Here is a 251,528-nt window from a genome sequence, read left to right as displayed (position 1 = left end):
ACTAAGGCTTGTGCGGGCATAAATGGCACTTATGTGGACATAGCTCCTCCTCTGCCAGCGCCTGCCCGAGGCACAGTATTGCAGATGGGTCGCCGCTGGTGGGCATGCTTGGCAGTTAAGCGGAGGTGAAAGTGCAGCTCAAGGTCCCAGAGCTTGAGGGGGCGGGGTGGGGGGCGGGCTGTGAGTTAGTCCGCTTCCAAAGCCGCTCCAGGCCCGGGAACACCCCCTGCATAGCCCATAGGCGCCCATTGAATGGGAAAACTTGGGCCCCTCTCCCTGTGCCCCGTCCCGCCCCACAGCCCGAAGGAGCATAGGATGGGAACTACCATGAGGGCCAATCCGTGTGCGCTTCTGGGGTGGGCAAGCCCAATCACCTGCCCACGCACCCTACAAAACCTCCGGCTGTGCTGCTCATGACCTCAGGTAGGTGAGCATGCGGCTGGAGGCTCTGCCTGTCAGCCTCCTGCCATGGGGACTTTGTGTGCAAAGCGGGAGAGTGAGTACTCATGGTGGCAGGCCCTGAGTGCACTGGGGGGACTTAACGGGAAAACTGGGAGAACTTTGCACTCACTCAAGGGAAAGAAGGGCAAAGTCCAGAATTTCTGACTAACAATAACCACCCAAGTCTCCTTGCAAGTTCTCTGACTCTGGAGTTCCAACTCGGTAAGGAGCGAGGGAGCACAGACAGGTAAGAAAGAGCTGGGGTGGCAGCTAACCCAGCTTGCTGATTTGTGCCAGCTGCCCCCCTCACCTGAACTCGCCTGACCGCCAGCCTCTTCAGGTGAGGCCTGGCAGGAGAGGGGGTGGTGGCAGCTGCCCCTGCCTGCCCTAGAGGCAGTTGCCCACTAAACTACTCTTGACACAGGCAATTGCGGGGATGGGGGGAGGCTACCCATGTGGGAGCTCTTTTCAGACTCCCTCAGCTGGGGCCCCTCTTGGCAGAGGAGGAAGTGCGGATAGTGGTTGGGTTGACTGGGTGTTGGTAACACCCTGTTGCTGGAGGGTGCTCAGCCACTTGACTTTCTCCCTCACGCCAAGGCAGAGCACTGTCTCGCCAGAGAGTCATGGATCATGTGGTTGCGAGCTGCACCTGTGGAGCTGCCGCCACAGCTCTTAACCAACACCCAGACACTGCAGATTGGGTTTGGCCTCGGCCACGCATTTGCCTGGGTCACTTGCAAAAAGTGTCTGTTTCCTTTGCAGGGAGATCGCCACTTGTCTGAGCCCCCTGTAAGCCCCTGCAAGTGCCATTCAGAGAGCAGTTTACCAAGGCAGCCCATGGCTCAGCCCCATTGGCAGGAAATTCTTGCAGAGAACCTCTGCACCTTTTCCAGTTTAATAAAATATGTGTTGAAAAACAAGAAACTGCTGTCTGTTCACTCGCTCCCCTGACATTGACAGTAGCTGCCGCAGCCCCCAGCTCCCCGTCGGGAAGTCTTCTCACACATCCCTGCAAATTTTTCCTGGCTCGGGGCTGGGATTGATGGGGTGGGCTCTGCTGCCAGGAGGAGCAGGTGTCAAGTGGCCCCCTGTCCAGCTTCCCTGCCCCCTCCCCTCCCCTCCATGTAACTTCAGGCAGTGGGGTGGGAATTGAAGTGTGGCCCATGAATGTCTGACAGGGCAGGGAGGAGGCTCCACTGAGGATGTTCATTCTCTGACAGACTGAGCTGCTGGCATCTGATAAGCCAGGTAGAGGGGAAGGCGGAAGTTACTTCTGGGAGGTGGGGTGTGTGGAGCGACGTGTTCGGATCTCCTCCTCCTCCAGGAGAATGGACCACCCTCCATTTCGCTGTTTGCAGAAGCAGGGATGGACTTGGGAAATCTGGCATGGGGAGGGGGGTGAATGGCGGCCCCTGGAGCAGTTTCTCTGCTCCTGCGGGCTGTCAGTCAACAGGAGGGCGTCACCCCTGGACTGGGACGTGGCTCTCAAGGACCAACCCACGTCTTGCATTGTTGTGATGCAGTGATGTGTTCAAATGGCACCACCACAAGTCTATGGGTGCTTTGCACTTCTTCTGGCCTCTCACGTGATTTCCAATGGGCATTCCTGTCACTCATAGAACTGGCCCCCCTCCCCCACCTGCCTCTCCGGATCCTGGGGGCTGCTCCCAAGTGCTGCAGGCTTTCTGGTCTTACTTTTCAGGGATGGGGAACCTGTTTCTCGTGGTAGTGGTGGTGGCGGCGGGAATTTGCAGGTGCACCGAGCTGCAGCCACCGGCCTGGCCCTTATCGGAAATGGGGGTTGCATGGGCGAGAGGGTGGGTGTTCGATCCGGACCTTCACTGTCACATCTGCCTCCCTCCCTGGCAGGGATGCCTGCTCTCTGGGGGGGGGGGGGGGCTGTTGGCAGCAGTGGGGATCATGGCCTCCCCATTTGCTGTGCCGCTGCTTGCCCCTTGCCTGCCTGTCAGGGGAGCAGTGTGGCCATCGGCTGGTGTGAGCAGGATTGTCAGGGGAATGGCAGGCAGGAGCTCCTGGCAGCGGCTGCGCCTCGCCTTGGTGCACTTGGGTGCTGGCAGGACTCTCCCGCAAAAGTCCATAGGGAGCCGCAGAGCGGTGCCTCATTTACATCGACGCATGAGCGAAGACGCTGCCTCGGGGCTTAGGACTGAGCTGCCCTTGTTGCTTCCTTTGCCACGAAGTTGCTCGTGGCCAGCCGCTCTGTGGATATTCCTGCTGTGACTTGTGAGTGTACTTTCCCAGTCAGTTCTGTGATTGCAGAAGTAGCTATTGGGTTGCTGTGGGTGGATCCGTGAATAAGCTAGTCCACTTGTCACTTCCATTTGAACGGTGTTCCTGGATGGTTGGGAATCCTCACCTCAAACCAGGTTTTACCGTGTGATGACGAGGCTGGAAGTATTACTACTTGATCCTGCTTTACGACTTGGTTTGTTCCAGCGGCCACAGCCAGGAATACGTTTGCCTGGCTCTGCCTGGTGAGCCGGCTGCACCCTCTTGCTGCCATCATTCATGCAACAGTAGCATTTTATTTTGGGTTACTGTAATGTGCTCTTTGTTGGGCTGCCCTTGAAGGTTATGATGCAGAAAGCAGTAGCTCATCCACTGGCAGGAGCAGGAGAATACTTGAGGCGTAACTGCACCCGCTTCCAACTCGTTTTCAGGTGCTGCGTCTTGGAACCTCTGAAAAAAACTGGGTCTTGCACGCCTCTAAGGGTTTGAGGGGAGTGGCCCCTTGTCCTGGGCTGTGTGAGTGGTGACAGCAATTTATTTATTTTACTTCATTTATACCCCACCTTTCTCCCCAATGGGGACCCAAAGCAGCTTACATCGTTCTCCTCTCTTCCAGCTCTATGTTGCAGGAGGCCTTAGCTTGGGAGCAGAGGAGGTTCAGACTCTCCCAACTCTCCTCACTCCTGCCTCTCTAGGCTGCAGCCTCTGGGAAAGGAACCCAGCCAACTGCATCCTCCAGGGACTCTGACTGGATCCCTGCAAAACAGCGTTAACATACCTGTAACTTATGTTCATCGAGTTCTTCTGTGCTGACACACATGGGACTGCGCAGGCGCAGGCCAGCTGCCAGAAGATTTTTCATCGCTTTCCTCAGCTCCGAAGGGGCCGTTGGGCGCGCGCCTCAGCGACCGTTTCCCACCCAAACGGTCACGTGTCCAACGGCGACCAACAGCCCCTTCCCTCAGTTCATCCTTGCCGCTGCTATCCCACACACAAATTTAATTCTCCTTGTAATAATTCTTAATTAACACTTTTTTTTTTGTAGTAGGAGTTCACAGCGGGGCAGGAGGGAGGGATGTGTGTCAGCACAGAAGAACTCGATGAACATAAGTTACAGGTATGTTAACCCTGTTTTCATCTTCATTCTTCTGTGCCTCCACACATGGGAGAGTACCAAGCTTCACACAATAAGGAAGGTGGGGTGAAATCCAACTCAATTTTATTATGTACCAAAAATATTAGCACAAGATAAATAACTTGTTCAAGAAACATTAGAGTTGTTCAATAAACCATATATGTATATACATATACAAGGTTTCATTCTCCATCATTGGAGCAAGGCATTCAAGTGTACTGTTATGCAAACAAGGAGTGAAGGACAGCCTTGGCCACAGCAACATCTTGCTCTGCATTAACATCCATAGCATAATGTTTTACAAACGTGTCAGCAGACGACCACGTAGCCGCTTTGCAGATGTTGACAAGCGGCACACCCTTGACAAGCGCTGACGAGGCTGCCTGAGAGCGTGTGGAGTGGGCACTGATGGTCTCGGAACTGCCGTAGCCTTCGGATCCGGCGTCGGAGTCAACAGGCAGGTAGGGTCCGACCCCATCGGATCCGATCCCGAAACCGACTTCTTCGGATCCGACTTCGACGACGCCTTTTCTCTCGGCGATTTTGGAGACATCGCCACTTGTGAACCCTCTTTTGACACTGCTATACTCACCGGTCGAGATGTCGACACCGACTTAGCAGAGGCCACAGAGCCCGCTCGTGAATGCCGTTCGGCCGAGGAGCTAAGGGCAGCCTTTGGGGAGGACAACGGAGTTTTTCCCGCCACCGAAGGGGGTCTGGGAGTCTCCTCTCCATCCAACACTTTCTGCCACAGTGATGCCTTCAAACGCGCAGACCTCTCCTGTCTGGCCTTATGGGTGAACTTCCGGCAGATCTTACATGTTGGGACAATATGACCCTCCCCAAGGCAAAAAAGGCACAGATCATGCCCATCTGTTTGGGCCATCTTCATCTGGCACTGAGCACAGTGCTTGAATAAGGCTTTAGAGGCCATGTTTAAGGGGTTCAGCAATACGCGTCGTCGAATAACAGTCCAAGTCAATACACACCGAGTCCAAAATCCGTCCAAATCAGTAAGAAGAAGAGTAAGTCAAGTCCGAAATCCAAGTCAATACCGAAATAATCAATCACGAAGTAAGCAATCACTACGGAGCTGCGAAGCAGACGTTCCCTTCTAGCGGCGGCAAGAAGAGAACTGAGGGAAGGGGCCGTTGGTCGCCGTTGGACACGTGACCGTTTGGGCGGGAAACGGTCGCTGAGGCGCGCGCCCAACGGCCCCTTCGGAGCTGAGGAAAGCGATGAAAAATCTTCCGGCAGCTGGCCTGCGCCTGCACAGTCCCATGTGTGGAGGCACAGAAGAACGAAGATGAACAAAAAGTTCCTCGCAGCAGCCCCCGCAGGCTCCTCCTGGCCAGTTGCCCTTCCTGTGGAGCTTCGTTATTTCTCCGGACTTCCCTCAGGATGGCTGTTAGTCTCCCTTTCCTTGGGCCTTCTATTGCCAACCTAAGAGAGGACTGCTCCCCTTGCTGGAGCAGAGGTGGGAACTGCTCGGGATGTTGTCCTTGTCAGAACGCCCATGCCCAGAGTGGGCATGGTCCTGCCAGCTGAGAGGCAGTGGTCCAAGTGGGCTCAAAGCAGGAACCCAGCCTCACTCCAAACTACCCCACAGGGAGCACCTTCCCTTCTCTGCTGAGTGAGGTCTTCTGAAGAGGCTGTGATGTGCAGCCATGCTTCCTACTCTGAGGCATCCACTTTGTGGAACTCTTTCCCTTGAGAGATGCATGCTATTGGATTTTCACTACCAATTGAAAAAAGTTTGTTTTTTCCTGGGGTATTTGATTAGGTTTGTTTGAAATATGCTTGATTTGCTTTTTTATGCTTCTGGTGATATGTCATTTATTTCAATTGTTTTGAGTTGAGGCTTTTTAGCCTATTATTGTATGTTACCTTGACCATTCAAGTGCTGAGCTGGAAATGGGTCTCAGAAGATTATAAATAAATAAAGATAATTGTGTGGAGTAGGAAGCTCATACCCTGGATATCTTGTTGATCTTTAAGGTGTTACTAGGCTCAAATCTTGTTTTTCTACTGCAGACCAACATTGCTACCTACCTGAAACTAAAAGGATTCCCTCAGCTGAAGAAGGCAGAAAGGTGAGGGACTGAAAACTCCATTTTTATCCCATATTGGCCAGCAACATGGGCAGCCTTGCTAGGACAGGTGATTGTGGCTTTCTAGCAGCTGAGTAATGTCACAAATCAAAACAATGATCCCGAGGTTCTGATAACTTAACGAGATGGAATATAGGGGATGAAACTCTCTCCAGCTGCTTGGCCTTGGTGCTTGCATGCAGGGCCGGCACCACCATTGAGGTGGTGAGGTGAGTGCCACAGGGCTGGAGGGGGCACCGGAGGGGATGCCAGGGGTGGAGGCATGCACCACGGAGCTGGCGTGCCTGGTCTGCAGCACCTGCTGCAGCTGGCCAGCCACGCACTGCCGCCGCCACACGCCCCTGGCCAGGTGCAGCAGCCACGGGCCAGGCACGGCAGGCGGCCAGGGTGGCATGCAGAGCGCGGGCTGCATCCTTGCGCCGCCCCAGCCACCCATTGGCCAATGGCCCTGGCTTTGCTGCATGATGATGTCATCACGCGATGACATCATCACACAGTCTGGCGGCACCAGAAATCCTGGCACCGGCGGTGCTTGCATGATCTCACTTGGACTTGTGTTCTGCAAAACATGTCCAGGTTTATCTCTCTGGTAACTGCTCCTCACTGAGTTTCACCAAGATACTCAGAATTCTCCTTTGGGCCTAGCTAGGCAGGCTCACCTTAGCACATGTAAGGCCCAAAGCAGGCCCAGTTCCTGACAGGGGTTCTTGCAGCCTTCCCCATGTTTCACTCTGCTGGCACACAAGCACACTCTCCCCTAAACACATCTGTTGCAACTAGGGTTACCAGCCTCCAGGTAGTAGCTGGAGATCCCTTGGAATTACAACTGGTCTCCAGGCCACAGAGATCAGTTCACCTGGAGAAAATGGCTACTTTGGGGGATGGACTCTATGGAATTATGTCATGCCAAGGTCCTTTCCCTCCCCAAACCCCACTTTCGCCAGGTTTCTCCAGGTTTCATCCCCTAGATCTCCAGGAATTTCCCAACTTGGACCTGACAACCCTAGTTGCAACAGAACATAGAAAAAAAAATGAAAATCTATCTCATACACATACTCATAGAGAGTAGACCAAACTGAAAAAAATCGACTATGTCCATCTATATCCATCTAAATCTAACAAGCCTTATCCTTATGCCTAAGAAAGCCCCAAAGGGGCCTGAACTGAATATAAAACCCCCGTTACTCTACAGTGTAATTAATCCATGAATTTACTAATCTTAAATCTTATTCTTAGGGAAACATACACACCATGGGACAGAATGGAAAACAGTGCAGGATAAGTGCTTGGAGAGGGACCCGGGGAGGACAGCAAATAGAGACAGCAGGCGGATTCTGAAGTAGCTATGCCTGCCTTTCTGTCCGAAAGGACCACTGTGAAAGCAGGTTCTGTTATTTGTGTCTGCTTTGGGATTCCCCAAGTGCCGACAGGCATCAATCACAGGCTCTGCTGTGTCACCCTCTTGGCAAAACCGAGACAACACCAATCAGGTCATTAAGTTCCCTGACCTTACTGCCCTTGATGCCTGGCTCTCTGGAGAGTATGTTTCACTTTCATCTCCCATGCAGCCTAACTTGTTTTCCATATGTGTTAATGTGATTCTGAATATTCCAAAATTATTTTGACCGTTCAGGATTATAGAAGTTGCATTTGAAAATATTCCAAGTACAGCATTATTTGGTGAATTCGTGGTAGGGGAGAGGGGGGTCCAAGACCATGATGGGATTTGTATGTGATTGCCAATATCTTGAACTGAATCCAATAACTGGTGGAGCGACTGCAGAATGGGGCTGATACGCATGCTCTGTCTAGCTCCTGATAACTGCTGAACTGCGTCGTTCTGCATTACAGACTGAGGAAGGGAGTATCTGTACAAGAGGCCAGTGCAGTGGCAGACCTGCACCTGCCCATTCTAAATTGAATGGATGCGCCGTCTGGCACAGCTTGGAACGTGCATCTCCATCCTGGGCCAGCAGTTGTGATGTGCTAATAAATACGGGACATCTGGGATTTGGGCTCACAAGTTATGACCTGGCAATCTGAGACTCCATCACCTATAATTTATAAAATAATTGCTGGGTTCTTGCGTCAGCTTGGCTTCAGGGTTCCAGTCAGATTAAAACAAGAAGGAATCTTCTTCAGTTCTAACCATTTTTATTGAAAATTATAATCGTTAGGCATATAGGTAACAAAAGGGTAGTTTTGTAAGGCATCAACATATAGGGCATAATGCTTCCACACATTAGAGTGCTGTGCTTGCACACCGGGGTACCCACAGAGTTCAACGGAGGAGCCCTGTTTCGCCTCTCCTTCAGCACTCCAGGGCGATCCAAGGACTAGGATGTCTCCGTGCACCTCCCCTCCCCTTCGCTCGCCCACTCGCCTCCCGTGGTGCACCTCACCTAAGTGAGACTATGGGAGGACCACCATCCCCTCCACTACCCTAGAATTCTACCTGCATACGGTGCAGACAGTGGAGAAACACGGGGATTCCTTCCTATGTGCTCACTTGCACCTCATGTGCAGAAGGATCATGCCCAAAGGATATAAAAAACAAGAGTCCAAACATGGAAGTTACACGAACAGGGAAAAGACCTAAAGGTAGTACATATACTAATAAAACCATTAAAAATAATGCTATCTAAAGTTGGAGATTAACATCTTCTTAAGAACTCTTTCAAATGCTTAATCAGAGACAAAGTTAACTTTTAAAGAAAGTGGCCTAAGGGATACTAGAGGAATTCAGTGGTCATTCGTTTGTTACCTGGGAGCGATTAAATGTCACACTGACGTATCCCGTCCAGCGTTTTCCACAGAAGACGTTTGAGATGGAGGCTGTTTGAGGGAATTGGGGGTTTCAAAGAAGTCTTCCTCTACAGCAGCTGATGGACAATGGTGCACGTTTCAAAGACTTCTGGATGGCTTTTCACTTCTTCTTGCCTTTCTTTGCCCCCTTCTTTTTCTCTTTATCCTTCGCCTTATCTTTCCCTTTCCCCTTTCCCTTCCCAGTTTCTTCAGTCTCCATCAGTGACTTGATGCGTGCTTTTCCCAGAGGAGTCTTGGCGTACCAAGCCTACGGAATCACACAGAATAATATTTTTTTAAAGGAGCTTGAAAGTAAGCAAGTAACATTTTCTTTCCCCCTTCTGCATCAGACCTTTCCTTAATAAGGATGTGTGTGTGCATTTTGGGGGGGGGGGGGACACTCGTAGAGAAGCACATCACACACTTTGCCTCCTGCGAATGCTGTTATCACAAGAACAGTAGCAATCATCTGCTTGAAGTGGCTCGTTAACATGAATACAGAGCTGTGGAACCTCAATGGCTATAGTTACGATAGCATTACAATTTCTGTGATCAACCCTATTTGCCGAGGTATATTACTCTAGGCGAACATTTGATATTTTGAAATGTGGCAACGTAGCAAGATGTGCAATCGAGCCGGGTCATCTTGATTTCAGTGGGGGGAAATGGTGAACTGTTTTCTTGCAGAAATTTCTAAAGTGGGCTGCCTGACATTGTTCGAGAAATACAGATGTGAAACGCGACAGAGATTTGGAAAACTTGGTTTCAGGCCCCTGCTCAGTCACAAGACCTCTTTTGGCTTAGTGTACCGCACAGGATGGTTGTGTGGATGAAACGAGAAGCCATTCAAGAGGTCCTTGGAGGAAGTGTGAGATAGAAAGAAAATGAACGAGGAATCGTGATCTTACTGCTAAGAGAGGCCCAGAATGGAAGGAAAGGGGAAACAGTAGCTGCTTCCAGCCTCATAAGCCTGAGTAGATGATACAGGGGCAGCAGACAGGAACAATGGGGAGATGGGAAGTGGGCCTGGGCAGGGACTGCATTTGCTGTGTTTCTATGCCTTGAGTTAAAGTGGGGAACTATTCATGGGTAGCCTGAACTTCTTCAAAGAAGAGTTCATCAACTGTAGGTACTGGCCCAGATTTACTTTCATTTACATGAGACTTACATAGGACAAAGCACTTCACAAACATAATCTTGTTTATCCTGTAAAATGTCTCATTAGTCTGGATCCCAAGGACTCCCTTTTCACAGACTGGGCCCTAAGGGATGATTTGTAGGTTGCCCATGGAAAAGCTCCTCTCCACTCACAATTTGTGCAGTAATCTGCAATGTTTCAGTGTCCCCTCTCTCCTTGGTGCAGAAGTTGGCTGCCCCAGCAGGAGATGAATGTGGCTCCCTCCATTGTGTCCCCGTAAACTTTAATTTAACGGTGGGTAGCTGTGTAGAACAGCAAGATTTGGGTCCAGTAGCACCTTAAAGACCAAATAGATTTCCAGGATAGGAGCTTTCAAGAGTTTGACTCTCGAAAGCTCACAGCCTGGAAATCTAGTTGGTCTTTAAGGTGCTACCGGACCCAAATCTTACCATAAACTTTACCCATTTCCATGAGGAGTAATACTGAAACTGGCCCTGATCAGGTGGAAAGAGGTGATTTGCTGATGGCCCTTGTGGGAAAAGAATTTCATTGTTGGAAGCCACTGTAAGTGACAGAAGGGACTGCTGGTATGTCTCGACTGTGCTCTGTTCCAGGAGTTGGCCTGACTGCATGTGTTTTTCAGTGACTGCCCAGCTACCGCACACCAGCCTAGACTAGACAAGAGGGACCAGAGTGTTCCATGCTACTATTGTCTGAAGCAAGATGTATGCCTAGTACGTGATCAACAAGTGCTCTTAAGCTGTCATCTATTATAAACTGCGTGGCATGAGATTTGAGTCAATGATAGCAAAATATTCGTCTACATAGTCAAAATGATTCCTGCAACCAGTTAGAACTTAACAGCCATGCATGCATGCTTGTAAATTTTCCTAACAATTGTAGTTTAATAAACCCATCTTTTCAGCCTGCTAAATAGAGAGTGGACTCATTTTTTTTTGCTGCAACACCATCTAGGCTGCTAGTCTGAGTCTGGGATGATGCTAGGAGATACAGAAGTGCGGTCCCTTGACAGAGAAGTTCTAAAGAAGCTGCTTCTCCCACGCTGCCAATCATATTCATACTGACGAAGTCAGCATTGGCACAAGGAAACTCTTAACTAAACAAAGGTCGTAAGAGTAGCACATTCTCTGGCTCAGGGGACCTCTTAAATCAGGAGACTGATAGGGGGAAAATGAGCACAGCAGCTCTTTTGCGAGCCCCAATGTCCAGATCTCTCTGATGACGGGAAAATGCTTATGGACAATACAATCTCTAGGGCTAAGCCAGCGGAGAGGCTCTTCCCACTCGTGCCTTGTCGTCGTATGTGGTCTGCTCCCGTATTTTTGCCCAATCTAATATAATAACCTGGTGTGGACTCTGAAGGGCTTCCTGCTGGCTGTTATCCAAACATTTTAGAAGTGATGATGACAAGAGAGGGGCAAGCCTGCTAAGCTTGGAGTAACTTTTTCTTTTCCCCATTAAAACATGTTTTTGGCGCTGCTGAGAACGTGTTTCCTTGAAGGAAGAACACAGATTTTTGAAGCACGATGGACATTCCACTGAACTTTATAGCCAATTTGTCAACAAACCATTTTTAAACCTACTGTCTTCACCAGTTTGTATTTCCCCATCTGAGATATTGCACTGGGGAGTGTCAGCTTGCCTGGTGCATTTCTTCTCAGAGTCTAGTCACTGACTGTGGAGTAAATGCACAGCAGGGGCAGCAGGCTTGATCCAATTTGTCAACTACCCTTTTTTTCTTGCACCAAGATGCAATGTCTGTACATTAACTTCAAAGGTAAAGATGCTGGAAATCAAGTGATTTTAGTCTTGGCAAACTAAAGCCTTTAAAAATATATGGCTGCAAGCAAATATGATCCGCATAATTGATATAACAACAAAAAAGGGAATCATAAACAAAATAGAATTAGAACAAAAAATAAAACACAAGATTCACTGGTTTGCCTATTTTCAACTCTCAAACATGCTACAACAAATAAAAATACAAGAATTACTTAAAAAGAACGCAACCGATTTTGAACTCCTACTTGATACCAAATCACTCAAACAAAAGGGATTAATTTCTAAACTATACAACATCCTTTTATCTCTCAACCAAATTAAAACTCTAAAATGCCAAACAAATTGGCACTTAGATTGCAACATAGAGCTAACACCTGAACAATGGAGAGAAATATGGACTGCAAACATTCTAAAACCTAAGACAGTTACCTCCCAAATCCAAAATTACAAAATCATTCACAGATGGCACATAACACCAAGAAAACTCTCACTAATAACTAAAACAAATCCTCCGCTCTGCTGGAAAGAGTGTGGAAATATAGGAACGTTTAAACATTGCTGGTGGGAATGCCCCCGAATAGAACCTTTTTGGAATGATATATTATGTTATATAAAAGAAATAACGGGCTACAAAATCCCCCTTGATCCAAAGATCATATTCTTGAATGTATGGGATACTTTCGAAATTCCACAAATAAGAAAAGATCTAATTAGCAACCTTTTGGTTGTAGCTAAGAACTTGCTAGCTTTACATTGGAAATCAAAGACGGTTCCCACAGCAGAAAAATGGTTAGAAAAAATATGGGACCACTATATACAAGAAAAAATATATGACGAATTATACCAGAGTGAACACTATTTGAAAGAAACTGATTTTATTGCAAAATGGTTACCATTCATTGAATTCATTTCTAATACAAATCACTCTCCACCTAAGCATTTACTTTTTGCTACTCAGATTTGAAGCAACGACTATCAAATAATTGAAAAAAAAATGCTAGTTGTCTTTGTTTTAACTATATTGGCATGACGTTTATTGTATATAGTTCACTAAGACTTTGTTGTTGTTCTATTTTACTTCTGTACATTGTTTTTGTTTGTTTGTTTGGTTTAAAAAAATAAAAATAAAAGTATAAAAAAAAAAAAAAGTGGAGAGACAAGGTTCATGAATATGCCTCAATGGCCAAACTGACTACCTACTTAAAAAATAGGCCAATAACCGACTTCTGGAAAAAATGGAAGGATTGATTATTTAGGTTAAACTAACTGATATAGCTGCTTAGAGGGAGAGAGGGAAGAAGAGAGAAGGAGAAATATTATCTATCCAGGTTTAGGGAAGCCAAATATGTAATAATTAATTTATTAGCATAAAGAAACTTAAATGTACTGCTTGTTTTATTCCCAAGACTTTCATATCTGTGCTGTTTTTATACTTATTGGTTGTATAAAATTGTATAATTTTCACTTTATTCTCTAATTTAGAATTTGCATAACTTTTATACTATACGCTTACTTGACTCTATTTTCTTTTTTTACTTTACTCTTATTTTCTTTTTCTTAAATAAAAATTTTAATTAAAAAAAAAAAAGTGATTTTAGTCTTTCTAGACCAGGTTGGGGTTGCAATCAGTGGACCTACACTGCAGATGCTGATATAGAATGGGGGTGAAAGACTGCAGATACCAAACCACTCTCTATTGCTCATATACTGACATTCAGCTGACACACAGGGGTGAATCAAAAGTAGAGGTGGGGAAAAGGTGAGCGTGAAGACACAAATCTGTGGTGTGTTCCGTTATCCAAATGTGAGAGTAGACTCCAGGGCAAGCCTGTTTCTGAGCATACTGTGCAAAAGAAGCAGACATATAAACTCAATTGAACTATTTAACAAAGAAAAGAAAAATGGAAGCCACATTTTCTTAGCAGGACAACTTTACCTTAAATGTTTCTTCCTCCTCTTTGTACACTGGGTCCTGCCTGGCTAGAAAACTGAGGAATTCGGCAGCTATCAACGGTTTCTTGATCTGCTGCATCAGGCGCCGTTCGGTGAGGACTGCTTGAACCGCACTGACTACGTGCCCCTGAGTGTAACCATCAGACACCTGAGCCAGGCAGCTGATGTTCAGTTGTTTTGTGACAGACCCTCCATTATACTGAATGAAGTGTTTCCATAAAACTATTCAATAAAAACAAAAACACAGCCGCACAAATATTAATAGACTAGATATTAAGAAGCCAGCCATTCTAAACCGTACAATATTATTGGGTCCCCCCCCCCATTTTTATTAGTGGGACAGTTAGGATGTTGGACTAGGTTGAAATCAAACGCAACTTTGACACTAGGTTGAGTTTGATTTCAAGGAGACCTAGGTTGAAACCCAACTCAACCTTGACGTTCACTCAAGCCAGTTACTCCCTCATACCCCTACCTAAGAATAAAATTGATAAAGGGAGAACACATAAGTCATCTTGAACTTTTTAGAGGAAAGGAAGGATAAAAATGCAGTACACTGATATTAGACAAACATAAGAGCCAACTGTATGAAATTATTTATTTATTCAGTTTCTATACCGCTTCTCTTCACTTAAGATTTCGAAGCTCTGATGAAATCTCAGTATCACCAAACAGGTATTTTCAGGACACGGGTGGGATGAATGTTAATGATTCATGCAAAATCAAAAAGAGTCCAGTAGCACCTTTAAGACTAACCAATTTTATTATAGCATAAGCTTTCGAGAATCAAGTTCTCTTCGTCAGATGCCTGATCAAAACTGGGCAGATACAGAAGAGGAGGGGGAAAGAGAGAGAAAAAAAGGGAGGGGGCATAAATCACAAGAAGGCAGAATGCAATTAGCATGGAGGCTATCAAAACATTCCTTTGCTTGGAAATGTAAACATTTCCTTTTGGTGTGCAGTCAGTTTGTAGCAGTGAAGGTATCCAATTCCTATGTAGTATAAGCCTTCGATGACCACAGCTCTCCCTGCCAGCTGCATCTGACAAAGAGAACTGTGGTCCCCGAAAGCCCACACCAGGCGTCACTGGGCTCCCCCAGATCACGCCTCTGTAAAGAGAATCTGTTACCTGTGGTAATGTGATAACCATTCATAGTCTCTATTCAGTCCCCGCTTGACAGAGTCAAATTTGCATATGAATTCCAATTCAGCAGCCTCCCGTTGGATTTTGTTTTTGAAAGGTTTCTGTTGAACCACAGCGACCTTTAAGTCTTTGGTGGAATGTCCTGGTAGATTGAAGTGTTCTCCCACTGGTTTCTGGACGTTTCCATTTCTAATGTCAGATTTGTGTCCATTTATTCTTTTGCGTAGAGGTTGGCTGGTTTGTCCAATGTACAGAGCAGAGGGACATTGTTGGCACATGAGGGCATATATCAGGTTGGAGGATGAGCAGCTGTAAGAGCCAGAGACAGTGTAGTTGATGCCATTGGGTCCTGTAATTGTATTCCCTGGGTAGATATAGGGGCAGAGCTGGCATCTGGGTCTGTTGCAGGGCTTGGTACCTGTGCTGGTGACTCTGCTGGCCGATTCATGATTGTAAGTGAGAAGTCGTTTAAGATTGGGGGGCTGTCTGTAGGCAAGGAAAGGTCTTCCACCCAGGGCTTCTGAGAGAGAGGTATCATTTTCCAGGATGGGTTGTAGCTCACTGATGATACGTTGGATGGGTTTGAGCTGGGAGCTATAGGTGACAACCAGTGGTGTTCTGTTGTTAGTTCCTTTAGGTTTGTCCTGGAGCAGACTGTTTCTGGGTACTAGTCTGGCCCTGTTAATTTGTTTCTTCACTTCATTTGGTGGGTACTGTAGTCCCAAAAATGCTTGTTGTAAATCTCTTAAGTGTGAGTCTCGGTCGAGAGCATTGGAGCAGATACGGTTGTAACGTAAGGCTTGGCTGTAGACAATAGACCGAGTGGTATGTTTAGGGTGGAAGCTGGAGGCATGTAGATATGAGTATCGGTCTGTTGGTTTCCGGTATAAGGTGGTATTTATTCGTCCATTATGTAGTTGTACAGTGGTGTCCAGGAAGTGTACCTGTTGTGTAGAGTGGTCCAGGCTTAAGTTGATAGTAGGGTGAAAGTTATTGAAGTCCTGATGAAATCTCTCAAGGGCTTCCTTCCCATGGGTCCAAATGATGAAGATGTCATCCAGGAATCTTAAGTATAGTAGTGGTTCCAGTGGATGGGAGCTGAGGAAGCGTTGCTCTAAGTCCGCCATGAATATGTTAGCATATTGTGGTGCCATGCATGTGCCCATGGCTGTGCCATTAACCTGTAGATATAAGTTGTCACCAAATTCGAAGTAATTGTGAGTGAGCACGAAGTGACAAAGTTCAGTGGCGAGGTTTGCTGTGGTTTTGTCCGGGATAATATTCCGTATGGCTTGCAATCCATCTGCATGTGGGATATTGGTGTACAAGGCCTCCACATCCATGGTTGCTAGGATGGTGTCATCTGGTAGGTTGTCAATGGATTGTATTTTCCTGAGGAAGTCAGTGGTGTCCCGTAAATAGCTGGGTGTGCTGGTGGCATAGGGCCTGAGGATAGAGTCCATGTATCCCGAGACTCCTACTGTGATGGTGCATTTTCCTGCAACAATTGGGCGTCCTGGGTTACCCGCTTTGTGGATTTTGGGTAGTAGGTAGAATCTTCCTGGTCGTGGTTCCTGGGGTGTGTCTGTATGGATGCATTCTTGTATGTCCATGGGGAGTGTTTTTAATATTTTATTGAGTTCCCTTTTGTATTGTTCAGTGGGGTCAGAAGGTAGTATTTTATAGAATGTTGTGTTGGAGAGTTGTCTTTCTGCTTCTTGTATATAATTTTGTTTATCCATGATGACAACTGCTCCGCCTTTGTCAGCTTCCTTGATTACGATGCCAGAATTATTTTGTACCTTATGTACATTATGTACATTATGTACATTATGTAGTTGTACCACTGTACAACTACATAATGGACGAATAAATACCACCTTATACCGGAAACCAACAGACCGATACTCATATCTACATGCCTCCAGCTTCCACCCTAAACATACCACTCGGTCTATTGTCTACAGCCAAGCCTTACGTTACAACCGTATCTGCTCCAATGCTCTCGACCGAGACTCACACTTAAGAGATTTACAACAAGCATTTTTGGGACTACAGTACCCACCAAATGAAGTGAAGAAACAAATTAACAGGGCCAGACTAGTACCCAGAAACAGTCTGCTCCAGGACAAACCTAAAGGAACTAACAACAGAACACCACTGGTTGTCACCTATAGCTCCCAGCTCAAACCCATCCAACGTATCATCAGTGAGCTACAACCCATCCTGGAAAATGATACCTCTCTCTCAGAAGCCCTGGGTGGAAGACCTTTCCTTGCCTACAGACAGCCCCCCAATCTTAAACGACTTCTCACTTACAATCATGAATCGGCCAGCAGAGTCACCAGCACAGGTACCAAGCCCTGCAACAGACCCAGATGCCAGCTCTGCCCCTATATCTACCCAGGGAATACAATTACAGGACCCAATGGCATCAACTACACTGTCTCTGGCTCTTACAGCTGCTCATCCTCCAACCTGATATATGCCCTCATGTGCCAACAATGTCCCTCTGCTCTGTACATTGGACAAACCAGCCAACCTCTACGCAAAAGAATAAATGGACACAAATCTGACATTAGAAATGGAAACGTCCAGAAACCAGTGGGAGAACACTTCAATCTACCAGGACATTCCACCAAAGACTTAAAGGTCGCTGTGGTTCAACAGAAACCTTTCAAAAACAAAATCCAACGGGAGGCTGCTGAATTGGAATTCATATGCAAATTTGACTCTGTCAAGCGGGGACTGAATAGAGACTATGAATGGTTATCACATTACCACAGGTAACAGATTCTCTTTACAGAGGCGTGATCTGGGGGAGCCCAGTGACGCCTGGTGTGGGCTTTCGGGGACCACAGTTCTCTTTGTCAGATGCAGCTGGCAGGGAGAGCTGTGGTCATCGAAGGCTTATACTACATAGGAATTGGATACCTTCACTGCTACAAACTGACTGCACACCAAAAGGAAATGTTTACATTTCCAAGCAAAGGAATGTTTTGATAGCCTCCATGCTAATTGCATTCTGCCTTCTTGTGATTTATGCCCCCTCCCTTTTTTTCTCTCTCTTTCCCCCTCCTCTTCTGTATCTGCCCAGTTTTGATCAGGCATCTGACGAAGAGAACTTGATTCTCGAAAGCTTATGCTATAATAAAATTGGTTAGTCTTAAAGGTGCTACTGGACTCTTTTTGATTTTGCTACTACAGACTAACACGGCTAACTCCTCTGGATCAATGATTCATGCAGTCAACTAAGTTTGCAAATTCTAGCCATATCGCAATTGTTTCAATGCTTATGTGGTCTAGTTCAATCATCTTTTTAATTCTGTAACATGTACTAATGTTGAAGGAAATGTAATAAAATAAGGCCATTCTGTAAGATGCACACACATCATTTATCATTATATCTAATTTTCAACAGGGCCAAATCTGAGCAAGCTTAGCTCTGGAGATTGGAGCCCTGAACAGACAAGACCTGTCTGTTTGCCAGAGTTTTTGAGTGGGTTTGGATGGATCTTTCTGTAAACCTGAAATGCCCAAGAATTGCAGAAAAAGGGTATTTTTTTAAGGATAAAAAGAGTGCCTGTAGCTTTAAGAAACTGATGCCCTCAGTGGCTGTTGCTAGGCAACCAGAACAGTTTTGGCAGCATTCCAGTCTTAGTTTCTGTCAGTAAAAGCCAGGGGAAGAGGGCAGGGCCCTTTCTAGGGCTGTTTTGGCTTGAGGGAGCACTTCTTGGAGCCAGGGACTGCAGCAACCACTGGGAAACTTGCTACCATCTGACTTGCATAACTCTCCCACACTGGCTGCTTGCTACTGTTCAACAACAGCCACCCCATGGAAGCCAGTGTGATATAGTGTTTAGAGTTTCAGGCTGGGATCTGGAAATCCCAGGTTCAAATCCCTACTCTGCTGTAGAAGCTCACCAGATGACCTTGGACCAGTAACACTCTCTCAGCCTAACATATCTCACAGGGTTGTTATGAGGATAAAATAGTGAACAGGAGAATGATGTCATGTGCTCTGGGTTCCTATTCTGGAGAAAGGCAGGATATAAATGAAATAAATAAATAATAAATATAGATGATATGGAGGGGCAGATAAAAGATAGATTTGCTTGGTGAGTGGGAAGGAAAAGGAAGCAGGGAAAGGTGAGGCTACGGAGGAGGGAAAGAGGAAATAGTATGCGGAGGAGATACACAGGTAGAAGTAACATACCCCTAACCAGGGCTTTTTTTCTGGGAAAAGAGGTGGTGGAACTTAGCGGGTTGCCAGCACAGGAGGCAACTCTTGGCAGGAGGTGGTGCCCCTGGTACCACAAGTGCACGTGAAAAGTGCACACATGCTCCCAGGGACAATGATATCACTTTGGGTCAGCTGGAACAAGGGGGGAGTTTTTAAAAGTTTAAATTCCCTCGGCGAAAATGATCACATGGCTGGTGGCCGCGCCCCCTGATCTCCAGACAGAGGGGAGTTTAGATAGCCCTCCGCGCCGGTCCACTGGCATGGAGGGCAATCTAAACTCCCCTCTGTCTGGAGATCAGGGGGCGGGGCCACCAGCCATGTGACCATTTTCAAGCGGTTCTGGAACTCCGTTCCACCACGTTCCAGCTCATAAAAAGCCCTGCCCCTAACAAGTCGTTGCAGGATCCCTGCTGCACAACTGGGCCCAACTCAACCAGCACCAGGCAATGCAGCCAGAGTTTTCCCAGGGAAAGGCTGCCAGGAGGAGGTAAATAAAGGTAGGTTGGCTGGTGGGTGGGAGGGGAAGAAGGAAGCATAAAAAGGGGAGAGGCTGTCTGGGCTTTCAGGGAAGGGAAAAAGGAAACAGTGGGAAGGGGAAATTGAGATGCTTCCTGCCCGTCCTTGTGAGTCCCCTTCTTGTTTCCATATACTTGCCGAATCTTGACGCATAGTCTGGCCTTGGAACCAGAATGATTTTCTTGTAAACTTTGCAGAAGGCTTTGAGGTCTGCATCAAAAGGTCGTCTAGTAGTCCCTACTACCAAGATTCTGTCCACAGTCTTCATGGTTTTCAGAATTTTAGGAAGTTGCTTTTTCAGACGTTTAGGTTCCATCTTCAAGATCAAATAAAAAAGAGAGAAATGTTACTCATTTATTTAAATTATTTATAGTCTGCCTTTCTTACTGAGACTCAAGGCGAACTGCACAGTGTAGGTCGATATAATCAACAGCTGGAACATTCAATAAAACAATACAATAAGGTAAGGACTGCAGAAATTTGAAAACAAGCAGAAATCTGATACAGAGCTGGAAACAAAACATGAGCAAATTGACACGATGTGTTACACAACATGGATCTATCCTGCGGGAGCATACTTACAGCAACAGACAGCACACAGTGTGATATAGAGCCAAGCTACAAGTGATGCCTGACACAGGTTGGACACTTGTCAGCTTCCCTCAAGTTTTTTTTTTAATTTTTATTGGTGAGTACATACAATGTTATTCAATACACAAATTCCCCGTCTTATCTAAATTATATCAGCCCCCCCTTTCCCCCCCCTTACTGACTTCCAACAGCTTTCCAACCCCAAACCCCTCTTATTACTCAAATTACTCTTAACCATAATTTTTCTAAATCCTATATATGTTATATCACTTATTCTAAGCATGTTCAAATTCTTCTATATCTCCAATTTTCTAATATATCAATCTACATTTCACTGTTTAAACTATCTATTTTTAATACAATCTCCTTGTTACTAATATTAGCTTAGATTAATTAATAGCTAAGTTTCCCCATTAATGGTAAAGTTACTTCTCTCTCCCCTTTATAAAGTCACATATTAATAATTCTCAAACTGCCACAATCCTCCTTTCACATCCCATTTTTTTTCTAAATATTGTTTCAATTTCTCCCAGTCTGCAATATATTCTCCTGGATCAAGATCTTTAAGTTTTCCTGTCATTTTGTCCATCTCAGCCACGTACAGCAATTTATAAATCCAATCTTCTATAGTTGGTATTTCTTGCACTTTCCATTTCTGCGCATACAAAAGTCTTGCTGCTGTAGTCATGTAAAATAGCAATGTTCTGTACTGCCTTGGAACTTCTTCCATTCCCAAGTTCAGTAGCAACAACTCTGGGTTCTTATTTATTTGGGTTTGCAAAACCTCATTAATTATTTCTATTATATCTCCCCAATATTGCTTAGCTACCTCACAAGTCCACCACATACGATAAAATGATCCTTCATGCTTTTTACATTTCCAGCATTTATCTGACATATTTGCATTTCCATGCGCAATCTTCTTAGGCGTTAAATACCACCTATACATCATTTTGTATACATTCTCTTTAATGTTGGTACAAGTTGAAATCTTCAAAGTATTTTTCCACAAGTATTCCCATGATTCCATTGTTATTTCTTTATGAAGGTTTATTGCCCATTTCACCATCTGGACTTTAACTGTCTCGTCTTCCGTATACCATTTTAAAAGTATTTTGTATATTTTCGAAATATCTTTTTTGCCTTCTTGTAAAATCACTTCTTCTAACTCCGAGTTTTTTAGTCTTATTCCTCCCTTTAGACAGTCCGAGTTGTAAAGATCCCTAATTTGCCTATATTGAAACCATCCATAGTGAGGAGATAACTCTTCTTGTGTCTTTATTTTTGGTATTCTATGTTCTATCGACATTATCTTTTTATAAGTTAAACATTGTTGTTCATTTTAAACAGTTCTCGGATCTATTACTTCATATGGTACCACCCATGAAGGGATACCACTTTCCATGTAATTCTTATATTTCTTCCAGATTGTGAAAAGGCTTCTTCTGATATAGTGATGCAAAAACATAGAGTCCGCTTTAACTTTATCATACCACAAATAGGCATGCCATCCAAACAACTTTTTGTGTCCCTCCAAAGTCAGCAGTTTACGGTCTTTTAACGTTATCCAATCTTTTAACCATGTCAGACAAATTGCTTCGTAATATAATCTTATGTTTGGCAGTTGCAGCCCCCCTCTTTCTTTCGAGTCTTGTAATACCTTCATTTTCACTCGGGGTTTCCTGCCTGCCCACACAAAGTCTGAAATTTTTCTTTGCCATTTGTCAAATTGTTTGAAGTCTCGGATAATTGGAATAGTTTGCAGCAAAAACATCACACGTGGTAGCACATTCATCTTCACTGCTGCTATTCTTCCCAACCATGACAAATTTAATTTATTCCATTTTATCAAATCTCTCTCTATTTGTTGCCACAGTTTCTCTTAATTATTTTTAAATAAATCTATATTTTTTGCAGTCAACTCAATTCCTAAATATTTCACTTTATTAGCTACCTCACAGTCCGTTATATCCATTAATTCTTGCTGTTTTTGCTTCGTCATGTTCTTACACAATATCTTCGACTTCTTTTTGTTCACATGAAATCCCGCCAAATCACCAAATTCCTTTATTTTATCCATTATTTTTGGCATATTGTCTATTGGATCTTCCACTATCAACATTACATCATCCGCAAATGCCCTGACTTTGTAGGAAAATTCCTTTATTTTTATGCCACGGATTGTATCGTTCTCTCGAATTTGAATCAGCAAAATTTCCAAAATCAAAATGAACAACAATGGAGATAATGGGCAACCTTGTCTTGTACCTTTACCTATTTTCAATTTTTTAGTCAAATCATCATTAACTACAATCGCTGCACACTGGTCTTTGTAAATTCCTTTAACTGCTTGTGTGAACTTTTCTCCCATTTGCAGCTTTTCCATAGTGGCAAACATAAAATCCCAGTTCAAATTGTCAAATGCTTTTTCCGCGTCTACAAAAAAGAAACCAACTTCCCTATCACAGTGCTTATCGTAATATTCAATAGCATTTATTACTGTCCTTAAATTGTCCTTAATTTGTCTATTGGGTAGGAATCCAGCTTGTTCTTCTGCAATAGATTCCGACATCCATCCCTTTAATCTTTCCGCCATAATTTTCGCAAATATTTTATAGTCATTATTCAGCAACGAAATTGGCCGATAATTCTTAACGTTGGTCAAATCCTGTCCATCTTTCGGGATCAATGATATATTAGCTTCATTCCATGAATCAGGAATCTTTTGGCCTTGTAATATTCCGTTAATTACCTCACTTAGAAACGGTGTCAGCTCATTGGCCATCATTCTATAGAACTTTGCTGTTATTCCATCTGTTCCCGGTGCTTTCCCCAATTTTGTTGATTGTATAGCTTCTTTTATTTCTTCCTCTGTCACTTCCCTATTTAACTTCTCTTTCCATTCCTCTGAAATTACTGGAAGCTTCACTTTCTCCAAATATTCCGCTATTGAATCTCTGTTCACCTCTTTCTTTTGGTACAGCTTTGCATAAAATTTAAAAAAGGCTCTACTAATGGCTGATTGATCTGTCAATGTTTTATCTTCCTCTCGAATCTTAGTTATGATTTTCTTCTCCCTTTTTTTTTTTAATTGCCATGCTAAATATTTCCCAGGCTTATTTGCACCTTCAAACGACTTCTGTTTCATTTTTTTAAAATTCCACTCCAATTCTCTATTGTTCATTGCCATCAATTGTTCCTGCAGGATTTTCATATCCTGAAATATTTTCTTTTTTCCTGGTCTTTTTTTACGTTGTATCTCTTTGGCTTTAATTTTTTCCATAATTTCAAGTCTCTTTTCTTCCCTACTCCTCCTAGCTCTTGCATTCAGATCCATTAGCGTTCCTCTAATAACAGCTTTATATGTGTCCCATACCTTGTTAGTTGGTACATCCTTATTCAAATTGCACTGTATAAAAAATTTGGTCTCTCTTCGTAACAACACCATATTTTCTTCCGTTTGCAGCAAGTCTTCATTTATCCTCCATCCTCTTTTCTTTTTATTTTTCCCAAATCTCCACATAACTGGATTGTGATCTGAGCCTACCTTGGGCATTATCTCCACATCTCTAGTCCATACCACCAGTTCTTTGGAGGCCCAGATCATGCCAATTCTTGATAGTGTAAAATGTCTTGCAGAGTAAAATGTATATTGTCTATTTTTCGGATTTTGTCTCCTCCACACATCTTCCAGACTTTCTTGTTCCTTAATCGCAAAACACGATTTTGGCAAAAGTCCTCTCTTTTTCTGTGCACTTTTAGATTTCTTGTCTTCTTCCAAATTTGTAACTCCATTGAAGTCACCTGCCAAAATTATTTGATCATAAGTCAATTCATCTAATTGTTCCTGTAAGTCCTTGAAAAATTTTTCTTTTGCCCCATTGGGCGCATAAATTCCAATCACCAAAAACTTCTTAGAGTTCCAAATTATTTCCACTGCGATATATCTAGCTTCTGTATCACTTAGAACCAGTTTTGGCTGTAGCTCCTCCTTTATATATAATACAACTCCTCTCTTTTTCTTTTTGGAAGCTGCTACAAATTCATTTCCAAGTTTTGCAAGTTTCAAATATTTCACATCCTGTTTTTTAATGTGTCTCTTGCAAACACACTATATTACATTTTTGTTTTAAAAGCCAGTGGAAAATAGTCTTACGTTTAAAAGGTGAATTTAGTCCATTTACATTCCAAGATATGATTTTACACTCCATGATCAAATTTTAGCTCCTTTTGGTAAGTCTTTTTCATTGTCCCTGATAAACCTTTCCATCTCCTGGCCAGATCTGATGATTTTCCTTACACCACCAAATTCGAAAGCCAGTCCTTCAGGTATTTCCCATCTGTATCTGATTTTCATGTCTTTTAACATCTGGACCAGCTCTCTATACTTCTTCCTCTCCAACAACACCGATCTGGGCAGTTCTTTCATGATTCTCACCACTTTCCCATCAACCTCTAATGGGTCCTGAAATTGTTTACTCACAATTGACTCTCTTGTCTTTCTAGTTGTAAATTGCACAATCATATCTCTTGGTAACTTCCTTTGAGCTGCAAATTTTGAGTTAATTCTGTATGCCACGTCCAGAAGCGCTGCAATCTCCTCTTCTTCTTTTCCCAGGTATGCCGCCAAAATTTCTGTAATCTGCTCTTGGGCTGTTTTTTCCAAAACTTCCGGGATTCCACGAAATCTCACTTGTCTTTCCATTTGTTTACATTCAGCTACGGCCACTCTTCCCTTCACGCCTCTCAGCTCCATTCTCTGTGCATCTGCCAAGGTATCAGCCGCCTTTTCTACTGCGTTAACTCTCTGCTGTGTAACTTGCATTTCTTTTTGAACCTGATCCATATTCTTCGCTAATTCTGCCATCTCCGATTTAAGTGTCTCTTTAAAGTCTTTCAAATTTTTCGCCATCTCTTGCATCATGTCTTTAAGCTCTTTATTCCCTTCCGAAACTTTTTTGTCTAGGTTTTCCAGAGCCATTTGCCATTCCTTCTTTGACATCGTGGGGCTAGCTCTACTTCGCTCCCATGAGTCTGCTCTTTTCCTTAACTCCGTGGCGCGATTTTATTATTTTCCTTTATTTTTAAAAGTCAAAGTTTAAGTTATTTTTGTAAAAACTGATGTTTACGCGGTCCAAAATGTCGGGCGTCTTTTCTCTATGGTTTTATTCTGAGGCAACCGTCCTTACCCTTGTCTAAGATGGCCTACTTCCGTTTTTCTTGAAGCCGCAGCTTTGCCCTCTTCAAAAATGGTGATATTCCACTTCCGCAGCTTACAAGCCGCTTCTCGCCAAGCTCTTTATGGTTCTGATGCACTTCCTGTTCCTCTCCGTTTCACAGCAGTTCTCGTGATGTTGAAAGTTTCTCATAGTCCACTATCTCTCTCTAGCCGCAGGTATGTAAACAATAATCATTTTTCCGCTCTAACTTTTCTTTACAATGTCACTTTTTAATAATTTATTTGCCGGAGTTTTCTCAGTTATATATCAAGTCTTTTGCAGTTTTCTAGATCTCTTTGTCACTTTATTTCTTATTGTAATCAGTCCCGTAATGAGAGATAGCAATCTTTACCTTCTTAGATGTTTCTCTTGGGTTATAATCGCTGCTTCGATTATCCAATCGATTCAGGTTCCCTTCTTAGTTTGCTGAAGCTTGGGCATGTAGGTCTTATGCCAAAATTTGATTCCAAAGTCGCTGAAGAGATCTCAGCAACCTCTCTTCGGGTGGGACCTCAAGGGTGGATGGGGGCTCGTTACATAGAACCCCCCTCACACCCGAGATCAACGTGCCCTCAAGGTCTTGAGCGTACTTGCCTGTTCTCCGCCTGAGAACAGGGGGCTGCAGGCAGTTTGCACCCCTCCAGCCCTACAAACAGTGACTCGGACAGCCCAGCTCCCTGAGCTGCGTTAGACCTCCATGGACCCCAAGCTGGAAGTCCCCCGCTTCCCTCAAGTTTTGATGGGAAATGTAGGCATCCTGGTCTTGCAGCTGTAATGGAGAGCCAAGCTGTAAAACCAGGACGCCTACATTTCCCATCAACACTTGAGGGAAGCTGACAAGTGTCCAACCTGTGTAAGGCATCACTTGTAGCTTGGCTCTATAGTCTACAGACCCTATTCCTTTCTAATGCATCTTTCTGAACCATGTTTTTACAACACTGTCCTGTTATCTGGGTAAAAAAGCCCTCCTGAATAATCGTTTTTGCATAGTTTGTGGAAAGCCAGGAGAGTAAACAGGATCAGGCAAGCTATATGAAACCTTGCTTCTGAGTTCTGCAGACATCTAGTTCTATTTTCTGAAAGTTCATTTATTAAATTTTATGCTTACGAAAGGCCTAATGAGACACTAGATTGAACATATGTCTTGTAGAATATAGTCTGAAGACCTGTTCTGCAGAAATCAGTTCCTTCCTTCCTTTCCGACTGCAGAACAAATAGGTGCTAACTTTTCCCTTTGAGGAACTGGGGCCAAATGCAAATGTGCTTTTGGGACAATGACACCACCTTTTATTCCCATGAAGAGCATCCCTTACAATCCAAATTATATTCTGAATCAACAGGATAACTTCATCTCCTGCTCAGTTAGCATGGAATAACTCAAGTACCATGAAAACCTGATTCTTGAGATTAAGGGATAGAGAGAGAAAGGTCCATACATTGCCTGATCTGAAGCATGAGCCTAGTCTCGAGTTCTAGGTCAAGCTGAAGGCTTCTGCTATGTCAAGAGCATGGGGCACAGGGAACCAAAGGACCACAGAATCAGGCACCCTCCACCCCCGTTGGAGTAGCCTACAGCCTTGGAGTGGTTTCCATTCAACCTCTACACTGTCAACTGAAGGGACTGCAGCTGTGAGTGAAGGCCCTGCTTTTGGTAAAAAAAAAGATCCTTGTAAGTAGGGAGACACAATGACATCTGAAATGATTGGAGGGGGGGAGACACACATAGGAAAACCCTGACTTCTGTGGCCAAAGTGGGTTTATAAGAACGAGTTCTGCTTTCATGTCCAGAATCTGTTGCTGTATGAGACTGATGGTGTGTGTGTGTGTGGGGGGGGGCATACCTGAGCCCTTCCCGCTACTGGCAGGTTAATGCATCCATGCCAATCACCAGAACACGCTGTCATCAAGGAAAGAACTTGTTAGCCTGCTGATTTGCCATCATAGCAAACAGGTGGACTTGGCTCATCCCGCCTATTTGCATATTAGACTGAAGGTTGCAGCTTGAAATCTCCACTCCGTCTGGTTTATCAATGTCCTGTCATGATGGTTGACTGTTTTTACTATTCATGCAACACCTACTGCTTTTGGGAAAAGCAAACGTAGCTTTGCTCAAATCAGGGTACCCACCGTCTCCATGTGGAGGAGACATCATCTTGTGACCGCCCCCCCCCCCCAGCAATTTACATAGGCCCCTGCAGATATGTTGTTTGTAGACACCATCATGTTTCAACTGTTCCTAGAAGATACAAGTCTGATTGCTCTGAGGCCAATATACATTTTTTCTGGATTCATGCTTTGTCCATGCTACTAGGTCCTACTAGGACCGTCCTAGAGATGCCCCTGCCCATCCAAGCAGATTGGCACCTGTTCTTCTAATGCAATACTGTGAGTTTCAGTAAAGGAAACTGGTGCCTAACCGGTTCCGTATCTCTTAGTGGGTCTTTCGCCAAACAACTTGCTACTGTGGAAGGGAATGCTGACAAGCCTGGAATGAGATCCTGGGTCCAAATCTCATTAATGCAGCCGCATATTTTGATGAGCTGCCATGTTAGAAGCCCTGGGAAAAATCTGATCAGAGTCCAAGGATGAGTTGGCTGAGAGCCAAGCTACAAGTGACGAACGACACTTGAACGGCAAGTGAACAGACTCACGTGTATTCCTCCTCCCTGTTCACTTGCCATTCACTTGCGCTCCACTTGATCAAGTGAACAGGGAGGAATACACGCGAGTCTGTTCACTTGCCAGGCCGGTGTCATTCGTCACTTGTAGCTTGGCTCTAAGAAAGTAGCAGGTAAGGAGATTGTCTTTCTTTTAATTTTTTAAAAAACATATAAACATATATAACTCTACAAATACGCAAACTGTCTAAATATATACAATCATCCTATGCCAATCAGGAGGAGAAAAAAACCCAAATGTAAAAACTGTAATCTATAGAAAGCACAAAGTAAAATCTCTTGCTAAGCATCACTTAATCTATACATGTTTGATTTCAGTAACTAATAAATGGGTACATCGTTCTGTAAACATTACTTGCCTATAATATTTCTTCTTCCTTAGATACTTTACAGCTATTATTTTATTCATAAGCCTCATGTACCGTGCATGTATGAGAGAGGTTTTTTTTAAAGAAGCTGAGCAATTAAAAGTTGTTCCTGTAACATATTGAGTGTCAATGTTATAAATTAACTTAGTACTGATGTAGATAATATTCCCGCAAGACACAAATTTGGATTTTTATTTATCTACTAACCCAGAACCTCGCTTATATGTTCAGATATTTTATCCCAGTACATGTGGACCTCTGAGCAATTCCACCAGGTAGGTAAGAAGGTGCCAATTATCTCACCTCTCCAGCATTTACTAGATACTGAGTTGAACAGTCACATCAATCTATTTGAGGTATAATAACACCTCTTCAACTGCTTAATCCTGTCCTCTTTAATCCCCACATCCATAGTAAATGTATACATTTCCTTATAAAGCTTGCACCATTCCTGTGTTGACATAGTCACAGACAAATCTCTTTCCCATTTTTCATTGAACAATATTGACACTGTCTGATCCATAAATAGCACACTGAATTTTTTCAGTAACCCCCTTTGCGTTAAAGATTTTAAAAAATTGTTCTAACTTTGTAAATTCACTGTACTTATTAAGCTTCCTACCCATGATGTGTATAAGATTCCTTAGTCATATATATTGATACCTAGAGACCTTCTGTGGGTTACATTTTTCTTCCACTGCATCAAAGGATATTATTGATTGGGAACCTCTGAAATATATTAACTCGGCCGTTTCATGTCTTTCTCACACACTAAAATAGCCAGTTTGCTTGGGCATTTTAAAGACAGGGTGATCAACGATTGACTCCAATGGAGACATTAAGAGTAAAATTTGTGGTTTACATTTATTCCGAATTTTAATCAGTTCAACACGTATTAGATTAGTTGTGTGGACTCCCTTCTGTCCCTTTCTTCCCACCACATCCAAAGCGGACAGAACAGTTTCAACGCCCATCTGTTCAATGTTCCAAGCTACACACGAATTACCTTCCCTGGCTTAGTGACAACAATAAGGCCAAAAGGAGGATTTTCTTGCACTTGTCTTTTGCCCCCTTAGGGAAGTAAGGACTAGTTGTCAGGTTGCTAGCCCTCAAGAAAAAAGCCTGTTTACTACAGGAGACCTAAGTGCTCTTGAAGAAACAAAAACGACAACCAAGTAGTACTCCCTCAGTGTGCTTTTTGTGTGGGTTATTAGGGAGACCATCTTAGAGCCAAGCTACAAGTGATGGATGACACTTGAACAGCAAGTGAACAGACTCACATGTATTCCTTCCTGTTCACTTGCACTCTACTTGATCACGTGATCAAGTGGAGTGCAAGTGGCGCGCAAGTGAACAGGTAGGAGGAATACACGTGAGTCTGTTCACTTGCCGTTCAAGTGTCATTCATCACTTGTAGCTTGGCCCTAAGACTACAGAATAACAGAAGAAAAACTGCAGAGTTATTGCTGGGGTGTCTTGGAGTTTGTCCATCTTTTTCAGTGGCATGATATAAAACTTTGGTGCTAATCTGTGCATGCAGAAGTGGATCATTCTGTGTCCATTAGCTGTTCCAAGGACTCAGGAGAAGGCTCGAGGGAGGTCTTACCCAAATTATGAGGGTCAATCCTCCTCCTACGGCTTGAGTCCATCTTTTGGCTAGCCACTTCAGTTGCTTGTGTCACTCCTCTCCCTGCACTTCAAACACAATCCAGCTTCTTCTTTTTTATAATTAAAGCACAAGATGCACATTTATTTAATAAATATGCACATTTTAATGTTAATTTTTAAAATTGAAAAGCATCTTCTAGAAGCAGGAAAGGGGAAATGGACAAGTCCCAGTTGACCGGAGTTGCAAACAGCAACTCCTGCTCTAGACTGGAGGAGATGGTTTCTCGGAGTTCAATTCCATGGGTAGCAGGCACACTCTGGAAATTCTGTGTCTGGACACAAGCTCAGTTTCCTAGAACCAGGGACATGTCTCATTTTTTAACCCCTAAGAAAAGACTCCTTCCCCCTGAAGGCATATTTGGAATCACTGATTTCAGTGGTAGAGATCTGACCTATTCTTAATTCTCCCACTGAATCAATGGGATATAAAAATGAATAATTTGGGTTGAACTGTGCTTTAGGAATCTTCGGGGGGGCGGGGTGCAATCTTTACTTAAATTAAGAAGTTTTTAGTATTTTGAGTTTAAACTTTTGTTTTCAGTTTAAAATAAGAGATAACAACATATTTAAGGGCATGTCTGCTCTTGCACCAGTTCCTATGGCTGGAAGTCCATGCAAACAAATGCAACATGAAGCATTCACTTGACCTATTTATTGGTTATCAAGTGTGCCAACATCAGCCAGCAGAGGGCGTCAGTCACTTCATAGCTGGGTTCAACATTTATGAGCAGTTTTTTAAAAGGTGGATGCTGTGCATTTCTGCAGATATTATATCTGGGGACAGTTCCAACGTGGATCCAGCCCATTTTTAAAAACAAAAACAAAAATCCTCTGATAACACCTACAGGATTATAATAATTTTATCCTGGAAATGGATGAGGAATGAAAAGTAGACAAGATCGAAAATTTGACACATTCAAAAATTGTTCTGATTGATAGTCAAGTCTTATCATCAGACCTGGATCATTTTATATGCAACTTGATCTAAAAAGCAACTAAAATTTAGGCTTTTACGCTCAGATACAAAATTTAGAGGCTAGTTTTAGGGTTTCCCCACAAAATCCCGTTGGACTTTGAAAAGAAAATAGTGAACCAGGCCTCCATCGCCCTAGTTGACTTTTAAACTGATCTGGCTTTACATATCACTGGAAATAATGTTCATCGCCACTGGATTCAGTTCACATGTTCCCATGGGTCAGATAACATACATCACTTGGTTTGGCTTCCTTATTTTTAGCAACCAGCATCACAACTGTATAGTGAGGTTACGGCACACAAATGGCGATGAGTTCCAATAAAACAAAGAAGGAAAAAACAAGACTTGCAGGTATCTTGTGACGCTGTGAAACAGACCCAGTAGTTTGCCCACCAGCTGCCCGTTCTTGTGCTACTACAGATGAAAAACCTGGCATACCTCTTTTTCAGCCTTCGGCACCTTCTTGTAAAATGTCTTCTCCGTGTCTCCAATCCAGATGACTGAAGGCTGTAGTTGTCTGGCCACCTAAGAGGTGAAAATGGAAATCAGTTTCTAGGGGGCTGAACTATTAGATGCCTGTTAAGGCTGTTAAAGGCAGAGGAAAGATGGAAGGCCTTCGCCCTGAGGCAGACAGGGAAGCCTCCCCATTCATTTTAGCGGAGGGAGATGACTTCCTTAAACATTGGTTTGCAAGGGTGAATCAGTCCTTTCCATTGAAAAGAATGGGAAACTCCTCGCGGGTAGGGGGTCTACAGCTGCTTTGTTCTTCAGAAACAAAATGTTCTACTGTTCAGAATATTATCAAGCAAAACCAACCAAGACTTACGTTGCTTTAAAGGCTGACATGTTTTTTGCGACATACACACTTGTGGGGAGACACAGCCCATTTGGTCAGATGCACAACACACTCTTTTCAGTGAGTAAATGTTCTGTATGCAGTACAGACAAAAGGAAAATAACGCCATGTTCTGTATTGGGGGGACAGGTCTCCTGTGTATGCAGAGTATAACACTGAGATGTGACCAATACCACTTCATGCATCTGCCGATGTGGCTCTAGTCCATGAAAGGTCCTGCCACAATACATTTGCTATTCTACAGCAGGCCGCAGATCTCTGTTGGTTTTGCTCCAATAGAGAAACCTCTCTGGAAACAGGCTCAACTTCTCTGGAATAGTATAGAGTCATTTGTTTAATGATAACAACAACAACAACAACAACAACAACAACAACATTCGATTTATATACCGCCCTTCAGGACAACTTAATGCCCACTCAGAGCGGTTTACAAAGTGTTATTATTACCCTACAACAATCACCCTGTGAGGTGGGTGGGGCTGAGAGAGCTCCAGAGAGCTGTGACTCGCCCACGGGCACCCAGCTGGCTTCAAGTGGAGGAGTGGGGAATCAAACCTGGCTCTCCAGATTAGAGTCCCACACTCTTAACCACTACACCAAACTGGCTGCTAGTATTTTTATCCTCTGAAAATCACCCCTGTGATTTCTGGTTATCTAAACAGAGGCCATATCTAGACACCTTGACAAAACATGAGCTGAATGAACACGGATTGTTCTCCATCTTGTACAACCCCCACCCCCACCGTATGCAGAGAACAACTGCAAGTTTCCTGGTTGGCGGAGCCCTCCATCCAACTCCAATGCGTCCAGGAGCTGCATTCAGATACGACCGCAAACTCATGTTTGTTGGAAGCCTTTGCAGACCAGAAAGCACTCAGTTGCCCTCTGTGTATGACAGGAGGGGAGGGAACGGGGAGCCCATGGGAACAAGCTGCTCCCCCCTGCCTGTCATGGACACCTCTGATGTGACGTCTGAACGCAGCCTGAGCCACAGTCCCATCCAGCATTTGGAAGGTAAGCCTTTGTTAAATAGGGACGTTAAAAGATGATTATAATTTATTCAGACTTTAAACTTAGAAATGTTTACAAATCCATTAGAAGACTACGGGTAGAGTCCAAATAACATTCACCTGCAGCGTCTAGCAGTACATTTGGGTCAGCCTTGGGGCCTTGTACTGCACTAAGGAGTAACATGCTAAGATTAGAAAGAAAATGGAAAATGTTTGCCCAGAAGCCTCGGACGTTGCTCCAACTTGCTGCAATTTAGAACTGCAGTGTGTTTGAAGCAGAAGCTAGAAAGGAGGAGATCAGTAAGGACGAAAAGACTTGTGTTATCAGGCAGCCTCCAAGCTGAATCTGCCCGCTGCTCTGAATTTGCTGGCTGGCCTAAGGGCTATATTTACCCTCAGCACCTGCAATATGGGGGGGGGGGATAATACTCGCTGCAAGGCTGCATGGTATAGCCTGATCTCATCAGATCTCAGAAGCTAAGCAGAATTGGCCTCGGACAGTAGTTGGATGAGAAACCAGCAAGGGTTGCTTGGCAGTGGAAGGCAATGGCAAACCACCTCTGCCTCTCATTTGCCTCAAAAAACCCTCAACGGGATCACCATTAGTTGCTTGCGACTTGACGGCACTCACGTACATAACATGGTCCTTGCATGAGTGCTGTAGGGATGTGAAGTGCACGCTGAAGAACTGCACAAATGCAAAGCACCAGTGTTAACAAATGCTTGGTATGTTGCTGGCATACACCATGCTATTAAATTTTTTTTGATAGAATAATTTTGATTATTGAAGAATATAAAATATAACAAAAAAGCATATATTGCCAATTACAAAAATACAGATAAAAGAAAAAAGAGATATGCAGCTTAAAAAAAAGAAAAGAAACTAAAAAGACTATTAAAAAAATTAACAGATTTGTCGCTAGCCGCACTGGGGATGCCTGCTGCACCCTGAGAACTTGTTCACACATGGTATCTGTGCTGAAGGTGGAGAGATAATCATAATAATTAACCTTCAGTATAAATATCATGTGTGAACAAGTCCTCAGGGTGCAGCAGGCATCCCCAGTGCAGCTGATGACAAATGCGTTAATTTTCATGGGCTTGGAATATACCCACCACGTGAATGGATGCCTTTGCGAGTTGCTGCTTTAAATGTAGTGTGATTCTCGTGCAATGTGATAAAGACAACTCTTCGGGGTTCTTTACAAATCAAACAACCAACTTTCCCACCATGTGGCAACTGATCTCTTACAAGTATCACAGGGTAGAAAGGTAGGTAGAAAAGGATCTTCAGATGAAATATTTCCCCATCTCTTTCACCATGCAATATATGAGACCCAAGTCTACACATGATGGGAAAAAATGGGCAGCCTGAAGCAATAGAAATTCTGTAAAAATATCTATGAAGAGTCCTAATTGCCGCTTCACAGCTGTATTTGTTTGCTCAATAAAAGAACAATGGTAAATTGCAAAGCTAAAAACATCCGTTATCACATGTCTAGCTGCTCTGTTTTTGAACAATTTTTTAACGGCAGAAACAGCTGCCGCAAGAAAGAGCACAGTGCATTGGCTCCATGCAAAATAAGGATCGATCCTGTGTGATTGGCCAGGCATATCTGACCTCACTCGGGAAAACAAATCCTGTTTTGAAAAATTTGCTGTCGTGAGCTGAAATGTGTCACCAGCCCTAAGATGGTAGGCAGTAAACACATGATATGACACCCCATTTGAAAGCCTTTCCTGGGGTGTCTTTGCATATGGTTGCTACCAGGGCTTTTTTTCAGCTGGGACGTGGGGGAACAGAGTTCCAGAACCTCTTGAAAATGGTCACATGGCTGGTGGCCCCGCCCCCTGATCTCCAGACAGAGGGGAGTTTAGATTGCCCTCCGAGCCGCAGCGGCGCGGAGGGCAATCTCAACTCCCCTCTGTCTGGAGATCAGGGGGCGGGGCCACCAGCCATGTGACCATTTTCTCCGAGGGCAACCCACTGAGTTCCACCACCCCTTTTCCCAGAAAAAAAGCCCTGGTTGCTACTAGGAATTTTGGAGGAATCCTGGAAAGGTGACATGAAAACACCTCTTTGGAGGGGCTGCAAGAGCCGCTTTCTTTTTTCTGCTTAATATCATAAAACCAGTAATTGATGGAAAAAAATGGTGAAACACATTGCCTTCGTCAAGATTTCATTCCAAGAATGGCACTGTCACTGAACAGAGATGAAGTTTAGTTTGTGCAAAATTAACTCACCAGTTACTCTACCAATTTTATTGACTGAAAAAATATGCATTTTAGAAACTGAAGATCTTTTGAGTTTTCTGGGGGGTTTTCCCCACAATATTGGTGCTGAGAGGTACTGAAGGGTCTCTAATAAGAGAACATCCGCAGTGCTGTTAAACAGACAGGTGCAGATTCTAGAACATGAGAGTTCTGTCCTGGGCTTTACTTTTTACTTTTTCTTTAGACTGATCATCTCCTGTCCCTTTAAATTAGCTATTGAAGAAGTTCATGCAGCCAAAAACAAAATAGGGTTTCCGTTGGTGTTAATAGTCAAATAATTCACTGACATGAACAACCTCTACTTGCCAGTTCACAAGTATGAGGTGTAAATGAACAAATTTGCCTGCATATAGAATGCTGATACTCCGAGAAGCGAGCTGTGCTGATCAATATTCTACAGTCTTGCTATTTTTTTTTTAAGTGAAACACCCATAATCCATTGGAATCTAATTGAAATTGTTGGCAGATATGTAGCAGACTGTACGTTCCAATGAAAGTACTTCATTTGAATTATCCATGGGTAGTTTGAGTCGAAGGATAATTAAATGGACTATGCAATTAATTTATAATTGAAATTTTATTAGCAGTGCCATGCTCTTCATTTTGTCGCAGTCACCAGCAGAGGGCTCCTTAACCTTTCTAATACTGCCAAGCGAAGCTAATGTTGGGCGCTGTGTGAAGAGTTGCGGCCTCGTCTCCTGGCCCGGCAGTTTTCAGCAAGTGTTCTCTAATACTAGCCCCTTTTTTGTCCTTTTTTGTTCGGTATCGAAGGTACAGCCTCTCTGCTCGAGTATACTTCTGAATCAAAGCAGCATGACAATCTACAAAATACTCTGAGGTTTCTACAAGTGAGCAACATCTAGCTGAAAATCCTGGCATTATTATTAATTGTCATTAGCTCAAGGTGGCCCAGAACAGAGTCCAGGTCATGGAGTCCCAGGACATTTGAATTTTTTTTGTGTTTTGTAGTCTGTTTTTAGCCTGAGAAATATTTAAGACCCTTTCTTAAGATGCTCTGAGTTTTGTGTTTTTTTTAAGCTCTGGCTGTGTTTTTGAATGCTGGGTTTTAATAGCTATGTTTTTTTAAACCATATTTTATATTATAAGCCACCTCAGGCAGGTTCCCTGGAGAGGTGGCATTCAGATTTTTCAAATAAACAAGTAAGTAGTCCATAGAAATTTGCGCCACAGTGAATCTCTGAGGTGTTTTAATACAGGCGTTTATTCAAACTTAACTAGCTTGTTTAGATAAAAAGCAGCTTGCTATGGTATCTTAATACAAGTGAATGGGGTTTGTTTCCAGATTTTGGGGGGCTCTGGGCAGAGAGTACTCAGGGACCCCCTTACGCCCACTACTAGGCATAGTAGTGCCCTCATGTGCAGAACTCAGTTGAAAGCTTCCTAGTTTAGGAACTGAGTTCTGCACAGGAGGGCACTACTATGCCTAGTAGTGCCCTCCTACCCATGTGTCTACCTGCCTGTGTGGCCTTCCTTTGCCCACTCCCAAGCTCTCCTACCACCTGCAGTCACAGCTGCCCCCACTGCCTGCACGCCCTTTCCCCGATGGTGCTGAGTGGTGGGTGCAGCTTGGCATGCCACTGCCAGGGCCACCAGGAATGTTGATGCTTTGGGCACCACCCACATGCTCTTCACTGGCAGTGCTAGACAGTGTATGCAGCTGGGAGCAGAGGTGACAAAGCACTCACAAGCAGGCAGTGGAAGGATGTGAGTGCAGCCATCAGAAGAGATGTGTGAGTAGGGAAGGAATGAGGGCATGAGGAGGAGCCGAGGATGGGAGGGGCCCTTGGAACTCTGCCCACGGCCCCCAAACCCTGGAAACAGCCCTGATTTGCAGTATGTGACTACGATACTCCAGAGCTGTCATAAGCCATCATCTCAGCAGGACCGGCAGCAGTACGTGGCAAGGGGGGGGCAACTGCCAGGGCCCGTGGCTTCTGGGGGGCCCCACAGTTGCTGACTCCTAGGCGCCTGCGTTTGGGTATCATAGCAAACTGGAGCTCGACTGAAGGCGTCCTAAACTAGGAAGCTTTCAACTGAGTTCTGCGCATGAAAGACAGAGAGAAGGGGAAAGTGGAAGGAAGTCTGCGAGCAACAATCTGTCCTTGTGCCCATCAGAGAGAAACAAGATGTGCCCACCCTGATTCAGCTTTAGCTTTAGCCACCTCTTCCTCTACACCAACAGGAGAATAACAACAATGGGCTATTTTTCTGGAGACACTGGACAAACTATGACAATAATAAAAAAAGGGATAATATTTTTTAAAAATCATAAATATGGACTACTCAGAGAGCGGTGTTAAAGACTGCTCAGCTAATACATACAAAGCACTTTCGAAACCTAAAAATGTAATACAAATGCTAGCTATTATACAATCACACTGAAGCTTAAAGGCTGTCACCCCCACATCTCTTGAGGGCTCATATAAATCAGTGAATTTCCTCCTCAACATACCAGGACATTCTAAAATCCCCAAACCCTTTGATTTAAGAGAAGAGCTGGCATTTGCAAATTCCCTCATGCTGTCCCAAAACATGGAAATTGTCGCTGAAGGTGCACACTCTTTCCATGCTTTGCAAGCAGTTGACACTTTTGTCAGTGTCACACATTGTACTCACTTGTGATATTATCCGTTTTTATTATTGTCATTACAGTTTAATCCCTTGCATCCACGGGGTCTTTCTGCACTACGCATTTTCCTTTGCAAGCTGGGGTGGGGCACTCAAATTGGTCTATCTTTAATAAGGTACGTGCTTTTAAATTTTAAAAAAGTTCTTAAAATATTATTATCATCGCAACTTCGAAGTTAATGCATTATTGTAACCATTGCACAATATATTGTACAACAATTGATCATAAATGAAACACACCACAGGGTTGGCGCCAGCCAGCTTTTTCATTCAATCTCACTGATCTCCTCTCCTTGCTACAGCCCCTGTCCCACGTGCCTCTTGTCCAGGCAGGGCTCATGATACGCATCAAAGCCTTGTCGAAGGTCAAAAGATACCCCCTTCTCTCTTTTCCTCAGTGGAAAAGTTGGCTTGCTCCAACCTATCATCCTTAATAGATAGTTTAAAAAAAAACCTTGAAAAGTAGAGAATCTTCTTAGCCTTGCCTTGAACACCAAGTGGAGCATCATTTGCAGACCGGCCTTGCCAGGGTATTTACCGGCAATGTTAGCGGCAGATAAATTGAAGAGGTTGGCTCCCGTTTCTGTGCAGAGGGCATGGACAAGCATCTTCTTTCCCACTCCTGCCGGTCCAGCAAGCAGCAAGGATTTCACCAGAGGAGCCTTTTCATGAACAGATTGGGAACCTGGGGAGGTAAAGAATGGACAGTTTCACTGGGAGCCCCGTGGAGATGAATGAACCTGAAGGAGGCGTCTGCTCCGCAATCCACAGCAGTGACTCTAGGTCCAAATGTCCTGTTTCAGACTTCGGCAGCAGCCAGCCAGCCATCCCACAGGTGGAGAAGGAGGTAGAATGAAGCCCCTTCCTTTGGTCTGCCTGGCTCAGCTATCCCCTGGCCCCTCTCTGTGCAGCAGGCCACCTTCGGAGCAAACTGCTGAAGGGCAGGATATGAATGTGAAAATGAATACATGTGATGGGGTTGGGTGGGGTCTATGAGTGAGGTTCTAGAAGCTTTGATAATGGCTTGCCATTATCTGCGTGTGCAGACAACGGATCCAGAGAGAGCTGTTTCCAGGCCAACATGAGTCTCTCTTCTAAACAGTTTGGGAACCACACTCACAAGTACACGACCTGATACACTCAATGGAAGAGAATTAAGCATGTGTTCAAAATCAGCTTGCCCTTGAGTGGATTGCTCTCTTACTATCAGGCAGCTTCCGACCCTGGCGGTGCATTTTTTGGGAATGTTTTCTATGCAACCACCACGGCTAACCTAGCTTTAATCTTTAATAAAGCCAGTAAATAAATAGATTTGGAGATCCAATGTTTTGTTCCAGATGTCAGGAAGGCTGGGATGCTTAATATGTAAAGCTTAATATGTTTTGAAATACGGGTTTCACACAACACGTGAATAATTTCTCCATATGAAAATTACTGATTTCTTGTCTGAATTTGTTTGATTTGGGTCACAAGGCAGTTTGTAACTACATAAGCTGAAGGTAAGTTAAAGGATCAGTTTCATAAACAAGAAGAAATTCTGATTCTACATGCTGTGCACAATTGTTCACAAAGCACAGGAAAGGTAGCTAAGAAATAAGTGCATTCTAGTTCTTTCAGATAAAGTAACTCGGCGATTTCTAGTTTTATATAGTTGCACAGGAGTAGAAACCCCAGATCACATGTAAGAGCAGAAATAAAATGAAACATGTTTAAGTGGCCTGATTCTGTGCATGTTTATTCAGAAGTAAACCCAGTGCACTAAATCAACCGGTTCTTATGACTCCCTTATCCTAAGCGAGGAGGCTTGAAGGAGGAACATAATAAGGTTTTCCACTTGGTGGAAGGGAGTCACAGGACCCAACCCATGAAGATTTAATACTTAGGAAAGATGACTGGTCTGCTTGTGTCACAGCTTTCAAAAATATTAATTTTTGTAGCAGCGTTAAGTACTACACTGACATTGGCTCCAATTCTCTTGTTCTCGAAGACCAACACGGATGCAAACCTATGTAGTCAGCTTATTGGTAACTTTTATGGATGACGACGCTTCAGTCAATGAAGGGTTAACATCTACACACCAAGCAACTGCTTCAAGATCCTTCAATGACAAATCAACTTGGTCCAGGAGAATGTTTTGTTATAATTCCATTAGAAAGACCCCTCTGGTTAAACAGTCTTTTAAAGTGTGAATCAACATGCCTAGCTTTGAATTCTTGACTTGACTTATTTGGTCTGGATCCTGCTTCAGAAAGCTATTTCACATGTGAGTTATGTCTGAGAACATGTTCTGCCTCTGACTGAATGGTTAGGTGGATAAGCATCCAGTGTTTTAGTATTTACTTCACTTCTGATCTAGCTCTCACCAGGGATTGGACGGAATCCAGACTATTCCCGACTATAAACTGATTCTAGCAATGTTTTGTTTGAAAGCCTCTCAAACTAAAAGTAGTAATAAAATAAGAGCACCAAGTTATACAGGTTTTTCTGAGGCCAAGAATCTACACCTAAGAAGGTCAGTCTGTGAGAAACGTAACATGTAAATGGTACTTTTAAGTAAACTGCTGTGGTCAATGCTTATTAATAATTTCTGGAATTCAAAATGGTAAGGACAATTAATAGCCCTCTCTTTGATTCAAGAAATGAGCTCTAATTCCATAAATGCTTCCATTGTTTAATAGCCAGACACATTAGCTGGCTTGTAAAAGGTAAATTGCAACCTTCCCCTAACTTGATTAAATTTAATCACTGGAGCTTGTGTTAGCTATTACCTTTCCCAAGTGAATTCCTTTATGGGTTGCAATTCCCAAACCGTTAGCATGCAAACAAAAATGGCAAAGCGCCGGTATGTCAAACACAGCAGCAGGCACACTCCTCTTTTAAGGATGCTATTAAAAGTGTGCTGTCTCCACTCAGGAATGCCTAATTGAAAAAGAATTCTGCGGAATGCTTTCAACTAAATTCAATCAAGCACTGTCATGCCTAGTAAAAATATATGATGCTGCTAGGAAGCAAAGAATGGTATTCTGCCCCTTGGTTATTTCTGCTGTGATTTTACCTAAGGGCAATATTCCATAGAGTGCGATGAGCTGCCTGACATCTGTGAGAGAAGGCATTGGTTCTATGTCCACCTGTCGAAGTGTCGTACCCAGATAGCTGTATTCGCCTGCAAGGAAGAGATGAAGGCTTAGTACATGATATGGGGTTGAGCTCCAGAAGTTAGACTCTACCAGGGACTATAAATATAACATCCTTTTAAGTAGGCTTTTTTTCTGGGAAAAGAGGTGGTGGAATTCAGTGGGTTGCCCTCAGAGAAAATGGTCACATGATTGGTGGCCCCACCCCCTGATCTCCAGACAGAGGGGAGTTTAGAATGCCCTCCACGCCATAGCGCGGAAGGCAATCTAAACTCCCCTCTGTCTGGAGATCAGGGGGTGGGGCCACCAGCCATGTGACCATTTTCAAGCGGTTCAGGAACTCCGTTCCACCGCATTCCAGCTGAAAAAAAGCCCTGCTTTTATGTCATAATAGCTTTTCTCAGTCAGTAATACTATTTTAGAATTTCCCCCAAGGAAAATGTAATGTAAAATAAACAGCCAAACAGAATTAAGCTTCCCATGCTGGATGTTCCAAGGTTAACAATGCGAATCACTCTGATCTCTGGAAGCCTGTCCTGGATCTTGGTTCAAGTCTTGCTAAGCCAAGGCCAATCACAATCTGCCCATGTTTCTCATCTGTAAACGCGAGTAACATTAGCTCATCTGATCGAGACATTGCAAAGATGAATAAGAACTATAAAGCACATTGCACATCTAGGATTTTATATAAACAATGTTACAAAGAGCCCAAGCCAGCCAGTATATCTGCATTAATTGGTTGTTTGGATGGAGAAAGTAACTGTGCCTGATTCCTTACCGAAATACTGTTCCCTCCCCTATGCTGGTCAGAGCAGACAATATTGACCGCAACAGACCAATGGTCTAACTCGTAGAAGGCAGCTTAGTGAAGGCATGTGTGATGGAGGATGCTTGAGCATGCGGAAGTTCAGAATCACTGCCTGTGAACTCTGCCTACTATGCGCATATCATTCTGAGGCACTTACCAACCTCTTGTGCTGTTAGAAAACTTGGGAATTTTCATTCGTGTATATGGGGCCACATTTATTAAATATCTACCTCCATGTTCCTCCTACCAACTTATAATTCCCCAAAGAGTGTGCAACCAATCGGTATAACCACAGGAAGGAACAGCAAGGGGGTACTGAAGGAGGAAAATGCCTTCCGTTGCCTTCTAACAAATAATCCTGATCGTATCTTTGCTACTATTTCATTAATCATCCTACACATGAAACTGAACTTTAAAACTAAAACTTTTAATATTTGGAATTCTTTAAATGCAACCTCAGGATCTCGCTCTTTCACTCCTCCTGTCTGCTGGGCAAGTGGTTCTCTTGTAAGTACTGGGTATTGGTCTCTTGGTATTGGTCTTATCAATTTGCTAATTCACTTGCCCTGGAATTGCATTATCCCCTTATGCAGACCTCATGTCCAATTTCATCTTGGCTGGCTCTCAGTTTTCCTTTCAAACCTGCAACGGTGTTTCCCCACTGAGTCACAGATCCAAAGCGCTGGCGTGTGTCTCGTTGCCTAGAACTGAGAGTGTCTTGAACTAAGGTAAAAAATAAAGCTCACAACTGCCTAAGCAAGAAGCGAAGAGTGGTGGAAGAAAGGTAGTCTAGTGTGGGTATGGGCTACAACAGGAAAATGGATCATATGCACAAAGGCACATGATGATGGTAATACATCTTTGGACCACACATGGAAACAGCATACATCAGGCAGAAATTCATTGAGAATATATGTAGCAAGTTACTGGAGAAAGCTGCAACTGTACAGCTTCTTCCTGGAACCTTGAGCTGAAAGATCAAGACAAGCTGTGGGTGCCTAGAATCTCATTCAGAAGCAAGCATCACCTGTGAAACATTACAGCCTATTTATCGCTGAAGCCTTAAGTGGTGCAGAAGCTAAGACTGGAGTCCTGATTTACAATTCCCATGCTTTTTGGTCCACGTGTGAATTTGAAAAGGTCCTTACCAACTGTCTTAAAGTGACTTTTTTAATCTAAGCATTTCTTGTTTGTCTAAAAGGAAAAAATATTCAATATCGTTAACAGCTAAGTAGGATTTCCAGATTCAGATTACCTCAGAATACCAGATTTTTTGAGGCATGTGGAGAAATGCCCTCCACCAGAGACTTCAACTCAATATTTCAGCCACTGGGACTATTGAGTTTATGAGCTGGAACTAGGGCTGCCAGTCCCCTGGTGGGGGCGGGGGGATGCCCTGCTCCCAGCCTCTGACCCATGCTACCACTCACCTAGCCAGCGGGGGGAAGTCACAGGGTATGAGCCTGGGAGGCAAAATAGCTAGGCAAGCCCACAGCAGGTGAGCTCCTGGTGGGGCACAACGATGTCACTTCCAGGAGTGACATCATTACGCTGGCTGCAGGAATGCCCCTGAACTTTGCTTGGGATTGATTTGGGCCCCAAATGAGCTGATTCTTAAAGCGCGAAGCCCAGAAGTGACATCACTGCGTGGGCGCAAGGAAGGCGCACGCTACACGTGCTACTTGTGAAGATTTTCAGACCAGTAAGCACCGGGTCCACCTCTCCCACTGGGAGGATAAGGGGACCTGGTAACCCTAGTTAGAACCTAGCTGCAAACTTGTGCCTGGCAGAAAGGAGGGCTGGGAGTTGCACCCCAAACCCAAGTACATAGTACTTTGTGCTTACATACTGCTAACGGCTCTGACTGAAGTAGGACAATGAGTTTACTGTCTCACACTTTGTTTACACCTAAAGAAACAGAGAGGGAGACAGTCAAACAGCTAGAAAGTTTTTTCTTCCTCTTTGTGGCAAGAAGATCAGAACGACTGGCAAGAGCGGGGCAGGGGGGGAGACTCTCCCAACAGTAAATTATAAATTCCCAGGACATGGGAAAGACGCTCTTTACGGTTATGGGTTCTGACTAGGGATACATCCCCTCCCTTAGGGTGTGGGTACACCTTGCAGTTTTAAAATACTGGAAAAGGATCAAATTTTTCAGTTCTGACTCCTTAAATTGCCAATCAGTAAATTACTTACTATCCAGAGACCCCACATGGCCTGGCTTTCTATCCACCATTTGCCAAAGGTATACCATCCCGGATGACCTGTTAGGGGTCTCAGCCAACAACCTCCCACTTAAGGAGTGGATCTATAAGTCAGATGCAGTGATGGATCGGCTATCGATATCAAAATCTAAGGCAGCTCCTTGGTATAAACTAATCAAATTTGACCATTTAAGATCTCCCTACCTAGACAGTATTTCTCATTACAACCTCAGAGTGTCTTTCACTGCTCTGCACTTTCAGATGATGCAAACAGCTTTTTCGGCAGGGCGTTATTCTCACACCCCCATGGAACATCGCACCTGCGTTTGTGGATTACCTACAGTGGAGAACCTTTCCCACTACCTACTTTATTGTCCATTATATGGTGTACCCAGAGCTAAATTTTTGGCCAGAATCCTATCAGTGACAAACACATACTCTGAAATCAAGAAGATTGTGTTTTTGTTATCTGACACTGATAATCATGTGTCCTATAGAGTCTCTCAGTTTGCACTCACAACCAAAACGATAAGATCTAAGGTGGTACTGAACGAGGCTGCTTCGTGATCCCTGGGATAGTTTGGCATACTGTTCTGTTTTAATTAATTTTAAGTAACTTATACAAACTGTGATAAGGGACTTAATTGTTTATTAGTCAATGTTTGGTGAATTGTGACGGCCTATGGCTATAGACAATAAACTCTTTTGACTCTGACTAGGGATACACAAACCAAGTAGTACTAAGGCTTTACCTAGGGACTCCATCTTGTCCACAAGGTAAGGGACAATGGAGAGACGTCCCATCCATGAGAACTAAGGTAATGGTGAATTTAAACTACTACAATTTCAAGTAATCCTACCCTTCCCTAGTTTAGGATAAGTACCAACTTCAGAGCCAGTGTGGTATATGACAGTCAGTGTTGCATAGTGGTTAGAGCATCAGGTGGGGATCTGGGACACCTAGGGTTCAAATCCCTGCTCTGCCACAGAAGCTCACTGTGTGACTCTGGGCCAGTCACACTCTCTCAAGCCCATCCTACTTCACAGGGTTGTTGTGAGGATAACATGGAGGAGAACAGAACAATGTAAGATGCTTTCAGACCTCTCTGGGAAGAAAGGCACGATATGAACGAAGTAAATTAAGTTTATGGGAAGGAGAGTGCATGCTTTTTTCACCTTTCCTTTGTACCCAGTTTGGTGTAGTGGTTAAGAGCGTGGGACTCTAATCTGGAGAGCCGGGTTTGATTCCTCATCCTCCACTTGAAGCCAGCTGGGTGACCTTGGGTCAGTCACGGCTCTCTCAGAGCTCTCTCAGCTCCACCCACCTCACAGGGTGCTTTGTTGTGGGGATAATAATGGCATACTTTGTAAACCGCTCTGATTGGGCATTAAGTTGTCCTGAAGGGCAGTATATAAATTGCATGTTATTAATGTTATTATTACCCTTGCTTAGCCCAAATGCTTGAACAGACCATAAATATTCTTTTTATTCATTTATCAAACTTTATTTTATTTCGAATGTTCTTAACCTGATTTCTGTAAACACACCTATTCGGACGCTATCTGAAGTGCCCTAATGGAGAGGGGCAGCAGGTAAGCTTGCCATCCTGGGAGCATTACAGCTCCAACTTGCAATCGTTTGTCCCTGTGAAATGGGAGGTATGGCAACTAGACAGGGCCTTTAAATGGCATTACAGATCCAGAGTGCTAGATGTGCAACTCCCATCAAGCAGGAGATACTCTCAGAGTTACTGATGGCAGTGAATACTACGAAGTTTATTTCAGCTGACTCCCAGAGATAAGGGAAAGAGGTCAAGCAGAGACTTCGAATGGCCACGGGGTTTTCTAACATCCCAGGGGCCAGCCTGAAGGAAAGGGGGGGGGGGGCTTGCAAGTCCATTGATTCACAAGGGGTAAGGAAAACAAATCTCTCTTTCCTGCTCCCTCACTCACATCCCATTTCCCCTCTGTCTGATCCATCGACATCCAGACACCCTGTTTTCTGTCATGGTGTCACTCTCTGTTTCTCTCTCCCTGACAGGCAGCTGTCATTGCACCATTATGTCATCACCAGCTGACACCTGACACCCTCCCCGTCCAGTTCCCTACACATTTCTCCACACAGAATTTTTTGCCAACAGTGCTAAATGCCTCCCTGATCCTCTGCATAAGCGTCTCTGGATGCTTCCTTCACTGGGCAGGCAGCAGCCCCTTTTATTTAAAACTGACATGGAAGAGAGAAGTATAACGTTGACTGTGTACGTATGTTCACATCACTGGCCAGTACTTTGATACAAAGTTATTATTTATTATTATTACCGAAACAGTCTAACTTTACTAACGCAACATGGTTTTTAATGAAACCAGCATGAGGACAAACTGCTGGAATATTTCTGAACTCCTGACAGAATTTAAACTGGAAAAAGGAGGTACGTTAGGCGCGTGCCAAAATGTCAGTTGCAAAGCTGTGGCTAGAAGCTTGAGGCTGATGGTTTTGAACTTCTGTAACTCTTTTTTAACTGGACTTTTCTGAAATTTGGCCACTTTACACAAGATTCAGACTGATGAGACTAATTGCCCGGATTTTAGAAGGCACATAATTTTCAAGCATTGTAATGGTGAAATACTAATTAACTCCCCATGGTGCAGACTTCAGGAGCTGTTCCCTCGATCCCACCATTCCAAAGTCTAAATGTATGGTATTGGCAGAGAAAGTTCATACTTTACCCACATAATCGCTGAGTTTCACTTTCTTGGCTCTTATTAATATCCCTTCTTCTACCAGTTCCTTGAAGATAGAATCAATGGTCCTACACACAGAGGTATAATTTAAGTACATAACCTGATTTGTAGCCAAAGGCACAAATCCTCTCTAAAAGCCAAGTTTCTATTATTATTCATATTATACGCTATTTATAATCTACTTTCGGCTGGGCAGACCACAGAATGACTTAAAACAGAAATATAAAACCATGTCACAAATAATAAAGCCATAATAAACAAGTTAAAACTATAAAAGAGAGCGATAAGCGCTAACAGCAGACCATCCCATCAATGGGGTGTGGGGGGGGGGGGAGACAGCAGCGGTTAAAACTCAGCCAGTGTGGGATGGAGGGCCAGTGGGGGCAGCGCGCAGCTCAGAGACATGGGTTCAAAATACTTGCCCTCACATGGAAGCACGCTGGGTGACCTTGGGCCAGTCACTCTGGGCAGTGCCCTTATCACTAGGTGATGGGAGGCAGCAACAGAGCTACTAGGACCATGGCTGTAGCCCTGGGCAGACGTGCAGCTTCTGAATGGCCAGTGGGATCTGGTGCCAGCAAGTGACATCATCGCCCTGCACTCACACTGGATTCTACTAGCCGTTTAGAAGTGGCACCTGCATGGTGGCCCTGACCTGGACAGCCCAGGTGAGCCTGATCTCGTCAGATTTGCAGAAGCTAAGCTAGGTCGGCCTTGGTTAGTAATTGGATGGAAGATCTCCAACGAAGACCAGGGCTGCAGAGGAAGGCAATGACAAACCACCCCTGCTGGTCTCTTGCCACGAAAACCCCACCAGGGGTCGCCATATGTCAGCTATGACTTCAGGACACTCTCCACCACCACTGTAGCCCCAGCAGCTCCATGGCCACCTCTGAGAAGGGCACTACCTTCCTCTCCCCCTTCAGTGGAACACAATAGCAGAAGCATATTCCTTATGTTGTGCCATTCACCCACCCACCCTTGAGCCCTCAGGCAGCTGAGAACCAAGCTACAAGTGATGAATTACACTAGCCTGGCAAGTGAACAGACTCACGTGTATTCCTCCCTGTTCACTTGCCATTCACTTGCGCTCCACTGGAGCGCAAGTGAATGGCAAGTGAACAGGGAGGAATACACGCGAGTCTGTTCACTTGCCAGGCAAGTGTAATTCATCACTTGTAGCTTGGCTCTGAGACCTCCCTCACAACTCTCAGGAGAACTAAGCAGCCAGGAAAGGCAAGGATCAAACGTGAAGGAGGTAGGCTCACATCTCCTTGTCCACTTCCTCAGGCTGCACAGACTGAAAAGTATCTAACGGAAGAAGGCCAGTGGATACCCCAGGAACATTGAGCTCTTTGTATTTAAAGGAGCATCCAAGTTGGTGCAGATCTGAGTGATTTTAATCGCAACTTGTTTAGGAAATTGGTCGCGGCTGGCTGCCAAGATGTCATCTAACCCCGGCTAACTGTAAAAGGTGCACGAGGGCAGCTGGAAGTAATTCATGTTCTTGAAAATATCTTCTTAGAACACGATGAACAACTAGCTTTTGTGAAACTCTGGAAGCAACTTGGCAGTACATGGGTTGAATCCACTGGAGATTTCCATGGATGGAAGGGTTTTCATCAGCAGAACAGGACTTCCTCGCCTTCCCTCTCTGACTGCCGTCCCAAATGTCCCTAAAATGCCACTCCTGGGGAAAAGGAATCAGTTTGTGACAGTGGCGGCGGTGGGAGGATGGTTCATAAGTGCAGCAGAAGGAAGGAATTGGCGAAAATCAATTCTCCTTTCCTTGTGCAGAAACCCCTCTGCTGCACCCAAGCTCATGTGTCTTGTCTTGGAAGTAGTTACTGATATGAAAGACAGTAACAATATTGTTTCATGGGAGCGCTCCTGTGCATTTAACTTGTAATAATGTGGAACAAAGGGGCTACTGGTATTTGGGGCATGGCTAGGAAGGCAAGCAGGCTCTCTAGAAGGAAGTTGAGCTTAATTATGCATAATGGCTCAGTCCTGCTGGTTGCTTTACCATGTCACAATTTGGAAACTCTTTAAGGAGAAACAATTTGCGAAGGACAAACCTCCTCTGGCTCAAGTTGTAACTGGACTCCAGCTACGAGTGCCATTTCTCAACACCAGAGGGGCGAGGGGGGGGCTGCTTTTTATCAAGAGTTCTAACTTGGCTGCATTTTTTCTTTGCATGTCTTCATTTCACTGTTTGGGAATTTTAGGTGAAGGCAAGGAGACAGCAGCCTGTTGCCTAGGCAACTATTCTCTTTCCTGGGTAAGTTGTGCACCATCCACAATGCCTTCTCTGTGGTCTGTGGCTCTGCTTGTAGAGGAGGCAACAGCAGCTCCAACAACATTTACAAACAGCAATCAAGACAGTCTTTGTAAAAGGCAGGCAGGAGGTTAAAGGACCCAAGCTCTGAGAATGGGGTAACAGCCACTACTGCCCTTGCCTGGTCTGATGAAGACGTAGCAGCAGGGGCTCCTCTCATTCATAGTTTGGGGGGAATGCTCATTAATTTTGAACTTCTGGCTCAAAACAAGTGGGGAAGGATACTCTTCACACTTGAAGATGGAATAGGGAGATGCAAGTCACTGGCACTTTTTCCATCCATCCATCCATCCATCCATCCATCCATCCATCCATCCATCCATCCATCCATCCATCCATCCATCCATCCATCCATCCATCCATCCATCCATCCATCCATCCATCTGTCCTAGTTCTCAACCTACATGGCTTCATGGAGCCCCCTGGACAGCTTTTAATGCTGCTAATCCTCTAAGCCTCCCACGATCAACCCACTTATACAGCAATCTATAAAATAACATTAAGAGTTTACCCTGATCTTGATTCTTGTTTCATGAGAGGAAGAAAGGCGGCTTTGTTCATTTATCAAAGAAGAGCTGACTAGTGTCCTATTTCAGGGATGTTAAAAACAGATGGGAAAATCTGAGAGATATCTGAAACGACCAGGTGTTACTACACCTGCCGCAAGGAATAAAATTTAATGACAATTCTTCAAAGAACCATTAGACATATGTTGAAAATACACAGAACGAAGGTCCATAGCACATATGACCTAAAATAAACTTTCTGCAAATTGGGGGCTCACTTTTCCTTATCTAAATTTCTCTAGATGTTATCGCCATTAAAAAGAATTTAACATTATATGTTTCCATAATTGCCGAGGAATTGGAGCTACCAGGTTCAGGCTTATGCGTGCCAACTTTGACTCTTCTTTGTGTCTGAACAAAGCCAAGAGAGAGAGAGAGTGAAAGAATTTTCAATGTGAATCACAGAGGTTCAGGTGAATTTTTACCTGTCAGGAGTCAGATCTTTATCCTTCTTAGTTTTTTTCTTCCTTCCACCCTTTTTTCCTTTTCTTCTCCCCTTTTTCTAAGGGCCATAAATGGAGATAGTTAGCAAAGGGAAAACTTTTACACTTGGAAGTAATTTATAGATCATTATGAATACTTTTGGTGGATGGCAATTTAATACTCCCCCCCCCCCGCAATAAATCATAACCTGTTTGCACAAAGCTGTTCATGTTAGAAGAATGTTCTCCAAATTTCCCATACCAGGAGCAAGATTATTTTCTGGATTATGGTTGGAGGTGAACTTAATTCTATGCTCAAAGCAGTATGTTTGTATTTTCTCAGTTAGCTCCGGAAAAAAAGAGGAGCCATCCTCTCACCAGTCACAAGTGAATCCAGTTAATCTTTCCTCCCAGCTTGTCCTTTGTCCACTCAGTCAGGACACGGGCATGGAACCTGCTTTCTTAGCAATAGTGATCCTTCTCAAATACCCCTATATCTATCTGCAGAAACCTGAGCTGTGTCATGGAATGCCCGAGCGTCATTACTCACTTGGGATGATGCTATTGCTAGTGTATTGTCAGAGATAGCAAAGGTCAGTGATGCGCGGTGTCCTCAGTCTACGGGACACCACACAATGACAATTTTTTGAGGCATGTTTTATACCCTCTCGCAACACACTAGGTATAACAATCACAGTGTTACTCATAAACAGAGACATATGATAATGCAGAACGCCCTACGTCTGCCTCATCTATTTTTTCAGGAGGCATGTTCTCTCTTCCTCTGGTCCATTAGTGGGTACTTGTCAGACCATTTTGAGGAGGAAGTTGTGGCAGCATGTGCTACTTTATCATTGTCTATCCAATGTTACTGTGATTGACTTGAGAAACTCTTTTGAGCAGATGAGGGAAATGTGTTCCATTTTTGTTCTTGCTGTCATTGATATACAGACAGGGAAGAGGTCAAGGTTAACTAAGCAGCCACAAATGGTTGCCACATTCTGGTGATATTACCTCATGAGATCTTGGCCACCATTTTCTGTTGCTAGGCAACCCAATACAGCATTGCTGAGGCCCTGAGAGAGCAAGATTCGGGTCCAGCAGTACCTTAGAGACCAACTAGATTTCCAGGGAGTGAGCTTTTGAGAGTCAAAGCTTCCTTCGTCTGGTGTCTGACAAAGGAAGCTTTGACTCTTGAAAATTCTCACCCTGGAAATCTGGTTGGCCTCTAAGGTGCTACTGGACCAGAATCTTGCTCTTCTACCACAGACCAATATGGCTGCCTACCTGAGGCCCCCTGAGGGTTCTATAAAATTTACTGAAGGGCTTGGGGACTTCAGCAAACATCAGGTGAATGTTGTTTTGCCTGATGCTTGGAAAGGGCCGGAAGCTCTTTGACAAACTGCACAGAATATTTTATGCAAATCCGGAAGCCTTGGCAACTTGGTATATGGTAGCTTAGCAATCCAAAATGGCTGACAAGATCTTGTGAAATTTCAGTTGTCTGCAAATGTTTTTTATTTGGAATGTCTAAGCCTGCACAAATATAATTTGCAGGGTTTTTAAAAAAAATTATCTTTTTTAGATTTTTCTGCAAACCTAGGAGTTTTCCCCGGTTTGCTAAAAACTCTATCCTAGTCTTGGATAGCCCTTCCTTGTGGCTTTTTTTGATATGCACTGGGGGAGGGGTTTTCATTCATCTTTATTAGACATATGATTAGCTCTAGCAGCACTTAAAGAATATCTGAACATACATTGTCATAGGGGACTTCTTTCTATCATGTTCAGCAGCATATAACTCAGTTCATATTTTTGTGTATAAAGTAGAGAGTATTGTATGTAATATTGCTTAAATCGAGGCTTGATAAATCCCAGGCACCAGATCACAATAGCATCGAGAAAATTCATTGTGGCTGCTAATATTTTTAGCAACAATTTTATTGTAGTGTCTCTTGGCATTCCTCAAATGTACAAAACTTATAATTTCACATCAGAATGCTTTTGTTGTATGGTATGCGTGTGCATAATGTTCTTGTTATTGTTAATGGGTTAACTTGAATTGAGGGAGGTCATTTCTTAACCAGTTACTTTCTATACTGGCTCCAGTATTCAATTAAATGGACCCTTTAAAAACAATAATGAAATTATGAGAAATTGGGGAGAAGTTAGATTAGGATCTATTTTTATTTAAAACATATTCATGCTACCTCTTGACCCAAGTTCAGGGTTAAGAGGTTAGTTTTCTGTTTTGGTGATGACAATTGGGGTTACCCCATATTTATTTATATACTATGGCACTTTTGACATAGCTAGTAGAATTGTGAGAAACTGAAGAGTTCAGGATTAGGTTTTCTTATATAACTAGAAAATGTGATCATTAAAGTACAAAACCCTAAAGGCTTGAAAAATTAGTCTGGCTCCTAACTTTTTGAGGTGGCTTCTGAAGAAAAAAAAATCAACCTGCCTCCTTGTGACACACCATCAGCAGGGCTATTTGAGCCAATCCCAGGGCAACTAGAAGTTGACTGGGTGACACAGGGAGTGACATCATTGGCAGTTGCCCGATTCTCTGCTGCTAACCTCTATATAAAGGCAGCTTGGAAAGCTGCTGGAAGAGTGGCTGAGGATGGTATTGTGGAGGGGGAAGAGCCTTAGAACACTACTCCTTACTGCAATGGCTCAGTGGAACAGAAGGAAGACCTGTGAGGTGCTGGAAAAGCCCAGAAAACGTGAAAACCTCATCCCTTGCCGAAGGAAATCCAGTGAAATAAAGTAATACATTCTGTTGGTCTAAAGTGGGATTTCACAGTTACGGAGCTTTCAAGTCTGCAGACAGAATCAGAATATGTCATTCTAAAATGAAAGCTAAAGCTAAGAATTATTGTTTTTGAGAGATACATCCAGTAAAAGAAATCAAAGGATATTATTTATAGTGGACACAGCATGTGTGAAGCTCTTCTCTCACAGACATCCCTGTCCAGTTGTCCACCATAATGCTGGCTGCCAAAGGCACACATCCTCAAGTCTCAGATAGGCAGGGAAGGGGGATGCACCACCTTGTTCCTTCTCCTGTCCCAGAAGTGCCAGCGCACTCCACCCACCTTTTCCTACCCTTCCTCCTTGGCCCTCACAGGAACCTGCTTTTAAAGGGCCCCCCTTTCCCACCTCCTTGGGGTTCCTGCCAATCCCAACCCAGCCTCCCTGAGTGGCCCTTCTCCCAGCCTATCCAGTGGGAGGGCTGGGTAGACTCTGAAACTTCCTGAATTTCCTCCCAATCCCAACCCATCTCAGCCCAGCATGGGGCATTTGCTCTGCCCTCTGGGTTCACCCGAGCTGCTTCTGGAGCCTCTCTAATGGCTCTTTTGGTGGCCTGGGGCCTAAGCTTGCCCCACCCAGGCTGCTGAAGGTCTCCTGTTAGCCTGCCTAAGGTTGACCCACTGGACATGAGGGTGATCTGGTTGTGACATTTGCTAGGGTTGATTTGGCTGATCTGGCTGGCTAGGTGGGTGCCCCCTTCCTCTCTCACCGCTCCATGTGCACCCCTCCCAAGGCAGGGCACTTGTTGGAAGAGGATAACTATCCCAGATAGAAGGAGTGTGCTGTTCTTCGGTCAAGGGTTAAGCCCCCTGCATTGCTGCAGGGAGGAGGTAAGTCAGCAGTGTAGAAAGGTTCTGTTGCTCAGGGTTTGGTGCGGGCATTGGCAACCACCAGTCCGGTGGGGAAGGTGGCTTGGGCTCTGCAGAAACACTTGCAGCTGAAGTGCTGACAGGAGGTAGCATATGCCCTGGGGGAAGTGTCCACTGCTGTAGTGCTGGTTGAGGGGTACTTGCAAAAAAGGAATGGACGTATTTTATTTATTAGAACAAATGCTTTTGAAGATGGAGATCGTCAGTGTACATTTTTTATTTCCCCCCTCTTCCACTTTAATGGTTCTTGTTGGTCTCTATTTTATTTATTTATTCACTTTATTTATAGTCTTGCTTTCTCACCAGGGCTCAAGATGGATTACAATATTAAAAAACCATGTAGTGAAAACACAATAAACAATGCAAGAATAAAAGCACGCTGCCTAGAACTTTCAATCCCCGTTCACTTTATGAAAATGCCCTCCTGACCAATTCCATTTTACCACAACCCTATTCCCCTTATCTTTTATCGTATTAAAATGGAGATGAGATCATTTCTGCTTATAGGAACAATGTGCGTAAGTCAAGCATACTGGCTAACAGATCTTCCTTAAGGCAATTTCTCCAGTAAAGTAAGTCCAAAATGTTACATACAAAATCATGTGTGGAACAGCCTTTCTAATGAACAAGATTTACAGGAAAACTAGTAAGCGCTAAACGGAGACTAAGAAAATATTTGGGTTTGTAGCTTTCCTACATGTTCTACTTCACATCATAGGAAAACATGTTTCTTGCCAGAAACTTTTTAAAAAATTTCTCATGAACACAGGTGACACATTTAATGAAAGTTCTGAAAACCATTTAACTATGGGATTTCTGTTAAAAAATAGTTAATTAGCTACAGTCCTCTTTGCACATGTAACTGTATCTTTCTTTATATCTTAAGGCAAAACTACAAGCTATGTGTGACATGGGTCAGATTATGAGCGCCCCAACCTGACTCTTGGTTGCATAGGCGCACAGGGGATGACCTTGAAAAACCTCTCTGTTGTTCCATGTGGCTCCGAACGCTGCCCTCCCAGGGCCTGTGGAGCCTAAGGAAGGGGGAAATGGGGCTCCACGTGGCTATTTCCACTGGCAAAAGTGGTGCGGGAGGAAAGCCTGAAAAACAGGGTTGTATGTATCTGTAACTATTGTTCATCAAATTCTCATACTAGTCTGAGTCTTGGGTAGAGGACTCAAGTATTTGCAGGGCTTTATTTCTGGGAAAGGAGGTGGTGGAACTCAATGGTTGCCAGCACAGGGGGCAACTCTTGGCAGGAGGTAGTGCCCCTGGGTACCACATGTGCATGCGCAAAGTACCCACACGCTCCCAGGACCGCACAATGACATCACTTTGGGTCAGCTGGAACAAAGGGAGAGTTTTTTAAATTTTAAATTGCACTTGACTAAAATGGTCACATGGCTGGTGGCCCCGCCCCGATTTCCAGACAGAGGGGAGTTTAGATTGCCCTCCATGCTGCTGCAGCGGCACAGAGGGTAATCTAAACTCCCCTCTGTCTGGAGATCAGGGGGCGGGGCCACCAGCCATGTGACCATTTTCAAGAGGTTCCGGAACTCCATTCCACTGCGTTCCAGCTGAAAAAAAGCCCTGAGTATTTGGGCAACAAGTAAATCCAAAGAAAGGGAGTAAGATCCATGTAACATAAAAGCAGGCATGAGTGGTTTGGAGCAGATCAGAAGTGTGTGCTGCCAGAACCCAAGGTTCCCATGCAGTAATCCTAGCAGAGATCAAGAGGGGAAGAGAAGCAAGGAGGTGCATTACATGTGCTAGGAAATGGACTTTTCCTCTTGCAAGACAGTGGTAGCCGTGAGGTAGGTAAAGGCCATGGATAGAATGGAACAGGGCAAGGCACTGTATTCAGACTACACAGTGAAGCACCCTACAAGCAGAGTGAGTCAATTGTGGCTCCGATTATAGAGCCAAAAGCTTGGATGAAAGTGAAAGATTCCTTTTTCTTGGGCTTTGAGAAAGGGGTGGGCGGGGATCCAGGCATGCTAATAGGTATGCTCTTTGATTGGCCAGATGTGACAAAAAGGGAGTTTTTAGGTCCTGGGAATGTTTCCGAATAAAGAATATAGGGAAGACCTATATTAGAGGCAGTCTTGATGACCTCATTGATTGGAGTTTGTGGAGGGAAATTCCATAATCCAATTTAGATTCCTTGAATGAAGACTCTTTAAACAGAAAATGTTAATGAAGGATTTTGTTCTTTCTAAGGCTTGAGTAGTAAGGTGACTAGATCCTTTCTACTAGAGTACTCTTGATTCATTACTGAGAGGGCTGATGAATGGTCAGAGGTGTAGGTAAAGAGAGAATTGTTTCTCTCTGAGGCTGCCTTTGTTCTCATTGAGTAGGAGATTACATCTGCCCTCTTGGGACTCAGGGCCAAGCTAGAAGTGACGAATTACACTTGAATGGCAAGTGAACAGACTCACATGTATTCTCCCTGTTCACTTGTGCACCACTTATCACGTAGTGGCGCACAAGTGGCGCACAAGTGAACAGGGAGGAATACACGTGAGTCTGTTCACTTGCCATTCAAGTGTAATTCGTCACTTCTAGTTTGGCCCTATGCCTCTGTATTGTAGATGATCAAACCCCATTTTCTGCATCTCAAGTGTATGGTAGAGAAGAGCTGGTCTTGCACAAAGATGGTGAGGGAGAAAGGTCAACACAATGGAGGGCTGATGGCAATACAGTTCAACAAGGAAAGCTACATAAAATATTGCAATACAGAAATCATTTATGTTTCAGATGATTCAGAAACGGGCATGAAGAATCAAAGAGTTTAAAAAATATTAGAAGCCACGAAGCCTTTTTCTCTGAGTATTTTTTAAAAAGATGAACATGTTTAAAATTTGGTCAGTTGTGACATTGCTGGGCAGATCGCATGACTTTATGTGAGCCTGTGAAACTGAAGCAAGTGTAAACGTGTCCTAGAACCAGATGTGAAGTTCTGAAGCTTGAAAAATATCTGACCCAAACTGTTAAAGATAAAAGTTAGCGACTGAACTTCAGGGGCTATGGTTTGAACCTTTCAGCTCCAAGGTCACATTTGAAGCTCTAGTTGTAACTAGAGTATTAAGATACAGAAAAGTTCACAGAAGTCAGAAGTTAGAACGAGACTTCACTTTTTCAGAGACTAATTTCATAGTCATGAAGCATCAAAAATAGAGAAAGGCATATTAAGCTACGGAACACGTTTTATTGAGATGGAAGATTCCATCTTGATCTCCTTGGACTCAAAAATGATCCAGTGCTGGTGTGATATGGAAAATACAGTTATTTTCTCTTACATGAGAAAAACTTATCTCTGGCAGTGAAAAGATGAACGCATGGGGCTGAGACATGCTAGTCCCATTTCTTTCTCAGAGGGGACCAAATTCTTTGAGCTTTCATCTGGCGGCAGACGAAGCTTCCTGGAGAATATTTTTTCACTGAAATGGAGTTCAAATCGTCTAAACTAGGGTAACGCTCAAGTGCTCCTATTGTTCCCTGACCTCCTGTACTGGCATGAGCCCCTTGCTGCAACTGTTGAAAGTGCAATCGCTTTCAGTTCCTCAAATAGCTACTAGAACTGTAGATGCAGCAACCGCCTTGTAGGAAGTCTGGTTCTGTTCCTAATGGATTTTTGACTTCGAATGGTAGAAGAGTTTCTGAAATGGTCACAACTTTCAGCCACAAGTAACTGTGGCAAAACGGGCATGGTTTCCAGTTCTGAAAAACACCAGGCTAACAAAACATTCTATCCCCGACAATAGCCCTGCAGAGAAGATTAGCATATCAAGTACCAATCCATATGCAAAAAGAACCTCCTCAGGATACAGTGAAGCCTCCCGCCATTAACATTCCACACCCTGGGAAACTCTTACAGGATGACTCAGCTCAACCCCACCCCTCCTGAGTAGATACAAATGACCTACATCTTTTCCATACTGTGACACTGAGAGATCTCTGTCTTTTGGTGCTACACCTCTGAAGATGCCAGCCACAGCTGCTGGCGAAACGTCAGGAACTACAATGCCAAGACCACGGCAATACAGCCCGGAAAACCCACAACAGCCATCGTTCTCCGGCCGTGAAAGCCTTTTGGATCTTTATTCCCTTTGTTGCTTATTTCATAAATAATGTCATAAATGATGATTCTCCGCCTATTCTCTACACAAACAACACAAAGCAGCCACTGGGGGGTGGGGGGTCATAACTAGAGGGCATTGCCTCCTTCCCCTCCCATGGGGAGCTGTGCATCTGGACAGAGGACTCCTCTACGGTCATAGGGAATTTATTTTAACAAAGGTCCCTACAGTCTTCCCTCCTCCTCGCTCTCGTTTCCCTTTGTTCTATGGTGACTAAAACTGATGCAAAAAGCTGTATACTTTCCCCCAGTGCTATAGAAACTCTTCTAATTCAAAGCCTTTAAGTTTATGCTAACCCAGCTCTTCCCATCCCTTACATGTTCATGTAAATTATGGAAATGTGCATAAAATGCACTTTTAAATGAATGTGCGGACTCTCCCCCCTGCGCCCCAACACTTCTTCCAAAAGCATCAATCTTATATGCAAATTAGATGTGTTTGCTATAGGATTCTTCTGTCTCCAATCCATTCAGGCTGGGGGAGGGAGACAGGGGCCCCAAGAAAAGCTTCTGGGGGTAGGAAATGGGGGAGAGGAAGGATTTGGGGGAGGAAAGGCCTTTTTCAAACTTCTACACACATGAGGGGGTAATGGAAGGCAAAAGGCTGTTTCATTAGTTTAAATCAAATCCTGCGTAAGCTCTGTACAATGTTAGGCACTCCACAGAAACAAGCTGTCACCGATTAGCCATCAGAGGCAAAACCCTTCGGTTTCTTAAAAAAAATGATTTTCCATCTCTGCTGGAGAAATTGCAGTAACTTTCATGATTAGAAAAACCATGTCTTGGGGGACGCATTATTTGCATGCAAGCAAGAAGGCCACAGGAAGCTTTCTCTGGCTCCTAGTCAAGCGGTAACTGTGCTCCTAATATAGATCAGCAAGTTTTTACTTACCTTCCCCTTTTTGCCTTTTTTTGCCTTTTTCTCGGTCTCTCTGTCCACAGCTAACTTGAGATTCTTTAGCTCCTGACGCATCAGCTCATCCACCTGTTTGGCCGGCCACACACAGATGCTCAGTTCAGAGGTACCACCAAACCATGGTGCACTTTTACTACAGTTTGTCTGTGAACTAGGAGTCGGTTCACAGACCATCACTGAATCGCGGCTTGTTTCTTTCCTGGTTTCAGCACCATGAATTGTTGACAAGGTGACCGATGTTATTATATTAAGTGCTTTGACCACTTCAGAAAAGTGCTAAATAAGTGCTAAGCATTATTATACCCAAGAAGCCTTCACGTCTACGAAAGATGGCCTCTTGGTTAACTTTCTGCTTTCAGTAAGTAATATGAAACCAGGGCGGGGGACTGTTTGCTGCATGAAGTCTGCAGCAGGGTCTGCTGGCACCTAGGAGCCTTTTTTTAACAGACATTTTATTTAAAAAGAAAAGATACGAGAATACAAAGTGCATAAAAAAAGATTATACAAACAGTACATTTGGAATTGAATCGAGACTTATACAAACTTATATAAACAATACATTTGGAATTCGTTTGAGACTTATACGAGCACTGCATTTAAAATTACATCGAACTAATAGAAAAGTACATTCAGAATTTGCCGTAGCTAAATGTAATTGTGTAATGGCCCTCCTTCCCCCTCCTTGGTTACTTATACAAACTATAATATCAACTTCTTTGATTAGTCATTTCCCTATGTTTTATCTTCTTATCTTTATACTAAGTTACCTTAATTAATGTTAATTTCTGCCTAAGTAATCAAAGAAATCCTTCCATTTCCCCCAAAATTCAGCTATCGGTCTATTATGTACATAAGGCACCTAGGAGCCTTCAAAGGCTTCTTTGTCCTGTAGCCCCTCCCCCTACACAGTGACACTTTCCCGTGGAAGTCCCGCCGGGCGTTGGTGCGGCTTCTGATGCAGTGCAGTGGCAATGGGGGTCCAGATGGCAGGTTTCCCCACATGGTTCCTGCTCCAGTCCCTGTGGTAGCTGCCTCTCCACATTCGTGGGGTTGGGAATTTTCAGAATTTTTTAAAATCAGCAATTGACATGACCATATACCACTATAGCAATATGTCAATTACTGATTTTTCATTTTAAAAACTTAAAAAACCTGATGGGGGAAAGCTGCCACGGGGCCTGGGGAAGGGAAAAGGGCTACCACATGGGTGAGGAAGTCTGGCTTTGGCTTTGCTGCCACCATTCTGAGAACATCGCAGCAAAGCAGATTTGGGAAAGATCACACAGGAAAAAATGAGCAAAATCTGGGAGGTGCATGGAAGCTCTGTTATGCTGTGGTGCATCCAAGCTATGGGGCCAGGCACAAAATCGGGCACTCTGCAGAGAATGTGAGCGTTCGCTTGGCCACTTCTCATTTTATCCAACTTCCTGGCAAATGGAAATACAGCTGTAACCATTTTGTTTCATGTCTCCCTACAGAGACATTCTCAGATAAGCTGCTCTGTATTTCACTTACGTTAATGGGTAAAGGCAGGCAGATGCTAATCTGTAAGTATGTCTGACCAGCTCTTGCATCTGCGGAGGAATCCTCTCTGGTAACAGCCATTATTTGTTATAAATGACCTGCTAGAGGAAGTTCACCTGCACTCTGATCTCTTCTTCTACTTCTTTCCGCTTTTCCTCTTTGATCAGCTCCGGGTCATATTCCTGTGAGAAGTTCCATCCCTCATCTCTGTTCTGCCAAACATCTATTACCAAGGAATCGGATAAAGAGGAAACGGTTAGTGAAGAGAATGCACAATCATATAGTTATTCAGTGCCATATGCAGAATACATCGAGGCTTCCTTTAAGTAAAGTCTAGAATAAAACAGCTGAAATTGACATCTCCAGTAGAAAAAAACTAGAATGATAACTACATATCTATTTTATTTCCTTCATTTATACCTTGCCTTTCTCCCCAACGGGAACCCAAAGTGTCTTACATCTTCTCTCCTCTATCTTATTCTCACAACAGCCATGTGAGGTAGGTAGGCTGAGAGTGTGACTGGCCCAAGGTCACTCAGCGAGCTTCCGTGGCAGAGTGGGATTTGAACCTGGGTCTCCCAGATCCTTGCCTGACACTCCAACCACACTGGTATATAATAAATTATGCACTTTCTTGATGGATGCAGAGGTGGAATGCTACTGAGCGGTGCCTGATTGGATGTTCCTAGAAACTCAAGGTGTTTGGGCACTGTGATTTTGCTGAGGCTCGACTTCCGTAGTGCCTCTATTTTCCCCACAAGCTTCCACACCATACTGTTTGCTAGTCTTCAGGGTTTCCCCCCAAGGTTTCTCCATTTTTTTCAGATCACCTTTGCACCAATATTTCTGGCTTCTACTTTACACATTTCCTATATACGATAGGCGTTACTTGGCAGGAACTAATATGAACCCTCTTTGCATGTTAGTTTTCTGCTTTATTTACACAGAGTGGGAAGACATGATTAGATGCAACTCCATCTGCATGGAGAGTGCATTAAGATAACCAGGGGTGGTAATTCATACTTAGATCTCACACATTCTTAGATAGAAATGCCTTTGGTGCACGGATGGGAGCATCTGGACCAGTTCTTAGAAGAAAGCTAGAGAATTTGGAGAAGGGAAGAATGGAGCAGCCGTAAATCAGGCCAGAGACAGCAAACTGGCTATGAACTTGTTTTTATTGAAAAATCACTGAGACCCTGTAAAATTTATCAAGCAGCACGGGATCAGGATGTGGAATAAGATGACTTCACACTCCCAGATCAACCAAGTATTTTGTCGTGGGGGCGGAAGGGGGTGGAAGCCTACGCACCAAGTTACTTCACTTTTAGCTCATTTCCAGACCTCCATCTGCAATCTATTCTTTCTTCACACTCACAACTTTTCAAACTCTAATGAGTAAATTATTCAAAAAACCCTCCCCCCTCTCAGGAAGCAGTTTCCTAACCATTAATTCCCATTGATAAAACATCAGCAGACCAATCTAGGAGAGGCGAAAGGAATATCAGTTCTTCTTATGTGAGAGGCTCTCTCTCCTCCTCTGAAAAAAACAGCCCCAATAAAGTATGAATCTGCCATTCGTGTGCAAGGTGGAGTATGCGCAGGTAAATCCCATTCCCCCACCTACCTGAGCTGACAACATGGAGCATTTGGCTGATTCATTCCTCCCTCCCCCTTCCAGCTTGCTTGGCAAGTTAGAACTTTAATTGTCCCAAGAAAAGGACTGTTCTCTCTTAACTGCCTGCAATTTGGTCCCAGAGCAATATATCCAATAGTGCCAAATCAAGCCTGCTTGTGCACTAAATGGTAGCATTCAAAGGACATTGTGCTCATTCTGACCACGATTCATGCAGTTTCCGTGGCTTTCCTGTCTAAGCCTGACGGGGGATGGGGGGGCACATATGGACTGTTTTATCCATCTCAAAGGCCAGTGGCTATAAAGGAGTGTCTTTGTAGACACTCCCTTCATTGTTATGGGGGGGGGGGAAGCTAAACTCTGCTTTCAAAATACTGTGGACTCAACCCCCCCCCCGCCCCCCCGGACCACCGTAGCCCTGGTTTGTTTGTTTGGAGGAAACAGAGTTTTAAGGCAAGAGATGAACAGAGCCAGTTTGCCATTGCCTGCCTCTGCGTAGCAACCCTGGACTTCCTTGGTGGTCTTGGAGATCCATCCAAATACTAACTTGTATTTGATAAGATCAGGCTAGCCTGGGCTATCCAGGTCGGGACCTGATGCTCTGTCGTGGCAGGGGGAAAATGGAGATTCCAGAGGCTGGGAGGGGACCTGGCAAGCCTGTGCTTTGGTTCTGGTGTAATGGGGAAAAGTAGGGGAAGAGTAGGGGAGAGCAGCAGCAGCAGTAGTGAATGGCACAGAAACAAGGGCATCTGCATGCTGTTCCCACCTCTCTGGCTGCTGTTGAGTGGGAGCGTTTCCTTGCCCTCACCTGAAAGCAGTCATCTGGAAGTTTCCCGCAGTTTCCCCTGGAAAAAGTCCAGCATTTTATCCAGAACTTAGAGAGGAAAGGTAGTCCAGCATAGAGCTTGGCTCCTGAAGGCATAATGGGGCTGCACCACTGTGTGTGCATGTTATGCATGAGTCATTCCATCTTGCCCTTGTGTGCATATGTGCCATCAAGTTGTGACTGACTTATGGGGACCCCGGCAAGAGGCTTTCAAGGCAAGTGAGAAGCAGAGGTGGTTTGCCATTGCCTTTCTCTGCAGAGTCTTCCTTGATGGTCACTCATCCAGGTACTGAACCTGCTTAGCTTCTGAGATCTGATGAGACTGGACTAGGGCTGTGTTATTCGGGTTTTGCTTTGGGTAAAGATACCCGAAGCGGACCCGATTCGGAAAGCTTCAGTATTCCCGAAGCTTCGGGAAGCTTCGGAAAACTGAAGCAAAGCTTTCCGAAGCATTCGGAAATGCTTCGGAAAGCTTCGGGGCTTGTTTAAAGGGCCCCGCCACTGCTTGCAAGCAGTGGCAGGGCCCTTTAAACATCAACCCCCCACCTCCCTTGCGGTGGCTCCGGGCCGGCTCCTCTGCCACTGCTCCGCCACCGCCCGAGCCTGTGGGGTGGTGGGGAAGGCTGGAGCCACCTCCTCTGGCTCTTCCTGTCCCTCAAATGGCCGTGGCGTGCTGGTGGCTGGCGGCCATTTGAGGGGCAGGAAGGGCTGGAGGAGGTGGAGAAAGCCCTTCTTGCCCCTCAAATGGCTGCCAGCCACCAGCACGCCATGGCCATTTGAGGGGCAGAAAGAGCCGTAGGAGGCGGCCCCGGCCTTCCCCACCACCACGCAGGCTCGTGCAGCGGCACGGCAGTGGCAGAGGAGCCGGCTGGCTCCAGGCCGTGCGGCCTTGTGCCGCTGCTGCCGCCACCACAGCGGCGGCAGCGGCCTGCTGCCCAGCTGATGACCCTCCCGCCACCAGGTAAGTTGGTGGGGGTTGGAGGGGTCTCCCCAGGGTTGGGTAGGGGGTGGAGGGGACTCCCCAGGGGGGTGGGGGTAGAGGGGTTGCCCCAGGGAGGGTGGGTGGTGGTGGTGGGGAGTTCCCCCCTCACTTCAGTATGCTCCGAATCTTTATGGAGCATACAGAAGCGATTCCTGAACCCCAAATCTGAAGCGGCTTGCCGCTTCGGATTTGGGGGTATTCCGAATCGGTTTACCGAATATCCCCACCCATGCACAGCCCTAGATTGGACTATACCATGCCACCTTCACCTTCCTTTCCCTTATATATAAACAAAATGTTTACTGGTGGTCCCCGGCCCTAAGGAAGCCCGCCTCGCTTCAACCAGGGCTGGGGCCTTTTCAGTCCTGGCTCCAGCCTGGTGGAATGCTCTGTCAATGGAGACCCAGGCCCAGCGGGACATATTATTTTTCCGCCGGGCCTGTAAGACAGAGCTGTTCCGCCAGGCGTTTGGTGGTTGAAGGGGGCGGTGCCATGTCGGCTTCCCACTTTTGGGGTGGGGGGGTTCTCTCCATCATTGCACTTTAATGTACTTGGTTAATTTATTTTATTATTGCTTATTGTATGTTGATTTTAGAATTACTGTTTTCTTGTTATTGATTTTAACTGTTGTTCCGTGCCCAGAGTCCCTGAGGATGGGCGGTTTATAAATTGAAATAATAAATAAAATAAATAAATAAAATGTTTTTGGGATTCTGCAGTATTCCCCAAGAGGGGAAAATTGTTGATCTGGAGGAATATAACCATAGAAGCAGAACTCTTGTAGGCAGCATAGTAACATACACCAGTGCAGCAATGAGAAGTCAGTGTTAAGTAGTTTTGTGTTAAGTAGTTTTGTAAACTGCATGGGTTAATCTTGCTGGGAAGGAAAAAATCCCTGCTATTGGTTTATTTATTTATTTTTAAAATATTCATGCCTGTCTCATCTCTGCAAATTCAAGGTGGCAAGCGGCAGGCGGCAGGACAGACATCACAAGTGTCCAACAAGTTAAAACTTATATAATTAGGCTATTAAAATAGATGCTTCAGGATTTTAAAATGAAATAGGATAATTCTGCAAAGTACTCCTGGTTGCATGATTGCATGCTACCACTCTGCTCAGCTAACAGCTCCCCATTCTTAAGGGCCAAGGAGCTGTCCACGGCCACAAGAAGTTCTTCCACTGGCAGAGAATCTTCTTGCATTGCCAAAAGGCTCCGAGTGGTAGGACACAGTCTTCTGTGACAGAATGTCATTGGAGGCAGTTTCCCACTGTTGCCTTAAAACACTTTCATTGCAATAGTACAACAGGAGGTGGCTGGTGCTTTCCTTGCTTGAGGAAGGGCATGGTAAGTAGTCCCTTCTCGTACCCAACATAAGTGGAAGACAGCTCCCCAAGAAAGGTAAAACATCTCAAGCGACAATGTGCACTGCAGGAAGCCCTGATCACACAGGGACAATCAACCTAGCCGTACGGGGGCACTTGGCAGTGCATAATGGCAACATTCAGGTTTTAGCTTAGTTTGTGGGAATTCTCTGGGAACCTCTCCTGAGCTTCACAGCAAATATTCTCTGAGCTGTTCTCATTTGCAGCTGAAATGGGAAATGTTGAAAGGCATTAATTTCTTTAAATTACTCTTCGCCTTTCAAATAACATGATGAATACCTTGAAATATATCCACAGAGAAGACTGATTTTTATGAGTTAGAAACGCACCTCCACCAGAGTTTGGAATTTCAGCCTCAAGGGAATAAAGTCATTACATATTGTGAATTTTAAAGCACATTCTTAGATAGGTCAGCAAGTTTCAAGTGTTACTTTTTCTCATGGGCCTGAGGATCTAGGTAATTATTATCCATAGATAAACTACACAGTTTATCTTTTAACAATACATCATTTATTGTTATCGTGCATTTAGATCGATGGTAACATTCCACAAAGGACAAATCAGTTATAGACAGAGCTAGGTTGTGCCTGGAAGTTATCTGCTGAGAAATTTTAAAGGTTCAGTTGCTTGGAAGCTTCTAATTTTAAAAGAAAGGTAACTTACATGTGTTAAAACATTTAATCAAAGTATGAAAACAGCTGAAAGGCTTTTAATTGTATATCAGAATGATGTCTATGGTGTTACAAGTGAATACTAGATTGCTCTGCTCTTGCAAATCCCCTTGAATACAATCCCATTAATAGCTGGTAACAGGACAAAATTGAAAACATTATTTAATTTTATTATTTGAATTACAGAGAGCTGTTTTTCCCCTTCTCTCCATTTATATTTGCCGTAAGAACATAACTGGAGCCTCCTGCTGGGTAAAACCAGTGAGCAATCCATTTACTACAGCATAGTATCTCACACAGTGGCCATAGAGTTGCCCCGGAGGGCCAAACTAACAGGAAGTAGAGGCTGAGGTCCGCCCCTGCTGCCACCTCCCACCACTGGTATTCAGAGATATACTGCTGCTGAATGTGGAGGCTCCCTTCAGTCACCATGGCCAGTAGCCATTGATGGAGCATCCCTCTATGAATCTGTCTAACCCCCCTTTAAAACTATATATATGCTTACAGCCATCACGACACTAACTGGCAGTGAATTCCACAATCTAATTACTTGTTGAAAGAAGAAGGACTTCCTTTGGTCTGTCCTTGAATCTATTTTCCAATTATTTCATTGGGTATCCCCAAGTTCTAGCATTATGGAAGAGAAAGAAAAAGCTCCCTCTATCTACTTTCTCCACGCAATGTAGATTTTATAAGCCTCTATCACATCTCCCCTTAGCTGTCTTTTTTCTAGACTCAGAAGTCCCACATTTTTAGCCTTTCCTCATAGGAAATTTATTTATTTAGCTTATTCATAGCCTGCCTTTCTCACCAAGACTCAAGGTGGATTACAAAGTACAGAAATAGGGAAAAAACTGAAATAGTTCAGTATAAGACATGCAATGAATACAAAATTCAATTACGAGAAGCGCAAACCACCCAGGCCGACACAGTGTGAGCAAGGCCGAATGAGGGATTACAAAGATACAAAGCGATGCCATACCTTCTTCCCACTCCCATATAAAGGCTCCCGTTTGGGCTGTTCTGTCCCTCTACAGATCTAAATCCATTACAAGAATGCCCATCTGAATATTTCTCTTTCCTACATTTTGTGGAATGATAGTACTGTGGGAGCCTTACTGATCTCCTCAGGCCATGCTGCTTCAACCCCTTAACGTCTTGGTTGCCCTTCTTAGTACTTCCTTCAGCTTTACTGTATCCTTTTTGAAATATGGAGACTGTTTTATTTTCAGTCCCTTTCCTAATAACTCCTAGCACGGAGTTTGCCTTTTTCACTGCTGCTACACGCTGAGTCAACATTTTCATCAAACTTTCTATTATAACCCCAAGATCTCTTTCAATCTCAGTCCCAGCCATATCAGCCCCATCAGCATATATTTAAAACTTCATCGGCCCACTCACTCAATTTGAGAGATCCTCCTGTTGCTCTTTTCTACCTGCCTTGGTTTTCACCATCTTGAATAACCTGATATCATCTAATATCTTGGCTACTAAACTGCTCACCTCCAATTCCAAATAATTTATGAACAAATTAAATAGCATTGGCTCCAATACCAATCCCTGTGGGACCTATCTGCTTACTTTCCTCTACTGAGAGAATTGTCCATTTATTCCTACCCTTCTGCTTCAAGTCATTTAACAGATTTCTAATCCATAACAGGACCCGTCCTCTTAACCCATGACCGCTAAACTTACTCAGGAGTCTTTGGTGAGGTATCTTGTCAAAAGGAAAGTCCAAGTATTTGATATCTACTCAATCACCTTTATTTACATGCTTGTGAGCCTGGTGGGGCAGGACTTCCCTTTTGCAGAAGCCATGCTGATTTTCCCTCAGCAGGCTTTCTTCCTCAATTTGCTTAATGATTCTCTCTTTAGTAACATACTACTAATCTACCTGGAACAGATGTTCACAGTGGTCCCAATCTAAACTGCAGTCCCCCAAACTTGCTGTTATGGATAAATCACACAGAATGTCCTACAGCTCATAGGATTTGGCCACTAGTGGGCTGGATCACTTCTCCAAGTTATGAGTTACTAAATCCTTAAGGGTGCACTCACTGGAATCATATGGTCAAGATCTGGCTATGAAAGATTAATTTCATACATAGAAAGTTGGCAGATTCATCATTAGCCAAAATTTTACTATAGACTCTGAAAGGTAAGGGTCATATTCAGGGCTCATTTCAAGGGGGAACGCGCAGGAATGCAGTTCCAGCAGTTCCCCAAAGAGGTCACGTCAGGTGGCCCCACCCACCTGACTCTCGGCCATTTTGGGCCTGTTTCAGCTTGGATTGGGGCCGAAACGGCCCGGATGGGGCTCTGACGGGTGGTAGATCACTCTACCACTCAGCAGTGGCCTGATCCTGACCATTTTGGTCCCCTTTTCGGCCATTTTCAGCCCCTTTTTGCCATTTTGGGCCCAATTTTGGGCCTGAATGGTCAGGATTGGGCCCAAAACAGCCAGGATAGGTGATGTCAGGGGGTGTGGCATATGCAAATCAGTTATGAAACGACACACTTCTGGTGATGGCAAGAGGCGTGGCATATGCTAATAGGTTATGCTAAAGAGTTCCTCCCTCTCTTTTTCTATGAAATGACCCCTGGTCATATCAAATAGCAGCAAAGAGAGAAAATGCATCAGACGGGAAAGGCACCAAACTACACCCCTCTGGCCCCCTTATACACTTTCCATCCCCTTCTGGTTTAGACAACTTGTGACCCACCCTCAACTCCAATGAAGTTCAACATCCATGTATTGTGGCATGACAACCCCTGATATCTGTAGCCTTGGGCAGATAACAGGACGTGGAAGTTTATCAGTTTCCAAGTGGGTTTGCATACATGGCGGGATTAACTTGGTGTGTCACACACTGTACAGACCTGGTTCTAGCGTGTGGATTCTGGATGAGAAATACCTTCAGTTTGTCATCAAAGGATTTAGGGGAGGGGGGAATTAGCTGCGCTGGCAACTACTGGAAACACACACATCTGCTTTTAGTTTCAAGAAATTAACTCCCCTTCCCTTCCCATCAAAGTCTATATGATAAATGAAGCCTTTTGATTAAGACAACCCCACCCGCCAATACCATACACAGATCTAAAATCCCCAGCCACACATTTGAAGCAGAAATCTTCAAAATACTACTTAAAGGATGTTATAAAACACGCACTCTGCCCCAGGAAGAGTGTTTATCTGCCAGTTTTACTTTCTGTATTTCCAAGTGCTTGTTTACGTGTTACAGCAAACCAGTCCTAGAGTAAGACCCCAGAGGGATTTTTACTACTTGGTATTTGAATGCTCATTATATATTTTCTCTTCAGAAGTCTTTTCTAACCATGAAGCATATGAGAAGGTAACAGAATGTCAGCATACAGACAAAGTTCTGTTTCAGCCAGGCTCTTGTCACTTGCCTTTATACTTGTTGTTTCCTGCTTCCATTATTGGAAGAAAGTTACTGGGGCCCATTTTCCAACCGTCTTCTTCATCCTAAATGTACAAAATAAAACTTTGGTATTACTAAGTTAGGAGTACAGGTGATCAAAATAAACATTGATGACACAAAAAGGATGTTACGAACAGAAGCTCTTGCTTACAGTGGCCCCCAAACCGGCACAATCAGGGCTTTTGTTCAGCAGGAACGCGGTGGAATGGAGTTCCGGCACCTCTTAAAAATGGTCACATGGTTGGTGGCCCCGCCCCCTGATCTCCAGACAGAGGCGAGTTTAGATTACCCTCTGCGCCAGCAGCGTGGAGGGTAATCTAAATTCCCCTCTGTCTGGAGATCAGGGGGCGGGGCCACTGGCCATGTAACCATTTTCGCTGAGGACAATTTAAACTTTAAAAAACTCCCCCCTTGTTCCTGCTGACCCAAAGTGACATCTTGAGTTCCACCACTGAGTTCCACCACCTCTTTTCCCAGAAAAAAAACCCTGGGCACCATCAATTTATTTTCCCAAAGGACAAAGGCTGCAGGGGTTGCCAGGGGGAGAGGAAGAGAATATAGTGTGGGGAAGGGAAAATGAGATCCCTCTGTGAATCTTTGTGATTCTTCCTCTTGTCCTCTTATCTGATGCTAGATAAATGCTCTTATGCTTACATAAAAATCTTCCTACTATATATTCCAGATGAGAAAAAAACCCCATTGTCTTAAGTGGTATTTCAGTCATCTCAAAAGAGAAAACATCCCATGCGATTTTTTCCCCAGTGCCCCTCAAATCTTGTTAGAAAAACTGAATAAAGTTTCTTGGGGGAAAATTGGAGGCAAGGGAAGGTCCTAATTTTTTCTTCCCCTCTCTAGACCTTCACATTTGTAATCCGAACAGGCATGGCCTTCTTTGGCAGGATGAGCAAGAATCTAATAACCCATGCACCCAGTCCAGCTCTGCTTTCACAGACAAGGAGATTGTGAGTGGGGTGGACTGTACACCAACATAAATTCTGGCTTGTTCTGGAGGCCCAGTAATAGGTATAAATAAACATCCCTAGTTTGGAGGTTGCTGAATGAAGTATCTAGTTCTTCTGACCACAGGGCTTCCACTCCCCCTGGAATGTCAATTTTGGCTTTACCAAAATGGAATGCCCTCCATAATTTATTCACATCTCAATTTTGGCTTTACCAAATGGAATGCCCTCCATAATTTATTCACATCTCAATTTTGGCTTTACCAAGTGGAATGCCCTCCAGATTTATTCACGTCTCAATTTTGGCTTTACCAAATGGAATGCCCTCCAAATTTATTCACAACTCAATTTTGGCTTTACCAAATGGAATGCCCTCCGTAATTTATTCACATCTCAATTTTGGCTTTACCAAATGGAATGCCCTCCATAATTTATTCGCATCTCAATTTTGGCTTTACCAAGTGGAATGCCCTCCAGATTTATTCACATCTCAATTTTGGCTTTACCAAATGGAATGCCCTCCAAATTTATTCACAACTCAATTTTGGCTTTACCAAGTGGAATGCCCTCCAGATTTATTCACATCTCAATTTTGGCTTTACCAAATGGAATGCCCTCCAGATTTATTCACATCTCAATTTTGACTTTACCAAATGGAATGCCCTCCAGATTTATTCACTCTGGTTTTGGTACCACACACACACATACTCTTCCACTATCAGATCTGACGTGACAGTTATTTGATTATTCACTGGCCTGGCATTTGTCTGCACCACCTTAAGACCCAGCTGAGTGCTGATAAGGTATCCAGGTATTCTTTGGATGAGAAATGCACACCACAATTTATTTTTCTCTATTCCGACATGTACTTTCCAGTTTGAGAACTACGAAGAGGGAGAAGAACTAGGGCAAGAAAAGATTAACGAGAGAACGGTGTGTTCTTGACTTTCTTGATAACTATACTTTATACACTTTCATGGATTTCAAAGACCAAAAAAATAAAAACATAAAGCTATGTATACACATATATGGACTTCTCATTCAGATGTGCCAAGACAGAAGCGGGAAAGTACAAAGGGGTATAACATGTGAGTGGGAAAACATCCAGTGTAACCACCTTGAACCCACTGATTAAAAATAATAAATTTAACCCAACAATATAAGATAACATTATGGCTTGCTAGCAAATTATCTTCAGATAATTATGTTATTTTATTACAAAATGCCGCCATTAAAGTATAGAGCTCAAACAGTGAAATCCTAAGCAGAGTTACTGCAGGCTAAGCTCATTGATTTCAATGACTCTTGACACTGCTTAGGATTTCACTGTAATTTGCAAGTCTTCTCTCACGTCCAGGCATAATTCAAAGATGCAACTCAAGGTGTGTCTCATCCAGATCTATCAAACCTTGTCTAATAGCCACGCAAAGCTCAAGTGTGTGGATCAAAAAATCTGCACAAGCAATCCCCGGTCAGGGCATAGATTTCTGCAAACTTGAGGGAAACTCCAGGCTTGCAGAAAAATAAAAGAGCTTTTTTTTAAAAAAATGAGTTTTTAAAAATTATTTGTATTCGGCTGTAGTTTTATTGTGATTTTACTGAATATCATATTTTGTATTCGTTTTAGCCGTTGTGATTGTTGTGAACCACTTTGAGATCTTGACTGAAGAGAAGCAGGACAAAAATTGAATGAATGAATAAATAAATAAATAAATAAAAAAACAGCAAAACAAACAAATTTTCTGCAGTGTTCTGAGTTGCTGGGGAAACCCGAAACAGTACCTGACAACCAGGGCCATCGCCAGGAGTTGAGTGTGGGAGAGTAGCAAGACTGAGAAGATGACAAAAGAGGAAAGGAGGCACTGAGACGGCAGGAAAGGGAGGAAAAGGGGAGCAGGCAAGGAGGTGGGAGAAACAGCAGCCGTGGGAGATAGCACAGGAGAAGGCAGGTGGGGAGAGACGGAAGCAGAGCTGGAACAAGCAAGGCAGGAAGGCAGGCACAGACGAGGGCAGCAGGGAGGGAAGCGGAGGCTAGCAATGGTGGGGTGGGGGAAAGCAAGTGACGCTGGTAAGTAGGAGGGAGGAGGTGACACTGGGTGGGTTAGCAAGAAAACTGGCAGGTAGGTGGGGTTGCTAACTCTGGGTTGGAAAATTCCTGGAGGCTCAGGGACAGAGCCTGGTGAGAGAAAAGTTTGGGGAGGGAGCTCTGCAGAGATATAATGTCATATAGTCCATCCTCTGAAGTTGCCATTTTCTCCAGAAGAACTGGACTTGGCATTCCGGAGATCATCTGTAATTCTGGGAGAGCTTCAGGCACCACCAGGAGAAAGGCAACCCTACAGACGTGTGGAAGCAAAAAACAGGTGGGTGGGGAGAATCTGAGGGCAGTGGGGGTGGGTGGGATTTCCCCTCTTCCTAGTGTCCTCAGAAGCCCCTGTGATTTTTTTTAAAAAAGTCATATTTCACAATGTCTTACCTCTCCCTTTTTCTTTGTTTTCTTTTCAACTTCCTTTCCTTTTGTTTTCTTTTTTCCTTTTTCTTTCTCCCCCTTTTTCTTCCCTTTCTTCTTTTGTTGTTCTGCTTCTTTCGCAGCTAGCTCAGCTGCAACCTGGTATGGGAAAAAAAGTTGTCTGGATCTTTGAAATATTTTAGAAGTGACATATACTTTTGTTTGCTCCATTTATACTTGCTTATATAATTCTCCTCTTCTCATCGTATCCTCACAACAACCCTGTGAGGGAGGTTAGGCTGCACATGTGTGGCTAGCCCAAAGTTCCCCAGCAAGCCTCCAGTGCAGGGATCTGAATCTGAGTTTACCAGATCCTAGTCTGACACTTTAGCCACTATAGCACACTGGATCTTTACTTAACATGTACAGCAAGAAGTTGTTTACTATAAATTGTCACAACAGCCTTACACATTAGACCAATATTTTATATAAACTATTCAGGATAAATGACAAAAAAGATGAAAAATAAAAAAGTATCACTGTGATAGCAGATTATGTTGTTAAGTACGCATTTCTGCCATAACTTAGCAGACACTGCTGCAAATAAGGGAATTGGGAATGAAACTTGAACTGAATAGGTACCCGAACACATGCCAATTCAGCATTATCCAGGTATACCGAATAACATTAAAGAATCCTGAATATATTCGGGTTTATCCAGCAAACACAGCTACTGCCTATTTAAAGCTGGCTGGCTGCTCCTGCAAGCTCTTTTCTTTTTTCCTACCAACTTTCCAAGGCTTTCCTGGGCTTTTTCCCCCAGAGGTTGAGGGAGTGAGGCAGGAGGGAGGGGGAGTGAGTGTGTGGTTTCCCCTCTTTGCGGACTTCCCAGACTTGTCTGGTAACAGTGTGATATTGTTTGTTGGTTCTGTTGGGCTTGCAACAGTGTCCTTCCTTGCTTCAGCTTGGTTCTGCTGAGATTCTTTTGGTTGACATTGGTTCTGGTGAGATTCTCTGGTTTGACATTGGGTCCCTTCACTTTTGTTCTGGTAGTTTTTTTTGGTCTGACATTCATTCTACTGAGATTCTCCGGTGTGCTTATGCTTATATTTAGCCTTCTTTGAAGGCAGCTCCAAAGTGATGTGGTTTAAGGTAGCAGGAGTTTGTCTAGAAGGCATACTCATGGTCAGAACTGACGCTGGGTTCAAAGCTGGCAGGTCTGACCACACCACCAGAACTGAGGATGCATGGGGCTGCCTAGCAGAGATTTTCAAAGAGCTAGGACTAATGAGGCCTTCGGAAACAAAGCTGGAGAGGGCGCTTTCCCACAAGGCAGCCTTAAGACAGGAAGCCCTGCCATGCCTTGCCTTAGGAGTAAATTGTTTGCAGACAGAGCATCTGGAATCATCATGTTCTTCTCCGAGGCAAAAAAGGCACACAGCATATGGTTGATGGAGTGGGGATTTTAGCCCCACAGTGAGTGCATTTTAAAAAGAGGGCTTTATGGGCCATTTTTGAAGGCCGGAAGCTCTGGTTTCTCACACCCCTTTATCTTTTTTTCTTTTTTAATATACAGCAGTTGAAGCATGTGAGGAACTAGCCTCGTTTGCCTTTGAAGAAGAAGACAGACAAGAAAATTGTGAAGAACACCCAAGTACACACAAAATTTTTTAAAACTTTTCACATGAAAAGAAGACTGAGTCAAAGACAACCTCTCTCAGTGGCAGCAGACGGGGAACTCAGGGAAGGGCATTCCTCCCCCTCCCTTTCATGCTGAAAAGGTTGAGAAACTGGAGTGTGGTGGAGAAAGGAGCCCCTCTGCTCTCTAGGATCTTTCTAAAACTCTCTGTGGCCAGCCTGTGCAGAACCCATGCATAATTCACACTGATGAATTATGTCTTCTCTTCTGTCCTTGGCTGGACCGTTCTTGGACATGCCTTATACCTGGACCTAAAATGTAATTATATACTTCTTATATGTACTGGCTGAACCAGACCAGCCCTGAACCAAGCTCTGAGGGTTTGGGGGCCCCTTTATTCTTCGTTCAGCAGTGAACTGATTGACCTGATGTAGAGCAGATGTAGCATAGTTGGTTAAATGGTTGGGTTGCAAGTCAGTGCTGTGCTAGTTTGAATCCCTCTACGGCCGTGACCTCAGCAGGTGGCCTTGGGCAAGCCACTCCTCCCAACCTCAGCTTCCCAGCTGTATTGTGGAGATAGTAATAACACTGACTATGGACTGTCGGAAAACCTGAATTTTGTCCTGAAGCAAACCGGCAGCCAGTACAGACCTTTTTAAAGCCACTGACTCATCCTCGCTGCATAGGGTTACCAAGCTCAAGGTGGAATTACAACTGATCTCCAGACACCAAAGATCGGTTTCCCTGGAGGAAATGGCAGCTTCGGAGGGTGGACAATATAGTATCACATCCTTGCTCCAGGAATTCGCCGTGCTGCAGTTTGCAACCCTGGACCTTTTCACACTGCTCCGAGCGACTCGCAACGAAGCAGCACATCGAGCTACAAACGCGAAAAATCGTGTTTTCTCGCACGAGATTTGCGTGATGTCGCACAAATCTCGTGCAAGAAAATGCGATTTTTCGCATTTGTAGCGTGATGTGCCGCTTCGTTACGTGTCACCCGGAGCAGTGTGAAAAGGGCCCCTATTGCTGCACGGAATCTTGTTGATGGAAGCTTTCGTTATTTTAATACAGTGCATCTGTTTTTGGTATGGTTGGCGGCTAGATCGCAGAGCGATACCTCTGTGAGATGGTGCAATCTTTTTTCAGGTGCTGATCACTGTCTCATTGTAACTCTTACTACTGCATCATGTTCCTCCTCCCCGCTTCACCAGTATATAGATGGGATGGGTAGGTATGATGCTAGTTCATTTCTGGTTATCACTCAGCACTCCATCTTGGATTTGTATGCCTCTGACCTGGCTTAAGGAGGGAAATATTTTAGATTTCGGGTTTTTTTGCAATGGGATATATTCCTCCCAAATAGATTTGTGGTTTGGATTGATTTGGCACTATTTTCCATATGCCGTTTAGATCTATGGGCAAAGGAACAACTTTAATGTGGGTGCACTGCCCATATTGCATCTTAAGCCATTCTGTGGGAGGATTTGAATGAATTTACTCCACGCTGTTTTATATAACATCTTTTTGTGAGTATTTTTTTATCAAAATCTTATGAATTTTACATTTTTAATTAGTTTTGTTTCCCACAAAATATCCAGACAATAATTGTTACATTTTTTTTCTTTTTTCCCATTTTAAGTCTATTTTGTGCTGGGTCATGTATTTCTGATTTATTAACTATATTGATGGAGCGCTGTGTATGGCCTTTGGGCCGGAACCTGTCTGGTTCTGGTTTTGTACATATGGAGATAAAATGTACTAATATACCTGTGTGTGTGTGATTTTACTGTATATATACACAAGGATATGGTACTTATACGTTGAACCACTGTTGATGCTTTTAATTGAATTTATGCACTTTTATTTGTTTAATTAAATTATATACCAGTGTTTTAATTATTTGTATTGCATTTTTAGTCATATTTAATCCTCCCCCCCCCCTACTTCTTTGGTTACCCTTCTTTGGCAGGGTTGTTGTTTTTTCTCCCTGTTCTTGTCCTTACTCATCTTCCCTGGCCGTCTCTTCCCATCACTCATGCTGGATGTGATCAGAGCAAAAGCGTGAACAACTGTGGCCTCTTAAGGAAGGGCCAATGTTGGGGCTCCTCCCCACCTGCTTCTGTGTCCTTCCTTTGTCCACTTACAAGCTTTGCCACCACCTGCAGCCACAGCTGCCCTCACTCCTGCACACCTTTTCCCTGATGGTGGTAGGTGGTAGGTGCAGCTAGGCGAGCCACTGCCCTAGCCACCAAGATAGCTGACGCTTTGTGCACCAGAAGCTTTGTTCCCCAGAAGGAAGCATGTGCCGCCGGGGCAGAGGTGACAAAGCACTCCCACGTAGGTAGTGGACGGGTGTCAATGCAGGCATCAGAGGAGAGGCGAGAGCAAACATCAGTAGCCGTGGGCCCCACTAGAAGCCATGGGCCCTGGCAGCTGCCCCACCTCACTGTGTGCCGATGCTGGCACTGCCAGTTGTCTATGAGCCCTGTTCATCCGCCACCCCTAAACTCCTCAGTTAAAGCAATGGGTTGAACTGAGTGGACCCTGTAAAGGGGAGGCTGCCTAGTTGTTTTAGCTTTACCTTTGGCTATGATGATAACTAAAATCTGCAACTGACCAATTGTTTTCACCAAGACAAAGGAACGAGCGCAAAAGGTATTGTTTTACATGCATGTTTTACTTTTCCTCCTCATACCCAACGTACTGATGTTAAGTGCAAGTTAGATGTTTTTGCTCTTGGCAGGCATCCAGAACCGCCATGAGTGGGAGGCCGAGGGCAAGAGCCAAGGCAAGGGGATTTTGCTTGTCTCTGTTTTATTCCTGCACGGGCACACACACACACGGTCCATGGGAAATGCATTACGATGAGATTTAAAAACCATGCCGATAATTTTTTTAAAAGATAGTTTTCATGCTTTCAGGAGAAGAAAGGGGGGAAATCATTTGCGGGGGGTGGGGCAGAAAATTGATTGTGGGCTCAATCTCGATATTTACAAATCCTGCCTAAGCCAGTGTCATTTAGAAACAATCTGCTCTGTCCCATATTAAAAAGAGACTCCTGATGAAGGCTTGGAGGAAGATATGAGGGGTCGGGTGGGGTATGTGCTGATAAAAAGAAAGGGGGTGCTGTGGAAAACGAACCAGGCTTTGTGGAATGGATGTTTGTTAGAGTGCAACAGAATGCTGTGGTTAGCTGAGGGGAGGAGTTATTGATTAATTTCTACAGAGAGAGGTGCTCGGCTTTAATTTATACGACAGGCATGTCATTACTCTGTAGGTTCTGCCTCTGAATCACGTCTTGTGGGGAAAAGGGAGGAGGCTCTTTTTCAATGGTAAAAGGAAATGGACAACATTTTAAAAAAATTCCTAAATCTCTTTTGTCTACTCTATGGGGCCCAACTCCACTGATACACAGCATACACAGGCACTACAACTGAAACACTATTCTGCTTATGCTCAGAGGTGCTTTGGTACGACGTGTGTGATGTCTACTTAATGCCCTGTTGTATTTGTTTATTTATTTGCTTCATTTATACACCTCCTTTCTCCCCACTGAGGACCCAAAGTGGCTTACATCATTCTCTCCTCCACACTTTTCTCACAACGACCCTGCAAGGTCGGTTAGGCAGAGAGAGTGTGACTGGCTCAAGGTCACGCAGCGAAGTTCCACAGCAGAGTGGGCTATTCTGACACACTAACCACTACACCACACTGATCTTGGGCTAGTCGCACTGCTGTGCCTCAGTGTCCCTCAGCTGCAAAACGGGACCTCTCAATGGCCTTTATGTGCACATGCTGCACCTCTGACTGGCCTCACTGCATTTGTCATCTGTTTGCACATGGTATAAATTTCTGCTTGGGGCATTGTTACCAGAACTGGTCTCCTTGCAATAAAATGATTTGTGGGGGAATTTGCAAGCAAGGAGAATGGCTATGCAAGAGGCCAGTAACCGCAGGAATTTATCACCGATTTCTACCAGGTCCCTTCCCAAAATAGCAAACGAGGCTGGTTCTCAAGGGAACCGCGGTTGTGGATCCGGAAGCGTGTACAAAGACAGAGGCTTAGGGAAGTGACCCCAAGGGGCAGCGCTTGGACTCAGGAAGCATGCATGATTTGAATGAGGCCAGAGCCCTACCTTTATAGGTAAAATGTGCACTGATGTGGAAGAGCCCACCTAGCTGTTAGAACAACGGCTCCAATGGTCAGTTCCTGGGTTTTATAAAAGGTTTGATTGCCTTGATCGGTAGCTGCTGGTGTGTATGAAAGCAAATGCAAAACACGTTCTAGCACTGTACAAAAGGGATAGTTTGTTAGTGAATTCCACCAGAGCTAAGTTGATGGTTTTTAGATGGGGACTGTACTTTCCCAGGAACAACTGTATATACTTATGAATGTCATTTGATTAGCTCCTCAATCAAAGACAGGAGATCTCATCACGGAAGAAGGGAATGGAATGTGTTAAGTGGGGACGACTCTGCGAGACCTTTGTTGCACTGGACTCCTATGGGGCTGGTGGGGCTGCAAATCCAATCGCCTCTTAATCACTCCGCATTCCTGTACAGCATTCCATGCATGCCGTGTTCTCCTGGGTGGGATTCAGCAACTGTTGGAGGCTCTCTGGTGGCCATACAGCAGCCATTTTAAATCCAGAGGCCTGGTGATATTTTTAATATCACAAGCAAGCATGTTAAAATGGCTATTAAAATGGCGGAAGTGGCGCCAACCACTTACAGCATGTTTGTGCCTGGATTGTGTGGGTTGGACTACTCTTTGCCAAGTGATGCTGCCAGACTGCCTACAGCCTCAAACATTCATATACAGCAGTAACTGTGTCTTCCTCTGCAAAATGTTGGGAAATATGATTGTCTAGCTGTTTTATGTTTATGAAATAACCACCCAAACCTTTCCTGGTATCCACCAAGTGCTTTGAAAAAGTGGGCAGGGCTAGGTTGGGCTTTTGCCCAGCAGGGGTTCTGTTCGGCTGTGCAGATTAAATGGAATCCTGAAGTGTTAAAGAATTACTATTAGGGTTATATATAATCTCGCTCCCTGACGTTTTGTGGTTGGCTCTGCCTCTTGCAGCAGCCATTTTGTGATTGAGCCTATTACCCTGTATCAGAAATCCTGCAAGCTCAAAAAGGATGGGGAGCCCTACTCTTAGCAACGTTTTCCAGATGCACCCACTCTGCAGGTGCTGCAACCATTCCTTTGATAACGCCTATTGCTTAGCAAACACTCTTTTTCTAGGTGGTGGACAGGGAAGTGTGACTCATGGAAAGGAGAAAAGGCAGAACTGGGGAGTGGTATGGTCCAAGGTGTCTCTATCCATGCACCAAAGACCACAAACAGCAGCCCGAAACCTGCTTGGCAGAGGAAGGGGACACAAGAAGCAAGGGCGCAGAGTCGTGAGCCACGGAGCATGAGGAATGGAAAGCTGGAGGAGCTGAAGGAGTCTCTGAGCTGAAGGAGATGTTCCCAGGACCACCCAGCTAATTATATGGCCAATGGAAGGGCCAAGAGATAAAGATATTAAAGAGGAAATTGAGAGCTGGTGGAATATAGTAGCAAAGAGCCTAAAAACTGTGCATCTGAATTGTGAAGCTGGACACTTATTATAAAGGGAAGGGCGACATAGTTTTGACTGTCTGTGGAAAACCTTAAGTAATCTTTTTTTTAATTTACAATTTTTATTTTAGTTTATATAAAGAATATAAGACTTACAATACTATAATGATAATATACAACAACGTATTCAAATATTTGTAACTAACTACAGTTTCTTGAAATTTTGTAGGCATCTTCCTAAATTTTAAGTAAATTTTCCCTTCACCTACACACCCCATACTTCATTGTTAACTACATGTATTATAATATCTTTATTTCATTGTTCTCTAATTGCGTATTCCACATTTATCATATTGTTTATTGTATTATTGCTTATTATACTGGTATTTATGATGCTGTTTTCTAATTTTGTAATCTGCTTTGAGTCTCAATGAGAACTGTAGATGATACATGAAGTAAATATGTAAAAATAATGCCATTCTGGAGCTTTTCATAATTTGCAATGGGTAGAAAATTGGTTTTTGCAACTTTTACTTATAGATCAAATTTAACAGTCAAGGCAACTATGGGCTGTGGGGTCGAGAGGAGGCACAAAAAGAAGGGCAAAAGAATATGCAACTGATAGAAAAATAAGCCAGCTGAGTGCTTACAAAGATCTATGGAAGACCAAAGAGCAGGTACACCTGGTAGCAATGGTGGAGGTGGAACAACAATAGGAAGCAGTGGCCAGAGGGAGGGAAGGCATCTGTGACATGCTGTGTGTGTATTCTGTAAAGTTTTATTAACATCCAGTGATGTGTGTACTTTCAAAGATTTTCCTATCAAATGGTAACAAAAAAAAATCTATGAAATCAACAGCACTGTAATAGGTTCTTTCAACAACTGAAGAACAGTGCATAAGGCATTTCATTATCTACTTAAAAAAATAACATACCCTAGTATAATACAGTTTACGTTTTCACATTTCTCCAATGTAAGAATTATTGTTATAATATTAATATTACTTTGAACTTAGCCATAAAGTAGCCCTGAATTTATTTCGAAAGCCCAACCAATGGTGAAAACGATTTCTTCGCCTAAATGACATACAACATTCACAACTTAAACAAACAAACAAACAAACCTTCCACCTTCTGTATTAATGATTCGAAGAGACTGTACCTCCTCTGGAGTTTTTGCAGAGAAAATAGCAGTTGATCCTCCTTGTTCTTCGTCAGGGTAGTCAGGAAACTTTCCTGTCAGATGTCTGGACGGAACCAAAAGGTCAATTTTAGAAACGGTCAATTACAAGGTCTGATTTTCATTTAGCAATTCCAAGTATTTAAAAAAAAAATCAGTGGCAAATCAGCACAATTGTTTCCACTTATACTTGACATCTCCAGTTTTAAAGGTAAAGGACAAAACGACGGCTGCAATTTTGCAACCCAAGCATGGAGAACTGAGGGCACAAACTGGAATTTCATAAGCAAAATAATGTGTTCATGAAATCTGGTATCCGATGCAAGGAGCTTTGATTCTCTAAAATGTATACTCGGGAAATCGGGTTGGTCTTTAAGCTGCTACTGGACTCAAATCTTGCTCTTCTACTACATTCCAGCAGAGCTACCCATCTGAAACTGATGAAATGTTGTGTTGTCCCTAGAAAAATCCACTGCAGTTGGGTAGAAACAGTTTGCAATACCTCTACATGCATAGAAAAGTCACCCGCAGATTTATGATTGCTGAAGAGAAGCCCCTTTTTTCCAACTCTTCCCCAAATCTCAATAATGAAGGTAGCAGCAGCTAGCCTTATATGGCTGTTGCGAAAAAAGCACTAATAAAGGTCGCAAAAGAACCAAGCATGTTACAAGTGACAAATAAACGATCTACATTAAATGTTACTGCACTAAGCCCCAATGATTGCATTCCTCATGCTACGCTTTAAGGAAAACTGTAAAAGTACTAACCAGGGCCGACCCTGCTTAGCTTCCGAGATCAGACGAGATCGGGCGTGTTCAGGGTGGTATGGCCATAGGCAAGGAAAACTGTAATAATGAGAAGCTAAATAATATTTATCATATAACTCTGCAGGACTTTTTTTCTGGGAAAAGAGGTGGTAGAACTCAGTGGTGGAACTCAGGACTGCACAATGATGTCACTTTGAGTCAGCTAGAACAAGGGGGGAGTTTTTTAAAGTTTAAATCACCCTCGGTGAAAATAGTCACATGGGCAGTGGCCCCTCCCCCTGATCTCCAGACAACTCTCCTCTGTCTGGAGATCAGGGGGCGGGGCCACCAGCCAAGTGACCATTTTCAAGAGGTGCCGGAACTCCATTCCACCACGTTCCTGCTGAAAAAAAGCCCTGTAATTCTGAAATCATGTTCAAACCTTTCAGTCTAATTCATCTATTTACTGATTTACAAGTTTGACTCTCTTGCTCCTTACTAATTTTTTTTAAGGGTTTTTCTGTGTTTCCTTGTTTCTTTGAACACATCTTTTTGTTTTCAGTTTTTAAACTTGACAATGGGATAAAAAGCAACCATCTTTCATTAACCTGCCCCCCATTGATTTCATATTTTTCCTGATCATTTTTCTTAATTCATCTGGGGTGGTGTCCCGTATACAGCAACATTATTAGTTAGCAAGAGGGAGTAATAGAATCCAGATCCAATTTTTTATTTAATGTAAACATTAAAATGTTGGGCCTGGCTACTCTGTAATACTTTGTTGTACGTGCGGGTGTCTTTTATGCATCCATTTGAAAAATTGTTATTGGAACTAAAACGGAAGTGCAGATGACTTGGCTTGCTTCATATTTAGGCCACATTAGAGAGAAATGTGATGTTAAAAACAAGCATAACGAATGACTCACTACAGCCTTGGATTGCCCTCAAGTCAGTTGCTCAGCAATTTCAGCTGTGACCATGATTAATCTGCCATATCCTCTGTGGGGAAAGATGGTCCAACATCAGGCAGTGGTTTGAGGCTCCACACATTGGCGTCATGCTCTATTGCACTGTGCCTCAGCATTAATGTAATTAGTCAATTTTTAAACATATGTATGCCAGCTGAGCTTGTGTAGAGGAAAGCCTGCCTTGCTGTTCTTTGCTGCATTTGAGTCTGGCAAAAAATGCTCAAATCTACTTCATAGTAGAGCAAATGTATTCTTGAACCCTGTTTTGCATGATCCCCAACTCTTGCTTCATGGAGAAAGGATTCCCATAGGGGAGTCCTCTTTCTTCCTGGAAAAGGGCATGAAGGATCCCTCTTTCCTCCAGCAAAAAGAAAGCTGCTCTCACGGTTAGAGCCCCATATTGTAAAGAGTGGTACAAGCATTGTGGTTTGGTCATGCTGAGTACCAGGCAGGGACAGAGATCTGCCGTTAGTGATATCTGATGAGGACAGATCATGCCTCAACTGTGGGCACTAACTATATTCTCACATTTTTCAAAACACAATAAAAGTTCTTAGTCTCATATACATATACAATACGGGCTCAAACTTTTGCTAGCTTGGCTTACTCGTGTGTTCAACTTCTTGTTATTCATAAAGAAGGCTCCACATAAAATGTCTACAGAAACACTTCATATTATTATGCTCACATCAGTCTTCCTTAGGTGGCTGGTCTGGTGCTCTAATGTTCAACTGAAAAAGTACGGCAAATAAAATGATACAAATAAGGAGGTACCCATATATGAGGGGTTTGTAATAGGATGAGTACTCCATTATTATTTTATTTCTTTACTAGCTTGATACCCGTGCTTTGCTACGGTATTTAACTACTTTAAATCCAGTTATAATACTTACGGGTATGTAACATTTTTTTTTTTGAGTTGGCAACTCTACTGAACTTTTCAGGGAAGACTGGGAGGTGCATTTTACCTCAGGACACATTTAATGACTCTCAATAGCAACTGCAGACTGTTTAGAATGTGGGGGTGAGGACCAATCAAGGCCACATATGCAAATGATGTTGAAAGGCTAGCTCAATCAGGGAAGAGTGGCCAAGCTAGCAGTGGGTGGGGGTGCAAGCAGGCAGCAGCCTGCCAGCCACACAAGGAAGCTATATCCCTTTGGGGAAACACATTTGACCCCTTTTTACCCCCTTAGGGGGCGACTTCCTTAAAATCCCTTCTTAGTGGGTGTTTACATCATGAAAGGAATGTTCTCCCCAAATTTCATGTTTCTAGGTCCAGGAGTTTGGGCTTGGCGTTAATGAGTCAGTCAGGAGGACACTTGTCTCTCTCTATATACAGATGAGTCTACAATCAGGACCAAATTGTAGAGGCAGGCCTGGAGTTCCAAAGGAACACCAAATGCCTTCTGGAAGAAACACCTTCCTGAGAGCAGCAAGAGTAGGCATCCATCCATCACACCAACTCTAGTAAGCTATTCTAGAGGAATGGACCTACCAGAGAGAAAGCTCGTGGCCTAAACTGTTGCCAAATGAATCATCTTAGGGGAGGTTACCTCCATGAGAAGGCTGTCAGAGAAGCATAACTAGGAGGTATGGTTTGAATGGGCTCCAGGCAATGGAAGATAGAAAGAGGCACAAAGTACCGTAATAATCAGGTAAGTAGATCCCAGGAACAGGGGACGACAGTGCCTAGACTTCTGCTTTTTGCACACATGCACTTCCCATACACGCTTACAAGCATTCTCGCTTAGGATATTTTAGGCTAAAGTTGCTGAATACACAGAAAGTTTCAGGGATAGCTGCAATGATAAAATAGCTTTTTCTTGGTCCTGCACACTTGGAAGCAAACATATTAAGCATTTAATGAAGCATTTTATAGAACAACCAGTATTAGATATGGAATCTATATTCCATATTGGACAAGTACGGGTTGGTGGTAACCTGATGCTATGGCAGTCGCTGGTAACCAGTGCAGGGGCCAGTATTTGCCCAGGCAAGCGCTGGGCATTTTCTTAAAAAAAGGGTGCGGTGCGGATTTGAGGGTGCTGCCAGGGAAAATACCAACACCAAAAAACTTGTGAGCGGTGTGGGTGGAACCTGAGGAAGCGACACAGAAAATGGGCAGGGGAGTGAGGAACCTTACAAAGCATGTCAAATCTTACAAACAAGAGAGAAAACACTTTGGTTGCATTCCTAATAAAGAACTTTGGCACAAAAGTGGCCTCAGAAAAAACAAAGATTGGTCAAAATGCTGAAGTGCTGGGAAAACCCGGACCACTTAGGAACCTGATATGCAGCAAAAGATTGATGTGGAGAACGTCTAGTCATATGCTTGGTGAACCTGCCAGAGAGAACGAGTTTGGCAAATCTGGTGTACGTAGGCTTGTTGAGGCTATGCTGACCCCTATAGCCTACGACCTCATAAACACATGGATGTGTTTGCAAACAGATATTTTGTGGTGGGAGAGAAAGTGCTATAGATTTACCATAACCTCAGGACTGCAGACCAGCTAAGGATGAAGGAAGAGTTGCCATTGGTCCGAGTAGCAGAAATTAGTACTCTGTCCTCTTACAGTAGAGTAAGGGTTGTGTTTGGCCATAAGGTCCCATGCAACACCACGGCCTCTTCTCCCTGTTTCTGTCCAGTGTGACAAAAGAAAAAGTGTTGCCTAAGTCCCCATGCCAATTCCCAATATCAGAGGAAGGATTCCATCAACATTCAGGACTAGGCATCTTGTTGAACTTCATGTTGAAAAAAACTCTATGTACAGTAACAAAAGGAGTTGTTTGTGAAACCAGTTCTCAACTACTACTGTTTGCGAAGAAACGGAATTCTGAATGTGAAACAACATGGTGATTGCACAATACAAAACCATTGAAAAACTGGAAATTCTGCAAATTGATACAAAATGCTCTAAAGGCCAGTAGCTATATTGGGTTGGGTCAAATAACGGTCTTACACTAAAGTAGGACTTTAGCTACAGCTTAACTGCACTTGAAAGATTTATGATGCGATTCATATCGAATCTCCCTCTGCCTCCCCCACCCTCCCCCGCTTATCCCATTCTTTTCTAATTTCCCTTGTAAGTATTTCCAAAATGATTTCCTTTCCACATATCTGAAGTGAGCTCTGGCTCACAAAAGCTCGTATTGCAATAAACATTGTTAGTCTTTAAGGTGTGACTAGACTTCTGTTTTATTTTGCTGCCACGGACTACTAATAGGGCTACCCCTCTGCAATTCCTCAGTGAACCACCAGATTCAACCCATCATGTATTATAGACATTTCACATAAAGCAAAGTTAGCGTGAATACAGCAAGCGCAGGTCTGCAAATACATGTCTTAAATAAATTTAGCCATGGTACTGGGGTTGGCTGTGGCTTTCTGTTCAGCATACACTGACTGGCAAACTTGGGTTTGCTGCTACACTATGAAACGGGTCCTAACAAGCCCTTTTTGCACAAATTCTATGGAAACTGAATATATGAGAAGGAAAAAGTGGAAGCAAGCTATGCCACTGCTATGCAAGGTGTGCAAAGGTCCTATGTGCATACTAATGCACACATACAGGGCTATTTTTGTGTGATCAGGAACCCAGATGCTCCCCTTCAATTGAATGTGCATCTGTTGGGGAATAGAGCTTCCAGCCTGACGCTGCATCTTCTTTGCAGTTGCATTCCATCTTCATGGAATGTTGTGTGAAAAGAGCTATAGAAAAAGGTATTATTGCCACCACTGCTGCCCCTATTGATGCCAGGAAAGTACTAGATTCTTTATAGGAACAAGCTCTGTCCAAAGGCCTTGTGCTCTACCTTAGGACGTGAGGGTAGAGAAAGGGGAAGGGGCTGACAGCTGGAGTGAGGACAAGGAGGCCAAACCTGTGGAGAGGCATGTAAGAGGCAGCGGTTGAGCAAGTGTCAATAATTGTGATTTTAATGAGAGGGAACATCAGTTCTCCATTAGTTTACACGGCTCTGCCATGTCTGTATATATTGATTTTAAAAAATTGCCTTCTACAAATTTAATAGCACAGTGGGATGGCAAAATAAGAACATTTTGGTGGGGAGGCAAGTTCCTTACGAGAAAGAAGCACTCAGTACTTTGTCATTTTCCACCTTTGTTAATGATGATTCTCACTTGCAAATTACACTGATATGCTGTCCTTGCACTCCAGTGGTTTATCCCATGCACTTATATGCATTTAGGGTTTTCTTATATTTGTAAGTAAACTGAAGATTTAACTGGAACTGTTAATGTGTGTATATTGATATTACGATATTGCTACTTTACTTGCAACTTCAAGTAAAGCAGTGCTGAAGATGGCCAAATATTCTGGAGTACTTCAATATCGATCTGAAATGAACGAGTCCCAAGATGGACGAAGCAGCTGCTGCATGGCGTATGTGGCCTGCACCCACTTTGTTCCGTTTTCGGCTCTTTGTACTGAACTCAAAATACCCTCTCTGTGTGCTACGCCATTTGCAGTGCTGCACTGGTGCGGATTTATGTTAGCACATCGTTAATCTAAACATTTTCCTAGTATTAGACTCAATCTAATCTCTTTATTCCTGCAAGGCTTTAAATGTGGCGCTCCCTTCTTTCTTGCCATAACTTTTCTCTCTAATTGCATAAAAGGCCCGGTTAGAAAAGTAATTTTTTTTCTGAGCATAAAGACAGTTGAACTTTTGGGGGTCTGGGGGAGGATTATAAAGAATGTGAAGTTTGTATGAATAATTGCTGCAAGGTGCAGGCAGGCCAGCCACATGTTCAGCAAATAAAGGAAGAAAACAACCTTTTCCAGAAGTAAAAACCTCTTTTGTTTTATAAGCCCACCTGTTTGATAAGGCAAAGTTGATTCATTTCATTTTTGTTCCTTATTTTTCCTTGCATTTTTTAAAAAGGTAGATCAATCATAGCAGCAAAGATCTCAGCAAACTGTTTTAACAACAAAAGGCTTCTGAAGTGATGTTTCAGAGACTGGGCGGGAGGGGAGGAGGCATACTGCATGCTTCAGATAAACAAGCTCCAGGTTCCCTTTGCACGAGCATAAGGTCATAAATGGGCCCTGCTGGTGGGATGCCAGGGGAGGTGCAAGGCTTAGTCAGCAACGTAAACTTCCTCAGTCTATTCCCCATCACTCGCATAATACTATGCCAGCAACACTAAAATGGAGCAATTATAAACATTAACACTTAACAAAGTGGAAGTGAAAAGTAAAATCTCTCACTTGCCTCCCACCACTTGTCTACATGTCGGGATACTAGCCTGCAGCCAATTGGTAGCTTTCCTAAACCACTGTATCAATCAGGGCGCCCATAGCACAGACGACAGGGCATGCAGCGCAGTGCTGGGGGGAGGGGGCTTTGAAATGGGAAGGCACGTGGCATAATCTGCCAAAGATGAAAACATACATTATTACAGAATATTGCTCACACAGCTCTGCTCAGAACCCTCCTGGGCTCCTCACTAGGGGAGTGCATGGGGGCGGGGGGGAGGTCAATTTGGGTTCGGTAATCCAAACAGTTCGTTTCGGTAATCAAAAGCAAATTCGGTAAAATTCAGCCATTGTTTCCTATGGGAAATGCAATTTGGGTGTATCCTGTCTGCAGGTGGGGGGGGGCGGGATTTTTTTAAACAAAATTTCACCAAATTTGCAGGGGACCTATTCCTGGCTGTCCTCTAACAACCCCCCAAATTTCATAAAGATTGGACCCCAGGGGGCACTTTATGCCCCCCAAATTTGCCCCCAGCCACCTGCAATCTCCATTATTCCCTATGGAAGAAAAACTAGCAGTTTTAAAAAGCAGTTTTTAAAATGCAAGCTAAAAAAACCCCTTTTCTGACCCCCCCAACCTTATCCCTCCCCGATAACAGGCCAGACACCAGGCCAACCCCCTCTTTCCAAAGAGAGAAAAAAACCCAATGAGTCTACGATTCTCAAATCAGGCAGCAGCAGAAGCCCTCCAGATGCAGCAGGCCTCAGCACAGGCAGCAGCAGCAGCAGCAGCCAGGAATCCACTCACTGGGCAGCAGGATCCAGTCACAGTCCAAAGCAGCCAGACCAGAGAGAGAGAGAGCCAACAGCCAGCAGCAAGGCAGGCAGTATCTCTCAATATCTAGGCCAGAGCAAAACGGAAGCTGCTCTGAGGTAAACCTGCCTTATTTAACTGCTTGCAGGGCAATTACCAAATAAATATGGTAAACTTAAATTTGATGTTACCGAATCTGATTTAGTAACCCCTGTTAAGCTTGGTAATACTGAATTTTACTGAATCAGGTAAAATTCGGTATTTTTTTAAATTGAATTCCAAACCCAATTTGCACACCCCTACTCCTCACGATGCAAACAGTGAACTACATAGAGCCTCTGTTCTCCCAATAAGTCACAAAGATCAGCAACCCAGTGTATTTCTAGTGGGTTTTGTTTTTTTGCTATTTTTTCCCACAAGACCCAAGGTGCAACACAACACAGGTAGTATTCTGCCTCTGCCTATGGGCTCAGCATTCCACACCGGGTGCTTACAAAGAAGCCTTTTTGTTGTTTTTTTTAACATTCATCTTGTGAAATAATAACAACATTTGATTTATATATTGCCCTTCAGGACAACTTAACACCCACTCAGAGCGATTTACAAAGTATGCTATTATTATCCCCACAACAATAATAACCTGTGAGGTGGGTGGGGCTGAGAGAGTTTCGAGAAGCTGTGACTGACCCAAGGTCACCCAGCTGGCTTCAAGCGAAAGAGTGGGGAATCAAATCCAGCTCTCCAGATTAGAGTCCCACGCTCTTAACCACTACACCAAACTGGCTCTGGAGTTCTGGAGAAGTTGAAAGTTTATATACTATTTTGTAAGATTTGAGTTCAATAGCACCTTAAAGACCAACAAGATTTTCAAAGTACAAATTTTCGAGAATCACAGGAGCTAGAATCTTGCTGTTCTACAGCAGAGCAACACGGCTACCCTTCGATACTATTTAGTGTTATTTTGTTTGGTCCTAATAAGAGGTATAAATGGCTTCTGGTTCCTTTCAAGCATTTCTGAAGCATTGTTTGTACTTTAAGAAATTCTTACTTTATATCTGGATTAAATCTTTGATTGTTAACGATTTGAATCGCAGATACAATTTTTTCTAGCTCTACTGTATGCCCCTGGGGACCCTATTTGGGTAGAAAAGCAGAGCACAAACGTTTTAACGAAGTAAAAATGTTAATAGTTAATAACACTGTTGATATGTTTGCAAAGGCACTTTCATTAGAAAATGTTATAAGTACATTTATATTTTTTAAAAATCTGACAAAAATTACCATTTAAAAACAGATAAAGAGTTTGGTTGCTTTCTTTAAATTTTAGCACATACTACATTTTAAAAATCTTGTTTGTTAAAAAACCTAAGTAAATTTTATGCACAGTTATTATTCAAAAGTAAGTGTAGTGTAGTGGCTAGAGTAGCAGATTAGGATCTATGCAACTCAGGTTTGATTCTCTGCTCTGCCATGGAAGCTTATTGGCTGACTTTGGACCAATCACAAACTCTCAACCTCACCTACCTCACATGGTCTGCTGTGATGAATAAATGAAAGAGAGGAGAATGATGTAAGCCACTTTGGGTCTCCACTGGGGAGAAAGGTGCAATATAAATGAAGTAAAATAAAATAAAATGTATTTATTTACTGTATGGGCCACCTCTCTCACTGAGACTCGAAGCAGATTACACAGTGTAAATTGGTAACAATCCATATACAGAGACATCTAAGAAGCACAGTGTAGGTTGATACAATCTGTAGAAGGAAAATACCGAATGAGCAACATTCTCAGACTGGGATTACCAAAGTCCTAATGAGTATAGCATATTGTTTGGCTTCTGAGGTGTGCTTTGGATAAATTACCAAGCAATATATTTAAGCCATGCAGAAGAGAACCTAGAGGTGAGCTGCTCACATTTATGTGTTTATTTTTCCAGAAATATGTCTCTCTCTTTTTTTTTAAGGATGCCGGTCAGTGATAGTCATAAACCTTCCCGCTTCTTAATACATTATTCATTAGCTGATATAAATTGACCAGAATCTTGGCATGATTTTCTGTGGCTTCCGATGTGTGAAAAAAGAGGAAAAGAAATAAAGCACATGCCTTCAATTAGAAGCCAGATTCAATCTAATGCAGAGAGCCCATTTATCATCATTGCTAATTGAAAAACTCTGTTAGCTCTGCCATCCAAAAAACACATTACGGTGCCTTGGGATGCCAGTCTCATTAGCCTTCACTTCCCCGATTTAGAAAAGAAAAACCAATAGCTCTGTATTTTTATCTGCTTAGTTAGCATCTCTGTACAATACGGTACATAGTTTATATTCTCAACCAGGGCTAATCCTTCGGAGACTAATTCTAGTTTTTCACCAGCAATATGGTTAACAAATGAAATACACTGGAATTGTCACTATCTATTACGTTTATTTTGAGTGAATACCCTTTGACTTTAATCTATGGATGATGATAATAAAAATTGTAAAGATAATTTGGATCCTGACCACAAAGAACTTCCCAGAGGAAGGACCTTTCAGCATGCTCCCAGAAGATTATCTGTGGATTCGGCCCAGGAGGATTGGATCTGCTTTGGGCTTCTATAATTCTGCACTTGAAGGAGTCAAACTGAAGTAGTGTCTAGTTTTTATTTCCGCTGTTAGAAAAATGCCCCATTTCTGCTGTGGGCTTCCTGGAGAAAGATGACGTCAGGTTTTGCAGGTTTTGTCAGTCAGTGATTCCGCACACGTTGGATAATGCACTTCCAATCCCCTTTATTGATCATTTGGAACGGATTTTTTTGTGTGCGGAACAAAAAATCCACCTCAAACGATTGATAATGTGCATTGAAAGTGCATTATCCAACGTGTGCGGAATCATTAAGTGTGGGTTTTTTGTTAGTTGGTTTTGTGCATAGAACGTTGTCATGTATGTCCATTAGAGGGGATTGTGGTTAACTTCTACCATACCCAGTTTGTGCTCCACACTTTTAAAAAAAATTCTGTATGTTGACTGGCTGAGGTATTCTGGAGGGAAAGTTTAAAATATTAAGCGTTGGATAATGCACTTCCAATCCCTTTTATAGATCATTTGGAACGGATTTTTTTGTGTGTGGAACAAAAAATCCACCTCAATCCACCTTTAAAAAAAGCGTTGCAATGTTGCAACACTATTTAATTAAAAAAAATAAAAAGAGAGGAGGAAAAACCTGGATGTGATCAGAATTATCACATTCCTTCATCCATCTCCTGGTACAGGTCATTCACCAGCGCAACCAAGGCCATTTCATGCCATTCATTTATTACCCTTATTTACTCCACAGTGTTATTTTGTTTAAGTTAAGAAAGAAACAAAATTGTCAGTGGATATTAGGCCATTTTTTTAGTGTTAAAATCTAAAGGCAAAATCAACTAGCTTCTTACCAATTGTGAGGTGATGTCTTTAGCTTTTGAAAGTTCGAAAAGGTTTCTTTCAACGGGTTACACTGCCTTGGCACCATGGTGGTGTTCAATTGGCTGTATCGTTCCAGGTTCATGGCCCAGAGATTTATCTTTGTTTCATCAAGTATGGGAAATATATGAATCTGGGGGCTTCCGCTTGACCCCCCCCCCAAGCCATCAAGCTGCCTCCATTAATGTCAGCAGACCCATAAATTTCCAGTGTACACCGAAGTAGGCAACTTTCGCCACTGCACAGAAGCTAGTTCAGCGTCCCTGTCCTCCTATAAATCTAGCAACACCCCATAAAACAGAGTAACTACACATGGGCTTAATTACACTTCACCTTTTTTTGGGAGGTGGGGGGAATAGAACATTTCACACCTTCAAAATCCTCTACATGGAGAGTTATGCAAAAAATCAAGAAAGACCAAAAATGGAAACTAATTCGAGGTTTCAAAAGGTAGACAAAAGCCTGCAAAAGGTCTTCTCGATGTTTTTATCCTCAAAACATACATATGTCCCCTATCTGACTGATGTTCAGCATGATGTCCATCATACTTCTGCTCAATGAGCCAGCATGTTTAGTTGATTCCTTCTGCCAACTTAGCTACTGGCCAAGAAAAATGCAACCGTGCTTTTATTCTTTGGTTTTCAAATTTCCTGCCTTCAGAGAACGCTTCTGACACTTATTTACAGAGGAAAGGAAAAACTCAATCTACCGTAAATTTCAATTCCTGGTGGTTCTACGGCGGGCAGTCTGACTCCTGGGAAAGCCCCTCCTCTTGGCCACAGGCAGAGTTTTGCAGTTGACACCAAGGGGAGGGGATCCCACGGAGCTCGGCGTTCTGAAAGGCACTGACCGAGATGCCCTCCGCAGCTTAAAGGTAGACCAGTTATGGGGCTGTCCCTCCCTCCCTTGAAGTAAGGCAGAAAGAAAGGAGGGTACAGCGGTTCAGTAAGGCGAAAAAAGCGGGCCAGTTGGAACGTAAGCTGGCTCGTGCCCAGTAAAGTCTGACTGCTTTGTTAATGAGCTTCTGCCTCGTCCTTTTTTCCACAGACCCCTCAGCGTATGACATCCAGAAGGTTGAATGGAATCAACACCTGCATGTGTCATTGCTGAGCTGTCCGGTGGCAGCAGCAGCTTCGGCTGCTGCAATGATGTAGCATGAAACCTTGCTGAAGGGACTGCATGCCGGCAGGACACAAGCCATCCCGAGAAGGTTACAGAGCAACAAACCTGAAAGAGGCCTGTGCAGCCGAACTAGTGTCATAGGCCCTCCTGCCTTCAATCTCCCATCTCCAGAATAAGCTAAGAGAACACGCTGCCCAATGTCCTTCCACCTTCTAGGAACCCCCAACACACCCTGGAACACAGTTGGTGAACCACTCATTTAAAAGATGCTCACTCAGCACTCAAAAGACTTACTAGGATTATAAAAAAGGCTAATTACACACCCTACGATCATACTAAGAAACAGAAAAATTCTATTTTACCCTGTATCAAGCTATACTTGCTTATTATAGCAATAAGAAAAGCTCGTTCCAAAAATAAATTCATACCATGTAAGAGAAAACTCTCTGAACTGATACTGAGGGCATCTCCTGATAATAGTTGCTTCTTCTAAAGATAACAGAATTCACATCACTACTACACAAACATAATTCTGTTGTTTTCTATTATGGGATACAATTCTTTATTTCCATATATTACTTCCTTCTATTCAACTGAATTCTTCTTTCCACAGAAACCTCTAAAAGGCATGACGACATTACACTTAGCACACCATACAATTAACAGGGCAATACGGGAGATGAGTGCTCAGGGAGCCAAATGAGTGTTATGTTGGCATATCTCAGCTTTATCCATGCATATCCTGGATTTATGCTGGTTTATCCCAAAGGTGTGGAAATGCCATGGCTGGCTGCCAGCAGGCCCCAGCTGCAGCCAACTGCTGTACTGACTGTACTGACACTGTGTAATCAGCCTTGAGTCTCAGCGAGAAAGACAGACTATAAAAAACGTAAATAGACGGATAGATGGACAGATGGATAGATAGATAAAATACCTCCCCATGGTCTCTTCGAGCAGCTTGGAAAGGCACTGTGGCCATACTGGGCAGAGGAAGCTGGCAATAGCATGCATCCGATCTGATGACATTTCCCTGCTGCTGTTCAATAAAGTCTGGTGTGGTCTACCGCTGTATCCCTGAGTGTTTGTTGCTGGGCAGGACCCATGCCCCCCATCCCTTTCCACTCATCCACTCTGTTGTTGCATGGATGACAGAGCTGTGAGCGGTCCAAGGGGGGACATGCAAGGGGGGAGAGTTGCAACTTGGTGCAGGCAGGAGACAACAAGGCAGGACTCGTAACACAAGATCTTCCTTTGTCCTTCTTGCATCTCCTACTCTACTTTCCATCTTTCTATCTTCCTCCTACTCTGCTTTTCCCTTTCAGGATAGCAAGGTTTAGTCTGCCCAGCAACAGACTACAGCCTCCCTAATGGGATGGGCTTCCACACATCAGCAATGAAACACATTTCAGCTCTTACAACACAACAAGGAAGTTCATGTTTCTAGGTCTCTCACCCCCCCCCCCCAATGGCACTGCTAGCATCTGATAAACCAAGCAACTTAGCGGGCTGAGGAGCTCGGGGTGGCAGGGGTGCTGGGGCACCAGGAGGCTACTGGCAGTGACTGGGAATTTGAGGGTGGAATGGAGGTGTGGTGAAGGGGCATGCCAGCAAAAATAGCCACAGGGAGCAGCCCATCAGCAGGGCATCCCATCCTGTTTTACTGTTTGCTGGGAGCAAAACACCCTCCGTGTATGGCTAGACTGACACCAGGCACATCAGAGACCAAGCGTGGGACCTTGGCCAGTCGCTCCTGCTGCTCTTCCACTGGGCCACTGGCTGGCTCTATATGACTGGTGATGACATCAGGGCTGCAGGGAAATGCTTTTCCCCCTATACCATTTCTCCTTTGTGTTTGCCTGCTTGGCCTAGTGATTAGGGTGCTGGCCTTAGGTGTGGGAGACATGGGTTCAAGCCTGGCTTCTGCCCTGCTGGGAAAAAGTGAACTTTGCCCTTTGTCTGCCTTCCCCACCCCAGGCTTGAAGCTATGACTTTTATGGGGCACATGTACATCCCTCCTCGGTGAACTATTGAGGGGGGGTGATATTCTGTTGGAGGTACCATTGTGTGTTCTCCTCTTGCTGTCCTGTGTCTGCAGTCCATCTGCACTTGGCAAGAGACTGGAACTTGAACACACATCTCTGTGGCACCCTGGAGTGTGTTGTCTCTAGGGCTCCTGCCACATGCACCACATGTTGTTGGCAAGTCCTTCCTTCGCCTTCTGTGTCTGCGTACAGGGATGATATCTGAGGGCCACAGCCTCTTCGGGAAGTGGGGACCGGCTGCATCTGTGTAGGCCACTCACAGGGATGTCACTGGGCACTGTTCCTTGATTGGTGGATGTTGCCAGGGACTCCAGCGCACTTGCTATGTGGTCTAGGCCTCACAAAGAGGGCAATGTTGTTCCCTCCATCCACGGAATGTCTGTAGAGAACCAAGCAACAGTGCCTCTGTCGTGATGCAGTCATGTCAGTGCAGCCATGCTGCAGCCAGTGGGCTCTCTGGATTGGGTTATCTACTGTGAAAGGACATTTATCTTTTCTCCCTTTAGACAATGAACGTACTTTGCTGTCAGAATAATGCACAATGTATATGAAATTGACTGTTCACAAAATCCAGACTTGTATGTTCTTGGTCAGAGGCCACAAGAAGCGTTGCGGTGTTTACGGCATACTGTACTACACCAGTCTCATTCCAAAAGCCACATTCATAGAACACCTATACTTCTTTTAAAAAACATCAGCATTCTAAAATTTGACAGAACTTGAAGATGTCTTAAGCATAATGGAGGCATTTTAATAATACCAAGCTGAGTATAATAAAACTAAAAATACTATTCAGGACTGATGAAGGTTGACCTACTTTGATGAATGAATTGTAATCAACACTGCTATTCACATTCAGAATACTGTCTATGTTTAAACTTGGCATGCACGTAGCATGGGCAGAAATGTCTTTAATGCTATTTTGACCCTCCGCATTTTGCGTTGTTGGATTTTAACATGGGAAGGGGGTATTGGCCCTCTATGTATAGACAGTTAAAATATCAGCAGAATTAAATTTGGAGAAACACATCTCATGCTCTCATACATAACCAACTGCTAGGATCACACCCAGCCATCAACAATGTTACCATCTCTACTGGAGGACTAGGGTGGGACCAGCCAGCTCTCCACTTAAGATCCCCCTTACACATCCTGCTCCCAGCTGCAAAGTACAGTCAGGGCTTTCTGCAGTGGTGGCATGACACCCATTTAATGCCTGCCTACTCTACTCTCTTTCGGTGCCAGTCAAAGCATTTATTTCTACCCAGGCTTTTAAAATCATTTTACAGTCTGCTTCTAGCCTGAGAATTGTTTTATGGGAATCACTTTAGGCTGCTAAATGTTTGCATGCTCTTGCTGTGTTTTTAATAGCTTGTTAAATTCCTGTTTTATGATTTTAGCTTATTTTTCTTTGCAAGCAGCCGCAAGCACAGGCTCTGGAGATGCAGACAATTTTTTTAAAACATAAATAACACAGCCGAGATTTAAAAAACTCCCCCCTCCCCTTTTTTAATATGCACCACTTAGGACCAAACTACAAGATATATTTCACCATGAGTCAGGGATTCAATGCTCCTGCGAATAATACCTCTACCGGTTGCTTCAGCGCAGGAAAACAGAGCGAGATGGAGGCTGCAGCACCCCCTCTTCCCACAGTGCCACAATCCAAATCTGAACAGGACACCCTGAGGTGCCTGGGGAAATAAGTTCCCCCGTAGCTGCCATGTGACAACAGGGAAAAGTGAGTTTGAGACATTTGTTTCTCGCCTATTTTGAAAAACAGCATCTTTTAATTGCATTTGTTCAGGGCTTTTTTTCTGGGAAAAGAGGTGGTGGAACTCAGTGGGTTGCCCTCGGAGAAAATGGTCACATGGCTGGTGGCCCCGCCCCCTGATCTCCAGACAGAGGGGAGTTTAGATTGCCCTTCGCGCCGCTTGGCGGCGTGGAAGGCAATCTCAACTCCCCTCTGTCTGGAGATCAGGGAGCGGGGCCACCAGCCATGTGACCATTTTTAAGAAGTTCAGGAACTCCGTTCCCCCTGAGAAAAAAGCCCTGCATTTGTTTTCAAAACTATGGAGGGAAACAATATCAGATTTCATTTCTTTTCTTTGGCATTATGTTGCTAATTGGAAATTTCCCTATACAACCAAGTAGATAACATATTAACAAGCTGACAAAAAATGTAAAAAGATATAAACAATGCGGATAATCAAACCTGACCCTTTATGGCACATTCTCACCCTCCCCCTGTAACAAATGCTTGGGAAAATTTCCAGAGGAAAGGGAAGTGCACACGGCAGGACACTTAATCAGATCCTTCCAGTTTCAATACTTGTGTACAAATAGCATTGTGTTTTTTCTGAATTTCTATTGGGCTTTCTGAAGCCGTTTTCAAAATGATTCACGAAGAAACAGGCCCAACGCTGAAGAGCTGCTTCAATAAATGTAAGTGAACAGCTTTGAATCCACACACATCCTATTTGGTAAAAGTCAGCTGCTAAAAGACTCCGACTCAAGGTACAGGTTATTTGAATGACAGCCTTAAATTGTGTGAGACATTTCAAAATGATATTGTCGTAAGCCTGCTGTTCTCTGGAATTGCCAGTGGAATTTTGTTTAAGCAACAAATGTGAGGTTTCAGCACCAGCACATCGCAGAATGTACTGACAATTCCAGGAGGCTCCAGTTAAATTCATCTTACACACACAGGGAAACAATACCCAGGTGAAGGAGAGCCTAACTGCTAAAGTGTGGAGTCTCTTTGCACAGACCTTTAATGTGGCCTTGCCAGCATGTCCCAGTGATGCCTCTGCATGGGTCACTTCTCTTTACACAGTATAACTATTCATTTTTTTTCTGGGTTCTGTCACCATACAATCTCTCTCTCTTGGATCGCATAAATGAGACACGGCAGATCTGACCACGTGGATCTATGTCATGGCTAGAGTATTATAATGCACTGTACATCAGTTTGCCCGTGAGAACCTATCAGAAGCTCCAGCGGGTGCAGAGAGACAGAGCTCAATTACTACCGGGAGCTAGGCAAAGTACAGTAGGCCTACACTGGAGTCACTCCGTTGGTTATTGACTAGTTTCCGGGTTCAATTCAAATGACTGGTTATCACCTACAAAGCCCATCTTGGCCTGGGAGGAGCATATCTTTAGGATCACCCCTCTTTATATACTCTGCCGCAGCAGCTCTGCTTATTTGATCCATGCCTTCTGAAAAAGCCACCCAGCAAATGGTTAAGAGCAACAGTTTCCCAAGCATCTTCTGTTGCGGCCGCCATCTGTGGAACGGCCTTTCTGACAAGGTCCAGAAGGTTCCCATACTCGTTCCACTGAAAGTGCAAAATGGAACGGTTCTGGAGGGAATTTTTATGCAGCAAATAAGGTTGTAGTTAACATCTGGGGAATTTAAGGCAGTCTTCACTGCGCATATTATGCTGTTTTTATTGCATTCTTCTCTAATTTTGCAATCTAGCTTTATTACGCTGTTTACTGAATGCAGCGTGTTTCACTGCATCGTTTTCCTATCTTGTAATCCTGCTTTATGGTCTGTACTAACTGTGTTTTAGCATGTTGTTCTCTAATTTGTTGGCTGTATGTATCGTAATGTTCTTACTGCGTTGTTTTTAGCTGTAATCTGGTCTGAGCCTCTGTGAGAAAGGCAGACAAGAAATGATGTAAATAAATAGCTGCAGTATTTGTGGTTCTCTAGTCACAGAATGTATGAATGGAATAAGGAGACAGAATTTTGCTTCCCCACAGAACATGAAAGTGTGCCTCTGCTCCAATCCTTTTCTTTTGATCTTCTTGTCCTCATGCTGGGGAGAAAAGAAACCACACCCAGGTGTTCCATCTAATGTTGGTGTCACGCTACTCACTGACTTGCAGTTTACTTAGGAAAGTTCTATATTATAATGTTTGAGCATCTCTGCATTAGAGCACCTTTTCTGTGAAAACATGCAAAACCTTTAAAGGGAAGAACTAAACACTGAAAGACCAACCAAAAAAGCAACACCAGCCAGAGACCCACCCCCACATGTTAACTCCAACTAATCTTGTGTCCTAACATCATAATACCTGCAGATGTTGGGGAGAAGGGCTGGGGGAACACAAGAGTCTAATAACATCAAGATATATAAATTGTGCTAGACATTACAGTGGGAAATGAGGAACTCAAACAGGCCAGATTTGTTGGCCGAGTTCTTGCTGTAAAATTAAATCTATGTCTAGGACGTACACTTCACCAACCAGTGAAAGCTCACATAATTGAATGCTCCTTCATCCCAATAATTCCATACACAAAGAAAACTGGAGGTTAGGAACCAAGGATTCTAGCTCAGCCTTTTCACTGACATGCTTGTTTTCTATGTGCAGGGATTTTTGTAAAAGCATTTGTGAGCCCCTTTCTGCAGTCTAAAATGGTAAAACTGGGAGAGTGGGAAGATAGAAAGATACTTCTCTTAAGTCGGACCACGGGTCTACTGAATACAATCTACTCTGATTGGCAGTAGCTCTCCAGGGTGTCAGGTCAAGGTTTTTCCCATCACCTACAACCAGTTCCTTTTAACTGAAGATGCTAGGGATTCACAGAAACATAGAGTTGGAAGGGGCCATACAGACCATCTAGTCCAACCCCCTGCCCAGTGCAGGATCAGCCTAAAGCATCTCTGACAAGTATTCATCCAAGTATTAAACCTGGGGCATTCTGCATGCTAAGAAGATGCTTGACCACTGAGCAACGGCTTTCCCTACTCAGTAAGAAGCAGGCCAAAGCAAACTGCAGACCGGTTTGGGGAGTTTGCTGTGAAATTGCATTCATTTTTCCTACATGCGATCAAAGTCACAAGGAGGAAAAGATAGGCAGCTCCGAGAAAGCAAAATCATTATGCAACCAGTTACTGCAACATCTGTAACATGAACAAGCCAAGACACTCTATTCCATATGCGGGGTGGGGGGAGATGATGTAAAGATACATCACGGTCTAATCTGTGATCTGTTTTCATCCAAAACGCTTACCCTACTTAGGCAGCATATTTGGACCAAAGCGATAACTTAAACCAGCCGAGCTTTACAGCTAAACAGTACGACTGTTGTGAATCCTGCAGTTAAGTTTCTGTTCTTTTGCTATCTCCTCACCGGCACTCAATGAACCACTGGCGGATCTGATCCTGCAGACTCTCTTTGATGTCAGGGCCTTCAATTTCTTTCACACGGTCTTTGATGGATACTAGAGCTTTCTGGTAATCGGACTCATGCTTCTCTTGAATTTCACACCTCAGAATATCCACCTTCTGGGCACGAATCAAAGAAGCACTAGGTCTTTGGAAGTGAGGGGGTGGGATCTGAAAAAGAAGCAAGAACGGACATCAAAAACATTTTTTACCTAGACCACATTTACTCCTTGTTCTATGTCCGTATTTTTCTGCTGATAACTTTAGAGGTAATTTCTTTGGTTTTTTATGACCGAATGCACCCAATATGATTAATTACGACAACAACAACATTCGATTTATATACCACCCTTCAGGGCAACTTAATGCCACCCTCAGAGCGATTTACAAAGTGCGTTATTTTTATCCTCACAACAATCACCCTGTGAGGTGGGTGGGGCTGAGAGAGCTCTGAGAGAGCTGTGACTGACCCAAGGTCACCCAGCTGGCTTCAGGCAGAAGAGTGGGGAATCAAATCCAGCTGTCCAGATTAGAGTCCTTCCGGCTCACTACACCAAACTGGTTCTTTTAGACTTGTCTGGACTTGTAATGATGCTCCTGCATATAATTCCCTCCACCCCCTCCATTTATCTCCTTTTATCTTCAGTATCTCTATGGGAGATAAATGTGTATGATTCATTATTCATGCAGCAATTGTAACTGTCACATAGTAAAATGAATATGTGAACCACTGAAAATAGCAACGGAGGACTCATAGCTCTGTGGCAGACTGTACGCAGGAGGTCTGATTCCTGGCACTTCCATTTGTAGGAATGGGGCGGAAAATGCCTCTGACTGCGAATCTGAAGAACACCCACCCATCGGGTTAGACAAAGCCAGGCTTCATGGACCAATGATCTTAGTATAAAGCAGCTCTGTACGCTCAGAGAGAGAAGGTGATACATGCCCTTGCTCTACGGCATGCTGAATGTGCAACACCACAGAGAACCGGCTGTTGTGATTTTGGACCAATATCCTCAGTTAAGTGCCAAGATAGTAAAAGCTAAGGGCAAGCATTTCTGTGAATGCTGAGCATCAGAAGTCTCTTGAATTTATTCTCAAATTGTATACAGGTATTCTTAGGGTGCAGATTGTGTGTATGCAAAATGAATATACTTTCATTAAATAAATGGATGTGGTTTTCATGAGGAAAGAAGGGTTTGACCCATGGGTTGGGTTTTTTGGGGGGGGGGGGGCTATCTCAGAATAATTTACATTATACTTTACTGCTCGTTCCACTGGGATGTTTGGAACTACAAAACGGATCTTCTAGAACTGGCCCATCTGGTCTAAATGTGCATCCTGTGGTAGATATCACGTTATGTAGAAAACAGGTTGTGCTAATGCACCTTAAGCATTCAAAATAAACAATGCCTGGTGGATTTCGACTTCATCTTAATTTCATTTCTTAATCGAGAAAGAAAAAGGCTTCTTCCAGCCAACACACACACACACACACACACACATTACAAACAACGGATGACTGTTTTAATGCTTTCGTGTCAATTACAAGTATTAAAAACAATGTTTCAAGTGTGGGATGCTTTATGAAGGCAGGTGAGAAGACTGCTGTTTGGCAAATGCTCTGTTTATCCAGATCAGAAGGGTGCCAAAGATTTTTAAATTGAATTTCCCAATGTTCACACTTCCTATTGGTTCTTTTTAATTAGAGTATTGTTTCTAATTTCTTTGCTTAATTTTATGTGCACTGTTTAGCCAGTTGTTTCCTGGCCTTTTTTTGCAGCTGGTAGGAGCTTGTGAGGAAATCTACTTCCCTTGAGAAGGAAAAAAAAACCCTATAAAAAGTGCAAAGTACTTTAATAATAAAAAAACCACTGAAGTTTCCCATTATTTTAATAGCCTCAGCAAAGAATAAGTTTAGCTACTTGTAAAGCAGCAAAGGGAGTAAAAATGAAAAAGTTCAGCTTTCTTGCTGGATTTATTACTCCATTTAAAGAAACGATATTTGTTTTTATTTATCAGTGCTATGGTGGATGTTTGGGAATTCAGAACACGAGGGGACACACGAAGCTGTCTTAGACTGAGTCACAGGCTAGCCCTGACTCGTCGAGGCCAGGACTATCTGTTCAGAGGGCCGACACAGAAATGACACAGAGCACAGATCTCCATTTGCCTGCTAAAAGCAAACAGTGTATGTTGCAGCCCCAATCTAGACTGGAAACCCTCTAACCCCCATTTGATTTTGCTGTTCACAGCTGGATTTTCTGTGCCACTATTTGCATTTTTTTTCCTTTGAGCATCTTTTTTTCCCTTTTCAAATGCTAATAAAGGTGGCAAGGACCCTGGCTTCAGTTAGTGAAACCAAGGGAGGTCTGAAAGGTTAAATCCCCTCTCCCCTTCCAGGCACAATCTGAATTACAGCTGCATGCCAAACTTACTTTTTAGTCAGACACACATCCACTGTCATCATCATGCTTATTTATTTACTTCATTTATACCCTACCTTTATCCTTAAGCGGGGGCCCAAAGTAGCTTACATCATTCGCCTCTCCCCCATTTCAGCCTTGAGACTGGTTAGGCTGCGCCTGAGGGAGTGACTGCCCAAAGTTCTCCCAGGAAGCTGGGTGACAATTTGGACCTCATTTTCTCAGATCCTATTCTAACGCCCTAGCCCAGTGTTTCCTAGACTTTTTCCATGGAGGAACCCCTAAATTAATGTTTCAAATGCCAAGGAACTTATGGAAAAATTGATGCTGGTTGCAAAATTCATTTACTGCTGAATTTTTTTCAAGAAAATTTATCTGCAAAGAACGACTGTTTACCAGCTTACATCATAAGAAAAAAAGTGAAGCATTTTCCAGGTCTTTTTTTGTATTATCTAATCTTCCTTTTCAAATATCAAAATAAAGTTTACTTACACATCAAAATAAAAGTTTACATCCAAAGTCAGTATAAGATTTACATTCAGTAAATACAACTAACTATAACCTTAACTGTGATATTTAAGGAATATCTGGAATTTTTCATGGTATTTTGCATTTTATTTATATATTCCATGATAACTTGTGGAACCCTAGACAGTGTCCTGTGGAACCTCAAGGTTCTATGGAATCCTAGTTGGAAAACAATGCTCTAGCCCCCCCCCCCCCCACACACTAATTTGGCTACAATTGGCAGCAGCTCTCAGGGTCTGTTCCAGCCCAGCTACCCAAGATCCCTTTTAACTAGAGATTCTGGAACTGAACCTGAGGCTTCTACATGCAAAAAATATAATACTAAGTCTTCATTTATTGTATAATATTTGGTGATACATGGGCAAAAAACTGCTATCCCAACTAAAAGGATATAAAAGCACTTCCTTGCAAAGTGTTTTAAAAATCAACCTAGTTTGACAGTGCGATCCTAAACAGAGTTATACCCTTTTAACCCCACTGACTTTAATGGCCTTAGAAGGATGCAACCCAGTTCGGATTGCACTGAAAATACTCTTGAGAGACATGGCGACAGTCTTTTCACTGATACTGAAAGCTTCTGATCAGTACCGTTATTGTCTTTTCACATACCGTGAATAATAATACTGAATAAATTACACAATAACTTTTAGGAGAGGCGTTCAGTTTTTCCAACTCTGAAACTAAATACATGTGGCAAAATTAATTTTAAAAAGTTATCAGTATTTCTATCTAACAGGACCACAGAAAACACAAACTTTGTACCGACTAGCCAAAAGATCCAGCCAGACCAGTGGTCCATCTAACTCTTGTCTTGAGTATCTCTCATAACTGGAAGAAGATCTTCTTGGTCTCCAGCAAAGGTCTTTTCTCAGCTCTATCATCATCCTGTACCTGGATATGGCAGAGACTGAACTTGGGACTTTCAGTAAACAAAGCAAGGGCACTGCCCCTGAAGTAGTGTTAAAGCTTTCGGTTTAACACAGCAGCAGGTGTCATCAAACCCACAGGACTAGCTTGGAGCAATTCGGGGAGGTCTGTGTACAAATCAGGTGAATTCACATTCCATATTTTGAATACTTAATTTGTGGTTTTATTCCTTAGAAGAATGTGCTAGGTAACGGTAAGACAGCCGTGTCTGCACCAGTGAAAGATCAAGCAACACCAGTTGATCACTGGTAACTTTAAAAAAAACAAACCCTACCCAGGTTGGTAAAAATTGACAAGTTGGTAGGAAATCATACGACTCTAATCTAGCTGACTAACTTTGTTCAGCTTGCTATTGTTAGGTTACTTTGGTCTATCGATACTCAGAATAGTTAAATTGACATTTCTTGTTGTATTTAATCAGACCTCCTTTTCCTTATGACAATCACATTTAGAATCATTCATAGGCTTTTTGGACACTGTTTTGTAATCTAAATCATTTTATGTTTGGCCTACTGTAATCTGCTTATTTTAAAAACAGTAAAATTACTAATTTTCTACTTGTTTGGTTTATGACTCGGGGGGGGGGGCGCTATTTCTAGAAGGAACTGAAAGTTTGGGGACTTGAATGAGCTCCGAACCTAGAAGACAAGAACTTATTGGCAGCTCAGCTACAGCTCATTCCAACAAGCGCAGAGGGTTTTTTTTTAAAAAAACATGCAGCTTCATTAAGAATTCTGGTGTCCACAAAAGCTTGCATACCACTTTCTGATTTTACTAGGTTCTAGTAAGAGTATCTCTATATGGAATTCTTCTAAAAGATAAATATGATTAGTTGTGCTATTTATCTAGTACATGTGCTTATTAATAGGAGCACCGTTTTGTCAATTATGGCTGTAGAATAAATGAGGATAAAATTAGATACATTAACAGAGGAGAATTGCTCACTTGAAAAGCAGAGATGTTTCATCTGGCATTTGGAGGTTGATTCTGGTATTGTTATTGGCTTGATTCCATATGATTGGACATGAGAAGGATATCGTGATGGCCCTGTTCTTTGAGATGTACGGGTTTTACAGTGCAATCCTATGGTGAGTTACTCCAGTCTAAGGCCATTGACTTCAATGGGCTTAGACTGGAGTAACTCTGCATAGGATTGCACTGTTAATGTTTGTATTCTTATTATACTGTACTATTGATGTTAATGTCTATATTTATATTATTTTAATATTGTATTTTATATCTATGTTGTAAACCACCTCAAGAGATATAGAAGTGAAATAAACAAAGACATAAAATGTATTTATTTATTTATTCCCCACCTTTCTCCTAATGGGTACCCCATTCTTCTCTCTCCGTTTTATCCTCACAACAACCCAGTGAGGTAGGTGAGGTCACCCAACAAGCTTCCGCAGCAGAGTGGGAATTCAAACCTTGGTCCATCACTCTAACCACTACCCCACGCTGATGAAACCATGAAAATCATGCCTCTTCAGCATCTCATCTAGTAATAATCTCAGACATTCGAAACCAAATAAAACGCTTTAGACTGTCTACATGGGTATCATTTCGAAACATCTAATGCAGAGCTTCCCCTTCAGAGTTGCTTCATATTCCCATGTTAAAGTAACGTCTCTGGACATGCGAAATACAGATTTGTTAACTCATCCTATGAACAGCTAACCACTCTGCACATTTTAAAAATAAATCTGTACATATTTGGTGTACACTGCATACTTAGTAGTAGACGATCGTCACATCAGCAGTAGAATAATACATCTTAATGAAGCCTTCCTATGTGGATAGATACCATTATGTTTACAAGCTTTCTGTAGTTAATGACCCAAAACTGAATAACGAAATTCACATATTTAGCTAGGCCTTCTGTCAGCAATAATATGCCTATTAATAATGGATGTTGCTGTAAAAACAGGATGCAAGACGCATGCTGAAAAATAGGACTAGATGGCCCATTAACTTAAAATGCTTATCTAATGTTTGATAGGCTTTGTCTTAAACTGTTGTTTAAATTAATAAGGCAAAAGTGGACATTCAGCGACAAGAGAGTCCTTTCCAGTCCATCACTCTCACGAATGGCTGGAGGGCTGCTCTGCGCTTTGTTTTCTCGTTTTCGCAAAAGCTACAAATTTGTTTAAAGAAAACAGACATTAGTTAAGTTTCATGCACGACGGGGTGTCTGACGTCGCTGTTTCAAATGACAAGATCACCTGACAAATACTGGAACATGACATTCCGGCACTGGCCCGATGGCCTGCCTTTTAAAAAAAAGTTATAGTTCCGCCAATGGGATGTACAATACAATAAACACATTTTAATGCTTGAATACTGAGAGAAAGAGAGAGAGAGAGAGTGAGTACACCTTGTCTCCAATCAAATGTGTTTTTTATTTGTAAGTTACCTTCTGTGGAAGTCAAGCTGCTTTCACTAAATACAGTTTCCTTCTTAGGAATGCACAAGCTTTTGTGCACGCTGCTGACACCTGTGGCAAACTGAGGAAAGGCAGATTTGTAGGCAACCCCATGGGGTAAAGCAGGGTCCGCAACCTTTTTAAGCCTGCCAGCTCATTTGGAATTCTGGCACAATGTAGTGGGCACAGCAACAATATGGCTGCCACAAAATGGCTACTGCAGGAGACAAAATGGCTGCTACGGCTTTCCTTCAGTCACACACTGAAGATCTGTGTGCTGTGGAAGCAGTTTCTGCCAAAGCAATGTTTTTAAAATCTGTACAGCCGATTCAATACTCCAGTGGCCAATCAAAAGCCCTGCTTTGCAAAAGCCCCAATTGGCCCCACCCACTTCCTAAAAACACTTGGCAGGCACCAGAAAAGCTGTTGGTGGGCAGAACTGTGCCCACAGGCACTACGTTGGGGACCACTGGGGTAAAGCATAGTGTTCCAAAAGGGTTATTAGGTCAAGGCTGGACAGGGCCTTATTTTCCTTAGCAAAGGCTTGTTCCACACTTACAATGCAACCCTAAGAACAATATCCTAGGAGTAAGCCCCCGCTGGGTAGACCTAAGTAGGATTCTGAGCAGACATCGCCACGAACTAGAAGTTCATCAGAAACTTGTTTTGCCACACAAACTGACACCGAATGAAGGGTTTGTAGAGCTGCACTGTGTTTGGATGGATGGGAGATGTCTTAACTGATAAAGCACAAGCCTACACAGAGTTACAGGGTTCTAAGCCCATTAATTCAACAGAACGTTGAAGCAATAAAAAGAAGAAAAGATAAGGGAATGTTTAGAATCTTTTAAATCTCTTCATTGTATCATTGGAATAACCATTCAAACTGTCTATGGAGACTTCTGCTAACGGGGTATAGTATTATGTGCTAGCAAAGAGTTACAAGTCAAAAAGATCTTCGTTTGCATCTGACCTCTTGCCTCACTACAGCAGCCCCAGTCTCAACACACACACACCTCCCTGCCTTATGACAGTAATACTGATCTACCATGCAGGGCTTCTGCAAAGAACGTAACTAGACAAGTTATGCAAACCTGTGTGAATCTATTAGCGCTCCTTGCTATTATTATCAAGCTTAACTGAAACTGAGTAGTCATACTGGTCAGCAGTTGCAAGAAGTCAAAAGGTGTCTCTCTGGAAGAAGAACCATTTTGCTATTTGGCATGAGGTTTGGGCGGGGGGGGCAGCCTACTTTCTCAAGGGAAGTAACAAAGCAGCACATATATTTGGAGTATAAAAAGCATGTAAAGCAGAGGAAATCTGGGTCAACAAAATCATGAACGTAACAAGGCACCCTGGAGCCAAAACTGCGATTTTAATGCTTAATGAAACAGAATTTGGCCCATTTAGCTATCTTATTTTCCTGTTTGGATGAACTGAAGAATATTCATGCTCTATTTATTTATATAGCTTGAAATTCTTGTAAGCAACCTAATTATTTCTTTAGCTACTGCTTATATTATTATTAATAATTCTCCATTCTGTATGGAGACAAATTTTCCTAACTAGATGAAATACAATAGTGTATGTGTGCAACAAACAGATATCAGATGAAATATTCACCAAAAGAAATGAGGAAATTAGTTATCTATGGTCAAATGTTTCCCTTCCCTGTTTCCCTATTAATCTCTAAATAGTGATACAAAAATTATGTAGCAGCTTATTTTGTTTCCGTGTATAATATCAAGGCAATGCTGCAGAGAACACGAGCTTGGGACAGGCTGGTCATTTCACCAGGGCCGTTTCCACACGGCTTACCTTTGCTCGTAATGACCCGGAACATCACGCAAAAAAGTAGAAGATCACGTTTTCTCGTGCGAGATTTGCGCGATCTTCTGCGTTTTTTGCGCGATGTTCCGGGTCGCTACGAGCAAAGGTAAGCCGTGTGGAAACGGCCCAGGAGTTGAAAATTGCAGCTGTCCAGCAAGGCACTCCAAGGAGATGACGTTTATTTAATTCCCTTTAGACATTTTAAGACCCCAAACAAAACAGTGCCTGATTGGGCTGTATATACAGACATGAACAAACAAATACTGTCATGTTTTCAGGCTTTGAACAATCCGATCTACCAGGAGGAGGGTACAGGGGCATCTAGAAGAAACTAATGTTGAGCACTGATCTGCTGAAGGAGGCATCTACTCTGACTTTGATTTCTCACAAAGGTGGAAGTGCCAAGCCAGGGTAGCTGTTCTTCAGAGATCAGAAAGAAGAATCCCTCTGCTGAAATTGGAGGACTTGGCCATCGCTCTAGTACGATGACCTCTAAATGTTCCAGGAAGAGCTTGTGGGCCAGTTTGTAGCTGAGCTAGTATCTATAAGCCAGAGGCTGAACCAGATTGTCCTTGCTACAGCACTGAAGAGTATAGGAACAGGCCAGGGTCTTTCCAAAGGAGAGAGTTCCATCCAGGTAAAATGACAGTGTGTTTCTGATAATCCAAAGAATATAGGACCTTTTCAGTTTTCTAGGCTGGTTCTGGCAAGTAGATAGGAAGGACCGGGTACAGATGAAATCCAAAAACAACTTTCAGGAGAAAGGCAGCATCTGGACTACTTTGACCCTGCATACATGGATAAGGAAGGTTTAAGCGCAGGGCACAGAGTTCACTGGCCCTCCTTGGCAAGCAGACTGCCACCACGAAGACTACTTGGTAGGTAACGAGCTCAAACAGCTTGCCTATGAGCTGGCTCAGGACAAGCTGAAGATCCCATGCAAGTACTGGCGGTGGAGCCTGGTGAGATCCTTGAATCATTATCAGTTGGTTGAAGAGCGAAAAGTCCAGCATGAATGGCCATGAAGCAGAGACAGCCGTTCGATGAACTTCAGAAAATGAGCACGAGAATCTTAGAACAGGGACTCTAAAACAAGGCACAGGATACATGGATGAGGCCAACCTCTGTACGGTCACAAAAGTGGCAAAAAGCTTCCACTTACACTCGTAGGATCTGAAAGGGGTCTGAAGGTATCCTCTTCTGTCATCAGCCTTGTTACCAAATAAGGCTTCTCCCTCAAAAGGCAAGTCTTCTATTCTGACTTTGACCTTAGTGCTCAAGAACATTAATTGGAGCCAGGCAGGACCCCTCAAAGTGACAGCCATATCCAAGAATTTGGAGACACAGTCAGTGATGTATCGTGCGCTTCCAGCAGGGATGGCCCCTGGGAGAGGGTGGTGGGAGGAGCCTGTGGGGGGACCGACCCCTAGAGCAACCTTTAAAAAGCAGGGCAGGGAGAGGCCAGGGATGAAGGGTGGGGCACTGCCCAAGTTGCAGAAGGAAGAGACAAGAGCAGCGGGGAGAGAGAGATAGGGAGACAGCAGAAACCACCTCCCCCCACCCATTTCTGAGGTCCTCCCCCTTGGGGCCTGCCAGTCATACCTTGCTGGGCCTCTGAATGGAGTATGGAGGGGCTTGTTTTTACCATATTCCTCCTCCTCTCCATGGGCACCTCCTGAGTTGCCTAAAAGTGCCCTGTCCATTTTCTAGGTAGTGCTGCTTTACATGTAGATAGTAAAAACTTCTCTCTGTTTACTAACAATGCTGATGCTTCTATTTTTCAGATTTTCAAAAAAAAAATTCTATTTGTCCAAAACCTAATACATGGTTAGCTATTTTCAGCTGCAACAGCGTGATCTTTTAAGGGGGGGGGGGGGGAATTGCAATAACTGTTCTCCTCTCCCTCCCCAAAAACGAAGGCATTTATAAGTCTGAATTTCATGAACATGCCAAAAAGCATGACTTTATGTAAAGTTATACATGATGCGCTTTGTTTTCTTGAAGCAGTACAATATGTACTGCATATCATTGAATCCCCCCCCTTCTCAGTCACATAATATTTGTTTTAGGAAACTGGGGGCAGGGGGGCACTACTTCTCCCATGGCTTCAGTATTTCTAGAATGTTATGTGCTTCTGTGTGTATCTTTAACTGGACGATGAAATCTGCACACAAATGGCTGCTGTGCATGCAATTTCCCTGCCCGATCTGCCACCCAGAGGTAATACCCAAGTCTCTCTCCCCTGCAGCCAGCCAGAGTCTCTAGACGGGGCTCCTGGCAGAGCCTTGGCTGCTACATATGCATTCAGGCCCCTTGAGATGACTGTGAACAACCAGCTGCTTGGTTTAAGAGGCTTTAAGGCCTCCAAGTCCTGGCGATTTCACAAATTTAACTGGGCTTTTCAATGTACAGTTCATCTGGTTTGCAAATATACAAACGGAAGAGAGCATACCGTTGCTACAACTACATTTTTCAAAATATTAAGGAATCAACCCTTGTTTTAAAGCAAAGAAATTTTTTAAAAAATCCATTACATGCTGATAATCAAGAGGATATTATGGGTGGTTTGGGAATAATTTGCCATACAGCTAACTAAACGTGACAGAAGTAAAATGACTCCTACTTCTGTAGTAAAGGGATTTCTAATTATCAGAAATTATTACTGTTTACAAATTCCTTCCCAAATGAAATCAACAATGTCTGTCTCACATGTCAGTATTCCTTTGAGAGAGCTTTATTTTAAAAAAGGTGATTCATCTGCTCCCCCCCCCCCAAAAGATCAGTCCTACATTTTTTAAAAAGCAGACTTGCACGATCATATCTCAAAGCAGCTTGACCTCTAGAACTTTTTCCTCAATACATACATTTATGCAGGACACTCCTTGCTTCACTGTTGTTTACAAAAGGAGAAGGAGTACTAAGGAAGAAACCAGGGTGTACAAAAAAAGAGGAAAAGCCATCTCTATTCTGGATCCGTGTTCTATTTATTGAATATTTGTTAATTTTATTCTGAAATGGAAGAGCTATTTAAAATGTGGGAAATATCAAATATCACATTTTTATATCATATTTAAATATTATGTGTGCGCGCGCATGCGTAAATTTTAAACAGTTTTAGTGTTTGAAATGTTTAATGTTTTAATTTTAAAATGTTTTAACGTTTGCCACCTTGAGGACTCTGAGCTGGGTAGAAAGGCGGCGTAGAATTGTTTTAAAGAAAGCTATAATAATAAAAGCATTCGTTCATCCATTTGTGGCAGGCATAATGCCTCTGAGAATAAAGCTAGGCGCCTCAAGGCAAGGAATCAGAACAGGCTGGCCTGTGCGATTCCCATCCCACCCCTGCCAACATTTTTGTGTTGGCAGCTGTGATTATCTGTGGCAGGGCTAACTTATCAAAAAATAAAACTAGGGGCTTCCAAATTCGCCATTGGCTTCTGGATAATCATGGGCACTGCGGTGCCAAACATAAAAGAAACGGGAACACCCTTGCCCACACCATCTCCACTGGCCCCCCTTTTTGCATTGGGAGCTACTATCTGTGGCAGGCATAGCTCATCAGAAAATAAAGCTGAGGGTTTCAAAATTGCCCCTCCTGGATCTACCTGCAGCCTTTCATACAGTAGCCCGTGCCATCTTTTTAAGGCATGTGGAGGCAGAAGTGGGTTTCAAAGGTTGTGCCTTGATTGGTTTAAATTGTGTCTCATGGAACGGACTCAAAGGGTCACTGTTAGAGATCAGCTACCTCCCATGTTATTCAGCACAGGATGCAGCAGAAAAACAGAGTTGCGCTTACCGTAACTACTGTTCATTGACGTCTTCTATGCAGACACACATGGGACTGCGCCTGCGCAGGCCTGCCGACCGGATTTTTCTTTTCTAGCTAACGTCCACTAGGGGGCGCACGTCCGATCCATTGTGCATGCGCGGCCGTTTCCCGCCCAAGCGACATTGGGCAACGTCGCCCCCCTTCCCCTCAGTTTCTCCTTTGCCGCCGAATGCCTTCACATTATCTGGAAGAACGCAGCGGGGTAGGAGGGAGGGTTGTGTGTCTGCACAGAAGACGTCAATGAACAGTAGTTACGGTAAGCGCAACTCTGTTTTCACTGTCCGTCTTCTGTGCAGCCCCACATGGGAGACTCACAAGCCACTTACCCAGGAGGCGGGCATGTGTTCTCACTGAAAAAGAGACTGAAGCACTGCTTGTCCAACAGCAGCCTCTTTCCTTTCCCACACATCTAGTGCATAATGCTTAGCAAACGTGTCAGAAGACGACCACGTTGCAGCCCTGCAGATGTCTTGCAAGGGCACGCCCCTAAGGAAGGCCGCAGAGGCAGCCTGCGCTCTGGTGGAATGAGCCTTTACTTCCAGAGGGCAAGGTAACTTAGCATGCGAGTAGCAGGCTCTAACAGTCAGAGTAACCCAGTGAGAAATTGATTGAGCTGTAGCAGCTTTCCCCTTCCTGGGCCCATAATAGCACACAAACAGTTGTTTGGCACTCCTAAACTGTGACGTGCGTTGAAGGTAAAATAAAATAGCCCTTCTCACATCCAGGGAATGTAAGGCCCTTTCAGAATTATCGGAAGGGTTAGGAAAAAATATAGGTAGGACAATGTCCTGTGAAGTGTGAAACTGAGTGGAGACTTTAGGTCTAAAACGAAGGTCAGGTCTCAGAACCACCTTATTTTGATGGACCTTCAAAAAGGGAGGATCCCACCGTAGGGCCGCCAACTCGCTAACTCTGCAGGCAGACGTAATGGCGATCAAGAAAGCCACTTTCCAGAACAACCATTTTAATTCACAAGTAGCCAGTGGTTCGAAGGGTGATTTCATAAGCCCCGCCAATACTACTTGCAGCGACCATTGGGGAACAATTTCCTTGACTTGTGGAAACATGTTATACAACCCCTTCAAAAAATATTTCGACAAATTGTGGGAGAACACCGTCTTCCCATCTATTTTAGGATGGAAGGCTGAAATGGCAGCCAAATAAACTTTAATAGAGGAATTAGAGAGTCCCCCGTCCTTTAGAAACAGGAGGAACTCAAACACAGAAGATAACTGGCAATCCCAAACATTCACCCCGTTGTCAGTAGCCCAGGATTCAAAACGCTTCCATTTAGCTGAGTATGACCTGCGAGTGGTGTCCCTACGTGCATTCAGCAAAATTTCAGCTACTCTGTCAGACATCCCCTCCATCCCCGAATGCGCCAAGCAGTGAGGTTGAGTTTGGGTAGGTCGTGATACCAAACCCCTCTGTCGGACAGAAGGTCCAGGTTCAGTGTGAACCGATAATATGACCCCTGTGAAAGCTGCATGACATGTTGGAACCAAGCTTGTCTGGGCCAGAAGGGCACTACTAGAATCAAGTGGGGCCCATCCCTCTGGATCTTGCTGACGACCCGAGACAATAGTGGGAACGGGGGGAAGGCATAAAACAGGTGCCCTGTCCAGCGTATCTGGAACGCGTCCCCTAGGGAATGGTGACCTAGACCTCCCCTGGAACAGAATTGTGGGGCCTTCTTGTTGGTCTCTGATGCAAAGAGGTCTACGTCTGGGAACCCCCAGTCCAAAAAGATGGCGTTCAGGTAATTGTCTGCTACGGTCCATTCGTAGCTGTCGAATCGCATCCGACTCAGTTTGTCTGCAATGACATTGGTGGTGCCAGGAATATGGACCGCATGAATGAACACACCTCTGTCCATGGCCCAGTCCCAGATCCGAACGGCCTCGTCGCAGAGGGCCTTGGATGTAGTGCCCCCTTGTTTGTCCAGGTAGAACATCGTGGTGCAATTGTCCGTGAGCACCTGAACTGATTTCTGCTGCAGCGTGTCTGCGAACACGATAACGGCATAACGGACCGCTCTCAATTCTAGCAGGTTAATATGATCTTCCCTTTCCTGCTCTGACCAAACCCCATGTGCCCTAAGGGCACCACACTGGGCTTCCCATCCTACCGTGGAGGCATCAGTCGAGATTGTGATCTCAGTTTGGATGGACCCAAAAGCAACACCCCCAAGGAGGTTAGCCTCATCAAGCCACCATCGTAAGGCCCAGATAATCCCTCTGGGGATGGAATACCGCTTATTCTGGGACTCGTGTTCAAAATCATGAACCGATAGGAACCACAGCTGGAGAGGTTGCATGTGCAACTGGGCCATAGGGGTGACCGCTGTAGAAGAGGCCATGAGGCCCAGCAGCCTCTGGATAGCTGTTACGGACTGGAACCTACATCTAGAGAAAAGAGTCACCATCCTGCCAATTTTTAGTGCACACTCCCTGGGCAGAAAACCTCTGTTTACAACACCATCCAGTTCCATACCGATAAACAGTATCCTCCTGGATGGGGTAAGGTTAGACTTTGTGAGATTAACCAAGAGCCCTAACGGGGAGCAGGTGCGCATCACCTTATCTATTTGGACAAGGAGCGCATCAGCAGAAGGTGCTGCCAGAAGCCAATCATCAAGACAGGGGTAGATGGTACAACCTTGTTCCCTCAGGTATGCTATCACAACAGCCATACATTTAGAAAAAACTCGGGGGGCTGTTGAGAGTCCAAAGGGAAGCACCTGATAATGGTAGGCCTTATTGTTACAAAGGAATCTAAGGTATTTCCTATGATCAGGATGGATGGCAATATGGAAATATGCGTCCCTGAGATCCAGGACGGCGAACCACATGTCCTCGGGCATTAACTGGAGGACTGTATTCAAGGTAAGCATCCTGAACCGCTTAACGAGAACGAATTTATTCAATTCTGCTTTCTACAACTTCAGTCTAGTCTGGAAGATAGCCCCCTACCTTGACACAGCTGATTTGGCCACCTGAATCCATGTCATGGTAACACTGAGACTTGACTACTGTAATGCACTGTACATAGGTCTCCCATCTAATTTAACTCAGAGACCCCAGATGGTGCAGAATGCTGCAGCTTGATTATTACCAGGAGCTAGGAGGAGTATGAATATTACTCCCATTCTGCAGTCACTCCACTGACTGCCTATCAGTTACTAGGCTCAATTCAAAGTACTGGCTATCACATACAAAGCTCTTCATGGCCTTGGTTCGGCATCTCTCCTTATGTTCTACCACAGCTTCACTCATCTTCTCAATCTTCTCCAGGTGCCACCTTGCACATGGGCAAAATCAACAGCTGCCCATACAGCTGCTGCATTCTTCGCAGTGGCCCCCACTCTATGGCATGGCCTACCTGAAAAGGTCAGAAAAGCTCCCACTCTCCCCGCTTTCCTCAAATGAAGCAAAACTGAATTCAAGAGGGCTTTTTACTCAGATAGGAGGGCTGTATTGTAAGGTAGTGGTCTCAAAGAGATGTATCAGTCAAAGAGGCAGAGACCATAGACTTTACTACTATGTGCTACCATATACTAACTGTTGCTTTAAGTATTCTGTGTAGTAGGAGTGGGTGCTGGCCCCGATTCAGAAATCCTGAATCAAAGCTTCCCCGAAACATTCGGGTTGCTTCGGGAAGCTTCAGGGCCCAAGTTTAAAGGGCCCTTTCCCTGCCTCCTGCAAGCGGCAGGTCCCTGTAAACTTCAGCTGGCAGGGGGGGGGATTCCCCCACCTGCCAGCTGAAGTTTAAAGGGCCCCTTTCCTGCCGCTTGCAAGTGGCAGGACCCTTTAAACATCCCACCACAACCCCCAGCCCCAGCCCCCCCACCGCACCCCCACTTACCATGGCCCTGCCACTTGCAAGCAGCAGAGCCCTTTAAACATCCCATCCCAATGCCCTTCTTCCCCGGCCTCTCCCTGCCCTGCTTTTTAAAGGTTGCTCTAGGGGTGGGTTCTCCCCGGGCTCCTCCCACCACCCTCTCCCAGGGGCCATCCCTGCCGGAAGGTCAGGCCAGGTGACTGATCAGACATTTACCCTGTCTCCCAGGGATCTGGCTGTGCCCTTTGGGTCAAGAATACAGCACAAACATTCTCAGTGGCCACATGCTTGATAATCCACTTTTTAAAAATTAATTTGACCATTTTCATTACCAATGTGAAGGAAAAATTGCAACCATGCAAACCAAAAAGCATTTCACATATTATCATATACATGACAATATTTCTAATTTTCCTGGGGGGTTAACCCAATATAAAATAATTCCCAATGGTAAACAAATACATTCTGAGAATGAGTTTCCCACAAATGTTTATATGCTATAAATTTATCTATCATCATTGTAATCCAACTTTTGTTTAACCATGTATCTGCATTTTGGTTTAAGGATTTGCTCTTGTTCTCAAGGGACTTTTTGTAGAATTTTGGAATATTTTTTATTTTATATTGGACAAAGAGCTGAAATTACTTAATATGATTTAAAACAAATAATTAAAAGATGACTCACCATCCCTAGAAATATCATTTCATCGTCTCTGATTTTCAAAGTTCTCTTCAACTGGGCGTGTGCACGCCAAAACTAAAATTTAAAAGGAAGCCTAACGTGATTGATTGACCTTGGTACAATTTCCTTTACAACAGCAAGAAGAAAAACAACAAACACAGGAAGGAAAAAACAGCTGATAGAAATCTAGCAATAGATTGTTACCAGGTTGCCATCCGGGGTTTTTTGGCACTGGTCTGAATCTTTCCTGCTCGGTGGGTGGTACAGAGTTATTTGGGGAGTAATCACTCTACAAATTCATATGAACTTTGTCTTCAGCAATCTTTTATCTCACTCATGCTTAAACTTTTAATCCTTTTCTCATTTCATATAATCTTCACTAGCACAATGTATATGGATGCTCTACAGTGCACTGAAACTTCATTTTCTCTCAAATGAACATACCAGCCTTAGGTTCTACAATGAATTTATAAGAACTAGATTATCAGAAGGAAATCCTTCAGCCTGTCAACCCACAGTGATCTTTTCACATACAAACAAATTTGCATTTGATCATGTATTTGATCATTCAGTCCAATTCTGTATGAGAAGAGTTCATGATTGACCTTGCCAGCCCTGCTAGCTATTTTTCCCATCACACATTCTCTGTAACTTGATAAGTTAGAATTTTTTAAAGAGAAATGTATTAACATTTCCTAAATCATGTATTAACATTTCCTAAAGATATCTTACACAGGGATGCTCAAGTGACTTGGTGTGGTCTTATATTCAAGTGTCCTGCCTCCCTAGCAGTGCAAGTGTATCTACAATGGGAGAACAAGTGTAAGATCTTTCACTTGAGTATCCCTGTGTTAGAGCCTCTCTAAATGAGATGAATTACACGAGAACGCTCAAGTGAAGGGAAGCAAAATGTTGGCCAGGAAGCTGACTTCTTAAGACAGATCGGAAGGCTTTGTCAAATTTCCCAGAAGGGGAGGTGAAACTGACAGAGCCTTCAGGGAGCCAAAGAGGAAATAAACAAACCCCATGAGGAGTGTTATTGGCAGGCTCTTTGAGAGGCTCTGCAGAGAGGGAAATTGACAAAGCCTTCTGATCTGTCTTTAGAACTCAACTTCCCGGCAAACATTGCACTTGAGTGTCGTTGTGTAATTTTTCTTGTTTAGAGAGACTCTAAGATGTCTTGTGTAGAAAGACTCTAACAGGACTCTTCTGACAAGAGCCTGGCCAGCAGCTACTTGTCTCTGGAACAGGAAGACTTTAAGTTTCTCTTCCTGCAAGATCATTGCTCAGGCCATTCCTTGGAACTGTTTGTGAACCACTGTTCATCTTCATCCTAACAATAATCCTTGCAAATATTTGAAAAGGGTCAACAGGTCTATCCTCAGCGTACCTCCTCACACTTTGATCCTTTATTTGATCATTTAATCCTTAGAATCTTTCTCTGAGCCTATTCCACATATGTTTATCTTTGGGGTCTTTTAAACATTATAATCTCTCTCGGAATCCTGTATCAGCAACTGTTGGAGCATAGATAGAACAATGCTGGTGTCCGTCTATTCAACCATCTGTGGACTTTGGGGAATGAGACTTTCCTGCTTCCCCTCCTGCTGCAGGCCACTGAGTCCCCTGAAATATTACTCCTAGGGCGGGGGGGGGGGGGGAGTCAGTGGACAGGAACAGCACAGAGAGCAAAGTAGGCATCTGCAGTGGGAGAAATCAGTGGAAATCACCACCAGCACTTCTACAAATGGACACACTATTCCGTTGGAGGAACAGCATGGTAAGATACATGCCAATATTTTAAATAAGTTCTTATAACTATTGGGATTTCCGGATACAACCGTAGCACTTCTTGAACATAGTGGCTTGGGTCCAGCAACACACAAGAGGAAACATAAATAGAATTCACACAGTTCCACTTGAACAAGATCTTGCACGACATCTAGAGCTTTACTTCCTAAATATAATAGTGCCCAGAGATTGGCTGTACAAAATCTTGCACAAGTGGAAATGCTAATGGGATAAAATGTTTTGACTTGGCCTAAGCAGCTACCATGGTCTTCTGCTTGTGTTTCGGTCTCTGTGCTGAATCCAAACCATCGTTTTTGCTACCACTCCCTACACTGCCACTTGTGCTTTCTGCTACATGATTATCCTATGTACTTCAGCACCTACTATCTCCTGGCAAGCTTTCTGCATGAATATCTCCTTCATCAAAGCACCAGAGCTTTCATTAAAAATATCCCGTGCCAGATTATTGTTGAAGTTGTATTTGAAGACACAAACGTGGATAGCCTTGCCTTGCCCTTTCTATACACTCTTTCAGCGTGGCATTCACACGCTTTCCAGACACCGGGTACATTTGACAATTGGCTGGAACCCGCTTGTCAATTCAGAGTTATTCCCCAAAGTACAGCAGAAATATTTCTAGCCTCAACTTGGCATAAACCAAGGTTCCAAAATTTTATTTTATCAAAGAACCATGCAAGTGAGTGATGGCAACAAGCCTCAAAATTAGGAGTTTGAATGGCAAACTTCAGAGTACCCCTCCCCCGTCTCATCACGGATTGGGCCTAAGCCTCCATCCATACTTCAGGTTTAATGGGGCTGTCTTGGCACTAAACCTCCCTAGAGATTCTCTGGCAACACACTGCCCTCCCAAAGTTCCCTTTACAATGCGATGCAAAGGTTCCAACCCACTGACACTGAAGAAATCTGACAACTGCAATTTTCAGTTTCTCCACAATTAATAGGTTGAACCACAAGGAATTCCAAGTGGCAAAGGATGCTTCTAAGCATATCTGGGTGCCTTCGCTGCTGGCGGGAGCTTAAGGACAAGACTGCCTCCGTCAGCAGCCCTCCTCACTGCCACTCTTCCTTTTCTCATTGGAAGTTCTGCTGGGGAAGTGTGGAGTGACAGCACAGGGCTAGTAGCAGAATGCTGTAAGGGCGCTCCCCCAGGTCCGCCTTTTGTGCTTTCTTGGCTTTCTTCTTTTTCTTGGCCTGGAAAACTCCCAAGTTTTTGCCAAAGTTCTTTAGCGTGTTCAGAAGGCAAAGGGGGAGGGGGGAAGAACAGGAGTCCCCCTATCATAGATTTCGATAACTGATCATTCCCCATAGTCAACAAGTTCTATTACTGAGAAAAACTGGATGAATACTTTGATAAAAGTGATTTACCTTTTGAATGCAAACAGCACTGGCATCTGGGTTTGGGCCTTTCACACCATGAAGTCTTGCTAGCCTCTCTCTCTTTTCTTCAAGGTAGATTTGTTTCATGAATGTAGCCCTGAGCCGGCCCTGTCGGGCCCGCTCAGCTATTTGGATTAGTCTAACAGCTTCTTCCATGACCATGGCCTTCACGCTTTTCTTCTATTACATAAAGTTGAAGCAAAGGATAAAAATAGACATGTTTAGAGCACAGGCAAGAGTGGTTTCTTCTTGAGACCAAGCCTGCACTGTATAAAGCCCACGTGCCAATTATGACCTCCCTCCTGACTACTTCACTGAAAGAATGCCAAATACGCATACTCCAGGTCTGTCCCTCTCCTTTTTGTGGCAGCATCTAAGACGCAGTAAAAGCCCATCAAAGGTAAATGTGGGAATTGGAAAAACACCTGTGTCACTGGAACCACACTGTTCTTCCTCTCTACGGATTCAGATGTGTGTGGTTGCATTTGCATCAGCTTTTCCAGCCGGTTGTAGCCAGCTGTGGCCCACTGGTGAATGCCTCTTGTGTGTAACTTGTTAGGAGAATGAAAACCTTGTGTTGCTGTTGCCACTGAAGTCAGAGGAGCAGAGATTAGAGGAAGGAAAGAATTGAGAGACAGAGTCAGAAGAATTTGTGAGAAAGAGGAAGGCAGTAAGAGAAGGGACATGCAGTGAGCAAAATGTTACTAACATAGAACTGGGGGGAAAAGGAAGAAGGCCGGAATACTGAATCTGGGATTTTAAAAGTCTGGGAGATAGTAAACCTATCTAAACTAACCAAATGAGTCAGCTTGAGAGACGGCTATATTACTCAAGCTTATTTCTCAGGCAGCTGTAAACTTTTTTTATGAATTTTGAGGGGGAGAAATTACATTTAAATTTTGACATTAAAACGTATGTAGAGCCCTCCTGGATCACACGCCTGGTCCATCTAGTCCAGCCATCGGTTTCAAAGAGCAGCCAAACCAGTTGCCCTGGAGACCCCAACAACCAGGGCAGAGAGGCCAGGGTCTTTTCCTGATGCTACTTTTAGAGGTTTGCTGCCTCTGATTATGGAAGTTCCCTTTAATCACTATAGCAAGAAGCCACTGATAGGACAACCTTCCATAAGTATGTCCATATTTAACACTGCAATTTTTTCCCTTAAAACATTAACTGAATTTAAATACGTGGCATGAACTGACAGTGTATGAAATAGGTGTTACAATAATCAAGTACTGTGCAGAGGTTTAGAGGTTTCGTAATTTGTTATTGCTGTTATTCATAATGCACAAACTGTAAAAGATAATATATGGATGTATACTCATAACATTTTGGAATATAAAAATTAAATGAAAAAGAGATGGATATTCTGAGAGGTCTGTGCTGCAGAGGTAAGAGAGCATGCTATATAATTTAGGGACAAAAAGGCTGCAGAGAGACCTGCTTTCTGGGAGCAAACAGTCAGGTATGACTCGGTCCTACTAGGTGGGTAATAGAGATGGAAGCACCAAGGGGTCTGTGGTAGCAATGCAAGGGAAGGTAGAGTGCTGAGGTGCAGGGGGGGGGGAGAGGAGAAACAGAGCGGGAGCTGCAGAGAGTCCTGTAGTTCAGGAACATGAACAGCCGACTTGTCACAGTAATTCTGCACTGCTCCTATCAACTCAAGAAACAGCAAGAAATATCACTTCACTGTCCATTGGGAATATTTGCAGCAACGCACAACGATGCAAGGAATGTTGTGCAAAGCTGAGATGCAGACAGAGCGCCACAGGTGGGAAAGGTAAACCCGATACTGGCCTTACTGGGCAGCTCAGTATCTGGGTTGCCCCCTGGATTTATGCAGATTGTGATTGTGTTATATATGGAGATAGAAACAGATGATACTCACAGGTTCATCATCGTACAAGCCAGCATCAAGCAACATCTGAGCAAGGATTCTCTCTCTCTCTTTCAGCGCCTTCAGTTTCTCCTTAATAAAATACCTTGGGATGGGGATGTCAATGCTATCCTTTTGAAGAAAACGGAGACTTCTGTAAGCCACGCTGGCCATTAATTTAACACCTTAGCTCTACAGAGCAGTGAAAAGTGCTGAAGATACAATTCTGGGAGTGTGAATGTATGATGTCCCTAACAGTAGCCGAGCTACCATTCTGCAATTGCATGGTCTAGACCATCACTTATTGCATCCAAATAAAACCCCTGGATAACTACAGTCCCAGTGAAGAGATAACTTAAGTTACTTTTGTTACTAGCACAGGGCTGCTACTGATACAAAACTTTTCCTGGGAAACAAAATAAAAATCAACAAGATACATTTCACATAGTTTAATTATTACAAAGTAATAAATAAAAATATGCAAATAACCAATCCATTCTCTTAGGGGCATTAGCACTGGTGTTCTCCACCCGTCTGTCTGTACATGCTGCAGAATCTTCAGGGATCAGCCACTCACTGAACACATGTATGTGCATAGATTGGGACCTTACGCATTCTGTGTATGAGGAGACTGGATACCATGGAGAACTTTCCAAAGGGGAAATGCATGCCGTTTTCTTTTATACCTGATCATTCAATTTAGTTTTGGGATCTGAGGCATTCAAAACAGAAGTCTGGAAGTTCAGGGGGTGAGCTCTGTGTGCTAAGTGTGAACACGCTACCTTTTGGATTTTGAATTTATAGCAAACAGTTTTCTTAAAGGAAAACTTGCTTACATTTCCTGATGTAGAGGTGTCTGAAAAAATGTAGCATGTAGAGCTGTCTGAAAAAATGAAGGTGAGAACATGAAGCTAGAAGTTTGAGGCTTACTGGAGAAGGGTCAGCTTCAAACTCAGTTTTTGTGTGTTTACTAAGTAAACACACGGGGTAACATGCTCAGCCTCCCCAACCTTCTCCCTACACACAGCCGTAATGGTTTTGAGAGCTAAGCTACAAGTGACGCCTGACACAGGTTGGACACTTGTCAGCTTCCCTCAAGTTTTGATGGGAAATGTAGGCATCCTGGTCTTGCAGCTGTAATGGAGACCCAAGCTGTAAAGCCAGGACGCCTACATTTCCCATCAAAACTTGAGGGAAGCTGACAAGTGTCCAACCTGTGTCAGGCGTCACTTGTAGCTTGGCTCTGAGTCTATCTGTGATGTACTCCTGCTGTAGAATGGATCAGCTTTTTGCATGCCATTGGCTGCAAGGGTCTGAAAAATACACTTATATAAATACGTGGATACTAAAACGCACCGGTGAGGTTTCCAAATAAAGGGCTGAGAAAATCGGCCCTCAGTGAAGGGAAAAGGCACTGCTCAAAGTACCAGAGGGAAGTAGACTGAAGGGTCAAAAGCCCCCTATCTTTTGGAATACTACATCTAGTAAATGTGCTTGGAATGTGTGGGGCTAGGGGTGCGGACTTACAGCTTTCATTAAGGACCCCCTAACTTTTCCTTGGAAAAAGGAGCAGCTGTGTTTCTCCCACTACCTATACCATAACTTTTGGTTAAAAATGCTATCTTCTATTTGTCCAGCTCCCTGATTTTGTGGGTATTTTCTTAGAAGCCTAAATGTAAAAGTACATTGCAGTTCTAACTGGTTCCTAACCTCCCTCTTTTCTACGGATCAACCTTCCTTGGGGCAGATAAGCAAGCTATATCATCTTGATTACAATGAGGAAGAACCAAAGCTTTCCCTCTTTAATGCTGCAGTCACCACTATGGCAAAGTCCAAAATCCCCAAAGGGAAAAAGCATTCACTTTAGTTGCCCATCAGATCCCTAAAAGGACGTCATCCAAAGCTCCACTTTAAATGGGAAAAAAATCCAAACCACTTCCTGTTTTTATATACTTATTTACTTCATTTATACTCTACTTTCCCCCCCAATGGGCTTACAACATTCTCTGTCTCCACTTTATCCTCGCAACAACCCTGAAAGGTAGGTTAAGCTGAGAGTGTGTGTCCCTCCGAGCTTCCATGGCAGAGTGGGGATTGAAAACTGGGATATCCAGATCCTAGTCCAACGTTTTAACCACGTCACCTCATTGGTAAGCTGCCTTGGGCTATATAGAAAAGGTGAAGGGATACAGGTGGAAAGGTGATAGTACATGGGAAGGATTGTATAATTTATAAATGAAATGTAAGACTGGATGCAGAATCCACGTGAACCACTGCAATGAGGAGAGGGAGTGGAATGAAATCATCTCCTTCTTCCCCTTCCACCAACTGCCAGACAAGTCATTCAGCCATACCAGTAGTGGACACCTCCGAGCATGCATGGTATGTTATTCCACCGCTGCTGATGGCTCTGCTGCCAGTGGCTGTGGTTCCATATGGGATCAGAGGGGCATTGCTAGGCCTTGGCATTTACAGACTTGGCGCTAGGAGCTGGAGCAGAAAACAAGGATTGTCTCTGCAGAATGAAAAAATAAATGTTGAAAATATACTTACAGGGGACAGCTTGAGATCCTGTAAGATGTCATCAAAATAATGAAATTCCGAATACTCCAGCTCTACCATTTCATTCTTCAGCTCCAGAATACGGCCCATTACTCCGTCCAGCATTTGCCGAATAATTAAGCGCTTCTGAGGGTGAACAATTTGGTCGTAAGCAGCTTCCAAATTGCGGAATATTTGCACATACTTGATGTAGAAGGTGCCCAGCATCTGAAACACGAGAAGGCGGTCTTTCGTGGGCCTTTGGGACTTCTCTTCCATCTCCCTCTGCAGCAGGCCATTGAGGGACAGCTGGGCTTCTGCCCATATTTTATTGTAAGTGCTAATTGGGAGAAAAATAGTAACACCTTAAAACACACAGAGAAAGGGAACGCTAAATAACATGTAACTATGACCTGGTTTGTATGCCTACAGTTCTTAAATAATGTATTTCTCACAACTATTTTTTTAAAATATTCTTTTTAAAACTCAGTTCTACAAGAAAAGATTAAAATGGTGTAGAATTTGCTTCTTGTTTGGTTACCCTTACTCTGAAAGTCACTTGCAGAAGAATTCAGCTATGCAGCGTGAGGAATTAAACTTGAAAATTTTCTGAGAACATTGTACAGGGGTATGTAATCTCTTCGTGGGAAAAAAATCAGCCTGTACTGATATTTGAACAAAATGAATGTACAATTGTTACAATTAAAATAGTAATAAAGTCCCATATTTTAACAGAAACAATTATTTCAAGTACTAGATTACTATGGCATCTCAAAATAATTGCCACAAAATGTGTTACATATATCAAGATTGTCACTTTTCTATCATTCCCAGTTCCTCTGCCCTTAACAACAGCTTGAACTGGCAAGAGCTTGTATTCAGGCAGGGAAAACCATCATCCGCTGATTTCAGCAAACCAGACTGCCATTAAAGGCACATAAGCCGGCCAGGTCGTTTTTTTTCCTCCGGCAAAGAACTGGACTGCCAGTAGAACCTTGAAGAGATCACTAGCTCTATGTGCTCTCTACTACATTAGAGATCCTCTTTTTTGCACAAAACATAGCGTTAATTTATTTTAGCTGTGTTTGCTTATAAATTATATTCTCCTTTCCAAATTTGTTCAAAGAAGCTAACAATAAATTAAACTTATGGTAAAACAAAATTCCATAATAAAATCAAGGACCCCCCCCCCCCCACCTGCACTTCTTGGCTCATATTCTAAGATTGGCAGAGGAACTCTTACTGCAGAACCACCTTGTTGGCAGTCATTCCTGCCCCCGCCACTCCGCCATCATGTCTCATTCTCTAGATGCCTTCTCATGTCAGCAGAAAACTTTTTATTCTGGAAGTGCTGAATTAGAGCTCATCGGGAAATTAAATATGTTCTCTCATCCTGGCTTAAACCAAAACTTGAGTTTCCTCACTCATTATTTCTAGTGATCTAACATAACCCACTTTTTAGAAAACATATTAATAGAATATTCTTGGCATATAGTATCATACCATAAACCTTTAGTGATATCAGTTACTTCCCTCATGCTTCAGACTGCTTCTTCCCCAATTAGTTTGTTATTTACCCTACTTTATTGCACTTTTTTCTTCACTGCGAGAGAGAGAGAGAGAGAGAGGGGGGGGGGGGCTGGGGTCTCCAACCTCTCATTCATTCATTCATTCATTCATTCATTCATTCATTCATTCATTCATTATGCATAACCACTTAAGCCCTTCAAGTTCCTGACATTGAGAAGCACACCTGATTTATGACACCAGGCTTCTTTTTGCTTAACCCCTTCCCCCTCCATTTCTCTAATTTTCTGAATAAATGAGGAAAATATGACGTTTTCTTTCCACTGAATCTTAAGAAGTAAACTCTGACTCATGAAAGTTCATGGAATACATGTTAGGTTTTAAAGTGCCATTGGACTTGTTTTGTTATGATAGGCCAACATGGCTACCCATCTGGAATTATTCCAGAGAGTCTTTTAAAATTAAATCTATCCCTTGAATTTGTAAGTTTTTAATGGCTATCTATTTTAACTGTTCTGTATGAGTTTTATAATGGTAATATTTCTTTCGTGTTCATTTTTAACAGAAACAAATATTCTAATAAATACAGTAGTTGCTCATCCCTCATTCAGACAAAACTTTCTCAGAATATTTTGTTAATAAATGTCCCTTAACAATAACAACAACAACAACACTGGATTTATCTATCGCCTTTCAGGACAACTTAGTGCCCACTCAGAGAGGTTTTACAAAGTATGTTATTATTATCCCCATAACAAAACACCCTGTGAGGTGGGTGGGGCTGAGAGAGCTCTAAGAGAGCTGTGACTGACCCCAGGTCACCCAGCTGGCTTCAAGTGGAGGAGTGGGGAACCAAACCCAGCTCTCCAGATTAGAGTCCCGCGCTCTTAACCACTACACCATACTGGCCCCAAGTGATGTTTGAATATTAATTAACATTCCTACATAATTTCTCCTTCAGCAGCTTCTGTTTTCTCCAAGGTGTCTGGTGTGTTCCAAGAAGTATAATGGCATTCTTATGAAGACACTATGTCTTCATTTAAGTGCTTCATTTATGATCGGGTGTCCTATGCAAAGAAGCTGTTTCATTGTGGTCAAACTCACAAGCATCGCAATTGAAACCAAGTATCAAAATTTATAGAGATTCCTAATGAATCTGTAGTGCACGTTATGGCCAGTCTGATATTGAAAGAATAAGAATGGAGACAAAAGAGTGGGCTTTGGAAACCCATTTTGGAGGCACACGAGTGAAGTGCATTTATTCATCCTCTGAATTTGTGTAAATTTTTAATGGCCTGGTGTCTGTTTCTATTTTCACCTAGTTTCTATTTCTGAGATATAAAATGGACACCATGTTTCAGTACAACAGAAAATCCAGAAAGATGCAGAAGGTACATCCCTTTCTCTCGGGAAAGAGAAAGTTGCTGATGAGGATATCCCCACTGAAATACAAAAGTCATTAACTTTCACAGGATAAAGAACATGGGAACTATTGTAGGAGAAGTGACATTTTATATATAATTTGGGGCTACTTTGTTATATCTAGATGAGGTCCAGAAAGGGGAATCTCTGAATGGCAGGTAGAATACTACTGATCATTGGCTATCTGATTCTGGGCGCAGTTCAAAGTGCTGGTTCTTATCTATACAGCCCTAAGAAAACTTGTGGCCTGCCTACTTGAAGGACCGCTTCCTCCTCCCATCCTGTCCGTTCCACCACTTGAGGCCCTCTTCTGAAGCCCTGGTCTCTATGCCCAGGCCCGCAAAGGCAAGGAGGGTGGTGACCTGAGACTAGACTGTTTTTAGTGGAGGTGCTTTGCCTTTGAAACGCCCTCCTCCTTGAAGCTCACCTGGCGCGTCTACCTTTACTCTGCTTTAGGTGCCAGACCAGGATATTTCTCTTTACCCAGGTTTTTTAACTAAGGAGTTCTATCTTTTCTGATGTTTTATGGTCCTAGCCTGAGGACTGCTTTATCAACATCAACATCATTTTATGTGTTTTCATACCTCAGCATGTTTTTATTTATTTTGTTTTTATTTCTTCTTATTGATACAACTTGTTTTTTATTATTTTTATTGTTATCAGCCTGGTTCTGCTTTATTGTTTGAGTTGAGAACTGCTTTGAGTAGTCTGCAGAATCAGGATACAAATTTTATAAATACATTAATAACCACAGCCAACTACTTATCATTTCTAATGGCTGGAAATCTATTTAAATTGGCATCCCTCCTGGAAATGTAACATAACTTAAAGAAAAATCTTCAATATGTTCCTGGTCTTTATATATATCCACCTCATTCTATTTACCTTATATTACATTTGAATCCAGTTGTAACTAAATGAACCTTCAAAACCAGGTGAAAATAAAATAAAAATTAAAAAGGTGTGTGTGTGGGGGGGATGATTGATATTAACAGCTTCATATAAAGTTCTAATCTAAGGCTGGGATTAGCGTGGTTTTATGTATTTTGTATTATGCCATATGTTTTGCTGGATTTTACTGGATTTGTATTACGTTTTGTTGATTTTTACTGACATGAATTGATTAATGATGTAAACCGCTTCGAGTTCTTAACCGAAGAGCAGCAGTATAAAAACCAAACCAAATCAAATGAAAATAAGACAAACTAATCTATGACCTGGACATTTAAACGACAAATTTAAACAACAAATTTAAGGACAGGTTTCAGTTGTTTGGAAAAAATCCCTTGGCTCTGACAAAATAAAGGCATCCCCATATTCCTCCTATAATTGTAACATCAAACTCTGTATTTTTATCCAGAGCTGACTAGGGTTGAATTTTAAAAAAATTAAATTGCTTTCTAAACAAAAGTTTAAATGTATGAGAAAAAGGATTTATTTACTTCATTTATATTCCTCCCTTCTTCCCAATGGAGGCCCAATGCAACTTATATCATTCTCCTCTCCTCTATTTTATCCTCACAACAACCCTGTGAGGTAGGTTAGGCAAGGTGCAGATTCAAAGCTAGGACTTTGATCTTAGTCTAGCGCTCTAACCATGACATTCAGTTACAAGTCAGTGGGATAAAGATATCAGAGGGACAAAGTTAATATTATTTTCTAAGAATATTCTCCGCAGTGATAGCTGCTATAAGTTTAAATTACAATAAAGATAAAATTGAATGAGTATTATAGATATATCCAGTAGTATAAAACTGAATAAAACCCATTCTAGCTTCACTATAAAAGTCTACTCTGACTACACCTGAGTTATTGGTAGCAGGAAAATTCCTGTAACTATAAAATTTAGTTAGGAAAGAGAATGAATGAAAACATAATGTCCAAAAGGGAAATATGCATTGCAAAAGAGAGAGAGTTAAAGTAAATGTCGGTATGCAAATATAATTCAATAAAATTGTGTTTAAATGGATTATGTTTCCAAAGAAGACTTCCATAACAAAACCTTCCGTATTATTCAGAGTCTCCTTATCTTTTATAAAAAGATAAACATTGCAGGCTCAAATGTGAAAACATTTTCTTTTTCTTCCTTGAATGCAAAAGTCCAATAAAGAGAAAGATGCTAACAGCATGTAGAGAGGACATTAACACTCCATTTCCAGATCTTGATTGCAATTTCATTACACTTGATGCTTTCCATCGATTTCAATGACCTATGATTGAGGCTTCCTATGAATTTAATGATGTGTTAGTTAGCACAATGATCACTTCCCGGTAATTGCTTAGTAGGTGGCACAAAAGAGGGGTCGAAGGTCCTTCTGACATGTCTGTACATGTCAGTTTTGTCCTGTTCAGAAGGGGTAGCCAATGCAAATTGACCTACGCGGTTTTTTCCCCTTTGCAGTTCTTTCAAATGATTTTACTGTTGTAATTCAATGAAGAGCCAAATGGTTTTGCTTAAATTTTACAGACTTAATAATTTCACTCAGATATTGTCAGGTAGTTGTAGCTAATTTTAAAATTTAAGCCAATTCTAGTCTTCAACATAAACATTTAAAGTCTTAACATATCCTACATTATATAATTTGACATTTATATCATTTTACTGTGTCCATCTTATATAGACTACAGTTACATTTAGCAATATGTTTACTTAATTTTTTTTTAAAAAAAACACTTTTTAATATGATGCGTCTTCAGAGACCTACTCAAGGCGGCTCACAAAATAAAACAAGATAAAATCATAAAAACTTAAAATCAAACCATTAAAAACCCAGTCAGTAAAAACCCAAAGCATAAATGTGCATTTAAAAAATCCGTAACATAAAACATCAAGCAGCCTTGAAAAAAATTCTCAGAACACTCCTCAGGCTAGAAGCAGATTGGAAAAACTACTTAAAAGATCGAAATGCTAGTTAATATATCCATTTGTCTGTGGAAATAATAATTTATACTTTTTCTTCAAAACAACGTATACCTTGAACAGAATAAATGCAATAAGAAATGGTCAATTAAAAATAGGCTGTTAAGAACGTTTTCATAGCACAGTTGGTTATGGCTGCCAAAACCACTGCAGTGAGTACATTCTATCTGCACTCCCCTCACCTACCTATGGCAACAGAAGAAGTGATCTATGGTCCTTCGACACCAGATTTATGAAGGAGTCCATCAAGCAAGCAACCCTTAGTGTAGGAACCAGGATGATTTATTCTGCTCCCACATCATGGGCAACTTTTAATCCTACCTCAGGTCTGAAAGATACTTGGTTGTTCACCTTCTGAAGATGCTGTTGTGTAGAGGGATGCGAAGACTCAGAAAAATCAGAGAGGGGAGCTTTTTGCCAAGGCCTTTTTCAAATGGAAAGATTGGAAAATCTGGAGAACCACTGATAAGAGATGTTTATGAAATTTTTATTTTAAATGACTGAAATGCTTTTTAAGACAAGGTTTTACTAACTCAAAATATATAGCATGAAAGTCTGCGGCCTTTAAAGAAATCCCATTGGAAAAATGTATAGTTTAGGGGAGCACTGGATAAAAATTTATCTTTGGAAACGAGTGAAATGTGCAAAGACAGAACAGGACGCAGCTGCAGTTGAATCTCGCTTTAGTGCTGCATGAATTTGCAGTTTAGCATGTAGAAACTAAGGCATTTATAATTTGGCATTTATAATTTTCAAATTCCAAAAACATGCCAATTGATACAATTTCATATGCTAAGAGACTGGTAGGTTTTATATTGTTAAAGCAACAAATAGGTTGAGGTTTTATAGCACCCTGGCTAAGAGAGGAAGCTGTGCCCAAGAGAAATTACCAGTTCAAATTTAGTCAAGCCATTCTACCTCAGTCAGGAGATAACAATTCTGCCCTACCTAATGGGATTGTGGTAAGGTTACAAAATAAAGAATGATAAGGATTTGGTTTAAGTGAGTTGTAGATCAAGTCAAGCCTGAATCCTCCCTAGAAGCTAAAATGATTAAACAGAGGCTATTGTAGTTTGATCACATCATGAGAAGACTCAATGGAAAAGACAACGATGCTAGGAAATGTGGAATACAGTAGGAAAAGAAGATGACCTGAAATAAAATGGATTGAGTCAATAAAGGAAGCCACAGTCTTTAGTTTGCAAAACCTGATCAAGGCTGTTAAATAGTAGGTCATTTGGGAGGTTTTTATTTCATAGGGTCGCCATAAGTCCAAAGCAAAGAAAGCACACAACGCATACAATTCTGGCCTACCTAACAGGATTGTGGTAAGGATATAGATTAAAGAATGATAAGCATTTGATTTGATCTAAATGGGTTCTAGATCAAATCAATCCTGAATTCTCCCTAGAAGCTAAAATGACCAAACTGAGGCTATTGTACTTTGTTCATATCACAAGAAGACTCGTTGGAAAAGACAATGTTAGGAAAAAGAGTATGAGAAGAAGAAAACCTTAGATGAGTTGGCCTTACTCAATAAAGAAAGCCACGGCCTCCAGTTTGCAAGATCTGAGCAAGGCTGTTAATGATAGGATGTTTTTGGAAGTTGTTAATTCATAAGTCAGAACTGTAAAAATGTATCTTTGTGTTTTTTTTTCTTTTCATGATATAAAACTCCCAATTTTTCTTTAAAAAGTGGTTGATGGTCCATAACACATGACTCTGGACTACCTAAAAGGCCTGTAGCAGTGGAAAAGAGCATGAGTCTAGTATCACCTATAAGACTAACAAAATTATGAGATCAATGGATAAACAGCTGGAAAATCCACATGGTATTTTATTTCTATATATGACCTCGTCGGCTAGGCTTTTATAGGCGCAAAAAGGGAAAAGTACAGTATTGCCTTCAATCAAGGCCTGGATTATGAAAATGACGGCGTTAGCGGAGATGACTAAACTTACAGCTCTGATTAGAGATAAAACATTGTCTGTTTTTTTGGTTTATTGGAATCCCCTTATTGACTTTCTGCGTGAGACAAGGAAAAATGAACTTCTGATTTGTGGATTTGATTTTTAAGAAGATAAATTTAGGAAAAATAAATAGAAGGGGGGGGAAGTATTGAAAAAGGTGAATTTCAGAGATATCAAAACTAAAAGTATAATGTTTGTTAAAATATGGTAGGTGTAGAAAAATATGGAAAATGAACAATGTATTATTGTTTTTTTGTTATTTCTAATCTTTCTTTTTTCTTTACTTTTTTTCTTTTATTTCTTTGCCCCTTTTACTGGGCTTTTAATCTTACTAATAAAATAAAATTTTCTCTCTCAAAAATAAATAAATAACAAAATTAGTGGTAGGGTATGAGCTTTCCTGAGCCACAGCTCACTTCTTCGAATACAGAAAGCTCATACCCTAGCACTAATTTTGTTAGTCTTACAGGTGCTATTGGACTCTTGCTCCTTTCCAGTGCTACAGACAAACGCGGCTACCCATCTTGATCTAAAAGGACTGTGGTAAGGAGAAAGAATGATGAGGGCTCTGAAGGCTACACAGATGCTAAGTAGCGCTAGACGGGGGTCGTGGTTTGAGAGGTTCGAGTCCCCCCACTGCCATGAACCTGGCCGGCTTGGCCGACCTTACAGGGTTGTTGTGAGGCGAAAGCGGCAAGGGGAGACGCTTGTGCGCTGCCTTGAGGAGCGGGGAAAGAAAAACGGAGCCGGTGCAGGAGCGAAAGGGAGCGCAGCGCTGTCTTTGGCCCAGCGGCGGATTCGCTCTCGGTTCTCTCCCGCCAACCCTCGGCCTCAGCCGCCGACTTACGTGTGGGACATGGCGCTGCCCCGGCTCCTGCTTCCTGAGGGGAGGCCGGCGGGGCCGGCGGGGCCCGAAAGGCGAGCAAGAGAACCGCGCTGCCCCCTCCCTCGAGCCGGGCGCGGCGTCCGAATCCCCGCCGGCCGGCCTGGCGGGAGCGCCGCGGGCCTGGCGTGTGGGGCGGCGGGGGTGTCGCGGCGGGGGGCGCCCGCCTCCTCCTCCCTTCTCCCGGGCCTAGGCCGGCTCCGTGCGGCGGCGGCGGCGGCGGCGGCGGCGCCTCCTCAGCAGCTCCTTGGCAACTGGACGCCGGGCCTGAAGCGGCCTCGCTCTCCCCCTGCCGGGCGGTTGCTACGGGAAAAGGCCGAGGAGGAGCCGCCAACGCCACCCTCAGGGCTGTTCGCTTGAGAAGTTCCTGGAAGGGGGGTGTGGAGCCTGCGGAGGAGGGGACCTCAGCGGGGTCTACCGCTATACAGTCCACCACTCTCCAAAGCAGCCATTTTCTCTAGGGCAGCTGAGCTCTCTAGTCTGGAAATCCGTTGTAATTGTGAGAGAGCTCCAGGCTCCAGCGGGAGGTTGGCAACTCTGTCTTCTTGTGGGCTTACTCCCAAGTAAGTGAGCATCGTGGCCTTACAGGTGTCCAGAAATTTGACCCGCTCTTTCTACACGCCTTCTCTCTCCCAAGCTCTAAACGTGTGCTATTTCAATAAAGACTCTTCACAATTCTTAAAATCAGGGTAGTTGAGGAAGAGTAGAAACTCTTTTCCTGCTCTCAGTGCAGCATCCTTCTTAGGGTGGGCATTTTTCCCCCTGCCTTTCAGTTTACAAGGATGAAACTTGGGGAATGGTAGCTAGCTTTCATAAGGGTGCCAGCTCCAAGTTGGGAAATCCCTGGAGATCTGGGGGGTGAAACCTGGAGAAACCTGGAGGAAGTGGGGTTTGGGGAGGGAAAGGACCTTGGCATGGTATAATTCCATAGAGTCCACCCCCAAAAGTAGCCATTTCCTCCAGGTGAACTGATCTCTGTGGCCTGGAGACCAGTTGTAATTCCTGGAGATCTCCAGCCACTACCTGGAGGCTGGCAACCCTAGGTTACCAACTGGTGGGGCCTAGAGGTCTCCTAGAGATCAGTTCTCCTAGAGAATAATGGCTGCTTTGGAGGGTGAGCTCTATGGCATTATACCCCACTGGGGTTGCTCCCCTCCCTATACCCCACCGTCCCCAGGTTCCACTCCCAAGTCTCCAGGAATTTCCCGACATGAACATGGGTAGGTAACAGGCTGCTATATCCTGTGTCTGTAGCACAAAATACCCCAGCCCTTCTGCCTACCGTCGTCACCTTAATCAGAAACCCATCAGTTTAGCATCTCTTTGTAATGCTGTCATCTCTACAGGTTTCATGAAAGCTTTTTTTAAGAAGTGGCTGTAGAGAGAGTAGCTTTTTGTCTGTCTCTTCTGCAACCTTCCTGTCTCCCATTTCCCACCTGCTCCCCAATCTCTCCTCCGCTTCATTACAAATAAACAAAACCTGCACCTTGGAAGCAGAGCCTGAAGACAGACAAGCATTCAAAATCCTTGATGGAATGAACTTAAGTACACAATGACTTCATTCCAGGGGAGTTGTTTTCAGAGTAAAGAGTGTGTACTCAAAACTACTTCAGAATATAGTTTGTTTTGATCCTAAACTATGCAAAAGGTTCAGATTTTTTAAACACATCATTTATTCTGAAAACAGAATGTGGTTATCCTTGCTGCAGAATGGAGAAAAATGAGCACAAATTCCACTTACGAGATTATAATGACAGGTGTTTTTTTTTCCTTTTTGGCTCCGTAAAAACGTAAGAGCCCTGCTGGATCAGACCAGTGGTCCATCTAGTCCCGCATTCTGTTTTCCTGTTTCACAGAGTGGCCAACTACTTCATCTAATTTATTGTGTCATAAGCTTTTAAGCATGAAGTGAGCTTCAACCCATGGAAGCTTACCCCACAATAAATCTGCTCATTTTGAAAGTGCCAGAAGACATTTTGTGGTTTTGCTGCAAAAGACTAACATGCCTCTACTCCTGGAATTATAAACCCGGCATCTAAATTCTTTGTGCAGCATGCACGCTTGCTTTGATTTTCATTTCTTGACCATCCTGAGGCAACCTCTTTGCCTAATAAGCTGCACAAATTTTTGTCTTGTAATGAATCTATAGGCTACTGCTGTCCGGAGCAGGGGTGGGGCAGAGTGCCTGGTGGGCAGCATGACCTAGAATTGCTCTAAAGTATCATTCAAATGCAGGCTTGTCAGTCTGACTGTGATCCGGTAGCGGCATCACAGGCCTAGCGAAAAGCTTGGAGGAAAGTTGCAACACATGAAGTTCAAATTTAATTTGAAAAATTCTGTTCTGTGCTTAAATCTGGAGAAAGTCTTCCCATCATAGCAAGTGTTAAATGTTGTGCCTTGCAAAGGACAGCTGGATATTAAATGGCATGCCACTTCATTTTGTTAAAAAGTAACCCCCCACACCCCTCCAGTGATCTCTCCCCAGTGCATTAGTTTCAGTAGAACTAAGGGGGCTAGTGTTGTTTTAAAATCAAACTGAGCATTGAATTGTAGGCTGCATTTGGAAATATCTCTGTGGGAAATGTGTCAGCTTTCTTCATTGTTTTTGCCACCTGTATATTTATATAAGATGTCTCTGCAAAAACAGATAATGTCATTAATCTTGTAATCAACCCAAATTGCTATTAACATGTACCAGCTGTTTGGAGCAAGAAACAAATAGTGATCCCAGACCTCTGGCTATTTGCCAAGCAATTTATTAGCAGATGATTTAGAAAACTATTTGGCTTAACATTTTGCAAGGGTCAGTGTATATATTCCCAATAAATCAGCACCAGAACAGTGTCAAAGTTTAATCAGTTAGGAGGTTAGAAGTCATTTCTGCAGCATAGTAAAAAGCAAATATCAGGAAATTAGAAACTAAACAGTGATCGCTGTAACATGTTCAATGTTTAATATTTTTTTGGAACCTGCAGTCTGTCAAGTTTCATGCTGTTGAATAGAAATGGAGGTGTAACGGCCTCTCTGCAGTAAATAGGGTTAAAAAATGGCCAAAGGATGTTTGCCTGCCAGGTTTCCTGCGTGCGCCAAATGCAGAGTGGAAACAAAGGACCACTTTCTGTGTAGCTAGTGCAGAAAACTTCTGCCCCAAAGCTGCTTAGAAAACTTGAGGAAGCATCGTGTGTGATAGCGAGACCCTACAGATGGACAGATTTTCATACATTAATGTAGGGCTTTTTTTCTGGGAAAAGAGGTGGTGGAACTCAGTGGGTTGCCAGCAAAAGGGGCAACTCTTGGCAGGAGGTAGTGCCCTTGGTACCACAGGTGCGCGTGCAAAGTGTGCACATGCTCCCAAGGCCAATGACGTCACTTTGGTTCAGCTAGAACAAGGGGGGAGTTTTTAAAAGTTTAAATTGCCCTTGGTGAAAATGGTCACATGGCTAGTGGCCCCGCCCCCTGATCTCTGGACAAAGGGGAGTTTAGATTGCCCTCTGTGCCTCCCGCGGCGCAGAGGGCAATCGAAACTCCCCTCTGTCTGGAGATCAGGGGGCGGGGCCACCAGCCATGTGACCATTTTCAAGAGGTTCTGGAACTCAATTCCACCGCAATCCAGCTGAAAAAAAAGCCCTGCATTAATGGTAATTTATCTCTAGCTATGAGGCCATTAGAGGTTTCACTAGTATTATGGGAGACACTTTTCATCCAGAGAGATAACTTGAGGAGAGCAGGGAAGAGATCCATTTGCTTTTCTGGACCAGAACCCACTCAGTCCCATAGAGAAAATGAATTCTCAGTCAGTTAAAGGGGCATGAAATGCAAGAGCTCATGACATTTCTGTGTAAAACTCAAAAGTATACAAGGTAAGTACAGCGATTATTCACAGCAGTTGCATCTGGGGGATGTAGGGTTGCCAGGTCCAGGCTGGGAAATTCCTGGAGATTTGGGGGGTGGAGCTTGGAGAGGGTGGAGCTTGGGGAGGGGCCTCAGAATGGTATAACGCCATACAGTCCACCCTCCAAAGCAGCCATTTTCTCCAGGTGAACTGATCTCTGCCACCTAGAGATCGGTTGTAATTCCAGGAGATCTCCAGCCATCACCTGGAGGCTGGCAACGCTAGGGGGATGGCAGCCTACTTGCAGTGCTGTCCTATGCAGAGTTACTCCCGTATGAGACCATTGATTTCATCCATGCCCTGAAGATGTGAATTAGGTTGCTTGAGTGGATATGGAGGCAGAGTTGGCATCTGGGCTGGCAGGGTTTGTTTCTGGAGCTAATGGCTGTGCTGGGTGAGGCATTGTTGCAGGCAATGAATTGCTGAGATTGGGGAGTTGGCTGTAAGCAAATAAAGCCCAGCACTGAGGTCTGTAAGAGAGACATGGCATTGCCCAGGGTGGGCTCTGCATTCTTTTATGCCCAAATCTGGAAATTAAATTAAGGAACTGCCACTTCATTCTGAAATGCAAGGACAGCCAAACATCTGTGAGGTGGGAGAGGATCAAGCATGGGATAGCAGAGAGAGATTGGTGGGCTGTATGATGCTCCAGCCTTCACTCCTACATATCACTTAAATCGGACCCTTATTTAGATCATCTTCACAAGCCGTTACAAAAACAAAACACAATTTCTGTGCTTGTCTTGCTCAATTTGTGCCCCATGTGAACGTTGTCAAAAGAGGTTAAGTGCAGAAGAGACATCAGATAGGAAGTCCAGCCACTTCCAGCCAAATACATATTCTAGTCCAGTTCTCCGGTGGAGGATCTTCTGCTCCTGCCCCCTGCCAGCACTCACCTGGCTGGTGGCGGGAAAAGGTGCGGGAACGGGCCTTTGGGGGCACACTCTCAGCACAACACAACATCACTCCCAGAGTGACGTCATCATGCAGGCCCTGGGAGTGCACACTGGGCTGGTTCTTAAAGAATTGGCCAGTTTGGGGCCCCAATTGGCACAGCACAAAGCCTGGAAGTACTTCCAAGGCCTACGCCATGATGTCACTCCTGGAGGATTCCCCCATCCCACCAGGAGGGTAAGGGGGGCTGGCAACCGTAGTCCAGCATCTTGTCTCACACAGCAGCCAGCCAATTCCTCTGGAGAGCCAACAACGGCATAGAGGCTGAGGCCATATATTGGTGTTTAATGTGCTACTGGATTCGAATCTTGCTCTACTGCTACAGACTGACATGGCTACCCACCTGAAACTCTACTTCATAAATCTCAATTTTGTCTCAACTTAGGGCCAAACTTGAATACATGATTGCATGTGACATTCTCGTAATGATTGTTCTTTTTTTCTTTTTTAACCCTCCAAACCACCCCAGGAAACTGGGAGGTTAAGCAGAGGAATTGCAGGGGAGGGCTAATTACCCTTCCCTTGCTGGCTAGTTTTCTACTCAATATCACTTCCTGCCACTTGTCCTCATTAGCTAGAAAAGCTTCCGAAAAAATGGCTGAAGGGAAAGGGTTAAGCAGGCCTCATCGCTACCATTTATCTTTTTTAACTTCTAAGCCTGCTTTTGATTTTTTTAAAAAAGGGGGAGCGGGATGATATAAACCGTGAGTCTGACAAGTTTGACGCTCAGGAAATGACTGAAGGAAACATTGATTTAAGCCTCATGTGAAGTTGCCTCTGTTATACCGCTTATTACATCTTTGGGGGGGGGAAATGGGAATTCGGGAAATAAAATTGAAAAAAACCCGCAATGCTTACTTGATTGAGAACCAGTTTGGTGTAGTGGTTAAGAGCAGCAGGACTCTAATCTGGAGAACCGGGTTTGATTCCTCACTCCTCCACTTGAAGCCAGCTGGGTGACCTTGGGTCAGTCACAGCTTCTCGGAGCTCTCTCAGCCCCACCCACCTCACAGGGTGATTGTTGTGAGGATAATAACACACTTTGTAAACCACTCTGAGTGGGCATTAAGATGTCCTGAAGGGCAGTATATAAATTGAATATTATTATTGATTGACAATGCCATATGTGGCAATATCCTTTGGGGTCAGAAATCATTTGTTTAATAGAACAGTCCCAACTTTATCATGTAGATACCAAAAATCCAGAGAGTTCCAGTTTGAAAAGCAACAGAGACCATCAGGACTCAGAATTCTGAAGGCTTTATCAATCAAAGACCAGGTCCTGGAAACAAATTTGTAGTCAGTGCCGGCATTTCAATATAAATCTACTGGACTGGACCTACAGCAGCAAAGCTGGAACAATTCTGCACTAAAGGAAGTTTTCAGACTCTTGTCAAGAGCATGTTTTAGGTGGGTAGCTCTGTTGGTCTGCACTAGAAGAGCAAGATCCGGGTCCAGTAGCGCTTTAGACTCTAGAGACCAACTTGATTTCCAGGATATGAGCTTTTCAGAGTCAAACCTTCCTTTGTCTGATGAAGAGAGCTTTCACTCTCAAAAGCTCGCACACTAGAAATCTTGTCAAGGGCCGTCCCACATAAAGTGCATTGCAGTGCAGTAGTCTAATCGGGAAGTCACCAAACCATGAATGAAAATGGTCATACCTCCAATGTAGGCCTGCCCAAGGAAAAAGACACATATGTTGAAAGAAAAGGACATTATGTGTACATTTGGCCTTGGGTGTTGCATCTAAAATACAATGTCTCTTTATCGAAGGAAGAAATGCTTAGTTTCAGGTGGATAGCCGTGTTGGTCTGCAGTAGAACATTCAATAGCACCAGATCTAATGGAGTTTTGACTCTCAAAAGTTTGTACTCTGAAAATCTTGTTGGCCTTCAAGATGCTACTGAACTCAAACCTTGCTGTTCTCTTAGAAGTGCAACCCCAGGCATTCTTTTTCATTTTAGCCAGATGATATGTCAAATCTGGCCCATCTAGAGAGCAAGTTAGTGGCAACGGATCACTTTAAAACCCTCCTGAGATTCCCAGTAGGAGATTTAAGCACATGCTTAAGTTCTGCGTGGAAGTTAATGGGGCAGTCCAAAGTCCCTACTTTGGGCTGGACTGCATCCTTAGTATTCATACAAACTGTCAAGGGGTTAATAATTCAGCTTGAGCTGACCAGACAATGAAAAGAAGAAAAGGAGTTCCCTTTGGGCTGCTTTTGCGTCACTTCCACGTGGAAGTGAATATGGTTTTCCCCCCTTCCGAATAGCTTTTCTTCTATTTACAGGCTATAAATAAAACGTACAGTGTGAGAAAAAAAAAGAATAACAACTGTGTGTTCTAGCGGCCGGATGTTTTTTATGATCTTGTTTCTTGTAAACACCAAGTCAGCTTTTGTAGCACAGATGTAAAGGAGGCAGCCACTTATTGTTCTAACACCTGCTGGCCTTTAACTTGGACACCGTTTCCATAAGTCATTGACAAAATGCAGGCTGCGAAATGTATACCGCAGAACACCCCTGGCGGGTAATTTGCTAAAACTATTGAGAAGCTAGCACCTGTCAGGTTTTCATTATATTTTATTGGGGGGAGATTTCCTCCCTTATAATAATTATACAGAACAATAGCTTCAGTGTCAAAGTGGCTGAGTGTGAGAAAAAACATATACTGGATTTTTAAAAAATCAACTCTATTTATAAAGGAAATGAAAGCTGGAATTTGGGTTGGCCTGACAATGCTCTAATATCAAAGAAATCAAATGTGTATTTAGCGGCTATGCAATAATGGCATATTGAGTAGAATTCCCAATTCATTGCCTGAAATCCTAGACCTATGTTTCAGGACTACGTCAGCATAAGTTGGTTTGATGTCTGAAGCCTGTCTCAGTTTCCCAATTCGATAATAATTGTTACTTGCAACTGAAATTCAGAAACGTGTTAGGGCCAAACTACAAGAGACGCCCAATGTGTGTCGGGTTCTCGCAAGTTTACTTGGGTAATGTAGTCGGGCCAGCAGCAGCAGCAGGATGGGAGGGAAAGAGTCAGCGAGGGGACCCTGAAGCTGCCAGGCTAGGACCAGCAGAAGGAGCTGCTAAGTCTCTCGCTGCTGCCGCTAGACTCAACCATCCCTTCTCACAGAATTTCCTTCCCCTCTCTGTGAGAAGGGATGATTGAGTCTAGTGGTGGTGGCAGCTCCTTCTGCTGCTAGCTACCTGGCAGCTTCAGGCTCCCCTTGCTGACTCTTCCCCCCCCCCCGACCTGCTGCTGCTGCTGCTGGCCCAACTACATTACCCAGGTAAACTTGTGAGAACCCAACACATATCGGGCGTCTTGTGTAGTTTAGCCTTCAGTCTGTAGTAGTTTGTTAAGGTTGGTCTATTCAGCACCATAAAAATTGTTTTGTCAGCTATGATGTTGTCTTCTTATTTCGTTTTTTTTTTTTACTTTGTAAGCTACCTTGAGCAGGTTCTCTGGAAAGGTGCCACATACATTTTCTAAATAAATAAATAAGATTGGGAAGATGGTACTCTAGGATCTGCCCTTGAGATCTGGGGTTTAGTTTCCAACCTAGAGTATCCTTCAAGACTTCATACCAAATCTTTTAGCTTTCTGTGTTCCTTAACTGTCTACTCTGCCTTTGATTAGGCTGGGCTATAGCTCTCTAATGGATGGCACAATGCCATAGGACAACGGTCTTCCATCCATAGGTGAGGTCCACAGGTGGGTCTTGGAGTCCTACCTGCTGTGTTGCAAGTTCCTACAGAGCCACCATTGCCTTCAGTAAGGGACATCATAACACACACATGCCTCCTTTCCACCCAAGTAGCGTCCCCCAAGTCAGCAAACAACTTATTAAAATACTTAAAAAGATTAAAAATAAAAAACATGTAGACATATCAACAGACAAGCACACACAAGCAGGGAGGAGGGCCAATAAGAGTTTACTGGGGGCATGCCAATTGAAACAAAAATTCCTTTGCCCACTGGTGGAAGACAATGACAGGAGACAGGTGAATCTCCCTGGGAGGGAGTTCCAAAGTTTCGGTGCCATGACTGAGAAGGCCCTTTCTTGAATTGCTACCGTCTGACCTCATATGGCAGCGGCATCCAAAGCAAGGCTTCCAAAGGTGATTGGAGTGGATGGGCAGGTTCATTTGGGAGAAGGTGCTGCTTAACGTATCCTGGACCCAAGCTATATAGGGCTTCAAAGGCTAACTCCAATACCTTGAATGGGACCTGGAAGCAAATCATGAGCCAGTGTAGATGGAACAAGGCTGGGGTGATATACAGTCCCTACAACCCACTCCAGCCAACACTCTGGCCACAGCTTTCTATACCAATTGCAGCTTCTGGGCAGTCTTCAAGGGCAGCCCCACATGAAGTGCATTGCAGTACTCTAATCTGGACGTTACCAGAGTGTGCACCACAGTGATGAGATCTTTCCGGCCTGGAAAGGGCTGCAGCCAAAGCTGGTAAGAGGCACCTGTGGCCTCCACCACCATCTATTTATCCAACAGGAGGTCTAGGTCCAGCAGCACCCTCAAACTATAATCCTGCTCCTTTAGGGAGAGGGCAACCACATCCAGAACAGGAGATATCCCCCTTTCTGGGTCAATCCTTCTCCCCTACAAGTAGCACCTCTATTTTGTCAGGATTAACTTTCAGTTTTAACCCTCATCCATCCCAAAACTGCCTCCAGGCACTTGTTTACAGTTTCCGCAGCTTGCCTGGGGTCCCCTGGAAGTGTGAGATAGAGCTGAGTAACAGAGCTTTAGAAATGGAAGTTATAGGGAGTGTTGAGTAAGAGCCCCGACGTGGTAGATGACAAACTACAAAGGAGCCCGGTGTACAGACCCGAGAACAGACAAGACAAAGAGAAAAACGGGAGCACAGCTTTTTGTTTTTTAAAAATGACAACCAGAGTGCGTTTTGCCCTCGATGCAGATATAGAACAATGGCACGATCTTAAATTGTAAATGAATTATACAGTGAGCGATATTAAACAATGCAAAAACATTCCTAGTTATAACCCAGGTTTGCTAGTGGATGAAGTTGTCCCGTGAAAATACGGAATTGCTAGAAGAGGCCTTTGCTGGCAGCGCTTTAAGAACTGAAGAACTGAGTTTACCAGGGCCTGCCTGCTCCATTCCACTTGTATGGTTTGTACATTTTTTTAAAAGGAAGAAAACCATGGTGCCAATTGTTTGAATGGCATAAATCAAATGGATTTTTTTTTAAATAACCCTTCTTTGTACCTGTTTAAACTGTACAGAAAAAACCCATGTCTTCTTTCTCCATTCTACCTTACCCCAAATTGACACCACAATGCCGCAAAAAAAATTTTGAGACTTCATATGACTGGAAATCTTGCTATGATAGACCAGCAGGGTACGTAGTCCAGCTGGTGAATTGTGCCAGTGTTCAAAACCCTGGCCACTATCTGCCATATGTAATATTTTACTGAAATGTCTTGGCAATCAGAACATGTACATGCAAGTAACTCAAGCAAGTGAGCCAAACCATATGTTGTAGGAGAAGATGCTTGTGCAAACATAGATATGGGATATAAGATAAACTTCAAATATATCCAGGCACTTCTGGCAGTTGTGATAGAGCCTCTTCATTTTCACAGGATTATTATAGGGTTGTGGATCTGGTGTGCGTCCGGCGCTGTTCCTGCTCCTATGTACCTTTCTTGCATTTTCCAGAAGACGATGTCTCAGTTATTATCACTGCTTTTAAGTGAAAACAATATTGTAACCGTCTAAAAAGGAAATCATGGAAATGGCTTATAAATGTGGAAGGGATTTTTCACTCCAACCTGGCTGTTGGGTAGGGTGTAGAGGTGGGCACAAACCAAAATATGAACCAAAGTTTGTCATGAACCAGGGCTTTTTTTGTTTGCAAAGTAGTGGTTTGTCAAAGGGCATTTCTGACAAACCGCCACAACAATGTTTAGGCCAGTTCGTTTGGTTCATTTTTTAGTTCATCATTGCAGACAGCCTGGCACCAATCAATCAGCTTCCTAAGCAATGGGGGGCGGGATGGGTTTTCTGCAGACCTTCTGCTGCCCCAGAAGTGATGTATTCATGAACCAAACAAACAATTTAATGCCAGTTCATTGTTCATGAAATGCAACGAACCTCGAACTGCAGCGAACCGCCATGTTCGTAGTTTGTGCCCATCTCTAGTAGAGCGCCTGGAGCGATCAGAGGAAGAATCACACCACCTGGATTCCTTGCCCCCTTCCCCCCTCCACGTATGGCAGATGTCATTGGCTGCAGACAATCATACCCATCCGTCTCCCCAAGTACCTTGAAGTCATTTGTGCTTGCACTTTTCTAGCTGGGAAACAAAGCCAGTACACGCATAATTGGGTGTTGCGCTCCTGCTCCATTATAGCAATCATTTGTAATTGAACTGTCTTCTCAGGGATATATTTGCAAATAATTACCGCAGTGCAGGGGATAGAATGGTATCGAACCATGTGCAGATACAGTCAAGGAATCCTTCTCTGTGCCCTCTGACAGGACTGTCTAAAATTCAGAGAATGCCATTTACCCAAAACATCTTCAGTCATTGTGTGGCTTCCACTGGAGCTAAATAAAGCAGCTTGAAAGGATCTCTAAATACATCTTCTGTGTGCTCGTTTTTCCTCCCCCTTTCTCTCTTCCTCTAAAGCAAAAACCTCCCTGAAGATACATTCTCGTAAGCAAAACAAACCCATTAATTTGTCATCTGTATCATTTATATAAACACTGTAATGTGCTACACCGAATACAATCCACGTAGTAAAATCTATGAATACACATCATTTAAGTCTAAGGCCACAGTCTTAAACATTTCAAGAGCCTACAGGACTTATATGTGTGTAGCAGCATTCGTGATTGGAAAACGTGTCTCCAGCACTTCATAGGCAAAACGACACATCACTGCCAACCAGCTTCTCCCTTTCCGAAGCATTCCCCATGAAAAGCGACAGAAGAAGGAAAGATGGTGGACATAAGCTTTTTCTTATAAGGAAATGACACGTTTTAGAGAAATGTTTTTTCCCCTAACCTTCCCCCTTACACACAACAGGCATAGTTACAACAGCCATTCTCATAACACTAGCTCATGTTTTCTAATACTGTCAGTAGCATACCCCAAAGTATTTAGATTTCAAAGATCTAGGAGAAGCTGTTTCTGGAAACTGTTTGAAAATCGCTGGGATACTTCTTTCTATGTCAGCAGCAAGCAAAAGAGGCAGAGAAGGGGAGCCCCGTACTAAAAATGAAGTGGAAATGAAGTGCTGCAGGCACTGTGACCCTGACGGTTAACAATGTGTGACAAGCGTCTCTGCCATACCAAGGGAGAGCTGTCAACTGGCAATTTATGTGTTTATATGTTTCATTTAATTGTTTTAAAGATTTTATATTCATATCTGTATTTTAATGCTTTATGATTTTTGGAATGTTTTAATGTTTGATATGTTTTAGTGTTTTAAAGTTCATCGCCTAGGGAATCCTGGATTGGGTGGAGAAGCAGCATAGTAAGGGTGCCATTCCCCGGCCCAGGGCAGGGGATCCCCTGTTCCCAGCCTTCCCCCACCCGTGTCCACTTACTTGGCCGGCAGGAGGACACTCTCCCCAGGGCGCACCCCTGGGCGGCGCGGCACACTCCTGCACCCACAGTGGCCCGATTCCAGCCGAAACACACACACAGCGGGCCCATTTGGGGCTGAATCAAGCCCCGCAGTGGACCAATCCAGCCCCTTGGTGAGCCCAGGACCGCTCCCAGGCCGCCCTTTGACCCGCACAATGACGTCACTTCTGGGAAGTGACATCATCGCTCAAGCCGGGAGTGCGTGTGCATGAAACCAGGACACAGGCGCAGCAAGGTATGTGCCGGGTTCCCTATCTCCCACCAGAGGAGTCAAAGGACCTGGCAACCTTACAGCATAGCAATATTTTGAATAAAACAAACGAAAAACCAAGCAAGCAATTTCACCTCTGCTGTGACAAAAGCAACCTGGGTAGCTGCTTGAATTTTGGCTTACTACCAGCTGTAATCCTGGAAGGGCGAGGGGTATACATTTTCTCCTTTCCTCCACACAACAGAATTTTAAAAGGGTTTGGTTTCAATTGTGTTGTAGAAGTGTGCATTCCCCCACCCATTTTAAAGCTCCATTTGTTTTCATTATATTCATTGTGGCACCTTAAAGACTACTGAATTTACTGAGGCATAAGCTTTCATGAGCTGAACACATTTCTTTGATCTTTGGCTCACAAAAACTTACGCCACAATGCATTTATGAGGCCCTAACATTCCACAAGAGCCCTTCTTATGTTGGATTCAATGGACTAACACTTCTCCCATTCTGGAATTTATTATTATATTCATTACTATTTCCATACATTTGAATGATGACATTCATTTTTTTATCCCTTTACTCCAATAGGAAACACATTTCCAGGTATAGCTTCTTTGTTTTCCGTTCAATTAGGAAACCTGCACCTTTCATACAATGTATTTTTCCCTACCAAATTTCATGTAGATGGGGGAATGGACCCCCCAGATTTATAGGCTTTTTTTTACATAGCAGAGCAGGCAGAGACCGATACTTCACACACCCAGAAAGCAGGCTGCACCTCACAGTGGGCAGTGCCTTGCATTTGACACCCCTGGAAAACAAGCAGTAGTACATCAAAGTAGGCAGCAGGGCTTTTTTTCAGTGGAAACGTGGTGGAACGGAGTTCCGGCACCTCTTAAAAATGGTCACATGGCTGGTGGCCCCGCCCCCTGATCTCCAGACAGAGGGGAGTTTAGATTGCCCTCTGTGCTGCCAAGTAGTGTGGAGGGTGATCTAAACTCTGTCTGGAGATCAGGGGGCGGGGCCACCAGCCATGTGACTATTTTCACCAAGGGGAATTTAAACTTGTAAAAACTCCCCCCTTGTTCCAGCTCACCCAAAATGATGTCATTGTGCGGTCCTGAGTTTCACCACCTCTTTTCCCAGAAAAAAAGCCCTGGTAGGCAGAAACTGGCACAGGGGAGGCCCAGAAAGGTTCCCTCCCCAGCCACTGAGCCAGTACTGTGATTGGCGGAAACACGGGGGAAATGGCGTAATTCTGTTCTGTCGCAGAAATGATTGATTTTGCTCATTTCTGTGCTGCCTTTCTTTGAAACAGCAACTTGCAAGGCATCGAATAATCCTGCAAAAACACTGTTGACAAACTCCACAATAAAAAAAAATCAGTTAAACAGTTACATGAGACTAAAACCTAGGGATAACATTCTTTGTGGAAACCTTCTGGAATCAGAATCCTTCTGAAACATTTTCAGACTGTGCCCGAAGGCCTGTGATGAGTGGCTCCCGGGGAAGGAGGTGAAAAGGTTTCGGAGTAGCTGCTGAGTGAGAGACTGCTAAATATACCTGTGGCAAGGCCGGATCCTGCAACAGACCTTCTCTACAATACTCCAATCTAGATGTTACTGAGGTACATGGGACAGCGGCCAGGCTAGGCCTGCCTTTCCCAGAAACAGGAAACATGCAGTGCCACAGTAAACATTGTGAATATATTGCATTGCTTGCCAAAGATCAGGGCTTTTTTTCAGCGGGAACACAGTGGAACGGAGTTCCGGCACCTCTTGAAAATGGTCACATGACCAGTGGCCCCGCCCCCTAATCTCCAGACAGAGGGGAGCTTAGATGGCCCTCTGCAGAGGGCACGGAGGGCAATCTAAACTCCCCTCTGTCTGGAGATCAGGGGGTGGGGCCACTGGCCATGTGACCATTTTCGCCGAGAGCAATTTAAACTTTTAAAAACTCCCTCCTTGTTCTAGCTGACCCAAAGTGACATCATTGTGCGGTACTGAGTTCCACCACCTCTTTTCCTGCCAAAAATTATGCAGTAACAAGGAATAAATACATACATGTGCACCTTCAAGTTTCAACTGACTTATGTCAGTCCCAGACAGCGGCTGTCAAGGCAAGTCAGAAGCAGAGGTGGTTTGTCATTGCCTTCCTCTGCAGAGGCTTCCTTGGTGGTCCCCCTTCCAAGTACCAACTCTGCTTAGTTTCCAAGATCTGACAACATTGGGCTTTCCTTCTAACAAGGACTAAATATAGTTCAAAAATTGCAATGAGTGGTAAATAACATCCCCATTCAAATATGATTAAAATATAACAATGACTAAGGAAGAACGACAAAGAAACAATGACTAAAGAAGAACAAATGTCAGGAATCTGGGTGTAGTCCTGTTTTGGACAAACCTTCATAGCCTGGTGGGACAGATCTTGAGTATACAAGTAATAAGCATACAAAAATGTTCTGACCTCTGTTAGGAAGATATTCACTAGTAATCCAGATTCCCATCATTTGTCACCCCTCATCTTTTAATCATATTTGAATGCGAATGCCGTGCCCCAGTCATTGTAATTTTTGAAATTTATCAATTCCTTGTGACTGTGGATTCTTTTGCATGTTTTACGGCAATCGTATTCAACTTATGATCGATCAGTATATTCACATGTTTGTTGTGGCATTGCATTTTTTATTTTTAACACTGTGGTCACTCTTTATTGTTTTTTTTCTTTTCCCAGGAATGGTTGTAGCAGGCACACCCGCTTCATATGGCTATAAAATCTGGGCTGGGAAATTCCTGGAGATTTGGAAGTGGAGGCAGGGTTGGCCTGGGTTAGTAATTGGAGGGGAGACCTCCAACCAAGACCAGGGTTGCAGAGGAAGGCAACGGCAAACTACCTCTGTTAGTCTCTTGTCATGAAAACCCCACCAGGGGGTCACCATAAGTCATCTATGACTTGAGGGTACCACACACATGCACTCTCTCTCTCTCTCACACACACACACACTTGGGGAGGGTGGGGTTTGGGAAGGGAAGGTATAAAACCACAGAGTTCACCCCAAAGGTGCACACAGAATTCAACCTGTTCATTCAAGTGGAGCTTGACTAAACTAAAAGAGGCTGTAAACCTGTCCAATATTTAGCTACACTTTTTTTTTAGCAAGCTATTTTTTATCCCATCCTCCAAGGAGCTCAGCCAATGTATATAGTTCTCCTCCTCTCACGACAATTCTATGAGGTATGTATAGCCAGGGTTTTTTTCTGGGAAAAGAGGTGGCAGAACTCTCAAGGGGGAAATGAGGGAGAAACACACAAGATTCTTTGAAATAATATTATTGTCACGTGCTGTTGCTGAGTATTTTCAAGAGGTGCCGGAACTCCATTCCACTGCATTCCTGCTGAAAAAAAGCCCATGGGAGTGTGTAATAGCCAGGTAGCCCGTTACCCCTTGCTACAGAAAAATAAGGTATTTGGGAGCCAAAATAATCTCTTTTATGTATGTAAAGAATGCAAACACTCTACACATGTGCATAGAACTTTTCTCTCACTACACAACAACTGCATGCCCATACTTAAAAACTGCATGCACACACCTATCTACCTGGTACTCGGGGATGAATTGCTAGGCTGAAGAAAGGGATTTACAGTCTGGTGTAATTTAGGAATCTCCCAGATTAGTCATTAGGTCAGTGATTAATTGCTATTTCCATCAACCACTCCCCGCTTTCTCAACATAGTTTGGAATTCTACCCTGCAAATTCTCTTCTGAGAAAAATGTAGCTTCATTGATTAAGAACAAAGGACTCCTAGTGTGATCAGAAACAAGTCCATGGATAGCTGGTGGTGGGCCACGTTGCAGATGTGTGGCCTCTTCTAAGACTTGTGCGCAGGGCTTTTTTTCCGGGAAAAGAGGTGGTGGGACTCAGTGGGTTGCCCTCAGAGAAAATGGTCCACATGGCTGGTGGCCCCGCCCCCTGATCTCCAGACAGAGGGGAGTTGAGATTGCCCTCCACGCCGCTTGGCAGCGCAGAGGGCAATCTCAACTCCCCTCTGTCTGGAGATCAGGGGGCGGGGCCACCGGCCATGTGACCATTTCCAAGAGGTTCCGGAACACCGTTCCACCACGTTCCAGCTGAAAAAAAGCCCTGCTTGTGCACACGGCAGGTAGTAGGGATGTGAATTGGAGATGGGACACAACAAAATTGTCACTAAAAGCTCGATGACATTTAACGTTTGGCACATTTCCATGGTTTTTTTCTTCTTCATTTTTTAGTTTGGTAAATTATCTAATTCTTCAAAGCCACGATTGTGGCAATACAGAACAAAACCCCAGTTAATATTACTTACTTACTTTTACTTACTTACCCTGTCTTTCTCCCCAGTGGGTACCTCCAAGTGGCTTACATCATTCTCCTCTCCTCCAATTTATCATCACAACAACAAACCTGCGAGGTAGGCTGAGAATGAAAGTAATGTAATGTAGGTTTATTGTTTGCGGCCAAAAGCCGTTACAATCCATACACATAAAACACATAAAATGCTCTCAAATATAAACATATGTACAAATATTAAAAGATTAAAATGATCTGGGCAGAAAATACCAATCAGATAAAACCATTGCTATCACTGGAAACAGCTCCAGCCTGAATTTTCTTGGCTGCTAAGGCAAACAGAGAGACTCGATAAGAAACAAATGCAGCAGTGTCAGACCAGAGAAAAGACAACTTCTCAGAGTCTGAAGAGGAGTTTAAACCAATTCAAAACTCTTCTAGGAATAGAAGAGGAAGTGATTGGCCCAAAGTCACCCAGCGAGCTTCCATGGCAAAGCGGGGATTCAAACCTGGGTTTTGAAGATCCTATTCCAACCAACTCTCTAAGCATTACATCAAACGGGTTCTCTCTTAATATCACAGTATCACAGTCCGGGCTTTGTTTCTGGGAAAAGAGGTGGTGGAACTCAGTGGGTTGCCCTCAGAGAAAAAGGTCACATAGCTGGTGGCCCCACCCCCTGATCTCCAGACAGAGGGGAGTTTAGATTGCCCTCTGTGCCACTCCACTCTGTGCACACGCGGAGGGCAATCTAAACTCCCCTCTGTCTGGAGATCAGGGGGCGGGGCCACCAGCCATGTGACCATTTTCAAGAGGTTCCGGAACTCTGTTCCACCACGTTGCAGCTGAAAAAAAGCCCTGATCACAGTAAACAAATGTCAAATCCCAAACCCTGGCCACAAAGTAACTTTTGCTGCTGTGCCAAGAAACCTGATGGACCCAGTTGTGGTGGGCCTGCTCATACACCTTTATCCAGCCCATTGATTAATTGTTTTAGAGCATTTTTTAGCCCTTCTTTCTCAGAGATGAGACTCAACCAACCCTTGGTCCATTTGTTCATCCAGGATTCAGTTCTGAACGCTATCGTACCATTCGCTGTTCCTGCATTCAGGGAAAGCACTTTTAGATCCTTGTATGACGCTCAAAATGACTTTTGCAGCTGTACTGGCAGGTGCGAGACTGGTGATTCAGGCATGTAAGACCCTTACACACATGTGCTTTGGGAGAAAATTGGCTACAACTATATCGATTACAGGTCTTGGAGCAATGGTGAGCATAGGGCATGGATCTATGACATTGAATGACCTACCTGCCATTTGATGGAATGCCCCTCAACCTGCCATCTGGGCACTAAACGTGGGATGGCAGGAGGTGTAGCACCTGTCCAGACACAGCCGTAGTGATTCCCTGCCACCTGGGGTGAAGTCTGCCAATAACCCCCGAGCTAGGTACGTACCCTTCAGCTTCTCCCCAGATACCTTAAACGGACCCCCAAATGGGTGAGCCATCTAGTGGTGCCAACTCACCTCAGTGGATCTGGCCCAATGCCCTGAAAACCACCGAAAAAGTTGTGACAGGCAACCCCAGCTGAAGCTGGCAACTACAGGGTAGGAGGGTGAGTGACAGCCTCATCACCAACCCCATGCAGAATGATGGAAAGACCCAGGATGGGCTGAGGGCTTGGCAGCCAGGCTCCACCTCCTCTATCACTGCATGCCCTGATAGGGCACCCAGCAGAGTGCAGGAGCCTGTGGGCCTCCCTGCACAGCTCCCGCAATGGCAGCTGTGCACTGCGGAAGCAGTTGGCCCTCCTGGTCCCCTTGCCTCCCAGCTGCAAGTCAGCAGGTGATTCAAGTGAGCCCCATGTGCTGAGACGTGTTGGAATAGAAATGATTCAGCATGCCTGTACACTTTTCCCTTTTACTAGATCCAGACTTTATATGTGAGATATCTCTCTTTGTTTGGACTAGAAGCTTCTCTCTACCTCCTCTTTCTGTCCCCTTTGTTCTCTCTCTCTTGCTAGTCTTGCAAGAAGCAAGACTGTTCTGCAGAGCTCTCCTGTGCCTGCCAGAGACACACCCATGCTCTCATACTCCCAATCATGTGCAGCTGGATTCATTGGCCACTTGTAATAGAGAATAGTATTGTTTAGATTAGGTTTCTATGTTTGCTTCCGCTACTATGAAAGTCTAAGCGAAGGTGAATAAACTTCAACAAAAGTACGTTCTATCTTCGCAGTATACTGGCTTGAAGAGTGTTTTATCGCATATGATTCCACGCTTTCCTGACTGTGCAGTTTTGCTACATCAACTAACAAATATCCCCAATAAGAAGATAAGAAGGGAGCAAAGCTTGTAAATGTCTGAACTCCCTTCTCCGTAGCTGGACTATCCAGTTACCATCACTGTACCTTTCTTGACTAAAGTTCTAACATGGTGAGAAACAGAACTACCCGTAAACCCCCTACCTTCCGAAATATATCTTACTTGAGTAAAAAATAATAAACAAACCTGCAGAAGCCAAATATATTTTTTAAAAGACAGCTAAAATATCCAAAATTAATTTTAAACAGTATGGAGGGGAGGTATCAGAAGAGAAATAAGCAGAGAACAATTTAACAATATGAAATTCCATCCAGTGTAGCTACGAGCATTAATTACAAAGTAAATATTAGTTCTAGCTAAACTTAATACATGAAGATATCTCTTTCCTTGGCACCTTCAAACTAAGCTCCAGCAGCTAGTCAGTGTCATAGCCACTTATGACCAACGTAAAATGTTTTTTTAAATTCCTAGTCTTCTTAGGGGGAACAAGAGCTCAAAAATACTAACTAAAAGTCTGCCCATCAGTTCCAGTTAGGTACCGATCTCTGTTTGCCTGCGATAACTGGAAAGTTTCGAGGTCAATCTCATCTCTCCTGACTCTCTCTCCATTCCTCTGACCTTCTTGAATTCTGAACTCTCTAAACCAGACTGCCAATTACCAGGTAACGGAGTGAAATTAATCATCCATAGCCATTCACGTAATGAATGGGCCATGCTAGGATCATTTCCCCCCCATTAACTTTGCAACGAACGCACATCTCTATTGAGAGACAGCAACCTACACAGTGGCAGCTTGGATGTGTCTGGGGGAGGTGGGTTGAACATATTAAGGAAATGCTGATGGCGCCCTGCATGAGGACGGGTGAGGGAGGAAGAGCGCTCAGCCCTTCAATAGCCGGCTCCCCACCCTGGAGATGTGTGCGGAATGAGCTCGAAGACATCATCAGCTGCCCCAAGCTCAGCCGTTGCCAAGCAGTATCAGATGTAGAGCCTGGCTGTTTTCACACTGCTTACTAGCAGCACACGGAACATCGCGCCAAGCTCCCGGAACGACGGCATCTTCCTGGTACAATTTCGCACGAAAATCTCGGACGAAATTGTGCCAGGAAGACGCTGTCATTCCAGGAGCTTGGCACGACGTTCCGTGGCCGGTAAGCAGTGTGAAAATGGGCCCTGTTCCGTGGCAGCAGGCACATACAAGCCAGGTTCTTCCAAATGTACTGGCCCAGTTATTACCAGTGTCCATCCCAAGCACTTCTCAAAGAAGGAGAAAGGAGGAGGTGGCTGCTGGGGAGGAGGAGGGAGCAGACAACTCCCGCTAGAGATGGCCAAGCGATTTTGTATATACTCCTTCTAATCTTCACATCAATGTGATTTAAACACTAACAAAGGAAAAGATGACACTAATATTTAAACAAAAGCATCTGGCTTCAGACTGTAGGCCTTGTTAAGACCTTAATTTATGCCCTCACACTGTGATTGCACCATCTGGAGCCAAGTGTTGCATTCTTGTGTCTAAAGTCTCGAAGAGTGACAACGTGATTCGGTTTGGGAATGGAAAAGGCCTGGAAGAGCCAGGAATCCAGACCCTCCTTAGAATGCATTCCTCTAGAATCCCACCTAAGTTTTTTTTTCTCTGCAAAGTTTTGGCCTTGATGGAAATTATCCTCTTCTGACGCCATTGTTCACACAGGTGCCTGAAGCGTATTCCTGCCTTTTGTGCAGATGTCTTCTCTTTTGGGCATCAACTTGCCCTTTGCATATCAGAAAAGCGCAAAGGTTAAGCGGCAGCAGCAATAAACTTCTTTCAGAGGTAGGCAATCAGATTCACAGGATGACTTGAAAGTAGTAAGATTTAAGCCGCTGCTTGTTCTGCCTTCAGTGGGACTTTGACTTTGATCCTAAGGATATTTGCACTTCGATCCTAAAAGTGTATACTGGGAAGTTGAATGAATTTCAAGACTTGCTTCCAGGGACTGCTTCAGCTAGGGATCCCAGACCCCTGGTGGGGGCGGGGGATCTCCCACCCCCGCTCCCTACACCCTGCCCCCACTTATCTGAGCAGTGGGGGGCGCGAACCTTCATTGTGCACTCCGCATGGCGTGGCGTGCTCCCGTGCGCCGCAGCCACCGGGATCAGGCTCATTTTGGCCCGGATTGGGGCCGCTGTGGAGCACGGGAGCACTCCTGCGCTCTGAGCACTCAAAACGAGCCCAATCCACAGCAAACCGGGTCTGTTTTCAGCAGCTGCAGAGCGCAGGAGTGCTCCTGCACTCCGCAGTGCCCAAAACGGGCCCGTCTTAGCACAGATTGGGCCCATTTTTGAGCCACTGCGGAGCGCAGGAATGCTCCTGCCCTCCACAGGGCCTCAAAAACGGGCCTGATCCATGGCAGAATGGCCCATTTCCAGCGCTGCGGAGTGCAGGAGCGCTCTGCAGCGCCCGAAAACAGGCCTGCCCAAGGGCCGCGCAATGACGTCACTCCTGTAGTGACATCATTGCACCTGTGGGGTCATGTGCGTGCGCACTCTGCGCACACTCCCCCCTCTCCCCAAAGGTAAGTGCTAGGCCCCTGTCCCCCGCTGGGAGGTTGAGGGAGCCTGGCAACCTTAGCTTCAGTTTAAATGGACTAGCCTAAGTACAAGGAAAATAATATCTATACTGTAAGATGATAGAACAAGTCTATGGTCATAGCAGCATGGACTTTTAAAAAGAGTCTACCATTGAGAAGCATGAACCTGGCATACTCTGGGCCCCAATAGCAGCATCGACAGGTCAGAACCATGGATAACATCCCTTTTATATGGCATAGGGGTTAAGAGCAGCAGGACTCTAATCTGGAGAGCCAGGTTTGATTCCCTGCTCCTCTGCTTGAAGCCAGCTGGGTGACCTTGGGTCAGTCACAGCTCTCTCAGAGCTCTCTCAGCCCCATCCACCTCATGGGGTGATTGACGTGAGAATAATAATAACACACTTTGTAAACCTCTCTGAGTGGGTGTTAAGTTGTCCTGAAGGGTGACATATAAATAGAATACCATCATCATCATCATCATCATCATCATCATCATCATCATCATCATCATCATCATCATCATTTGTTGCGTGAATTAGAATTGCAGTTTCCCCCTCCACAGATAGCATGAACATGGGTGCATGAAGGAACTCTCTAGTAATTCAAACATTGTGGCTAGGGAGGCCCAAGTTGATAACATATTAGGGGCAATGATGTTTGTTTGTTTTTTTCTGACCTCTTTCAGAAGCTGGCATAAGACGGGCCCTTGACTTCTCTTAATGTTCTCTCATCAGTGGTAGGGCGCATTCTGTGACTGAAGCATTGGCAAGATTCTGGGGAACCCCTTTTTGGTCGTCTCCATGTAAGCAAGGTGCAAAACGTAGCATTCTCACAAGGTGTGCCCGAAACGAGTTGAGAAGATCTTGGTGGAAGTGGAGGTGGTGGCAAAACATGACAAAGCGCTGGGCCTCTCTAGCCGCTGGTCCCATGTGTAGCCCAAGAAAGGAATAATGACTGTCTGGAAGTCACTCTTTGTCCTCCCTTTCCGTTTTCATAGTTTCCCGCTTAGGTGCAAATGGAATGGACAGTCTCTCCCTGCTTTACATTCCATTTCTCTCTTCGTTTGCAGTTTTAATTGATGGGGCATCGTGGCTGAACGTTTAAGCGTAACTGGTAATGAGTCCACGTATGACACTTTGAAAATATAATTGGTTTCCTGCTTCTAGTAGCTCCCTGTCACTGAAAACGGCAAGAATTAGAGACGGCAAAGTCTTCCTTTTGTTGTATGGGAGCTAGAAGAGGCATGGCTTTGTAGAACTGCATACCTGGCCATAACGTGGCTTGGATCCCACTGCATATTTCCATCAGTGGAGCAAGACTTTCTCACCTCCCACTTCCTTTGCTGCACGCCCCCCCTTGGTGAATAGCATCCAGTATCAGCTTTGGGAGGGAGTAGGTGGTTTACCATGGGAGGGGGGGAAATCAATTAAAATCCCCCTTTCCGTCAGAGCAAATCCTCTGTGGAACTGAAATCTTTATGTGCTGCTCTCTGCCTTCAACTCTACCCCTGTACAAACAACCAAAGTTAAAAATGCCTTCCAAGTGATAAAAGTGTATTTCACAGGCTTTAGTTCTCCAGACACCTATTACTGCATGTAACAACTCTTTTGCATTGATTTACATTTGCTCCCACTTCTCTGCAAAAAAAGAGAGAAAGTGTTTTTCTTTAGAGGTTCTGGAGATTTATTAAATAGCTCTAAATTATTCTTGTAAACCTTTTAAAGTGCATCAGGGGAGCGCAGAACCACTTAAGAAGGTACATAATTTACTAGGACTTCTCTTTTAATAGCATCTTGAACACATTTGTAAATGTCCAAGCACGTGCATCTCGACAAATGTCAATACCCACAGGATGCGGACTGTTTTTTTTTTTTTAAAGCCAGCTTCATCCCCGCCTCACCCAGCAATAGCATATGAGACCTCTGCAGCTCAGTATATAGTAAGAGAGCATTAGCTACAAGGTGGAGGAAGCACGATTCCACGTGGGAAACTTTCTGTTGCCTTATGGAGTAGGCATGCCGGGCAATATACGAGTAGCCAGAATGGAGAAAGCAGAGTCTACAAGGGAGGTGGCATTGTGAAGGCCACACAAGTTTTACTGGCCACCATATGTCTGTGAGCCAAGGTGTTATGGATGGAAGAATGCTGGGAGTGGGTCACAGATGGAATCAAGAGCTGACTGTGCCGTGTAGCTCTCTCGGTTGAGGATCCTGGGGCAGTTATTGTGCCGTGGCCCAGTCTGGAGTCAGTGAGGGTGAGGTCTCCTCCGGAGGAGAGGAGCCTTGTGTAGCCCGCCAGGACTCTTCAGGAGAAGAGGAGTTCTGTGTAACTAGCCCTAGCCCTCATTCAGCAGAAGCCGGTGACCAGGAACAACAGCTGTGGGATGATCAGAGCTCACAGCCAGCAGCTGAGGCAGAGGCACCAGCACCCTCTGGCCCCACTACCACAGGGGAAGCTCACCCAGGGATGTCCAAGGCTACAGGTGCAGCCCAGCCAAGGGCCTCCACACACACACACCCCAGGTTCACTCACACTGCAGACAATACCAGAGATTAGAACTGCAGGAGAGATGGCGCAGTGCTCATCTCCTGAGCCAACACCAGCTGCTGGAGAGCGATGATGAGTAACGTCAGGATGGAGCCCCAGCAGTGGGCTGAAAACCACTCCTGGCTATACAAGCCAGTCTGGAGAAACAGCCAGGTGTGGAAGCAATGTGTTGATTACCTGTGAGCATGGCCTTGAACCTTGTTCTTGCCTGCACCTTGACTTGACACTCTTGTGCTCTGACTTATGGAGTGGACTTGACTTGGCTTTTGGACTCTGCACACCCCTGGTGTTTACCTTGTGTTCTGACTACAGACTGGACCTGGCTTTTGAATCTTGAACGCTCCTTTGGCTTTGTGTTAGTGCTTGGACTATCAGCTTGGGCGAGCCCAGCCCATGACATATTATCTCTCAGCCTGCTCTACCTCACAGGATTGTTGTGAGGATAAACTAAATGGAGAGGCTAGAGGCATAAACCTTGACCTCCTTAGATAAAGGTTGGGTAAAAATGTAATTTATGGGGTCTCCATAAGTCAACTGTGACTTGAGAGCACTTTCTACATCCTGACCTGGATAGCGCAGGTGAGCCTGATCTTGTCAGATCTCAGAAGCTAAGCAGGGTTGGCCTCGGTTAGTAGTTGGATGGGAGACCTCCAGCGAAGACCAGGGTTGCAGAGCCAGTCAATGGCAAACCACCTCTGTTAGTCTCTTGTCATGAAATCCCCACCAGGGGTTGCCATAAGCCAGCTGTGACTTGAGGGCACTCTCTGCCACCAAAAATGTAATTTAATAACCAATTCAATTATGGCCTAATGGTAACCTGAAAGAGACTCAACCGCAATTTTCATTCACTCTTGTACTCCTACACAAGACATCTGAGAGTCTCTCTGCGTGAGACATGTGACATGTGAAGAATACGTGTCAAGAGATGCAATGTTAGTCGGGAAGGGTAGTTTAAAATGACAGAGCTGGCAGCAGGGCAAAGGCTTTGCTATACGCTGGAGCTGTGTGAAGGGGCTGTGAAAGGCCAGAAGAGAAACTTCAGCCCATTATAACCTCTCCAGGTCCAAGCCTGGCTCTGGAAGGCAGCTCTAGCCCTTTTCCATTCCTCGCCGCCTTCTGGTTGCCATCCCACACAGTTTTAGACTGGAGGTGAAATTGACAGAGCCTTCAGAGAGGTGAAAATTAACAAACCTTCTGCGAAGCGATCTCTGCTGGCTCTGTCTTTTAAAACTACACTTCCCAGCTAACACTGAGTCTCCCTACACTTGATGAATACGCGGTGAGGCTTCTCATCTAGAGAGAGTTTTACACAGGGATGCTTGAGTGAAAGATCTCCCACTTGTTCTCCCATTGTGGGTACATATGCTTTGCTAGGGAGACAGAGTTCACTTGAATATAGGACCACACAAAAAGTAAGTCACTTGAGGGTCCCTGTGCAAGATGTCTTGTGTAGAGATACTCTAGAATTCAGATCTACAAGTGGACCTGAGAGACTAGCCCAAGTTGAATCCATTATGTAGGCACCACCCTGTGTTAGCACGTTTGTGTCATCAGAATCCTGCATACTTTGGACTTGTATCTGTGGCCACGGCCCCCTTGTCTAAGTATAGTCATACCCTCTCTAAATAGCTGCGGTAAGGAAGTGCCCTACTTTTCATTGTGTCTCTCTTTTTGCTTTGGAAGCTGCAGGCTCCAGTTTAACCCACGGTAGCTAAGAAAGGAGCCATCCGCCAGTGAGACTTGGATGGCATGAAATCAGGTATGAGGATCCTTAAGAAGAATATTTTGAAAATGTTTTAAAATTAATCTGCTTTTTTCCTTAGTGAGGATCCAAAGTGGCTTATCACATTGTTTCTTCCTCCTGTACCTTATCCTCACAAGAACAATGTTATGAGGTAGGTTAGGCTGAGAGAGATTTGACTGCTATAAATGGGCAAACCTCTGCCGGTGCTCCCCGATCCCTGCTGGCATTCAATGGAGCAGCGGGGGGAAATGGGAAGAGGGGCGGCATCACGCAATGCAGCATGTTCTCTTCACCCTTGTCATAATGCTCTAGGAATTTCCAGAAAGCCATCGAAATCATAGGGCAGGGGATCCTAGAGCATTTTGCTATGTGGTGACATCACTTCCAGGTTCCGAGCCAGAAGTGACATCACAGAGTTGCAAGACATTTTGCAAGCGCTCTTGCTGCTGTGGGGCTGGGCTGGTAACACTAACTGGGAAGGGCCCAAGTCCACCCAGACAGCTTCCATGGTAGAGCGGGGATTCAAAGCCAGAGATCCTAGTCTGACACTCTAATGCAGTGGTCCCCAACCTTTTTGGCACCAGGGACCGGTTTCGTGGAAGACAATTTTTCCACGGACCGGGGGTGGTGGTGGTGGTTTCAGAATGATACAATTGTGCATTTTATTTCAATTATTACATTATAATATATAATGAAATAATTATACAACTCATCACAATGCAGAATCAGTGGGACCCCTGAGTTTGTTTTCCTGCAACTAGATGGTCCCATCTGGGGATGATAGGCGACCACGTACCTCACTGGCCCTGGAGCAGGCTCTGCACTCACTCGCCACTCACCTCCTGTGCGGCCTGGTTGCTAACAGGCCACGGACCAGTACCGGTCCACGGACCAGGGGTTGGGGACCTCTGCTCTAATGACTATGAAGAAGAAGTGGGGGGGGGGGTCACCAAGGCAAAATGGAGATGAAGAGACAAACGGTGCAGAAGAAGAGGACTCTTTAACAACTGTACAACCCCTACGCATTTCATATGCAGCTTTGTCAGGGGGAATCTACCAAATAATACAAAATGTAAAAATGTCTTCATTACATCATTTTGAAAACGGATAAAACCTATTAATAAAACACAGGACAATTTCACAGAGCATGTACAGAGTGCAGTTCACAATGAGTTATAAATATTTAAACAAAGAAACCAGCATTCACATACACTACTCGGCGGACTAAAAATCTCATATAATGAATAATAAATAAATAATTACTTAATCACCAGAAATTCTTCATTTAAATTGTTTGTAAATGAACATAAAGAACCACACGAACCTTCCTGATTCTTTATCGTTCTTTTCCTGCATATGCGCCTTCGCGGAGTGAGCTGTCTGGGCTTGCCCTGGCTCTTATTTACATAAGGGTCTGCCAGGAGATATTCTCATCTAACCCATTAGGTTGCAGCGTTTTCATTTTCAAAATCCGTTCAGCTTCTTTCCTTAACAGAGTTCTATCATCCTCTCTCTCACATTTAAATATAACCCAAAAGTCTGTGGGTTTGTGATTATGCTCTAAGAAACGTTCCACCAGCGGAGCACCAATTCTTTTATGTTACAGTCCGTTGGGCCCTAGAAAACGGAGCTGAGGAACACTGGGCTTCCTGCCGTGGTGGCGTCCTCTGGAGTGATGGGCTGCCTTGCCTGGTCATCCCACTGTGGCAGCACCCTCCTGAGGGACGGGCCGCCTCGCCTGAGCTTCCCGCCACGGCAGCCTCTGGAGGGACGGGCCCCCATGGTTAGTCATTGGCTGGGAGACCTCCAACGAAGACCAGGGCTGCAGAGGCAGGCAATGGGAAACCCGCCTTTGTTAGTCTCTTGCCTTTGGAACCCTGCCAGGGGTCACCATAAATCAGCTATGATTGAAGCCACTCTCCACCACTACTATGTTATAGAAACTGGGACCTGGATGGCTCAGGCAAGCCTGATCTCACCAGATCTCAGAAGCTAAGCAGGGTCCGCCCTGGTTATTCCTTGGATAGAAGAGAGACCACCAGGTTTTGCTCTTGCTATGGATCTGGGCGGCCCCTCTAGTTTTTTTGCATGCTGTTGGGCTTTCAGCCAAGCACTCAGTGGGCGACTTGCCTCTCCCAGCTATGGTTGCCAACTCTAGGTTGGGAAATTCCTGACTTTTGTAAGATCTTTGAGGCAAAGATCTTTATGTTCCTCCTCCTCCTCTTTACATAGCATCTCGACACAACCCGCTTAAGAAAAAAACTGGAGGAAATACACAAAGGTGCTGAGAGAGACCGCCTTTGGGAAATCGGCCAAGTACATTTTGAGCTTTACAGTTTTTCATTTCGCAACTCTTTCTCGAGTGAAACTACGTGAAGAAAGAGCCTGTCCCCTCTGCAAAAAGCTGTAAAGGAAGCTGAAAATAAGTTGGGCACATAATCTGAAAAAACACAACAGACTCCTTCAGCCCCTTTAGATCTTTTCCTCCTAGCTTTGTACTAAAACGAAGCTGCTCTCTTCTTTCTGGGCCTTAAATATGCAAAGATATATTTGCAGTCACGGTGCTATATCAAGCCCTGGACCTGCTGAACAACACGGCATACCTTTTCCCGCCCTGTGATTCCCTGTCAATCCTAGACAGAAGATGACCTTAAGAGAAGGACTCTCACACACACACCTTTGTGCCCTGCAACACACCAGCCAAGCTCCTCATCACACTACCTGCTTTAAAAAAAAATTATCAACCCTTTTGACAAATCAGCTCGTTGCGGTTTCAGTTCATCAGCACACCGCAGTCTGTTTTTCTTGCCTTGGCAGAAGTGACATTCTGGATGGCATGAAGGAAATATTCCCTCCATCCAGAGGTTATCGTTTGTGACACATTGACCTGCCTCGAACCTGCAGGAAATCAAAATACATTATGGAGAGCATAGCTCATTCCCAAGATACAACATAAACACGCTAAGCGGTAGCTTTTCTTCTGTGTAAACAGACTGCACTACCCTTTGGGTGACGGCTGCAAGCCGCATCCCAGTTGCGGCTGTAAAGTCTCTCTGGTGCGCTTTATGACAGAGCAAGGGCTCCACATGATCATGTTTGAAGGGAACCCGAGCAGTTATTTGCTCCAGATGTTTCGGTGACCCTTGAGAGCACCCGTCAGCAAAAGACTGTCGCTGCAAGTCAAGTATATGCTGATGCCGATAAAAGTTTATCCCTAACTCTTTAAGAAAAAGATGATCCCTGTGAAGTGAGAGTATTTATTTCTTTTTAAAGACATGTTTTGTTTCCCAGCTGTTGTCATAGCTGGTTCTCGCTGGCCTTTATCTGCTGTGCTTCCGCAACAAAGTTCTTTCGAGGGTTTTTGGTACTGGCCTTTTGACCTGAACTCATCTTTCTAGCACTATATCTCTCAGACTGAAATATCACCAAGGGAAAGTGTGAAATGCTTGCCGATGACCAAGACACTGATAACAGCTGCCGCCTGAATGACATCTTTTGGCTCTCCTTCTCCCAGTTGGTCTAATGCAGATGGTTGCGTGTGTGGTGCTTAGCGCGTATGCATGTGTGTAAGAAAGGGGAGAATGTCAATGGAAACATTTCTTCCGTTTGTTTTCTTGTAGTCTGTTTTCCCTCTTCCTTCAGGGATGATGTTAAAGCAGCTTGCAAATTAAGTTGCTTCAGGGGTGACAGGATGAGGTACAACAGATTTTGTGTGTGTGTGTGTCCCACCTTTTTAGCCCTGCCTCATCAGGACAAAGTCGGAGAATTGCTGGGCTGGCCAAATACTTAATGAAAGGTCCATGAATGATGTGGGAGTCTTTAAGACTGACCTATGTAAAAGCTTTATTTACCCAAGTGTAGCCTGAAATTCGTCTTGAGGAACGTAGTCTTGGTCATCGGCAGTCATAAGATATTGACCCAGTCCTTCACCCTTTTTATATATGGTGAGCAGGTGGACTTCTTGATATGTTTGTGTTTGGAATCTGTGATTTTGCTGTATTTCTCTATTTTTTCTTCTTATTGTAACCCGTTCTGAGCCTGCTCTGGGAGGGCGGGCTATAGATCAAATAAATAAATAAATAAATAAATAAATAAATAAATAAATAAATAAATAAATAAATAAATAATTGTTCCCCATCTCCTCACCAGTCTACTGGAGATTTGGAGACTTGTGGATACTGATGTATTTGGGGGGGGGGGGGGGTTGGGGGCACGGTTTCTCCTCAGAAATGGTTCTATAACAACAAAAACAACATTTGATTTATATACCACCCTTCAGGACAACTTAATGCCCACTCAGAGCAGTTTACAAAGCATGTTATTATTGTCCCCACAACAATTACCCTGTGGGGTGGGTGAGGCTGAGAGAGCTCCAGAGAGCCGTGACTAGCCCAGGGTCACCCAGCTGGCTTCAAGTGGAAGAGTGGGGAATCAAACCTGGTTCTCCAGATTAGAGTCCTGCTGTTCTTAACCACTACACAAAACTGGCTCTCTGGTATTCTGGCTTTGGTATTCCTACTTACATTGGCTTGTATCCTATCACTCTGCTCAGCCATGTTTGAAACTGTCCTCATGACCCTGCGTTCCAGTGCGATGTTGTTATAGATATATGATCAATTTCCAGCTCCAAATTTTCTTCCCTGGTTTAAATTGACTAAAAAGGGACCACAATAAAGCCTCCTACCCATTTAGCATTACCCTCCACAATCTCAGAACAGCATTTACATCTCTTCAGTTCCAGACCATGCCAACATCTCTGCTTGCTGGTCATTCATTACCCCCCCCCCTCGCCCAAAAAAACCCTATTGATTCACACTTCTGTGTCTGCAGAGCTCCTGTACTGGAGGATCTTTCTTGTTACATTCTGTCTTGCCTCCTTTACACAGAAACTACAACCAAATTTCTTGCAGCATTTCTAAAGGGCTTTAACTTTTCCTCAGAATGAGAGAAGCTGGTTTTTCTTCTCTTGGATACCGGCCATTTTGTTTGCCTTGGTAGCCAAGAAAACACAGGCTAAAGTTGGATCTATAGTCTGAGATGTTTTTTTAAGTTGATAAACACTTTGACGTTTGGTTGTTTGGGGCAACTGAAGCTTTGAGTGGCAGGGAAGTGAATTATATCACCTGGTAAATATCTCACTAAGCCACTATTAAAAGTACAGGGTGTTTTCCCTCCAGGCAGTTGGCAACCCTACCTTATAGACCAATAGCCCAGCTTGGTGTACGGCAAATTCATGTGTTCAGTTATGCGGTTTTAACACTGTAAAATCTGCAGACGTGAAAAATTGGTCTTGAATCAAATGTTCACTTCAAACATTATTTAGTGAGAAGTTTTCCAAATGGCTTGGTGTTTTTCATCTGTTTCTGAACTCAATTTGGACATTTTAGAATTTAACATTATATTATAAAGTTGCATGGTTTATAGCCCTGCTTAGTGTTTAAAGTGTCTACTTCAAACATGACTCTTTTTTTTTTTTACATTGAGTCTGAATTGAAGTCCTAAAGTTAGAAACAGATGCATGGATCAGCATGAGGCAGAAACAAGCAGAGGGGAGAAGCACAAAATACACCACAACACAATTTCTAACTCGTAATGAACGTGCCTTCTCCAGGTCACTTTTGGAATCTGGCCGGTCTAGACTTAGACTGGGCAAATAATTATTTTAACTAATAAAAATGGTGTTGGAGCTTGGAGCATGACCAAAAATGGTGTTGGAGCATGGTGGGAAAAGGTAGGGGTCTTTATTATCCAGGCATAGGGTAAAGGGGGGTGGTATTGCAAGTTAGAGTGTCAGGAAGCTAGTCGTAATACATGCTGTAATTAACTTGACAGAGCAGGGGTGTGAAGAGCAGAAAATGAGCATCTGTAGTGTGAGAAAAATTCTATGTCCTGATACCCTGGAAATCTAGTTGGTCTCTAAGGAGCAACTGGACTCAAATCTTGCTTTTCTACTGAAGACCAACATGGTTACTAAGTAACCGTTACTTACCTGAAAGTATGCATTGGCTTTCAGATACATATTCAGTCAGTATGTTCTGCGTCAGATTTGTGCAAATGGTTCCTAATCCAGCAAGCAGCTTGCTTATGCGTGTGGATCTTCTTGGGTCAGGGCAATTGGGGTTTTTTATAAAAAAGGGTAACTGGAATTACTGCACCTTTCCCCCATCGCTTCCCAAAGGAAGTTCAAAGCAAGAATGACATTTTGGCCTTTGAAGTTTTGCTGCTTGATTAATATGACTATGAATATTAAATACTTTAATTAACAAAGGGAAGTGTGACCTTCAGCGTTTCATGAAGCAGCCATGAATCAGCTTCTTAATTTGTCTGCCTACATCCACTGAACAAAAATTATTGAGGCCTACCTTTGGAATACAGAACCGGACTCGTCGTTAGCTTTTCTAATGCAAGTTGGAATCTGCCGGTCAAAGTACTTCAGTTATGCTTTTCTCCTGACTAAAGATAAGACCAGAGATTAAAGTGGGGTGTGATGCCTTCTTACTTTTCAAGCGGACCTAAAACCATACTTAAAATGTGTTATTAAATATCTTAATGAGTAATATCGCCGAAGCACATGGCGAACTTTTTAAGGATATGGTAACAGCTGCGAGAGTTGCCTGTGCAGCAAAATGGAAGACAGAATTTTGTCCAGATGTGATGCAGTGGAGGAATAAATTGTATGAATATGCCTCTATGGCTAAATTAACTTCTTATACGGACAACAGACCAACACAGGAATTCCAAGAAAAAAGGAGACATTTCTTTGAAGAAGCAGCTGGAAATTAAGTAAAATCAAGAATAGTTAACATGGATATAGATCAATTATAAAACTGAGATCTTAAAAACATTGAATATAAAATGTGATTTGTAGGATTGAATACAGAATATTGAGTATTACATTTTGCATATAAGCAATTAAGGAGAGGGAGAGGAGTAATCTTGCGAAATTTAGCTGTGTCGTGATATATATTGCTTATATTTTTTTGTTGTAGTTTAAATCTGTTCAAGATTCTCTGTGCACTTTCTGATGTCTTTTCTCTCTCTTTAAAATAAAGTTATAAAAAAATTTAAAAAATAAAATAAAACCATCCCACTTCTTTCTGAATTGATGAACACTATTCTGGGATGAAGCATCAATGTAGCAACAACAAAAAAATCACTAACATTACAATCCTAAACAGAATTACTCCAGTCTAAGCCCATTGAAATCAAAGAGATTAGACTGGAGTGACTCTGTTTAAGATGGTACTGTAAGAAGTGGATTATGCTCTTGCTGTCTGGAAACAGCAGCTGGAAGTGGGCTCTGGGACTTCAGAGGGAGGCAGTGCTATCTCTGAGCATGGCTATATGGGAATTATAATTTTGGTTCTCTTCTGACAAGGTTTGCCTAGGAGAAAACTGTTTAAGGAGCTGAGGCTGGAGGCTTAGACATGGGAGAAGCAGAAGTAGAGAGAACACTTCCTTTTCCTTCAAAAACAAAGTCTCCAAAATCTGGCTCTTCTAACTCTTACCTGGTGTCATGTATGCAAGCATCCATGCCACTGTTGTGTTCTGCATCTTATACTGAGAGTGATATAAGCATCCGTGCCATTATTGTGTTCTGCATCTTACACTGCATCTTATACTTATACTGATATAATGCCAAAGTTAAATACTGTATTTTATGCATTTTATATAAGTCACCTGAGGGTGTCTAGACTGCTAATACTAATTTCCAGAGGAGCCAGTTTCCTCTTTGTTATCTTTAAGAAATATGCGCTTTCACTTCTGATTGTCCTTGGACCAGAGCTGCAGCTGTGTACTGAAATGTATCTTTTTCACAGGAGGGAATGATTCCACTCTGTACTTTGTCTAGACTAAACTAATCTCTTCCCATGCAACTTTTTGGGTTTTTGCGCCTGAATGCAAACGGCCCAAAGGGCGGGCGAACGTCCCCTATAATCAGTAGTGTACACCTACGAGTGTACACCTGGACTGAATAGATCGCTGAATAAAGTTTTTTCAACCAATGCACCTGTGTGGCTTGGGGGTCTAACTGCCAGGGACTGCCACCCTAGGACTGACACCTGCCTTCCCAGTGTTGCCAGCCTCCAGGTGCAGCCTAGAGATTTCCCAGAATTACAACTGATCTCTAGACTAGAGGTCAGTTCCCCTGGAGAAAATGGCTGCTTTGGAAGGTGGACTGTATGGAATTATGCCCCAATGAGGTTCCTTCCCAGCCACCACCACCCTCGCCAAATTCCAGGAATTTCCCTCCCTACACAGAGTCAGCCAGCCTACTTTCCTAGCTGCACAGCTCTTGGCTGGGCAAAGTTAGAAGATGGAAGAAGAGCCTTGAAGCACAATTCCACAACAAGAAAGTTTTGGAAGGTTTGCCATATCTAATATTAAGGTAGGTAAAGGCAAGCACTTAGTCATGGGGGACGTCACACCACAACATTTTCTTGGCAGACTTTTTACGGCGTGCTTTGCCATTGCCCTCCCCAGTCATCTACACTTTACCCCCAGGTAATCATTTTACCAACCTCGAAGGATGGAAGGCTGAGTCAACCTTGACCGGCTACTTGAACCCGGCTTCTGCTGGGATCAAACTCAGGTTGTGAGCAGAGCTTGTGCTCCAGTACTTCAGCTTACCACTCTGTGCCACGGGGCTCTTATATTAAGCTATGCTCATTTATGGCTTTGGGTTTTTAACAGTAATTGTACACTCAGATGGTAATGATAGAGTGCCTACTAGGGTTTCCAGACTGGATCCAGAATAATATTGCCTGGCAATCTGGGCATGTCGTTGGAAAGCCACCCCAGTTCTGCCACGCAAAGCCATTCCCAGGAGATGTAGTATCAGACACCCCTACCCCGTCTTCTTTCATATGACCACCTGAACCATTCAGATATTCGAAGGAAAGCAATGAAAAATTATTAACGTTTCCTTGGGGGGGGGGGGCGGGTTACTGATGAACAGTTTAAGAGTCCCACTTTGAACTTGGCCGTCCACATTAGATGGCGTTGGCTTGGTTTTCTGACAAAGTCAGCAAAGATTTCAATCCAGCTTTGCTGTTTGAGAATCAAATTACTGTGGTAGGGAAGAATTTTCTGAAATGCAAGACTCAGCAAATCTGGCCACGTGGATCCATGCCACTGCAATCACAAATCTAGACTACTGTAATGCCCTCTACATGGGGCTGCCCTTGAAGGTGGCTTGAAATCTAATACAGCAACTTGTATTTCTTAATGCAGCAACTTGTTATCTTAATAGAGACTGGCCAGTTTAAACTCATAACATCAGTCCTGGAACTTCTGAACTGGCTTCCAGTTTGTTCCTGAGTCAAATTCAGGGGGGTGGTGTTGATGTTTAAAGCCTTTTGTGGCCTGGGGAAAAAATATATATGTGGAACAGCTTTCCCTCTGCTGAACTGAGCATCCGCTGCATTCTGCCCAGCAGCTCGTAATAAGCATGCTTTTTACACACTGCTGGAGGAACAGCTGGAGCTCAGGCATGGGTGTCTGTCCTTGTCACTTTGGAATGGCCTTCCATCCAGAGGAGATCAAAAGATCTGCATTCCTACTAGAATTTAAGAGGCAATGTAAGGCCAAGTTCTCTTGAAAGAGCACGTGTTTGGAGGGACTATATTTGGTATGATTCTTCATTTTTTTGTGTGTCCTGGGACAGGAAGGACTGGTTTTTAAAATATAACTAGAAATATATAAGTAAAATGTAATGACAAAATCAGGGAAATGACTTTTTATTTTCCAAGATGAGGAGTAGCAATAGGTTTGTTTTTCTTATCCCCTTCCTTTATCCCTCTTTTTTCTGTACTCCCTTTTTGTTATAATAAAATAAAAAAAATAAGAAGTATATTTAACTATAGTTTAATGAATGAATGAATGAATGAATGAATTTTCTCTTGTTGTTATGAAACTGTGAACTACCTTGAGTCCTGTAAGGGATAAAGTATGGCATACATTTTGGGTGGAAGGAAGGAAGGAGAAGTAAGTAAGTAAGTGTTGCTTCTGGAGACCGTTGCAGTTCCCTGCTCTTACAACATACTTGTCATATTTTGTTCGCTGCTGTCTCTTCTGTCACATCTGAAACTCTGTTATGTCCTCGGATGTTTCCTTCGGCACTCTTTATACAGGCATGAGTCTATCTTTTAGATCAGATGATCCAGTGGATCTCTTCTATCCTCTCCCCCCTCCTCATTTTCTGCTGCTAATTGGGCTTCTTTCTCAGATAATTTTGAGTGGCAGTGAAACCTTTTAGAAATAATGATCCTATTATCAACTAGTTACCCTAAAGATTTTCTTAGCTAAGTGCAGTAAGTGCTGATGACAGGATTTCGTGCTCACTCGGTTTCCTCCTTTATCCTCTGCTGTCACACTCCACTGCCTTTTTCAAGTAAATTATGTCAGTGACAGCAGATTCTGACCGTCCCATGACATCCGTGGTGGGCCCCTTTTATTTAGAGGGCGAAAGGTTAGATAGCAAGGATGGATTGCCAAGTGGGGTCATTGGCAATCATTAGTTACACGGGGGAAGATTTCTAACTATGTGAAGGACGAGGGGCTTAATGGTTTGTCCTGTTTCGCTCCTTTTTCCCTTTCAGGAAGAAATGTAGATGGCTGAGATGGAGGTGGCCTCGGGGGCCTCGTCTTCTGCAGAACACCTTCCATGCAGGGTGTAACAACAACAACCGCAACCGCAACCGCAACAGCAACAACACCGCCCTTCAGGACAACTTAACACCCACTCAGAGCAGTTTACAAAGTATGTCATTATTATCCCCACAACAAGGTGGGTGGGGCTGAGAGAGCTCTGAGAGAGCTGTGACTGACCCAAGGTCGCCTCGCTGGCTTCAAGCGGAGGACTGAGGAATCAAATCCGGTTCTCCAGAGTACAGTCCCGCTGCTCTTAACCACTACACCAACTGGCTCTCAGATCTCAAGGATCTCAAACACCTGTTTTGTCCCATCCAAAGGCCAAACTATGTATGAGCTTACTGTGTACGTATCAGTAGTGCCTTATTCCAGAATCATCCTCACTAACTGGTCCATCTAGCTCACTAACTGATTACTTGGCCTGATAGAAACACTCTAGGATCTTGGATTTCTCCCCATATCTTTCTGTACAAGGGCCAATGCTGTGTAATAGGAAGGGGCCATGGCTCAGCGGAAGAGCATCTGCTTTGCAGGCGGAAGGTCCCAGGTTCAAGACCCAGCATCTCCAGTTGAGAAGTCAAGGCAGATGGTGATGTGAAAGACATTTGCCTGAGACTCTGAAGAGCAGCTGCCAGTCTGAGTAGACAATACTGACCTTGGTGGACCAATGGTTTGATTCAATATATGGCAACTTCATGTATTCATGAATACTGGATTAGAACGAGGGAGATGTTCACACATCCCTGTTCTCCCATGAAGCAGTCTTGTAACCTTGAGCCTCACATGCCTCACAGGGTTGTTGTGAAGATAAAATGGGAAGAGAGAACTTCAATGTATGCCACACTGAGAGGCAAGTTACAAGTGACGCCTGACACAGGTTGGACACTTGCCAGCTTCCCTCAAGTTTTGATGGGAAATGTAGGCGTCCTGGTCTTGCAGCTGTAATGGAGAGCCAAGCTGTAAAACCAGGACGCCTACATTTCCCATCAAAACTTGAGGTAAGCTGACAAGTGTCCAACCTGTGTAAGGCGTCACTTGTAGCTTGGCTCTGAGTTTCTTGGAGGAGGAGATGGATAAAAAAAATGCAACTTATGAATGCAACGTCCGAGGCTCACTTTAAAGCAGAAGGTCTGCAGATGGAGCCTTGTTTTCTACAAAGCCCAAATCCTGCTGCTGAGACATTACCTCTTCCCAAATGTCAATTTGTGACCACACTGCACAATAGCTTGGTCCAGAGTGTGACAGTATCCTTACAAGGACCTCCCTTCTTTTCCTTTAGGGAACTCAGAGGAAGACTCAAGGTCCTTTGGTCTAACCTCCTACAGTGATGGAGTCAGCAGTCCCTTGCTGACTGTTGCTCTGTTTCAGAGCATTTCATTCCCCTTGCCTGGTCTTATTTTATCACAGGCAATCGTGGTCAATACCAAGCCCACACATGGGCCGAATCCACACTTCCCTACCTTCTGCTTTTCATGTGCATTAATTGCACTGGATTCTATCCTGCAACGTCCCAGTCTGTGTTCACATCCCTTCTCTTACTGCCGCTGCCTCACGCTATACTTCGTCCACATCCCAGGTAGAATCGCACAATATGGGGCGGGTTTAGATCCAACGTCGCTGATGACGACATCACGTTCATTTTTTTTTCATTTTTTCATCAGATTTCTGCTATAGCATTTTTTTGCTAAATTGCTATGGCGAGGCCACACCCCTATGATGCCTGTGATTGGTTAATGTTATTCAGTGCTTTCTTCTTTGAAATCCATTGGACCATTATTCTGGTGGCCTAATTTGAACTGATATTTAAGGTGGGGGTGATCCAAACTCTCCAAACGGGCAGACTAATTATTTGATGCTTGAATGCAATGTTAGAATGACGGATTTCCGCTATAATGGTAATTTCAACAGTTAAAAAAATTAATTTTAACAGCCACCGATATTTCCAACTGTTCGGCATCCTAAAAATGACACAGAAATGGAAATGACGCCACCCCTTGATGTCTCCATGGGGATTTTGGAGCACCCCGATTAAGATTTATGGCCGGGATTGTGCAACAATGCTGGGAAAGTCCCCTTTTAAAAAAAAAAAAGGGAAAGGGCGGGCAGGCAGGCATGCTGTGGAGAGAGTGGAAAAGCTTGATAATTGCGTGGCAAAGAGGGATGGTGTTCCGGAAAGGCTGGAAACACGGAAGTGGGGTGGTTTGAAGGGGGCGGTCTCCTCGTGAAACGCTTCTATTTGTCCACATCCACGTGAGAACTGTGCAAGAGAAGCATTTGAACGCATGACAAATTCGTCTGAGGCGCAACGTGAAAGACGCGGGAGAATGGCGGGATTGAGGTAAGAGTATGTGAACAGCCCTCTGAGAAGCGAATAATGGGCGGGGGGAAAGTGGAAAACTTGAGACGTGTAGATTCGGCCATGGATGTCAGCAGGAATCTTGAGTCTTTGTTGTCACTATTCCCAGTGTCATTACATGTTGGACAAGAGGTGATTCAGTATTCATGGACAGTGAGGAGAACACTATTTTCCCTTTTATGCTAGAAGCAGACTGTGTATTTGTGTAACGCCTCTTTTTGTCTGATCTGGAAGCTTCTGACTCCTCCTGCTCTTTCTGTGCTCTTTGTTCTCTCTCTCATCCTGGTCTTGAAAAAGCAAAACGCTTTCTGCAGAGCTCTCTTGTGCAAGTGTGCCAAGAGGTCACAAAGCTGCTTCATGGGAGGTCAGAAGGTCAAGGTCACATGGGAGGTCAAGGTCACAAAACATCCATATATCACATGCAGCCGGATTAGCTAGCCACTAGGGAACAGTGTTATTTAGATTAGGTTTCTATTTTTCTTCTGCTGCTACACAAATGCAAGTGAATGTGAATCAGCTTCAATAAAAGTAAGTTTTATTTATTGTAATATATTGGCTAGGAGAGTGTTTCGCCACCCGTGATTCCACTTTTTCCTAATGGTGCAACATTGCTGCATTAACTAACTAGTAGCCCCAGTATTACATGCCTGAGGTTTACAACCGCACAGCAACTGGGATGCCTGTGCTGGTGGGCTCCTCTTTCCCCCTGGGCTGGCTGACTGCACTGCACAGTTTCTTGGCCTGTTGAGTTCCCTGTCACTCAGCAATACTTCAGCCTTAGACATGTTCCAGGGGCTGCTTTCGTGGCCAACTGAAGATTACACAATGGGGGGAAATCTTGAAGTGCTGCTATCGACTTTGTCCATAGAGTGTGGTCCATGCCAGCACTTACCACTGCAGGAGATTGGAGTGCAGTTCTAACATCAGCAATGCCTGAATAAAAGCTTTCTAGCAGTTCTTAAGCAAGACTGCGAAGGGCTGGTACGTGCCAACAAAAAGCAGGGTTTTTCCTGTTGACAGCTGGCTCTGTACCCTCCTTTGATCTTTGGTGTGTCCCTTTAAAGAAAACCCGATGAGCATGAATGACACACAATAAGAGCGCTCGGATTTCCCAGTTCTTGCGGGTGGCTGTTTAACTTGACTTAGATGTGAGGCAAGAGTTAAATTCCTTTGGTCATTTTCTACTGTAGTTCCATACGAAAGAGACACACCACACTGGAAGTATTGCCCTAGGAACACTTTTGTTGTTGTTGTTTACCCGAGGTCCTCACTAGATTGTCTCTTAAAGAAACTGGTTTTGTTGTTTGCTTGCTTCTCATTTATAGCCTAGGTAAAGCAACCTCATTTATAGCACAGGTAAAGCAACCTCACAGACCCGTGTGTTGTTTTCACATAAATTTATATCTTGCAGGTGGAGAAAAGAACATATGGAGCAGGACCAGCGAGGGTCGCCCTCCTAATCGCCCTGCAAGCGGCCGGCAGTAATTGCTCTACTTGTTTCACAAAGATCCGTTTCTTCAGGGGCATTTATGTGATTCTCCACTCAATAAACCCGTACAGTAAGTCCAAAAGTCTCTGGTGCTTAGCTCTACACACCCAGCTGGGAGTACGCATGTGCTGAGCACACGAGATGATAACAAGGGGAAGGAGGGAAAGTAAGAGCCAGCACCCCAATCTCCCTCTGCGGGAGTGAAGGGACCTGGCAGGGCTAGCACGTCCATTGAGGCGGTGCCGGCAGCTGCCTAGAGTACTGACTGGGGGTGGGGGCGTGCACCGCGGGGCTAGCGGCAGCACTGGTGGCTGAATGGGATGGCTGAGAAGCCGCTCCTGTGTGCCGTCCTGGCCACCTGCCATGCCTGGCCCACAGGTGCCTGGCCAGGAGCGTGTGCTGGTGGTGGCAGTGCAGGGCAACTGAGCAGGCAGCCTCCCAGACCTCCCACTCAGTTGCCCCGTGCTGCTGCTGCCGCTGCCACCGCCACCAGCACACAGCTGTGGGCCAGCCAAGTGCGGCAGGTGGCCAGCACGGTGCGGGGCAACTGAGCAGGAGGGTGGGAGGCCACCCGCACACTGTCCCAGCTGCCTGCCTCGCCAATGAGGAGGCTGGCTCACAGCGGCACACCCTGCGTGAAGATGCCACGTTCAGTGGCATCATCACGCAGTCTGGGTGCGTGCACACACTTTGCTTGCACGCACGTTGGGGCAGCAAGACCCTTGAAGCTGCCCCTTGGTGCAGGTATCTGGCCTCAGGAGCCAGAAAACCTGGCACCGGCCCTGGGACCTGGCAACCCTAATGTTCTGCCAGGCATATGGTTGAGGCTGGGCCAGGCCACTGCTGGCCCGGTAGGAGGAGAAGAAGAGGAGGTGAACAATCCAAACCTCCCCCATCAAGTTTGTCCACCATCCTGTTTTTTTAATCCTGTTTTTAATTAGCTTAGCATTGACTGCTGCCATCTTGAAAATTATATCTTATATTTTTCTATGACAAGTGACTGAATTTTTATAATGTTTTTAATTGAGTTTATGGGAAATGTGTGTAACCATGTTATTATGTTTTAAATGATGTGATCTGCCCTGAGCCCATTCGCGGGGAGGGTGGAATAGAAGTCAAATGAAATAAATGAATAAATTAGGGTCCGTGACTTCCTTAGGTTATGAGTCCATAACTAAATTAGAATTTGGAACTGGGTTGTTCAGGATTCAAGTTGAATGCTTCATCACAGTGGGAGCCAAAATTAACAGTTCTCCAGTACTTCATGTTGCATTTGGTTCTTTTGGCTGCAATTGAGATTTTTAAAGTCTCCTTTGAGCTTTTGGGGTGGAGAAGCTAAAGAAATTAAGAGTGTTTGTGATTTTTTTTCCTGAGGAATTATTGTGCCAGCCAGAGTGAGTAATTTCTCCACTTCCTACATATACCAAAGTTGCAACGCAAATGACTAGTGAAGTCCGTAACAATGACTGGATGGGATTGTTATTTCAGAGGGTCAGGACTATTTTATTTCAACTCACTTTTGCATAATGTTCCTTTAAGATCCAAGGCTAGCCACAACTAACTAACATTATTTTAAGATAACTGAATGCAGCCGTAGCTCACTAATAAATATAGTTTTCCTAACATGTGCTAGATTAATTTTTTAGCTTTACATTTTACGTCTAATGTTTCCCACATCCTTCTGAAATGCTTTCCAAGCAAGTATGAAATTACATTATTAGAACAAGATTGCTTTTTAAAATGCATTTGGGGTATGCACTCCATTGTACAGGTCAGATAGCTCCCAGCTCCCCCGATACTTGTGTGCCAGGCACTCAGTTTACATTCTCACTAAAGGGAACACTGTTTTGGTGGCATTTACACTTACTCAAAGGAAAAATATCACTAAAGAATGTTTTGATTAAGTAGCAGACTGTGAACAAATGTCGATGTTTTAAAAAGAAACTGGTACACTTCTAAAGTCTTTATTGTTAAGGTGCATTTACCATCTTCTGAATCAGTTCACAGATTTCTGACACTCAGGAAAACATTCAGGAAATTTCTTCCCCATTAATGATAATCCCCTTTCCCTTTCTGTTGTCGATTTCTTGTGACAGAAGCTTTCTCTCTGTTTTAGGACGAGTCATGCTCACAGCATTAACCTCCTTGGAGGTGTGAAAACATGAGTGTGCACATTCATTTAAAGGTGAACGTATTTTAGAACCCAAGAGGTACTACAGAATGGTGAGGCATTACCACTAGGCATGGGCACGAACCAAAAAAAATTAACGAACCTGTGGTTCGTGGTTCAGTGCCACCAACGAACGCAAACAAATGAACCATAACGAACATTTCCCGTTACCAAACCGGTTTGCGGTTCATGGGCACCGGAACGGCCCCCATTACACTTAGAGAGCCCATATTCGCAGGGAGTGTTTAGCAGGCTCTCCTCCGGCCAGCACCCAAGTTTGGTCAAGATTGCAATAGGGATCTTGGAGTTATACCCTCTCCGAGGCCTCCAGGAAACTCCCACTCGATACAATTAGAGCCACCAGTTGACGTTGGCCCAGTGTACAAGGGGTTGGCTGTCAGAACTGCCTATCAGGGTTTGCAGGGATGAGATTGGAGAGCCCATGGCTACAGAACACCCCCCTTCCCCCTCCCCCTGGGTGTCTTCTCCCATGTAACCAATTGTAACCAATTTGCAGCTTCATGGTTGGAAGGAAGACCTGCCAATCAAGGTAAGCTGGGCTTCGATTGGGGTTTCCAGGGAGACAGAAGGAGTGCAGACAGAGTTCAGGCATTCCCCCAGCTCTGTTTCCAAGGGAATTGATTGATGGTGCCTGACTATCTGGCTTCATGAACTGCGGGCAAACGCAATGAACCGGGCTTCCAACGAATGCTGGTTCATTGGCCATGGACCCTCGCGAACTGCCGAATTGCGAACAGACAATCAGGCAGTTCGTGGGGTTTTTTGGTTCGTAATGTGGTTCGTGTCCATGTCTAATTACCACAGACATGCATTTGACTTCAGAGGACAAAACTGAAGTTCAAATCAGGCAAACAGAATATATACAGTTCAAAAATCCTGCAGAAAGTTATTTAGAATCAAGAGGTTAGACATCCATTTTAATTGTTTTGTTGGCTGTCATCCTCATAAACACTTACTAGGGAAGAAATCCTACTGAACTTGATGGGCTTTCAGCTAAGTAAATATGCACAGAAATGTTGCCTTCATGAAACTGGGTGACTGATGTATGAGAATCAAGTTTGCATCTCCCTTGAGCAACAGAAGGACTTTAAGCTAAAGATTGTATGCCTGTGTAAATTCTCTACCTGTAAGAGATACAACAAATGTGGATCTTGTTTATGAGACTCACCAAAGTTCTTGTGCCCCCACTCCTTGGGACTATTTCAGCATTTGAAAAGCATGGATACACACACACACACACACACACGACAATGCCTCAGCCCACCATCTTTCAGGCCCAGTCAGGATTTGGGCCTTGAGGCATTTTGAAATTTCTTTAAAATGGTGGCAGCGTCCATGGGTTGGACCCATGGATGTCATCATGTCTAATTTGGCCCTCAGTCTTAAATGTGTTAGTTATGAGCTATAAACAGTCTAGAAAAATGTAAATTTTGAAAGTGATGTATCTGAAATGCTTACAGTCGCCAAGGCAACGTTTTACAAATTTCGTAATTTATCATGCAATTTCTGAGGAAACGATGACTTCATATGTCTGGAACTAACAACTTCAAGCTTTTTGGCAACCCTTCTCCTGCCCTGAAAGCCGGGATGAAGGCGTTGTCATATACAGCAAATTCAAAACTACGTCAATGTCTGAAGGAATTCATTATAATGAAAACTTATTTTGTTACAAATAAGACTGGCAGGAAGCACTAGCTGTTATTTACCAATTCTGTCTGCTATTGTGACTACAAACTGAGTTAAGTGATCCACAAAGCTGTTTACAAAACACACAAGCCCTCCTATTAGGGGGCTTCCTGGCTTGGGGGCAGGGTCATAATGAATCTGAAAATCGATGCCTTTGTTTGGGTGTCATGGAGAGCATTGGTGAATGACTATATTCATCTCTGGGCTTTGAAGACATATTCTAACATGCACCTGGGGAAGTTTTGTCCAGTGAGGAGTAAGGGGTTTGTGCACTTCAGCATTTAAAAAAATGAGGGAAAAAATTTAAATGATTTCTTTCCCTTTCATGATCTCTGCCCTTTCCCCCCCTCCATGTCATTTTTCAAAATATATTGTCCTTTATTTCAGGTGGGGAAAAAGTTCCAGTTTCTAGATAAAGCTCTCATTGAGATGAAGTTGTACCACTTTAGACTACAGAGAGGGGCTTACAAAATGGGACATTCCCCTCAAAAAAGAATACTGAAACGTTAGGGATAACAGCCGTTCTTGTCGTGCTAGTCGTCTATGCCCTGGGAATGTTTGTGTGGAGAATCGTCAGACTTGTGAGTTCCTATCTGAAATTCAGAGTGGTACCAGAACCCCTCCAAGGAAGAACTAAATGTGCTCCAATGCCCAACATTTTACGTCCAACGTGCCCCAGCAGAATGGCAGCTTGTTCTCTCCCAGCACATTCATCCTCCTTGATATTTCTTGCTTGTGAAGATAGCATGCAAAGTAGACTTTCATGATACGTCTCCCTCAGCAAGTACCCATCACAGGTTGAAGAGAATCAATTTCGCATCCTCCCAAATAAATATGGATAAGTCCACAATATATTGTTAGAAGGCCATTATGACTATTCCAATTTTGTTCTCATTCCCCTTCCTAATTCTTTGTAACAATCACATGGAACATTCCTTTCTAAAGCTCAGTGCGCTACGAGCAGACATTTCCAGTGAGCTTTCTCACAACGGCTAACAAAAATGGAGGCTTGAAGAAGAACATCTTGGAGTCATTCTTCAAGCCTCCATTTTTGTTGGCCTTTCTGTTTCTCCTCGATCTTGAGGCTGGGGCCAGTTTCTCTGCTAGGCACCAAAGGGGCCAAGAACCAGAGTTTCTGCCTTCTTCCACAACAAAGGGAATTTATCTCGTAATGCTTGGTGAGGAAGTCCAGAGAGATGCAGAGACTGCTTAGCTTCAACCAACCAGAGTATTTATTACTCAGGACCTCTTACTATTAAACCAAACATATCTGGGCACAGAAGATTCTGCCAACATAGACCTAAGCTTGCCCTCACTTGGATAGCTCAAGCAAGCTCAAGCTCATCCGATCTCAGAAGCTAAGCAGGGTCAGCCTTGGTTAGTAATTGGATGGAAGACCTCCAGGGAAGCCCAGGGCTGCAGAGGCAGGCAATGGCAAACCATCTGTTTGTCTCTTGCCATGAAAACTCCACTAGGGGTCGCCATAAGTCAGCTGTGACTTAATGGCACTCTCCATTACATACCTATGCTTACATTTGTATTCTCTACTAAAAGTTTCTTCAGTTCACTGATTTCAGTTTGGGCTGCTTTGAATTTCCAACCAAAAATTCAGCTCAATGAGCTAACTGAGATGCTACCTTGTATTTGTGGCTGGGGACTGTGGGAAGAGCCTGCCCATTATCCGCTAGATGACCGTTCCAGAGAATGGTACTTACTGGGGGATCTGTCCAGGCTTTATTAGGAAAGCTGATTATGGAAAGATGTTTAATCCTTTCAGGTCAGTATAAGCAGGTCCCACATAAAATTAAATAGTTAATGTTATTTGTAGTCCACCTTTCTCATTGAAACTCAAGGTGGATTATACAGTATTCAGTCAAAATACAAAATGTCCCTGTTTTGCATTATCCATCCAGCCGATAAGGAGCAACGATAGACAATTATCACCAATATGACCAATTCTTCAATAAACTCTGGATGGTGTGTGCGCAACTCTGCGTACAGAGTCTCATTCCGTTTTCATCTCCTTTGATTTGATGTATTTTGTTTCACATTTTTAATTGGAATGTAGAGATATAAAACTCAATTAAAAAGCAGCAGTAAAGAGAGTCAAAGGAGATGAAAGCGGGATACGTTTCTGCACCGCAGAATCACCAATAAACTCGAAGTAGATGTGTTGTGATTTATGATCCCCCACCCCCGCCCCGCTGTTGCTCTTTTGTATAACTATGAAGTATTAAACCAAGAGCATAAAAACAAAGGGAAAAAAACCATCAGCAGGTCAAAACACAAGAGCCTAAATCCATGAAACGGCTCTAATTTTAGAGAGCCTTGCTAAAGAGTAGGATGGAATGGTTTGGAGAGGTCAAAACGAGATTGGGTGGAGTGGGGAGCTAGCCATTGGGTATGGCTGTGGCCATCCCGTGGCATCTGGCTGGCTGCTGCTGGACACAAGAGGCTGGGTGCCCCTGGTTTGAGCCAGCATGGCTCCTCTTGCATTCTGAAACAAACTGGGCAGACCTGGGTTCAAATCCTCCCTTAGTCACCAAAGCTCGCCTCCTAGTCATTGGCTTCGGGACAAGGCACCCTTTCTCAGCCTAACTCACCCCTAAGGGTTGCTTGTGAGCATAAAAGGGGCAGGGGCTCAAGTGCCCTGAACTCCTGGGAGGGAGGCAGTGAAACAGCATGATGTCTCCCTGGACATCAACTCCATTGCATGGCCCTGAGTAGGATTCCTCAGATGGCACTGTAACTTCACACAGAAGATACAACTCTGAATACAGCCATCCACGGTGCATGAGAAAGCTTTGAAAGGTAAAACAAGGTTTTGCCAGAGCGCCTCCAGTCGGGAGCAGCCGGCGCTTCTGGGGGCGTCCGGTTGCCATCCTCCAGGTGAGGCCTGGAGGTCTCCCGGAATCACAACTGATCTCCAGACTGCAGAAATCAGTTCTCCTGGAGAAAACGGGTGCTTCGGAGGGTGTAGCCTATGGTGTTATACCAGGCTAAAGTCCCTCCCCTCCCCAGGCTCCACCCCCAAATCTCCTGGAAATTCCCAAACAGGAGTTGGCAACCTTAGGGGGCTTCGGAAGAGCCGCGAGCAGGGGGGCCACGCTTTGCAAAAGCGAGCCTGGCTCAGCCCCGCTGCAACCTCGGCCAGGCGCGCACCTCTACCGCACGACGCGGCTGCCCCGCCTGGGCTAAGGGGACAGCGTGCGGCCGGATGGCTGACTGCTTCTCGGCTCCTCCGAGGCCGGAGGGAGGAGCCGCCCTCTAGAGGCGCCTCTCCTCCCGGCAGCTTACTTAAGCGCCGCGCCAGCCGGCCAGCCCCGCCAGTCTCTCGCCAGCGCTGCACCGGACCCGGCTTGGCTCCCCGCGCGCAAGAGGCAGCACCCAGCGAGGCGCGGTAAGGAGGGGCGCCGCCGCCCGCAGCGAAAGCGGGGCTGCCGCGGGGCTTCCCCGGGCTGGGTGCGGGGCGCCCCCCGCGCTCCTTTGTTCTGCGCGCCCCTTTCCAGCCTCCGGGCTCGGCTGCTCTTTGTTGCCTCTAGCTGGGCACGGAGACGCGCCTCTGCGCGGGCGGGGGTTCTCCGTGGCGCTCGCCTCGCTTGTCAGCCCCCGAGCGCTCTCCCAGGGCCGGCCTCGGATCGGGGCCTCTGCGGTAGCCCTTTCCAGGCCAGGGGTTGGGGTGGGTCCCGGGCAAAGCCATGCAGAGAGGTTTGGAGAAAGTGTTGTAGGGGAGTAGCAGTAGCGCAGCTTGGCTCAGAATTGGCCGCGCAGCCCGGCCGTTCTAGTGTTGACCTCGAAGCAAAAGTGCAGGGTTCGGGTCCGGTAGCGCCTTAAAGTCCAACTGAGCTTTCCCGAATCAAAGCTCCCTCCTGCATCGGTGTGCATAAGGGTGAGATTGCAACCTGAGCCGGGAGGATTTTTCCTGTGAATGAATCCCGAGGCTCGCTTGCCTGGGAGGAAAGTCCAATGCACTTGAGCGAGACTCAAGTCTGTCTGGGGAAGCGTGCATTGGCTGGGGCTGCTCAGTTGCAGCCCTGAACGCACGCGCGGGACTCAGTCCCTGTGGCTTACTTCTGAGGAAACGTGCCTGGGCTGGCCCCGCGTGCGCGTCGCGATCCAAGGCTCCGGCACAAGTGTCTCGAGAAACGCGCTCCCCTCCGTCGCCGGTTCTTGCTTGAGACGCGCTGTGCGATTCAGGGGAATGGACGTGACGGAGGTCAGGCTGGCTGCAGCCCCCCGAAGCGCCCGTCTAACCAGTGCAATCCTAAACACAGCTTACTCCGGTCTAGGCCCATTGAAATCAATGGCTTTAGACTGGAGTAGCTCTGCTTAGGATTGCAGTGGAAGAGCTTGCACCGAGACTTACTTCGGAGCACAAAAGCAGAGGCGCCTAATGGTGCGCACGTTTCCCCTTCCAACCTTCCTTGCTTCTGCCCCTGGACTGCACTTCCCCCTGTTCGTATGAAGCGAAACCTCGGCGACGGAGGGGAGAGAGCGCTGTGCTCTTGTTCCGGGCAGCCTCTTCCCAGACCTGCGCTTAGGCCGGGGGCAATAAACAGTCGCCCTGGAACCTGGAGGCGGCCCGGCGGGGCTGTAAACCCGTCGCTAAAAGCAGAAAGGGGGGGGGGGTCTTTGTGCGCGCCTCCGGAGAGGTTTTATGGCCTTTGCAAAGTACTGGGGGACTTTTCCTCCCTGCAAAAGTTCTGCCGTGCAAACAGCGAAGGCTTGCCTAAGTTGAGATGTTGCCATTTAGTCTCGGTAGGGAAAGTTGTGCAATGAGCGGTTCTGCACTTTCCACTGGGGGGACAGAGAGAGGCCTTTCTCCTTACCTGTTTGCTGTAACCTACTGACGGGGCAGTCCTGCGAAGAGTTACTCTGATCTAAATCAGTGGATTCTGTTGGTACAAACTGGAGTGCATAAGATTGTACTATGAGTAGATCAGAAATTTTATTTTCTTTAACAAAATGGGGAAAATTGCCATGTGGGAGAGAAGCAGTGTGTCCTTTTCTTTGGACGCACCAAGCTGTGGCTTCAGTCCAAGGGCGAATGAGCCCTGGGAAATATCTGGAGGAAAGGAACCCACCGATTATTTGAGCACACCAAATGTCTTCTATTAATAGTTAACAGTGCTGTTTGGAAAGGTCTTGTATTGTTTGTCTAGGGTTTTTTTTAAGGTGTGAAATGATACGAAGTTGGGCACAGCCGCCTTTGGGTTCATCTGTTCTTAGACATGGAAGCACAGTCCGAATGCTTTTTTGGGGAAGATGAGCAAGAATAGCTACAGGGAGCAGCAACTTCTGAGTGTTGTAGCTGGCTAAGGCCCCTTTGGAAGATGAGCTGGAATAGATGGAACAAATTTCGGATCAGGTCCTTTTGGTAAACGGCTTCTGTTTGTGCCCCAAATTCCAAAGGCTTGTTCTGAAGTGCATGCAAAACTTCTTTTGATGGTGCCGGGCCCTGGTAGTTATTCTTCACTCCCTTTGCTAGAAGTTAAGATCTGCTTGGGTGGATCGCAAGCCCCTTGGTCTGGTGGGATCTAGGGAGAGCCACTGTGGTAGTTGGTTGGACTGTCGGACTAGGATTGGGTTCAAATTCAGGTTCAGCTCTGCCACAGAAGTGTGCTGGTGTGGGTCGCCCTGGGCCCATCGGATGCTTTCAACCTAACTTACTTCGCAGGGTTGTTGTGAGGATAAAATAGAGAGGTGCATGATGCAAGCTGCCTTGGGCCCTATCGGGAAGGAGGGCAGGGTATGAAGGAAGTAAATGCATCATTGGGAGAGGACAGTTGGCATCACCTTGGCTGCCCTTTCATTTCCCCAAATGGATGGGTCAGATCCAACATATACAGTTGGATGAGACAGAGGGGTTCATCCTGTGCCCTTTAGAGCTGTAGCCAGGTGCCCAAAACAACTTAGCTGCTACACCTGTAAAGTGGCCCCATCTTTGCTTGCAACAAATATTGCCAAGGAGTGGTCGCCCCAAAGAGGTTTTCCACTAAAAAGCCGTTCAACACGGCGGAGTCGGCAGCTTGGGTTGTTATGTCAATTCACCTGCCCGTGGAGAGGTTGCGTACATTTTACATACTAAACATTTTGGGCCCATTGCAATCAAAGTCCAATTCATGTGAGTCTCGTGGCTTTAAACGGGGGTGTTCGGCATGAAATCCAGTTCTTCGCCATTCAAATTAACCACATTTAAGAGTGCTTAACCATGACTGGATGATAAAATTTGTGAGTAAGCTGTCACCGAAAACGACTAGTTCCTTGTCTTTTTGTTTCGTTTTCCCATTTCTTTCTTGCAGTTATTGGTCTCTTCTTACCCTTAATGAATACTACTCCTGCCCCTGCCTACATGGGTTGGAAAAGGAGAAGGGGGTTGCATATGGAGGCGAGCAACTCTATGCTGGCAGAGCGCTGAGTGCTGGTGCTCAGAGGGGTCAAGTGGGGCAGGGGGAGCATCCTGCTAAAAGTGCTGAGGCGCTGGCCTGGTCTCTTTTTCTTTTGGAAGATGTGCCCAACTAGTTGGAGTGGTGTGAGCTGGTCACTTTGATGGGCTGAGTAGGAATTTTTCACTTCTTCTGTTCTTCCCTCCCTGCCTATTCCCCTCTGAGTTAGATACCTCGCTCAGGTCTCTTCTGTCCCCATTTCTTAGTTTGTGGCCTGTGGAATGAGCTGACCGCTGGACTCAAAAGGCTGGTTTTGTTTTGTATTTTCCTGATTTAAATTGAAAATACGTATTTGAGAAAGGTGCTTTGGCCCGTTAAGGAGAATAGCAGGGCAGTAATTTACCTCAGAAAATTGATTATAGCTGGCGATATCAGTGAAGGTGAAGCGTTTAAGCTGTAAGCAGAAATTTTCGATGATCATCCTGAAACATCAGTTCAGTGATGGAGAAATGTCTCAGTCTAGAACCTCAGGGCTACTGTGGCTTTGAAGGACTGGGATCACCTTGGAGAGTGCCATTCTCCCCCCCCCCCCCAGACTTCATGGTTAGGGAGGAGCAATATGGCACACCTCCCATTCAGCATACGTAAACTCCTTTATACTGAATCAGACCATTCGTCCAAGCCCCCTCCCCATAAATGTTTGGCAGGGAGCAGCCTGGCTGATGTGTTCATTTGCCTGTCCATGGCTTCAATTCGGGAGGGATCTGTCTAGATTACAGGATGCCTAGACAGAAGGGTGGGGTCCTCTGCATACCTACATCGGAGTAGAACATAGTGGAAGGAATGATCATGTCTGTTGCAGATACTAGTTGTTGGGATAATTAAAGTTGGCCCTTTATTCTCCTGATTAATTATGTCTGCTCTTTTTATTCTGCAATCAGCTGCGTTGCCCCAGTAAGATAAGTCATTGTACTGGTGTTTTAAATATGGGAGTAACGAGCTATAACAAAATGATATAACGTCTGGCACCTTCCCTAAGGAATGTTTTTGGGGAGGGTGGCTAGCTCTTGAGCATAAATGATTTTCGGTATACTGAGAGCCTTTTTACTGAATGCCAGGATTCTGGACCCTATCGCTTCACTCTGGATGGGGAGTTACTTTTTAAAAATTCCTGTATGTGAGAAACTACCCCATCAAGAAAGGAAGAGCGAGGGGATCTCACTTTCTCCTTGATGTCCTGCTATGCACAATTTTTTTAAAAAATCAGGAGGAAGCCCACATGTGGTCCTTGCCTCCACTCTGAAGTGGCGGGGTCCGGAGTTCTGTGAACGATGTGCGGACTAGATCTGAGTTTGCAGGATTAAAATTTCCGTTTTAGAATTTGGGAGACATCTTCGGGAGCCAGACTTAAAACGAAACTGACCGGGTGCAATAACGCAGGCTGGGCATTCCCTTGTGTGATTTCAGGTGTGACTCTTTCAGTGGCCAGATTTCTCAGTCATTGAAACCTCAAGTTGTGTTCCTAGCTTACCTCTGAGCCTGCCACGTTCACTACCCTTCTGTCACAAAGGCTGGCACGTAAAGGCAACTACATGGGCTGTAGTCACGCTGGTGTGTGTGTAGGTTAATATCCCCTCCACCCCTGTGATCGGGGTGTGAAGTTACTCAGGCAGTCCCCGACAATAGCCAGTCTGGCCTTTCAGTCTCTAATCTCTGCCTGTCCCTGATCTTCTGTATAAACAGCTAATCCCCAGGGAGATTTAGGCATATCACTTTTCTGGCTGTGTCTCCGCTTTGCTGACACGCAAGTGCTTAAATCATGCAGTGACACATGCCAATAGGAAGGTAGTCGCAGACTAAAAGGCAGGCTGGATCGCCAAGTCTTCCGAGCCTGTCCAAGGATAGGTCTGACCGTCCTGTGGGAAGATCTCATTCCCAGGTTGTTCATTAACCGCCCGCATTGTTTTCTGCTTAGCTGGCATACAGGATTCGACTCCTTTGCTCTTCTGGGGCGAGCCCTGGCAGGGGGCCACAAAGCCCACCACCAGCTTAAGTCCTCTTCTTTCATGGGCTGTTATTCTATCCCGTTGGCGGGGAGGAGGGGTGTGTGTATTTTGCCAGGGAATCGTAATTCTCTGGATTGTTGACTTCTGTGCTGCGAGGGAGTCTGCGCTTCTTTGGAATACATTAGCTTAAAATTCACACCGCAAGGTCTAATCACATTAGTGGAAATAAGGTGCTTTTTAGCAAGACAGTTAAAGTGTTAATGAGATGTTGATTCCACAACATTAAACCAAGTTAAGTTTTAATGTGCCTGCCGAAGCTGGGATTCCTTTTCAGTTCCTGTTTCTATGGTGGCAACAACCCAGCGCTCTCAGCTGCGCTCAATGGATTAATGCAAATCAAAGCATCCCTTCTGAATCCCACGGATAAACAAAGCGGTGTGGACATTATGCTTTACTTTGAAGCACTTAGATGCCGCGCTGCAGTGTTGGTGCTCACAGACTTGTGGTTTGCATGGCAACACTGGCGCTCTTCTTTTTATTCCCTCCAGGATGGATATGGATACCTAAGCTGTTCTGTTTGAATTTGAGGCTTTCCCTGTCTAACATAATCCTGGTGCATTACTCCAAAAATGTGTTTGGAGATTCTTGGCTCCCTTCTATTGCTGATATCAGGTTGTTATTTAAAAAAACAACTCTGCTAATTCCTGATGTGTTTCAGCAGAGGGCAGTGTACTCTGAGATGGCGTGGTCAAAACTGCTCAGCTTGGGTGATGCAAAGACAATGTTTTGCATGGAAGAATCTCGAGTTACGTTTGCGCACCCAGAATTTAAACTCTTTGGGAAACAGAGCAGAAGTTGCTGGGGAGAGCAGTCTGGAAACACTAGAATGTGGGTGGGTGACATGAACACGCCTTATGTGACAGTTACCAAAGAGTATTGCAAGAACTCTGTGGTATCTGTCCAGGGTACTGAGTGAGCCAGGATACTGGATGGCCGGTTGCCCCTCTTACTGCAGGCCTGAGTGTGGAAGGAACGGTGAAAACAGGACAAGAGGGTGACAGAATTGGGTGTGTTCAGCAACGTCTCCTGCAGTTGTACAGACCCAGAGGTTTGTGAGAGGTAATCTTAACAACAAAAGAGGCACATGGAGGGATAAATGTGAAGCCCTCCCCCGCACATCTGGCCTTCCTGCATCCTCTTCCTCGAAGTGCTTTTCTCCCAGCTAAAATAACTGCCAATATTGCAGTCCACTTTAGGGGGGGCGGTGATGCTGCAGGACAGACGAGAGGTTCTTCTCCCTTGCAAGGGCTTCTTGCTGTTAAATGTAGACCCAGGGCCAAGTTTCTTGATTTTGGTACATGGATCCAAATGTACCAAAACAGTAAGATGTCATGGTACATGGATCTGTCATTGTCACATTAGGGTGACACATTTAAGGTGGCACTGCCTGGTCCTCCCCCTCCCTCCCTCCTTCCCTCCCTCTCTGTCTGTCTGTCTGTCTGTCTCTCTCTCTCTCTCATACACACACACAAAAGTCTGAGAAAGAGACCAACAAATGCTATCTCCTCATCCCAAAATTAACAAAACAGTTGGCTGCGCCAGAAAAATCAGTACACTTCTTTCTAGAACCAGCCTGATCGTTTTTTCAAGAGTAGGTTTTTATTTTAACACACTTTTAAAAATTTCAAAATAAATATCAACATACGTAAATAATGATGATGAATACAGATAAATGTGGTGAGTTATAAGTTGCGACTAACTTTATGGAATATTAATAGAATGATCAGCATTGGGTTATGGCGGCTGTCAAGAGCCCGAGTTCACACTTGAATAGTGGAGAGTTCATGATATATATTAAAACAGGAGATTCGGCCTTCATTTGCTTTCACGCTACAAATAAGCTTTTTTGCAATAGAGGGAGAGAGGCAAAAGCTAGGCTTGGAGCTGCAGAGATGGAGGAAATAAAATTTGGAGGCTCAGGCTATGCCTTGCTATCAGCAGCCTGCCCGCCTTGCGGAATAGGGATAGCAAACAAGCTGTAGATGAAAGCGTACTGCCTCCAGCAGTAAAGAGCAAACACAAGAGTGTGAAAACACACACACACGCAAAACTAGATGCAAGAGAGATCAGCGATAACAAGATCAGATCCTAAGAGAAAGGAAGAAAGAGAACTACCGATTCAGTTTGAGGTTTCTCCAATTTCTTTTTCAATTTAAAAAGTGCTGCAACCATGTGGGTACACAGTATGCCAAAGTCCTCTGATTTGTGTGTGAAGCTGTGTGTGTGTGTGTGTGTGGGGGGGGGTCATTTTAGTACAGGTTGATGCAGGCAAAAGGAGCTAACTCTGCTTTGTAGGTGGGCTGAGAAAAATACTGAAAGAATGGTGGGTAGTAAGCTGAGGACTTAGGGATTAGTTCTCCTCTCTTGCGTGCTCATTTAAAAAAAAAGAATGACCCCTCCCCCCGCCACACACACACAGGTCTTTACGTATCCTGAGACAGGAAGGGAAAAGACCTTTGGTTTTTTTTCATGTTGTGGCTTTAAGTAGTGTTTTCAGTGTGTAGTTTGCAGTGCACTCCTGTTTTTGATACATCATCTTGTGCTTATGCCCTTTGTTTTTGTATTCCTTAAGGATGATTCCTTTGTTTTCTGCATTGTGGCAGCCAGGATAGTGAAGTGGGGATGCCCCCAGGAGGAAGGGGTCAAGAATTCTAAAAGCAGGGAGGGTAGTCACTTAGCTGTCAGTTTCAGCTATAAGCGTGAATTTCATTTTTCCTTCTTAGAGTCTTTCTACACCAGACATCTTACACGGGGACGCTCAAGTGTAGGGGGACGTAATGTTAGCCGGGAAGCGTAGTTTAAAAAGACAGAGCCAAAGGCTCTGTCAATTTCACCTCTCTACCTGAGGGTAGTTTAAAAAGACAGAGTTCTGATTTTATCTTCTCCTCCCTGAAGGGGAGGTGAAATTGACAGAGCCTTTGGGGAGGCAAAGATGAAATTAACAAACCCTCCAAGGAGTGATTCCCCCCCCCCCCGGCCTGGGTTCTGTCTTTTGAAACTACGCTTCCCGACTAACATTGCATCTCCCTACACTTGAGCGTCCCTGTGTAAGATGTCAAGTGTAGAGCGACTTTTAGCTCTCAGTTGTAGCAGAGAATTAAAAAGTAGTTGCTGTTGGCTTTTCCTCTCTTAAATCTGCAAACGTACGTGGCCTGAAAGGGGGAAGGGGAAAGGGGAAGGGGAAAACAGCACGCAAGACGTCTTTTTTTGTCTTTCTAAGCACCAGTAAGTTCTCCAGTCTTGTGTATTCCCCGAAAGCTCTTCAATTGGTTTGGCTTTGGGTCCCTAGTACAATGTTTTATTTAGTGTTGCCGCTCTTTAAGTGTTTAGAGAGGCAAGCCTCTGCAGTCTTGCAGAAGTTTCCATCATAACGGCTTATGTTTAACGGGAAAAGAGGAGTTCAGAGATGTTCATAAATACAAGCTGCCAGATAAGTACTTTTTTGGCTTGGGAACATACCAGTTTACTAAATAAAGTTAACATTGCCCCCCCAGGCAAGAGCAGACAGCAAAAGGGGTTCCCATCAGTCGTGCCTGGCAAGAGTCCCGAAAGAGGGATGGGATGCCTGAAAGTTGGTCTGCCCTCAAGGGGGAGAATGTTAGAATTAAAAAGCATGAAGATGGAGGAGCTTGTGTATGCTTCTGTCCTGAGGGAGCAAATAAAACTTAGCATTTAAAATTAATCCTGTGTGCCCTCTGCATGGCTGGGAATCCTGAGGCTAGTCGGCTGAGCTTTTATCAGGGTTGCTTACCTTCTGACCTAGCGGGAGCAACTGTCTTTTGAAGAGCTCTAAGGGGTATGATCCAGGGGCGTGTGTATGTGATTACGGCATCGTTGATATTTCCAAGCTGTTCAATCAGACATTCGTTTGGTGCAGCCTGTTACTAAGAGAACGTAACTGAAAAAAGAAGTGCGCACATTGAGAAAGTTTTAAATGGCAGGGAGTTTGCATGCAGGTAACGGTCATGCAGGTAACGGTCATGTCTTTGGGTGTATTGCTCTCTGGCACAGTCTAATAGTACCCCTTTCTCTGCTCATGGAGTCGGAGGGCAATCTCCAGGAGAGAGAGAGATTGGTGAAACAATAAGACATGACTCGGAGAATCGGTATCGTCGTCAGAAAGCCGTAGAGTTTGTCTCGGTTTCACGAGGTACCTATCTTAACACAGCCTGTCAGCTGATTTCTTTAGCTTTGGGTAGGTTGGCTGCTACCATCTGATGGCACAATGATTGGCCACAAAAATGGGATCCGAGATAAATGAAGCAGGAAGGCTGCGTTCGGGTTTCAACTTCCAGTGCTATGGGCTTAAATTTTTAAAACAGATCTGAACGAACAGAAATGATTACAAGTGAAAAAGAGCCAATGTAGATGTTTGCGTCTTCTATTTTTTTTTTAAGAGTTGGGTTTAGATTTCCCTGGGTCCAACTAGAGTTCCCCGCAGTCACACAGCAGCAGCGTTGGTTGGCTATTAAAAATTAAAGCTGAGTCCCTCGGATAGGGCTGCCATTTCCAGAAGTGACATCATCACGCAATCCTGGGACTGCTCCCACACTGCGCAGCAGGCCGATTTGGGCCCCAAACAGGCCAAATCTGTTTGGGGCCTAAATTAGCCCTCTGTGGAGCATGTGCACAAAAAGGAACATTAAAGTGGATGCTGGGTCTCCCCCCCTCCCACTGGGAAAGTAAAGGAACTTGGCAACCCGACCCTCAGAACGGTGGCCCAGGGAATGGAAAGGCCTCCTGCTCCCCCCCCCCCAGGCCATTTTCATGCATGGAAACTGCTAGAGAAAGGGGAATAATTTTCCAGCTTTTGCTGCTCCACTTGCAGAAAATACTCTACACTAGAGATGGGCACGAAACGAACCACGGAACAAAATTTCGTATGGAACGGCTGGGTCGTTTGCAGCGAAACACGCGTTCCGTGGAACCGCGTTTTTATGGAACAAATGAATTTTTCAGCCGTTCCATGGCCTGTTCGGAGTTTCACAGACCCAGGGCAGGTTTCAGTCCATCAGCTGAACCCAGCACGGGGTCTGTGAAACTGACAGCCCCTTTCTCCTGCCACTTTGGCACAGGGTCTGTGAAACTGACAGCCCCTTTTTCCTGCTGCGCAGGCTATCAGTTTTACGGACCCCACACCAATTCCAGCGAGGGGTCTGTGAAACTGACCATCCGGGCAGCAGGAAAAGAGGCTGTCAGTTTTACAGACCCGCAACAGAGAGAAACGCGGTAATACAAGGCTACAAACAAAATGTTACCCGCGTAAACTTACTAACGTATTCAAAATTTTATTAACGATAATTTATAGGCACGTAACAGTATATAGAAATTGATTATTGAACTGTATAAATACTTGACATCAACCCTGCTCACAGAAAACCATTTACACCGGTGCTAACCACTAGGCTTTGCCTCAACAATTGATAAAGTGCTTAAGTGCTCTAAGTGCTTAAGTGCTCTAAGTGCTAACAATATGAATATTGCACAACAATGTAAAGTGCAAATGCAAGTAAAGCACCATACGAACACTAGTCGTTCCAACAGTTTGTGAGGTCCTGAGCACCGTGTGTCCAACTTGAATATGTTATTAAGTTTACGTGGGTAACATTTTGTTTGTAGTTTTACAGACCCCGCGTTGGTTCCAGCGGGGTCTGTGAAACTGACAGCCCCTTTCTCCTGCCCCTTTCTCCTGCTGCCTGGGCTGTCAGTTTTACAGACCCGGCACCGGTTCCAGCTCAGGGTCTGTGAAACTGACAGCCTGGGCAGCTGGAGAAAGGAGCTGTCAGTTTCACAGACCCCACGCTGGGTTCAGCTGATGGGCTGAAACCGGTGTGGGGTCTGTGAAACTGATAGCCCCGTTCTCCTGCTGCCTGGGAAGCAGAAAAAAGGGACCGTCTATTTTAAACACCCCGCACCGGCTTCAGCAGCTGGTGCGGGGTGGTTGAAATGCCACGAACCAATTCCCGAACTGGGAAAAGGTCGAAGGTTCGTGGTTTGGGTTTTTTTGGTTCATGCCCATGTCTACTGTACACAGAGCAGCAAAAAAGGGGAAATACTGCCCCACCTCAGCACTGTTGCGGCACAAGAAAAAACCCGGATAGGAGGAGACAAGAGCCCCTCATCGCCCTGTGGTGGCGTTCCGAGCCCATATGGGCTCTGCTTTATTTTTAATAGCCATTCCCTGCAGCTACTGTGTGGCTGAGGGGAACCCAGGTTGGGCCCAGTGAATCTGGACCCAACTCCTACAAAAAAGCGCCAACGTCTAGTTTTGCCCTGACAGGCTGCTATAGTTACGCAAAGATAACGCCATTGTTAAATCAGAAAAGGACTGCTTCAGAAGGCTTTTAAGCTGCTTCTCCTCCTACCGGATTCTGTGGCCTCTGATCCTCTGGTTCCTATATATTTATAGGAATGAGATTCAGTTGGTTTTAAAAGCTTAAAAAGTCTAAAAGAAATCCCATGCACTTCGGGTGCCTTCAGCTCCATAGGGACTTCTTCTTTCCCCTGACACTTTCAGCCACCCCTCTATTTGAGTGGCTATCTTTTCCCTTCTAACAGCGGCACGCTGTGTATCCGTTCAGGGACATGTGACTCCTGTTGAACTTCTACTTGACCTCAACATCCTGGCCACAGTGGATAGGAAACCCATCCTTTGCCCCAAGTGACGGAGATGCTGTTGTGTGCCCTGTTTACTCCCCTGGGGAAAATGCTGCATTCGAGGGCACTGCTGTGGTGGAAAAATGCCCCTGCCTCAACCGTGGGTAGTGACAAAATCCCAGACTATCTCTTTGGCTTGGTTCCTGTTTAAATTTACCACAGGCAGTAGGATTTCTGCTGGCCGAGCGGAAATTTCTTATCCCCATCCCAGGAACCCCAAATGCCCTTCAAAATGTTGCTCATGGAGTATGGTGGACCCAGGAGGGAGTTGGCAAAAATGCTGTGGATCTCTTCTACAGAATCCAGCCCAAAGGGTTCCTTTTGTCCTATTGCCAGGCAGTTTGCTAGCAAAAAGGAGTTGAAAAAAAGGAACAAGAACAGTACGGGTGTCTGAATGCAAGCTATTCCGCTAAATGTGGTTAGTTAGGATCTGTCAAATCAGGTTCTGAAACTGGTTTGATGTTGGTTTATTAACCGTAGACTTTACTACAGTTTTGCATGGTGTAGAAATATAAACATCGGGGCTGAACTGCCGAGATGTCCCCGTACACTTCTCCACTCCGGAGATGCTCCGTCTCAGAGTGAAGGCAATAAAGCCAACATATGTCAAGGCAAAGCAGGATTTTTATACATAAATATAGAAATGAATGGCGCAGATGTAATTTGTATAGACATTCGTAAATCTATGGCACAGTCATATAGGTGTGCTTTTATTTAGAGATGTAGACCTGGAAAAATTAGGAATTAGGAGCGGGCGGGTGGGATGGGACTGAAAATAAAACCTCCGATTAGAATAAGGGAAATGCTTCTTGAGGCAAGGTTTTTCTCTCAGAGAGCATAGCATTAAAAAGTCTGAGGTCTTAGGGAGGACTGGAAAAAAACCTTGTAAGATCCCCCCCCCCTTTTTTTGGAATGAGTAAAGTGAAAGAAAAGGTTTTATTCTAAATGTGTAGTGTAAAAAATGTCATACAAGACAGTCTTCAGCATTAGATAATGTGTAATGAACGTTGCAATGTATACTGCAGACATATTTTCAAGAGTACTTTTGTTTAACTATAACAATTCTGAGCAACAATTAATATACTATAATATGTTTAATGATAATACGATATTAAAGAGTTCAGTATTTTCAGTGTTAGCCAGTTTAGCTTAATATACTGGTAGCCCTACCGACTGTGAGTGTTTTTGTCCAAATACACTTTCTTTTGTCTACTACAAAATGTTTTCATCCTTCACCTTTTATTTTTTCTCACCTCTCAGATGGCAAAAAGTAAGACACATGCTGTATGTTAGTATAGGGTGTAGCAGGTTGTGACTTTTTCTCAAGTATTGGGTATGCCTGCCATTTTTCTTATAAAAATGAAGACATTTATACTCTTAATTCCTCAAATACGGCAAATACTACCATTTTATATGCAAATGAAGCTATAAATGATGCTTTTAATGTGGCTAAACCAGTAAAACAAGTTTGTTTGATAGGAAACTAAATATTGCATATATTCCAATTTTTCTCAAAAATAATTTTTCTTGAAGAAAAAACTGGGAAATACCCCCCCTCTTGAAAAACGCAGAACTTTGGGGGGAGATTGAAATATATACAATACATATTGTCCTATCAAACATAACCCTTATTTACTGATTTAACTACATTAAAAGGGGAGAATCTTCCCCTATTGGCTTCAAAAATTCTGGAATTTTTCCTCTCTGGTTCTGTCTCTGTTAGAAGATATAGAGGAAGGGCAGATAAACTTAAGTCTCTCCATCTTCCTTTTGAAGATAGGCCTAAGAAATTGGTTTTTTTTAGTTTCGAAAACTTGAACCGTCAGTAGTATGGAATTTGCCTTTTAATTCCTTTATCTCAAAACAGTTGCACTCAGAGCCACGCTGTGATACTGATTGGCAGTAGGATTAGGACAAGTAGAAGGAAGTATTTTTCACGGAATGCATAATTCATCTATGGAAATTGTCAGAACAAGCTGTGATAGTGGTATAAGTAGCTTTTTAAAAGATTACATGGATTTTATTAATAGCTTTCATGAGCTTGGTCAGGTCTGGCTTTTTCCCTGTGAAGCCAGGGCAGGAGAATGAATTGGATTTAACTGACTCCCAACTACGCCATTTTTAATGGGATCCAAAATTCTGAAGTAGTACCCATATGCTCCTGGTAAGGCTGCTTCTGAACCACATGCGCAAGGCGGAAATGCATGAGCACTACGGCTTTATACTACCGCCCCAATGATTTTTGTAAAGACCTTGAAGTGGCAGTCCTGTCGAATGAGAGCTCATATGACTGGATTGGATAAACATATGGAGCAGAGGTCCATCAGTGGCTATTAGCCACAAGCAGGGCTTTTTTTCTGGGAAAAGAGGTGGTGGAACTCAGTGGGTTGCTAGCACAGGGGGCAACTCTTGGCGGGTGGTGGTGCCCCTGATACCACATGTGTGCACGCAAATTGCATGCATGCATGCTCCCAGGACCAATGATGTCACTTTGGCTCAGCTGGAACAAGGGGGGAGTTTTTAAAAGTTTAAATCACCCTTGGAGAAAATGGTCACATGGCTGGTGGCCCCACCCCCTGATCTCCAGACAGAGGGGAGAGCGGTGCGGAGGGTAATCTCAACTCCCCTCTGTCTGGAGATCAGGGGGCGGGGCCACCAGCCATATCCATTTTCAAGAGGTTCCGGAACTCTGTTCCACCGTGTTCCAGCTGAAAAATAGCCCTGGCCACAAAGTATAGATGGATCTCTCTGTCTAGGGCAGTGATGCTCTGTATTCTTGGTGTTTGGGGGGGGGAGGCAATCAGTGGGAGGGCTTCTAGCGTCCCTTCCCCACTGGCAGACCTCCTGATGACACCTGGTTTTTTTAGCCACTGTGTGATATGGAGTGTTGGACTGGATGGGTCATTGGCCTGATCCAACATGGCTTCTCTTATGTTCTTATTATGACTGCTTCTTGATTAAAGAGATGTGAGTGCTTGACTGCAGTTTCTCGGCACGGAGGACTGAGGCATGTGTGAATCTCAAGAACAGCAAAAGCTTTAATGGACATTCAGTTGACCAGGTTAAGTGGCACGGTGAGCAGCTCAGGCAGGAACTGCCCAACTTCCTTGGCTGCAGCTGGATACAAGCTTTGTTAACTGGCATATTGATTAACTGGCAGCTTCAGTTTCATATGGATGCCGGTTAAAGCTTTTACTGTTTAATTGTTTAATTGTAATTTTGAAATGTGGGCAGGGGTCCCTTTACTGCAAGGATGGGTGCTCAGTTTAATCTCTAGCAGGCAGCTCCCCAACATTTGTTTTGACTTGATGACTTGGTGGATTTCACAACCTCCTCCCAAATGTCCCAGAGATTTGTTACTAGGGGGTATGTGCCTAAAAAAGGGTTGGGGTTCCTGCTTCAAGTTTACCTGAAGTGGGAAAACAATTTGGGTGTTTAAACAGCTTCGGAACACTCCATAACGATTTGGGAATCTTTATGGAGCCCACCGAAGATCAAAGCAGCACTTGTATTGCTGTTTGCAAACAGCAAGAAAAGTGTTGCTTTCAAGCTTCGCACCCCACTGCCTTTTTTACCCGATGGGAGGGGGAAGCAGGGGGTTGTAGTCAGTCATTACAACCCCTCCCCCCTCCTATCGGGTAAAAAAGAGCAGGAAGCTTGAAAGTAAGCAGCTCTTTTCTTGCTGTTTGCAAATGCAGGCAGCTAGAAAACTGCTGCAGCTGCTTTACCCAAAGCTTTCTGAAGCGATACGAATCGCTTTGGTTCGGGATTCCCGAATCGGCTCAACAATGCTGGGGCCGATTCAGGAATCCCGAATCTTTTCAAATTGGGCCTGATTCAGGCTAAAAACCCGAATCAGAACCCCAAAGCACACATACCTATTTGTTACTTATGAAAAGTGCACAGAGGTCAATGTTGTCTCTCCATCATATGCAAGATTAATTTTATGACGGTGGTGGTGATTTTTGCTTTCAGAGATCAAATGTGTTTTTCTCCCATAAAGATTAAAGTATTTTGTAGTGTGTCCTTTTCTCTGTGTAGATTGCTGCCAGACCAAAGGGTTCTTGTGGTGGTGATAAGCTGATTGGAAACAACGACAGTTGTGTAGCGGTGGAATTTCTCTAACTCTGCTTCTTCTTCTTCCTTTTCCCCCCTTTTAGACTCGTTCTCTTCCAGATTGGCCAGCTATGAGTGGCATTGATTTGCATTCGATATTTGATGTGGAAGTGGGGAACCTTTCCGAAGCCAACTTGACCTGCAATGGAGACTGTATCACTGTGGACTCGGTATCATGCCCGAATACACTCAACAAAAGCGCTCTGCTCTACACGCTGGCTATTTTTTACATCTTTATCTTTATGATAGGGCTGGTGGCCAATTTTGTCGTTGTCTGGATGAACTTCCAAGCCAAAACGACTGGCTATGAAACTCACCTCTACATCTTCAACCTCGCCATCGCTGACCTGTGTGTGATCATCACTGTGCCGGTGTGGGTCATCTCCCTTGTTCACCATGGCCAGTGGCACATGGGGGAGGTCATGTGCAAGATCACGCTCCTTGTGTTTTCCATAAACTTGTACGGGAGCATCTTTTTCTTGGCGTGCATGAGCGTCGATCGCTATCTCTCGGTTGTGTACTTCGCTGCCTCCAACAGTGTTAAAAAGAAGATGATCCGCCGTTGCATCTGCGTCTTCGTGTGGCTTTTTGCCTTTTTTGTGTCTCTTCCCGATGCCTATTACCTTAAGACAGTTTCTTCTAGCGGGGAAACCTACTGCCGCCCCCTCTATCCAGAGGAGAACGCCAAAGAATGGCTGGTGGGCATGGAGCTGAGCTCCGTAATTCTAGGTTTTGTCATTCCTTTTCCTATCATTGCTGTTTTCTATTGCCTGCTAGCAAGAACCATCTGTGCCTCTAGTGACCAAGAGAAGAAGAGCAACGGGAAAATCATCTTCTCCTATGTCATTGTGTTCCTCATCTGCTGGCTGCCGTACCACGTGACTGTCCTCCTTGACATATTCACAGCCCTCCATTTCATATCCTTCAGCTGCCAAACGGAGAACTTCCTTTACGCAGCCCTTCACGTGACTCAGTGCTTATCTTTAGTTCACTGCTGCGTCAACCCCATCCTCTACAGCTTCATCAACCGAAACTACAAGTACGAACTCATGAAGGCATTCATCTTTAAATACTCAGCTAAAACTGGCCTTACTAAACTGATCGATACTTCCAGGGTATCCGAAACAGAGTATTCTGCTCTGGAGCAAAACGCAAAATGATTACAGCTTTGCAAAGGACTTTTAAGTGTTCTTGTCTTTAACTGGACAGCACATTTGGCCTAACAGAATACCAATGAGAGATTTCTGGGGTGTTTGAGCAAAAGATGTACTATCGAACTGCTGCATGTGCAAGATCACGCTCCTTGTGTTTTCCGTAAATTTGTACGGGAGCATCTTTTTCTTGGCGTGCGTGAGCGTTGATCCCGACTTTTCCGTGCATCCCTACTTTTTTCAGCTATGTTAGTAGAGAAAATGCACAGTAAACAAAGGGTCTTGTATTACAGATGTGGCCAGTTTGCATTGCTTCTGGCTCTGGATGAGAATGGCCTCATCCCGGCTGGATTTATTGACTTCGCTGTATACATTTTACAGTGTGTGTTTAAAGAAGCTGGAACTCTTATTTTAATGCTGTTGATGTACCTTTTTGTAATGGTATTGGAAAATTAAATATATTTTTATCATATACGTAAAGCATATTGCCAGTGACTATATAATGCTGTAGTTTTAATATTAGATTTCCACTCAGTGTGATACTCAAAGAGTTAGAACTATTATCAGTTGCTACGTTGAGAATTATATGTTCTTCAGAGTTGGTCTTGACTAAAATTCTGTGACAAAAGAGTTGTAAATATAATATAGTTTTATTGTAATACTCAGGGCTTTTTTTCTGCTGGAACGCAGTGGAACGGAGTTCCGGAACCTCTTGAAAATGGTCACATGGCCGGTGGCCCCGCCCCCTGATCTCCAGACAGAGGGGAGTTTAGATCGCCCTCCGCGCCATGCTGCGGAGGGCCATCTAAACTCCCCTCTGTCTGGAGATCAGGGGGCGGGGCCACTGGCCATGTGACCATTTTTGCCGAGGGTGATTCAAACTTTTAAAAACTAACCGTTTATTCCAGCTGACCCAAAGTGACATCGTTGTGTGGTCCTGAGTTCCACCAGCTCTTCCCCTAAAAAAAGGCCTGGTAATACTCAATATAGTATGTAAGATGTGAAACATAATCCTCTCTCATGCCTTTCCTTCAGTGTTTTCGCCATTCCTTATTTGTAAATTATTTTTTAAAATAAATGTATTTGAAGTCAACGCAGGAGCAAAATGCTATTTACTCGTTAAAGGTACCATTATGATAGATACATCTTCTCCTGCAGAGCAGGATTAGTCCGATGTTCTTTGTGGAGGGGTCCGTGGCAGGAGACCAGATGTTGGGCACCCACAGCATGGGAGGGAGCCTCACTCATATGCTTCCTTGAGGGTACTTGGTCAGCTGTGGTCTGAAACAAAATGCTTAGTGGATGTTGGTCACATGGACCCAGCAAGATGCAAGGTGGACCCAGCTCTTACCGTCACGCTTTCAGATGGAAACCACTTGAAGAGATGTGGAAGCTGCTTGATTACCCATGGCAGAAAATCCACTGAGAATTTTCAGCAGAAATTTATTGTTGGGTTGCCATTTACACAGTATACTGTAGCTCAGTAATTAAATGGTGTGGGAATCCTTGGTGGTGGAGAGTGCCTTCAAGTCATAGCTGACACATGGTGGCCTCTGGTGGGTTTTTTTTGGCAAGAGACTAACAGAGGTAGTTTGCCATTGCCTGCCTCTGCAATGCTGGTCTTCATCAGAAGTCTCCCAATTACTAACCAAGGCCAATGCTGCTTAGCTTCCAAGATCGGACGGGCTCACCTGGGCTATCCAGATCAGGGTACAGGAATCTTTATATTTGCTTATATTTGAAGCTTCATCTCTGAATGAAGAAGAGCTGGTTTTATAGTCCACCCTTCACTGCCCAAAGGAGTCTCACAGTAGCTTACAATCACCTTCCCTTTCTCTCCCCACCACAGACATCCTGTGAGGTGGGTGGGGCTGAGAGAGCTCCTAGAAGCTGTGACTGATCCAAGGTCACCCAGCTGGCTTCAAGCGGAGGAGTGGGGAATCAAACCTGGCTCTCCAGATTAGAGTCTCTGCAAAAGGGCAATGCATTTTCTCTCCAAGGCCTCCCAGTCCACTTTTTGCATTCATCTTAACTGGATTAGAAGGTTGGAAGGGGTGAGGAACGGGTCCCAAAGCCAGGCACCACTGTGGTATATCTCTTGCGCCACCCAGGCTGCTGAATGTGGTGCAGGTTGAACTGAGCAGCCTAGAGGTGTGCTCTTTGGTAACACGACAGGGCCCACCAGCTGATGAGGTTTCTTGCAGCTCCGCTTAGCTTCAGAGCCAGGGTCTCCTGTTCGGCCTGAATGGATTGTCTCCTAGTGAGAAGGAGCCGTTGAACTGAGCCCTCTATTCTCCCCGCTGCCTCGTGGGCCACCGCTGAATCCTGACCTCCAGACTATGCAGCGTGCCTCTGGCCTCCAAGGCTGCTTCCTTGCTGACCTTGGGCTCTGACCCTATTAACCCTCGAGTTCCTGTTGTGCAGTGACCCCAGACGGCACCTGAGTGCTGAGTGGTCTTCTCACAATCAATGCCACATGTTAACTCTGCCTTTTGGATGTGCTGGTGAGCGATTCAAGGAACCAATGGGCAGGACTGACTGCCTTCCTTTCCCCCTTCCTTGCATCTCTTTTCATTATTATAATGCATTCTAGAAGGTTTTAGTTCTCTGAGCCTTTGATGTGCCAGGAAGTTCATAGCCGTCCCTCCCCCAAAGCACTGAGAACAGTGTACATGGCGAAGGGTAGAGACATCCGTAAGCCACATGTTCTGTTCTGTGCCTCTGGAGGGGCAGGCACAGTTTTCAACATTCCCCTTTTCAAGCCTGCACTCTTTCAGGGCTCTTGTAGACTTGCTTGTTTATCAATGTTTTGACCGACACTGAGGTCCCGAATCTTAACGGACCCTCTTCTTTCTACTTGGTTGAAGAATGTGTCCCACACCCTTTTTATGATGCTTCCTCTCTTAGGAAGATGAGGTTGGATCTGAAGTGGAAGGCGCTGGTGGAAGCAGATCTTGCCTCCTGTCCCCTTTTCTTCTAAGTACTGGGGCTTCAGTGGGCAACAACAGCAACGTGCAACGTGGACAGCTGCAGTAAGGGTGGTGGTGGGGAAATTTCCCTTCTCTTCTTTCCAGCAGAACCTTTTGCCTTAGTGGAACAGCTGATGGCAGGAGGGGTGATTTCAGCTGCTTCCCCCCCTTCCCCTGTGTAGCATGGCTTATTGTCCAGGTAGGTCTCAACCTCTGACATTATAAATAATCCTGGTGGAAGGCAGGAAAAAGCCCATCTCCATGTGCTTTATGCTGTTAGTGCATGAGATCTAAACCAATTTATTTCAGCATTGCTTTTTTCTTTAACGGTAAAGCACCGAGTAATTACTGACCCATGGGGGGATGTCACATCACGACGTTTTCTTGGAAGACTTTTGTTACGCGGTGGTTTGCCATGGCCTTCCCCAGTCATCTATTCTACACTTTACCCCCAGGAAACAGGGTACTCATTTTACTGACCTCGGAAGGATGGAAGGCTGAGTCATCCTTGAGCCGGCTACCTGAACGCGGCTTCTGCCAGGATCGAACTCAGGCCGTGAGCAGAGCTTGGGCTGCAGTACTGCAGCTTAACACTCTGCACCACGGGGCTTTTTTCTTAGAAGGTCTCTTAACAGTTCCCTGTCTACCTGAGACTGGAGAACTGCAATTGCTCAAAGACCAGATCAGTAAGGCATCTTATGGGGAGTTGCCTTTTCCACTTACAGCATGATCAGAGTCCGATTTTGCTTTATGTTATGTCTTCATAGGAGCTGGAACATGTTAAGACTCAGTCTGAAGAACCCGACTTGCCAACAGGAAGGGGGCTGTGGGTCAGTGGTTAGAGCGGTATGAAGCCAGAATGGATGAAAAGCCCCATGCCAGTCGAACGAAACGAGGCTGACTGATAGACCAGTGGTCTGACCGCAAGGGAGAAGGAGAGGCAAAGACTGGATTCCCTGCTGCTTTCACACACGTCTGATAATGCACTTTTGCAATCATTTGCAACTGGATTTTCCTGCACGAAACAGGAAAATCTAGTTGCAAAGCATCACTAAACAGCCCTGTTCTGATGCAAGATGGGTGGAGGAAGTTGTCTGACTGTTTAAAAGCAACTTCACACCGGATGTTCTTCGAAACTTTTTCACTGTGCTATGCTTTGAACGCTGCAGGTAATTCAAATATCAGAAACAAAAATAGTGAAAGAATAGTCCTTAACAAACAGCTGTATTTGCATGGAAAACACTTGGTAAATCTCAAGTCAGGCACTTTGAAGGTTGCTACTTGCTTCTGCAAAAGAATTACTGTTCTGCAAACAACTGGAAGCAGAATTAGAGCTGTGCTTTCACACTGCGCTTAAGATAGTGCTGTATTTTAATTAAAATATTGCAACGCCCCATCATCAGGCCGTGAAACCTTATGCTCTGAGATCTGGAAAAGATTCATTAATCGGGCAATCCCTTTAAGGAGAGGAAAGAAACGTGAGCTCAAGGCTTTTAAAATTGTAAGCAAAAGGCAAGAGAATGTGGAACCGGGTGGGTGAGCTTTGTCCCCATCTGATGGGGCATGGAGTAAAGGACAACAGGGTGCCTGTGTTATACGGATACTTCCTGCAAGCAAGGAGGCCGGGCTACTGGAAAGGCACCCACTAGAGCACACAGAGGGGAGCAGTTTTCCTGTGCATGCGTTGGCAGGCTCGCAGCTCCAGATGCCAGGATGTGAAGCCTAGAACGTTCAGTTCGCCTACACATACCCTTTCTATGTGCCAGAGTGCATTCGTTGCTCCAGAGAGCATGTTGCCCCTTTTCATCATAGCAGGGCAGAGGCCAGGCTCCATGCTCTGGGATCTGCAGCACTCCCTCATTTCATCACAAACCAACTTTACAAGCGTATGCATCTTGCTCTCTATCCTTCTTGGAACTGAAACTTAAAATAATAATCATGTTTAACACTTGCAAGCAAAACAAAAAAGGAAGCTCGTACTTACCACCCTTTGCTATCCTCAGTCTTTTGATTAAACTTAGCTTTATCTCATTTCTTCTTAGAAATGGATGCTTAAAAGTAATGACGAAGGGACCACGTTACAGGGCTTTTTAAAACATCAGAGCAACCAGAAAAAGGGGGGAGGTATTATGAACTGTGTCACTATTATCCTGAATGTCCCTCTTGTCGGGTAGGGAACTAGCGCTTTCAACAGGGCATGCTTGACAGGCTAGCAAGGCAATTCCGTTCAAAGCCAAAAGTATCCCCACAAACCAGCACTAAAAAACCACAAGAGGACAACACAGCAAACACTGTACTGCAGCTGGTTGGCAAAAACATCCTCTGGATTCTCCATAAGAACTTTGTATGACAGATAATGGTAATTCTACACAAAATGACTATGGAAGCAACCATCCCATAACATTTCAGCTCTGGATAACGTTGCTTTCTCCTCAATGTACCGTAATGATGTGTTTTCCACACAGGGATGAACTTGCTGATACCGGGCAGTAGCAACAGGTCTTCCACACAGAGGTTTCCTTCCATTTTCCCTTCCACACTCAGCCAACTTCCATTCCTCCTCTACTACTATTGGGGTGTGTGTGTGTGGAGTTGCATTTAAATGAGCAATGGCTATATTGTTATAGCATTAAAATGCTCTAAAAACTGTTTCTCTGATTTCCCAGCTTTTAGTTTTTAAAAAGTCTCTATCCCCTTTCATTGGGGAGAGGAAAGGGGAAATACATTATCTCTGCGATTAAAGGAACTGGAGACTTACTTTTTTAAAAATGAAAGCTGGAGATTCAAGAACCTGATAGATCGTTATAATGCTATAACAATATGTCAGCTGTCCAATTAAAAAACCACTCAGGTTAAAGGGGAGGAAATGGCCGCCGATGTGAGCGAAACAATGAAGATCAGGACTACCCCATCTGCCCTGGTCTCGCTGCCATCTTTCACAGTGAGCCAGTTTGGTGTAGTGGTTAAGAACAGTGGGACTCTAATCTGAAGAACTGGGTTTGATTCCCCACTTCTCCACTGGAAGCCAGCTGGGTGACCTTGGGTCAGTCATAGCTCTCCAGAGCTCTCTCAGCCCCACCCACCTCACAGGGTGATTGTTGTGGGGATAATAATGAGAGGTGGTATATAAATGTTTTTATTATTGCAGCAAAGCAGGTTTGGGAGAGCTTGCAAAAAAATGAAAATAGGAGATGCACAGAAGCTCCACAATTCTGTGTGGAATACTGTCCAGTCTGGGGCAAACAACACGCTTATGTTGTAGGCAGCTAGAAATGGGAGTTGTTCCTCAGTCCAACATATTCCTAAATCCACATGATGATTCAAGCACGTTATGCTTTGCTTCTAGTCAGGAATCCTGTGGTATCCACTCAGCTACAGAGTTCGCATATTGCAAAAGCCAGCCGTTTTCCTCCACCGAGTAAGCATAACAAAAGACGCCACAAAACTTACACCAACCAGTTAGAATAAACAAGAGGTTAGGCCACTCCATTACACACTTTTTAACTTTCACAATGCCTGGTTACTTCTGCTCAGCTGTAAACTGAGTACTGACACATTTAGGTACAAGAAGACAAAATATTTTCATCTTGTCACTTTTGTATGCTTTAAACCAGGGGTCATTTCGTAGAAAAAGAGCTGGAGGAACTCATTAGCATAACTCATTAGCATATGCCACGCCTCTTGCCATCACCGGAAGTGTGTCATTAGTATAGCTGATTTGCATATGCCACACCCCGACATCACCTATTCTGGCTGTTTTGGACCCAATCCTGGACATTCATTTATTATGGCCACAAGACCAGCCAAGTAAAGTACAGATGAAAAGAGCAGTTCTTAAATACTTAAAGTTCGATCCTGGCAGAAGCCGGGTTCAGATAACTGGCTCAAGGTTGACTCAGCCTTCCATCTTTCCGAGGTCGGTAAAATGAGTACCCAGTTTCCTGGGGGTAAAGTGTAAATGACTGGGGAAGGCAATGGCAAACCACCCTGTAAAAAGTCTGCCAAGAAAATGTTGTGATGCGACATCCCCCCATGGGTCAGTAATGTCTTGGTGCTTGCACAGGGGACTACCTTTACCTTTTTATGTATATATATCTAACAGTAAAACGCAATTAATTCACTTCCCAGCAACTGATGTTTTCTTTGTCAAATGATACCACTTTCTGAGTGCTGTCACACAGAATTTTGCAACTTCGTAAGATACAGTTCTCTGGCTATCCTCTAAAAGATACACCCGACGGGTTTCAGGACTAAAATCCATATAATACTCTAATGGTTTAAATCTATATAGTGGGATAATTAATTGTATCCTTCTTGATAGAATTCGCAGTGCAAAAGTATGTGTGTGATATTTTCGACCACTTTATTTGAACAGGGACGACAACGCTGCTGCAAAGGCAGGCGAGAGAATCTCCCATACAAAACTGCAGAGGGGAATGCATCAAATCGTGCGCTAGAGAAGGCCCATCTACATCTTCCGTTTGTAATGTTTGAAAGATATGGGTATATGGTGTAACTCAGTACTTTTTTAAAAGTTCTTATAGCTTAGAGGGAGCATTGCCTCATTATTTTGGGACTCTATATTAATTAGTCTTTGGGTGATTAAGGCTTTTGCTTTGTTGAGTCCCATATCAAACAGGGCTACCGGGTCCAAGCCAATCAATTTAATTTTATCAGCTATCTTTGAGCACCATGTAGGATAAGGGTCAGAAGCTAACAACAAGGGAATTATACCCTTTCGCTCAAGATGAATTCTTAGCCAGTAATAGATGACATGTTCCCAGATTTTTATTTCAACTCTGGGCAAATCAGCTTCTTGCCTAAGAATGACATTAGGAATACATCTAGGTGCATTAAATAGAGATCTGAGAAATTTAGATTGAACCGTTTCTAAGATCTTAACATTAGCAGTTAGTCCCATTTGTGATCCGTATAAGAGTTGCGCTAATGATTTTGTTTGGAATAGTTTCAGGGCTGAAGGTATAAAGCCCGCACCTTCTCTTCTAAAGAATCAAAGGGTGGCATTTGCACTCTTTTCTGCAGCATTTGCTGATGAAATCGTATGGGCTTTGAAGTTAGCATTGAATGTAAAGATGACTCCTAGGTATTGGAAATTTTTAACTTGATCTATAGTTAACTTGATCCCATTTATTTCCCAGTTAGTTTTTTTAAAGGGTCTACTAAAACATACAATTTTGGATTTCGAGTAATTAATTATCAGAAGCTCAGTATCACATTGATTGCTAAAAATTTTTATGGCACGCTTTAGACCAATTTTTGTTTGGGACAGGAGGACTGTGTCGTCAGTATACATGAGAATTGGTACCTTCTTTCCTACAAGACTTGGGGCATGGACATCTATCTTATGTAAACATTGAATCAAGGAGTTTACATAGATGTTGAATAAGAAAGGCGCTAATAAGCAACCTTGTCTAACACTCTTCTGGACTAGGATTTTCTTAGATAGTTTGCCATCTTGTGTGGACCTTATCTGGAGTTCATTGCTCTCATGAAGCTTAATCATCAGGTATAGCAATCTTTTACCAATGGATGTATCTCCCAATTTTGCCCAGTCTTCCTCAAGAGATGGTATCAAAAGCAGCCCTGAGGTCTATAAATGCTGCATATAACTTTTTCTTGGAAGACATTGCATGTTTGTGGATGAGGTAATCCAGCACCAAATAGTGATCCATGGTTGAACGGCCTTGGGAAAAGCCAGCCTGTTCAATTTCTAATAGATTCTCTTGGTCTAGCCGTTTGCATAGCTTCAGGCATGAATGTTTAGTGTATAATTTACAGATGATATTCAAAAGGCTGATTGGCCTGTAATTGTTTGGGTCATTTCTGTTCCCCTTCTTATATACAGGGACTATGATGGCTAGGCCCCAGTCCTTCGGCATCTGGGCTGATTGATCTATGTATGTAAATAAGTTAGCTAATATTGGAGCTCACCAGTCTGTATGTGTTTTAAGCAGTTCTACTATAATGGTATCACTTCCTGGCGCTTTGCCGTTTTTTAGCTGTAATGTTAATGAGGTGACCTCACTAACTGAGACTGGAGGCCAAGATGGAATATTTGCTAAGCAGTCGGTTCTAGGTGATGTGTAGTGTTGGTCTTTGTACAGGGTATCAAAGTGTTTTTCCCAAGTTTCCGATTGAATGGTATTTGTCATAACCTTAGATTTGTTCTCTTGCGTTCCCAAAATTATTTTCCAAAAGCTTATATTATCCCTCTCCTTGGTGGCCTTAATAAGTGATTGCCACTGAGTGTGCACAGCCGCTATCTTCTTTTTTTTCAATAAGTTTTTATATTCCCTCTTCTTTGTTTGGGTTTCAAGACTGGTATTTAGGTTTGGGTTTAGCTGAAATGCTTTTAGGCTGTCTATAAGTTCAATCTTGGCTTGTACGCACTCCTGGTCAAACCACTTACCTTTCCTCTCTCAAAACCACTTCCCACCTAGCGGTTTCTATCCTGTTGCCATCAACAACAGCTACTGAAGCCGTGTCTGAAATACTTCAATATTTGATTCTCTAGTGAGAGACCTCAGACTCTGTTCCCCGACTGCGCAGGGATCAGATTGCAAAGATCTCAGGCATGAATAATACTAAAGGTTGCTAAGCAAATAGAGATATTTAAGACTACCAGAATGGCTCAATGGCCCATTGACTTCGCCTCTACTCCGGTGGAATTCCATCATCAGGATAGAATGGGACTGAGAATAAAACTGCCACAATAATAATGCTCTTGTAGGCCTTTGTTAGTAATTGGATGAGAGAGCTCCAACGCAGACCAGGGTTGCAGAGGCAGGCAATGATAAACCACCTCTGTTAGTCTCTTGCCATGAAAACCACGCCACGGGTCGCCATAAGTCAGCTATGACTTGAGGACACTCTCCACTACCAGTCCCTGGTGTGGCCATGTTTGAATACTGTGTACAATTTTTGTTGCTGCATCTCAGAAAGACTATTGAAGTTGCAGATGTTGCTGCATCTCAGAAAGACTATTGAAGAAGTGGAAAAAGTACAGAAAAGGGCAACTAAAATAATCATGGAGTTGGAGCATCTATCCTATGAGACAAGAGCAACTGGGGCATTTTGGCTTAGAAAGAAGGCAACTGAGGTGGAACAGGATGATAGAGGTCTACTCAGAGAAAGTGGATAGAGGAAAACTTTTCTCCAACTGCAGCTGGTACCCGTTTGGCCCAGTGGGGTGGAGGGAAGGGCCATCAGTGGTAGGCAGGGGCAACTTGTTCTAGTTTTGTCTGGTGAATTCTTCTTTTGTGCAATGATACTAAACATTTGAGCACTGTAGTATAGTTCCTTAAGATTTCACTGATTCCTCCGGAAGTGCTAACCTAATGCCCTTTTCTTTTGCTACTGTGTGTGGGGACTGCAGTTCTCAATTTGATCCAAAACTCACCAAACCCCTAGCACAAGAACTCGTTTTCCATGTTGCAAAGTAACACAGGAAAGTGGCCTTTGATCATAAGTAGGTCAAAGTAGGGCTCCTCAGAGACTGGGGAGGGTGGGATTTACCTGAATGGCATCTGACGACACCACAATATCATTTATGGCTGTATAACTGGAAATGATGTCAGTGTGTTGCAGGGCAATATAGGATTCACTCAAAATCCTATAGAGTTTTGAGTGAATCCTAGAGTATCCTCTGACACACTGATGTAACTTCTGGTTAAGCAGCTGGAAGTGATGTTGTGGCATCAATGAACACTATTTCACTCCTCCCATTTTTCTCCTGCCACCCTGTGGAGTGACAGTGGATGCCACATGTGATTAGTAGGGGTTGCCTGCCAGAGCGGGCAATCTGGCCTGCCTAACTCAAAGGCATTTCCTCAGCACTAGCTAATTAACTACACACAACCTGTCCAAACCAGTTTAAGAACTGCTGGTTCTCTACTGTCTTTTGCTGATCGTAGCATCTGTTGTATTTTTTGTTGTATTTTTTGTATTTTGTTGTATTTTTCGAGACCCCCTAACCTCTGCAGGAGTATACCGTATACCCTGCAGCTGTGGACAAGTTTACATCGGGACCACAAAGCGTAGCATCCAGACAAGAATAAAAGAACATGAAAGACACTGCAGACTTGGACAACCTGAAAAATCAGCAGTGGCTGAACATAGCCTAACTCAAACAGGGCACAGTATCTTATTCCAGGACACCAAAATACTGGACAACACTTCCAACTACTTTGTCAGACTGCACAGGGAAGCCATTGAAATTCACAAGCATAAGCAAAACTTCAACAGGAAAGAAGAAACCTTAAGAATGAACCGAGCATGGTTGCCAGTTCTGAAAAACACCAGGCTAACAAAACACTCTACACCCGACAATAGCCCTGCAGAGAAGATTAGCACATCAAGTACCAATCCATATGCAAAAGAACCTCCTCAGGATACAGTGAAGCCTCCCGCCATTAGCATTCCACACCCTGGGAAACTCTTACAGGATGACTCAGCTCAACCCCACCCCTCCTGAGCAGATACAAATAACCTACATCTTTTCCACACTGTGACACTGAGAGATCTCTGTCTTTTGGTGCTACACCTCTGAAGATGCCAGCCACAGCTGCTGGCGAAACGTCAGGAACTACAATGCCAAGACCACGGCAATACAGCCCGGAAAACCCACAACAACCATTGATGAACTCACTTTCTCAAGATGCGGTGATGGCAACTGGCTCAGATGAATGTAGAGGGTGTTGGAGAGATGGGTAGAGGTTCCATGGTTGGCTATTAGCCATGAGGGCCAAGGTACCTCCATATGCCTCTGGGTAGAACGCCTCTGATTGTCAGATGCTGTGGAGCAGTCAGTAGGTGAAGGCCTTGTCCACAGGCCCTGATTGTGGGTTTTTCTATTGGAAACAGGATGTCCGATTAGCTAGGCCATTGGTCTGATTTAGTGTGATTACTCTTGTGCTCTTAATTCATCGGAGACTCAGAGCCAAGCTACAAGTGATGCCTGACACAGGTTGGACACTTGTCAGCTTCCCTCAAGTGTTGATGGGAAATGTAGGCATTCTGGTCTTGCAGCTGTAATGGAGAGCCAAGCTGTAAAAGCAGGGCGCCTACATTTCCCATCCAAACTTGAGGTAAGATGACAAACGTCCAACCTGTGTAAGGCGTCACTTGTAACTTGGCTCTCAGTGTACAGAGTAGCCATACTGTCTGGTAACTGATACCCTTGGGAACTTTCTGTATGTTCAGATAGCAAAAATGGGGAAGAGATATTTTTTCAGGCTTTTAGGAAATTATACCGATAAGCAGGTACAACAAATTAGGATTTCAGTTCTTCCTCTTCACATTAAGGAATTGAGAAATTTGCATGACTCTAATTCTGTAGGATCTGTGATCTATCTTGAAAACTGACTTCAGAAATACATATGTCAATTTTTTCATATAATATACTTGCATCTGGGAAGAGCACATTTTCAGTGAATGCTAACATGGCAAGAATGTACCTAACGGGAGAGCCAAAGTCTTAATCCACGTATTTCTATGAGAACCATACTCCTAAAATAGGATTGCCAAACCCCTGGTGGGGCCTGGAAATCTGGAATTACAACTGATCTGCAGACCACAGAGATCAGTTTTGGTTGTTTTGGAGGGTCTCTGCTGATGTCACTCCTCTCTGCAAACCCTGCCTCGCAAGCTCCATCTCAAAATTTCCAAGAATCACCCAACGGTCACTCTGCCACAAACTCTTGATGGTGTCTCATATTCAAACAGCACAACTTTAACTGCCGTAGAAATCCAGGCTCCATTTCTTGCCTTGGTTTTAGAAAAGGTTGAGAGGGTAAAAGGAAATAGCTGTCTGAAAGCTGAGAAAAAACAAGGTGTTTGGGTAATACTCCCAATGATCAGGGGAGAGGAGACCCATATCTTACCCCCTTGCTTGCTGGTTGCACAAGACACATCTGTCCAGACACATCTGGCTATTAAAACAGATCCTATTTCTGTGTGGGAGCCTTGCAGAAACGAATGGCCATTATTCTAGATTTAAAAAAAAGCTCAAAATAACGTCATTAGTAGAAACAGTGATCAGGCAAGGACTGAAACAGGCACTAAGGGGCTGGTGGAATTTTCTAAAAGCAGAAAGCAAAACAGTCATCAAAGCGAACACTCTTTTTCGGTTAAACGTTTTATTGAAGAGAAATTCCAAAGCATCCAGATGCAGAGATGATGTCCAGTGGAAGATAATCTATTTGCTTTCTGATAGTGTCCAATATAGCGCTGGTTTATTTTGAAACACCGGTCCCCTTCCCTTTAATCAACCATATATTACTTGTAGGTTCAGCAGCATGTTTTTGAATCTGACCTCAACAAGATAACCTATTGTGAAAGGTACCAGACATGCATAGCTCTACTGTCTCTTTAACCAATACTTGGACTGAATTTGGCTGACTTTTAGATACTGGGTTGTGATGAGTGCCCTGGGCCTATTTGAATCTGCCCCCAGTAGGAAATAAATCAGTTGTGAAGTATATATTAGGAAGAAGTCATTGCTAATGAACTCGCTTTTGCCATCACAACTAATTGTTATAACAGACTCCATTTTGTATTATGCACCTGTATTGGAACTTACAAGCAGCCTAACTGAGGGCCAAGCTACAAGTGACGAATGACACAGGTTGGACACTTGTCAGCTTCCTTCAAGTTTTGATGGGAAATGTAGGCGTCCTGGTTTTACAGCTTGGCTCTCCAACTGCTGTCCAATGGATTTTTCAACTGTCACTTGTCCTACATTCCGCCAAGCTGCCTACATTTCCCATCAAAACTTGAGGGAAGCTGACAAGTGTTCAACCTGTGTCAGGAGTCACGTAGTTTGGCCCTGAGTGCCAGGCAAAAAAGCAAGCAGGAAGCCTTTGATCAAGTCCGACCTTCAGTGCATTTAGTTTAGTAATGTCATCTTTTACCGGCCATGCCTCTCCAAGGTATCAGGCAGGGGAAGGTTTACATCTACACAAGGTTGCTGAGAAAGATCATCCGAGGATTAATGGTGTGGTGTCAGCAGTATACAGATAACATTCAGCTTTATTTCTCTTTCTTGCCTGGGGCAGCTGATCTCCTGGTCAGTGCTCGGAGGTAGTAGTGCACTTGTAATAGGGCTGCCAATCTCCAGGAGATCAATCTGTATCTGATTGTGAACAAGCAGTTGAAATAACTCACTATCTTCGGGCCTGAAGATCTCCTGTGAGTCCCCCTGGAGGAGATCAGTTCCCCTGAAGGGAATTATCCTGTTTATGGCATTATATCCTGTTGAGGTTCTTCCCCTTCTGAAGCCCTGCCCTCCCCAGGCACCACCCCCAAATCTCCAGCAGTTGCCCAGCCTGGAATTGGCAAAGCCAGCACTGGACCAATAAATGAAAACTCAATCCAGACAAGACTGAGGTGTCATCGGTCCTCAGTGAAGGAATGTGGGGAAAGCTTCTAGGGGTTGACAGGGCAGATTCACAGCTAGGGATTGTTTTACAGATGGAAGGGCAGGTCTCCTCTGTGACTTTACATAGCTTAAGCTAGGCAGGAGCCTTCTTTCCTAAGCAGGCACAGTGTGGCCACCAGAATCGAAGTGCTGACTCCATCCAGGCTGGTTGTGCCATTTGCCCCTGGGCCCAATTAACGGTGCCTGTCATTACTTTAAAAAGCAGACAAAAAGGGCCACACCGATGCAGGGTCCAGAAACAGATAAAACAAGGTGCAGTAGGGAAATTTTGTTTATGTGTGGTTATAGATCCCAATGCGTTTCACACACTGCTTCATCAGGAGTTCTGTAAAACAGCAATCTCTCGGTGCGACGGATCCCCTGACAAAACAATCCGTGAAATGTGTTGGGATATATAATCACAAATAAAAACGATTTTTCCCACTGCACCTTGTTTTTTCTCTTCCCAAACATTACTTTTAAAGCCTTAAATGGCAAACCATCAGGATAAAGGATGGATTCCCCCTATGTATTTCTGAACACCACATGCCCCACCACCCACACGCTGAAATAAGACAGATGACTCCAAGCAATGGCGCCTTATCTGTGGTGGCTCCCTGCCTATGGTTTAACCATAGAGTTTTGCCTAAATAGCAGAGCGTCCCTATTAGCATCTTGCAACGTGCTGATGTCCCTTCCTGATATCCTCCCCTCTGTTTCCAACCATTTCCCCTTCACTGGCCAGCTGGGGAGCAGCAGCGGGAAGCACCTGACCAGGGAAATGGTAAACCTGTTTATGATCAATGGCTAACTGGATTGCTCACTCTTTATTTAAACCATTAGTTGCTGGGCAACGTGCAGCAACCATAAGGGCCAAACTAGAAGTTATAGTGGTCACAGTTCCAACCCATGGCTGCCAATGCCATTTTAGAAAAGGTTTTGGCTATTCCCCTGGTGCAGGTAATCTTGCTTGCCCTCCCATGCACCTTTTCAAGTACCGAAACAGCCACATGGTGGGATGAGGAGGGGGGGCTTTTTCAGCACTTGAAAAGATCTGGGTGGGGGAGAAGGTCTCCTGATCCTCCTACAATGTTAGCCTGATCAAGATCCAGCCCTTGTGGCAGAAATCTTTAAAATGGCATTGGCAGCCACAGGTTAGACCCGTGGGCACCGTAACACGTAGTTTGGCTCTAAGACACCCATTAGGCAGTGTGAGAGTGTGCATATGTGAGATGCTATTAATTGCACTATACTGTCCTGTTTGAGTTTTGCAGGAAGCCAAGCAGGCTCCAGCTGGTCACAAACAGGTGGATGAAAAATCGGCCCAAGCTTGCAACTGGTGAGCAGAATGGGAGCCCAATTGGCCGGTGTTTGAGCCTATGTCATCCTCATTGCTCAGCTACTCTATATCAAATAGCCAGGGACTGGCCTTTGTGTGGCTAGGGAAATCTGCTTAATGGGACCAGCCACAGCTTAAATCCAGGGTTCTGCAAGCTCGGAGAAACCCCCAGGTTTGAAGACAAATCAGCCTGTTTACACATTACAGAGCAGACATGTTGGATGTAACGGTCCAAAGTGAATTGGGAGTTTTCTGCAGTTCCTGCGCTTGTGATGCCTGATTTAGAAACAGGAAATAATCCGGTGGGGGGGGGGGGGGAATTGTTGCATAGAAACTGGCACTTAATGTTTATGGATAAGCTTATAAATATATTTGGACAAGAAAAAGTTTGGACACACAACAAATATATACGAACCTAGGCTCTGTCAAATTTTGGCATTTGTATAATCCATTGGATAAAATCAAGAAGGAAGCATCAGAATGTGTTTAATTTTTAGATTAGATAATTTGTTATTGTTTCAGTAGGTTTATCTTCATAGCAAGAGGATGTTATGAGTTAATGAGCCTTTATATTGCTCTTTTTGTGTGTTAAGTATAGCATTTGATTGTGGTTTGTATGTTTACAGAACGAAAAATCCCAAGCATTTATTTTCCTATAATTGTTAAAGTTTGTATCATAGATTGAATGCACTGAACGTTATTTTCCTACTTTTTTTTAGATCAACATCCCGTTTAGTGTACTGAGTTAATTTTGTCCTGCGGCATTGTATTCAGAAGAAGTGTTATGCAAACTGTGAAGTAAGATATTCGCCTTCGCGCCAAAGTATATCGTGCATGGATTAGTTCACAGAGGCTTGTCTCTGACCTGAAGACCGCAATTTGATTGTGACCGGCATGCTTGAATGACACTAGTGCCCACTGCCCATCTAAAGTAATACATAAGAACTTTCATATCATTGCAAGGAATACTTTCTAATAGAATCCATTCATATGTTCAGCTGTCCACCCAATGTACGGTAAACAAGTGTAAAGAAATGAAGTGATGCCCTAAGGCTGACTGAAACATACATGGATGACCATTCCATTCATTCAGCCAGTTTGGTGTAGTGGTTAAGAGCACGGGACTCTAATCTGGAGAGCTGGGTTTGATTCCTCACTCCTCCAGTTGAAGCCAGCTGGGTGACCTTGGGCGAGCCACAGTTCTCTGGAGCTCTCTCAGCCCAACCCACCTCACAGGGTGATTGTTGTGGGGTAATAATAGCATACTTTGTAAACCGCTCTGAGTGGGCATTAAGTTGTCCTGAAAGGCGGTATATAAATTGAATGTTATTGTTATTATTGTTATTGTTCATTCATTCATTCAAAATATTTTATTGTGCCTTTCCAGCCAGTTAGGGCCCTCCACATTAAAAACCAACTTTAAAAACACACATATATAATACAAATAAAAACATAAACAGAAAGGAACTTAAAGACCAAAATCAGCAAGTAACTTGATGACCAAAACCAAAGAGTATAGATTTATTTTTACTTGTTTTGTCTATTACTATGGTAAAGGCCATTTCACATGTGAGCGCCAATGTGGTGTAGTGGTTAGTATAATGGATTAAGATCTGGAAGACCCCAATTTCAATTTCCACTCTACCATGAAAGCTTGCTGAGTGACCTTGGGCTAGTCACACACTCTCAGCCTATCCTACCTCACTGGATTGTTGTGAGGATAAAATTAGGAAAAGAGATCAATCTAAGTTGCTTTGGGTCCACATTCGGGGGGAAAGGCAGGGTATAAGTGAAGTACATAAACAAATAAATTTGATGCTGATAAATGTGTGAACAAACCCTAAGTTCAACATTCAAAGTTTCTTATAAATTCAAATAAGCTGGATCCTGAGCTGGCTGGGTCTTTTTCTGTAGGAAACAATACATTTAATGGAGCAAGGATGATTCACAACAGCTGAGAATGTGCCCCCATGACCTGGGAATGTTTCTCCCCCACTGAACTTTCTATCTTGTTCGTTTAAAACAAAACTTGATGACTGGTAAGTTTTCTTTTACCTTTCAGACCGCAAAAAAACACACTGATGCCCTATACTGTACTATTTTCAGAATGAAGAAAAAAGAATTAAATTACTCTTTAAAAGCAAAACACTCTTAACACCAAAGGTCAGGAAACTTTTAAGTAAGGTCACCATATCGATTGCAGTAGTGAAAGGATTAACATCAAATACTTGGCCATGAAAGCCTGAAAGGAAGTAAATTCAGCATGATATATTGAAACCTGTTTTTTTCATACATAGCAGAGCTACTGACATAACAGGTTTATTGTTCGAGCCAAGATATGTTGCCTTGCCAACTTATATTCTGAGCTATCCAAGCAGATATAATGTTTGTGCAATAATGACATTTCCCCCTCGTTTCTTTGTTCCTTTCCCACTCTTAAATTGTTAAAGAAGAGTTCATGCCTACCTAGGAAATGACCTTCATCAGTGTAGTTCCGCACACAGGCCTGAAAACTACTGTTGTTTATCTATTTGTCTGAATTGGTTAGGTAGGGAAGTCATAGCCTTCAGTCAACATGCTTGTTATGTTTCAATTGGGCTTGACTCACAGGCATTTTGGATAGCTACCTAATCAGCAAATGAAATTAAAATGATTTTTACGAGGTACAGATGCCAAATCCACTTTTAGTACAGGGATTCTAGGCTGGCCTGGGGTGTTTGGCAATTTCTGCTCGTGATGAATTTGACTTATCTGGGCCTGTTTGACAAGATTAGCTGCCATTTTGTGGTGCCCAAACTCCATTTTGGGTGCTTTAACATGATTACGGGCGCTGCGTTGCGTTTGAATTCTGTGAGTAAACTTGGCAACTAAAAACTGCTCTCCTGAATTCCAAATTTAAATGCTAATAAGCTTGTTAGCGGCAGTGGGCTTGTCCTTCTTCATTATATGATGTTCGTTATGAAAATCCCAGCTATAATCGTTTTGTCACAAGCAGTGTCGTTTTGTAAAATGTTGATTTGTTTATATCCCCGGATGGATGCAGGAAAACTCTTCTTCCCGCTCCTGATGTTTTTAAAGGGAGATTAATTAGGAGATTAATTAGGAGATTAATTAGGAGATTTCTTGCTCAGTTCTACTTCTTTCTACTTCTACTGTGTCCTGCTTAGGATGCATTCAGCTGGGCTGTACTGGAGCTTCTTCAGAGATCATGTAGACCAGAGTTCCCCAACATGGTGCCTATGCCCGTGGCACCAGCAGACACCATTTCTGGCACCCACCAAATGTTTTGAGAAAGTGGGCATGGCCAAGTTGGGCTTTTGCCCAGCAGGACTTCTGATTGATCAATGGAGACTTGATTGGCTATGCAGATTTTCTAAGTTCCTTTGGCAGTAGCTGCCACCACAGCACAAGGATCTTCACCGTATGAATGGAGCTGTGTGTATGCAAACATTTTTTAAACAAAAATGTTTTATTTTAAAAGATACCTTTTAATTACAACGTTAGGTCAACGTCTCAATATGAAAATGACAATTTTGAAAAAGTTGAAAAAGCTTTGGTGGCCCAGGGGAGGGGTGATGGCCGCTTCTGGTGCCAGAAAAAGCAGTGTGGTTTCAGAAAACATAACTGATGGTGCTCTGGGCTCCATCCCCATGGAGGTTGGTTTGCCCTGTCAGTGCCAGCCTCCACCTTCTGGCTCTGGGTCAGCCTGGGCAGGACTTTCTGGTTTGGACCATGATGGGGTTAGGCTTGATCCCCTTTTAGGCTTCTCCATGCAAAGACTTCCCCATGTGTATATTTTCAATCTTTTTTTAAAATGCAGCAAAAAAATTAGGGGGCGGGGTCTGTGACATCACTGATGATGTCACCAATGACAACCACACCCTCCCTTGAAAATCCTGATTTTTTAAGGAACATGTAGAACAAAGTAAACCAACTCCACAACTGTGAAAATGCAAAGGAAGGGCAGACATACAGAAGAACCATATTTAAATTGATTCCAATACTTAGGGATCGACTGCTAAGAAAATCAGGAATAAATCAAGCAATCTAAACTCCCCTCTGTCTGGAGATCGGGGGCGGGGCCACCAGCCATGTGACCATTTTCAAGAGGTTCCGGAACTCCATTCCCTGTGTTCCAGCTGAAAAAAAGCCCTGACGATTCTGAAGTTGTTTGTTTCAGTACATTGGTTGCACATTAAGATTTATATCTTTTTTTCATCTGTATAAAAAGTAATACCTCTCTATTTCTTTGTTCCAGAAGATAATGCCTTCATTTCTCATTCATTTGGATAATAAAATAATGGCCGGGATCTCCTTGCTTAGTTTCTGTGATTTATTGTATGCCTCTGCTTCCTTTTACTTCTTCACTACTTTTTTTTTTTAAATTTTGTATATTATTACTGTTTGTTTGCAATCTTGAAATCACTTTCAGTCATGACGCTTGCAAAACACCAAACTACAAATTAATTTAACATTAAAATTTGATTTTTTCCCCGCTACTGAAAGAAGCATACTGATTTACGTTCTTGGACGGGTCTAAGTTATTGTAAGCAAGTAATCGATGTAACCGCCGCCATAGTGAAGATACTATTCTAGGACTGCTGAAGGATCAGCCCATATCTCTGCATCTGGATTGTGTCCTGTATTCAAACAAAAGGTCATGACTTGCTTGATTTTGATTGCTGTATCAACACATGTGGCATCTGAGGCTACCTGTGCAGTTCGAGATACTGTATTGGGCTTTGTGCATTGTGCCAGATGGCTTTCAGTTTAAGTTTCAGTAGTACTATCATCTGTTGGAAATAAATTCAGGGTCTTCTTTTTCCCATCAGGTGCTCTGATTTTCTCTTTGACCAAGTGAGTGCTTTGTTGGGCACAGGGAATCTACAGGCTAGGGGTCATCTGCTTCAGTGGCTTTAGAAAGCGTAAGGCTTTCACGGCTGTCTTTTTACATTAAAAAACAGGAGACAACTTATGAAATAAGCACAGCTGAAAAAAAAAATTTTTTCACTACCATATTTACCTGTTTTACTAGCAGGACTCTCGAGCTGTAGCTGAGTTCTTCAGTGGAAGTTGCACCCCATTATTAGTGGGGGAAACTACCCCACCAAATTTTAAATAGGGAGCCGATCGTGGTGGTGCCGGGGTTTATGATGATCTTGTTGTAGCTGATCTGTCTGATGGCACCTGAATTTTAATGTATTAATATGTTCATATGTTTTTATTGTATTTTAACAGTATATTTGTTGGAAGTCGCCCTGAGCCCGCTTGCAGGAAGGGCGGGGTATAAGTTTAATTTATTAATTTATTAATTAATTAACCAAATAAATAAATAAATAAATAGACATGTTGGTTTCTGAAGAAGATAACAAAGGCTTATAACCTGAAAATCTTGTTGGTTTCTAAGGTGCCACTGGACTCCAATCCTGCTGCCCCATCCAATGCAGACATCTTACCAACCAGCATCACCTGTATTTTATCTGGGTTCACTCTTGATTTGTTTTCCTTCATCCACTGGGCCACCTCATTCGAGTACCAGCTCTGCAGAGATGGAAGCTTCTAGCAAGTTAGTCAAACCAATATACAGCTGAGGGTCATCAATCGACATGGGCACGAACAGAAAAAACCCCGAACATGGTGTTTGTTGTTCATTGCCATCCACGAACAACGAACAATGAACACTGACGAACATGTCCTGTTCACTAACATGTTCGTTGTTCTCGGGGGCCAGCAGGCTCTCCTCTAGCCATCAAGATCCCTACCACACCACTCCCAGAAACCCTACCTGAGCAGGCAGCAGGAAATGTACCAATAATAAATAATAGCTTGGCCCCAGAGTCTGGCAGCAGCCCTGGAAGCTGAAGGGGTAGATCCCTATCCCACCACACACAAAGACAATTCAAGCTCCAATGCACTTTCCCTGTCTCTCTCTCAAAATGCCAACAACTGTCTCTCCCTCTCCACTGTCTGCAAAACCAGAGCTGGGAGCCCCCCTCCCCCCTGCTCTTTGCTTCCTTGTAACAAATTTGGAGCTCCACACTTCAAAGGAAGACCTGCCTATCAAGCTACATTGAGCTGAGATTGGGGTTTCCAGGGCAACAGCAGGAGTTCAGACAGAGTTCAGGTAGTCCCTGCTTCTGGTTGCCAAGGGAATTGATTGCAGGCACCAGACTGTCTGGCTTGACGAACAGCAACAAACAGCAATGAACGAGGCTTGCAACGACCACCTGTTCATTTAGAATGGGGCCTCACAAACAGCTTGTTCATGAACAGTTGATTGGGCTGTTGGTGGCTTTTTAAAGTTTGTATTGCTGTTCATGCCCATCTCTAGTCATCAACCTACAGGTAACACCCCCTATCAAAACTGTGTATGATCTTGTTCAGGGGTCTCGCATAAATATTGAACAATATAGGTGGGAGAGAACCAAACCTTGTCGGACCCCATACTTCCGTTGCATGGACTTGATTCTGCATCACCCACTACCACCCTTTGGGTGTGGCCTGTTAGAAAAGCCCTAAGCTATTTTAATTCTGCTCCGCTCCCTCATGTAGGCATCTCAGCACTACAATAGGTTCCACTGTGTCAGAAGCGGCTGAAGGATGTAATAGAAGTACCAACGATGTGTGCCCTTTATCCATTTGAATGTAAAGGTCACTTCTCAGTGGCACTAAAGCCAGTTTAATTCCAAAGCAGCTATTTGCCGTGAAAGATCATAACATTTGTCTTTATGAAGCAGAAGACTTGGATTCCTGTCTCATAGCCTTTTGGCCACTTGTTTTGAGAATCCCACCCCTGTTGTGCGTGTCCCATTCTTCTCCACCCACGAGCCCATGCCTCCTTAGGATTTTTAAAGTTTTAAATACCAAACATAGGCATTTCCCATATTGCTCCTCTCAAAGGAGCCCTCCTTTGCAACTGCCAACTCCACTGCTAAAAACTGCCTGTTCTAGACTTTATTTCCCTCCACGCAACATTAACCCCTCAAACAGCCACAGATTCAAGTCCAGCATCACCTTAAAGACCAACAAAAATCCCAGGGTATAAGCTTTTAAGAGTCCTTCTTTTGTAAGTTTCAAGTAGGAATGGAGAAATTGGCGATTCCAGGCCAGAATCCTTCTGTCCCAATTAGAAAGTGGAAGGGGTGTTGTAAAGAAGGGAGTCAAGTATGCAAAGGTACCATTAAAATGTAATCAGCTTGATTGGAGCAGGGGAGAAATAGTCAGGAGTTAGAGAGACAGTGTTACCCAGTGGTTAGAATTTATGACTAGAATTTGGGAGATCCAGGTTCAAATCTCTGCTCAGCTATAGAATCTTGCTGGATGACCCTGGGCAAGTCACACATGCTCAGCCTGACCTACCTCACAGGATTGTTGTGAAGATAAAACAGAGTAGAGAAGAACAGTGGTCCCTGGCCCTAAGGAAGCCTGCCTCGCTTCAACCAGGGCCAGGGCCTTTTCAGTCCTGGACCCAGTCTGGTGGAACGCTCTGTCAATGGAAACCCGGGCCCAGCGGGACATATTATCGTTCTGCTGGGCCTGTAAGACAGAGCTGTTCCGCCAGGTGTTTGGTGGTTGAAGGGGGCGGTGCCATGTCGGCCTCCCACCTTTGGGTGGGGGGTTCTCCCCACCAATGCACCTTAATGTATTTGGTTAATTTATTTTATTGTTTATTGTATGTTGATTTTAGAATTATTGTTTTCTTGTTTTTATTGATTTTAACTGTTGTTCACCACCCAGAGCCCCTGAGGATGGGAGGTTTATAAATCGAATAATAAATAAATAAAATAAACAGTGTAAACTGCTTTGAGCCCCCATTGAGGAGAAAGGTGGGTCATAAATATAAATGACATGGTACCTAATAATGGACAATCCTTATTTTAGAAGGCTGCTGCTTATGTTCAGCTCCTTGGCGTAGGCTTTCAGAGCACAGAAGTCCTCTTTACCGCCAAAATTTTAAAAACAAATCCCATCAATCCAGTTCAGGAAATCTCGTCCAATCCAATCTCATCTGATCCAATTTTAGTCTCTTGGTATAGAAAAAAATTACAGCAGTGTTTTGGATATGAGTCCAGGCAGGGGCATGAAGTGCCTGAAGACGGGAGCTTTGATTCTCAAAACTTACACCCTGAAAATCTTGTTGGTCTCTACAGTGCCACTGAACTCAAATCCAGCAGTGTTTTTAACTGTGTCTTTGGGGTGATCCTTCATTCATATATGGAGTAAACATATGAAGCATCCTGGTCATGTGGCTGGTGGTTTGTGTTCCTTTCTGGAGTGATTCGGGAGCATCCACAGAGGAGTGCCACCATACCAATACCCCAAGAGACTGATCTCATATTATTTCTGACGGAAGAAGTTTGGTAGCTAGGATCCTACTCCATCCTCATAGGATTTCCAGAAATATTAAAATGGTGATGTGTAGAAATTACCTTCTATCCTCTTGCTGCTCTCTGTGAAGTTGATACTTTGCCTCCTAGGGAATGGGCTGGGAGGCAGAGGGGGAACAATGCCTTGTTTGTGCCTACTTCTTTTCAGTGATGATAACTGCTTACATTCATATTTAATGGGGCTGCTGCATGCCAGTATTTCATATTTTAAACTGGTGAAGAACTTCAGTCTTCTCCAGTTTTGCTCAGAGCTTTGGCAACCTGTCCTACCCTAGTAGGTTGATTTAAGAATGCATGCAAACCACAGGGTGTGTGCAATGAAGCTTGAATGTCTCCTTTTACATAGGACTTCTAGCTTCTTTATTTTAAAGGGTATCCTTTTTTTCATAACACATGTTCTGTATTTCCAAAACATGCCTTACCCCATAAAATTCCACAGTGCAGGAATGATTTATTTATTTATTTATTTATTTTTGATTTCTATTCCGCCTTCCCTGCATCAGCAGGCTCAGGGTGGATTACATTCATAAACTTTAAAACTTACATTCCACAATTAAAATCACAATAAATACAATATAAATATTTAAAAACATAAAGCAGCACAAAATTAGTTTGACTCGGTCCAACTATCACTGAAAAATAATTTCAAAAGAAGGTTTTTTGGGTCCTGGAGGTTTTTTGGAGCATCCTGCAGAGGGGTGTAGAAAGACAGCCTGGTATAGCCTGATCTCATCAGATCTTGGAAAATAAGCATGATAGGCTATCGTTAGTAATTGGATGGGAGTAGAGATGGGCACGAACAGAAAAAAAAGAACATGATGTTCGTTGTTCGTTGCCATCCACGAACAGGGACTCACGAACACTTACAAGCATGACCTGTTCACGAACATGTTCGTGGTTGGCTGTTCGTGGGGGCCAGCAGGCTCTCCTCCAGCTATCATCCAAGTCTAGTCAAGATCCCTACCGCACACTCCCAGAAACCTTACCTAAATAAACCTTACCTAAATAAATAAATAGACATGTTGGTTTCTGAAGAAGATAACAAAGGCTTATATCCTGAAAATCTTGTTGGTTTCTAAGGTGCCACTGGACTCCAATCCTGCTGCCCCATCCAATGCAGACATCTTACCAACCAGCATCACCTGTATTTTATCTGGGTTCACTCTTGATTTGTCCTCCTTCATCCACTGGGCCACCTCATTTGAGTACCAGCTCTGCAGAGATGGCAGCTTCTAGCAAGTTAGTCAAAGCAATATACAGCCGAGGGTCATCAATAGACATGGGCACGAACAGAAAAAACCCTGAACATGGTGTTTGTTGTTCGTTGCCATCCACGAACAATGAACAATGAACACTGACGAACATGACCTGTTCACTAACATGTTTGTTGTTCTCGGGGGCCAGTAGGCTCTCCTCTAGCCATCAAGATTCCTACCACACCACTCCCAGAAACCTTACCTGAGCAGGCAGCAGGAAAGGTACCAATAATAAATAATAGCTTGGCCCAGAGCCTGGCAGCAGCCCTGGAACCTGAAGGGGTAGATCCCTATCCCACCACACACAAAGAAAATTCAAGCTCCAATGCACTCTATCAAAATGCCAACAGCAACTCTCTCCCTCTCCACTGTCTGCAAAACCAGAGCTGGGAGCCCCCCTCCTCCCTGCTCTTTGCTCCCTTGTAACAAATTTGGAGCTCCACACTTGAAAGGAAGACCTGCCTATCAAGCTAAATTGGGCTAAGATTGGGGATTCCAAGGCAACAGCAGGAGTTCAGAGTGTTCAGACAATCCGTGCCTAAGTTGCCAAGGGAATTGATTGCAGGTGCCAGGCTGTCTGGCTTAACGAACAGCAACGAACAAGGCTTGCAACGACCACCTGTTCGTTTAGAATGGGGCCTCACTAACAGCTTGTTCACAAACAGCAGATTGGGCTGTTTGTGGCTTTTTTTTGTTCGTATTGCTGTTTGTGCCCATCTCTAGATGGGAGTCTGCAAAGGAAGATTGGGGTTAGTTTGCCGAGGAAACCACCTCTGCTCCTCAATTGCTTTGAAAGTCTTCAGCTGGATTTGCCATAAACTGCTTGCAACTTGAGAGCGCGCACATACATATCCCAGAGTGGAAAGTGGGCTGCCGCTCATGTGAGTGTTGCTGTTGCACTGGTCTTTAGTGGACCTACTGGGAACAAACATCCAAACTTCTTTAAACACTCTTTGTCTTTTGCAGTTCATTTTCAAAACTTTTTTTTCTGCAACAGAGCTATCCTAAGAAGAGTTACTCCAGTCTAAGCCAGTTGAAGCCAATGGACTTAAATTGGAGTAACTCTTCTTAGGATTGCACTGTAAAAGTATTACAAACTTGGCTTGGAAAAAGAAATTGGCCAGCCTCTCAGCAATTCAAATTCCACACCAAATCCTGGAACCCACATGGAATTTCAGTTATGCATAACTGCAGAAAATAAAATAGCTTTCAAAGAGATCCGTGGGCCCCTGTCTTTGGGTCTGTGGCTGTAGCATTCCTTTATTTATATGTCTCACTGATTTCAGTGGGATTAACTTGTGAACTGATACACTTCCCAAAATCATTTCTGGAAATGAGGCCTGGGATTTCTTATACAGAAATGATATTTCCCAGGTCCCAGTGAATGTTGCCAGCCTCAAATGATGGCAAGAGTAGTTAGGAAAAGAGCTAAGCCAAACCCTTTGAGTGGAACCTAACCTTACTTCTGGCTTGTTGATCTATTGAAAAGGAGGGAAGAAAGCACAGAGGAGTTTTCACTGTACTTTCCCCTTCTTTGCTTTGTTTTTACTGCTGCAGGCACAGTTTCTCACTCTAGTTGGGTCTTGTAATTTTTCTAAATGTAAATTTCCCCCTACCCGTTAGATTCACCATTATTATACTTTACCAAGGGCTAAGCTAGAAGTGACAAGTGTAACTCGTCACTTCTAGCTTGGCCCTCAGTGGCAAATGGAATATTTACAATGCATTCAAAGCATGTTTGCCCGTGCACCTCAAGAGGGCATTCTTTTAAGTGCCTGGCCCAAACATTTCTTTTTACCCAGACTTTTAACAAAGGAGCGGGCCTTTTCAAAATTGTTTTTGCATTCTGCTTCTAGTTTGGTTAATTTTACTAAGAATAATTTTAAGGCTGCTAAACGTTTTGTCCTGTTTTTATCTTCTTGATGGGTTTTTGATGTCTGGGTATTTTATATTTGTTAATTTTAACGATTTTTCTGGCGTTTTATGATTTTATCATAAGCTGTCTGAAAAAGCAGCATTTAAATTTTCTAAATTACACAAAAGTTTTAAAATCCAGAAAAAGTCACTTCCCCCCATTTTTTCCTCTGTGGACTTTAAGGAAAAAAGCTTTTAAAAACTCAAGCAGCTTAGCAGGGAAGTCAGTCCCATGAGTTTCTAATTCTGTATGCCGGCCAAACTGGCAACATGCCCCCTAATGCCATCTGCGCTCTTTGCAGATTTCCTGCCTGTATTGTATATTATGTCACAAGAGCTTTTAAAAACTGGCTATTTCTTTGAAAAATTAGTCTAGGACTTATCTGTGTTCAGTATTCCCATTCAATAAAATAGGGAAGGTCATAAGAAAAGTTTAATAACCGTATTTATATATTTTCTACTTAGGAGATGTAGATCCTGCCTCTCCAGAGAATGACTTGTGGCTGCTTAGCAGTAAGATTAAAGATTTGTACTGTGTTGTTATAATTTCTAGAGATGTCTGTGACATGATTCTCTACACATTTTCTATCAGGGTTCGTTCAGCCAACCCAACCAATCCCAGGCCATTTCCACATGGCTCACTCACCGAACACTGGTGGCTTTTCCTCTTGACTCCAGATGTCTCCATTTTCAAAACAGTTGCAGGGTGTTTTCCAACCGTTTTTAGGCGTTTTGTCTGCAACCGCGGAGCGCTTTTTCTTCATTCTTGGGCATGTGAATGGTAAAAGTGCTCCAAAGAATCCTCTGATCTCCCCCCCAGGTCCTCCCCCCAAGCTCTCAGCATGCAATCACACATGTGCAGAGCAAAAAAATATTTGAAAACGAGGCAGGTGTGACAGTGACGAAAGTGCCGAACCTCCCCTCTAAACCCGCTTTTTATAGGAGCTGCTAAAGCTGCCTGTGACCACAAAGCTTTTGGGGAACTGCCTGTGACCAGAACACTTTTGGGGAGTGTGTGTGGAGGTTGAGTTTTCAGAACAACTCAGCAGAACGTGCACAATAAGCAGGACAAGGACGAGAACGAGTGGCTGTGTAGAAACGGCCCAAGTTCAGGACTCTGGAAACCCCGTCCCCGGGCTGAACATGGACACAAGGATTCTTATCTCATTATAGATGATAACTTTCTGCATTTCCCGTCTCTGTGCATATTTCCGTACTCTAACCAAGCTATCCTGAAAGAATTCCTATCATTCTCTTAAATTATCCAACAATAGTTGGGTCTACTCTTTAGTTTGAATAATGATCCATTCCTGATTAACAAATATCCTCAATTTAAAGGAGACATCCCATCTATATTAGATGTTTTTCTGTTGCAACTGCTCAGCTGAAATCTTTAACTGATGTCTCCTGCCTAAAATCCCTGGATAAAGATAATTTAATACCATAATAACACTTCCTTATTTCCAAGTTTTTAATCTTTCCAAATCTTGTTTTGAAATATTTCTTTTCCCCTTAGGGATGAAAATGTAACTAACACATCCCTAGTTTTATTAATCCTTTTAAACTTTATCTTAACAGCTTGCTGTATACCAGTCACCGAGTTTTGCCCATTTGTTTCCTCTGAATTAAGAAAATTTGATAATTCCTCCTGAAAAAATCCTACTAAATTACTATTTTCAATGCCTTCTGGAAGTTCACTGAATTTCAAGTTATAGTTCCTCACTTCATTAAGTAGAAAGGGATGTTTGCTTGCAGGCTTCAAGGAATAAACGACAAACTTCAGAGCCATGCAGATTGGAAATTCGTTCTCTGTAATGAACCATCTTTCTGTATTCCCAGCCATTCCAAGATGGAAAGGGGTTGAAGGTGCTTCATAAACATATTTAATAGGGGGAGGAGTCCCTCCAAGAACCAACTGTGGCATACAGTTAGGTGCCGAGAATGGATTTCTGGGCCAATGAAAAAGGAATGCCAATAGAAACCACGTTTTTATGATTCCGGTTTAATTTTTTAATTTATAATTAGAAACACATGGCTGGCCATCTGGCTAGCTTAGAATCAAAGGATTTGCAGCTAACAGCCATTTACTTGCTCCAAGACATTTCTGATCACTGCGTATGTTCTCTCCTCATCTCTAGTATGTGTGGTCCTCTCGTGCAAAATGCCCAGCAGAAACACTATCCACGGCGTTTACAGTGGTTGATTGCAACGAACCAGCATCCCCTCCGTTGAGTGGAATTTGGGAAATTCTCAACGCTGGGTGTTATTTTCTGTTTGGATTTCTCATCCTTTCAAACAAATTTTGGAACAGTATCGAGTGAATGTATTTTCTGATTTGGTAACACAATGCATTAAAGTTATTCCAGGCATTATATTTCGTGATGGCTCCTCTTAGGAGCAAGAATAAAATTGTTAAATCCCCCCTCCATAGCACATTGCAATTGTGTACGAAGCTACTGGTGGAAACAGTAGCCCCTTCTACACCAGGAACATAACTCCTTGCTATCCCAGAAGTCAAGCCCAAAGGCATGGAATCGGTTTATCTGGGTCCTTTCACACCTCTCATGTTTGGTCAGTGTGATGCCACTCTTTTTAGTTTCCTATTTGGCTATTCCTGGCCTGCCTGTCTGGAGACTCTCTGTTACCGCTGTTTTTCCTATTTGGTTGTTCCTGGCCTGCCTGTCTGGAGACTCTCTGTTACTGCTGTTTTTCCTATTTGGTTGTTCCTGGCCTGCCTGTCTGGAGACTCTCTGTTACTGCTGTTTTTCCTGTTTGGTTGTTCCTGGCCTGCCTGTCTGGAGATTCTCTGTTACTGCTGTTTTTCCTATTTGGTTGTTCCTGGCCTGCCTGTCTGGAGACTCTCTGTTACTGCTGTTTTTCCTGTTTGGTTGTTCCTGGCCTGCCTGTCTGGAGACTCTCTGTTACTGCTGTTTTTCCTGTTTGGTTGTTCCTGGCCTGCCTGTCTGGAGACTCTCTGTTACTGCTGTTTTTCCTATTCCTGGCCTGCCTGTCTGGAGACTGTTACTGCTGTTTTTCCTGTTTGGTTGTTCCTGGCCTGCCTGTCTGGAGACTCTCTGTTACTGCTGTTTTTCCTATTTGGTTGTTCCTGGCCTGCCTGTCTGGAGACTCTCTGTTACTGCTGTTTTTCCTATTTGGGTGTTCCTGGCCTGCCTGTCTGGAGACTGTTACTGCTGTTTTTCCTATTTGGTTGTTCCTGGCCTGCCTGTCTGGAGGCTCTCTGTTACTGCTGTTTTTCCTATTTGGGTGTTCCTGGCCTGCCTGTCTGGAGACTGTTACTGCTGTTTTTCCTATTTGGTTGTTCCTGGCCTGCCTGTCTGGAGGCTCTCTGTTACTGCTGTTTTTCCTATTTGGTTGTTCCTGGCCTGCCTGTCTGGAGACTCTCTGTTACTATTATTTTTCCTATTTGGTTTTTACTGTGTAAGCCGCTTCATGTCCACATTGAGTAGAGAAAAGCGGGTTTTTCAAGCACCCAAATGAATATTTAATACCTTATTTTATCCAATAAATACAATGTTGCTAACCTTTGGCAAATTAATAACGTATCATAAAATGGCATTAATATTACTTGAAAAGAACTGGATTAAAACCCACTGAATGCAGTCCTGTGAGCTACTTGATACATTTGTACAAATGAGGCCCCGTCATTTAGTCTTTTCAAAACATTTGGTCCTTGCTATTTTACTACTGAAACTTTTTTCAGCTCCTTGACTTTATCGAGGAGCAAAAATGTATTTTTGTGTGCGGGGCCATTTGTAATGCCCCTACAATATGTTCTTTATTTACTTTCTATTGCAGGAAAGTCCATGAAATGCCCTGGTTCATTTCCTCAAGGTCCCTCAGGGGACAGATGCTACACATTCAGCCTGAAATGTAAACAGGTATTTAATTACACATTTTATACAATAAAACCTCCACATCTCAGATTCATAGGTCAGGACACAGGTACGGCATTCATTCTAAGCTCTTCACAATTTGGAAGGGCAGACAGCGGGCTTATACAAACAAAGGCTGCAATCTTGCATGTGTATCTAAGGGCAGGAATCCAACTAAAGGTTACAGTACTATACAGAATTTAGACAGAAGTAAGATCCATTGAAATCAATAGAACTTACTTCAAGAGAAGTTATTAAAGGAATGATTTGTACAGACGCACATCCACACAATAACTGACAGCACTGTTAGATAAAGGAGTCAGTCAAAAACAACTAGAAACTTATGATGGAAAGCACGGCAGTTTTCTCTCCATGGACAGAATTTCAGATTTTGTGGCGTGTGTGTTCAGTGATGGTAAAATATCATGACAAGAATCAAAGACTTGCTCAGGGCTTTTTTTCAGCTGGAACGCGGGGGAACGGAGTTCCGGCACCTCTTGAAAATGGTCCCATGGCTGGTGGCCCCGCCCCCTGATCTCCAGACAGAGGGGAGTTTTGATTGCCCTCTGTGCCATGGTGCGGAGGGCAATCTAAGCTCCCCTCTGTCTGGAGATCAGGGGGCGGGGCCACCAGCCATGTGACCATTTTCTCCAAGGGCAACCCACTGAGTTCCACCACCTCTTTCCCCAGAAAAAAAGCCCTGGGCTTGCTCCTTTCAATCAATGCATTTGAGGAGTATTTGCTGTGTGTACAGAGCAGAGAAAAGCCTGAGGGAAGGAGATTTTCCTGATTTAGAAGAGACTGGGGCAGAGAGGGATAATCAACTGCCCCTCATATACTTTCCCAAATCTGAATTGTACCTCATGAAGAAAAACATGAATACTGAAGAGGAGGGAGCACCTCAAAGCCTCCCTAAAGGACACCCCCCACACACACACACACTTGCCCCCATCAAGAGACTGGGAGGTGGCCTAACTCCTCTGAATATTCACAAGTCCCCCCCCCCCACCCCCATGGCATACATAGTGCACATGTGCAGTCCTCATTGTCCTCGAGCCACAGAGGATTATAATCGGTTTGGGGGGAAATATGCTCAGACTCAACCTGTTCTTATCTTCCTCGTGTAGTGGGGTGCTGTGGTAATGCAGCTTGGTGGTGGGGGGAGAAGGAGAGGTTCAGTGGTTTAGATCTCTGAGGCCTCTACTGTCCTCTCTCCCTTTGCTGTGAAAGGTGAAGGGAGGCAAATGCTTCTCTCTCCCTTTTGACTTGAGAGCTAGCCCACCCTACCTTATCCCTGCCAGTGGCTGGCATTCTAGTGGAAACCTCACTTTACTTTTCACATTTTCTACTAGCTAACAGAACATAATTTTTGTATGACTGGAATTTTTGAACTGTACAAATGTTTTTTGGAACTTCACATTTATTCCCCCTGGAAGTGTGCCTTTCGTGTCTGGTGGCCCATTCTTTAAAAAGTGCTGTTTGTGACAAGATGTTGGTGTGTGAGGGAAGAAAGAGAACAGGTGCTTAGAGGGAAACTACACAAGACACCTGGGTGTGTGTTGAGTCCTGCCAGGGATCATTTCATAGAAAAAGAGCTGGAGGAACTCATTTGCATAACTTATTAGCATAACTCATTAGCATATGCCGTGCCCCTTGGCATCACCAGAAATGTGTCATCAGCATAACTGATTTGCATATGCCACACCCCCTGACATCACCTATCCTGGCTGCCTTGGACCCAATCCTGGCCATTCAGGGCCAAAATTGGGCCCAAATGGCTAAAGAGGGCTGAAAATGGCTGAAAAGAGGCCCAAAATGGTCAGGATCAGGCCGCTGCTGAACAGGAGAGTGATCCACCACTTGTCAGAGTCTCAATCCAGGCCATTTCGGCCACAATCCAGGATGAAACGGGACCAAAATGGCTGAGAGTCAGGTGTGTGGGGCCACCTGACATGTGACGTATTTGGGGAACTGCCAGAACTGCGTTTCTGCGCGTTCCCCCTTGAAATGAGCCCTGAGTCCTGCAATGTTCCCTGGGTAGCGTATTCTTACAAAGAACAGCTGCTCAATGTGATTCTCTGCCGGGGAAGAATAATGGGAGGGATTCTCTCTCTTGCAAAAAGCCTCAGCTGGGGTTTTCCTCCAGGAGCTTGGGCAGGGGGAATCCCTTCTTTACATTTATATGGAGCATGTTGCTCTCTTGATGTGGCACAGTATAGTCTGGACTGTATGGGCTGATTTCTAGATGGCCTGGCCAGGTTGTGGAGATGAAATGTTGAAGAAACGGCCCTAGCCGATCTTCCCTCCTAGGCAGGCCTCTCTCATCAGGGGGGCTTCAAAGAAAAGCAAAGAATGAAAAACCAGCAATTTCTTCATAGACAACCTGTCACCAAGCCCAAGCATCAATGTCTATCTAGTGTCTATGAACTGTTCAGATCAGAAAATGTATACGCTCAACAAAAACAGACACTGTTTTTAAGTTCAGAACTCTGTAATGGAAGAACTTCGTTAAATAAACACCTAGTCAAAAAGGATAAATGTACAAGTGGCTGTAATGGAAAATTAATTCCAAATGCCTTAAACTAAACGATTGAGGATATTTGCTGTTTCAAAAGAATTAAGGATTTTAATAGTATGCAGTCATTCTCAGCGAGTGAGCTTTAAAATAAGCCCACCTTTTAGCCACATGCTGTGAGTTAGGCTGGTTGCCTAAAAGGAGCAAAGGAGGAGGTTTTAAGGGGGGGGGAATCCCCCCACAATTCGGTGCTGACCAGTGAGTGGCCTACCGGCTGTATCTTGCCCTTTCCACCCTTTTCTGTGCTCTGCCTCACTTTAGAAGGATACTGACTCACTGGACAGGAACTTGAGATTGGTGCTGATACTTGCTTGACTGGAATTGATATTGAGTAGAAAGAGGCCAGTCCTACCCCTAAATAATTGGTTCTACTGTTGAACTGCTCTTACTTGGAGAAAATTTCTCCTAATGGTTAACAGAAATCTTCCCTCCTGTATCAGAGAATAAGTCTTTGCCCTCCTCTACGCAAAAGCCCTTCAGGTAGCTGAAGAGTATGCCAAGGTATTCCTTCAGCCTTCTGTTCTCCAGATAGTTTTTCTTTCTTCTTCCATTTATTTCCACCCAGAGGCTCACCATAGGCTACGATGTCCACTCGCTTGGATTTCTCCACAGGTGTACACTCTTCTAATGCTGCTCCCCTTCCCTTTCTGCTGCATCTGCTCTTTTTGAACAAGATAATGTCTGTGTAAGGTGCTGTCAAGTCACTTATGGTGACCCCACAGGGTTTTCAAGGCAAGAGACAGTTCAGAGGTGGTTTGCCACTGCCTGCTTTTGCATAACAACGCTGGATTTCCTTGATGGTCTCCAATCCAAGTAATAACCCTGCTTAGCATCTGAGATCTGATGATATTGGGCTAGCCTGGGCCCCCCAGGTCAGGGTGAACAAGATAATATATCCCTACAAATGCTACATTCTTGTCATGGGAGTCATCCTGTCACGTCTGTTAAACCTACTGATTAAGTTTACTTTCCTGTACTCAGGGATTCAAGCTCATTTATCTCCCGCAAGCTGATCCTTTTTTTTTGTTCAGACAAGAAAACCATATATATTATGCTCCAGTGCCTCTCTTGCTTTTTTATTGTGGGGGTAGCCCACAAGAGATAGCGAAGGTCCCCAGTTGGAGGCCTGCCCAACAACCCTATTGGGTTGGGCAACTCACTATTCAAGTTAGCTCAATGCACCCACAGGTCTTCCCTTGCCCTATTACATGAGATCTATCTTAACTGGAGTGCATGGAAGGTGAACTGGGGACCCCTGCATGCAACCAAGTGTTTTGAGCTGCAGCCCCTTGAAAGAGAAAAGCCCTCTCACCTCTCTCCAACCATGTTACTCTACGACTTCCTTGTTTTTGAAGCACCATTTCTTTGAGCCAAACTACAAGTGACGCCTGACACAGGTTGGACATTTGTCAGCTTCCCTCAAGTTTTGATGGGAAATGTAGGCAGCTTGGCGGAATGTTGGACAAGTGACAGTTGAAAAGTCCATTGGACAGCAGTCGGAGAGCCAAGCTGCAAGACCAGGATGCCTACATTTCCCACCAAAACTTGAGGGAAGCTGACAAGTGTCCAACCTGTGTCAGGCGTCACTTGTAGCTTGGCTCTTTATCTGCCATGTAGACAGACAGACAATGAGGAGGTTTCTGTGACTGAATTTCTGTGGTGGGAGGAAAGGATGTCGTAGTCAATAAGAACAGCAGCTGTCTTCTGTGTCTGGGCATTCCTGGAACTTCACGTGAGGAAATATAGCAATGTTTAGAGTTTGTTCCATTTATTTTGCCAGAAATGTTCAGAATATTTGGGTTTTTAAAAATCATGTTTCCCAGACACAGGAGCCAAACTTAAATTTTATTTTGGGCTTGACCAAAGAGCCATTCTAATGATGTAATAATCACAACTGATTTCATTTAAAATCTTATTAAGCACTGCTGAAAATTGTCAGGTTTTTGACAATGCTGAGAGAGAGAGAGAGAGAGAGAGAGAGAGAGAGAGAGAGAGAGGGGACGATGAATTTGCATATTCACATGGAAGGTTGCAATGTTTACTCTTTACAGTGAGGGCTTGTTGGCAGCTAACCCCTGAGGAATTGATGCAAAGCTCTTTCTCATGTTTTGCTATGGTTTGACGTTTGAATAAAATTAACATATTTGACAAATGAAAAGGCACTGGGAAAAAACCTTTAAAAATCAACATTCGGTTTTTTCCATGTGAATCTTACTGTCTTGAAAGAAAACTCCTTATTTTCTAGAACATAATACCATTCTTTGTGTGCAAGACAAAATATAATCAATTTGGCAAACAGTCCCACCCATGACCTGCTTTCTAAGGCATTTTGCAGTGTCCATTCTCCTTCAGGTCCCATACATAATGGCACATTTTGTGAACTTCTACGGTTATGCTAAAAGTGATGGCTGTTTTGGGTTTATACCCATGTCTGCTGACGCTATTTTAAAGTTGATTTGTAGTTTTTTTAACGCAGAGCTGTGAGTAAGAAGGAATGTTTTAGCCTAAAAGAAAGCTAAGTAGGTGTCAGGCAGGCTTCCCACCATGAGAGAAAAATAAACAGGAAAATGGGGGGAAGACAGGCAGTGTCCCAGTGCAGTGATGTCACTTCCGGGCACACTGGGAGTGATGTCAGCACGTTGCTGGAGATGACATTACATTGTTGCCGAGCCCCACCCTCATACCTGGTAAATCTCCTGCAAGTTGCTAGCTTTGGGCTGGGAATGGCAACCCTGGTGCCAGGCAAACCTCAAAGGGAAGGGTGCTCCCCAGGCAAAATGCCACCACTAAAAAGGATCTGCCTCTGTTCTGCAAAGGCTACATAGCCTGTTACAAGTAACATAGGGTGATATCAGAACCTTCATGTATGTATTAAAAGAAAGAACAATTCTTGACTTGTAGCCGAAATGCTGGAGTAGGAAAAGGTGTTGCGGCAAAGTTGGAGAGATGAGTAGGGAAGAATTTGTAAAACCATGAGTGATTCCGCACACATTGGATAATGCACTTTCAATGCACTTTATCAGTCGTTTGAGGTGGATTTTTTGTTCCGCACACGAAAAAATCCGCTCCAAATGATCTATAAAGAGGGTTGGAAGTGCATTATCCAATGTGTGCGGAATCACTCCATATGAAACTGAGGAGTGAGCAATCCTAGGCTGATTCCGCACACATCGGATAATGCACTTTCAATGCACTTTATCAATCGTTTGAGGTGGATTTTTTGTTCCGCGCACAAAAAAATCAGTTCCAAATGATCTATAAAGAGGATTGGAAGTGCGTTATCCAACGTGTGCGCAATCACTCCTACAGGCTCTTACCTGGGAGTAAGCCCTCCTGAACACAGTGGTACTTATATCCAAATAAGTATATCTTGACATCAGGCTATTAATTGGTTATATTTCTCATTGGACCCTTTCTGAACTTTTCAGTCCTCATGACAACACTATAGCTACGTTTTGTGGCAGGAGAAGGATCGGCCCACGATCTGGCTCTGATTTATGCCTTGTTTTTCTAACTTCATGCCCCCATCCACTAGACCTTGCTGTTTCTCATATTACATATGATGGACTTACTAAAATATTTTAGAAAACATATTTTAACTAAACGTTTTCTCGAATGGTTTGCACGTTGTGGTTATTTCCATGTATATAGGAAGCGGCACCTTCCACCCAATCTAGACGATCGTCAATTTATATTCATGACTTGCTTAATCTTCCCTTCCAAAAACTAAGATTTACCCAGGGTGGAAAAGAGCCGTGTATGGCCATGCATTTTTGAAAAATATTGTTTCTTAGCTGACTGATCGATTTTCTCAATGTTTATCTATAAAAGTATATATTTATTTAGAGCAGTGAGTAAAGATGATAGGTTTGTGGAGGAAAAAAGAAACTGGGACTCCCTTTGGGGTATGGGAGACTGTGCATGTGGGAAATACTGGGAACTGCAGTATTTCAGGGCCAAACTAGATGAGATGGCGTCCTTGTGTCCACCATGGAGATGCTGCTGCCACTTTAAAGTGTTCTTAGAATCATAGAATCATAGGGCTGGGAGGTACCCCCAGGGTCATCTAGTCCAACCCCCTGCACAATGCAGGAAATTCACAACTACCTCCCCTTCCTTCCCACACACCCAGTGACCCTTGCTCCATGCCCAGAAGATGGCAAAACACTGTCAGGATCCCTAGCCAAACTGGCCTGGGGAAAATTGCTACCTGACCCCAAGGAGGCAATTGGCATTACCCTGGGCATGTAAGAAGAGGCGCCCTTCTCTCCCCTCACACCTTTTCAATTACTCAGACAGCCTTGTGTGTATGTTTCAGCACTTGAAAAGGCATGGGAGGGAGACAAGGGCACCTCAGTTTGCCGTGCTGTGGGCCCAATCAGAAGTGACACATTTTTAAATGGCAGAGGCGTCTCTGCGACAGACTAAGGGTGCTGTCACATCTAGTTCGGCCCTCAGAGGGTATTTGGTGGAGGGCAGATGTGGATGTGCTGTCTACTAGTATGTTCTAACCTTGTTGATCGATTGGTGTATCTTGCAACTTTGTGTTTCATTAAGTGCCTCGAGTCAAAGGAGATAAGATGGGACATAAATAAATAAATTGCACTGGATCATACTGTATTATTTGCATACATGAAAATCACCTTGATGAACAGGCTGGAACTACTTGCAAACAGCCAAACTGCTCAGTAAAAAATTGACTCCCTGCTTGAGACTTTCAAGTAGAACATGAGCTGAACCGATGGGCATTTGAGCATCTATATTTGTTATTGATAGGGCTGCCAGACCTCCCTCTATGACAGGAGGGCTCCTGCTTCCTTTCCTGGAAGTAACATAGGGTAGCTCTAGGAATCACTGGAAACTCTATGGTCATCACTTTCTTGGAACTGATGTGGTGGTATACACAATGTCACAGGCTCCTCATATCCCTGCCCCTAAACCTCCCGCCATTTGCCAGGCAACCCTAATTATTGATTAATGATGTCTATGACTGATGACATAACAATGGAAGTACAAACTGGGCTTTGCCATTGACTGGCTGGTTCAGCCATAGAAGTACAGCTGTAACCACCCCGTTTAGAAAAGCCTTCAGCCCCACTGACAAATCCTATGCTCCTAAACCAAATCCTCTTGTGCGGTGTTGTCCCATGTAGTCTTGAGCAGGATCTTGCAAACTTACACAGAGAGCTCAGATCATTTGATGGGTTCTGGGCCAATGCCAGGGAAGTGTTGCTTTGTTAGAATCCTTCTCTCACACTTGGGACTCTGTACCAGCCGCAAAATCTGTAGACAATGCATAATTACATGCTGTTTCTGTTTCCTGTTTTCCTTTCAAGCTGCTAAAGTGCAAGGAAAGATGAAATAGATTCATCACTGTCCTGGTATTAATTTTCCACACGAATAACTACTGTGGTTGTCACGGAGCCTTTACCGATCGCCAATTGCCGGGGAGGTGTCCGAGTGACAACCCATTAACGCTGGGGCCTCCGCACAGAGTTTGCCTGACGCCTGCAGGAAACGGCAGTCAGTGAAAAGAAGGCCATTTGTTCGGATGTTGACACACTCTGGTAGATTTTAATCCCCTCTTTATAAACGGAGGATTTTGTCTGGGTGGGCCTTCGTTCAACTCTCACCACCACCTTGCCTTATCTCTGTTGCTGTACAGCTGCCTGCTTTTTTTCTGTTTTCTTCAAACATCAGGCCAAATATCAGTCCACAGGGAATCTGGGCTGGTTGCTCATTTTGTTACCCTCGGTTCAGGCATTCGATGTTAGCCTACAGATTTTTTTTTCCTTGCTAAAATGAGAGCTTTGATATTCCCAGAGCATTTGGAGTTTAATTATTGTTTAATCATGCTTGTATCGAATCCTCCTGTGCCCCGTAGAACTGCTATGGGGCTGTTTTCTAGTTCGCCACAATTAATTCATTTTTAATGTAGAAAGAAGCAGTATCTGGCACTGAGTGTGAGACGGTGTGAACGGCAGGTCACGTCTCTGTGTGCAAGCTGTAAATACGGTGATAACTCAAGATACAAGCTGAGTAAAATTCTGCCTAACTCCGCCACACACACAGACTCATCTCCATTCCCTCAAAAGCTTGGTTGCGAGGGCTCTCTGGCTGAGGTGCTAGTTCAAAGGAAACTTCATAAAAGTGAGCTTAAATCTTCAGTTGTCTTAGAGGGAGTGTGAGAGAGAGACTCCAGTTATTTTACTTGTGGAGATGTAAGAGAAAAGGTGGAAGCATTAGACCCAGTTGTGTTGTAAGAAGTACATCTGCCCCAACCAGGGTTGCCAGCTCCAGGTTAGGAAATTCCTGGAGATTTGGGGGGGGGGGGTTGAGCCTGATCTCAGGGTATATTGCCATAGATGTGACCCTCCAAAGCTGCCATTTTCTCCTGGGAAACTGATCTCTGTTTCCTGGAGACCAGTTATAATTCCAGGAGATCTCCAGCCACCACCTGGAGGCTGGCAACCCTAGCTCCAGCCTTTCAGTGTTCTGGCCCATCAGTGTCAAGGCACTATGATGCCTAACATGCACTGCACACCCATTTTAAGATTTTAACACTTAACTTGATTTTTTAAAATGCAACTGTTTTAGGCTTTGACTCTTCTACACAGGCCAAGCATCTTCCCCCATGTACCTGAAGGGCCCGATAACACGTAACCTGGGTGTTTAGGATCAACCGTGGTTTGAAAAGGGCTAAAAATGGGTGGGAGAGGAATTCAGATTGGGGCTGCAGGGCTCCATGCTGTTTTCTCAATGCCAGTCACACAGGATCTGTATGCCCGCCACCCACAGCTAGCATTACCAACAGCACCTTGGGAAATTCCTGGAGATTTGGGGGTGTTGCCAAGGAAGGTAGAATTTGTTTGTTTGTTTGTTTATGTCATTTATGGTCCGCCTTTCTCACTGAGACTCAAGGTGGATTACACAGTGTGAGATTAGTACAGTCAGTATCAAGGACATTTCCATAAACAATGCCACGGGGTAAAAAGATAGAGGTTCACAAAGATATAGCATTCGCAGGAATCCAATACAACCAGGGCTTTTTTTCTGGGGAAAGAGGTGGTGGAACTCAGTGGGTTGCCCTCGGAGAAAATGGTGACATGGCTGGTGGACCCGCCCCCTGATCTCCAGACAGAGGGGAGTTGAGATTGCCCTCTGCGCTGCGGCGTGGATGACAATCTAAACTCCCCTCTGTCTGGAGATCAGGGGGCGGGGCCACCAGCCATGTGACCATTTTCAAGAGGTTCCGGAACTCCATTCCACCGCGTTCCCGCTGAAAAAAAGCCCTGAATACAACACAGTGGTGAAGTTTGGGCAGGGTGGGGAGCTCAACAGGAATGTGACACGATGGATTTACCCTGCCCTCCAGGGGAATTTACTTAACCTGGAAATCAGTTGTAATTCCATGAGAACTCCCCCCTTTTAGGCTGGTAAGCCTAGGGATAGACTCAGTAGCTGTGTCAGCTGCCCCAATCCCTCCACCGCCATTTCCTGATGCTTTCCAATAAAACATGACACGGCTTTCCCCTTTCCGTGGCATTCCTGTTCAGTAGCCTGGAGTCTTCCCAGAGCCTTCCTGCACAAGTTGTTGCTGAATAAGATGTATCAGGATGGAGACTGCCCTTTCCTCTTTGGATCGCTGTACCTTATGATTAGGGTGGCCAGCTCCAAGTTGGGAAATTCCTGGAGATCTGGGGGGTGAAACCTGGAGAAACCTGGAGAAAGTGGGGTTTGGGGAGGGAAAGGGCATTGGCATGCAGGGCCGGTGTACCCATTGAGGCCAGGTAGGCGGTTGCCTCAGGGCGCAGGGCGACGGAGGAGGCACTGGAGGAGGTGCTGGAGGTGGGAGCATGCACCACGGAGCTGCAGCCTCCCAGCCCTCCCGCCCCACGCTGCTGCTGGCACCAGCACATGCCCCCGGCTGGGCACAGCAGCCGCGGGCAGGTGTCTGGGGCGGCACAGGGCAACCGAGCGGGAGAGCTGGGAGGCCATAGCAATCGGGCTGGCTCGTGCGCACACCTGTGATGTCACATGTGACGTCAGCACGCAGGCTGGTGTGTGTGCACGCGTGCGTGTGCGCATGCACCCGGCCGGCCAGCTGGCTGCAGGCGCCAAAAACCCTGGCGTCACTCCTGTTGGCATGGCATAATTCTATAGAGTTCACCCCCCAAAGTAGCCATTTTCTTCAGGTGAACTGATCTCTGTGGCCTGAAGACCAGTTGTAATTCTGGAAGATCTCCAGCCCCTACCTGGAGGCTGGCAAACCTACTTACAATCAGAATTTCAGTACCTTCGATGACCAGGCCGAAGAATGAAACTCAGCACAAACATTTGTTTAGGCATTTAAAGCAATATTAAAAGGGCCCTACGAAGTCCCAGAGGCTTTGGATAGATTTTCAATCCGATGTAGGGAATTAAAATTACAAAAAAGACAGCTAATGCTTGGCTCTCTGCCAATATCATGGTTAGACAAGAGAGGAAACTGAAGAATGCTGATACCATTACTGTGGAATGAGCCCCGAGCTGTTACAGTCATGGATGAAGGATTATGGATGTTGTCAGATAGAGACCCAACTGGGATGAGGCCTCTCCACAGATGAACAGGGCCTACTTCCTTTTGTTCCTCAATGTATTCAGGCAGCAGCAATATCACCATTCAGACAGGTCTCCAGTTCCAAAGGACCCAGTCGGCAGGTTGCTTGTGAAGAGACCTGGTACAAACTCATAAGCTGTGCAATACAGGAAAAAAGCTCTGTAGGTGGGAGGAAAAGAAAAGGTTTGAGAGAGGAAGTTCACTAAATGCCCAGAATAGTTTAGATCAGGGGTAGGGAGACCTCTCAGCCTGCATTGGCTAGACAGAAGGGCGAAAAATTTGCTGGAAAAGCAATACCCGGAAGTGATGCCATGTCACTTGCATGATGCCAATGTGGCAGTCTAGGATTTGGACAAAACTTTATGGTTTTACCATTTTGGTGAATTCCAGAGCAACATGTCAGCAATGTGACGTGGCTTCTGGTATTCTCTGGAAGTGACATCACACCATTAGTGTGATGTTATTTCCCCCCTCCTGCTGATTGCCAACTGAAGGCTGGAAAATTCAAGAGTGAACAGTTCCTAGAACTGCGTCCTATAATTATAGGAATTTGACAATGTGCTATGATTTTGAGGGGGGGCTTCCTCTTTGTCAATAGAATCTTTCACACTCATAAAATGGAGTTACTTAGGAGGGTGTTTGGGGTCAGTTCAGTAGTGATTTCTGAAGGAAGGCACTGAAAAAAAGGGAGATTGAATGTTTAAATGATGCATTGAAATATATGCTATGTGCACCAAGGCTGAGACTATTATACTTCTTGCCGGCTATATTTGCTCATTTTTGTTAATGGCAGGGCTTTTTTTCTGGGAAAAGAAGTGGTGGAACTCAGTGGGTTGCCAGCACAGGGGGCAACTCTTGGCGGGAGGTGGTGCCCCTGGTACCACATGTGCCCGTGCAAAGTGCGCACATGCTCCCAAGGCCAATGACATCACTTTGGGTCAGCTAGAACAAGGGGGGAGTTTTTAAAAGTTTAAATCGCCTTTGGCGAAAATGGTCACGTGGCTGGTGCCCCCACCCCCTGATCTCCAGACAGAGGGGAGTTTAGATTGCCCTCTGCGCTGCTGGAGCGGCGCAGAGGGCAATCTAAACTCCCCTCTGTCTGGAGGTCAGGGGGTGGGGCCACCAGCCATGTGACCTTTTTCAAGAGGTTCCGGAACTCCGTTCCACTGTGTTCCAGCTGAAAAAAAGCCCTAGTTAAGGACGTGTTTCATTGTTACACTGATTTAATTATTTTATTGCTATAGTTATTTTCTGTTGTTATCTGCCATGGATCCCAGCTTTGTTGGGAGAAAAGTGGGCTGTAAAATATTTGAAATAAATAAATGATTGCAACTGTACACCCCCCGCCCCCCCATCAGTCCTAGCAGGGAGTGAGGATTGGGTAGCCGTCTAGTAGCGCAGCTGCCCTCTTCCAACGAATATGAATACTTTTGCCACGTCTGGTCCTTGCCTCTCCGAGGCCTCACTTGCTGAAAACAGACGCAGGCAAGGAGTTTGGCTACGAACATATCACGTATCATTGTGCTGCTTTCATACACATCGGAGAATGACTTTCAGGGCACTTTAGCCATCATTTGCACAGTGCACATTCAGCAATCAGTCGCAAACTGTCGTTAACGTGCATCGAAAGTGCATTATCCAGCGTGTGTGAAAGCAGGGTACTTCCTGAATGTGCAGTATCTCTGTCTTCCATGGTGGCAGCACTCTGTGAGTTCTTGTACATATTTTCTGGCTCCCATGAAAACAGGTGTGAGGATCCATTTCATCCTGCAAACGGAGGTTGTTGCCCTGAACGTGTTTTCATTCTGCGACAAGAGTCCAGAGCCCGATATTGTATTGCATTGTGTTTTAAATATTTGCTCTTCCCTTTAAAAACAGGTGCAGAGGCAGAATGCTGCCTTAAACATATACACACTGACTTTCATTCTGATAATCAGAGACTTGAAAACAGATACTATGTTGCATTGCATTTTACATCTTTCCTGGTCCCAACCATCGACAATAGCTTTCAAGACCTGAACTAACGCATGCTCATTTCAAGAGAGTTGTGAAATAAGCCACGGTTCGCCAAACCAGCACTTCATTATTTGTGAACTTCCTCACGCTCCGTTTTGCTCTGGCTTCCTTCAAGGATACGATCCTAACACCACTGCTTCTTGGCTTTAGCCCAAACTGATTAAAGTGAAGACAAGTTGCAAATATAGCAATGAGTAATTTTCAAGACTCTCTCTTCATTGTGTTGCCAAGACAGCTTTTTCATCTTCGTTTAGAGTGGCAAAATGCCTTTTTAAAAAAAGAAAGTATATTTAGCCTTAAGTGTGGTGTGAAGTTTAAAGCATGGATTGAGGTTGCTGCCACCACCTATGTTGATTACTCTGCATAATATACATAGAGCATCCAGTCTGGGTGGTTATTTCAAGGTTTCCTTTGTTAGTATTGAACGTGTAGATTGTTTTAGCAACTACTGCGTGAGTGTGTGTGTGGGGGGGGTGTTATTGGCCCTTCATCTTAAGGCTGCTTCCACGAGGGAATTTCTCTCTGCATGGAAAGCAGGAACCCTTCACGTTAAAGGTGGGGGGTCAGCATCAAAGGTCCTGGCATGTGACGGCTTATTCGATTTTAAAACTTACCGAATCCTTTGAAGTTCCTAATCTACTAACTTCTCCCCCCTTCCTGGTATGGAAGTTTATGAGATAAACTATTGCTTAGAGATTAATTAAGCAAGGAGGCATGCCGTACCTGTTGCTAATGCCGTAAATGGGGCAAGAGTGCATAAATGGAATGTGTGGGCTCACACTCTAAAATGAAATAAAATGAGAACTGGATTAGAAACCGTATTTACTAGGCAAGCTTGTGAGAGGACCCTGAAATGTATTCCATGATTTTTCACAAGTATAAAAGGTATCACTTGCATATATTGCCAGTGAGATAAGTTTTAAGTCTGAAGCTCTGGAGTTCCTCAAATGAAAGCCCATGAGGCAGAGGCATGCCTAAGACCGAGAGACTGCAGAAATATTCAAGATTTAAAAAAAGCTCTTACAGGGATGCATGGAGTACCCGAAGAACATAAAGTCACAATCTGCCTACAATCTGTGCCTTATTTGCTTTAGGCTGAATTCTTTATTCTACGGCTCTTTGAATCTCTATGAGGAATGAGAAATGTTCCAAGGGTGAGTGGAACCAGATGCTCAGGCCACAGGAGGAAGAAAAGAGCTCAAGAGCTGCTCGTCTCTCAGGTGGTGGCTTCACCAACTGTTCTCATACCAGACACAGGGGGGAAGCCTCTGTTTTAAACTGAAGAACAAAAAGATGGGAGACCAGGGCTTTTTTTCAGCTGGAACGTGGTGGAACGGAGTTCCAGAACCTCTTGAAAATGGTCACATGGCTGGTGGCCCCACCCCCTGATCTCCAGACAGAGAGGAGTTTAGATTGCCCTCCGCGCCATGGCGCGGAGGGCAATCTAAACTCCTCTCTGTCTGGAGATCAGGGGGCGGGGCCACCAGCCATGTGACCATTTTCTCCGAGGGCAACCCACTGAGTTCTGCCACCTCTTTTCCCAGAAAAAAAGCCCTGGAGGAGACAGATATACTTTATCAGTAGCAGAATTGCCAGCACAGAGGCAATCACTAGTAAGGTGGAGGAGGCCCTAATTATTCCAGTGGACTCTCAATCCTCTTAAGGTTGCTAACCTCCAGGTGCTGCCTGGAGATCTTCCAGCTTTACAGCTGATCTCCAAATGACAAAAATTAGTTTCCCTGGAGGAAATGGCTGCTTTGGAGGGCAGACTCTATATCTTCTTTATACTCCACTGAGGTCCCTTCCCTCACCAAATCCTGCCCTCTCCAGGCTCTACCTTCAAATCTCCGGGAATTTCCCAACCCAGAGTTGTCAACCCTAGTGTCAGTCAAGAGCTGTCTTCTCCCTCTCTTCACACACATGGCCACCCACGTTCAGGAGTCAAACTGGCAAAGGACTATCCATCCCCGTGATTCTTTCGCAAGGCAGATGCTAGCTATCCAATCACTTTTTAATGTGACAGCTGAACTGGTTATCTTCCTTATGGATGCAATTCAGAATTTCAGATAAAAATATGTGTTCCTGGTTAGGTAAAGGTAGTCCCCTGTGCAAGCACCGAGTCATTACTGACCCTTGGTGGGGGAGGAGCGTTGCATCATGACATTCTCTTGGTTTGCCATTGCCTTCCCCAGTCATCTACACTTTACTCCCAGGAAACTGAGTACTCATTTTACCTGCCTCCGAAAGATGGAAGGCTGAGTCAACCTTGAGCCGGCTACCGGAACCCGGCTTCCTCCAGGATCAAACTCAGGTTGTGAGCAGAGCTTGGGCTGCAGTACTGCCGCTTACCACTCTGTGTTCCTGATTGCATTCTTTTAATTTCATAGACTGAGACTGGACTTCACAGTCTCTGAACTTTGCCCACTAATTTACAAAGACCTACTGCCTCAGGTCTACCTCCACTGCGTTTCGTAAATGGGCCTTCTTAATTCAGATGCAAAATGACTTCCTCCTTCACATCTACAATTTTTTGGTTTGGCTTGCCTTGCCTTTAGTTGCAAGGTACTGCAGGGACCAAGTTGGAAAGTGTGGAGCCGTTATCTTTGTGGTCTGCGTGAGCAGCCTTATATGGCCTGTTCTGCATTGGGAAGATCAACAGGAGGTTCTTTTTTGGTCTGTTCTTCATTGTAGGGTTTAGCAGGTCTATGGGTTCTCAGAGTAGCCTTGTTTTCAAGTGGATAGAAGATCTGCATGAGAAAAAAAACACACAGAAGCATATGAAGAAGGAAGCACAGGTGCTGCATAAAAGGGTCCTAAGGTAGATCAGGAACTTTTTCTGGGAAGCCTATTCGCACCACAAAGGATACAAGAAGCACATGGGATGAAATATGCTGGTTTCTGGGGAAGGGCCGTAGCTCAGAATCTCTCTACACGAGACACGAAGGCACATGTTCGTCATGTGTTGGGAGATGCAATGTTAGCCGGGAAGCGTAGTTTTAAAAAAACTGGCAGAGATCACTCCGGAGGGAATGGATTCTCTTATAGCCCTCCGCTGCCTCTGGTGTGCTGGACTGTCTCCCCTTCTGGAGCTTTTACCCTGCCTCCCTCACTGCTTAAAACTTTGAATTAACCAAGCCTCAGCAGGGCAAAGCCTCCAGAAGGGGAGACGGCAGAGGCGGTAGAGGGCTGTGAGAGAACCTGTCCCCTCTGGAGTGATCTCTGCCGGCTCTCTCATTTAAAACTATGCTTCTAGGCTAACATTGCCTCTCCCGACATGTGAAGAACATGTGTCAAAAGTATTGTGTAGAGAGACTCTCCGTAGCAGAGCATCTGCTTGGCATGCAGTTCCCAAGTTCAATCCCCAGCTAAAAAGATCACATAGAGTAAGTGATGTGAAAGACCTAGACATGAAACCCTCAAGAGCTGCTGCCAGTCCAAGTAGACAATTCTGACTCTGATGGACCGATGGTCTGATTCAGTACAAGGCAGCTTCATCTTTTATGGCAACATATTATGTGCCACCTGGTCAATTTTTGGACGGCTGGAAACTGTCCAGTAAATAAAAGATGACACATTCACTCTTCTAGCCCGGTCACTGCTTATATGGGTCTTTCCCCCTAATTCTTTCCAGTTTCAGAGAAAAGGTAAAAACATGCATTAAGATGCCCGGTTCTGAGTGAGGCCCTTGGTCTATCAAGGTCTGTTTTCTCTCCTCTGACTACCTCCATGATCTCAATGGAAGTCTTCCATATTTACCTGAAATGAAATCCTGCCCTCAAGTCATAGTTGACTTACGGCGACCCCTGGTGGGGTTTTCATGGCAAGACACTAACAGAGGTTATTACTTACCACCTGATGTTTTTAACTGTAGATGCTGGGGATTGACATGGGGACCCTCTCCATACAAAGCAGATGTGCTGCCTCCCGGTGAAATTTCTGGAGTCTTCATACATTCTTTCATGGGCCAGAATTCAATTATACAAAGCAAACCACGGTTAGGGCCAACACAGTTTCTTAATAAAAATATAACCGAGTTAGTAATAAACTCAAATGGTGGCGACATTCCTAGAATCACTTGGTGCAGCTTGAAATGACAATGACTGACAGATGCCAACCACTCAAAAGCTGATTCCGCACACATTGGATAATGCACTTCCCATCCTCTTTAGAGATCATTTGGAACTGAATTTTTCGAGTGTGAAACAAAAAATCCACTTCCAAACGATAGCTAAAGTGCATTGAAAGTGCATTGTCCAACGTGTGCGGAATCAGCCAAAGTTCTGCTTGCTTCAATTTGTGAAGAAATCATCAATATGAGTACACGAGGTGCACAATTCAAGAGCAGGATAAGTTCAACATTCGAACTTTTCTTTGTACAGATGGCAGCATCATTCATGGTTTCTCGGGAGTCACGTGTCATCGTATTTTAAAGACAGAACAATATTTACTGCTGAGTCCAGCTGTTTCTTCTTTCCATATACTATACTTGCAGAATCTTTGGCACAAGTTCAATAGATGTGGCAAATTAAGCTATATATGAGATCATTTGTAGAGCTGAAATGTTTCAATATGTCCTTGGTACTTCTACATTTCAGGGAGACCTCTGAATTTTATTGGTGACACTATTGGAACAGGAATCAAAATGTTGAAGCTGATCCGCCAAATAGTTGCATTTTGGATTTTAAACTATATGGTCGTCGTCCAACGAATGTTTGAAAATCTCATCTCCAGATCTCTACAGAAGAAGTGATTAGATCTACAGCAAAGGGCTTGAAACAACGGCTCCAAAATCCCTTACGTGCAGTAGAACCAGAGCCACAGCATCAAAGGAAGTAAAAGAATAATCCAAATTCAGGCTTTTGGAAAAAGAACCCCCAAAAGGATGAAGCACTGCTCCTCAAATCTGCTGTCCGCGGAAGGGAGCTCTGACTCTTGAAAGCTTACACTCTGAAAATCTTGTTGGTCCCCAAGGTCCCATTGGACTCAAATCCTGCTGTTCTACTGCAGACCAACATGACTACCCAACTAAAAATGTTCCTCAAACCTTAACATCTCTTTCATTACATCCTCTCCCTGACTAGTTCAGTGACTCCAACTTAAAGTCCTCAGGGGAGGAGCTAAGGTCAGTGGCAGAGGAGGTACCAGCTGATAATGTACCATCAGCACCAAAGGCCACCCTGTCGGACCTTGCAATGGAGATCTTACCACCAATCCCTGAATTAACTGCCAGGTCTCCACTGAACATGTCTTGAACCCAGACCTCTAGCTCTCCAAGACCCTCTCATGATCTGCAGGAATGGCAGCAGCAGAAGACTTGGGCTGAGATGACACAGAGGAGGCTGAGTAACAGACTGGCCGTATGCCACCCTGCAGTGCGCTGAGCGTGGTACTTCCTTGCTGTATCATGGCCAGTGTATTGGGAATATATATTTAGTTTGGTTTAGTTTAGTAACATAGCAGAGTTATTTAGTCAGAAGCGTTTAACCCTTTAAAACGTGCTAATTAATTAATCTTCAGACAAAATCATAGAAAGATAGAACTTACAGTTTTAATGTAGCAGATTTCTTCCATAGCAGTATCTTTTAGTAATAAGAAGGGAAAGATCCTAGTCTAAAGTGTTACACTCCCTATTCTAATGCCACGGCCTGAAAAAGTAGGCAGCAAGGCTGTAGATGTGTGTTTGTGGACAAAATGAAGCTCCATAGAGGAGCATGGAGGATTTACATCCTTCCTCTTTGGAAGACCATGAGGAGAGAGAAATTTCCCAAGAGGCACAGAGGCAAGAGAGGAGGAGTCAGTAGGCGTTCCCACCTTAGACAAGAGAGTGGCAGATTGCTAGACTGATACATTACATTCAAAGAGACATGCAGCGCCCCCCAGTGTCCAAAGGCAGGCTGAGTCGCCTGTTCCAACACACTGCACTGTGCAGCTTTAGGAACTCCAGCACCGGCCAGCGGTGCAGACGGGTCCAATGACCTCCTTGCCTTCTAAAGCTTGCCGGATTAACTGGCACACCAAGCGCCTTTTGCTTCCAGCTCCTGCTCCCTGGTAATGCTTTTAAGAAACCTCACTGGCGTTGACTGCAGAGAGCAGGACGATCTCAAAAAGAACCCAAGATGTATAGGTTCGTGCATAGGATTGCCAGAGGGAGTAAAAAAATAAACCATACCCCAGAGTTCCTTGTGCATGTGCTTCATGAACATGCACTCCTGGGCCCGGTGCAATGACGTCACTTCTGGAGCGACGTCATCGCTGACCACTCCCTGACACTCAGGAGGCCAGGTGAGCAAGCGGGCCTTCCGCTTCTGAGGCGTGTAGGAGGGGGCCAGCCTGGCTGGTTGCTCCTCTGGTGCTCAGGTGAGTGAGTGGGCCTGCTGCTTCCCTGGACAAGCTGGAATGAGGCTGAGGCAGTGCAGGAGACTGGGCAGGGCGGCCAGCCACTCCCCTGGAACTCGGAAGTTGGGCTGCATGTGAGCGGGGGAGAAGGGGAGAAGGCGGAACCTGCACAGGAAGGCCTGCTGTTGCTGCCGCAGCTCATGTACACCAGCAGCACCTGCTCCCCCATGCTCAAAAATACTGGATATTTATGTGTCTGGTATTTTAACTGCATTTACTCGGACAGTCTCAGGAAAAAACTCGACTGTCTGAGGGAAAACCAGACACCTGGGAACCCTATTAATGCATCCCTAAGAAGAGAAAAAGTTTCTGCTCATGAGACTATACATCTCTGCTGTGGAAATTTGTGCAAGTAGAACAGGCAAAAAAAGTGCCAACCCTTGCAATTGTGCATGTTTGCAGCAGGGAAACTGTCCTCTTGTTGCCTTATATGTTTCCTCCGAGCAGCTCTGATCATGGGACCAGTCAACTTGGAGTCATTTAATGCGTCTGAATTGGGTATCTGTTAAAATTGCTCAATAAAATGCATAGCAGGTACAGGGGGTTAGGGAAGAGATCTGGAACTTGTTGGTCAAGCCTCGTGGCTGGGAGTGACAAAGACCGGCAGACATGCAACAGACTCACTGGAATATTTCAGAAGTCTCTCTGCTATTTTTAAGTCTGGAAGAAAAAAGTCCACATATGATAATGATAAAAGTCATGCTATATGAACTGGTTCCCCCCCCAAAGGCATTATGCAAGCACTCCATATTATGTTTGATGTTTTGGGTCTTGTTAACTGGAACAGTAATAAAAACCATGAAAAACATCAAACGAAGCAGCAATTTTCTTTAGGCATGCGTTTTATCAGCTTTTTTACAGAGGCGTAACTGTCTGTGCTGCGGCAAAAACAACGGCCGAGTCCTATAACACCTTAGAGACAAACAAATTCATTGAGGTATGAATTTGTACAGGCCTGAGCCAACATTATTCCTTGAATGCATTTAAGGCCCCTCGTTGCATTAACAAGAAAATGAAGGGGAGAGAAAACTCGGTGACAATTCCAAAAGTTTATTAATAGCACCCATTGGAGCACAATTTTGCAAATTCAACATGTGGTGCTAGAGGGGGCTTTTGTGAGCAGCGCATCAGAAATCACAGAATGCCGCGTGTCTCTTCTGGAGCGCTCTCAGTATTCCCTGTGGATTTCTTGCTTCTTTCTGTTTTGCCCATAATTTGGTTTTATTGCTCTTGTTTCTCCCTTCTTGCAACTTGAGCTGGGAATCACAATTTGTTTCACAGGGCATGTGAATACTTTGTATTTCTTGCTTTAAAAGTGAGAGGACTGATTTTTTTTTAGTAATCTTTCTTGAAAAAAGCCTTTTATTGCTCACAATGAAAGATGGCATGTGATGAGTGCAAGTAGCTTTCCCCAATTCTCGCACACCAATCCTTTCCACCCCTCTGAACACCCAAAGCTAGCCTTTTTTCCACTCCCAAATGTACAGGATAGTGGGATGGCAGCAAAGTTTAACTCTCAGTGCTGCAATAAGAGCCCTTGGCCCAAATGTTAGGGTCAGCCTCAAGGGTTGGTAGTAGGGTTGCCAGACCCAGGTTGGCAAATTCCTGGAGATTTGTGGGGCGGGGGGATCCTGGAGAGGGCACAGTTTGGGGAAAGGAGAAATCTCAGCAGGGTAGAATGCCAGAGTTCACCTTCCAAAGTAGCCTTTTACTTCAGGGAAACTGAACTCTCTGGCCTGGGGATCAGTTGTAATTCCAGGAGATCTCCAGCCACCGCCTAGCAAGCAACCCTAGTTGGTAGTCAGATGTTGTTTTGTGAGATCGTGCTGGCAACACAACTTTTGAGCTGAAAACAGAACAAGATCATTTCGGTTCCTGAGTACTTGGTCCCTAGTTGGCTGGGATCTCTTGAAGAGGAGCACAACAAGAGAGAACTAAGCGAGAAAGAAGCAGCAAAAGAGAGGGGAAGGTGACCATGAACAATACTGAACAACTAGGTTTTCAGTCCCCCAGAGGGACCGGGGAATCCCCCGGTCCCAGGCTCTGCCCCCCCCGCTGCCTCTTATCCTTTCAAATTGTCTTGGAAGGGGGGGCTTTTTGTCTGCTTTACAGTGTTCATTGGAAGGGGGAAGAACATAATTAGTATTTAAGTGGTCAGAAGTGATGTTGTCCTACGAATTGCCGGAAATTCTATGGTAAACCCATAGAGTTTCTGACGATTCCTAGAAAGGCTTGATGTAACTTCTGGGTTTTCCCATAAGAAGTGATGTCATGCCATCACTGATGGCTGCTCCTCATGTATCTGTCCTCTGCGCTCTTGCAGGTTGCCAGGCTAGGCCTGGCAGCCCTTAGCTGAAACATCTGGGTGGGATGTACGTGTGTGTGCACG

The 251,528-nt window shown here is 44.2% G+C and overlaps 2 protein-coding genes across 2 annotated transcripts; one reads left to right on the top strand and one right to left on the bottom strand.

Annotated features, from left to right (window-relative positions):
* Positions 1–8,128: 8,128 nt before the first annotated feature.
* Positions 8,129–133,568, bottom strand: IQCA1 (IQ motif containing with AAA domain 1). The gene is made up of 19 exons (XM_054980748.1): positions 133,362–133,568; positions 124,687–125,014; positions 122,146–122,265; positions 120,246–120,437; positions 117,072–117,143; positions 100,547–100,752; positions 81,027–81,111; positions 72,685–72,816; positions 69,218–69,293; positions 60,424–60,530; positions 58,760–58,852; positions 50,046–50,116; positions 46,702–46,784; positions 40,884–40,991; positions 38,314–38,513; positions 31,478–31,564; positions 19,678–19,855; positions 13,620–13,858; positions 8,129–9,010 (listed from the first exon to the last, which is right to left on the bottom strand). Exons 1-19 carry the CDS (start codon positions 133,370–133,372, stop codon positions 8,864–8,866), a joined length of 2,535 nt encoding a protein of 844 aa, XP_054836723.1. The 5' UTR covers positions 133,373–133,568; the 3' UTR covers positions 8,129–8,863.
* Positions 133,569–181,310: 47,742 nt separating this feature from the next.
* Positions 181,311–199,058, top strand: ACKR3 (atypical chemokine receptor 3). Its single transcript, XM_055001724.1, has 2 exons — positions 181,311–181,382; positions 197,252–199,058. The coding sequence occupies exon 2, from the start codon at positions 197,279–197,281 to the stop codon at positions 198,365–198,367; it is 1,089 nt and encodes a 362-aa protein (XP_054857699.1). The 5' UTR covers positions 181,311–181,382; positions 197,252–197,278; the 3' UTR covers positions 198,368–199,058.
* Positions 199,059–251,528: the final 52,470 nt, after the last annotated feature.

This window comes from Eublepharis macularius, chromosome 1 (assembly GCF_028583425.1).
Source record: "Eublepharis macularius isolate TG4126 chromosome 1, MPM_Emac_v1.0, whole genome shotgun sequence".
Taxonomy (NCBI): Eukaryota; Metazoa; Chordata; class Lepidosauria; order Squamata; family Eublepharidae; genus Eublepharis; species Eublepharis macularius.
This window is presented reverse-complemented; position numbering and strand designations above follow the sequence as displayed.

What these genes read in the sequence shown, in the direction of transcription:
- IQCA1 (XM_054980748.1), bottom strand. An exon ending in CTATGGAATATTGCCCTTAG is followed by an intron (nt 38,514 to 40,883) that starts GTAAAATCACAG and finishes TTACCTCCCCAG; the next exon opens with GTTCCCAATCTGTTCATGAA. An exon ending in AGGAGGAAGAAACATTTAAG is followed by an intron (nt 9,011 to 13,619) that starts GTAAAGTTGTCC and finishes GTGATTCCGTAG; the next exon opens with GCTTGGTACGCCAAGACTCC.
- ACKR3 (XM_055001724.1), top strand. Translation starts at nt 197,279, where the DNA reads ATGAGTGGCATTGATTTGCATTCGATATTTGATGTGGAAGTGGGGAAC.